This window comes from Ochlerotatus camptorhynchus, unplaced genomic scaffold (genome assembly GCF_037179485.1).
Source record: "Ochlerotatus camptorhynchus isolate MF236.1 unplaced genomic scaffold, CSIRO-AGI_Acam_v1.1 ptg000406l, whole genome shotgun sequence".
Taxonomy (NCBI): domain Eukaryota; kingdom Metazoa; phylum Arthropoda; class Insecta; order Diptera; family Culicidae; genus Ochlerotatus; species Ochlerotatus camptorhynchus.
Window position 1 is genome coordinate 942,436 of NW_027040892.1, and position 288,358 is coordinate 1,230,793.

A 288,358-nucleotide genomic window follows, 5' to 3' on the forward strand; every position below is an offset into this window, starting at 1 on the left:
GACTTTTATTGAATGGATTTTCCAAGCTTATTCTAGCTTTCCCTGGAAATTACCCATCCTGGAAATCTGGAATTTGCTTCCGATTGCCAGCATTTCACAAACGTCAGAGAAGTCTATAGCATACACTGATAAATCAAACTATTCTCATTTTGCTTAAAATTTAAACAATTTGACATTAAATCAGGGGGCACATTGCGCATCTTGAAACGAAAGACTTTTTGTACGAACGCTTGTATGATAAAGTTTTTCGTTTTGAAATGCGCAATGCGGCCTCAGTTTAATCGTATCGCATAATTAAAAATTAATGATCTCTTGCGAAAAAAATATTCATCTGATATTAAACCAAAGATATTTTATTCATTAACAAGATATCCCACAAATCAATTCCTCGAACAAGGCAATGGATACACCACCCTTATGTGATCGCAGTGCCATCTCGTGAGTGGACATTGAAACTGTTGGGAGTCCCCCGCCAACTTCATCACCAGGGCTCAATAAATGACAGGTGTCAGTATGACATATGCCAGCATGGACGTTGATGATCAACCGAGGGAAGAGGATGATCGATGTCATCATCATTATATTGCGATAGCAAGATTCTCACTTTGTTATGATTGCATCCATTTTCAATCATTACCACGTTATACGCATCAGAAAACCTTGAGAAAACAATAATAAATGCAGATACGTCCCTTCGAAAAAGTAATCGAGAATTGATGATTTATGAAGCTGTTGCTCAACATAATAGAAGTTGCATAGAAGTATACATGGAAAAAAACGCAACGTATCAAAATCATTGCTAAACAAACGTAATAAAATATGCCGTCTTCCTTGGCCAACGCTGCACGCTATTGGCTATTCAAAAATTACGTTGGAATAATGATTACTTTTCTATTTTATAAAGAAGGTATTTTTTAATTACGGCGAATTAAATCGTAAGCTAAAGCTGCCGAAGCTGAGTGCTGACGATGAGTAATGACACCACTTCGTGTTTTGATTTGCGCTGTACCCTCCGCTCAGTGGTGTGGGTTCGTACATGTATAGATGATGGTGTGCGTGTTTTCTTCCAACGCTGCAGTTCAACGTTGTATCGCCAAAGACCTATTGGCGCTGTCATCTGTCTCTATAAATTCCAAAGAGTTAAGGGGGTCTGATAAAACTTAAACTTAACTTTCGCTCGAAAATCTATAACGGCCTATTCAAATGTGCAGCGATCCCATCTGTCAAAACCATAGAAACTTTTCATCTAGATAAAAATTACTTGTCCAGAATAGATCACTCGTGTTCGTGGCTTGGATAAACGTTTTCCGCGAATACGGAGACAGATGTCGGAAGTGTGATTTGAGCAGAAATTTCGTGGTAATTTCTATGGTCATTCCTGTCGGTTTGTCGGTGCTGCAACCATCTCGATATCAATCTACAAACAAGGCTTGCTTAATCGCTTAAAGTTTGCAGCAAATTTGCTCGATTAACTTCATGATATGAGAAGAGGTTTTTGGCATCCCTAATAAAAAATAACCATAAACGAACGATAACCCAAATCATCGAACCATTCCACAAATGGTTTGGATGATACACTTATCTTTAATCCCTTTATAATTTGTTCCCTTGAGCAGGGATGGAAAATCATTTACATTCATTTCGTGCATTCATTTACATTCATTTGTCTCTAACTTTTTTCATCAACAGAATACCGTTAAATGATGTATGAAACTTTTGTAGCTTTTGATATTAACTACAACTTTTGATAATAATTTAAATCTTAATCTCTTATGCATGATGAAGTAGAGCTGGCAGAACATGTTATTGTTTTTCAGTGAATGCAATTTACATTCACTGAAAAACAATGGTGAGTTCTTATCGCTCTTATTCATCATGCATAAGAGATACAGATTTGAGTTGTTTTCAAAAGATGTAGCCAATATCAAAGCCTACAACATCTTCAAACACTATTTTACGGAATTCTGTTGATGAAAAAAGTTAGAGGCAAATGAATGTAAATGATTTTCCATCCCTGCCCTTGAGTACAATTTGAGACCCAGCTCCACAAAAAAATTATTCCGAATAATACGCTTAAAAAACATTAATTCACGACCAGATTCCTAGAGCGTGAAATCGTAAAAACAACGCTTTCACTTCCAAAATTCAGTAGCTTAATTTCATAGCAATTGCAACAAATAGCAACGTCTAGTGTGTGTGTGTGTGTGTGTGTGTGTGTGTGTGTGTGTGTGTGTGTGTGTGTGTGTGTGTGTGTGTGTGTGTGTGTGTGTGTGTGTGTGTGTGTGTGTGTGTGTGTGTGTGTGTGTGTGTGTGTGTGTGTGTGTGTGTGTGTGTGTGTGTGTGTGTGTGTGTGTGTGTGTGTGTGTGTGTGTGTGTGTGTGTGTGTGTGTGTGTGTGTGTGTGTGTGTGCGTGTGTGTGTGTGTGTGTGTGTGTGTGTGTGTGTGTGTGTGTGTATGTGTGTGTGTGTGTGTGTGTGTGTGTGTGTGTGTGTGTGTGTGTGTGTGTGTGTGTGTGTGTGTGTGTGTGTGTGTGTGTGTGTGTGTGTGTGTGTGTATTCCCGCTAACCCCCACTGGCCGGCAGTGTTATTATGGAAGAACTCTCTCTACAATGCCGCATTTATGGTCATTGTAGACAGCTTTAGTCCGGAAGGTGATAGCTCTATTGCAGATCCAGTAACCCATTTCAGAATGTCTTGAGAGTCACGCCCATTCCGAGGTTACTTTCACTCACAATAAGCCCCGCATGTATGCATTACCGTTTTCAAATGGATATTGGTTATACAGGGTGCGTGACGAATTTTTGCAGTAAATTTCAAATAGTAATTTCTCATCCTTGTGCATCATGATTTAGATATATTTGGCAGCACTCGATAGCTTATACTGTTAGGTGTAAGATTTAAACAAACAATGTTGAGTAAACGTAAAGATGTCGAAACAAGAGAGCAATCTGTCAGCCGTTGTCGCTTTGTTGCGCGCCGGAGTATGCATGAAAGAAATAATTCGGTCGGTAAATGTGTCTGAAAGAACAGTGTATAATATTAAAAAAGGCTTGGGAAAGTGATAAGACGGAGCACCTGCTCATACTGCTAATAAAGCACAGAAATGGCTTACGGAAAATATTTCGTAAATTTGGGAGGAAGAAATTTGGCCCCCAAGCAATCCCGATATCAATCCGTTGGATTATTTTGTATAGGGCGTCGTCCAACGGGATACCAATAGAACCCCTCACACCACACTTAAGTCGCTAAAAGCTAAAATCAAGGCAGTGATGACATCTATGGATCGAAACATTTTAAAACGTGCATACTGCACTTTCCGGAAGCGTCTAACTACAGTCGTCGAAAGGGAAGGCAATTTTTTTGAATAAATTTACTTACAACTTCCATATGTTGCGAAAGAAAATAAATCGCACAAAATTCATTGCTAGAATAACTAACTGGTGTATTTTTTCTCAAATATGCCATTTACCGCTAAAATTCGTCACGCATCCTGTATATACACACTTCCAGGTTCGAAAATATTGTTTTCAAACCTGGCATGTATTTAGTTTAATTTTGATATTTAATTTTTTTAAATAAATGGAAAGCTCTCACCATATTCTGCTCTTCCGCCGTCGATAATTGCTTCTTTTGGAATCCCTTGGAGTTTTTCTCTAACACTTCGTATTTCATTCCGTGCTTCACCGGCAGTTTCCTTCCGTAGATCGTCCTTGGTTGGTTGGTTCTAATCGTTCTAATATGATTCCGCCTTTTTTGGTCGGTCTAGTGTCTACCGAAATGGATTTTTTTTATCAACCCTCAGGATCTCAAATTAACTCAGGAATGTGTCAACACCCAGTTGAATTTATATTAGGCGCAAAATCATTAATATACCCTCAATTGCGCAACTTGCAAAATGCCACATCAAGCATTGAACAACCACAAATTCGAAACTCTATCTAAAATTTTAAACAATCCTCAAACTACACCGAGTAATTTAGTTGTTTGAAACTAGCGAAGTTTGTCATACTTCACAACCTCTTCTTGCAACTTACAAATACTAATTATCATTATAACATCTAATGATTTCATAAATCTGAAAAACATTTTTTCTTTCAAGTGGACATAACTTAGTTGAAATTGGAGCCAGTGGCATCAAAAGACTCAGATTATAGTCACGCGAGTAAAATTTTAATGTCACTATACTGCCGTTATACGCATAAGAGTCCCATGGTGCATAAGGATTGCATAGAACATGGGACAGTTATGAGTATAACGGCAGTATAAGTGTTGTAAATTGTATTGTTATTGTTATTGCTCAGTTCACACCCTGGCTGGCTGCTGCCTACCTATCTGCACTTAAGCCAGGCATGAACCTACGAAAATTTAGTCGTGGCCTATGCTAGACCGTATAGCGCCGGCTTGTTGTGCAACATCAGGTTTGTTCGCTTTCATTCCGTTCCAAGGGGCAACGTCCATCGTCGACGTACTCAAATACCTGGGAACCTCCAGAGGTGCACAGGGTCAACGTGAAAGACTTCCATTCTGGGCAGCTGCTTGACCTGGGCCCAGGTCATATTCCTATCGGCTTGCTTAATTTTCTTGATGACGCTCCGCCGCCTTAGTATTTGCCTTAGCTGCGATGTTCTGGCGGATTTAATTCATAATCAAACGCTTGCCTGTAGACTTCGTTTCTATTGCAATCGGCTTCTGATGACATTTACATCTGAGATCCATTTGTGAGGCCACCAGCCACAAGTTATATACTGCAGGCAGCGGTTGATGAGACCTGCGGCTTTTGAAAGTTCTCCACTGGTGCTGCACAGATTCCACGTTTTAATCGAAGATTCGAATTTTGGTACGTTGACCAATCTGATTTGATCTCCGCTTTTGTGAAAATGTCATATTATCACCGACCTTATTACCATCACCTTAGTGTGTGACATCAGGTGTACGCTCCTCTGTGTTTTCGTTACCAATGCAGTTAATTTGACACGTTTGTTGCATTTCCGTATGTCTCAATATTATTCTTGCTGAAGCACCGTCAAACCCACTATCCAGCGGCAGCGAACCACCTTAACACCTGAAATTATACAAAAACAAACTAAACATTAGCACCAACAACCAAACCTGAGCGTCTGCTCACCATGGAGGTGCGGGTCAAAACGGCGTCTGTTCTCCATGTTAGGAGCGGCTGATCACCGTCCTAGTGCCAGCGTGGGACTCTAAACAGAGCTGTGCACGATGGTCCCCCGGCGAGACAGGGGGTTGGGGCAGGCCCAACAAGCCGCCCTGGAAAAAAAACAAAGTTGCAAATACCGAAGAAAGAAATACGGATCGGAACAATCGGCACAGACCTACGCGACGAAATAAGGACTACGATTGGAAACTCGGAACATGGAACTGCAAATCGCTCGGCTTCCCGGGTTGCGATAGGTTTATCTATGACGAACTTCAACCACGCAACTTCGAAGTCGTAGCACTGCAGGAACTTTGCTGGACGGGACAAAAGGTATGGAAAAGCGGGCATCGAGCGGCTACTTTCTACCAGAGCTGTGGCACCACCAACGAGCTGGGAACCGGCTTTGTAGTGCTGGGTAAGATGCGCCAACGCGTGATTGGTTGGCAGCCGATCAACGCGAGGATGTGCAAGTTGAGGATTAAGGGCCGTTTCTTCAACTACAGCATCATCAACGTGCACTGCCCACACGAAGGGAGACCCGACGACGAGAAAGAAGCGTTCTATGCGCAGCTGGAGCAGGTGTACGACGGCTGTTCGCAACGGGACGTCAAAATCGTCATCGGCGACATGAACGCTCAGGTAGGACGGGAGGCAATGTATAGACCGGCAATCGGGCCAAACAGCCTGCATGCCGTATCGAACGACAACGGCCAACGATGCGTGAACTTTGCAGCCTCCCGGGGTATGGTAGTTCGAAGTACCTTTTTCCCCCGCAAGGATATCCACAAAGCCACCTGGAGATCACCTGACCAACACACAGAAAACCAAATCGATCACGTTCTAATCGACGGGAAATTCTTCTCCGACATTATCAACGTCCGCACGTACCGCAGTGCGAACATAGATTCGGACCACTACCTAGTTGCAGTATGCATGCGCTCAAAACTCTCGACGGTGCATAACACACGTCGAAGTCGAACGCCACGACCCAACATTGAGCAACTACGGGACACCGGAGTTGCCCAGGACTACGCGCAGCAGCTGGAAGTTGCACTACCCACGGAAGAGCAGCTTGGCGCAGCTTCTCTTGAAGATGGCTGGAGGGACATCCGTTCAGCCATAGGTAGTACTGCTGTAGCGGCACTAGGTACTGCAATCCCGGACCGAAGAAATGACTGGTTTGACGGCGAATGCAAACTGTTAGTAGAGGAGAAGAATGCAGCACGGGCGAGAATGCTGCAACACCGCACGAGATTGAATGTGGAGCGATACAGACAAGCGCGGAACAGACAAAACTCGGTTTTCCGAAGGAAGAAGCGTCAGCAGGAAGATCGAGATCGCGAGGCGATGGAAAATCTGTACCGCGTAAACGACACACGGAAGTTCTACGAGAAGCTAAATAGTTTGCGCAAAGGCTACGTGCCGCAAGCCGATATGTGCAAGGACTTGGACGGTAACCTTCTCACGAACGAGTGTGAGGTGATTGAGAGGTGGAAGCAGTACTATGACGAGCACCTCAACGGTGAAGCAGCAGAAAACGAAGGTGGCACGGCAACAGACCTTGGAGCACGCGCAGAAGACGACAGGCTACCGGCCCCTGATCTTCAAGAAGTTGAGGAGGAGATCGGTCGGCTGAAGAACAACAAAGCAACTGGTGTAGATCAACTACCAAGTGAGCTATTGAAATACGGTGGTGAAGCACTGGCTAGAGCGCTGCACTGGGTAATTGCCAAGATTTGGGAGGAGGAGATATTACCGGAGGAGTGGATGGAAGGTGTCGTATGCCCAATCTACAAAAAGGGCGACAAGTTGGATTGCTGCAACTACCGCGCGATCACACTGCTGAGCGCCGCCTACAAGGTACTCTCCCAAATTCTATGCCGCCGTCTGTCACCATATGCAAGAGAGTTCGTGGGGCAATACCAGGCGGGATTCATGGGTGCCCGCGCTACCACGGACCAAATTTTCGCGATTCGGCAGGTTCTGCAAAAATGCCGCGAATACAACGTGCCCACACATCATTTGTTCATCGATTTCAAATCCGCATACGACACAATCGATCGAGATCAGCTATGGCAGATTATGCACGAGTACGGATTTCCGGATAAACTGACGCGATTGGTCAAGGCGACGATGGATCGAGTGACGTGCGTTGTTCGAGTATCGGGGACACTCTCGAGTCCCTTTGAATCTCGAAGGGGGTTACGGCAGGGTGATGGACTTTCGTGTCTGCTGTTCAACATCGCGTTAGAAGGTGTGATCAGAAGAGCTGGGATAGACACGAGTGGCACGATATTCAGGAAGTCCATCCAGCTCCTTGGTTTCGCCGATGACATTGACATTATGGTATGGAACTTTGAGATGATGGCGGAAACGTACATCAGACTGAAGGCTGAAGCTAGACGGATTGGACTTGCCATCAACGCATCAAAGACAAAATATATGAAAGCAAGAGGTTCTAGGGAAGACAATGTTAGCCTCCCACCCCGAGTTCAGATTGACGGTGACGAAATCGAGGTGGTCGATGAGTTCGTGTATTTGGGCTCACTGGTGACCGCCGAAAATGATACCAGCAGAGAAATTCAAAGACGCATTATGGCAGGGAATCGTGCCTACTTTGGACTCCGGAGGACGCTCCGGTCGAATAAAATTCGCCGCCGCACGAAGTTGACTGTCTACAAGACGCTGATTAGACCGGTGGTCCTTTACGGCCACGAGACCTGGACTATGCTCGTGGAGGACCAACGCGCCCTTGGTGTTTTCGAACGGAAGGTGTTGCGTACCATCTACGGTGGAGTGCAGATGGATGACGGAACGTGGAGGAGGCGAATGAACCACGAATTGCACCAGCTGCTGGGAGAACCATCCATCGTCCACATTGCAAAAATTGGGCGACTACGGTGGGCTGGGCACGTCGTAAGAATGCCGCACGACGACCCAGTGAAAATGGTTCTAGAAAGCGACCCAACAGGAACAAGAAGAAGAGGCGCGCAGCGGGCAAGGTGGATCGACCAAGTAGAAGGTGACCTGCGGACCCTTCGCAGACTACGAGGCTGGCGAACTGTGGCCATGGATCGAGTAGAGTGGAGACGACTTCTTCGGACAGCAGAGGACAACAAGGCCTTAGCCTGATTGGTAAGGTAAGTAACCAGCCCACCCCCCTTCCCCGATTGCAACAGCTCTAAGCTATGCAACAGGATCATTTCGTGCCCCATGACAACTTGATCGAGTTGCTTCCAGGTGCATTGTTTTGGCGCCAGCCGGGAGAGACTTGGTCCTGTACCAAATTCTTTCCTTGTCTCCATTCCGCTCAGCTACTCGCAATTGACTGTGATATAGGGGGAGGAGGGGCATAGTGAACAGGTGGGGCATAGTTAGCATCTCGCAGTTTGGCTCTGGATCTCCAGCTGCATGAAACAAATCAACTGGTAGTAGATTCAATATCATTATGATATTGATCCTACCACCAACCAATTTGTTCCGAACGGCCGGAAGTCCAAGCTGGTGCACGGGATGCTCACTATGCCCGACCTGCTCACTATGCCCCTCTTACCCCTAGTGGGCGGAATATTACAAAGTGAGACAATTCAATGCAGACGTCTTCTAAATTTGGCCGATCGTCAGGTAATCAGTGGGTTACCACCTGGCACCTCTTAGCAAGCACTATGCTACGAAGCGGACCGAAAGTTTCAATGAACAACCTTCCCCACTATAAGTGTTGTAAATTGTAGCACAAAAATTAAGAACATCGTTGATATTTATAAAATCAATATAAATTTATGTATGTTATTTTGTTTAATGAAAATAAAACAAACAATACGAATGAAGTTAAGTTTTTTCAATTTACAATTCATACAAATTAAATGTAAATTTTATACTCATTACAAATCATTTTCGTACGACACCTTTGGCCTTATTACGAGTGTCACTTCACGGTGATAACGAAGTGAAGTGACCACTTGTCACGCATGGTGAAGTGATTGCCGTGTAAATCAAATGGGAATCACTTCACCGTGAGTAATAAGTTGTCACTTCACCGTGAAACACTAGTGGTTGATTATTGGGAGCTATTTCGTGAAATACGTGAGTACAGGTCAAATATGGTGCCTCCACGGAACTCCGCAAAGTCATGCATTGATTTGTTTTGTTTTTTTTCGGACAATGTGTAAATAATTAAGGTTATAACGGCATAATCGGACAGAATAAAAAAAACCACTCGCTTATATTTTGAATATCAATAATTTATTTACTTTTTATTGCATTTCAAAAATTATGTATGCTTATCGGTTTTTAAAATATTTTTTTGTTTGCTTTCCCTTAATGTTTACTAATGGATCAGAGTGTAAATTTCGTAAGAAAGGAAGAAAAATAATACAATAAAATAATATGTAAATATATAAAACTAAATAAAGGCATTCCTAATAGCAATTATATGATTTTTTGCTCTTTTGCTTGTTTTACATCCTGTGTTTTATAATCAATGCAATTAATCGTTAATTAATAAGTATAATATATGAATGGAATCCAATTTTAACTACTTTACTCGTTTAATGTGATTCGGGCTGCACTGAATTCTCGCATCCATTGTTTTCTTTTTGTTTCTTCTTAGTCATGAGTGTTTGTCCTGGAATACATACATTTACTTGTTTTTTGTTTAAATTGTTGTATATACGTTTGCATGTTTTTTTTTTAGATTAAGTAATTTCAACCATTATCATTCACTCGCTGCTGTTCTTTCATTTCCCGACCATGCGATGTGGAGAAACTTACAGTTGCCTCCACTCTGAATCCATTCTTTTTTTTAACTAGCTTTCTGCTTTTAGTGAGTGTGTATGTAATTGTGAATTCTTTGCTACCCATTTTTGTTCCTACTGTTTTTTATCCTCATAAACCACCCTCCTCCTCTTTCATGCACTTTTCCCACAATTGTCGATACAATATTTTTGTTTTAATCATAATTTCGATAATAATTGTAATTAGTTTTTTTTGCTTTCTCTCTCTCTTTCTCTCTCACGGAATATACCCAGTGTCTGTCTGCATGTATGTGTGTTTGTTTTCGTCTTGTAATGGCTGATCAATAATCTACGAATTAGCTAAATATAAACAAATTCATATCACTGCTAGATGCGTCTTTTAATCTGCGGCAACATTGCGCATCTCGAAACGAAAAACTTTTTCATACAAGCATTCGTACAAAAAGTGTTTCGTTTCGAGATGCGCAATGTAGCCCCTGGTTTTCAGTGCCTGATCTGATTTTCTGATTAGTTTTTTTTTTAATCCTACAACATAAAGTCATGTCTTTTCTCGGTTCCGAATCAGTTTGCCAATTGGATTGAACTAAGTTATAGGTTAGAATGTACGATAAGAATCAAAGATAAAAAAGAAGCTCAATTGATTTCCACACTTTCCACTGGTGGCAGCAAGAAATCATAATCTTTGAAGTACCTTCGTTTCGATTCATTGTAGTTAGCCAACAACGATTAGCTATACATAGAGTGTTGGCTGATTTGTAGTATTTTATATCTATATCAAGGACCACGTTCAACGACGACAATATCCACCACCATCATGAGAGGCTTGACAAGAAGGAATATACGAAGTGATGCGGTGCTCGCTCGCTGGAATGACGTCTATTTTTTTTGCGTAGAAAACATTTTCTCAAAACAATCAGTAATTTTTCGACAGATGCTACGATTTCTGATGTCAGAGTTGCATGATGTGAGAGAATAAGAAGTGGTACGACTACAGGAAAATACAGTGTTGATATTCATTTTTTGTTGCTTTACTTCCGTAGGGTTGTTTTTTTTTGTGTGTGTGTCTGTGTGGTAGAATTCCTATAGTTCCTTTAAATGCGTGCTCGGTATGATGCGACAGTAGTTTTATGCATTATATGTTCGTGTGGGGTGAGTGAGTTTTCGTGAATGTGAAAGTGAACTTGGTGATTCCTATATTTCGTTTTTGTTTTCTTTCGTAACTTGTTTATAATGATAAAATTGACCATAAAATTATTACTTTTTCCCACTTGGTTTGTTTTGTTATCCTTGCTATGATTAGATATTAAACTTCTTAGTTATGTACTGCACTTCCGCCATCAGCTTATCAATTATTTCAATTTGTTCTAATCTACTGTTCTGATTTTTTTTTATCTTTTTTCCTGGTTACATTTGTTTAGCTTTTGCATGATTTCCTCTTGTTACTTGCACATTAAGCCCTTTGAGCAGAGTTTATCGCCTTAATTTTCATTGTAATTCCTTGTGGCTGTCTTTTGTCACCGCCTTCGCGTCCTCTAAAAGGGGGAATTCCATGACAGGGAGTACGACTGTTCTTGTGGATTATTCCATGTAGTTTGCTATTCTCTATTCATGTTAGTGATAGTAGCGAGGGATAAAAATTTGTTGCTGTTTTGTTCCTGCTTTGTTGTTGTCGCGTGTTTTCTGAGCTCTCATTTTTCGTTTTTTATACCGAGACGTTAAATTAGTTCCACTAGTTCATTTAAAATTCTACGCACTTATCTCAGCAATCGTTCAATGTATCAAAAAATTCGAATTACAGCGTCTTCTCGTTTACATAATTTCAATTAGCATATCCATTCTAGGTTCTGTATATGTACTGTTCCAATTCGCTTACGATTAACTGTACACATGTGTTGACGGGGGGCGGCGCCTATAGTCATTGAGCTATCTTCCTTTCCGAGACAAAAGGTCTATGTGATTAAACCAGCACGATTTCCATTGAATGTGTGTTTGTGTTAGTATGTGAGTATTTGATTTCATTTTTATCCTTTATCATGCTCTTTTTAATGAGGCTGGTTCCTATCAATGCGCTATTATAGATACATTTATGATGATGACCGTTCGTCTTGCGTGGTCGCTTTCTACACCGAGACAACGTTCATATATGGTTAAATGTGATGGGCATGGGGCAAAGGATTCGGATGTTGGTGCGAAGGAGATGTGTGCTGGAGTGAGGTTAATGATTAACGATGAATATTCGTCTTCTCTTGTGTAATGGGTTAATAGTTAACAACGATAACCGAGAAACAACATGCAACTTTCGATTGGTGAATTTTACAGGAATTGACGTGCCAGGAATTCGATTCAATAGAGATGCTGTAAATTTATAACAGAGGACAAAGGTTTTGACGTAGTTGTAATACGTTCGATAAGCTGCACTGGCCCACAAAATTAAATGGAGCTCAAACAAGTTCTAGTGACACAAAGAAAAATGAGATTTGTGCTCCAAAAAATGCTATGTAAATTTCGTTTGCAGCAACGCAATCAATATAATACAACCTGGTGGGAGTTTCCAACAACTCTTGCTTCAAGGAACTTATTACATGACCGGTACAACCAGTTTTTCAAAAACGTATCTCACACGATTACGATCTCGAAACATCCAAACGATCATCATTGCAGCCATTTGCTACAGCAAACGTGTTACCGATAAGGCTTCTTCACCCTAACCGAAGACAACATATCAAGAAGACTGCATTCCATGATTATTCTCAAGCTTTGTACTGCCGGTGGACGCATAATTGACCCATGTCCAATGAACTTTCATATACACATGGGACCATTATGGTTCCACCGGCAGTATTAGACCGACCCATTCTTGCCATTTATAGCTCAAAGGCTAAAGCTTCGAACGAATTTTACAATTTCTCACTTTACATCGGGTAGTTTTACCAACTGGATTCTGGAAGAGTTGTCACCTAACAATCTTCTTGTCTACGCCCTAACTGATTGGCGGATAATATTTAATATACGACTAGTTATAACTTGTGTAGATCTCCACATCCTCAAAAATGTATCATGCGATAAGAAAACTTTCGAGCCAGCAATTCTTTAATCATATTTAATTATGGTCTTTATTCTGTAGCTGAACACTTCAGTATTCATTTTTGAAATATTCGAGAAGTTTGATTCACTACTCCAGTTAATTTTCAGTGAACCTTAAGACCAATCGCCTGGAGAATATAATGTGATAATCCACAAGTAAATTCAGGATAAGTCTAGACAATTTGCAAGACCAGGCAGACTAAAATTCGAGGACAAATTCAAACGAGTTAATACCTTGAAGTAATGCAGTAAAAGCACCTCTACAGCAAGTTCAACGTACTTTGGATACAAGAACATAAGAAACAATTGAGTATCTTGTAGGACCCAGATCCAGAGAACTATAAAAGAAGCTAATTTGAAAGCTTAAGTGAAAGATAGGTCTACACTCTACACAGTTAAAAAAGCAAGCTCGAAATATCTTTGATGACGTTATTTCGATCAATTCTATACCGAAACACACAAGCCTAGAAGTTATTGGGAGCCTAAAGAACCTAAAACAAGGAGGTGACAATCGGATTTAGCCTAAATTTCAGTAAATCGCTTGGTTCTAAGGCTCAGACCAAGAAAATCTTCTGCCTAAGTTCATCAGCACCATCATCCGAAAGTCCTCTGGAGACGCCCCGCACCGGGGTCATCGGAACTTTTAATCGAAGTGCACCAGACTCCCTCTAGACGTAATCTGACTGAAACTCCGTACCTGACTTGACTTGACTTTCCTGATGCAACGTCGTGGGAGACTTCACCTGGGCTGGTACGACTGGGCAATGCGTACCATTACTACGAGTAACTGTGCTGGTATAAATAGATTATAGTAGTGGTACTTAGCCTCTTATCCAGTACCGTCCAGTAACCAACCTCGGTGGGACCTAAGTCTACGTGCTGAGGAAAAGGGTAGGGGCACCCCTCTTCAGAGGGCGCGGCTCATACAAACCGAACATCTGTTCTTCATATTAGGAGCGGCTCAAAACAGCGTCTGTTCTCCATGGTATGGGCTGAACATCGTCTTTGTGCCAGTGTGGGACTCATAACAGTGCTGTGCACGATAATCTTCGAGACAGGGTGTTGGTGTAGGCCCGTAAAAGATAATAGCTCAGAAAGCAAACAATGGCAATACGGAAACTGTGTTTCGAATAATCAAATAAAAATGTAGGGCACTCAAACGGCAACATGTAGAAGGGAACCATTCTTGACGTTCAACGGAACTACGATATCCTGAAGTCTTTTTCCATGTCATAAACATGTTCTCCAAATTCTTCAAATAAAAGCCTTGGCAATATGAAACGAGCTGTTTGAATGACATTCTTGACTTCTTCTGACCAGTACAGCAAATATATCCAAACGTGTTTCAACCATAATGTCTATAGCGAATTGAAACCTATTAGTTCACCCTCGTAAAATTTGTTATGGAATTAATCGTACAAGTTACGAACAGATACGTTCTAAATTAGTAGAAATGTAAACTGGTGCGCGTTGAATGGAAAACAATGAAACAGAATAGCTCAACAGTGTGTGCAGTAAGCGCCAAATATGGGAGAGGACCGTAAGTGTCCATGATAGGTGTTGCTATGAATGTTAACAGTCATATTCTAAATTTCAAAATTCATTTCTGAAGGGTAATTTCCTGTAATTCGCATATGTGTGTGTTTGTATGGGTGTCTATGATAAACGATGAATTTGGTAGGTATTGCGCGATGTCGAGGGAACTATTTGAGAGAGTTTCGATTTTACCACTTTTTGTTAGAGCTCTGTCGAATAAGATTGTTGCGTGATGGTGGAAATAAGATATCCAATATATTACTTTGTGTGTAAACTACTCTAAGACTGCCGTGTCATCTCTTACTGGCTGAAGCTGCTGTTTCGCCATTTCGCATCATTAGCTTGGAATATTTTGTGTTTAAATTGTTCTCGTAATATACTCCTTGAGTCAGTTTGATTCCCCTTTCCTTTTGTTTGTTTGGAAAGACTATTCTTTCCAATAATGTGTATAGGTTTAACGGGGGTCTGCATTGTCGCCTAGACTAAACGAACTCCACCAGGTGGCATCTGGGTGTACCTGTTTTAGTGTTGCAATTGAGTGGTTGTTCCTAAATAGATTCGCTACATAGCTGCTGTCCTACTAGACTCTCTCTCTCTCTCACTCTCTTTCTCATTCTGTGTGTCTGTAGAGTGTTGGTTAGCTACCTTTTCTGACTACCCTGATAGATCGGATTGTGCTTCTTGGTAGATTCATCTGCCTACAAGTTCGGGAAAATCGACACATTAGAACGACTCACGGTGACTAGATTCTACCCTAGCTGCGGCGGACTTACCCATCTTGACAGCTCCGTCGCTCGGTGGCAGGGACATTGCTTGGCCACCGTTGTTCGACGCTTGCTGCCGCTTCATGGTTCGATCTTCGTATCTGGTACCACTCTGGGATGCCATCGGACGGTTCAGTGTGTTGTTGGGTGAATTTGGTGAGTTGTCACTATAGCTGCCACCGTTGCTACTGTTTACGTTCCGCGAGGCGATCGTTTTCGTCACAAAGTCCTGCTCCTTCCAGCCGTGCTTCTTGTACATGTCTCTCAGTTCCTGATGTTGCCACATTGTAAACAGCAGCTGACCGGCGAATTTCAGTACCCGCGGGGTGTACTTTAGTCGTTGTCGTGTCATGTTCATTAATCGCTCTACGCCACCGGCTTCCAGCAGGGATCGAGCGAATTCCGCATTCTTCTTAATGACTTCGTTTAACGTGGCCAGTACGGCTGCGATCGTGTCGTCCGAGGTACCCTGATCGCACTGTGGATTCCCAGAGGGTAACTTCTGGACCAAATCTCGCATCGCGTACTTGCCGATCAATTCTTTATTTCTTTGGTCAATAGCTAGATTGCGTAGAGCAGTGGCAACGGCACACACCACCCGGTCCACCTCCATTCGGAGCAGTTCCACCAGAATCGGGAGACCTTTCTCCTTTCGCACGGTGGCACGGATCTCTATGCTCGGTTGCCAGTAGCAAGCCGCCAGGTTCTGCAATGCACCAGCCGCCGCTTCCAGCGTTTCCGGATTTGAGCAACTCTGCAGTAAGGCAAGATAGGAATGTACAACGTCGGGCTGCCACAGCTGCTCCGCACCTGTAATACGAGGAAAAATAGAATTCATATTAGTTTAAACAAACGAAGCACAACGGCATCAATGGCAACTCACCCTTATAATGCGCCGTATTTTTGTAGGCCATCCTGGCCGGATCTCCATTCGCACTGGAATGATCCTTCGCGTCGGCAGCCTGCGCGGCCGCCGCTGCCGCTGCCTGCTGTTCCTTCTTCTTCTTACTGGCCCCGAAGCAACCCAGATTTTCGCCCTTAGACGACGCCGCACTCACAATAGCATTGCCATGTGAACCATCGGCACTACTGTAGTGGGGGATGGGATTTTTATCGTAGTTCGGGTCTTCCACCTCCTGACAACGGTAGGACAAATTTCGCAGTATACAGACACAGTTTTCCACAATTTTGTTACCTATGTTCGACTTTTCGATCGCTATCCGAACGACGTACAGTAACGAATCCACTAGACCTTCGCATTCGCGAAGCTTTTTCCTAGCATATTCTCCGGCTGAGCTAACATTCCGCAAAATGCCGGACGCATTCCGGAACACGGTGCTCCAACAGGTCTCACCCGGATTCGTTGGATCCCAACCCGAATGGGGAATGATGATGTAGGACACGATCACTATGATCGCATCGTCGATGATGAACCTTTTCAGATCTTCACACGAGGACATGTTCCAGATGATTCCGGTGACCAGTTCTTTGATGTCGGACTCCGATGTCCGTCGGAGCAGGTGGATCAGTGCCTGGATGCCTCCGGCACTGTTGATTGCACGTTTATTTTCGTCGTTTTGGCGACCGTAGGATAGATTCCGCAGGGCACCACAGGCATTTCGGTACACGTCGGTGTTTTCGTGGCCTAAGAGTTTGACCAGCGGAGGAATACCGCCGAGGGTTCGCGTTCGCTGTTTGTTTGGATCATCCATGTAGCACAGATGCTGTAGGTAAGCGGCGGCATTGGCCTTGATGGCGTTGTTGGGATGACTGAGGAAACCGATCACTTCGGTTAGATTAGGATCTCGCCATTTCATTTGGCGCTGCTCTTCGAGATCAGGACCTTCAGGCCCGCTTCCACCGGGTCGGTTGTTCCCACCCGGGGAGGTTATGATGTGATGCTGCAGAAAGACGTGGTTATGAATTTGTAGGTTCTGCATATGCTGCTGGAGATCATCCTCGCCGTCGTAGTAGCAGGCACCTTCCGGAGGAACTCCTCGTTGACTGGCACTGGCTGCTGCTTCATAGGCAAGTTGTTTCGTGGCGTATGTAGGTTCGCTGGCACCGGATGGATCAATGTGACCGTGAGAACTAATCGTTCCGTAGGGAGGAGTTGATACATAGCCGTACACCATTGCGGAGGGGTTGTCCGGATAGAGCCGATCAACTGGACCTCCAGGCGACGGTGCTATGACGTATTCACCCATTTCGTCGTACTGTCCCTGCATATAGCCCGGCGGTAGCAGATTGGCCGATGGATTGCCCATCTGAGGTACGTTCATTGGCAGCGGTATCGAAGATTCGCTGTTCTCGCTTGAATTATGAGGTGTTGAGCGGTCATTAATCTGATACTCTCCGAGGTAGGACTGCGGATGAGGTGGATGATGAACGCCGGCAGGGTCATAGCCAGAATCCGTATACTGTGAGTAGTGTTCGTAGTCCTGGTAGTGTGTCTGGTACTGCCCTTTGTCGCCGGGCCCGGCCATATTTTTCGCACCGGGTGCCATATGCGATTGCGATGCGGCTGCCGCAGCGGCCATCTGCTCCTGCTGGTCCAAATGGTTGTAGTTCATGTATTGCGACCGGGTCGTGTAGATTCCCATCGGCATCGACACGTAGTCGATCGGCTGTCCATCGGGTCCCATTTCGAGAGGCATTGCTACATAATCAAACGGCTGCCCATCCGGTCCCAACTGTTTCACCTCGCGCACGACCTTCGTTACAGTCGTGATTTGCTGGGTCGTTTGCTGTTTGTGAGTACGAGCGATTAGTTCATCCTCACTATGCATTGATGATGGTTATTTTTCGGGGGTAGATTCGGTAATCGCGCTCACCGCACGTAATTCGATTCAACACGCTAATTCTAATGGCTAAACTGTATATTGCACACGATGTGATAAAGTAGTATAACATAGAATAGAGTCTTGCTTGTTGCACACTTGTCAGATCATTCTCTTCCCATGATAATCATCGCACAATCACTAAACTTTGCGTATGCTTTTGTTTTGTTTTACACGCTCGTAAAAAAAAACCGGAAAACCAAAAAAACACAAAACACCTACCGAATATGTTATGTTCCACTTTATTTTAATACTGATCCTATTTACGAAGTAGCTTCTCTTCCAATGACATCCTTCCACCCACCTATACCCGTTATCTTCCCAGAAGCACTTTGTCTCAATTGACAATTTCGTTACTTGATAAGAGTCGCTTCCGGATAAATAAATGCCACTATAATTAACCTATCACTTGGTTCCATTCGCTTTTCTTCTTCTCTCGGTGATGACGGTTCTATTCTCTTCGCCTTCGCCCATCAGCACCCTTCGGGGGGTGGTGCACCCGTTCTGACGCGACCCCAATATAGGGAAATCTTCTTCCTTGCTGTTGTTCAGCCGGAACGTGCCTTCGGGAAAACCACTACCTTTTTTCAAACAGCACTTCTTCGGTCAAATATACGTTCGCAGGCAGCACAAGACGGGAAAACCGCATAGATTAGACTACGAGTGGTCGGTAGTTCTTTTTGGCACACTCAAAAAAAAAAAACGAAAAAGAAAGGCGACGTGCTTCAATGTGGGGTTGGCTCACGTTCTTGCTATTCAGCACAGGGTTCCTATATTCGGGACGCCTGATGCCTCGTTCTCTCTGCGTGTGGGTGGTAGGTGGTAGGTTGCTGTCGTCGAGCAAGGCTGGTGACTGCGCTGCAGTTCTTTTTCACGTTCTTCTTTTAGCCTCGACACGACGGCCACCGCGTCTTCTCCGCTTGCTTGTTATCAATTCAAAGACACTTCAGCTTGGGCGCGCAAAGCTCATAGCACGGTTCCCATCTGAAAGGTAGAAAAGACGAAAGCTTCTGTTAGTGGTTGAATGGTTCCATGGATGTGTAAGTAGCAAAGAGGACAGTTGGTAGGCGATGTATTTAGGTTTCACGATTATGCAGTCTCTCGTAAATCGGTATTATTATACAGCTTTGATTGATTGCAAAACCAATTTAAATTCAGAGAACTTGTGCTTACACCTAGACTCAATAACCAACCCTATCAAGCCAGTAATGTAAAGTAGCCCGGTATAAAACCCACGATCTTCTGCTCAGTAAGCAAAAACAGTAGACACTGGGCCATTGAACCCCCCTTATAGCACAACAAGCCATGGCGATCAATTTTGTATTTGAATCTAGGTTGATTCTAGGATTGTTGCTTGAATGCATTTACTTGCACCAATTCGAACGAGTTATATCAGTGTTTATTTTCTAAAAATTATTCTACAAAAAAACAATAACGAGAAAAACAATTGATGATGCTGAGACCTCTATATTATCAGAAATCTTCAAAATTTAAAGAAAATTTCTAAGATTCTGGACAATTGTTTAGAAGTTAAGACTACAGTTTTTCGAGATTTGAGACTTAAAAATCATCGAAATCCTTGATTGCGAAATAACAGAAGGGAGATAAACAAGCCTGCGTCTAAAAATCTAGATAACTAAACAAAAAAACAGAATGGGATTTATTTATCAAGAATCTAGGGCTGATAAAAATACGCTAGAAATATATGGTATATTTCTGAGATTCAAGATTGGAAAAAAAATTATGGGTATTGGAAAATTTTCGGGGTTCTAACAATTTAATTTATTTTACATAGAATTCTGATGAATACCAATGGAATTTAGAGAAGGATTCAAAAAGAATTAAAGTGTTAAGCAGGGGGAACGACACTTCAAGATTATCCCATTTTACCCATACAATTTTCAACGTGCACAAAATTTCAATCCATCACATCTATTCTTTCTATTCCCAACTTATCCCTTCTGCATGTACACAAATTATCAATTGGTGTTAAGAGGGATTCAAAATTTTATGGAGTTCTGACCAGAATTCCAAGATTATTATGAGATGAAGTTCTAAGGAATTCTGACTTAAATTCGAATGGATTTCTTGGGGGAATTTTAATTTTAGAAGAATTCCAAATGAATTGTGCGGAGATCTTTAAGCAGAATTGATAACTATATCTGAGAAGAATTGTACGGTGATTGTGAGGAGAATACAAGGGGTAAATCAACTCTGCACACCTCAATCTGTGCCGAATGTTTTAGCGGTGCTGAAAGCTGTGTCAAACGCTGTACCTAACCGTGTAAATCAGGTATCCCATGAGTTTGGCAACCCTGAAAATTTAATGACTTTTTTGATTGTTTGTTTGTGATTGTGCAAGAAAAATTAACGTGATGAAATGATGTATCCAGCCTAAAATCACTGCTGCAGTACTGACATTCCACCCGGCTAACTGGAGAAACTGAAACCAAATCTGGTCCAAGATTCGAGTCGTTTAACACCAACAAGACACTGATTGTAGCCGTAGTGAAAGCCGGTTCCGAAGCTCAAGTCCGTCGGATCCTCATAAATCCGGAATCGCGCGTCAACAACGAATACATTCTGGCATAGTTCGAGTTTCTGGTGGATTCCGGCAATCTGGACCTACGTCCGTGGCGTTGATTATGAAACATTACGACAGCGATAGCAAATACGAGGCGGCAGTGGAACTATTCAGTCGGTTGCAAGCGGTGGACGGCTACCTGAAGATTAGTGGCGATTTACTCGGCGCGAACAACTACGAGGTGCTGAATGCGCTTCTGTTGTATGCCAAGGGGAAGGTATGAAGCGGTAAGGATCGGGTTTAGGTCGTTAAAATGTATATTGTTAGGTGAATAAAACAAAACTTATGTTTGTTTTAAAGCAAGCGGGGAGGAAGTTGCCTGATTTGTATGACGCTGTATCTGAAATTGACCCATGTTAACCGTGATTACCGATATTTTCACTACCGGAAACGCCAAGCAAATGTTGGTTGCAAAAGTACATAACCCTGAGGGTGACCTAGTTATTGCTGTTGCTGGTGATGATCTCGGCGCTGGTATTTTTCGCCACACTTTAACAACTCTTGCAGGGAATTTGAATTACTGGCTGCACGAGAGAACCGAGCAAAGTAGATGTTTGGCTTCTAATCCGAAGTCTGATCGTGTAGTCTGATGGATTTGTTAATTTCATCCTGAAGTGAAGATCAACGGCTATCAACAAAGTGCGACTTTAGCAACTATTGGAAACACATCAGCAAAACACAGTGATGCCGTTTTATATTATCATCTGTGTCATACTTGTCAAAGTGTGCCCTAACGTGCCGATCAGCGTACTGCGGCACAGTGTGCAGAGTAGTTTTCCCCTTGGGAGAATAGCAACATGAACATCCTGAGAGTTGTGATGAGAATTCAAAGAGAATTACAAACATAATTTTAGAATGATTCATACGAGAACTTCAATGAAATTTCGAGAAAAATACCAAAAGGATCGTATTCTGAGGTAAATAAAATAATGGAGGAATACTTAAAAGCAATGCTAAGGATCTATGAAGAAATATCCAAGGGATTTCTGAGGACAATTCCAAACGATTTTTGAAGAGAGATTTGACTAAGAGAGTTCAAAGAAAAAAATCTTAAAGGTTACTAAAAAGGATTCCAAGGAAATTCTTATAAAAGTTTCAAGGAAATTCCACGGTAATTACGAGTAGAGTATTTTGGTAAGTTTAACAAAAATTGCATGATAACTCTGAACATAAATCCAAGGTAATCCTGGGATTAATACTATGGGAATTCTGAAAACAATTTCAAGGCAATTTTGATTTCGAACCTTAATAACCCGGGATAATTTTCAGTTATTTTCAGTTTGCAGATTTTAGTTTCCAACGTCCGGCATCATTAATAATGTTCATGCCAATTACGTCAAAATTGGATTAGATACGAAATCAGTTAGAAATATTGCTGAATAATTAAATCCAAACAAACAAGAAAAGGCTAAAACGAGCAAGTCTTTCTTTTGGTAAAAACTCGCTCTGTTTCACTAGTTGATTCTGAAACTCTCGTGTAAAAAAAATCACAGTGTGTTAGGGTTTATTGGTTTTTCCTGGTTTTCCTATCGAATTCCCGAGTTTTTCCCGGGTTTCCCGGCTACTTTTCAAATTCTTGGTTCGCTGGCAGCCCTGCTTTTGTAAGCAAAACTTGTAATGCCCTTTTCTTGCGAACCGAAGCTCGCCTACCCAAACCGACATCACTTTCGGGAACTCGAAAAGGACAAGTTTTGCTTAAAAAAGCTGATACCAAGGGGTAGGACACTCCGCACACTAATCTTGGGTTATCTTTTTTGTCAGTGTGCCGATTGTGCTGGACATAGAACAAGCTGCGATTGTTTGTAAAATACGCATCCCGGCAACTCGGTATTTCTGACACCTTGAATGTTTTGGTTTGAAATTGCAAGGATAAATCGGATTGAGGATGACGCAGGAAGTGGCGGGTGTGCGAAATGTTGGTGTTTTGTGTTCATAGGATAGTAAAAGTCCTGTGTTTTAGGGTATTATACTCAAACGTAGACCAAACACCTAGCCTTTTGTGATGTGAAAAGCAACGGTCTATCAGCGACCGGAACCGGTGGGGAACATTGTTGGACACCGACTATAGAGGATGATAAGGTTTTCTTGAGTCCACTCTAGAACCTACATTTCGTATTTAGGTCTATAAAAGAACCGCGAAGTTAACTGCTGGTCTGAGTTTCTCTGGTATATTCAATTAGAGGATGTTCTTGAATATACAGTCAAACAGCACTTAATGTTGTGAACAACTTCAATGACAGTTGTCCTGCAGTGCTCTCATTTTATTTACAACAATCCAATGCCTACGAGATTGTGCCGTTAGGTGAAAGGTGTGCCGATGGATGTGCCCAAGCTGTGCTGAATATAATTTCGGCACAATGTGCTGAGTGACTTACCCCTTGGTTGATACGCACTTTACAATTGTTGGTCGAGTAATCATGTGGTTGTGCAACCCTTAGTGTGACGAAGTTTGGGAATGAACCCACGTCTTCTTTCCTTTATTTAACGTCGGTCTCTGTTCCGCAATCTAGTGCCAATCACCGACGGACATCGATTGCCATCCATTGACGGCAATCGAATGTGCAGGAAGGCAGCTTCTACACCTGCGTAGGATATCGCACCCATTCAACACACATGGGCCGGGACCAACGGCTTTACTTCCTTTCCGAAGGAAGACGTGACCAGAGATTTTTATGCCTCAGAAAAATCCCACCGACCTCGGCTGGGATTGAACCCAGACCCATCGGGGTGTTAGAAAGCAGTCACGCTTACCACTACACCACCGGCGCCGGCGGGAATGAGCCCACGATATTTTGCTCAGTAAGCAAAAACGGTTGCTATTAGGCCACCGAGCACCTCACATTTCTTTATTTATGTGTCAACATCAACAGATTCAATGTAGCCCGAATGATCATATCGCTACAAACCACTATGACCACCGTTCAAATTCGGTGACGACGACGACGACGACTGTCACAATGCACCATAAATACCGCTCATCTAATAAGTCCCGACCGAATTCTATTACAATTTAAAGTGGGTTAATAAAGATAAAGAAACATGTAAGCACAACATGGCCCTGTCCCTCAACTGTACTGAAGAAATTTAAACTACTGTGTGGTTATTTTGACCTTCTCTAAATGTATCCATAGCTTCTCTTAAACATCTCCAAAGAGTCTTCCTGAAGTTCCTAACTATTCTTAAAGTGCTTCCAAACATCTCTGAGGTGATCACTGAGTGCTTTTGATTTTCCCTAAGCTATAATAATGTCAGGGTGCCAGTGAATTTTAATTTTAAAATTCCCGGGTCTTTTGGGTTTTCCCGGTTCAAATCTCAAAATATTCCCGGTTTTTTCTATATTTAGTAAAATTAATGATTGTAATATCACGTTATTTTCGAGGCACTTAAAATCAATTTGAATAGACTCGAGTTCTCTTATGGTTGTAAAGCGCCATAATATCCAAAGTACCAGAGTCATGGATTTTTTAAGGTCGCATAGCCGAACGCTATCGAGCTGAATGTGTCATTATACCGAATTTAAGAGGGAGAGATTAAATTGATAAATTATTTTAAAAACCTTGGACCTGGTACGGAGCAAGAAAACTTTTTAAAGTATCGTGATCTGTAATAATATAAATCTTAAAAGCAAATTAAATCTTAAAAACAATTTTAATTTCTACGATTCTGAGGCTTTGACGTGTGTTCAGAGTTTAGAATATGTATTTTTTTTAGAGATTTGTGACTTATGAAAATCTATCCTAGATTTAGAAGGATTGGATTGTTTTCCAACAATATGAAACTGAGAAAATAGTCAAAATGTGGGATTTTGAAAAATTTTCTAGACTCCTGATTTTGATTTTTTTTTTAAGAATCCAAATTTGAAAAAAATACAGTCCCTAGAAAACTGTGTGGTTTCGGAAATATGTTCTGGGTTCTAATAAGAAGATTTTTTTTATAGAATTTTGAAAATTAAAAATTCTGAGAGGTCGAAGAAAAATTCGACGGAGCTCTGACAAGAATCCTAAACTAATTACAGGATTGTGTCCTGACGAACTCTTAGAAGGAAAATGTCGGAAGAACTTCAAGGAGAATACCAAGGTGATTCTGAAGAGAATTGCATGCGGATTGTGAGGAGAATAGCAGGTGAATTTTAAGGAGAATTTAAAAAGAAATATAAATAAAATTTCAAGGGTTTTCTGATAATAATTTCAAAGGAATACTGAGGAAGATTCACAGGAGAACTTTAAACAAGGTCAGAGGAAAATTCCGAAGGTAAATAAAGAAAAAAATCTGAATAATTTAAATTAAATACCTACTTAAGAAAAATTCACGAAAATTCAGCACAGATTTCCAAGGAATTCTGAGGAGAGTTTTACGAAAGGTCAAATAATTTCACAGGTTTAAGGTAATTAAGAGCTGAATAAAACATGTTTGAGCTAAAGAAACATATATTTGCTTGATTAACTCTCCGAACACGATGCCTCCGGTAAAATGAGTAACGGCAAGTTGGCAATGAATTCAGGATTGCTTTTTTTCTGCTTCTGCCGGGCTTCTCTGAAGATCACCTAACTTCTCTGAAGTTTTCTGAACATCTCAAAGAACTTCTGAAAGGACCAGGGAGCTAATGAAAAGATCTGAATCTTAAATAAATTCTGAAAGGATCATCGAACTACAGATAGGTTAAGCGAATTTCGAAGATCTTAAAGTGCTTAAGAGAGCGTCTGTGAACTTTTGAGAGATTCAAGAAACTTCTGGCGATGAGTGTAATTCCTTTTTATAATTCCATAATTGAAAAGTACACTCAATTCTGTTTTTAATCGATTTTCATTTTGTCGATTCTGTCCTCCTTTAGTATGAGAACAGAAATTTCAATACCTCCATATATACCTGTATCATCTATATTATAATAAGCAAATCGTTATCGATACCGTAAGGGTATTTGTAATGACGACGAGAAACGAAAAACAAATAATAAGGCAACCGAGCAGTGCCAAACGGTGAAACAGCGCATTCCTAGGGGGCAAATACAGTCACCTCACAATTATGGATCATTTTCATTCGATTGATCATTTAAAAAATATTATTCGCTAATCCACGGTTGAAAAATTATAATATTTATTTACATGACCATTCACCGTTCCAAAACCGTATGATGATCCTTGACGACCACTACACTCCATCAATCTTTGGCTTCCCTTTCGTCTGAAAAACTAGAACAAAATCATAAATCACCGGTCAACCGTGGCCAATGTTCTTCTATGCCGGTACGAGCGCGGTCGAGGACGAATATATTCTATACCATCATCGTCGTTACTACAATGTCCCATTGTATTCAAATTGGAGCCATTTGAACAAGTAAATAAAACTCCATCATCATCATCAACTCTCCGGTAGCAATCTAGAACCGGCAATAACAGTTTTGAAATTTTCCTCCGTCTGTGATGCACGGTGAGACGATCACCAGAACAGAACCGTTTTTATCAGCTCTGGACTGTCGGTGGCTGCGTGAGAATGCCCATAGGTCAAGCCGCTCTGTGTGATACAACTCATATTGCTCGCTACAAATAGCTCATGGTTCGGTGAATATCGAACAGCCAAAGTGCCCAGGGTTAGTCATTTTCAGCAAAACTAACTTTGTGTAGATTAAAACACGGTAAATGTGTTTGCTCTGCACACATTATTTTACGCTATCAGTTGTTGTGCGCCTGTATGTATGACGAGTGCAGTTAGATAGTTTCCTGGATAGTCCTGCTGCTGGTGGCAGTGATGTCGCACCTAATACAAACAACAATAGCGGGCTTTATGGCAACTATCAATCGTCTACTCGTGATAGCATGGACGAGGCGCGATAAACGTGTGAATTTACCTAACAGCAAATGTGGTTCTAATAATAAAGCATCCGGTGGGATTGGTTGTATAAATAAAGTAGTTGAGCTATATCAATCAATTTATTTGTTCGGCCCAGCCGAATTGATTACGATGGTCTGGAAGGTCAACATGAGGGGTTCAATGGGTAAATTATTATCAATTCGGATGAGAAGATTGTTGCCAGAAGCCAGGGAATCAATCGACGGTGAGAAAAAAAAATCGAATGCTTAACAAGACAACCCACTACTGATATTAAATTGCATTTTTGGTGAGACGCGTAAATTAATGGGCATAATGGCATGCGAAGTTTTAAAGCAACTAAAACTAGAACAATCTTTTGAATCAAAAGAAATTTCCCTACCAACGTTCATTGATATTTAAGGAGCATTTGATAATGCATCTTATCACTCAATAAAAAACGCTATGATAAAACCTGGGTCTGGCGGACTCGTAATGGATTTCGAACCAATTTGAACTGTCAAAATCGAACCATTTTTTACTGTTCTTATAAGAGCTCATATGGAAGAAACAGATAGGGAGTATTGTAATCTGAGTAAAACGTAGTTGTTATTATTTTTGGAAACATATTCATAGTTTTGATGAACAAACGTACTTTTGTTTTTTTTTTTTATTTATTAAAACAAATATAAGCAAATAGAGTACAAAAAAAAAATTAGCAAGAAAATCTTACAGCATCATAGATTTGCTACTGAATCGTCTCTTCTTCACTTTCATCTTCTGCATGTTTTTCAAACGATATGTTATAAATGAACGGATCAATTTTGCTTGAATATCATGGCATTTAGGCAAGTTAATTGGAATTTGGAGGAGTATGGAGAACATAGCTTTTTTAACATCCACTTTTTCTTCTTTAACATGCCGAATATAATATGAAAATATTTTGTTCATTGCCAGAAAATACTCATACAAATCGTGATTTATGAAAACGCTTTCTAGTCGGTTTGAACTGTGGAACAATGCAAACTTGGCAAAGCCAGTCTTAGATGGTTTTTCACAAACGAAATGTTCGTAACATTTAGAGCAAATGTTGCTTATTTTTTTTCAATCGCTTCATCAACATACATGCGACATAATAGATCATGTTTTTCTGAGCATTGTTCAACTACAACTACCAATCGATATTTCAAGAGAGTCACTCACAATCTTGCACACATTTGCTTTGTTTATCAATTTGACAACCGTTCGAACAGAGTAAAGCTTGCTGCAATGCGTCTTGGATAGTGTCTGAAGCTGGCTGCAATTCGACTTCACCAGACCCAGGATAAAACATGAGTTCGATAAAAGCATAGTTAATTGGATTAACGAAATGCTTAGCAAAAGAGAAATCTCAGCAAACCTTGGAAGCTCATCCATAACAGTAAGAGCTGTAAAAGGGTGTCCTCAAGGTTTTGTCACCTCTACTGTGGTCTTTAATAGCTGATGACCTTCTCAAAAAAAAAAAAGCACAGGGCTCGAGATTATTGGCTTCGCAGATGATATAATTGCTTTAAATTATGTTTCGTGGTGCACTAGTGAATGATTGAATATTAATCCATCTAAAACAACTATTGTACCATTCACACATAGTAAAAAAATGTCCATAAATAGTATTAAACTGAAAGGAATCATTTTAGAACTTTCAAACACAGTCAAGTATCTGGGGTTACTCTTGACAGCAAACTTAATTGGAATTCGCATCTAGAGCAAGTCATTAGTAAGGCAACAAATGCTCTTTGGATAAGTAAAAAAAAACTTTTGGTAGGAAATGGGTACTAAAAACCTAATAACCCAGAATAACCTATGCATCATTGGTTTGGTGGCCTGAAACCAATGAAAAATCAGCTCAGAAGAAGTTGGGGAGGCTGCAAAGGGTAGCTACTCTCTCAATAACTGGTGCAATGAGTAGCACACCAAGTATGGCACGAGATGCTCTTCTTTATCTGCTTTCGTTGCATCAATTTATTCAATTAGAAGCCGAAAGGAGTGCATTAAGGATCCGATGGTCACGGAACTTCCTTGAAGGTGATCTTAGAGGACATATGAGCATCCTAAAAATGTTCAATATTGATTCTATTGTGTAAATGAAGATTGGATGAAGAAAAAATATCACTTCGATCGTCTTTACAATGTAGCAGATGCGGATCGCAATTTTTGGGACAATGGGGGCCCAAACATTCGTCCAGGATCAATTGTCTTTTATACAGACGGCTCTAGATTGCAGGGGTAAAAGGTCTAGGTATAAATATCTCGATATATATGGGCTACTGGCCTACCGTGTTCCAAGCAGAAGTCCAAGCAATTCTCGAATAGACATTCGAATATCTATTCGAATGCATTATGTCTGATAGCCAAGCAGCACTAAATGCTTTGAAATCAGCAACATGTAATTCTAAACTTGCATGGGAATGTGCAATGTCACTCCAAAAATTGGCCTGCCAAAACCAAGTGAACCTATTTTGGGTTCCTGGTCACTGTGGAATTCAAGGGAATGAGAAAGCCGACACACTAGCTAGGCTTGGATCATCCCAACAATTTATAGGACCAGAACCATTCTGTGGAGTTTCTGCTTGCTGTCTTAGAATGGAGTTCAAGAAATGGGAAAATATGAAAGTGGAAACCAATTGGAACAACACTCTCATTGCTAGTCAGTCGAAACGGTTTATTAATCCGAGCATTTCAATGACTAGCAAAATTCTTGAACTATCCAAGAAAGATCTCAGTATGTACACAGGTTTAATAACAGGGCACTGTCCATGTAAATATCACTTGAAGCTAATAGGAAAACTTCAAGATGACATGTGTCGATTATGTGGCATAAAAGAAGAAGACTGTGAACACCTGCTATGCTCTTGTACAGCAATCTTCAATAAGAGGTGTATTTTTCTGGATAAGGGGCTGACATAACCCTTTGATATTTGGAATTCAGTTCCCAGCCAAGTAGTGCAATTCATTCGAAATGTAAAGCTCGATTCAAAGTAAATCTGGACGCACGGTTTAATACACCACCTGGTGGTTGGAACAAAAAACGTTTGACAGGCATTTGTTGATTTTTCATTGACGAAAAAATTGGTGAAAAGTTTTTCTCGATTGATCAACGCATCCCGAAATTACGGATCATGGAACTTGAGAATAGAAAATTAATTGTGCACAAACATCTAGAGAACCCTCCGTGGTCTGCCTCAAAAATAGTAAAAGTGTTAAAATTCCCAAAGTCAACGGTGAGTCTTGTAATCAAACGTTACAAGAATACTGTGAGTGTGGATAAAGCACAGCGCATCTATCATAAAAGTGGCACTAGGGACAAAGAGCTGAGGAGAAAGGTGTTGAGGTACGTGAAGAGCAACCCAGGTGTCTCCATACGTGATTTAGCAAAGAAATACGATTCCAACTTTTCCACCGTGCGTAACATCCTTTCAAGAGAAGGATATAAGTCTTTTTGTGCCAGTAAACATCCGAATCGCTCCCTAAAACAAAATTTAGTGGCCAAAAAGCGAGCACGATTACATACGAACGAGTTTTGACGAAATTTGATGGCTGTATTTTAATGGATGACGAAACATATGTCAAAATGGATTATAAACAAATCCCCGGACGAAAAGTTTACCTGGCTACTGGTCCAGGGCTGATAGCAGTGTTAAGCAATAAAAATAGTGAATTAGTGACTAAAATCATTTTAAAAAGTGACTAAAAAGTGACCAAAATCATTTTAAAAAGTTACCAAAATGTGACTAGCCCTATCAGAAAACTTTCAGAAATAGAATTATGCAAATTGATTTGTCAGTCACCCAAAAAAATGTAGGCATCGATTTTCTATTTATACGAATTCGTCAAAAGTTTATATTGCAAGATCTTGCACAACTAGATTAAAAACTAACAACACTGTGTAACACGACGTCCAATAACAGAGATATTTTACCATATTTGAAATGATTATGGTCTCCTGAATTGAAGTCTAGAGTAAATCTATTCTCTAACTCGTCACGCGTTTTAGATATTAACTATGATAATCTTTATGCGATATGCGAACATGCATCAAGAAGGTGCTCCGCGTTTGCTTGGTTACCTAATAAGAAGACATTACCTAATTATTAGAACTATTTACGAAGTGAGGAATGAAACGTCGAGGCAGCGTTTTAAAATATTAAATAACACAGTTATCCAGATCTAATTCTTGAATTACTAAAAAAAGCAGAATTCTTCTACAACAGGAGTTGCTATTCATGTGCCTAACATCTACTGTGCCGAACATCTACTGGACCGAACAAGGCTGAATAAGTCATTAGGTCGTCTTGGGACAGGTTTTTTCGAATGTTTCTACCATAAAGTACCATAGTTTCATTAACCTATGATTCTAATTTCACGCATTTTTCGAAAATACAATCCAAATGTATAATGGAAACATTTTAAATTGAGCTAGAAATTCTGATAGGTATTATTGACTAGTGTAAAGGAAAAAAAAATATGATTTAAAAAAAATTTACAACATCTTTAGAGAACTATTTTAATTCACTCTGCAATGCTCATTACATTATTAAAAATTCTTGCTAGGAATTGCCTGATGAATTCTCCTGAAAATTCACTTGGATTTCTCCTCAGCATTTACTTAATATTATGCTGAAATTCCCATGAAATTATCTTAGGAATATTTTTTTTAGTTCTGCTAGGAAATCCCAAAAATTCTTCGAAATGCTGATAATGAAGATGATGATGGTCCCATCTCTTACCCCTGCAAAGGTTAGAGCTGGACGATTTATGTTTAAGATAATTAAATATGACATTTCAACCAGGTTAGCAAACAAAATCGATTACATCTCAAAACCAAACGCATTATTTTATTCTGCAAGCGCTGTAATCTCGATATTTGTGTTGCATTGGCCAGAAATAAAATGGAAGGGCAAAAGTCTAGATGAGGAGAGATGATTGATTTGTATAGCTGTATTTGACTGGCAATAGTTAAATCGTTTTTCAGTGGACATAGAATTCCATTCTTCTTAGCAATTTTCTTGATGAGATTGTCAATATGAGAGTTGTTGGTCATCAATAATCACGCCAAGATATTTAATCTCCCGAACGCGGTGAAAAGTCTCATCATCAATTACAACAGAGACGTTCTCATTTACTCGATTCCGCGAAATTTCCATAAATTTAGTTTTACTTGCATTCAATTTCAACTGCTTATACTTCCACCATCTACTTAGAGAACGCAAATCTTCATTCAAGTGTAAAATGGCATCATATAAATCCTTAGCTGTATTGAATAACACAGTATCATCTGCGAAAAGATTAATATCGCAAAATCATAAAACAAGTAATTAATATACATAATAAATAACAGGGGCCCTAATACACTTCCCTGGGGCACTCCAATGTTATTCCCCACGGGACTGGAAGCAGAATCATTAAAAACAGTCCGCTGAGTTCTGTCAGACAATTAGCTTTCAAACCATTTATATGCAGTACTCGTAATTCCAAAGCGCTTGATTGATCTTAACAATAAGGGTCTAGAAATTGTTTCAAAAGCGCGTTTAAGATCCAAAAAAACAGCAACAATCGTATCTTTACACTCCAAGTTATTTTTCCACTTCGAATACCAAATTCAACGCGGTTTCACAAGAATGACCTTCCCGATATCCCGATTGTTCTGGTATCAACAAACTATTACTATTTAAATACTCCAACAGCTGGCCTTTAACAACAAGTTCTAAAACATTCTCTAATGTGTGAAAAATGTTGATGGAACGAAACTCTTCGGCTTTAATCGTTCCAGCAACTTTTTGAATAGGGACCACTAAGGATTCCTTCCAAATTTGTGGCACATGTCCAGTTTATAATGATTCATTAATAAGGTCCAGCAAGATATGGCCAATGACAATGCTGCTGGGATTCTCCTTTGAATTATCTGAAAAAAAAATAACACCGGAATATCCTTAGAATACTCCTCGAAATCCACTTGAAATTTAGCTCAGAATTTTCTAAGGATATTCCTAAGAAATCTGTTGGAAGTATTGTTTAAATTCTAATTGAATATATGTTGGAAATACCGTTGAATTTTGCTCCTATTCCTTGGTATTCAACTCACAACTATGAAATTTTCACCTGAAAAATTACTGTCCGAAGTACCATGGTATTACATATCTCTAGAATCTATTCTAAAACCTGTTCAAAACTGCTTTGGAAAAAAGTTCTTTTAATAGTTCTTTAAAGTAACTGTATCCAAGGGTCTTGAGATTTTTTAAAGAGAGGAATAAGCACCTTTTTTTCTATTTGGCATCGAAGTTCACGATTTTATCCCGGTGACATCGAATTTCCGGCATTTTCCAGTTATCCCGATTTTCCGGTCACACTGATTATTTAATTTTGCAGTTGAATCTGGACTCCTACAAGGTGCGAAATCTCAAATAAAAGTGTGGTTTGATGATGCATCGTCTTGGTTTCTTCTGCGTACTTTTTCGTAAGATAGTTTAATGAACTTCCAACTAAGAACTAAGCATAGTGTAGCACTGTTACAATTTTTATTTATTTTTTAACAAATTTTACATTGCAATGCAAGCGGGAATGGCGAAAATAGTGACTTTAGTGACTTTTTGTCGAAAATAGGGACTTTTTAGTGACCACCTTCAAAAAAGTGACAAAGTCACTAAAAGTGACCCGCTATCAGCCCTGCTGGTCGTGGGGATGTCCCTTCTAGGTATAAATTTGTTTTTGCTGATAAGTTTGCTCGGAAACTAATGATTTGGCAAGGAATCTGCAGTTGTGGCCTTAAAGCCAAGGTTTTCATCACATCTCACACAATGACGTCGAAGGTTTACCTTAGAGAGTGTCTGAAAAAGCGGATTTTACCCTTCATTTTGCAACACAAGACCAACGTTATGTTTTGGCTGGATCTAGCCAGCTGCCATTACTGTAAGAAGGTACTAAAATGGTATGCTGCAAACAATGTTAATTTCGTCGCCAAAGAGATTAATCCTCCGAATTGCCCTGAGTTCAGACCGATCGAAAAATATTGGGCAATTGTCAAGCGAAAACTTCGAGGATGCGGTAAAGAAGTGCACAACAAATGCGTTTAGAGTGGAATAAGTTCGCCGGTATAGTATCACCAGTGACTGTGCAGATCATGATGGCATCGATTACAAGAAAAGTGCGACAGTTCGTTCGAAATGTAATAACTTGTTATATATCGTTATATCGTGTATGTTGTTTAATTCTTAAGTAATAATCACTTGAATGCGTCCAAATTTACTTTGAATCGGGCTTTAATACCTGACTGGGAAAATGCTTCCGGTTAGTCTATGTCGGTCGCTTCATAAAATGGTGATACGACATGCTGATAAAGGAATATTAAAACGGGGAATATATCACAATAGATCTAAGTACTGGTCGCAGTGATCAAAATACCCAACACGAAAAAAAAAGCAACTAATCAATTAGATAGTTTAAGCAGAACGACCAGGATATTCAAGTTTTCACGGTGCATATTAATCTATAAAACTTTTTATGGGTCACAGGGGAAGCTGGTATCTAAAATTTTTGTGGGCAGCCTTTAATAAGATGTAAGATTTAGCAGGCTATCAACTCATTTTGCTAAACGAAATTATCTGAGCTTCCCAGGTTTTCCCAGAACCATAACCGAACATTTTCTAGACTATAGACTAGAAATTCTCAGAGAAATGCAAGATGGCAATTCCACAGTAATTACTTATGTCGGATTTTTTCCACTTTTAATAACTAGATAGGAGCTTTTCCGTGATCTGGGGATTGCCGGATTCCAGTGGCATATTAAAAAGCCAAAACAATGGAGCTGTAAGTTCTAATGCTAAGATTTTCATAAATACAAGTGGGATTCTGTCAGGTCCAGAACCATCATCATCTAATTTATTTAACTGTAAGTATAATATCAGAAACTGGTGTATTCCTTGGATATGAAATCAAATGACTTCGACATTATTTTAGGGCAGCAATCAAATCAAATCATGCAAACGTGTTCTGTTAGAAACAGATTTGCATGAAGTTCACGGAGCTTTATGAACCCAATCTTGAATTTTACAATTTTGTCATTTTGATTTGCAGGCTCATAGATCACATGAAAGAGCAGTTTCAGGGATACTGGGGTTCGATTTTATCTAACTACAGTTTTGAGTCCAATTTCGTACGCTTAGGCCTTTGCTGTAGTTTGGCTCTCTCACTGTCATGGATTTTCACCATTCACAACTTGTATCAGTTTTCATCAAAAGTAAGTTTCAGACCCAATAGATACTAAAATTGGGACTGTTCCTAAGCACCTGTTTTGCCAATTCAACTGGGAATTTTATCTATTTCAAACTTTTCCTGATCTTGAACAATCTGCCTTTAAACTTCCATGTGCCCCGTATGTAGGTTAATTGCCACTGTAATTAAGCCGGAAATTTCCTATCACAGCCTTGGGAGACGGCACTCGATCGACTGTGACAATAATCCAATAAAATGCCACGAGTCAACTAAAGCACCGCCGCTTGTGCCACTGAATGGAGCAGGCTGTCCGAGAGACGAAGTCGTTGCTCAGGTTACCATCAAAATGGCACACGGCAGTGTCAGGCCCATATCATATACCGTCACCCGCCGCCCTTGAATTAATCCCAAAGGGCAAATAAATCTACCTTACATCCAGAAATTAAAGCGAAACTGCACACAAAGTTGACTTGGTTTATTACATCGTGTAGTCACTCGCTCTTTTCCTATGGAGGTAACCGACGAAGCGCAAAATTTCTATATATTCCACCGAGCGGGTACCATCATCGGAAAATCGATCAACCAACACGGCAGTTCAAGTGAACCGAAGCTTTTCGTAACATCAGTCAAATTCTGTAGGGCAACCAAGAGGAGTCTTTAAAAGCATAACATGGTCCTACTCAAACCCATCAGAGATACTGAGAAAACGGCAAGAATATATTGTCCTCGTCGTCCTACCATCATCATGTTGGGTTTGGATAGGACAGAGTATACTGGGAAGCAATCCGAAACCAAATTATTTAGTCAAACAGTAACTCCGATAAGTGGAAATCATTCAAGTGCAAAATATTTACATTCTCATGAAGAAAGAAGTCTGCTACTGCTCCGTCTCCATCTTGTACCTTATGAATATTCGGTGCGAGAGTGCCCTTCTCACATCAGGACCAACCGGATACGAGTGCAGCATTGAAGCTTTAAAGTTAGTGCGAACCGTACCGTCGGATGGAGTGGGTTTGATGCTGATTGTTATGGTGTCTGGATTTCCTCGTTGTTCAAAAGTTGCAAATGACAGAACAATTTGAAAATGATTGTTAACGTTGAAAGTTGCACATAATCTCCATAGTTCTAGAGCAATTCCAACCAACCGTCGTAATGGTGACCATTTCAACTGGCTATTCACTGCCAGTTGCAGAACTGGCCAACAAAGGACACCGAGCACTGTCGTCTATGAGTATCAATATATCCACATTGCTATGGTCCTTTTCAGCTACGCCCTTGCCAAAGTCCTGTGCGGTTTCTGTAAAGCACCTTCTCCAAGCTTCCGATCGGTCCATTCGTCCTGCCTCACAGTTACTATTGTTTAGTCAAGGTTCGGCTCCATTTCTCTTTCGACCATCGTCATTTTTCGCAAAAAAAAAAGTAATACACTTCATCTTGTCCTTTTTTACGTCCTTTACTATAATAGACAGTCACTATAGAGGCAGTCACATCACGGCCCTAGTACAGCCACACGACTACAACTGCACGTGGAAGAACGAGGAGGACAGGGAAAAGGGCGAGTCCTTCATCCTCCAAACGCCCAACACTCCCACACTTGACCCTCTGGTTTTTTTCTTCTTATAGCTATTATTATACCACGATTGAACAGAATACTGTGCGACGATGACGTGAAGCGGTAGAGAATGGCAGCCAGCTCTGTTTATTATGATTAATTTATTATCATTATTACTTTTATGTCTGATGTGGCACACAGTTTCCCTTCGTATCTGTCCTGTTCATCGCCAATCAGATATTGTATTTATAATTTTTATCCTTCTGCTCTGTGTGTTTCTCTCTACCCACTTTTGCTCACTCACTACCACTAGCGTAATGAGAATCCTTAACTGTCATGAGCGTGATTGCGGTTTCTATATCCCACTAAAATAATGATACCATTGCACAGTGGGGTAGGAATGAAATCTAGCAGAAAACTAATAATAAAACTCATCCAATCGAGTTGACGTCTTCAGCAATGTTTCTTGACTTAGTTAGGACTATAATTTGATGCATAAAAATAGTTCAAGTTTTAGCCGCAAAGATGGCGCAGCGATATCAACTTTTTTTTTATTTCGAACGCTAGAGATTTGCTGTCTTCGACAAAGTTGTAGAACGTGTAATTTTTTAAGTTGCTGAAGACACAAAAGCTGTAAATTTTCAAACAACAGGGATATACGATGTTTTGTAAAATTTGTTTGAAATTTACGTTTTGAGTATTAAGCTTTATAAATTCATTTTCTTGGATGCAATCTCAGAGCGTTATTATTTTTTCCTGCTAGATTTCATTCCTGACCCACTGTGCATTGATGATAACGATGTTTCCTGCGTTCTCCCACTCCTCGGAGGGATACATCCTAGCGCTAGCATTTAGTGATAATGAATTGTCCCCCAAACCCACCACCATCTGTGCTCATTTTCATCGGAATATCTATTCATTTTGCCGTATTGAAGCGACTAAATAAAGATAAACATAGAACATGGACCTGGGACAGGGGAAAATTTCCATTTTGGTTAAATCAACGCTGAACGTTGGTTGGAAGACTAAGCGAAGAACTACCCAACGTAGGTTCCTATCTTTACATCCACCGTCATTATTATCACTATCGTCATTAGATAAACACAAAATCTAGACAAACATTTGAAAAGGGTTTATGTACTAGGATGTTAACAGTGAGTAATTTGCAGAAGAAGATTCGCACCAAACATTTAAATTCTATTTAGTGAATAATCAAGCTAATCAATGTTTTACAGTTTCGTGGTATCATTAGAACGGTGCTCAACGTAAAAATAAACATTACGAGAGGAGTGTCTCACCATAAATTGACTTAAATATGCAAACTATAATTTATCATGAAAAAAGGCCCTATTATTAATCTTGCTAAACATGGGCCCTAGAATTCTAACTAATGTAGAAAGGCCCTTTGCCATTTTGCTAAATTATTTACTATTAAATTATTTTCTCATAATTTCTTAAGCATATATGAATCGTGGAAGCGTAAATGACTCTAAATAAGAAGCTTCACATGTATTTTTGTTGTTGTTCCGATTAAATTTAGTGAGTAGATAGATGCTTATATCACAGACAAACAAGCAAAACAACAATGGCATGTTGTTAATCGATCATTCATTTTACGGATCTTTTTTTTTTTTTTAGTTGGTAGTACTGCCGCCTGTGGCACTCATTAACTATTGCGTTTGATGTTTACACACTACCGTCATCTATTGAGCGTACTGCCCGTCACAGTGTACCCAATAGATGAAAAATATTCAATGTGTTATGTCTGTTTGTCTGTACTTATATTTTTGATACCTTCAAACGGACTTACTTAGATCAGTTTCTAATGTTTCCGTTGCAGGTACTCACCAGTTTTTTGAAGATAAATGCCATATTAAATGAGAAACTTAGTTAATCTATCTTTATCGAATGTTGAACAGCGCAACCAGAGAAAACGCAGTTGCACCGTTCAACATTCAAAAATCACCATTTAATGATGCAACAACGACATTTTTTTATGCATGTACTTTGTAGCACTTTGAAATTGAAAGCATGATTCCTTAGCTTAGGAGAAAATTTATTGCGGTAACACAATCTGCGTGTAAGAATCAAGTTCAGTAAAAGGACCCAGCATAAGCAAAAGGACCCAGCAGAAATTAATTCAGTTCAATACATAGACCCCTCTATTTCACAGGGCCCATCGGAATAGTAACGAGAATGGATATAGGTCTTTTTGTAATTAGTGAAAAAAAATCCTTATAAAATGATTTTTAAACAAATTTTACGACGAGCGCGGGAAAATTAAGCAGCTTTTAATTGAAATAATATTAAGTTTTGAGTTGTTTAAATTTGACACACAGGCCCTTTTTACATATTGAGCTAAAAATTTGATGGGTTGACTAGGTATAGCAAGAGAGGGAGAGAGCAAATCTGCGCTTTTCATTTCTCGAACCACGGCAGCTTTGATGGCGACATCGGCAGTGGAAAACGATTATATGAAACTTTGCACAACGAGGATTCGATTTCCGTTTGGGCAGGCCCGTCTTGTTTGTAGAAGGATACGGTTGGTTATGGCTGTGTACTTTTTGTTATCGGCATTTACGTATTGAATTCTGTTAAATAGAATCTTACATTTCTTGGGGAAAACCCTTGAATTCGTAAGAGATGAACTAGCCTTAGGCCATGTAGGTTCTCCGTTGTATAATTGGTAATGCACCCGTATCCTGAATGGGAATTGTGAGTTCGAATTCTATCGGTGCCCTTAGATGTTTTCGTAAATTTTCTCACACACACTGAACCATTTCAGAAGAATTTGGTTTACACTTTTAGCCTATGGCTAAAATCTCTTAAATAAAGATTAAAAAAAATGCTTTACACTTTCGAGAAATTTTGGCAGAAAAATCCGGGAAAACAGAAAGAAACTTGCGTAAATTAAAAAAAAAAAGATAAAGCTTAGAAATAACTTCCGCGGGAAAGGTGGAAAGAAACTTCCTGGAAATAAGAAGGTGCGCAGGATACTTGAGTGAGTGAGCAAAAAGACGGAAAAACAACCGGGAGAAATCTGAAACAACTTCCGAAGGAAGACATAAGTTAGGCTTCTGGAGGAATTTGGAAAACAGTTCCACAACTTTTTCTACGTTTCCTCAATCGTAGGGGGAATAGAGCATTTTACCAATTTTCGGCAATCTTAGCAGCATCCGTGCTTCAATTAGCTTTTATCGACGTAACGCTAACGTATGAAGTGTTGGTTTATTTACATTCATTTGCTGCCTGTTGCTCTATCCATTCCTATTGATAGAATTGTCCAAAACTGTTTAAAAACTCTTTTACAACGCTAGAAAACTTCTCAGGTGAGTGTGACTATTTTCGGTAACCTCTTTTTCTTTGGTAACCTTTCCATTTGAACTGAGTGTTAATCTCATGTTCTATTATCGGCAACTCGAAATAAGCAGCATTTTGTAGTGCGTATGTTTCATTTCAAGAAAAACCTGGCAAAATGCGTTTGTTCAGTCGTGAAAACATAATAAGATTCAAGCTGAAAGACTAAGGAACCATTGGAAAACATTCAGCAAAGTGTTTGGTGAGAATATGCCGTGCAATTACTGTATACATTTTGGTTGCCGAAAACAGTTAATGGGTGCCGAAGCCGACATTTACCCTATATTCTATGACGAGTTAAACAAAATAAGCGTTTCTCATGCAAGATGAAGGGGAAGAGGATGAATTCAAGCCCCAAGTGGAAGGTTTGGAACAGCCAGAAAAACAATAGCCCGAAGAACAGAGCGCTAGCAGTTCGTTGCAACAATGAAATAGAAGAGATAAAGGTACTCAAGGAAGAGGTGGTTAATATGAACGTGGTGATCCCGGAGGTCGCAGAGCGGAACGGAAATCGAAGCTCAGAAACAACAGCTACTTGTATTGAAGTGCAGCAACCCCAAATTCCAGCATCAATAGGAATTTCACAAATCTTTGAACATCATAATAGCAACAAGAAAACGAATTACTCAGCACAACTAATATAGGTCGGACCATAATGCCCATCATGACCATCAAAAAGCCACTGATGCAGCGCAAAGAAGGTCGCGAAGTATTTACAATCACTAACTAAACTAACGTGAATCATCCAACACACCGCGAGGGCCCATTCGACCACGTAGAATCTAACTGCATCGTGACCGCGAATTCGTCATGCTCAAACGCGAACGATTTAACCGGATGACAAAATTGAATGCAAGTATGATCGACTGAGTATGCATATATAAATTATAGCGGAGTAGGTGCCTCCAGAAGAGGACATTTTAGGGACTGTTCATAAACTACGTTGATCGGTTTTGAGATGTTATAGATCCCCCCTCCCCTATAGAAAAGTATCCGAATAACAAGTACTTCTGGAACAAGTTCGTAATCGTGGATAATGAACATAAAGTTGACTCCTAGGAAGAAGAACTCCTCGCGAACCCCTTGGACAAATCCGACACTGCATCGGAATGTATAGATAAGGGTATAATAGTATAATAACAGTTTCAAAATAGTCTTTTTGTAGTCCTTTGACTCCGTTGAGTTTGTGAAGACAGTAGAGCCTTAATAATTTATTAACTGAATAAATAAATTGCTACAATTCAGTGTAGCGTCGCCAGGTTGGAATAGTAATAAGAATATATCGGTCATATAAGGATTGTTTAGCCAAATATACTATTTTGCATCGTGTATATTTTTATTAGAAAGACTTTAGTTTTTATTGCACTTGTCAGACGTAATGTTGATTAGAAGTGTCGATTTTGTTATAATTTATTGGAAAATATCGAATACGCCATCTTGAAGATTTTAGCAACATTCAAAATGACCGAATTTGGTTTGGAGGTCACATCTGATCGATTCGCCTTTTGGCGTGGAACTGCTCCATAATAAACTTAAGGTTGCTTTTGAAATTTTCATGAAATTTTATTTATAACAGTCTAAAATCTCTCTGCACAACACTCCAATCAACAAATCCATGAAATTCACCCTATGATTCTCTTGGATTGGAAATTTGATTGATTCTAAAAAGGGCTCGTCGAACTTCCCTTCCATATTTATATTTATAATTATCTTGAATTCCATCCCATGTCTTGGGTTTTGTCCATATAATTATATTGGATTTCTTCTCGAAATTATTTTTTAATTCTAATGATAATGATAATGATGATGATGATGATGATGATGATGGTTCCACCTCTTACCCCTACAAAGGTTTGAGCTGGACGATTTATCTATAAGATAATTAAGTATGACATCTTAACAAGATTAGCAAACAAAAAACGAACTGGTTACAATTACAGATATAAATTCTTTAACAATATAAATTTGAAAAAGCTTAGGCGTTCACCTCTTTGTTCACCTTGTTGTCCACCTCAAATATTCACTAGCATTCCCAGCGATCAAGAGTCCATGATTAATCAACAAAGCATTCTAATACACTAGCAACCCCACAATCTGATGCAATCGCAATTTTCAGAAATGTCAGGAATGCTTACTACTAATTCAAGGCATCTTCCAAATAGGCTTCAAAACTAATTTTTTTTTACAAATGTTAAATTTAGTCCTTATGAAATTCTTTCATAATCATCATTCTCAGAATGTCCTCGGAATTATCTTTGAAACACTTCACAGAATCCTTTTTCCTTTTTTTTATGATTTGTAGTTGCCTTTGGAGTTCATCCCAGAATTCTTTTGAAACTATGCTCAGAATTCAATTGAAGTTTTTGAAAGAATTTTTTAGAAATTCTCATCAAAATTCTCTTAAATTATTCTCAGAACTTTTTTGGAATATTCACCAGATTTGAACTTCGTAGGTATATCTGTATAGTCAAAAACTACGTCACTAACTCTATGGAAGCATACATTTAAATATGACACGCGAAATTCAAGAAAAACAATAACACCACCCACCAACCCGTCTTTTGTCATGTTTTTCCTATACCTAATTGCTTGTCACAAATTTTCAAACATCCCCTCCCCCTCTAGGCCGTGATGTACATACTTAATGGATCGCTCCTACAGGTACCTACCGTTCCACCTGCGTCTTGACTCATGACAAACGGTGTCGATATTCAACGACCTCTCGTTTTATCTAATTTCCCAATCTGGCAATAACACAACCATCGGGATCAGGGACGTATTCAGTGTGCTATTTAATTATAATCATATGTTCATAATTTTCCTCACATTCGTCAGAACACTCATTAAAACTCACCTGGAGCTCTTTTCACATATATGCACCTTTAAACAAAGACGTAGTGAGCGGAGGACATAGGTCCTTAGCGAATCATGAAAAGCTCTTTTCCTAATTGATTAAATCATGTGGCAGGTAGGGGAACTAGGGGCAAGAAGGTCACCCTAACGATAGCGCGTTTTTATATGTGATTCCGTGAACATTTATAGGAGTTTGTGAATCGAATTGTAAGTTTATAACCTTGTCTCCATGTATCATCATTGAAATTAAAATTAAACCCCATCAAAAAATGTTAATAAATTTTTCAAAATGTCATGTCGAACCTGCTCTAAAAAATGCTACGGGGCAAGAGGGCCCTCTTATGGGGCAAAAAGACCATATGTCTAAAATGAAGTGAAACTGATAAATGCTCATTTCTAAACAACAAATTACTATTCTTAGGTAAGAGCATTTGCATTGTTTATTCCACTAAAATATTGATTTAACGATATATTTTTTTATATCTTAAACATATAAACCATGTGCGTCAAAGATTCAAATGGAAACTATTTTTGATACTATTTTATACAGTTTGTTTTCCAAAATTTCACGAAAACAATGTATATTGGAAACATAAATGCCCAATTGTGTTAATTTCTGAATTATTTGAATTAATTTGTACAATTTAATACATACATGTAAGAAAAGAGGGAGAGGAGTTGGTGAGAAATACAGAAATCAGCTTTATTAAATTTAAAGTTTTACAAACGCGAAGATGCGTGTGCATCGGTCGATAGTAACCACTGAACTAAGTTTTTCTTCGTTTTCCACCGGGGGGTACACCAATCGTCCCACACGGCCTTTCCTGATATTACTTCCGACCCGGAAGTGCCCAAGGCTTAAGGGTATCTCCAGATGTTGACGTCTTATTCGGTCCTTCAGATTCGGCATCTAACTTTCGCACCTCGTAGCGATCATTCGGCCAAACTCCCACGATCTCGTAAGGTCCAAAATACTTCTGCTTGACTTTCTGACCGACGCCAAACTGCGTCTTCGGAATAGCTACAACATCACCGAGTTGATACTGCTGCGACTGCTTTCTTCGTAGGTTGTAGTACTTCTTATTTTCTTGTTGGATTTGCTGAATGCTTTGATGAGCAGCTTCCCGTGCTTTGCTTCGTGATTGCTGGAAATCGTCTTGAAGTTCGTGCTGCAAAATCTCATACAAAACTTCATCCTGTTTCGTCCTCATCTTGACACCGATGAAAAGTTCGCATGGTGTTGTTCGAATTGCTCGCTGCCAACTGTTGTTCAGGCACTGCTGGACATTGACGACATGGTTGAACCATCCTTCAGGCTTGTCGATCGACAACTTCGTAAGCATCGGAATAATGATGCGGTGGACACGTTCCACCTGTCCATTGCCACGGGGAACACCGGTAACAATCGTATGTAAATCGATACCTTCATCCGAGCAAAACTTAGTGAACAGTCCTGACGTAAACGCTGAACCACGGTCACTGATAATTCTTCGAGGATTACCAAACGTGTCGAATATAATCCGAAGCTTCTTCAACGTTTCTTCGGCTCCAGTGGATTTAGTTGGAAACAACCAAACAAATTTCGAAAACCCGTCAATCACCGTCAAAATGTAATTATACGATTTTCGGGTTGATGGCATTGGTCCGAGATGATCTACATGTAGGGTGTCCAAAGGCACGTCACCTTTCGGAATCGGCTTGAGTTCTCCTTCTGATTTTCCACGCTTCTTCTCGCTGACAATGCAAGGTACACAAGTAGCAATACAGCGCTTGATTTTTTCATCCAGTCAAGTAATGAAATAGTCCTTATCAATCCGTTCGCTCGTCTTCTTCACTTCGAAATGGCCTCTTTCGTGAGCAGCTCGTATAATCGTCGCTTCCATGGATTCCGGAATATACACTCGTCGGTTTTCTCCTTCGCCTGCATATAGAACTCCGTTGTTTGTACTGTACCCTTCGTATTTGCCGTTGCTATGCAAAACTTGCATGATTGCTTTGGCTTTTTCGTCATTTCGCTGACCTTGACAGATTTGGGCGCTAACAGAAGCAGAAATTATCAAAATATTCGCTCTCGACAACGCATCAACATGTTGCATTTTTTCTCCGGGGCGGTGCTCGACATCAAAATCAAACTCAGCTAGGTCGACAACCCATCGAGCAATACGAGCGTTCATCTTCTTTTTAGTCATCGAATCTTTAAATGCTCTGCAGTCTGTAACGACTTTGAATTTACGACCCAAGAGGTAACATCTAAACTTCTTGATCGATTCAACCACTGCCAAAGTTTCTAGCTCGTAAGAGTGATAATTCTTTTCAGCGTCACTTGTTAAACGACTGTAATAATAACAAGGGTGAAATTTACCATCGTCATCCGCGCGTTGCATCAGGATGCCAGCTAAAGCGTGCTTACTGGCGTCAGTATGGACTTCGGTCTCAGCATCAGGTCGAAATATCTGCAACACCGGAAAGCTTGCGAGAATCTCCTTTATGCGATTGAAAGCGGCAATCGCTTCGGTGTCAAAGTGAAATTTGCAGTCTTTCTTTAACAAACCTGATAGAGGGCGTGCGACATCGGCAAACGAGGGTACGAATTTCCGGAAGTAACTAGCCAAACCGTAAAATCTCTGCAGTTGCTTCACCGTAGTCGGCATCGGGAACTGCTTGACCTTTTCAATTTTTGCAGGTGCCGGTTCAACTCTGCCGTCGTATATTGTGTAACCGAGGTACTCTACCCGTCGTTGAAGGAAGACACATTTCTTCCAATTAAATTTTAATCCTGCCTTTTCGGCCACATACAGCACTTTTTGTAACACTTCTAGTCCTTCTTCTTCAGTCTTCGATGGAATGATTATATCGTCCACAAATGCTACAATCGTACCATCGTTGATCAGTTCTTTCAGCGCATTGTTTATGAATCGTCCGAAAGCATTTCCACTTGTACACAGTCCGAACGGGGCACGCAAGAACTCAAATTGCCCATCATTTGTCACAAACGATGTATATTTACGACTTTCTTCATCAATAGGTACGTGGAAATACGAATTTTCCAAATCCAACGTAGTATACACCCGCGCACTAGACAGCTGGTCGATTTGTTCTTCTACATTCGGCATAGGAAAATTGTCACGAATCATCTTCTTATTGATGGCACGATAATCAATACAGACACGACGTGATCCGTCTTTCTTCGGTACTACTACTACGGCACTCGCATATTCACTCTGGGATGACTGAATAATATCGTTTGCCAACCATTCGTCAGTTTGCTTCTTCACAATTTCCTTCTCGAGAGGAGCCAACCGTCGCGGATTCACGCACACAGCTTCATTGTCGCACAACTTTATTTTCAACTTGTTCGCCGCCGTAACTGACGATACCGGTTGATAATTTCCAATAAGATTCATGACCTCGTCGCGGTATTGGTACGGTACGTCAATTTCACTAACACCAATGTATTCTTCGATCCTGCGGATCCACTTTGCTTCGCATTCAGGCTCTTTCGTCGGTAACTTTTCGATTCGTACACCTTCCGGTGTGATTGAGTAATTGACACAACGTAGGAAATCCATTCCAATCAGCATTTTAACATCGATTGCTTCCTTCGGCACAACATAAACAAGAATCTTGTATTTCTCGTTCTCGATCGAAACATTAAGCACTGATTCGCCGCAAACAACTTTTATGTCACCTCCGTAGCCGCGCACTTTCATGTCTGACTTTTTCAGTTGTCCTTCGCCTTTCGCCAATCCAATCCAAAAATCTTTTCGGATTAGAGAAATTTCGCTTCCTGTGTCAACGGTTGCACTGATCTCATAGTCATAAATGTTAACCAACACACTCGGGTTCACGCTATCAACACTTTTCAATGTGTTCACTTTCGATACACTCTTCTTGACGCCTTCGTGTTTCACTTTTTCACCCGACTTCGTACAGTTCTTTGGCAAATGACCGAACAAATTACAGTTGAAACACTTCGGTCCGTCGTTCTTCTGCGGGCACTCATCGGCAAAGTGTGACGCATCACCACAGTTAAAGCAGTTCTTCTTTGATCCCGGTTGCTTTTTCATCTCTTTCTCGCGTAGCTCCTTTTTCCTTGGCTGGCCTTCGTGTAGCTTCGGCTTTACGACAATCTTCTTTTGCACTTTTTCAAAGTTAAGTAACTTCTCCTTCAGCTGTCGAATCGTTTGCGCTTCATAAAGCAACGATCGGTGGAATTCATCGTCGGTGATCCCGTCAACAATATACTCGCAAACGCTCGGCTCATCGAGGTCGATGGAGTGGGCGATACGTTGCATCTCGTAGATGTAATCACGTATGGCTTCGTTAGATTTTCTCTTTCGCGCTGCCAGCTGGCGATGAATGTCACTCGCACGAATGAAAGGGGCAAATTCTTTAATCAATGCGTTCTTCAGTTTGGCAAACGAAGTGATATCTCGTTGCGCAAACATAAATTTTCGTGCTGTGCCCGTCAACTTCTTCCTGCACATGATCAACTTTTGTTCGTCGCTCCAACCAGCTGTTCGGGATATCGCTTCAAACTGCAACATTCATAGCTTAACGTCCTGCCCGTCTTCAGCACCGAATGTTTCAATGCTATCCTCAACGTCTCTGAACGAATACGGTTGGTGCCGCTCAGGCATGAACCGATCTTTAGGTGTGGATGTTCGTCTATTTCCCCTCGTCAACGCAGTGACAAACATATTGCTATCGTTGTCGTCTTGAGTTTGACTATCGCCGTCCTCTTCATCATCGTTGTCATCGTGATCATCATCGTCGTTTACAACGTTGCCATCATTCTCGCCGTCATCGTGTACTGCGGCCTCGTCCGCATAATCATCATTGTCTCGCTTGTCATCCCGTACCTCGTTGTTGGTACGCGAACGACCGTCGTGCGTTTTGTCGAAGTATACGATTCTTTGCGCTATCTCTTTCTTGCATCCATCCGAAGACAAGCCACGCTTTTCACACTCACGCGTCAATCCGGCTTTTGTGAAAATTTCGCACAACTCATCCACTTGTTCCGCCATTTTGAATGAGGAATGGCGTTCTTCTCATATCAACTTTTAATCACTTTTTAGCGATATTAACGCGTCAACCGAACAATTTCTCGATAACTCCTTCCCGGAGAGCCCCCATGTAAGAAAAGAGGGAGAGGAGTTGGTGAGAAATACAGAAATTAGCTTTATTAAATTTAAAGTTTTACAAACGCGAAGATGCGTGTGCATCGGTCGATAGTAACCACTGAACTAAGTTTTTCTTCGTTTCCCACCGGGGGGTACACCAATCGTCCCACATACATTGGCACTCTTGCCCCGTATAAAGTTTATTTTTAGGAATATAATTTTTGATTAATTAAACAAAATATTTAATAATTTATTGTTATTAATGTATCAAACAACCATCAATAGTGATGTCTCAATGCAGAAATTGTGAAAAAAAATTGGAAATTCCGAAAACCTTATTTTATGATGCCTTATTCTTATAAAAAACTAGCTTTTCAATGCATCAACACAAAATGATTTTTTGCATTTTTTTTTTTACTACTTCGATTCGGACAGAACTTTTTAGAATGCTTCATAGGAATACTGTGCATAGGTTCATCGTGTGATAAAATTGAAATGATTTCATTTTCAAAATATATTGAGGGTGGCACTCTTGCCCCGGGCGACCTTCTTGCCCCTAGTTCCCCTATAGAAAAAAGGATCGACATTTTTTTAACTCTCCATATTTCTAAATTCAATCGAATCTTTAAAAAAAGATTGACCCGGGTTTTTCGAATATTTCCTATGGTCGAATTACATTTATAACTAACTTGGAAATTCTTTTTCCTACCCTGGACATCCCGGAAAAAAAGATCAAAATTCACGTTTTCCGATTCCGATTTGATTCTTTACCACAGTGAAAGACATAATATGAAAGTTGTAAACAGATGTGTAAATACGAGAAAATAATTATGTGTATGATATAAAGTTGATTGATTCCAAGTAACATTGTAAGTTTCAAAACGGTTTAAAGGATTCTTCAAGACCAAATTATGGCTGTAGACTATGATAAAACCAAAATTGTTACTATTGATGAGTATACAGCCATTCCGTAGCAAAATATTAGATCGGTATTTTTTATTTTGTCATTAGGGTGTGACCATTTCCATTTTTTTTTTTTTTTCAAAAATTGCTTTTTTTTTCAAAAATTCACAACTTTTGATCTACTGGAAATTATTTTTCCTACCCGGGACATCCCGGGGAATCGATCAAAATTTACGTTTCCTGATTCCCGGAAATCAGCACCAATTTCTCGGGAAACAATTTTAGAAGGATTTTTTTATGCATGCTACAAGAAATTTCTCAAAGGAGTTATAAGATACTTCTAAGAAGAAAGTTGAAGAAACTTCCACAGGAAGTCTAAAGATCTTCTAATTGAAATCGGAAGAATGTTCCAGAAAAGGTAGAATAATTTTTGGAGGAAAGCTAGAAATTTTTTTTCGGTAAAATAAGAAGACATTTCTATACAAAGCCAAATAACGTATCAATAAAGCCTGAAAACTTCCGGACATATAAAAAAAAACTCCTGGGGTAGTTAAAAACAATTGAATAAAAACTTCCAATGAATGTTATTACGAACTTGCTGGTCAAAAGAAATTCCGGAAAAAATCTGAAAAAAGTTGAAACATAAACTGGGATTATCTCGAAACAAATTTGCGATGAAAGAAAAATAACAGCGGCACCGGTGGTGCAGTGGTAAGCGTAATTGCCTCTCACCCCAAAAGGCCTAGGTTCAATCCTATTTCGGCGCCGCCGGGTTTTTCTGAGGCATAAAATCTTTGATTACACCTTCTGGGAAGTACAGCCGTTAGTCCCCGGTTGATGGGTCGATATGTATGGTCCAAGTATGGGATCTGCCTCCTTTTGTAAGATACAAAAATATGTTACCAAAATATTTATCATTCTCCAAATTGTCCTGGAATTTTTTTTACTGGTTAATCAAAATCGATTTCCACTCAGAATTTTTGAGCATTTTGTGCTTCACGGAGACTTAAAACATCATTTAAAATTATTAATTGTATTTGAAAATAGCATAGTTGAATTATCCAAATCATCCCAATCATCGAGTGAAAAAAAAGAATAAAGTTTATGTAATTTTGATGATTTTTGATACTTTACCACAGTGAACGACATAATATGAAAGTTGTAAACAGATGTGTAAAAAAGAAAATATAATTATGTAGGGGAATTTACGTATTCTCGTCAATCTAAACAGCGTCCTAACTTCTATTAGCGATTTCTCAGCGTCACACACATACATGACACGTTTGTTTGTTGACATTTATCTGCTGCTTGCTGTTCTACCAATTCCAATCGACAGAATTGATCAAAACGTTTTGAACATGTTTTTACAACGCCCCAAACTTTTCATGTGAGTGTGACTATTGTCGGCAGTCTCTTTTTCTTGGGCACCCTTTCCATTTGAACTGCGTGTTAACCAGTTGTTCTATTATCGGCAACTCGAAATCAGCCGTATTTTGTAGTGTGTATATTTCATTTAAAGAAAAATATGGCATAACAGGATTGCACAGTCGTAAAAATGTAATCAGGTTGAAGCTGAAAAGGTAAGGAATCGGCTTTATACATTCAGCGAAGAGTTTTGATGGGAAAATACAGTGAAATTAACGTTTCAATTTCGGTTGCCGAAAACAGTCAATGGGTGCCGAAGCCATAATTTACCCTATATGATATAAAATTGATTGATCCCAAATAATTTTGTAAGCTTTATAACGGTTTAAAGGATTCTTAAAGACCAAATTATGGCCTACAAGACTATGATAAAACCAAAATTGTGACTTGGGATGACTATATAAGCTTTTTCTCGCTGAGATTTGGTTCACTCAGTTTTCCCGGTTGGATGTACACTCGGCAACTCTCATCTAACTTCTTTTGAAAATAGTTCCTTAATTTCATCTGAGTTCAAGCGCCTTGACGGTTCTCCAGAACTCAAAATCTTGATTTCTTTTTCAAAAATAGGATCGCGGGTATTTTTCAAAGTACGAACCTTGGATATACAGTAGACTGGCCCACAAAAATAAAAGTTCTAGTTTTCCACGGGTCAACCCCTAGATTTGTGCCTTAAGGTGAGAAAACCATTCTCTGGAAGTTTCTCAAGAAGCTGGCACTTTTAGTTTGAATTTTGTATGGGGTATTTGGATAAAATACATGACAAAGTGATACACTCTATCGATCTTAAAAAAGTTACCTTATTCTCGATTTGATTCAGATTTTCAAAACTAGTAGTTCAATTAATAAGCAACAACTTTGTTAAAGATTGCATCTTGAATCCAGTTAGTTTTATTGAGATATTCACTTTTGAATGTAGGGGAAATGGATGTAATGTAGGCCTAAATGCCCCTAATGTGGGCCCATACATAAATTCAGCAATCGACTATATTTTCAATAGTGACCAAAAATATCCATTAGTACCGTCCCAATGACACGTTCATCTAGATAAAATTAATAAATAGCAGATATTTAGCGATGGGCCCAATCTTAGATTCATAGGCCAACATTAGAGCCATTTCCCCTATATGAGCATTTTGTACATGAAAATTTCAAAGAAATCTGCTACAAGGAACATTAAACATAAAGCGCCAGTCCGTGTAACGTCAAAATGAGCTGAAACATTCAGATAGTGGATATCGCACCAAAAAACACGAGCCTTGATGTTGGCCTATGGAAAACATGAACTTTTATTTTTAGTGGTAATCTAGTTGATATACGAGCAGAACGCACTTAATTAATTAATATCTCCATAATACTAACATGAATCGTGATGCTGTCTTCAGCAAAGTTTTTCGTTATTGTTTAAGCTATGTTTGCTGAATTTCTGAGGTTAGTCGAGTTTGCTGAACGAGTTCTATGCACGAAGGAGTGAAGGAATGTTATTTCTCCATACATTTCAACCAATATCCCCATATAAATTTTAAATCGAAAGCGCCTGCTCGTGTTACATCCGAATGAGCTGAAATTTTCAGAGAGTGGTTTTCTCACCCAATGGCACAAATCTAGGGGTCAACCCGTTGAAAAAAATGATAAAAAATTTCCCCATATAAATGTGGGCCAGTCTAATATACAGTGAACTCTCTACAACTCGATATTGAAGGGACTATCGAGTTACAGAACAACAATCCCATACAAAATCGCTGTTACGGTAGCGATGAAATTCTTGTTTACTATGGTTCTATAGCTCGATATCGAGTTATTGGATTGTCCAATTTGGGCATCGAGTTGTGCATTTCCATCAGTCTTGAACATATTTCTTAAGCTTAAAATTTCTAAATCAATTTGTAAAAATAATTTTTTACTTCTCAAAATTTGACCTACTTACCCAATAGGTTCAATAGTGTTTCTATTGACCTTCGAATAGTTTTAATGGTTCTTATTCTAAAATACCAAGACCTTGAAAACCTACTAGAGCTCGACCTGCAAAACGTTATCGTAATTATAGAGACCCAATTATTTGCAGAAATTTTTGAAAACAAGATTTAAAGATTAATCTTAATCTTACAAGTGCAAACGCGACTTCCTTTTATGCCCCTCTGTATACGCCAATGAATTCGAACGACACTGGAATACATTTCGTGAAAGTGTCGAGGAAGAAACTCTCTTTGGCTTGACGTCATTAGCGGGGGTCCTTTACACCACCTTCTCAGTTCATCCCTGCCTTCAACTTCAAATACGCACATTGTATTTGAGTTCTAGTCAGTAGTCCCTTGGAATTCTATGAAATATGATGGTGTTATCCCTAGAATTCCATCTCAATTATCTTCAAAATACATTGGAATTCTCATCAAAAATATTTAAATAAATTTTAAAAGTGATAGAATTCTGAAAATCTAGAACAATGAGAGGATTGAGTTTTTTTATCATCCCGAAGTGTCTTCTAATCACTGGTTTTTCCAGTGATTTGAAACTCCCGAATTTTACCAGTTTCCTAGTTCACAGGTCACCCTGTATAGAGGGTTTTTAGGCTTCAAACAAAACGAGGATCGCGTCAATACATTCCTCTCGCAATGACCCACATTCGAACGTGGCCGACCAGTTATTACACATTGAGGATGAATGCTATTCTCAAGTATCATCGGTTCGTTCGCTGTTATTACATGTGATTTGCCAATAACGGAATAGCAACCACCGTGGTCAATCATGCTCATGCCCATGCTAATATCTGCTTATGTGTCATCATTTTTGTCATTCGAACAAATGTCTTCCGACTCCCGAACTTTTGTGTCAATGTCGATTCTGCTATGGAGTGCAAACAAATTCGTTCCATTAGTTTCAGCTTTACAATGAAATACAATAATTATGCATGATCAACCGAATTGCTTTCTCAGTATAAAAAATGCATTAAATATGTTTAATTAACACAAGCCTACCTTGGTAGATTGTTACATTATTAACCTCATTTAATTACAGAATATTTCATCCCTCGTCCACCATAATACACAGCAAAAAAATAATTTTGGTTTCACATCAAAGTGGATGCACTTCAATCGTGTCAAAAATATGGTGTAATATTACTTGCCAAAAAGGACTAAATTATCATTAATACAGTGCATGATTTGACATTACGCTGCTTTTACTGCATTTGTTTTTTGTGGCCATAAAAATTACATGAGATTGTCAACATGATTGAAGCGCATCCTCTTGGATGTAGTATAATTTTTTTTTTTGCAGTGTGCGAATTCCTGACCTGCAGGGCAACATTAATCACTAGTTGATACAATAATATGTGTCGGTAATGAACTCTCCCCTCTTGGATATTGTTTTAAATATTGAAACATCGGGTACATTACACAAATGCTACAGTCTCACGTGGTGAATTTTACAAGTTTACACCGCTGAAAATCATATTCCACCACATGCAACCCAACACCACCAGCCGTGTGCGGCATGACAGTAAAAAATGAACTTGTAGGCGAGGAACTTCGCAATTCGTCGGACAAACCCTGTAAATGCGATTTAACCAACAGGAGCTATTTGCTGTTCCTTCGTCCTAAATGTATCTCGCAAACGCAACACAACAACACCCATACATAGATGCGCACCCGAAAAGATGGGTGGATATTTGCTTCGCTGTGGAAAATCCCAAACCAAGCACAGGCAACGGTGACAATTCTGAACTCTCAGGACCGAAACCGACACCCGGCCCGGGCTGGTGGTAAACATCACGCGGTAAGGACCAAAAAATCACACACTTGTTTATGCTCATATATTGTGTGCGCGTCCATCTGGATTATAGCACGGATGAGTAACACTACAGTACAAGCATGAACGGAGGACACTGGTGGCCTTCGGTACAGAAGCTTAAAGCACACCGACAAGCGTACAAACATGTGGGGCAGGATCGACTAGCCCGAGAGTTTGACCAACAGCCCGGGGGGGAAATAGGGAAAACAACACCAGGCAAACAGAGAGTCCTTTTTCACAAGGACAACTGACATCATTCATATGTCCGATTCATGTTCTAAGGGAACTCTAAACGCGATAACGTCGCGTCCTTAAAGCTTGAAGGGATGACGTCAGAGCACAAAGGATTTTTTCACGCTTAGCTATATGAATTTGTTCAGAACCCAATAAAATGATTTCCACCCTTCGTCATGTGGTGATAATTGAGTTGCCAGAAGCGATTGTGAATAATTGCAATCGACTGCCTGCTGCCCTCCTACCTCATTCCTAGACAGGATCTTCACTGCCTGCAGACAGTCCCGTAGGCTACACCGTTCTATCAAACAGCTATAAGCATGTCATCCAGCTATGCACGAAGGATAACTGGAGCTTGGCAACAAATTGGCAGGCAACTGTGGAGAGAATCCTGCATACGGCGAAATGGAGAAAAAGCAACTCTGTCACCAAGCGAATCGAGTGTTGTTCTCTGTTCGTTTGATGCTCCACTCCAGGATGCGGGAGTTGCACATACGGTATAAATAATAAACAGTCAATAAAGGGGAATAAATAAAAAAATAATCATTTTCGCCAATAACACAAAACATTCGCGTAGAAAAAGTGGTCAAAAGGCATCGAAGCGGGAATGGAGTTGAACAATAACAATAATCCGGCAACGACACACCAACAAAAATCCCATATCTCTGTGCTCACCCACTCACTAGGTATGTAGTGAGTCAGTGTAGTCTCTATGTGCCTACCTAGTGGCAGATGGGTAAAGGCCATTGAAATAATTCGAATAAATTTGCCAAGCCAGAGTTACCGCAAAATGACTGCCGCGCTTTCGGAAGAGCTGGTGGTGTGTTCGCTGATGGTATCCCTTGGTTTGCTCCGTTTGCGTGTGGCATGCAGTCTCATTCGCTCTCCGTTTATTGCTCCCTGCCAGTGGTACTTGCTTCAGGCTTCAGCACCAATCGGCCGGAATCCTACATCCAATATGCGAATCGTACGCATGCAAACGATATAAATTCCAATTCCGCTGACTTGTTCTGAATAAATCTATATATATATATATATATATATATAGATTTGCGGAAGGGTTGAATCCTGATGGACTAACGGTTGATAGCTGTAAAATTGTAGGACACTCACGATCAGAATAAGACATTTCAACTGAAAACCAAAATGATGTTTTCCAGTCAATGGTGTCATCAGGTCTTCAAGCCTGCGAGAGAACCGATTCCGTCATGAATATCGTGAAAAACCCTGTATCGATTCAATCAAATAAATTTATAAACTTTTTCGAAATTTCATAGTATATCTATAGATCGATATTGATGTGTTCCTGCCAAAAATAAAATGAGTTTGAAAATAAAGTATAGCCGTTTCCAAATGTATTTTAAACGTTCTCATCAAAGGACACGGACATATCACAAAAGATCAATGTGTTGCAGTGATTATGACCCAAGCAAAGGGAGAGAAAAAAAAATAATTCCAAGGTAGTTCTGAAGAGACTATTAATATGGCAGGGCTGGTAGCGATCAATGCTGTCAAAAATAGTGATTTTAGTGACCATGTTGAAGAAATCAGTGACCAAATAGTGACTTATAGTTGTAAAAATGTGACCTAAGGATAAAAAATTAGTCGTTCTGATGGCATACAAAATGAATGTTTGATATTTTAGACTTATTCAATTAGATTCTCATAAACACTTAAATATGTACGATAGGAACCTATAAAGCGAAAGATTAAATAGAAAGTTTATGACTAAACCTCCAAGTTTCTACTACCTGGAAAATCCTGAAAAAGCCGGGAATTCTCAGGGAATTTTATTTTCCCTGAAAATACCTGGAAGTCTCAGGGAATCTTATCATTCAGGAAATTTAATAATTTTCTTACTAATAATACATTTTAAAATAAAAACCTTTAATATTCCTAGTTATTTTCATTCACACATGGAACTTTATAGATCCAGAATGGATTAATCTTCAGCAACAAATACATTTTTTAAATTCAGAGGCTTCAAATGGTGTTTTTGTTCTAAAATATGCATATTACCCAAAATTTTATAAATTCTGAACTGAAAAGTTAAAAAACTTCAAGAAATTTTCAAGAATCTGGAGTCAAATTCCCTGCACAGTTTTAAAGCTCATGGAATTTTATTATAATTTCTAAGGACCTCATTCCACGGGAGTTCTGAGAAAAAATCTATGAGAAAAACATCAACTGCAATCTGCTTTCATGGTAGTTCTGAAGAATTTTAGACTTCATTTGAAGCCTAAGCCTGAGATAGTAAAATCCAAGCGAATTTTCATGAGAAATCTCCGTTGAATATGGAATGGACTTGGATCTTCAGAACTACTCGAAAGTTCCCAAAATATTTCTGAAGTTAATTAAATTGCCTTTAAGTTCTGTTGTAGTTTGAGAAACTAGCTTGATCCTCGCAATACTTCTCATAATTTTTTTTAACTTCTCTTAACTTTTTCGGACTTCCAAAAGTTTCCACAATTTTCCTAACGATCATGAATCTTCTCTAAAGTGTTAAAAATTCACTGAATTTCTCGAAACTTTTTTTTTATGTTATTTACCTGCTCTAGAATATCTCTGCTCTGAGGATATCTATTCTTCCTTGGAGTTTTTTTTTTTTGTTTAGAGCTTTATTAACGAGATCAATATCTTTCTCGAAGTTCTCGAAACTTCTCTTAAGTGTTTGCAGTTCTCATGAAGCTTGTTGTACTACCATGAATTTAATTGAACTGTTCTAAAAATGTTTAACCTTGCGTGAACTTCTGAACTTATGTCAAAACCTCAATAATTTTCTTAACATCCTTAGAGTTCTCTGAAAATTTGGGAGCTTCTTGAAATTTCCCGCTAATTTAGTGAAACTAATGGAACTGAACTCCTCTGAAATTCCCTTTGTTTTTGGAGCTTTGCTTTACTAAACTAATTTGAGATGCTCCCGAAATGTCCATAAAAGTTCCTGAAGTTCTCGGATCTTCCCTTAAGTACCATAGACTTTTATGAAGTTCTCGGAATGTTTCTGAAGATCTCTGTAATTCTGTGAAGTTTTCGAAGTTATTCTGAAATTTGAGGAACTTCTTTAAGCTTCCGCAACGTTCTATGATTTCTTTATTCTCTTTCAGACAAACCTTGTCTGAAGTTCAAATTATCGAAATTACATAAAATATTTCTCAATTTCGTTTAAATTCTCTAGATTTTCCCTGAATATCTTAGTATTTTTTAAAGAACAATTTTACTGGAATTGATTTAATTGCCTTTAAGTTCTACAATTTTCCTTAAGTTTTATAAAGTTTATAAACGCTCATGGAACTTTGCCTTAAATCACCAATTTTCCGTGGAAAGCCTGGACATTCCAGAAGTTTTTTTAATGCCCTGAAGCTTCTAAGGTTTTCGGATCAATCATTTCTCGGAATATCCCATAATTCTAAGGTACTCCTTGTAAGTCGCTGCAAATTTCCTTAAGCTAATGTTATATTTCTGATGTTATTTGATCGTCCTCGAAGAACTCGGAACTTCACTGAATAAAATGAAACAATCTAAAAATATCTAAATTTTTTAGAAGTTCTCTGGAATTTCTTGAAAATATCGATGCTTGCTAAAAGTTCTCGCTTTTTTTTTAATTAATAGAACTTTGTTGATGTTCTCTAATCAGCTTAAAAAAAGAAAATAATCAACTTAACTAAATTTTCGATTTTTTTAGATCTTGAAATTTCCATGATATAACACCCTTGAAATACTCTTACATTTTCCGGATGTTCATATAATTTTTATTGCGTTTCAGAAATTTTTTCTGGGCAAACCGAAATTTCCGGAAATTCCTGTTTCTGCAATTTCCTTGAAATCTTTTGAACTGCCCTTTAATTCTCTGATCTGTCTTGATGTTCTCGGAGCTTCCCCAAAACTCTCAACTCTAATGAAGATCTCGGTTCTGCTTTAAAATAAATTGAATTCTCTTTAAACTTCCCTGGAATTCTCTGGATTTCTGTGAAGTTCCTGAAATATTTCTGAAGTTTTCATAAATTTTCTGAAGGTCTCTGTACTGAATCTTTCGGAACATCTTATGGATTCTCGATTTTATTTCAGCACATCATGGAACTACCCTGAATTTGTCTAAACTCACGCATATAGATTTCTAAATCAATTCAATAGTCTGGGCTAAAGTTTCGAGGACTTCCCCAAAGATCTTTAGATCTAGCTTTTCTGAGATCAATAGAACTTCATTGATGTTTTCACATTTTTGTTAGTACGAAACGTCAAGACATTAAAAATGTTGTGATCTTAGACTTACTAAAATGAAGTAAGTGTTCAACTTCAACATTTAATGGATTTTATAGTAAAGCTGTTTCTTTAAAACTGATTGTCATGTCTTAAAAACGTTTGCGTTAAAAACATATTTTTAACACATTTCATAAATAGCATTCTTATTATAAACCTGGAAATTATCCGCCAAAGTTATGGAAACCCCTGGAAAACTCAGGGAACTTTATTGAACTAAATGAGTGGACACCCTGTAGATAGAGAAGAACGATTAAACGTAAAAATAACTCCATACAAGGTCGTCAACTTCGCATTGCTCAAAAAATAGAACAGAATGTAGGCATATTCAGAAGAATGATCAATCTTGAAATAAATTCACGTTTAACAAAGTTTAAAATTGTGACTTATTACAAGAAAAAGTGACTTTAGTGACTTGGCCTTAAAAAAAGATACTTTTGAGTGACTGGCTTGAAAAAAGTGACACAGTCACTAAAAAGCGACTCGCTAGCAGCCCTGATATGGGCATCATGAGTAGAATTTCCAGGAATTTCAGGGAGCCTTCTGAAGGAATTCGGAGGAGAATGCAAAGATAATTACAACTACGACAAATACGATAATCGGGTTTAGCCCGTAATCTAGGGTGTTCAGCCCACTTCAGCTAACTTTAGTTTAATAAAAAAGTTGTAAACGCTTTAAAGAATTACGGATCCGCAAAGCTACCGAAATTGAGCCTTGATCATTTAATGAACTATAACACAAACTTCATGATTATGTGAATACAATGTTGACACTAAGTACCCCTAATGATACCCGGCTACTGAAAATCTCTTGAAATGTCAATCAATAAAAAAAAGCAAATTTTTAAAAATTTCAGCGCATTTATATGTAACACGAGCTGGCGCTTTTAGATTGCATTTTATATGCGTAGCTTATGCATTATTTTTACTAGCTTGAAAAAAAGTCCACATTTTCCACGGGTCAACGCCCAGATTCGTCCAACACAACAAACATTTTATCTTCCTCCATCCAATAAGCATCGTCCATCAGAACGGGATCCACTTCCAGTGGTTTCATTGTATGGCAGTATCGCCATCGGAGAGCAGAGCGCTTCCATTGCAGCAATGGACGCAAAACGTGATCAGCACTAAACGGTTGCTTTTCTAAGTCGACGACCCATCGACCGAAAGAACTGCTGATGAAGAACAATGAGGAAGACCACACAATGGTTGCTGCCGAGTAAACAGACGATCGCGTGACACACATCAAGAGTTGCCTGCTTCTGTCGACAGTCGAGTGTTTACTGAGAGAGAGAAGGATTAGTAATTTCCATTTAATTCCACTACCTTATTTGCTTATCCTTGACAGATACGCGTATTTCGTCTACAATGTGCAGACTTCTTCAGTGTCTTGTACTAATACTCGACTGTCGAGTAGTCGAGTATTAGTACAAGACACTGAAGAAGTCTGCACATTGTAGACTAAATACGCGTATCTGTCAAGGATAAGCAAATAAGGTAGTGGAATTAAATGGAAATTACTAATCCTTCTTTCTCTCATTATGCAGGTATTCCACTAAGGCGCCCACATTCATCAGGAGTCGAGTGTTGTTTATGGTGAAAATAAGTGTATTCTAGGTACCTCGTTAGCCATAACTAGTTTCACATATGTTCTTTGATATCAAAGACGGATATAAACCTATAAATATAAGCGGTTGGGGTAAACTTGGAATTCAATGGCAAGGTTGGTAAAATAATGTTTGATGATTATTTGGTAGCGTACCCGAGCAAAGTCGGTTAACAAAATGAAAGCAAATCGATATTAAAGTGTGCAGTTCCTGTCATAATGAAAACTCATTTTGATTTCAAATGTTGCGACATAAGTCTGATATCATATTGTGCTTTCATTATGCAGTCAAGACGTTTTAAATGAAAGCAACTTAACTTGAAGTTCTGCTGTTTACGTCTTGTTTAAAATTTAATTGAAATTCATCTGTCGTTGAACTAATGATTATCGTTTATCTGATTTGTTTAACACATTTTAGGTCATTCGTGACTTGCCCGCGGTAAAATTGAAGCCTAAGTCTTTCAGCTTGAGAAACATGAATGGGAACCATTTACTCTAGGCCCGTATTCAGTTAAACATTATGAATGCAAAATCAGTAATCAAATTGATTTCATTGAAAGCAGGATTAGTTTTCCGTTTGCTTCAACAGTGTAAAATTTTGCTCTCATTTTTGCTGTGTTAACCGTTAAGTCAACCAAAATGAGATCAACTGGAGTATTCAAAATAAGTTACATCATAACAGCAAATTTTGATTTCAATTTGATCTTCAGCTTTGCTCGGGTAGGGCCTCAACTTAAACAAAATAACAAATACAGAATTGTTCAGCTTTATTTTCATAGAAATTGTTTATTACTCGTAAATATAGTTACAACTTGTTTGTTATGTACGAATGATTCACGTACGAAATACAAAACAATTCTTGCAATTTCAAAAAATTGTCTCCTGCCTCATCGATCAGCATATTTCGTAATTGAACAATTTAATCCAATTCTTATCATCATTCGTTGCGAATTTATTGCTGAACCTCTACACTTTTGAAATAGAATAGTGGTTTAACAGTTTTTGCAAATACAAATTCTTAAGTGCGGCTTTGTAAAAATAACATCAGAACGCATGCTGGGGATACAATGACATATTTTGTTTATGAAGAGTTTTTTGAGTGTGTTGATTTATTTTCTTTTAATTCCGTTATAATTGGTAACCTTTTTACAGATACGGATATTTCGTCTATTACTTGCAGATTTCACCAGTACCAAGTACTCAACACTGTTTTGCTTATTTTTGCATCAATTGGAAATTAAAGAAAATCACTGAATAAGCAATAAGCGCTGCAAGAACAGAACAGTGATATTTTACGATTTCCCGACGAATCAAGTACCTACCCGTTCTAGTGAAAACCGAAAATTTTAGGCTATCTCATCGGCCATGTATGCCATGACCCAGACCATATGAAAAGTTCATTCGGTCTCAGCAAAGCTCAGTTGAGTAAGAGTAAAGTAAAGCTTCACCTTAAGCATATCAAGAAAAAAAACCAGACCCGTAAAATCCCCCATTTATTACAACCCTTTCCAGAATAAAAAAAAATCTCAATTTATTGGACGTGCCGCCCGGCAAATACGTGCCACACCAACCATCGCTTCCATTCATGACTTCTTTCACCCAACAACCGCAAACACTTTCCACTTTCGCATTCCAACGGGCCTCCACGGCAAGGCTGCTTTCCGGACGGACGTGATACTCTAGAACACGTTGTCACTGCGGGATTCTAAAGCGAATTACAGTCCCCCTTCCAACCCTCTTTCGCTTCATTTGCTTTCAAACTACCAACGAAAATACAGCTGTTTGCGCAATCATTTCTGTCATTTAGGATTATTCCCTGAGCTTTTTTGCTCAGATCCATCGGAAACTTTCAAAACGTATCATGTAGGGAGGATAAAAGTCCTATTGACGTTATAACGTCACACATACATAAAAGTTGTGCATCCTTCTGCTGCGCTAACTTGCACTTCCTCGTGACTTCGTTTATCAATATCAGCACCACACCTCGGTGCTGCTGCACAAAAGTTTGTTCGTGTGGGATGAACGGAAAATTTCCCGAAACTCAGATCCTAACAAGCCACCTCCCAAAAAAAAAAGCCCTGAAGAACACCCGCCAACTTTCCTAGCCAAACAACGCAAAAGTGGCACGAACGATGCCAGATAACGAGAAAGTATCGAACAAAAGTTTATTGAGGCATATTTACATTCAACTAACGCCAACTTTAGCGAGCGAGCGAACGATGGAAAATTCATTGTTATACAGCTACTGCTGCAATCCAACCGTTCTAGGAAGCGGGGCGACATGGAAGAACGGAACTAGAACATCAGGTAGTGCGATGAAGCCTTCTGCTACTACTGCTAGCAGTTTGGGGGTAAAGTGGGAAAAGACATTCTCATAGTTACGGAAACTTGTTGAATTTAATGAAAAACAGAAGAAAACAAGATAAAACTGTTTAATTCAGATGTAAGAAGAGGTGTTGGGTGTAGGCTTCCTGAGAATGTCGGAAAAACCTACCCCAAGAGGTTACAGGCAAAGAGGAGGAAAGCGGCGACAACAACGATAACGCTTGAATAGTAGATGACTACATAACAATGTTGCTCGCTTGTATGTAAGTCGACACAATCTCGGTTTGAAAGTTGGCAAGGTTGTTCGATGTCAATTCCATTTAGCGATACTCAACTCGCGGTTGTGCTGAATTTGAAAGCGGAGATAACTTTAGCATGGATACGGCGAAGTAATTTGAGTGACCTCCCTTCTTCCTTCGAACGCGACGGAGATATAATGAAGGGTGTCGTATTCCGTCGGATATGTTGCGTTTGACGGTGTGACGAAAGTGTGCGCTGGAATGTATAATGTTTCATTGAAAAATACGATAACTAATGAGGGGTAAGAGATCTCCCGATAGCCTAGTCAGTAAAGGCTGTGATGACTGGACTGGGAATCAAATTCTCTGCGCTAGTCGTGAAACAAATTAATTCAAAGCTTCTATGTTCACTAAGTCTTCGGACAAATTTCACATGAATAAGGGAACGAGATTTAGTGACAAATTTCAACAGCTTCTTATCTTTATCTAACTCATTTTACAATCTTGTAGACTTAACTAACTGTTACACTATTGCAGTGTGTTGCTAGCGAACAGCTATAGTGAAAATCATCAATCAAGAATCCCTTCATGCTGGGCTGCTGATAATTGAAATAAATTCGAATTCAGTACACGTCTAGCAACAATAACAAACAATACTCACATGAACCTTCACAATCGAAACCAGGTCAAGAGAGATTATCCTGAAAATAGAAAAGGGAAAGTGTTATTGGCAATGTCCGGCAGTCGTAAGCTGATAAAATAATTAATGTCATTCGATTTATTGATATAGAACCATAGTCCAACCGAAACGATCCGCAATTCATAAAAAAAATAAACGAACAATAACTGGTGTATTACATCGGAACCGTTTTGCACCAATAAGGTTCTCCTCCGTCGTCGACAAGAGCCGATAGAGAGTTTTACTTCGCTTTGCAAAACGACAGCCGAACAATGAAGAAATCGAGAAATGATGTCAACCGTAAATTATTGCAATTTGATACAGAGCGACGGCGTTTCAGCTTCCACATCACCCGACAAATGGTAGCTACCGATATGGAATCCCATCGACGTCGTCGTCGTCGTCATCATCAGACAACGACTTTGACGTTCCACCGTTGTGGTCGGTGAGGGATCATTCGCAACATAAAACAAAAAATGCACCCTCATTTCTCCTGCCGTCTGTTCATTGTCTCGGATGCTACTTTCCGGCAGAATGGCATTTATCTGGCGACCGTTAGACCGCGTCCTTCGCTTCGCGCTCGTCGCTCATATTTGGGACGACCGACACAATGTGCACCTAATTTCGCTAAAATGTTTTTATCTGTCTCCCGGTTCCATTACATGCTCTTTTCTGACTCTTGTTGTTCGCCCCGATGTTGTTGTTGTTGCGCCACCGTATGCATACACTCACACACTTTTAAATGGTTGTTTACAAGAATGCCCCCCCCTCATGCGTCTCTCCCCAGCGGCTCAGGGGCAACCCACTATATTGGATCAATTTGTTTTTGAAATTAGTTGACTACACAACTCAATTTGCCAGCGGACGTGTTGAACAACAACCGGAGGGCTTAAGGCTATTCGTGGTGGGAGATGGATGCAATCCCTCTGGTCTCTTCCGCGCCATCCGCTCGCTGGCCGCACCGTGAAAAGCTCGCACACGTGTAGTGTGAATTATTCATGTCTGGTCAAGGAGCGTTTTTGCGCTCGAAGAAGCAGCAGTGTTGTCATGGGGTCGAGTTGTGTTCGGTTTGGGCTGGGTCGGTTCCGATGGACGGATGTGGATTCCAAGGATTCGCTCTTACATTGCTTGCTGGGTAGGTCGGTTGGATGCGGCTTGTTGGGTTTCCGATTATGGCATGTATAATTGGTGGAAATTTTGGGTGAACTCCGTGGTACTTGTACTCGGATATAACCAGGGGTGCTTGGTGAGAGATGGTTGATAGATGCTATGCATTCAGCAGGCGAAGGTCGGAGGTTCTTATCACTTGCTTGGTTTTGAAATGAAAAAAAGGCGGATTTTAATGCAGAAGACAATAGACACCAAAGCAACGCTATATACACCGATTTCGCTTATTTTTTTTATTCAAAACTGCATGCAACCTTACATTTCCCGAGTCTTCATATTTCAAAACAAAAAAATTTCTTGGCGTTTCCTCACAGATGTTACATACTTGTTTTATCACTTGGTAAATCCATTGGCGTAATTAATGAAAAATCCGAGGGGACTAATTTTTTTTTAAGCAAACAATTTTGATGTGTAAGGAAAATAAGTAATAGTAGTAACAATTCTAGAGGGAGCGACAAAACCCAAAAAGTTGTTTCTCCCAAATCAGAATTTTTCTATACTATTCAATCAATCAAGATAGGTTACCGAAATCAATTCTGGGGTCATTTTAATTTTGATTTTTTTAACATGGTGATATAATGTACAATGCATGAAAAACTATTTTTTACTATTTTTGAAGGCAGACTCAAACTGATCCAATATTTTTCCAATCAAAAAGTTTTGTTTTGTTTTTGTTTATTCTGATTCGGTTTCCCGGGAAATTGCTATTTGTATAGAAAAGCCATGCTAAATAAGGTCTGTATCCACAATAATTTGGACACATAAAAACTTAAGTAGAACACAAATTTTATTTTATATCTCAATTGTAGTTGTGTATTTCAGATTCATGGGATATTATTTAAAAATTCACGAAGTCAAAACATATTTATTCGGTATTTGCATAAAATTGTCGGACTTTGCGCTTAACTCCATCTATTGGGGTTTGTACAGACTCCTCAGATACCGGTGGCCGTCTTTGTCCAAATTTGTTGGAAGTGTTTGATATCTTTGATTCCTTGTTTCTTTCCAGAAAGCTTCCGCTTCATCAGAGCCCAATATCACTCGGAATTGCGGTTTGGTTTGGTACAATATTCACTTGATTTGCTTCGTACCATTCCCTCACAGTTTTAGCATAATGACATGATGCCTAAACGGGCCAGAACAAAGGGTTTTCTTTGTGGCTTTTGATGAAAGGTAGAAATCGCTTCTGCATACACTCTTTCTGGTAAATCTCCTTGTGCCCCGTAACGTGGGTAGATCACCTTTTCGTGGTACGTTACGGGATGTAAGATCTACCACCGATTCCTAGTCTTGACTACTTCAAACTAGGGGAACAGGATTTTTCAGTAATCAAAGGAACACATCTTAGTCCTTGTTATTTTTTATGCCTTGTTGACAACGAATCCAAACACATAAAGCAACCAACGATACAGACAAAACGGTTGCTACGACTACCATGACAAATTCGCTCTGTAACATAGCTCGATCCGAGTGATAGAAGGATAATGATATATTCGGATGAGGACATAGCTTGATATGATTGATATGAATCGAGAAAAGACATAACAAAAAAATTCCCATGAACACACGTGTATCATGTTCGGCTTTACTTCGTGAAGCGGCTTGCCAACAATTTGCTCGTTTCCTTCTACCGCCCCGAGTGAGTTGTGTCGCACGGGCTGCTTGTCATGAAAAAGAAGGAAGAAGATTATATCATTATTGTTGCTTTGCACTTCTGACATAGCGTTATTATTCGGTTCGTTGATCGCTTGTCATTTTGTCATTTTGGAGATATTTTTGATTCCTTGCTTGTTGATAGTGATAAGTCCTCGGGATGCCTGGACCGAGGATGATCTTGAAACAAGGAAAAATGAGTTAGCCATCACCTATGAGATTCCTAATCTTCTATTCGTTGTTTCCTAGTTTGAAGTGGTTAAGACTAGGGTTCTGATGCATGGTCATTTTCGGTGTCATTACTTGTTTTTGTTGCTAAGGAATCCAATTTTGATTGACAAAGGGGCGCGCCTTTGGATGGTCTTCCAACACTCCGAAGGGTATAAATAGCGGGACCTTTCAATTATAATCGATTCCTTGCGATGAAGGCAAGAATGACAACTGTATCAAAACCGAATACTTCATTATTTCTCAATAGTGATGGAGTAATACGACATGCACTAAACTAAGGACAGAGAAAAAACAAATCTCCTTGTGGATTGTACCTGTAGTGACGAAAGATTTACTCTTACGGCCACACGTGCACGGTATTTTTTTGGGAAATTTCGATGCCTTATCGTCCTGAAATACTCCGCTGTAGCATTTTTGGACATAGCAGAATATAAACCCAGCCATGAACGCTGCTTGAAATCCTCCAGGACATAAGTTTCATCGTCCATAACAACGCATGAAATGTAAAATATACGCAGTAAAAAACGTCGAGCCCGTAATTTTATGAACACTAAACATGGAATGTAAACACATATCATAGTCTTTTTCATCAATGACTCCCAGCTTTGAATTTTTCACTCCTACGCGTAATATTTAAAAAATTACAGTGATTTAAATGTGTCCGAATTAATGTGGATATAGACCTAATAAACATCCACTAAAAAACGCATCACCCAGGAAATTAAGTATGAATAGAGTTCCAGGAAAAGACGGACCGAGAGAAATCGTAAAGACTTCCGAAGGAAACCATAACACAATTTCAGCGGGAAGATGAATATTCTTTTTGAGGGTGTCGGGAGGAAGTTCCCTGGGAAATTGAAGGAAACTTTCGACAGATGCCGGAACAAAAAAAAAACTTCTGAGAAAAGTCGGAAATCACTTCCAGGGCAAACCAGAAAGACTTGTTAAGGAATTTTGAAGACAGTTTCTGGCGAAGTCGCAAACATCTTCTGAGAGATGTGGAAAGAAACTTCCGGAAGTAGCCAGACCTCCAGTCGGAAAGTCGGAAGCCATGTATATTCGATATATAAACATTAACATAGGGGAAATGTCGGCTTCGGCAATACCCCTTAACCTATTATCTTCAGGGGGTAAACATAGTCCTAGAGTACTCAAATTTGGCCAATAGTTGCTCTGAAACATAATGTATCCACATGTCAAAATTGAGCTCTCAAGGACGTTGTTTACCCCCTGACGATAATAGGTTAATGTATTGCCGAAGCCAACTTTTCCCCTACTGGTTACTTTAAATCTCTATAATACAGAATAACAAAATACTGATTACTCATTTTAATAATTATTGAAAATTAAAATGTGTTATCATTTTAATAATCTTCATATAACATTTAGATCTCATTTTTGATCTGATAGCCATTAACTCGACAAGACAACAAGTTTGTCAAATTATGTTATCATGAACGATTTTATCAAAATAAGTTTTAACTTTGTTTTCATGTTCTGCTCGGGTACCTCATCGGCCTAATATCATTGGGCCCTAATGGCGTTTCGCCTAGTGGCATTTCTACCCATTATCTGGAAACTTGGTTACGCTCTTGATTGCATTCATTAGATTTAAAAACACTTAAAGCCCGCATCTTATTGCTATACGCATCAAAATGAATGTTTTCTAAAGTTCTACAGGATGGTTAAAACCACTTGAATAAGCCAAACTGCCAAACTTGCTAGTTTTCCCTGAATGCATAACCATATTATTTCGTGCTAAATCATTTTGGTAATTGAATCATTGAGTCCTATGTAATCCCAAGTGTAGGGGTGGTCGGCAAAACCATTCGCCCAATCAACGACAAACGTTCGAATAGCCTCCATATGCTGACCGGGCCCTTTTTCTACTTTGCCACTCTAGGTTCCCATCAAAAAGGCGCCCAATATGCAACAGAACGCAATCAACTCGAAAACCATAATCGGCTCCGAAATTCGAATTTTATCGAACAAATCCCTCCCTTCGCACCCTGCTCCTCCAATTAGCCTCAGATTAAGAAAAGCGCTCTCAGGTAGACAGAAGTTTCCCTTGTCGGCGCTGAGCCACCGAATGCGATTTTGAAAAGCATTTGCCGATTCTGCATCTCTGGCTGCAAACGAGTGCTTTCAATATCGAACCAATTCCAGGCCACTAATTCTCAATGCTGCTGCGGCTGCCGGTTATCAAAACGCCAGTCCAAAAGAAACACAAAATAACTTTAGGGTAGATGTACCAGTTATGACTATACGTTCCTGTTATGGTGTGTTCCAAACTGGTACACCTACCCTAAATAGCAAGAGAGAAGACCCGGTCGATCGTGGAGTGCCTGGAGGGAATTTCACCGCTGATAATAGATAATCTATAGGATGGTCCTACTATCCTTCCATTTCATCCCAGGCCAATATAACCGGAACACTCTCCCTATCCATAGAAACGGCTGCTGTGGGACAGGTAGAAAGCATAAAATGAGTCGGAAACGAACCAACAAAATAAAGATTATCTTATTATCAGGTGGTTTGCTTCCATTCTATGGCCACGGCCATCTCCTTCTGCCTCAAGCATCCCTCTCTATCGATGCCATTCGGTGACCTAGAATAGGAAGAAAATTTCCCCCATCTGCCTTCTCAACCTGGAGGGACGAAGAAACGGAACGGTCAGAGGCTTTTTGCAATCTGATTAATACTCTAGTTAGAGTGAAGCTGGTCCAAGAGACTAAGGGGGTGTGCAACCGATTCAATCTCGGTGAATCTGGAGAAACTGCTGTTTCGTCGCGTCCGTCGAGTTTATTCTTTTTATTTGAAACGGAAGATAAGCAATAATTTGCTTCCACTTATCGTTGCCTACCACGACTCCCTTGCTTGTCCTCTGGGAGAGATTGGAACACCGTAAAGGTGAGCAAGTTTGCCCGTTTAGAAAATTAATAAACGAATTTAATGTGCATTTCAAGGTTTACTGATTTAAGGACGCCCATCTTTTGAAGGTAACAGCAGAAGGCACATCCGGCGGAAGCTGCACGAACGACCTTCCTCGAAATGGCATCGAAAGTCGTTGTCGTCTGGTGGATTTCGCGCAGTCTCGCACCACATCGCATCGCGCGAGGTGTGACTAAGTAGAAGCAGAAAAATGTCATACCATTTCCCTCGAGTGGAAGCGTCAGCAGCGAAAAAAAAAAAATCCAACGCAGAAGTGATGGCTCACGTTCACCGAGTTATGACTTGGATTTTATGGTCCAAACCGTACAACGCCCGACTCTACCGACTGACCACACACATTCTTCCAAGTACTACGTGAAGCGAGACCGGATCCGAAATGGATAGTGGCTTGGTAACAAAGAAGAAAGATGCAACCATGGCCCGGACAGTTTGGTACAGAACTGCTTTTTTGTGCTGGGTTGGGTTCCTCGTCCGTATCCGTGAGTGTGGTTTACTGGTGGGAAGCTTCCCCCGGGAGCGGAAAGTGAAAGGAAGTTAACATGGAGCTGTCCCGACAAGGGAAAAAAAATCGAGAGCAGACGTAAATGGGAGCAGCACCCAGCTCAAACCCGACCCAACCCAACCCACTGTGACTATTGTGTAGGACTAGCCATGAGCTTGAGAACACGAGGAACGTCCCGTCGGGAAACGAAAATGTTATTTTCTTGGTGCTCTGCTGGCTTCTCGGTGGTAATAACGTGTCGTACATGGTTGTCTACAAACTGGCAATATTCCGTGTAGGGGGGAGGAAATGCGATAGAGAACAAGCGAAAAAAAAAGCGTGTTAGGTTTTTCTTCACTCGATGCGATTGTTGGCACATAACAAGCGAGTGAATATTGGAGTTTGATTGAAATGGCACTATTACCATATTTTTCTATGTTTTCTGTTTGACTCCTTCGCTTCCTCTGGGTGGCAGGTAATAGCTATTCGGGATAGGATTGCGTAAACAAGAGTCAAATTGAAATGAGCCATAACGGTATGAGCTGACATGAGTGATGCGAAAATTTGAAGGATAACCTGTGATGTCAACGTAAAGCGATACAAGAAGTGCGGGTAATATTTTGATATGAAGCGGAATTGCTTGAAATTTCGCGAAATATTTAAGTAATGGAAATACGGGCGGGAACAATCGGCATAGACCCAGGCAAAGAAAACGGACTAAGGATTGGAAACTCGTTTTTTTTAGGAATTATTAATATTGCTGGTTCGCAAGATCAACATTGTAGGGGGTCCGGCCATTAGGCCAGGCCGAATGGTCATTAGGTCGAATGATTTCCAGCTTACCCAGACTCATGAGCAGTTCTTTAGAATTTTACAAGTCTTGTGATTTTTGGCATCACAAATTAAATATGCCATCACATTAACTCTTGTTTTTGTCAATACCTGCTCGATTTTTTCTAACATTAATCTATGTGATTTTATTTTTTTATTTTTCAGTATTGAAAAAAATTTATAAACGGGAAAAGGATGTAATGTCGGCCTAATTAAGGCCCATACATAAATTCAGCAATCGACTAAAATATCCATTAGTACCGTCCCAATGACGCGTTCATTGATCAAATTGATAAATAGTAGATTTTTAGTGATGGGCCCAATCTTAGATCCATAGGCCAACATTAGAGCCATTTACCTATGCAATGAATTTTCGAGGATTCGTGAAACCCCATAATTGGTTTTGATTACTAGGTTTTCAAACATGCCGGGAGTTCAGATCTTTATTTTGTATAACCACTTTAACACTCTTGGATCATCATTCGTGATTTATCCCAGTTAGATTTGAAATCATGACTTTGGAGTGAGAGGTTTTCTATAACTGCATGTCAGTATAAAATTGACATCATAGAACTAAAAACTAAAACTAAAACTTATCAAAGTATCAAGGGAATTAAGCGTTGCAATTGAAGATTGCAACGATTTTTGCCTGAAATAATTAATTATGTTGTTGGACATTTGTTCCAAAGTCTCAAAATTCGAAATTCTATATACCTCGGTAGTACTGTACCAGGGAGACAACTTGAAAATCATCTGCAGAACTTTGTTCTGAATCCTTTGAAATGCTTTTTTCCTGGTAGTGCAACTACTAGACCAAATTAGCACAGCATAAAGCATGGCTGGTCGAAAAACTTCTTGAAATATTAGAAGTTTATTCGTCAGGCAAAGTTTGAATTTTCTGATTATAAGAGGATACACACATTTTATATATTTGTTACATTTGGCTTGAATGTCCTCAATGTGATATTTGAAGGTTAATTTTGGTCAAGTATTAATCCAAGATATTTCACTTGACTTGATCAAGAAATTGGAACTCCGTTCATAAAGGGTGTCCACGATGAAATTGCCACACTATGAAATTGCTCTAACTTTTTAACCGGTGGGTAGAATTTAATGAAAATTTGGGTGGATTTAGTTCATAGTGCATTATTTACATCCTGTGATCAAAACTCGCGGAAATGGAGTCGAAAGAACAGCTCGTGCGTGATAAAATCTTGCGCATTCATCACGAGAACAAGGATCTCTCACATCGTTCCATCGCTAAAACGTTGGGAATCGCGAATTCCACGGTGTCGCGAGTGATTAAGCGGTTCGAGGAACGGTTGACCACCGATCGGAAGCCCAGAAGTGAAGGAAAAAGTATTCCGTACAACACCAAAAATCACAACCGCGTAGTTGAGGCCTTCAACCGAAATCCGAACGCCTCCGTTAGGGATGTGGCTAAGAAGCTGCACCTAAGCCGAAGTTTTGTCCAGAAGGCCAAAACTAAGGCTGGGCTTCGAACGTTCAAGGTACAAAAGGCCCCTAATCGCGACGAGAAGCAGAACAAGTCCGCCAAAACCCGTGCCAGGAAGTTGTACCTCAACATGCTGACGAAAGTTGAATGCTGCATCATGGACGACGAAACATATGTGAAGGCCGACTTCAAACAGATCCCCAGCAACCTGTTTTTCACGGCCAAGGATAAGTTCAGCGTTCCGGAGCATGTCCGCACTCAGAAGATGTCCAAATTTGCGAAGAAATTCCTGGTTTGGCAAGCCATCTGCACGTGCGGGAAGCGGAGTGCACCTTTCGTGACCCAGGACACGATGAACGGACAGGTGTACATAAAAGAGTGCCTCCAGAAGCGGCTGCTTCCTCTCCTGAAGGCCCACAACGTCCCAACAATCTTCTGGCCGGATTTGGCCTCATGCCACTACTCCAAGGACGTGCTGAAGTGGTATGCGGACAATAAGGTCAATTTCGTGCCGAAAATGTTCAACCCTCCCAACACTCCGGAGCTCCGCCCCATCGAGAAGTACTGGGCGATTATGAAGCAGCACCTTCTTAAACGACCTAAGGTAGTGAAGACAGTCGAGGAACTGAAGAAAGTATGGGTTTACATGCAAAAAACGGTTGATTCACAGGTTGTGCAGAATCTTATGGCCGGGGTTAAGGCCAAGGTGCGGGCATTTGCGTATGGACTGTAAATAAAATACGAGTAAAATGGTGAAATGAAGTTTAATAGTTATTTCTCAATCCCTGAAAATTTGATGGCAATCGGATGAAAACTCGAATTTTGCGAATCAATTTTGTGTGTGGCAATTTCATCGTGGACACCCTTTAGTGACTATGTGACTACTAATAGGTTTCAAAAAGGAAATGTGGAAATATTATTGAGTAATAGAGATTAAGGTCACTAGGCCAAATGCTAGCTGGATGAATAGGATATAACCCAAGTAACATTTTAAGTTTTATTAAATACTACAAAGCTACAATAAATCAACATTCATAAAACTCTGGTCAAGGCTGTTTTGTCACTGATGCATCCACCAAAACCTCATTAAGACAAGAATCCCACCCTGAGGAAGGTCCTGAAAGATGTATTTTCGGAGCTCTTCAAGATTGATTTACTGCAAGAAGGTTATATGATGAATGCATTGAGAACCATTTGAAAACCGTATTTAAGCTACAATAAAAGCTATTTGGTAACAATAAAACCCTTTCATGAGCCGTTTTCCCTAGCTGCTTGCTAAATCCACTAGAAAGCATCAATCAAAATAGAAAAGAATTCATAATTACCATCCGATCTTATCAAAATAACTAAAATAAAAACTGATCGTATAAAAATCCTGTTGAATGACCAAAATTAGTTAAATAGTTCCCATAAAGTGGCCTAGTCTTAGGTGCCATATTAAATCTCATGTGAAATGTACGTGATAACACCGAAAAAAATTTAGTCCGCCCTCGTAAAACGTCGATTTTACTAATTATTTTAAATTTAAGTAAAAAATGAATTATTCTTAAGATCGATCATCTAGCTTACCAAGATTTTGTTGAAGATTTTGGAATTTTTAATATTTGCCTTTTGCTAAATTGACCAAAATAAAGTCATATCCAAGAAAATGTAGATTGAAAAACGAAGATTGTGAAAAACCAACAAAATAATTGTAATAAGGCGGAAGCATAAAATTGATTTTCATGGACCATTTGTGAAAAAGTTGTTTTGCTTTCAAGAAATCCTTAACAAATTAAAAAGGTTTTAAAAAGGCTTTTGTGAAGAAAACTTGCAGACTGAATTGAAAGCTGTTTTGCTTGATCCTAACCTTTTTCTTCTTCTTATTCGCATTTCAAGCTTATTGCTTAGCGCATATTAGCTTATTGCGTGCTCTCAACTTAATGTTCTAAATGCACTTCCACAGTTATTAATTGAGAGCTTTCGATGCCAATACCAATGCATGAATTTGTATATTGAAAGTGTGCGATACTGTTGTATTATATTTAGCATTTCGAACAACTTGCTCCCGAAGAAGATCCCCTTCTTCCGGATGGTTCCCGAAGTGCAACGACGCAGGAATGTACGCTTGAATGAAATTGTCGATGAGTTGACTCTTTCGCCGAATAAAATCGCTGCCATGAATCGGAAATCAGCTAATCTCTGCTAACTGGCAATTTGGTAGTTTGTTGTCGGTACTGGTCATAGTAATTACGGTCGTCGCCGTCGTCGGTTCTTCTAAAGAAGTAAATTTTGCTGAAATCGACTTCCCTTCGATTGTTAGAATCGCTTAAATTTGTCATCCTTCGAGATTTCCTTTTCATAAATTTTGGTTTTATTCACTATGAGGATCCATACCTTTGTTCAATTTGTAAACAGAGTAATTGTGGATTTTATAATACACTTTAAAAAGCATTAAAATATGCCTATTTATAAAATATGTCTTATTATTACAGAACACTTTTATAGACTATTTGATCAAGACATTAATAAACAATTGCTGATGAAGTTTATGATTGAATTACAGAACAGTTTTATGGAGGGATTGAAAACTGCTTCAAATTTATTTTTAAAGCTAGGCAATCGTCGACTTTCTCACCAGACTATAAAAGGTTTTTGAAACAGCAAAAATCTGAATCACTAAACAGCAATGTTTTACACTTTGAAATGCTGTATTTACACTGAATGGATTGTTTATTGCCATTATAAAATCATCATAAATTAGAGTGAATGCCAAATGGTTGCTGAATTGTTACTGGGGATGCCAGAATTGTGAAGAATAAAGAATTTAATTTAAAAAAAATCAGATAAAGTGAACTTGATACAAATGAGAATTAGAGGAAATTGTTATGGATATCGGATAAAGAAAATGTGTCTTCACTCCGTTGTCTATACAAACATAAATATAAACCTTTCAGTACTCGCGCTGATGTACAAAGTTAAAGACGAAAAAAAAAATGTAAAACCTACTGACATTGGAACTCGCTCAACGCGAAACTTCATGGTTCATGAAACTTTAAGGAAAATTCCTACGTAATTTTGAAGAGACTGGTATGGGGATCATGAGGAAAATGACAGATGAATTTTAAGAATTGAGAAATATGATGAGAATTCAATAAGAAACTGAGTTCTAAAAGTGTTCTGGGGATAATTTCAACCCTAGTGCGAAAGATTCATCACAGAGCTCCAGCAAAACTGATTGCAAAAAAAAAAAATGCTGATAATTAGAAAGAAATTCGTAATACTCCAAAGTGTTCCTAAATAAAAATTTCGAAAGAATTCTGCTGTTTTAAATAGAGTTAAAAAATCAAAAAGAATTTCAAAGGAATCAAAGTCTCTGAATAGGTTCAAGGGAATTCTTAGAAGGATTCAAATTAAATTCATAGAAGGAGTTTCAAGGAAACTCCAAAAACAATTAAACGGTAAATATTACGAGGAGTTTTTTTTCCGGTTATTCAAAAGAATTCCATGATAATTCAGAGCAGAATCCCAAGTTCATTCTGGAATCAGGGTGTCGACTCAACGAAGAAAACAAAATTCCCTGATTTTCCAGTTATTTTCATAAAAAAAATCCAGGTGCAGTGCCTACCAGGTTTTGGCAACACAACCCCTCAGCTATTACTTTCCTCAGAATATATTAGTGCTTTATGGACATTTTTTCATGAAATACCACACGGACCTCTAACCCCTGAAGAGTGGTCCAGTACAATTTCAAATTAAATAAAGCGTTCCATACATTTTATAGAATGCAAAAAAGACAGAAATCTCGTGTTGCCAAAAACGGAAAGGATCCGCATTCTACCCTAAAGGCATACATTCATCCAAATCTCATTCATCTTCATGGTGACCAGCAAATCTCGATTAGCAATTTTCACGTTTTTCTTCCGGAATTTTGGAAATTATCGCGGTTTAGGTATTTTAATTAAGCACAAAACTGAATGCGATTAAGCCTAAGGTTGAATGGGTAATTTCTAAGACAGCAGCACCTTTGCTGGATCTTGAATTTGGATCTGCGACATTCTGATTGTTCTCAAGCCTTTCCTTTAGATTAATTTCCTTGCACAGAGATCTTTTCAGAATACTTCTAAAATAAATTTGAAATTCTCTCTGGATATCCCTTGACATTTTGTTTATAATAGTACAGAAATTCTCTGTGGAACACTCTAAAAAATTCTTAAAATACATACTTTCCTTGAATTTTAAACTCTTTCTAAGAATTCACTGGAGGTTCAATGTTTTATATTTGCAAGAAATTCTCCGTAGAAATCACCTCAGACCAACAATTGAAAAGGGCATATTAACTTTTGTGACCAAAACTTGTTATCTCCCTTCCCTGCCAACACCATCTGGCAGGCGAAATTCTCCCACCGAGAATTGTCTCCAAATTTTGCTCAGAATTATTATTATTATTATTATTATTATTATTATTATTATTATTATTATTATTATTATTATTATTTAATTTTATTCATCGGACTATTGTCTACATGAAACAACCTTAAAGCTAAACCAATTCAAGTGTTTCTAATCCGTGCCAAAAAGCGAGATGAAGATTCTCCAAATTCGAATAATTCTTCGACAGCCGTAAACGTACGCATCATAGTTGTTAGTGGTTCGTTGTAACCGAACGCCGTTCGATGGTACCGCGGTTGGAGAAGGGTATCACTTCGTAATGTTCTCGGTGGTACTCGGATATCCAACAGCGAGAGAAGCCTCGAGCAGTCGACCTCACCATTCAATAGCTTGGCAACAAAAACTGCTAGCTGATTTTTCCGTCGGCATTCCAGAGTATCCAAGCTCAGCAGATTGCAGCGATCAGAATACGGCGGGAGATTTTGCGGATCACGCCATGGTAGATTACGTAATGCTATCCTGATAAACTTGCGCTGAACACTTTCGATCCTCAAGCTCCAAGTCAACTGATGAGGAAACCAGACCAAGGAGGCATTTTCCAGGATTGGTCGCACAAGTGAGCAATAGAGAGCTTTCAGGCAGTGTGGGTCAATGAAGTCCTTCGATATTTTCGACACAAAACCTAGCTGGCGATTCGCCTTTGTGATCAGAGCAGAGCGGTGGAGGTTGAACGTCAACTTATAGTCCAGTAGAACACCAAGATCGCTGAACTGGTCGGTTCTTTGAAGAACCACACCGTTGATGGCATAGTCAAAAACAATCGGCTGCCTGATGCGGTAATACGACATTACCATACATTTAGGAATGCTGAGGGTAAGCTTATTCCGACGACACCAATCAACGAACAGATCTAATACCGATTGAAGACGAATGCAATCCTCAGTACAGCTTTAGGTCATCGGCATACGCAAGCTTACAGCCATCTCCAAGTAGAAGAAGTGCGTCGTTGATGTACAACACAAACAGCAACGGGCCAAGATTGCTACCCTGTGGTACACCTGACGAGTTCGTGAAATACGAGGAAGTACTGGAATCGAGTTTCACTTGCAGAGACCTGTCAGTCAAGTAGGAGCACAACCACGAAGTCAAACGGTCCGACGCACCGAGTTTGGATAGCTTTGCCAACATAATGTCATGGTTGATCGTATCAAACGCTGCTTTCAGATCAGTGTAGATGACGTCTATTTGTGCCCCATTTTCTAGTTGCTCAAAACATGTCGTGGTAAAATCTAGAAGATTTGTGGTAACCGATCGTCCAGGCATGAAGCCATGTTGGTCACTAGAGATATAGCATTTGGTGTGCTCAAGAATGAAACCACTCACAATTATCTCAAACAGTTTTGATGCTGCAGAGAGATTAGTAATTCCTCTGTAGTTTTTAACGTCACGTTTATCTCCTTTCTTGTGTACCGGAACCATAAATGACTCTTTCCAGATTGCAGGAAATTTCGACTCTACAAAAGATTTGTTGAAGATTCTGCAAAGCGGTTCAACAAGCGCTCCAATGGTACGACAATACACTGCAGAAGGAATGCCATCTGGTCCAGGCGAGAAGGTACATTTCATCTTCTTGGCGGCATTAATTACCAAAATTGCATAGAAGTCTCATTAAAATTTTCTAGAAATTCCTTTCGAAATGCGCTTGGAATTATACTCGGACTATCCTTATAGATATTTGCATAATTATTTTGGAATTATACCCTCAAAATTCACGTTTTTTCAAGCATCATGGAATCCTCTTCACGCTTGGAGATCTAGTAAAAACTCTCCTATAGGTTTTCCTAAAGCTCCCTAAAAAATATTCCCTGAAATACCTTGGTGTTATCTCTAGAATTCATTCTAAAATCTGCTCAAATTTGTTTTGGAAATTCTCTTAATAGTTCTTCAAAGTGACTGTAGTTATCGTGAAAATCTTGACCAGTCCAAGGGTATTGAAATCTTATTGTTTTCGAAGAGAAGACGAGGTATATTTTTCCAGATTTGTTAACTAAATTCGTGGGATTTTCTTGGTGACTTCAAATTCCAGCTTTTTCCGGTTTTCCCGGTTCACTGGACACTCTGCATTTCACATATGAAACACTTGTTTTTAATCCCATTATATGTGGAGTTGGTTGGAAATGCTAACATGAAGCTTTAGTGTGATAATTTATAAGCTAGAGAATAATTTTTAGAAGAGGGTAGGTGAATAGTTCCGTTAGAGTACGACAGTATGAAAATTGAATAGAAGTTGAAAATGAGCGAAGAACCACTAATGCGACAGTATAAAGTCAAACTCACACCTTTTGCCTAACCCGTATGATGTACGCGGAGACTTTAAGTATGTCATTATATTTGTTTTGCCCTGAACACATTTTGAGACCCAGCTCCGTAAGAAAATTATACCACATAATATGCTTGAGCAAAAGCTAATTCGCAGGCGGACTCCTCCGGTGGGAAATAGTAAAAATAACGCTTTCATCTCCAAAATTCTTTAAGTTAATTCCATCTAAATTGCAATAGCAGCAACATTATCATACTAAAACTTTACTGTGAAGCTAATTTTACGAGCTAACCAGGTTTTCAATGAAAACCTAGAATACTTAATACAGTCACTCTATGATGTCAAAGCAATGCTTGTCTACTTATATTTGAATCATTATTCAATCATAAAAGTGCTACTCCAAGCAATAAAAAACCTCCCAAGCAAGACCATTATCCTAAATTCTAATTTAGTTAGTTCTCTGAGCTAGTCAAGCTGTTAGGAACACAATAAGGAACAAGAACTAGAAGTATTCAGAAAAAAATCATTATCTTCTCTTAAAACTGGGTTTAGACAAGGCAAGTCAATTGATCAACTCAGTTGAATTCAACTGGCTTGAACAAGTAAACTATGCCATTTAACTGACTTGAATTGAAAAAAAGATGAACCAGGCTCAACTTTTCAAGTCAATTGAATTCAACTGAGTTGATCAATTACTTGCCTTGTCTAAGCCCAACTTAACTCTTAATCATTCTTGCATTTACTCCAAAGCGCTCCAATGCGCTCAAGGGATTGATTTTTGTTTGACACAGCTGGATCGAGCAGACGCAGAATCTACTTAAAGGTTAAATTTTGTCAGACGAGATTAGGCATAACATCTATTAAGAGGCGCACATTTCCATAAGCAGCTTAATTTTGCAACAACTAACGACGTCTAGTGTTTCTACGGAACTGAATTTTTAACTCGGTTCAACTCAGGAATGCGACAACACCCAGTGGGAGCTGAATTTATAATAGGCTCAAAATCATCGAATAACCCCTTTATTTGAGTAACTTTTGCTTCACTTGCAAAAATGCAACATCAAGCATTGAACAACCACAACTTCGCAACTCTACTTAAAATTTGAAATTGAAAACCATCTTCAAACTACAACGAGTAATTAAGTTGTTTGAAACTAGCGAAGTCAGCCATACTTATTGATATGTTTCAGTTGTAAAGAAATATTTCCCTGACTTTGAATTAAATTCCCTGACAATCCCTGATTTTCCAAGTCCAAAAATATTCCCTGATTTTCCAGGTAGTTGACACCCTGTGGAATTCATATCATGAATAAAATTTCATGTTATTTTGATTTCGAATTGAAAACGAAAATTAAAACCCCGGAAAAGAATAGTTCAGATTCGGTTTTTACAAATATTCGCCAGTCCAGCATCTTCAATATTTTCTTTTAAGGCCCATGCACTTTACCTCTGAAATTGAAACGACAAAAATCAATTTGAAATATTGCTGAGTGATTAAATTCTAAAAACAATATGACAGGAAACTGAAAAAACGGCGACAAATAGAGCAAGACATTCATTTGGTAAAGAATCACTCTGTTTCAATGGTTTATTCTGAAATTCTGGTGTTAAAATGTGTTCTTATAGTATAGTTAATTTGTTTTTCCACGTTCCACAGCCGCAGACAGTATATGAGCAAAGTCAAGCGCACACTTTTTTTGCCTGTAGATTTGAAGACATACTTCAAATCTCCGCGTACATCGTACGGATTAGACAAAGAAGTGTGCGGTTGACTTGCACTGTCGCATTAATGGCCCTTCGCTCATTTTCAACTTCTATTCAATTTTCATACTGCCGTACTCTAATGGAACTATCTACCTACCCTCTTCTAAGACCATTCTCTAGCTAATAAATTATCACACTAAAGCTTCATGTAAGATAGCATTTCCAACCAACCCTGTGCCTATTTCACTTATATTAAAGTCAGAAACTGTTGAAATCATTGAAACAAGAGTATTTTCCTAGTGAGCTATTAAGCAGTAAAAAAGTGCATGTAATGGTGTATGTGTTATTAAATTTATTGATCAGTATGTATGATCTTTCCCCGTTATTTTAAATCCCCTTTTTCCCAGCTTTCCCCGATCGGTACAAGACGCTGATAAAGCCGGTAGTTATCTACGGGCACGAGATTAAGATAATACTCTGACCAGAGCTGGCAAATATCACGGCCGTCATGTGAGAAAGAGAAAACAGGTCCTCTCACTATCACGAGACGAAACTACCTATCATTAGCTTTCTTGTCATTATCCAATGATCAAGCACTCATGAGAATAATTATATTGCGGTTTTAACATTTACATTTCTAACTGATTTAGATTAATTCAAGCAAGTAACCTATGTAATCGGTAGAGTGAATATATTATTACGATTTTCTCGGTACAAGTAACTTTAAAAGCAATAAATGAGGTAGGGAAAATGACGGCTTTGGCATGACAAACTATTTTCGGTAACCCAAATTGAATCGATAATTTCATTGGATTTTCTCACGTAAACACTTCCCTGAATGCATTCAAACGATTGTTAAGGTTTTCAGCTTCAATTTTATTATATTTTAACCACTGAGAAAAAGCAATCTAGCAGGGTTTCTTGAAATGAAACACACGCACTACAAAATGTTGCTGATTTCAAGTTGCCGATGAAAGAACAGCTGTTTAACACGCAGCTCAAATAGAATGGTTGCCGAATAAAAAGGTGTTGCCCACAATAGTCGCTCTCACTAGAGAAGTTTGGAGCTTTGTAAAAGCGTTTCAAAACAGTTTTTGACAATTATTTCGACTGAAATTGTTAGAGAAGCTGACAGCAAAAGACTGTAAACAAACCAATACTGCATATGTGTGCGTTGCTGAGAGAAAAAGGCTATAGAAAGGTGGTCGCTGCTTAAGTTGCCGAGAATACGTAAATTCCCCTAGTAATAACGATGATCACAACACTGTCACGTTTTGTCATGACGAAAAATTCGATGAGATTTTGAAGAAAATCTCTATCGTCGTTTTCTTATCCGATGATAGTGACAGAAGTATCTCTGTACATATCGCGTGAGATCTTTCATTGAAAATGACATTTGCCAGCCCTGACATATCTTTCTGCTTTAAAACAAGTCGACTTTTTTTTATTTTTTTATTTTCTGAGCTGTTCCGAAACATTACAGTGAAATTATGTTTTTACAGAGCTCTAAAGTAGTGTAAAATGCATACCAGCATTAGAGGAAAATTTCTTTTTTGTCACTGTTTAAATTTTAGCAAAATCCTTTTCTAACAAATATGGTTTGGTCTAATACTGCAAATTCAACGGAAAAGTTCAAGCCATTTAGACACTTACTCCAGATCAATATACTTTCATATCGGCTTCTGAGAAAACGAGACTATCTCATAACAGGTATGATTATGGGTGGAAGATTACCGCACTTCTCTAAAGCAAGTCAGAGCACTCGGAAATTCCTAGGAATCGTTAACAATTTTCCCCACGAGCAGAAACATTTCCAACATTGCTCTCCAGACGCAGAAACTTTGATTGCCTTCAAATAGGGGAAATGGCTCTAATATTGGCCTGTGGATGCAAAAATTGGGCCCGTCGATAAAAATCTCCTGTTCTTAAATTTTTCGTATAATAATGCGTCATCACTTTTGATTGCTCGTGAAACATCGTCAAAAAATGCTTTCCTGTTAAATTTATGCATGTGCCCAATATTGGGGACATTAACCTTACATGATTGTTTCCTATGAAAGTAGATGCGAGAAGTTGTGATTCCACTTCAAACTTCCCTTTTCGGTTGACATTTGGATTTAGAAACTGTGTTTTATCGCAACTCAAGTATTTCAAGGAAGATTCGTTTCGGCTTCCTTGTGCGTTTTCAAGCCAGCAGTAGCAAATTTTGGGGGATACATTCGGAATCGTAATTCGTCTACGAATGAAGAAAAAGAAACTGGATCACATATCATCGTCGTAAAGCGGCTTAGGATGATGTTATTGCCGCCACCTCATCGTCGTCGCATTGTTGTAGGTCGCATACAAAAGTTCTAAAAGTTGAGCTGCAATGAAATTTTCGGTGCTCTGCTTGTTCAACAAGGGATAAGCCCTTTCCCCTCGGCAATCAACTTTCACACGAATTGGAATAATGTCCCGATAGGAGGAGCGAGGAGCCACTCCGCCACCATCAGCGAGCAAGCGAGGGCATATGTTGTATATGCACTTGAATGCACCAGTACTGTACGTCATTCGGATGGCATACAATCGGATTTTCGTCAAGTGAAAAGAGTGCAATGATGGGATAAAACTTGTCGGGATTTGGAATGAATAAATCATAGTTGAAGTGTTGTATGTAGTACACGTATGACTGAACAAGGTTTCCGTTGTGAGTAAGTATGCTGAATGGGATGTATGTTTGAAACCAGTCGATTATGTACAATAAATAATAGAGCTGGTAGATTTGTCTTTCATTTTGCGAGAGTTTTAGATTAGCATTCGAATCCTGATCCCTAATAATCGCTGCTGGATGCAACCTTGACCTCTGTTATCTTTTTCCTAGAAAACAGTGTTCGATAAAATTCCACGCTCAAAAGCTTCATTTCACACCACGCCACTGGTATCGACCGAAGATACAGTATGCATAATAATCCACACGACCGATGAGTTTAACTCAGTAACTGAGTCGAAGTAACTTAATTTGCAAAAAGTGGAATTACTCAGTGAGTGAGTAAAATTTTCCTCACTTTTCCGGGAAAAACTGCTTGAATATGAGGAAAATCGACCAACCAATTGTTATCTCTCGAAGTTTTTTATGGAAAATCGAGGTAAATTTACTTACCGCACTTTTTGCAATTTTCAGTCAAATTCGACTCAATGTTGAGGTACTCTCATTGGCCGTGCACCTGATTTGTATCGTCCCCCTGTCGTCTTTTCCTTGGAATGGAAATCGCTTTCGCTGCGATTACGTTCGCGTGTGTTCACGCGCGGTATAACTACGATGATAGCGTGAATCGAATAGTCACGTTGTCCCGCTGTTTCCACAGTCGTTTCTTTTCTAAAACTTGTTTCCTCACTTGAGCGTTGGATGAGAGTTGAATTCGAAACTAATGCCGGCCCCATTAAGCGAGACACACCGCACACCGAGCGACCAAATTCAACAACAACAACAACAACAACTGGGCCATCATCCGCCCATGAGCGCAAACCGGTGACACTTTTCTCGTACATTTACTCAAAGTACACACAGACAAACAGCGACAACTCGCTCCAGCTGTGTGATACTTGATCCTTAATTAAAAAGTTCTGAGCTTGCTCTCATACTCGTCCTCACATACCTATATATCTCGCCGGTTGTTCCAAACTTGGAATGAAATCGGTCGCGGGGACACATGCACCTAACCCACCCCCGCTCTAGTCCACCTCATATAGGAACTGGAGTTGGGGAAGGAAGCAATCAAGTTTTTTTTGCCCGTGTCCTGCTAATGGTTGGTTTGGTACACTGCACACTAATGGGGGATGACACCCTAGGAGCCATCAACGGAGCACGAGAAACGAGGGTAATTCAACTTTGCGCGAAAACAGTGAAACCCTAAAGTGAGCACGCTCTTCCCCCTCGATGTGGTATCAAATTTCTTCATATCAGATGCAGGTTTCAACTGTGCCTCACGAGCTGATAATGGATGTCGCTGGCGTGGTTGGAATTTGTTTTATCACTATAATTCTTCTAGGGAAATGCAGCTCTAAATTTGAGATTGATTGCACGTGTTCGATAATTTGTGTCCACTCAAGCTAAGGCACAATTAGCTAACGGCGAAAACTGATGCAAAACGATTGCGATGCTATCATTTTATGAGGCAAGATTTTCTTCCGGTGTCAATCGTGCGTCCATACGAAGCATTTGTTTTTAAGGCCATCGTACAAGATACTTCCCTTTCGAGTGAGGAAGTGAAGTTCTAATGAGATATATCACACAGCTAAATATACATGTTGAAGCCGTGGTTTGTGGGATACTTTTTCACGAAGCACACGGTTTCCCAATACCAGGGTGACCAGTGAATTTTCATTTTGAAATTCCCGGTTTTTTCCCTGTTTAAATCTAAAAAAAAATTCCCGGTTGTTAATATTCAACAAAAAAAACGAAATTGAACACATTTTTAAGAACGTGCTGAAAGGAATTTACTGAAGGGATAAAAATGTGATTTAAAAAGATTCCCAAGATCGTGGGGCTTTTAAATTTGTGTAGAGTCTGAAACTTGAACTTTTTGTTTCAAAATATGTGATTAATAATAACTTTCGTGATGCAAGATTTGGAGAAAAATAATTGAAATGTGAGATTTTGAAAAAAAAATCATGATTACAGATTTGAGGGGGCATTTTAAGGGTTATAACAAATTACAGAACAATCTATATAATCTAGTGGACAAACCCTGGAGTTTTTATCAAAATTTAAAAGAATTCAAAGTGTTGATTTCAAACAAATATTGAGAAGGATTCCCACACAGCTTTCGAATGAGAAGTTCTGAGCAGAATACCAGAATTATTCTGACATGAAATTCTTAGAAATTTTTAGATGAATTTGGAGGGATTTCTGTGGTGAAGAATGCATGTTCTAAATTAAATTGTTAGGTAATTTTAGAAGATTTAAAAAGGAGTTGTGAAAAACAAAACTTTGCGGAAAATTCCTACGTGATCCTGAGGAGATTTGTATGGGGATCGTGAGGAAAATGACAGATGAATTTTTAAGAAGTATTCCAAGAGAATTATGATCAGAATTCAACAAGAAACAGAGTTCTAAGAGTGCTCTGGCAATAATTTCAACCTTAGTGCGAAAGATTGATCACAGAATTCCAACAAAATTGATTGCAAAAAAATGCTGATAATTAGAAAGAAATTCTTTAAAATACTCCCAAGGGTTCTAAATAAAAATTTCGAAAGAGGTCTGCTGTTTAGAATAGAGTTAAAAGATTTTCAAAGGAATCGAAAACTCAAGAGAATAGGCCTTTTTAATGCACTACCAATGTAGAGTGCGCCAAGCGAATTCGAGAGGAAACGTCAACCAAACCATTTGTTTACATCAGAATGAGAATTTTTCACAACGCAAATTAGAGCATTTTTCATTCAACATCTTGCCAATTTCCATCAGTAAGCGCCATATCTAACGATTTTTCACAGATCTGAACTGATTTGCACTTGAACTATTCACATGCAAATCCAGAATATAATAACCACTAAGGCACTTTTATAATTTTCCATTTTTCTCACCAAAAATATCCCTGGACACTAGCAGGATCCTTGCGAAAACGATACAGAATTAAACTTTTAAACTGTAAATCAAGTTTCAAGGAGCATCTCAGTTGAATCAATTTATCAGGAAAAGTAAAAAAGTGTTCCGCTTCCTATGTTTCACGACAAACATTTCTGCTCACAACACTCTTTATGACGTTCTTCTATTTACCACCAGAGGCTAAATCGATCGTTTAGTTTCTATTAAAAAGGCGTAATTTAAGAAGGATTCCAATTAAATCAAGCTGAACATTGCATTAGGTCCTAAGTAACATTGATCGATTCTTTTCGTCGACTTTCTCTTTCGTAAATAACTTGAACACGGAACCGTTTCTTGATGTGTTTGTCGTATTTGATGCTAGATAAAAGCTTCTTTTATCGATCTGTGTGCTAAAAATACCTGGGAATATATCTACATGGCCGTGGGGATGCAAAGAGAAAGTCGACGAAGAGAATCTGTCAATGTTACTTACAGTGGCGTCGCGTAACCTCACTTTTTACAGGGTGGCCAGTGACTTTTCATTTTTAAATTCCCGGTTTTTTCCCGGTTTTCCCGGTTCAAATCTAAAAAATTTCCCGGTAGTTGATATTCAACAAAAAACGAAATTGTAAGCATTTTTTAAAACGTGGTCAACTGTAAATTTTCAGTGATTATTTATGGGAAAAATAAAAGCCAAATTACAGAAAGTGTTTTCTAAAGCTATAGGAAAAATTCAACTTCATGTGCCACTTAATGTATTCAAAATAATTTATTGATCTTTCGAGATACTTTGATAAATCGAATTCTACCACATTTTATGCTCGATACATCTTATGATTTCAAAGCCCTAGCATTAATTGACTGACAGAGATTAAAGTCACTGGGCCGAATGCTATTTGGCTGAATAGGTTTTAAGAAAGAATTGTGAAGAATAAGAGATTTAATTTAAAAAAAAAATGTTTCAGAAAAGTGAACTTGATACAAATGAGAATTAGAGCAAATTGATAGTGATATCGGATGAAGAAAATGTGTATTCACTCACAAAGTTAAATACGAAAAACATATATGTGAAACCTACTGACGCTCAACGTGAAACTAAACATGGTTCATGAAATTTAATACCCACGACCAATAGACCAATACTTGAAAAAAAAATACTGAAAGATTATTTACTAATAAGATAGATTCCCAAGATTCTGGAGCTTTGACATTTGTGTAGTCTGAAAATAGAAATTTTCTTCAAAATTTGGGATTAATAACAATTTTCGTGATGCAAGATTTGGAGATAGTTACAATGTGAGAGTTTAAAAATTTTCCAAGATCACAGATTTGTAAAAAATATATCATATTTATTAAATACTCGTGCAGTCATAACTGTCAAGGCTCTGAGACTTAGAAGCATTTTAAGGGTTAAAACAAATTACAGAACAATCGATCGAATCTTGCGGACAAACCCTGGAATTTTTAGTAAAATTTAAAAGTATTCAAAGTGTTGATTTCAAACAACTATTGAGGAGGATTCCCGCGAAGGAGAAATTCTGAGCAGAATTTGGAAGGGTTGCTGGGGAGAAGATTGCAAGTTCTAAATTACAAGGCTGGTAGTGCTGATGCGATATAATAGTAGTGACTTTAGTGACTAAACTTACGGAAATAGTGACCAAATAGTGACTTGTAAAAACTAAATAAGTAACCATTTATATGGTAACTTAGAAATTCAAATACGGTTTGATATTGAAATAAACTTTTTATGTCATGGAACTTAAAATCAAATTTCATAATTTCCTCTAATTTAATCGAAGCTCACAACGGAATCTCCTGTGAAGAGCATTTGAAGTGATTTGAATATTTAACTTTTGCTTACGTTATGTATGATGACTAGCAAATAGTAATTTCCATTTTTTTATGATCTTGTATTTGATTCTGCGTTCGAGATCTTTTAAATTAAGTTGAAAATGAGCGTAGGGCCATTAATGCGACAGTTTTTAAAGCTAGAAGCATATCTGTCGCATTAATGGCCCTTCGCTCATTTTCAACTTCTATTCATCTTTCATACTGCCGTACTCTAACGGAACTATCCACCTACTCTCTTCTGAAGATCATTCTCTAGCTAATAAATTATCACACTAAAGCTTCATGTTAGCATTTCCAACCAACTCTTCTTTGAGATTGAACCTTCAAAATTCGATTCCATTGGAATTATAGGAATTTATTTCTAACTCTTTAGAATTTTCTTGGAATTTAAGATTTAATTTCGAATTGAGGGGGTTAGAGGGAAAGGGGTGTAAATGACTTTGATCGATTCTATTCATCGACTTTCTCTTTCGTTAATAATTCAGCTGCAAACACATTTCTTTATTCGTGTGCCATTCTGGATGCTAGATGAGAACTTCCTTTGTCAAATAGAAATAGCGCAAAATCTGTTTAGTAAGTTGTGACTATCAAAAGAGAAAAACGACGAAGAGAGTAGATCAAAGTCACTTACACCCTTTCCTTCTAACCTCCTCAATTCTTATTAGAGTTGGACCTAGATTCCTCATCAAATCATCATAGAATTCTTCCCAGAACTCTCGTTAAATGTACTCTCAATTATATTGGAATTATGTCCAAAATTGATTCGGAGCTGAATTTTGCGTCTCTAATAATTTAAACAATAATCAAAAGCGACGCTCGTATGTGTTAAACCAAGCTTAACTATACATAAAGGCAAACCTGGCTTAAGATTTAAGCAGAGAAATCAGTCTTCAGAACACTTAATTTTACATGAGACTTTCGTAGTCTGTACTTTGGTATTCTCCTCTGATAGATCTTGGTGTCATCCCTAGAATCCTTTAAAATTCTCTTAAAATTTACTTTGGATTTTTTTAAAGTTCTTAATCATCCATTGAAAATCTATCACATACCTTTGGAAAGTTTTCAAGGTGTAAAATTTATTTTCTGGGAAAAGAGGTATCGGAGAAAATGATTTTTAATCAAAATTGAAGGCATTTCCCAATAGTTTTCCTGGTGTTCTAAGTTTTGCGGTTCACTGGTCATCCTGGTTAAAATTTAAAATTTAACAGATATGTATATTTTGTTAAAACTACTTTAGACTGTCTCAGTGCCAAGTACTCAATTTAAATATTTTGTTGATATTTTTAAATTTCACTTTATTTTAGTAGTGAAAAAGTGACTTTAGTGACTATTTTTAGGGAAATAGTGACTTTAGTGACTTTTTGGTGTAAAAAGTGGCTTTTTAGTGACTGGCTTCAAAATAGTGACTAAAAAGTGACCTGCTACCAGGCCTGAAATTAAATTATTAGGTAATTTTTTAATAATCCCAAGAAAATTATGATGAGAATTCAACAAGACACAGAGTTCTAAGAGTGTTCTGGCGATTATTTAAACCCTAGTGTGAAAGATTTGTCAAAGAGCTGCAACAGAATTTATTGCAAAAAATTGCTAATAATTAGAAAGAAATTCTTTAAAATACTCCAAGGGGTTTCTAAATACTAAAGTAATTCCAAATTTCGAAAAATTTATGCTCTTATGAATAGAGTTAAAAGAAAATTTTAAAAAGGATTTCAATGAAATCAAAGTCTCCGAATAGGTTTAGGGAATTCTAAGACGGATTTCAAACAATTTCTTAGAGGGGGTTTCAAGGAATTCAACGGTAATTATTACGCAGAGTACTTTCTGGTTAATTTTAGAAGAATTCTATAATAATTCAGAGCAGGATTCCAAGTTCATTCTGAAATTCATATCATGAGAATTTTGAATAAAATTAAAACCCGGGAAAAGAATAGTTCAGTTTCAGTTTTTGCAAATATTTGTTTCAAAGTCCAGCATCTTCGATGTTTTGTTTACATCTGAAATTGAATCGCAAAAATCAATTTGAAATATTGCTGAGTGATTTAATTCTAAAAACAATAAGGCGGGTATCCGAAGAAAATTATGCAGCAAATAGAGAAAGACATTCATTTGGTAAAAAATCACTCTGTTTTAATGGTTTATTCTGAAATTCTGGTGTGAAAATTTATTCCTATGGTGTGGTTAATTAATTTTTCCCGGTTCTCTCATCGAATTCCCGGGTTTTTCCCGGTTTTCCCGGTTACTTGTCAAATTCCCGGATATTTCCCGGTTCGCTGGTCACCCTGTTTTTACCTGTTCAACAACTTTGAAAACGTTGTTTAGGGTCATGTTTACATTCAATTCAGTTTCAAAAGGCATAGGGTCTTCTAGTTTCACTGATTTGTATCCATTGGAACCAATATTGTTTTGTTTGTTTACGTTTTGGGAGTTGTTGAACAGGTAGATTGAGGTTAGGGCGACGCCACTGGTTACTTAGGACCTAATGCAATGTTCAGCTTGAAATTATTAGAAGGGTTTGCAAGAATTCACTGGTACTTATTACGCGGGTTGTTTTCTGGCTTATTTCAGAACAATTTCAAGATAATTCAGAGCAGAATTCCAAGTTAATTCTGGAATTCATATCGTGAGCATTTAGAACAACGAAAAAATTAAACCATGCAAAAGAATAATTCAGTTTCGGTTTTTACATTTTTTTTTGTTTCCAAGGTCCAGCATCTTCAATATTTTCTTTTAAGGACCAAGCACTTTACATCTGAAATTGAAACGACGAATATCAATTTGCAATATTGCTGAGTGATTAAATTCTAAAAACAATAAGACGGGAAACTGAAGAAAATTATGCAGCAAATAGAGCAAGACAATCATGTGGTAAAGGATCACTCTGTTTTAATGGTTTATTCTGAAATTCTGGTGTAAAAATTTGTTCCTATGGTATGGTTAATTTATTTTCCCGGTTCTCTTTCCGAATTCCCGGGTTTTTCCCGGTTACTTTTCAGATTCCCGGATATTTCCCGTTTTACTGGCCACCCTGTTCCAGTAGTCCAAATGCGGAAAAAAAAATTAATATGTGGTTGCTATGACAATGGTCAACAAGTTTGTTGTTGTACAGTCTGTTTGGCAACAATAAAAGGATAGAAATATGAAAAACGACATAATACGTAAAACAGCAAACAAGGTTATCTTCCATTGAATTCCGCTTAATTAATTTTGGTATCCAATAAGTATTTCGACTACAATGAAACTACAACGTGCAGAATCGGAACCTACCTAACTAATAACCAAAGATTTAAGTAAAGTAAAGGAGAAAAATCTATGCAACTACTCTTTAATAAGGACAATCTCCAAAAGCTTGGTAGATAAAATAGGGTAAATTGACAATTAATTTAATATGTAACAGACAACAATTTCAATTTTATCACAACAAGATGTTTGTTGATCATTGTCATGGCAAGCACATATTTTTTTCAACGTTTGAACAACTAGAACTAAAATTAGAGCGATGTTAGTGAAATTCAATAATTTCCCTCATAATAATTCGCCAAAATCTCCATATAAACTTCAAACCTTTAATAAAACTTTACCATTTTAGCACCTACTCATATTTTGAGGTAATAAATTAAACCCTAGTGTGCATCTGGTGATCTTTAGACTTGCTTTTAACTCTTCTGTCTACTGTCCGAAATATGTGTTTGATTCATCCGATGAGCCAGTAGATTCTCGAAATTCAAATTGTTCTTCTTCCTGACACTCTTAAACGAGCTTATGCCTGCTCACAATTTAGTGCTCTTTAAAGCACTCCCAAGAACTTAATGGAGAGCTTGCTATGCAAACCAATGCACAATGGCCATGGATGTCGAGAAAATTTCCAACCCGGAAATGCCGGAACTTCTTCGACCAAGAAACCAACAATCCCTCAAAATGTATCTAATTGTGCTTTGTCCCATGGAGTCTTGATAGACACATATCCTAGTCATTTAAAGTCGCCTTACTCGTTGAGGATTAATCCTAATAATTCCCATTCAGTTACGTAATTGAACGAACCCGGATTTCGTTCGTCGAAAAATAAGGTGGATAAATTCTTGCAATGGAATCTCCCGTGGCACACGTAGTCTAAAGTAGGGAAGAATGCAACGGATCTCTGATAACGGATAACAACGACCATGACTGCCAAACTACATCCCCATAGACGTCGACGGCAGCGAAAGCTGAAGAATTTCTACTTGGAGTTGACATCAATTGTGTAAAGATCCAGTAGTCAGCGCACTAGGTAGAAGCTATATGCATTCTCTCTCTTCCGAACGTTTTTTTCTGCAACGTTACTCCAAAGAGCACGGTGGAGATAATTTCGTGTCGGAAGAAGTCTATGCACCCGCCGCTTCGAAAGAAAGAAAAGCGAAAAGCAGCATACGTCGTCATCGTCAACGACGTCTACAATGAGCAGGAGTGTAATGAACATGAGGGGCGCAGATGGTCTCTCCCCTGCTTCGTCCCGCACTCAAAGGAAGTACCAGCAGTAGCAGAAGCAGGAACAGACCGCATATCAAAACAAAAACGCTGACGTTCCCATTTTTCTATACATATTCGAGACATCTCAGTCTCACCGCCGCCGCCGCCATAGACCGGCCGCCGCGACGCGAATGCCGATCTAACCGAGGCTATATTAGGTACCTCTATTAGGAGTGGATTCGAGTGGAACGTGGAGCTGCAAAAATATGCAATATGCGGAGCGGCGGAAAGGTGGCTAACCGGAAGGGAGGGAGGGGAAGAGAGCGACTTGCGAGATGCAAAGAAAAGCACGAAATCGGGTGTGGATATCTCCGTGAGCACACGGAACGAATACCGGAGAGTGTGAAACGGGGCAGTGTTGACAGAAAGGATTGCATTTTACTCGTTTGTTTGTCCTTAACTGAATTGGAAAATTGTCCTGGAGGCTGTGAGATTGAGTTCTTCTACTACCTGAATTGATACGGTGATGTTAAAAATTTTGGTCTGTCTTCAAATTAATGTTCTTTTCAGCAATTCAACCGTTATAAATTGATATTACAAAAACAGCGAGTCCAGAAAACCTCAACATGAATCCCAACGTTCCGGAGAATCTCTACGAGAATTCCAGAGAATCCCAATAAGGATTCCAGAGAATCCCAAAAGGGTTTACCAGCTCATTTCAACAGGCTTTTACGGAGAATCTTAACAGCGGGGATTCAGGAAAATGTCAACAGAGATTCCGATGAAGACTGCCAAAACGGATACCGGAGAATACCAAGAACCGTATTGGAAAAGTTCGTGAATTTTCACGTAATTTGCGAGTGATGGTGAGGTTTGCAAACTTATCCGTAACTGCCAAGAACGATACCAGATAATATCAAAAACGATGTTAAGAGAATTTCTGAGAACCTCAAGAGGGATCGCGAAGAATCCAAGCCTAACTATTCAAATCGACGTATCTGACTTTGAAAACAATCACTTCAATTGACGCAATAGCTAGCTGATTCACAGAAATTAACAACACCAGCTGGTAGGGAAAAGATTCCTCTAGGATCTGGTGGGGCAACAGTGCCACCTAAACAATTGCACGTTCTATGACTCCCATGAATTGTATATTTACAGGAGTTTGCAACATTGCCTGCGTCCATAACATTGCCTTCATAATTCAGCAATGCCATGGTAAATAAAATCTCGTCAAAAGTAGGCATGGGAAATAATTTATATTTATTTTGTGCATTCATTTACATTCATTTGCCTCTAACTTTTTTCATCAACAGAATTCCGTAATACGATGTATGATGCTTTTGTGCAAAATTCAATTCTGTATATCTTAAGCATTATTCTATCAATTGTCATTCAATATGTAGTTAGTCGGAGACACTTGAAGACCCAGCTTATTGATTTCGTCCACCATTGTATTAACTGCATATTGTGTCTTGGTAATTGTGTCCTTTAACGTTGAACCTCGTGCAGCCAAAGATATATTGCCTGCAAAAATCGATCCGAATAACGCCAGGAACAGAAGTTTTGAAGACACCATGAAGAAGTCTGCACAATGTAGACAAAACACGCGTATCTGTCAAGGATAAGCTATAAAGGAAGTGGAATTAAATGGAAATTACTAATTCTTCTCTCTTTCTTTATCCACTATAGACGCCCACATTCATCAGGATTTATTATGTACACCAAATTAACAAAAAATATTCAATCTCAGCCTGTACCTCGCTCGGCTGGCATCCCTGTTCGTCTGGCAAGTTTGTCCGCGATGCGAAGAGCAAAATGCCACTCCAGCAGCAGCTCCACTATCTACTTCTTCACTTTTACACCCCGGCTCTTCCTCTGTATCTATTTTCCACCGTGAAGAAACAGCACCTTGTGTACACTTTGATCCTGTATGTCAGCCTCCTTTCCAATGTTTCACTTTTTTCTTCTTATCCAGTAACGTAACCCAGATATATGCTGCACCGTCTTCCTTCCTGTCAGAGGAGTATCTTCTATACACTCCCCAAAGGGGGGTACACCCTTCCTGCAACACACCTTCTTCACTTCTGACACAAAACACACCACACATGCATAAACGGGCACATATACACTTCGACTTCACTAATGTTGCTTGCCTATCGTACTAGCGTTGTTGTTGTTGCTGCTGCTGACGATGACGATGATGATGGTGTGGTACGGTACTCTCAACCTTTTTTTTCAATGCTTGCAGCATCATCTTCTACTACTGCTGCTCACGAGTTGCAGCATCACGATCATCGGTCGTAGTGATTTAAAAATTTATGCATCTGAGTAAAGAATCGTCGCACTTTTGGGCACTGCTGGACTGAGCCCCAAATTCCAGCACGCTAATTCCAGGAACAACTTACGATACAATATATCATATTTAAGAAATCCCTGGGTCGTCGGCGGGACAGGTCACATCATCCCATGTCGGGGTCTGCCTTCCCCGCCCGAACCGGAAGAGAAAAATCAATCGTAATAAACTTTTCCTCTGTCTATTTTCCGCCGAGCGCACCGTCGTCGTGACACTGCAGCTTCCGGAAAGAAAAACGAACCACTTTTCAATGCAAATTCTTCATCTCACACTCCTCCCTGGTGGGATTTCCTGCAATTTCGAGAGTATAATCTCGTCTTATCCTGTGTCTTCCGTTCGTCGGCGAAACACACCTACATTTTCTGGGCACGTCGCGAAACTCCACTTTTTTCAGTCCGATCTTTTCACCACCAGATTAAATGTTCTCCACCGACTGGGATTTGAATATTACTTGAGCGATACACACTGTGAAATCACATCTTCTTCACCGAAAATCGTAAAAAAAATTAGCTGTACCAGGACACGACACTGACTGTCTTGCATGTGAAAACTGGAAAAACGTCGTCGTCGCTGCTCGCTTGTCAAAGTTGTGCTTTTTTTTTTGCTGCTGCTACTACTGCTGGCAGTGGCCAGAGTTCCCTTCTCTTCTTCCGACGGCCAAGTGTGCGATTCCCCTCTGACCGTGTTTGCTTTCCATGAATACACTATACACTACTGTCAACCGCAGTTCCATCATCAGTATACTCGCTCCGTGCCAGTTCAGCCAGTTCGAGTCGCTCAGGAGAAAATCGAACACTCGCAGTACGTGTCGTCGACCGGCACTCTTCTCTGAGTGGCAACTACTGTTGGGAAACTCGCAATTCATCCCAGAGTGCCTTCGGGCGGTTGAGTTCACACTGAAAGGATTGTCTGAAATAACAAGCGGTAGCTGATGACCTGATCATGTGGCCGGCAAATCTATATTCCACCTGCCGAGACTACTTGGTGTTGTCACTGTCCTAGAGATGTTCCGAACTCTACAGGGGACTACTTTTAGCCTGGAGGTTCTAGACATTAGCTAGACATTACTTCTACTCGGGGGTTGTCTAAACTTAGGTTTTAGAGACTTGCGAACAGGAAAATTTATTGCTGATTTTATCATGGAGCTAAGCTTGTCTCTGGCGTTCTCAGAGCTTTGCTGGAAGATCCTTCGAACTGTGAATCACATGTGAACGTATCGTAGTGTAACATTTCAAATAGACGCAAATGGTTCTCATATTAAAATCATGGATAAATCGTGAACTATTAGAGTTAGAAAATTGCTTCCTTCAGCAAAGTTGCTTCAAATTAGTTGTTCTGCCCTATAGTAGAAAGTAGAAAGTCAGACAGACAAGCTAACAAACACCAGAAGATTACGTCGAAAGGCAAGGCAGCAATGTCTCATTGTTTGCGTTCATGACAACTGAATGTTCGAAACAAATGAAGCTTAGTTCGGTACACAAGAACCCTCGCTGAAGACAACGATACGGATGTTCAGGGACTAGGTTCGTTTGTTCTGCTACGACGATGAAGGAGATCATCTATAGCTAAAGGGTGATACGGTCAAAATTTGGTCAAGGGAAAACGCGTGTAAATCGGTGAAATCGTTTATTTAAAAAATCAAATTAAATTTCTTTTTCAAGTTCAATTAGTATAAAATTCAGGAAAAATATTCAGTTAGGCTTCCGCTTTTCCAAATCCGAATTGCCGGGCCTTACGCTTTACCCCTGCCATCAGATTTTGTACAGCCACCTTGTCCACCTTCTTCGCCGCAGAAAGCCAGTTTGCCTTGAACTGCTGCTCGCCCTTAGCAGTTTTTTTGGTCTTCTTTAGGTTCCGCTTGACAATAGCCCAGTATTTCTCAATTGGGCGGAGCTCTGGCGTGTTGGGAGGGTTATTGTCCTTGGGAACCACCTGCACGTTGTTGGCGGCTTACCACTCCATGGCCTTTTTACCGTAATGGCAAGATGCCAAATCCGGCCAAAACAGTACGGAACAACCGTGTGTACGTGTTTCTTCAGGAAAGGCAGCAGACGTTTATTCAAACACTCTTTCACGTAAATTTCTTGGTTGACAGTTCCGGAAGCTATGAAAATGCTGCTTTTCAAGCCACAGGTACAGATGGCTTGCCAAACTAGATATTTCTTTGCGAACTTTGACAGTTTCATGTGCTTGAAAACATCTGCTACCTTTCCCCTTCCTTTTGTCGTATAAAACTCCTGTCCCGGAAGCTGCTTGTAGTCGGCTTTGACGTAGGTTTCGTCGTCCATTACCACGCAGTCAAACTTCGTCAGCATCGTCGTGTACAGCCTCCGGGATCGCGCTTTGGCCGTCGTATTTTGTTTATCATCGCGATTTGGAGTCACTACCTTCTTGTAAGTCGATAGTCCGGCTCGTTTTTTGGCTCGATGCACGGTTGTAGACGATACACCCAGCTTATTTGCGGCATCTCGGAGAGAGAGGTTAGGGTTTCGCTTGAAACTACCGGCAACTCTCTTTGTCGTCTCAGCGGCTTCCGGTTTTCGATTTCCCCCCGATCCAGACTTCCTGGCTGTCGACAAACGTTCCCCAAACACTTTAATTACATTTGTAACGGTTGATTTGGCAACTTTTAGCGATTTTGCCAACTTTGCGTGCGAGTAGCTCGGATTTTCGCGATGCGCGAGCAAAATTTTGATACGCTGCTCTTCTTGCTTGGACGGCATTTTGACAACTGAAGAGTGAATTCCAAAATCAAAATAGGAGCAACATTCTACACACACACACCTTCAAAATGAGGGGTGTTCAGGTTTTTTAAATGCAAAATTGAAAGAAATACGTCAAGTTGATATTGACCAAATTTTGACCGTATCACCCTTTAAGTGATCTAGGGTAAATGTTGGCTTCGGCACCTATTGACTGTTTTCGGCAACCAAAATTTAAACGTTAATTTCACTATGGTTTCCGATCTACACACTTCCCTGAATGTTTCCAAACGATTATTTAGTCTTTCAGCTTCAATCTGATTATATTTGTACGACCGAGCAATCCTGTAATGCCAGATTTTTCTTCAAATGAAGCATACGCACTAAAAAATGGGGTTGATTTCGAGTTGCCGATAATAGAACAGCTATTTAACACGCAGTTCTAATGGGAAGGTTGCCGAAGAAAAAGAGGCTGCCGACAATAGTCACACTCACCTGAGAAGTTTGGAGCGTTATAAAAACGCTTTCAAACCGTTTTGAAAAATTCTGTCGATTGGAATGGATAGAGAAGCAAGCAGCAGATGAATGTAAACAAACAGACACGTCATATATGTTCGTGACACTGAGAATATGCTAATAGAAGTGCGGACGCTGCTTAGATTGACGAGAATACGTAAATTCCCCTATGTACATTTCTGATTTGGGATCCAATTTGATTACTCTCGGCAGTCTCATCATTGACGAGCTGAAGTCACATTTGAAAATGATATAAATTACCTATTTGAAACAAACTTGTAAATGTCTTCTTCTTCTTCGCATTTCAAGCTTAATGCTTCTCGCAGTTTATCTTATTACGTGCTCTCAACCAGTGGCGTCGCCCTAACCTCAATCTACCTGTTCAACAACTCTCAAAACGTAAACAAACAAAACAATATTGCTTCCAATGGATACAAATCAGTGAAACTAGAAGACCCCATGCCGTTTGAAACTGAATTGAATGTAAACATGACATGATCTCCAGAATGATTTCAGAACCTATAACGCCTTGTTTACATAGAAATAGGTCGGGTACAAACCACATAGACACTTTGAATCTGTTTGGACATATTTCGATACTACAAACATTATTGGAGTCTTGGTTTATATGGTAGAAAAAATCAACTGAACTCCAGGACGATTTGGAGAACCTAGAATATCAGGTGTGCATAGCAATTATTCGCATATATACGATTCGTTTATGATTTGACAACGAAAAATGCTATGTTTACATTGAAAAAAAAAGGAAAATGTCTTACAGGGAGTTTCCGTGTTAATCCGGTGTGACCTATGGAATTGAGATCATTTCTCGATTATTTGCAGGGTTTTTGGTTTGAACCGTTAAAAATTTGAGAGCCAAATTAAGAACAATATTGATGACAGCAAAATAGTCCGGGACGGAAAGGTTACATCCACAATTTTTGTGACAGCACATCAGTCCCACATCAGCGAAATCCACGGCTGTTATAACAGCCCTAAAAAGAAGCTTATATTTATTATAGTTTCCTTCAGAACGACAGAATTTTACCTAACATGGTTTGTTTTCACCAGCGGAGCCAGGTAAATTTCAATGAGACCTAAAGAATCGTATTCTGAAGTACATTTAAAAAAAAATTGGGGAAAAATAATAGGAAATTTCCAAGAAAATTCTAAGCGTTTTTTGAGGATTCCAATGGAATTCTGAAGAGAACGTCGAAGGATTTGTGAGGAGAGTTTTGACTACAGTTTGAAAATGTTTTTTAATCATCGGAACCGGAAGAAAATTTTGAGAATAATTTCAAAGTAATCGAATTCTCAGGATAGCTTCAGAGGGATTTTAAGGATGACACCGTGGAAATTCTTAGGAGAGTTTCAAGGGAATTCCAAAGAGAATTCCTAGAAATGTTATTTGATGATTTATTACGAGAAGAGTTTTCTGGTAGTTTTCAGGAATGCCATTATAATTCTGAACAGAACCTAACGATAATTCTGGGAGTAATTCCGTGTGAATTCTGTTAATAATTACATGGTAATTTTGATTGAATCTTAGAAAAAAATTAGTTGAGTTTCGGTAATTACGCATATTTTTTTTTCCAAAATCCGATGTCTTCCATACCCAAAAAATTAATATTTTTCCCTGTTCACGCACAATATGTTTACAACTTTTTAGCTGGTGAAAACTTCTGGCATTTGTCAACACTCCTTATTTTTCTGAGCCACAACAGAGGTAAAATTAAAATTTAAAAACAATATTTATGACAACGAACGGCAATTTTTGATGAAAATAATAATAATAATAATAAAAAGTTGTCTTTGTTTGGTTATGTAGCAAAAAGAGTAAGTATTTTTGTGTTATAAAGATTTCCTCTTTTTCACTAATTGATTTTGATTTTTACGCTAGGTTTGACCGTATGTTAAAGATTTTGATTTTTCCGGATCTCCCGTCGAATTCCAAGGGTTTTCCCGGTTTTCTCGGCTACCTTTTAAATTTCGGGTTATTTCCCCGTGCGCTGGCCACCCTGGAAGTCCTACTCGATCATAATTAGATGATCATTTAAAAAGAACCTATCTGCATTGATGCATGTTCTTCGTCGACTTTCTTATGTGAGTAAGCAGAATCGCAGCCGGATATCCTTTTTGAAATTTCCGGCATTTTTACCGTTATTCTAGGTCAGTATTTCTTAAAATTCCCGGTTTTACAATTCATGTTTTCATTTGAAACAAGCATTAAACCTGAATAAATCCATCTCCATGATGAGATCCGGCCCTTGCTACTAATAGTCACTCCGACGAAAGTGCGCATATGATGTGATGAGATCGATTCATTCTCTTGAGATTTAATGTATCGCATGATGGATTTTGACCCTAGCCTGAAACTGGCCACTTCTTCGGGTATACCCAGAACTTGTCTGGATGTGGCCAGTGTAGTCCTGGCCACTCTGAATGACTACAACTGAACTGGTTTTTGAATTCTCATATCATTTCACATGATGGGCTTTATTCGTTTCTGGTTGGATTTAGTCTCATGGCCCATACAAACCGTAACATGATTCGGTCATTTCTCCGGAACCAGTTGAAAATATTCAATAGCGTTCTATGGGGCTATGGAATACCTTTAGTTTGGCTGTTGTTGCGTCCAATTCGAATAAGTGGTTGCCGAGAAACATGAGTACCAATTTTTCGTTACACACGCACAAACACATCTAGATAGAGCTGGAATTAGGGCCTAACAGCTTTTGTAAACAATGACTTCTCTTGATGATTTATAAAAATTCAAGGCTCGCCCACGCAAACCAACATCCTCATCGAATAGAAAAAGACTTCCCCTATCCGATGGTTCGGTTGGTCTGCGTGGACGTGCCTTGAATTCCAAGAAATCAACGATAGAAATCATTGTTTACAAAAGCTGTTACGCCCAAATTCCAGCTCTATATAGACATATACATTTTCCGATTTCGTCGAGCAGAATGGAATAAGCCCTCTGCTTCTCTCCTGAGAAAATAAACGCTTTTATCACACTTCTTCCGAATTATTTAAGAATTCTTCAGGCAAATTCCGCGGTGGACTATATTTTCACCACAGGAAGCAAACAACAACATACTCTACAAGTCTATTGAACTTGCCTAATTGTCTTAAAAGAGCTCTATTAGTTCACAGGAGTCTTGTACGAACTCTTTAGTGAATCTGTATGGCCCTCCAGCGTGAGCCCAAGACGTCTTCAACATTTGGAGTTTTACCTCCTCTCCCTTGTCACACATTTTCCCATGCTTATTACACGTACTGTCACTAATTCTAGGATCCCCTCAGTAGTCATCTGATCCTTCTTCATGGATTTGACGCTCTTACACGAGCTTGTACTTGCTCTCAACTTGATGTTCTTTGCAGCACTTCCACAGTTATTTGTTGAGAGCTTTACTGCTCATAAAAGCATAACCCAACAAACAATATGAGCTGATTAACAGGGTGGCCAGTGAATTTTCATTTTGAAATTCACGGTTTTTCCCCGGTTTTCCCGGTTTAAATCTTAAAAAATTCCCGGTTGTAAATATTAAACAAAAAACCAAATTGAACGCATTTTCAAAAACGCTCTGAAAGGAATTTACTAAAAGGACAAAAAATGTGATTTAAAAAGATTCCCAAGATTCTGGGGCTTTAAAATTTGAGTAGTGTCTGAAACTAGAACTTTTTTTCAAAAATTTTGATTACTAACAATCTTTGTGATGCAAGATTTGGAGTAAAAATAATTAAAATGTGAGATTTTGGAAAAAATTCTAGATCACAGATATGAAAAATTTAATAAATATCATACTTATGAGTCGTGGAGTCATAATTGTCCCGCTCTGAGACTTGGAAGCATTGTAAGGGTTATAACAAATTACATAACAATCTATAGAATCTAGCGGACAAACCCTGGATTTTTTAGTAAATTTTAAAAGAATTCAAAGTTTTGATTTCAAACAAATATTGAGAAAGATTCCCACACAGTTTTCGAAGGAAAAGTTTTGAGCAGATTTCCAGAATTATTCTGACATGAAAACCCTAATAATTGTTAGATGAATTTGGAAGGATTTCTGTGGAGAAGAATGCAAATTCTAAATTAAATTGTTAGATAATTTTAGAAGATTTAAAAAGGAGTTGTCAAAAACAAAACATTGCGGAAAATTCCTACGTGTTTCTGATGAGATTTGTATGGGTATCGTGAAGAAAATTAGAGATGAATTTTAAGAAGAATTCCAAGAGAATTATGATCAGAATTCAACAAGAAACAGAGTTCTTAGATTGTGCTGGCAATAATTTCAACCCTAGTGCGAAAGATTCATCACAGAACTCCAACAAAATTTATTGCAAAAAATTCTGAGAATTAGAAAGAAATTCTTTAAAATACTCCAAGGGGTTTGTAAATAAAATTTCGAAAGATTTCTGCTGTTTTGAATAGAGTTAAAAGAAATTTTTGAAAATATTTTCAAAGGAATCAAAGTCTCCGAATAGGCTTAAGGGAATTCTAAGAAGCATTCCAATTAAATTCTTAGACGGGGTTGCAAGGAAATTCCAAAAAGAATTCAACGGCAATTATTACGCGGAGTGTCTTCTGGTTTATTTCAGAACAATTTCAAGATAATTCAGAGCCGAATTCCAAGTTAATTCTGGAATTCATGTCATGAGAATTTTGAACAACAAAAATTAAACCCCCGGAAAAGAATAATTCAGTTTCGGTTTTTACAAATATTTGTTTTGAAAGTCCAGCATCTTCAATATTTTCTTTTAAGGACCATGCACTTTACATCTGAAATTAAGACGACAAAAATCAATTTTCAATATTACTGAGTGATTAAATTCTAAAAACAATAACACGGGAAACTGAAAAAAAAAATATGCAGCAAATAGAGCAAGACATTCATTTGGTAAAGGATAACTCTGTTTCAATGATTTATTCTGAAATTCTGGTTTAAAAATTTATCCTATGGTATGGTTAATTTATTTTCCCGGTTCTCTCACCGAATACCCGGGTTTTTCCCGGTTTTCCCGGTTACTTTTCCAATTCCCGGATATTTCCCGGTATTCCCGGTTTTCCCGGTTTGCTGGCCACCCTGTGATTAAAGGCTGAATAAACCATAGCTGAAGAAACCTATGTTTGCTTGAATAAGCTTTTATTCTGCTTTCATTATTTGTTGGGATTAGTCCCATATGGATTTTTGCCATAAATGTCCACCGACAATGATCTTGAAACAAGGAAAAATAAGTTAGTTAGTCTTCATCTATGTGATTCCTAATCTTCTATTCGTTGTTCCCTAGTTTGAAGTGGGTAAGACTAGGGTTCTGATGCATGGTCATTATCAGTGTCATTCCTTAATTTTGTTGCTAAGGAATCCAATTTTGACTGACAAAGTGGCGCGCCTTTGGAGGGTGTTTAAACTCTCCGAAGGGTATGAAGAGTAGGACCTTTCAATTATAGTCGGATCCTTGCGATAAATGCAAGAATGTCAACTGTAAAAACATCGAATACTTCATCATTTCTCAAACTAAGTACACGGGATAGACTACAATAGATCAAATTACTGGTCGCAGTGGTGTTAGGCCCCGAACAAAGAAAAAAAAATCGAAACTAGGTTTTCCACCCATAAAAGTCTACGGAGAAATACATTTTCAGCAACTCGGCTTACTGTTTTTTTTTTTCATATAAGACTGATATGGCCAGGTAAGTCGAGAAGATTTTCTATACCGCACCAGACATCGAACCCATTGCCTCCGGGGCATGGTTATACCGTGCCTTAGTTTACTAGGCTGTTTGAGGAGTTGATTCATAAGACTGGAATAATAACACTTAAGATCCCTAAAGTTTATCCAAGCTATATTTATAGTTGACTCAGACTCATGCCTTGTTCAGATTGCAGAGCTATAAATAATTATCAACAAGAAAATGTAATCAAGATAACCTTATAACATGTTATAACTCCCCAGTCTGGCCAGTGGTTTAGATTGTAGACAGTAGTTGTGACTAGAATTGACCTTGGGATCTCAACCCTATGACATTGATATTTACGAGAATTAAAGTTATCTGGCGTTCATCCATACGACATCTGAAGTTAATCTCTCTAATTTTCATCTTTAATATAATTAAAGTTGACCCGTAACATTTTTCGAGTTGATTCATATGGCCAGTCTAGATTACCAAGAACTTCTAAAGTTGAACAATTAAGGCTATTAGCTAACTTTTTAGTTAAGATTTAATAATAATCGTTATATAGATAGAGCTAGAATTAGGACGTAACAGCTACAAAATACAATGATTTCTAGAAAGTCAAAGCTCGCCAACATCACCAACGGGTAGGGGAAGGCTTCATCTACCCAAAGGATATATTGGTTTGCGTGGGCGTGCATTGAATTCCTAGAAATCATCGAGAGAAGACATTTTTACAAAAGCTGATAAGTACTAATTCCACTTCTATCTAGATATTTCCAGTTATTTCTGGTAAATACAAAATGCCGCCTTTTCCCAGTTTTCCAGCATTTCCCGGTAGGGTTAACACCCTGAGAAATTGACTTTTTTCCGAATGCCATTAATCCATTTCATTGCCCTTTCTTAAACATCTGATAGTGGCTGAGATTTTATTGATTTGATAAATACTAAACTAAAAAATCCATTAAATTTGTCCTGGATGTTCATAATCTTCCCCCAAAATTCGCATTGGATCTAAACTATTTAGAATTAGACAGCTTAGTTTGTCTAGCAAGATTCCAGAAATTCTTATAAATTGAAATTGGATTTCATGAAGTTTTTTTTTATTCCAGAAAGCATCAACATAAATAATCTACAATATAAGTAGCTAGGCGTATTCAAAGAGATTGAGTAAATAAATAATAATAATATTAAATAATAATAATTTAAAAACACTTAGTCGACCCTTAACGAATTAGGTAGGTTATCAAATTTAGCTATTTAATCAAAATATGCATAAACTAGTAAACTAGTTGCAAAACGAAAACTTAAAACACAATACAAAACTAAAACGATTGAAATGTAACACGTTAATTGATGAAACTAAACTTTACTACTACCTCAAAATTGTTAAAGGATTTTGGTTTCATGCATAATTAAAAAAGAAAAATCAATATGAATAGGCACTAAATTTTAAATGTTAATTCACTCAAAAGAAAATAACTGCTGCTGGCTAGTACACCGTTTACTACAACCGGAGTTTTAGCCTGAGTACTCCTTTCATTAATAAATAAGATGCTCTCATTTTCTTCTCTGTTCTCCGGCATTCCACTTTCGGGATGCCAATCAATGCAATGGTTCGTGTAGCATAAAAAGCATAAAAAATCACAACTCACCGGATCTCCTTGTACAACCAACACACACCCAACGCGCGCTGATGATGATAATGATGGTCACTCCCGAGTCCCGAGCAAGTAGTGGGTTACTATCCCGATTCACCTCTCACGCTCGCGCTCTTGTTTGCTGCTGCTTCGTTGGATTCGTCACCACTGCGCCTTCTCCACCCCCGCGCGCACACAATACATCAATAACACAAACACCCAACACAAGCCTCTTCCTCCAGCTTCGCAGTGTAGCCACTCTAGCCAGTGATTCAACCAGAAGAACCCAAAATGCTACACACACTCGCACACTTTCGGCCCTGGACAGAAAATTCCTTACTTTTCACTAGGCCGAAAAAGCACTTTCCACCGCTGGAAACTCGCCAATTTCACTTCACCGCACTTTCGCCGAATCGCGCCAATACGATTACGCTTGTTTCAATAGTCGCGAATGCAATTTTGTACAATTTTTCAGCGAAAAACTGGACCTAAACCAGGAGCGCCGTGAAAGAACATCACCTATTCCGTAAGAGGAGTCGCCATTTGTGTTTGGAGGACAGAGAGAGTGAAAGCGAGACAGAGCGAGACCGCGGAGCAAAGATGTTTTCTTTTCTGGCGTCCAGATTTTTCATGCGGGGAACTCTCAGCTTTGGCTGGAAAAATACGCGAGAGCGAAAAGGATGGCAGACATAATCTGAAATGGGTGACAGCTCACCATTAGGGTTTTGCGCATTTTACCGCCCATCTTTTACCGATCCAACTATTCCTATAAATTCAGGGACACATTCAGGGTGAAATTTTAATATTACGATTGGGTTCTTTAAGAGTATTGAAGTAAATGTATATTCGGAATCTGGATTAAAAATGGTACTGAAATCCAAAATTTTCAGAACTGGAACTATTTTGAATAAGTGCGAATACAGTATTTGCTACTGTAAGGGGCGCTAATATGATGATTTTTGCTGCTGTATTCGCACTTATTCAAAATAGTTCCAGTGTACCAAAATTGATAAAATTTTGGATGTGGGACTTTGTATGGGAACAAGCTGTCAATTTGTTAGTTTAGTGACAAACAGTGAAGATATTGTTTTACTTTAAATCTTCATTAAAAATCATAATTAATGTAATTAATGGGTTCAAAAAATCTCGTTTTGTTCGGAAAACAAAGCTTTTTCAGATGATGTATAAAATCTAGAGACCTTCAGAGAAAGAGATGAAGAGAGAGCATGTTTTGAACCAAATGAACTGTCAAAATCGGAGCCAATCCAAAATTCTCATTACATTTTTTACGAGGATCATATTTGAGAGTATTGTAAAGAAACAGAAATTCAAGCTCTTTTAATTTTCGTATGCTTCTCAAATTCAACTAATTTAAAGATTCAAAAATGATATTCGAACTCTTATGATTAATTAATCTTTGTTGGTTAATTAAAGGCACCAAAAAATATGCACTCAATTATTATTTTGCTTGTACACATTAAGATTTGTTTTGCCGAATCTGGGCTTTTTTGCCAAAATTCGCGCACCCGAGTGCTCGGCAAATAAATGTTTGCCTCGATGTTTGCTGATAATCTCTGTTTGCGTTTTGCTGAAAATCTCGGTATGGGCCGCGGTATGGGCAAGCTAATATCTCGGCACAATGAAACTGAAATCTCAATACAAAATGAAGACAATCCCTTATGAACTTTACGGATAATTCAGTTAAATTTAAAAAATTCTAATTAAATAGAGAAGTAAAATTTGAATCAGTCAATATTTATTTATTTGCTAATTATGCATTTTTAAAGACTTCAAATAATCATTAGGGGTCCAGGCAGTGTACATTGGATGTTCTGGATATGATTATTCATACACACAAAGAAAAATCGTTGCTAAAATTAAAAAAAAAAACCATTGGTAGAATTAAAACTTTTAAAATGAATTGTACTTCTGTCAAACGAAAAGCATGGCAGTGTTGAAATTAAAAGTGAATTCAAATCAAACTCTTGAAATGAAAGTGTTGTACAGTTGACATAATAGGTGTCATTTTGAATTGAAGAATCGAATATTTTCAATTTAAAAACAAGTATTTTTACTTTCAATTTTATTGAATATTAAATTAAAAAAAATATTATTAGATACAAAGGGTCAAAACTATATTTATTACATATTTTGAACAATAATACAACAACCGTTTACGTGCGATCCACAAAAATATCTGCCTCAATAGATCGTCCTGGTCCTGAACACCATCACCTCATCCATCATATCCCGTCTGATGCGGTCTAGTCATTCCTCTGCAACTATGAAGCTACCCGTTTCTTTATCTTCTCGATGGACCTTTTGAGCAATGACTCCTCCACCGGTGGATATCCAATGTATGTGATGCGGTTCCAGCTGGGAGAGACATTTATCGTCGATCTTCACGCTACGACAGTGAAATTTGATTTCCTCCAATCACATCTTTTGACCGGTGACCAGATAATCTTAGAAAACCGAGGGAAAAACAGGTAAACGTCTTTATCGTAATCCCGCACAAGGTCATTTCAGCGTTCAGTACCTCGTTGGAATGGCTGTTGATGTGGCTACGGTAGTGTCCGATACCAGCGAAAATTTCGATGATTTCCTGCTACTTGGGTTACAACGATGAATTAAACGATAGGTTGTACCGGTTCAATCTCGGTTTTATTTTTGGAATGATCTTCGCTGTGTTGGTATTGATCCCGATGGTGCCGTAGCACCGAGACAAACACTTTAGGTGACCTGAAAAGTAATCGATTATTTAGTTATTCTACACTATTATCAATTCACGGCGAATGAGAACGACTCAAATTTGAGTTTAGTTCACTCATAATCGCCAAAAGTGCAGGAACTCAGCGATGAGTTAATTTGCCTCATGTTTTTCCAAGATTTTCCAGGGAAAAATTCCCGAATTTGAAAAAAGCAAAGATTGGATCCACTCAGTCTATTGGTACTACTCCGAGACTGAATAAAATTTTCGTCAATTTTCTCATTTTCCGGCAGATTTTTTAGGTTTTCCACAGGAAACCATGGGACAAATTTTACTCATCGCTGAGTTCCTGCACTTTTGGCGATTATGAGTGAACTAAATTAAAATTTGTGTTGCTCTCATTCGCCGTGAATCTTACCTTTAATGAAGTCACCAACGGAAGCAATCTATACAACTTTCATTCTTTGTCAAATTAGTTTTTTTTTCATATTGACTCAAGGAGAGATACTGGAATCCAACTCCCCTCAAGGTTCCTGTCAAGGATCTGGCTGAGAGCGGGGGCTTCCGTTGCATTGGATTCCATCTTCTTTTTTCTATCTACAGGTCCAATTTTTTGAGTTTTCAACGTGAGCGGAAAAAAGAAGATGGAATCCAATTTATCCATATTATGCCCTGTTGGCTTTTTTTTACGATGGTTGTGGATTTGCTGCCAAGAGGTATTTTTGACAGTAAAACAATTTGGTATTGAAAATATGCGCTTTTAAAATTACGAGTCGATAATGAAAGAAACACTTTCAAACCAATTACATTGCTTTCATTTTGAATATTTTCATGGTTAAAACTACGAAATAAGGGAAACTTTCAATTTGAAAACGAATAATTTTTAAATACACTATTTTTGTTTTTTGTGTGGATGCCGCTGAAGTTTGTCGTCATAGCCCTCAACTTTTGCATAGCAGAGGAAGTAAGTTGAGCTAGATGTAATCGAAATGAAATACAAACATATGTATTTTAAATATACCCATGAAAGATTTCGTACAATTTTACCTCTTCTGACTGGAGTATTCCGAGATTTCGGATCCTTTGTTACAAGCACTTCCACTGTTGCTTCCACTGCACACAACACCGAAAATTTTCTAAGGAATAGAAAATAATGGTGGATGAAAGCTAGAATTCTGAATCTCGATAAACAAGTAATGGTAAAACGAAATCTTGGCAAATAAGATTACCAATGCCAGCGAACATATTTTTTGCGTTGGTGCTGGGCATCCAGTGATCCCGAGTTTCAGAAAAATATGAAACAAGCCGAAATTTCTGTTTGCAGTAGTACCAACAATCAATACGAAACTAACGATTTTAAATTGGCTCACCACTTTAGTAGCCTATTGGTCCCAAGCAAACGATTAACGTACCCTATTCTAGTTGAAATTCTATTACTACACTATGTTTGTTTTGATTCGCTATGAAAGTTTGACAGATAACATCAGGGGTGTGTGGATTCATGCAGAACATGCAGGGGTGAGTGAAATAGCTTGGGACTGCTTGGGACCGTTGTTCTGGTACTGAGTGAGCCAAAAATAATAATGATTTTATTCGGGACCCAGTGGTCTTAGAGTTACCTCTATGTTGGAACCGTTGTTCTGGTACTGAGTGAGCCAAAAATAATAATGATTTTCTTTGGGACCGAGTGGTCTTAGAGTTACCTCTATGGTAGTACCAACAATCAATACGAAACTAACGATTTTAAATTGGCTCACTACTTGACTAGCCTATAGCCTCACTCTCATACAAAGTGAAACCGAGGGGTGATTTTTTCAAATGTAATCGTACTTATTTAAAATAGTTCCAGTTTACCAAAATTGATTGAATTTTGGGTTTGGGCTCCATTTTTAATGCAGATTACGAATATGCATTTACCTCAATACTCTTAAAGAACCCAACTACATTTTTTTTTCACACTGTTGAAAAATCGAGTTTTAATTGCCACGACGAATGAGAACGTCCCAAATTTGAGTTTAGTTCACTCATAATCGCCAAAAGTGCAGGAACTCAGCGATGAGTAAATTTGTCTCATGGTTTCCTGTGGAAAACCTAAAAAATCTGCCGGAAAATGAGGAAATTGACGAAAATTTTATTCAGTCTCGGAGTAGTACCAATAGACTGAGTGAATCCCAAACTTTACTTTTTTCGAGTTCGGAAATTTTTCCCTGGAAAATCCAGAGAAAACATGAGATAAATTTTACTCATCGCTGAGTTCCTACACTTTTGGCGATAATGAGTGAACTAAACTCAAATTTGGTACGTTCTCATTCGCCGTGTGGATTTCACTTCGCTTCGATCTTTATGCAGGCCTAGAGTTTTTTTTTCGCATATATGCCAAATGCGTATTATGCCAAATGGGCCGTTTCCCCTGAATTGAAATATTGCTTAGCACTGACGGCCCATTTTCACCCGCAGCTCCCGGTTGTTTTGTTTTGATTTTTACGATTTTTATCCAATCCATTTATCAGCGCACGTCAGCTGGCGGTGGTTAGTACGGAAAAATTGGTTCCTTCAGTTTTTCCGGTGATGTGATTTAATTTTCTCCTCTCATATTAGAGAAACAGTATGAATTATTAGTGTTCTAACCTACGGACCACAAGCTATGAGAATATGGTGAGTGTTTGTTATTGGTTTCAAATTTCCGCTAGCTAACCAGCAATTGAATGAAGCATCGCTTCGGATTTTTTCTACCCGAACATGGGCGGAGTGGAGGAACACATCTTCAATTTGTCCCAGTGCCTGCTGTCCCGCGGCCACAAGGTAATCATCGTAACGCATTCCTACGGCGACCGGACGGGGATCCGCTACATGACCAACGGACTGAAGGTGTACTATGTTCCGATCAAGGTGTTTTACAATCAGGTTATTCTGCCGACGATGATCTGTAACATTCCACTACTTCGGTACATCCTGGTGCGGGAGCAGATCGAAATCGTTCATGGACATTCGGCCTTTAGTACGCTGGCCCACGAAGCCATGAACGTTGGCCAGTTAATCGGCTTGAGGGTAGGCTTTGATGTTTGATTTTATTTTATGAGGAATTTTGGATGTATGTACCAACATGGAATTTCGTTTGCAGTCCGTATTCACCGATCACAGTTTGTTCGGATTCGCGGATTTGTCGGCTGTGGTGACCAATAAGTTCCTCGAGATCTCACTAGCAAATTGTAACCACTGCATATGTGTATCACATACGGGTAGGTTCTTTCAGGTTGACGCATTTGAAAATTGATTGATTAGCTACGATTTTGATTGCAGGTAAAGAGAACACTGTGCTTCGAGCGAACGTCCATCAGGCTAAAGTGTCGGTGATTCCGAACGCAGTTGACACGGCACATTTTACTCCGAATCCGTGTCACCGTCCGTCGGATCCTGATAGAATCAATGTGGTAGTGGTTTCAAGATTAGTTTACCGGAAAGGAGTTGACCTGCTGGCAGGAATTTTACCAAAGCTCAAGAACTGCCCCAATATTCATTTTATCATTGGAGGTGATGGACCAAAGCGGGCACTGCTGGAGGAGATTCGGGAGAAAAACAATATGCAGGATCGTGTGACGATGCTTGGGGGGCTGGAGCATAGTCAAGTGAGGGATGTCCTTACGCAGGGGCATATATTTCTAAACACTTCGCTGACGGAAGCTTACTGTATGGCGATAGTGGAAGCGGCCTCCTGTGGACTTCAAGTGGTTTCGACACGGGTTGGAGGGATTCCTGAAGTGCTACCGGAAAGTTTGATTATACTGACGGAACCTACGGTGGAATCGGTCTACCGTGGATTGATGGTGGCTATCCGAAGGGAGGCCGAAAAGAAACAGATTGGATGCATGTATTTGAACGGAAGCATGGACGGGTCGGTGGGTGGAAGCAGAGATTTGAGGAGAACTGGAGCGTTGTGTCCGTTCGAGAGGAACAACATTGTGGCGAATTTATACAACTGGGACAACGTGACGGCGCGAACGGAGAAAGTCTATCGTAAGGTGCTCCTGGAGAAGGAATCAACTCTTGGGCAAATGATGGTTAAGTGAGTAGATATTAAATATTATTCCACTAAATTTATTTTAATAATAACACAAACGAACAGTACCAAAAGGCTAACGATAAGTCCACTGATTATAAAGCTCCATGTAGATGCGGTGTTGATTTGTTTAGCAACTTCCTTCGGAGCATTGTGGACATTCCATATAATTTCATTTCGGAACTGGCAGGTACAATTTCGATCATAGTCGTACTGAAATAACTCCTGATCTTCCACAACCACCAGCATAGTTTCTTCCCTAGAATATTTCTTATTGATCAAAATCATGCGTCCGAATCCGGAAATGCTTGACTCATTGTACAATCCACATCCTTGGAAAATCAACAGATTAGATGTATCAATGGAATACGAATACACAGCAGGATCCCAACGGAACCCCGAATGGTTGTTGACCGTGGTTTCTAGTATTCCCCGACAGGTGACCGTAATGTTAAAAATCGGTTTCCGATAGGTTAGGTGCACGTCGATGCACGGTCCATCCAGGTGCATTCCGTCATACGAATTGAAAGCGTTGTGCGCTTCGTTGTGGGCCCGTAATGCAAAAATTTGTGCCTTGGCGTAAAAATCACTCACTGTGGACCAAAATCCTCTGTACTGTTTGATGTTACACACTGGAACGAAAAGCATTTGCGAACAATACGGTTCGCAGCAGATCAACAGCAGTAGAGCGATCAAGTTGGGTACCCGTCCCATGTTCGAAACGATACTGTAGGGTGCTGCAGGTAATGCTTGAGGTGATACCTATTCAGGGACATTTTCCACTACCGGTTAAAGTTTGCCGTCTGATGACGCAATTGGATGTGCGAGGCTCACAAAAGTTTTGAAACTACCTTTTAGTAGGTACTCTATGATTCCTGAGTTGTACTTTCGGTGCTAATCGCCTACAACCAGAAAAAGGTTGGTCACTAATTTATAAATTGTGAAAGGTTTTTCGGTTCTTTATGTTAACGTTAAGCTATCACTTCACGGTAGTTCACGAGCTATTCTTGACACAGTTTGTCACTGTTACAACACTCTCTCCCCAGGTAGAGAGATTGCATGTGACAAGATGTGTGTAAGATGAAACACATAGAAGCATAGAAACGTGTTCTTTGAAACAATTCCACAGTTAATATAGAATGAAAGCTTTCTATGCCAACCAATGCATGATTTGGGGTATTTTTAGGCATGTAGAATAATACTCTATTGCCCAGGGAAGTCGAGCAATTTTCCAACCCGAAAAATTGCCTATACCGGACCGGAAATCGAACTCACTGCCTCCGGCTTGGTATTACTTAATTGACTACGACATCTGAGGAGCTGTGTCTGGCTATATTTAATTCGTATTCATGTATGGGTCCTTATTTCAAGAGGCATACACGACGCTCGGAGTAATTTACTACTACGCTTCAGCCTGTAGTAGCTTGTATTGGATTTCATGCTTCGGAAAGCTGCTTCTATCTCATGCAATGATGTAACCTTGGATCTAACGCGAGTAGTGCGCCATATCCTTGGCGGATCGTGGCGATATCTTCCTGGCTCGTCGAAACTAGAAGAAGTTGTTCGAAGTTACCCGAGACCCTTTCTTACGCAAAATAAAAGGAGATTCGAAATGCTGGTCCGACACCAAAAACTGGAAGGACCAGAGAGTACTGTCCAGATTACGCTGCGGCTACACCAGATTCTCACACGATCTCGGATCCCGTGATGGATTCCACAAGCAATGTATGGGGTGCTCAACCAAAATGTCAGTTGAGCATCTCATTATAAATTGCCCTGCACATCAAAACCTCCGAGACCAATACGGTATCGGTCTCAGCATCAGAGACGCACTATCCAATGACCCAGACAGGGAAAGATCACTTCTCGACTTCCTTAAAGAAACAGGATATTATCAATATACGTAGAACCCCGCAACGAACAATGACACGACAACGGACGAACGACGGCACTTGGACAACACCAGCTCTCTAAATGACATGTCAAACGGAAGAACAACGATGACAACCCCGCAGGCTACGGACATTGATCCTCTCTCTCGGAAATTAACCACAACTTCGTTCACCTTCCTTACTGTTAAAACAATCGACACAGAACTCTGAGATACTTAAACTCTGTAACAAACACTATGTAATTTATTTATTTTCTCTATCCGGGAAAAAAATTTCGAAGTTCTTAAGTCAACGTTTTAGCTGCTCAGTGGGGTCGGTAAACAACTGTCCAGTCGCGTCTTTCACAGGCATCATTGGGTTCATCGTTGCTTCATTCAGGCGACGTAATATCGAGAGTTTCTCCAACGGCTTTCGCCACTTCGTCAGCCTGGGAGTCGTTCTTGGATTATCTGGTTCTAGCCCTCTATCACGGTTTTTGTTTCTCTACGCTCCTCGATATTCCGCCAGTTTTCACCAGTGAATCAATTGTTTTCTCTGAGTGCACAGCTCACCGAGCTGCCTCTTTTGTGATCCTGACCAAATAGAAGGTTACTGTCTTCGGCAAACTTGTTCAGTTGGTCAAGGCCTTTTGGTTGGTGGAAAGCAGTTCACAATTATCTCAAAACGCGGCGCTAGTGCGTATGTGATCTAGCTGCATATGATATATCTCGAGATCCTGGCCATTTCTAGGAAGCAGGCTTGCTGAAACACCTCAAACTCACTGGAGGTTTTAAAATACTCTTGTTTTGTGAGTTTAGCCAGCCCTCACCTCGAATGAAGAATGTGTTACCTCGATTATTGTTTTAAATATGGTTAATGTTCATCAACATTAACTCCTCGAGAGAGTGAACTTCAGCGAGAGGATGATTTGACGTGAGGTGCGCTTTTCGAGACTCCAGATAACTTTTTTGTTCGACGCAAGAAGCTCAGAGTTCACCCAGAGTGAGAGTAAGAGCGTGTGATAGAAAACATCAGCAAACCTCATTCTCATTTTATCCAAATAAATAAGCCAAAATTGCACAATTTTTCATTCAATTTGACAGAACCCAGAGAACCAAGATTTTCGGGGTACATTGACATTACACTGGAGCTGTCATCATGTTCCCGGCTTTATTATGTATGTGAGCTTCCTATATACCTAAAATATGTGGTTGAAGACGAAAACCGATGTTCGACGCCGTTTTGGAATCCAAGATGGTGGCCCCCCGTTTTAGTAAAATTGTCATAAAACCCTACAAATGGGTATGTTTGGAAAAAGACGGCGTGTAGAGGTCAAAATAAATATCCGATGCCATTTTGGAATACAAGATGGTGGCCCTTGCTTTTAGAAAAATTGTCAAATATCCAAGAATATACGTATTTTCGGAACTGGGAAGACGTTTAGTTTCTGAAAAGCAATATCAACGCCAACGACAGTTTTTCAGGAACCGTAAGCCGTTCTCTCGGATTCGAAAATGTAATCGAGCGAATTCCACGTCCCTCATTGCATCATTATAAGGAAATTTTTGGAAACTCGAAGGCAACATTTTGGATTCCAAAATAGTGTCGGACATCGATGTTCGGACTCTACACGTCATCCCCGTTTTCAACATTTTCGTATTGCATGGAATCTGACAGTTTTTTGGAAATCTAAAACCGCCATCATGGATTAAAAAATGGTGTTGGACATCGATTTCTGACCTCTATATTAAAGGTTATTTGATAATTTTTCGAAATCGAAAGTCGCCATCTTGGACTCCAAATCAGAGGTGAACCAGCCAAAGGTTGAAAGCTGCTTTAATAAAAAGACTAACTGACGAACTAACTTAAACTGCAAAATAGCGTCGCACATTGATTTCCCGTCTCTACGTCCCCTGTCTGATTATTGTGTTCCGAATCGCTTTCCACCCTTCAGGCAGATCGGTGAGCACCCACATGCTATTCTCGCTGAGGGATGCAATTTCCTCACGCATAGCCGCAATCCAATGATCTCGGTCCGGCCGCCGCAGAACCTCATCGTAGCTCGTCGGATCATCCATCGTATCATCGTCGCTCGTCGTGTTGAAGGATAACTGAGGGTAATGAACACCACCAGAAAAGGAACCGTAACTAATAAAGTCATTATACTTGCCTGGATTACGGCGCTCCCGACCGCTGCGGCTTAACCCTTGCTGCAACTCAGCTGGTCTAATCAGTTGCGGTGGGAGCGCAAAATCGGCACAGGCATCCTCGAATTCGTCTGCCTCACTGGACGAACTGTCGATAACGACGATGTCTTCCTCCGTTGTTTCGGTTTCACCAGGATTGCCACCCGGTTGATCGATAACAACAGCAGGCCCGGCTGCACCAGGTACGACGATGCCATTCGGTTGTTCGCCTAGATGAAGCACAGCGTGTTGACCATCTTCAGGAGTATCAGCTGCACCGGACTCAGGACGATCATGGATTTCATCCGAACAAAGCTCCATGAACTCCACCGACTGCACTCGTTGTTCTGCCATACAGATAGCGACGCCTTCTTCCAGTACCATGACATCTCGGCTAACGTGGAAACGGTCATTCTCTGGATCATACACCCGGTAACCTTTCGTGTCTTCACAATAGCCGACGAAAATGCCTTTCTCGGATTTGGGATCAAACTTCTTCCTTTTCGCTTTCGGTACCAGAGTCATCACGCTCGAGCCAAAAATCTTGAGGTGCTTCAAATTCGGCTTCTTTCCGGTCCACGCCTCTTCCGGCGTTTTCTCTTCCAGGGAACGAGTAGGACATCGATTCACCACGTGAGCCGCGGTCGAAATAGCTTCTGCCCAAAACTCTTTTCCCAGCTTCGCATCGTTGAGCATGCACCGCGCCTTTTCAACCAGCGTGCGGTTCATGCGCTCTACCGCCCCGTTCTGCTCAGGCGTATACGGGCACGTGGTTTGATGTCGAATCCCATCGGACTCCAACACCTTCCGGAAATCTGCATTCACGTACTCCTTTCCGTTGTCTGAACGCAAGATTTTTAGCTTCTTGCCCGTCTGTCTTTCCGCTTTGGCCTTGAACGACTTGAACGCTTCGAGTGCTTGATTTTTCTGCTTCAAGAAGTAAACCACCACCCGCTTGCTTGCATCGTCCAGGAACGTCATGAAATAACGGCTTCCACCCAACGACGAAATCTCCACTGGTCCACAGAGGTCGGAGTGTACCAACTCCAACAGTTCTTCAGCTCTTGACTCGCTGCTTGGGAATGAACGCCTCGTATGCTTGCCCTCCAGACAGGCAACACATCCTTCTAACGACCCATCTTGGAAATCTATTCCGTTGGCAATTCGCTTGAGCTTCTTCAAACCACCTTCGTGAAGATGCCCCAGACGTCGATGCCAGAGCTCCATGCCGCTTGCCAAAAACGACTTCTCTGGCCAATTGACTCTGTAGAGGCCACCTTCCTCGACGCCGGTGACAACCAGATCACCGTCTTCGTCCCGAACTTCGCATCTGTCTTTGGTGAAAATAACAGTTTTGCCCTTTTTGCAGATCGTACTTACGGATAACAAGTTGGTGGCTAGGTCGGGAATCTTCAGAACACCGCTGACATCGATTCGACCATCGTTGCTGTCCAACACGACTGAACCCTTCGCTACGACCTTCATAGTGGCATTGTTCGCCGTTCCGACGTTGTGGTCCATCTTGACTTCATCGAGAAATTTCTGATCCGGCCGTGCCATGTGGCAAGTGGCACCCGAATCGAAATACCATTCACTGGTGCTGACGTCTCCCATGGCAAAAATGGAACAGAGACCCTTGTGTTTGCTCGCCTTCGCTTGCTGCTGCTTCTCCGGACACTTGGCAGCAAAATGACCCGGCTTCTTGCAGGTGTAACATAACTTTTCGCCTTTGCTACCGTCCTTGGATTCGCTTGGCTTCTTCCGGTTCGCTTTACTGTACAGGGCACCTTCCGCGCCGCTGCTGACCGGACCACGATCCAGCTTAACGTCCTGTAGAATTTTGGATTTCACTGCATCCGCTGTCAAAGCCGCTCCAGAGGCTTCGAGTCCCATTATCATGGGCTCGTACTGATCAGGAAGACCCATCAGCAACATCGCCGCGAGCCAGGAATCGTCCACCTTAAAGCCCACGAATGCAAGCTTGTGGCTTGTGCTCATTAATTCGTCCACGTACGCCTCAACGCTAGCACAGTTGATCAGCCGTACCGACGTAAATTTTCTGAGCAGTCCAATCTTCCTGGTTAGTCCACTGTCCTGGAATGCAGATTGCAGCTTCGTCCAGGCTTCCTTTGCTGTAACCGCATCCTGCACCAGACTGTAATTGTAGCTCTCGAGGCTTAAGCAAATCGTAGCCAGAGCCTGCAACTTCAAATCCTCAGGAACACCTTCTCCGTCTCCGTCGATGGCAGACCAGCTTCCTTCACGGATTAGGATCATCCGCATCGCAAATGCCCACGTCGTGTAGTTCTCCCGGCCTCTTAGCTTGTCAATGGCTGGCAGTGCCACGGAACTTCTGGTGACTCGAACGCTTCCAGCTTCAGTCCTGCCGTTTCCGTTGGCGCCTCCATCTCCTTGACCTTGCTGTCCGGATCCTAAACTTCCGCCTGTGGACATACTTCTTCTGGTCTTGAAATTTTAGAGTCTTCCGGTTAGGTATTCTGGGCCCATAACCAATTGTAGAGAGTAATTGAAACACGTCTTTATCGGTTGACGTTGAACAGTGGAATGAAAATTTATTCAGAAACTTAGCAACTAATAACAAGTGCATATAGCGACGCGAATTACTGGGTTGCTACGATCACAATAGCTAACATGAAGCTTTAGTGTGATAATATATTAGCTAGAGAATGATCTTTAGAAGAGAGTAGGTGGATAGTTCCGTTAGAGTACGGCAGTATGAAAATTGAATAGAAGTTGAAAATGAGCGAAGGGCCATTTATGCGACAGTTTTTAAAGATAGACGCACATCTTTGCCTAACCCGTACGATGTACGCGGAGACTTGAAGTATGTCTCCAAGTCTACAGGCAAAAATGTGCGTCCCTCTTTTTGCTCATAAACTGACTGCGGCTGTGGAATAGTTCTAGCGACGTTTTCATCACTACCTAAAGCCCCACGTTGCGAGAGCATTTTTGCATGTAGACTTGGAGACATACTTCAAGTCTCCGCATACATCGTACGGGTTAGGCAAAGATGTGCGTCTATCTTTAAAAACTGTCGCATTAATGGCCCTTCGCTCATTTTAAACTCCTATTCAATTTTCATACTGCCGTACTCTAACGGAACTATCCACTTACTCTCTTCTAAAGATCATTCTCTAGCTAATAAATTATCACACTAAAGCTTCATGTTAGCATTTCCAACCAACTCTAGTCAAAGTACTTTTGATGAGATTCTCAGGGAATTTCAGCATTACTCAGAGAATTTTTAAATCCCTATGCTATGGAGGTTTTTCAAATTTTTATAATGTAATCATGTTATTTTCTTTCACTCATTGAATTTAGTAGATCCGGAGCGGATTTATATTCAGTAACAAAATTTAAGAATAAAATAGATTTTAATTAAGAGACTTGATTTATTATTATTCTGGGCTTAAAAATAGTTATGCTTGGATTTTTTTTCCCAGGAATATGGAACGACGATGGAATATGGAACAAATATTGATGATGTCAGAGATTGATAAATTTTCAAGATGACAGTTTTGAACATAAAATCATTTTATTAGGAACTCATTCCAATTGGAAGAGAGTTCTCGAAAACATCAAGTGAAACCTTTTTTCGATGTAGTTCTGATGCACTCTTGATTCCCTGCGATTCCTATTGGAGAATACCATGGTAGATCTTAGTAGTATCTTGCAAGGAAACACAGGATTCAATATAAATTTTAATGCAGATTTTTAAGAATTTCTGAAATTAATTCCTAAAGTATTCTGAGACAATTTGGATAAGAATTCGGAGCATTATTTCATGATCATTCTGAGCAGAACTCTAAGTGAATTCAAAAGATGATTTCCAACTTTAAAGGAATTCGGAAAAGAATTCCAAGAGAGTTGAGAGAGTGACTTAAATGTCAAAACAGATTGAGGCGAAATCTAAGAAATTTGTGAGGAGAACTAGAAGTGAAATCTTACGAAAATTTCAAAGTTGTGAGTAGAATTCCAAGCGCGAAATTCGCAAATGAATTCAGTGAAAATTCTGAGAATAATTTAAAAAAGATTTCATAGAAGTATTCGAAACGAATTCTGAGGAAAATTTCATGAGAATTACAAGGAGTATTCCAGGGATATTCCGGTAATAATGTTTAGAGAATTCGAAGGAGTGCTCCAATGAAATACAGAGGAGCACCCAAGTAACCAAAAGTTCCGCATTCAACGATTAAAATCACTTCCAAGTTCCATAAAGTTCAAATAAAGTTCCGACAGAACTTTCAAGCCACATGAAGCAATCCGCACAAGTATTTATTAGTAATAAAATGTAATGTACGTAAATATGAAATGATCAGTGGCCCAACTAAATCATAATTCTTATATTTATGCAGTGCATCAACATTCTATCCAAACATAAAAAATTAAAGAGTTATTTCCTGGATTCGAACCCGTTTATTCGGCATGCGATCTACAAACGCTAACCACTGCGCCACAAGTGTGTTGGAATACCATGTGGGCAAACACCAACTTAAAATTCATCAAGGTGTTGTGTTTCGTATTCAAGTCAGTCAGCTGTCACTGAAATCTCCAACAGTAGGCGGGACAACAGCTCACTTTAATATATCTCAGATGACGTAGCGGTTCGTGCTGGGGCTCTCACGCAGAAGGATTGGGATCAATTCTTCAAACAGCCTCCAATTCTGCTACTAATGCTGATAAATCAAAACCCATTAATACCTGCCTTCAAGGTTGCAAAGACTCATTTCAACTAAAATAATGTTTTTCGGAATAATAAAACCAAAAGATGGTATGATGGCATGTTTTACTTGTAACTTACAAGAAGAGGTTACAAAGTATGCGTTGGAAACATAAAACCTGTAAATTTTGCTTTCTATGAGTCACAATCAGCGATTTGCTGATCGCTGAGTGAGTGAGTGAGTGAGTGAGTTTGTGAAAAATCGCTGATTGTGACTCTCATGAAGTGAAATAAACAGGTTTAATATGTCAAACACATTCTTTGCAACCTCTTCTTGTATCCTACCAATTCAAAATTTGATCATGGCATCTAATTATTTCATAATTTAGAAAAACATTGTTTTAGCTGAAATGAGTCTTTGCAACCTTGCCTGCCTTTAGAAATAATTTTCATAAAAATGCAAACTAAATATAGAATTGGTGTAGAGGACAAAAACCTTTTTTTAATTTATTTTCTAAAAGTGCCTTTTCAAGTTCCGCCAGAAGCTGCTTAGAATGCTCTTCAATTATGATACCGGAACTTTCAAGTTCATATATCGACTTAAATATGAGGCTGATTAAAATTCTATAGACCACCTTCAACCAAGCTGGTTAAGCCACAAATAGCCTTCTATTAGAACTTTTGGTTACTTGGGCAGTTTAGTTTAATCTTTTAAATTTGTCGAACATCTTAACGGAATCCCTTTATGAAGAGCTTTGAGTGTGTTGGTTTATTTCCTTTAAATTCCGTTATAATTGCTTATCTATCGTATTTTATCTACTACTTGCAGACTTCATCAGTGCCAAGTACTCAACACCAGTTTAGTTTAGTTTCTTTATTATCAAAACTTTAAGCCGTTAGCTTGTTCGTCTTCTCTCAGGAGCATTTTAAATAATTTAGAAAAATTGTGAGCAGAATTAAAAACGAATTTCTAGGATATTTCCATGGGAATTTTGAGAGCATACTAAGTAAATGATGAGGTGAACTTCGGAATTCTTCGGAAAATACCTAGAATTATTAAAAAATTGAAGAGAATTGCAGAGTGAATTCAAAACGTGTTCTGCAGTAGAATTTCAAGAGTATTGTGGAGCAAATTAATAACAGAAAGAGTACTAAGATGATCCTGAGATGGTTCTAAAAATATCTTCAGAAAATGCTGATGGAATTACGTAAAGAGTTCCAAGAGTATCATTATGATACACACATAGAATCATTTTCGAGACCATGAACACAGAAAATAAATCAAGATTCAATATTTAAAATATTCTGTAGCATTGATTGTTTTTAGTTTTCATACAAGATTCGGGAAGTCGTAGGGGAAATGGATGTAATGTCGGCCTAAATGCCCCTAATTTGGGCCCATACATAAATTCAGCAATCGACTAAATTTTCAAAAGCGACCAAAAATATCGATTAGTTCCAATGACGCGTTTATCTAGATAAAATTGATAAATTGCAGACTTTTTGCGATGGGTCCAATCTTAGATCCATAGGCCAACATTAGAGTCATTTTCCTTGTATTAAATTAAATATTCAGGAAATAGAGAAATTGAACTCGAAATTAAGTCAAGATCCAAACCTAATAACAATATTCGAAATGCTAAACTTCGATAATTCAAACCTCGAAGTGTTTTTAAGATTGCGAACTTGAAATAAATCAAATGACCGAGACTTCTTTTTTTTTTAATACTGACACTTATGTAAATTATCAAGATCTCTAACATAGAATTAGATTTCAAACTTTTGTATTTTTTTGAGTACTTATACTTAGTAAAATTAAGTAAATATTTAACTTCAATTTAATGGAGTTGGTTGGAAATGCTATCTAATATGAAGCTTTAGTGTAATAATTTATTAGCTAGAGAATGATCTTTAGAAGAGGGTAGTTGGATAGTTCCGTTAGAGGACGGCAGTATGAAAATTGAATAGAAGTTGAATATGAGCGAAGGGCCATTAATGCGACAGTACAAAGTCAAACGCACACCTTTTGCCTAATCCGTACGATGTACGCGGAGATTTGAAGTATTTATTCAAATCTACAGGCAAAAAGTGTGCGCCCGCCTTTGCTATTACTGTCTGCGGCTGTGGAATAGCTCTAGCGACGTTTCATCACTACCTAAAGCCCCACGTTGCGAGAGCATTTTCAGTCGATGGTGTGTTATAATGCAATTCTTCTTTACCCAACTATTTGTAGCTTTTGACTTTGTACTGTCGCATCGCCGTCCTCTAACGGAAGTATCCACCTACCCTCTTCTAAAGATCATTCTCTAGCTAATAAATTATCACACTAAAGCTTCATATTAGATAGCATTTCGAACCAACTCTGAAAATCGCAAACTTCGCGTATGAAGTAACATAAAAACACTTTGAATTCAATTTAATGGTTTTGATGAAACAACTATTCACTTAATACTGATTGTCTTGTCTTGAAAACGTTTGCAGCAATTAAGTTGTAGTTTTTCCAAAAATTGTTTATTTTTTAATGCATTTAAAAAACAGTTTGCATATCAACCTAAAAATTCTCGTAACTGTTCTGAAAAACTCAAGGAATTTTATTTATCAAAATGAGTGGACACCCTGTTTCACCTATTCTTTTACAATACTTTACTCGAACCGATACCCTTACCCTCTCTTACTCTCTCGGCTCTCATCACCTCTGAGGTAATCTGCCGCTCTTCGCATGTCGGTCCCATGGCAAAAATCAGCAAGCCGAGAAAATCGCATTTTTAGCTTGATTCGTACCATTGCTTCTTATGTTATGAGACAACCAATTTGGCTGTCTTTCCAAACTTTTTCAGAACAAAGTTATTGAGTTCATCCAGTATTAAGAAAATATGAGTGATCAGCTACCATTTGCATTGTAAAACTCATAGCGAATTCGTTTATTATCGGGGTTGGAACCAGTTCCAACCCAGTGCGAAACCGAACTTTTTGTCAGTGCGAACCTCAACCTGAGCTGGGTTTTAAAAACAAACGATCAAACTGACGTTTGTCAGAAAACAAGCAGACCCAATCTTGATACCCGATCCAGGTTGGAACTGAATAATAAACGAATTCGCTATCAGTTTTGACAAAAACTGCTATGGGACCGACATGCGAAGAGCGGCAATAATGGTCTGTTTTACTGCACTATCAATCATCTAAATGACATTCCCTACTGCCTACAGCAACCAGATTAACTTTCCCAAAGACGGCAACTTTATAGATGGTCAAGATCTAATGATAATGCTCATACAAAAAAAAATACACGCACATTTACACTAGCGCCACGTTGTGAAAGAATTTTGAACTAACATGTCCATCATCCAAAAGGCTTTTGTCACTGGAACGACTTTGCCGATGACAACAACATCCTAGGTGGTCAGGATCTCAAGATATACCGAATATAGTAAGTGCATATGTACACCAGCGCCGCGTAGTGAGATATTTCTGGAATAATCTGCCAACCTTCCGGGAGGCATAAGTTACTTGAACAACTTTCCCGAAGACAGCAGAGATATAGCAAATGATAGAAAATGAAGTTGTTGTTGTATTTGAGAGGCTTTACACTTTAGTGCATTCGCCTCTTACGATAGAAAATCGAATGCATACTAGCGCCACGTTGTGAGAAATTTCTGAACTGTTGTTCTCCAACCAAAAGGCCGTGACCCACTGAACAACTTTACCGAAGACAGTCACCTTCTATATGACCAGGGGTTGCATAGCGCATCTCGAAACAAAAGACATTGTGTACGAACGCTTGTATGAAAAACGTCATTTGCTGATCTGAGCTAACAAACGAGGTGGAAGCGTAGCCATCACTATCAGAGCTGTTACGAACATAGGCAAAGCGTGAAAACCAGGGTTACTTCCACTCACTTGCTATAAAAAATTGTGTTTCCGAATTATGAACACATTAGATGTGATAATGATAATTAGTACTTGTAAGTTACAAGAAGAGGTCGTGACGTATGTGTTTGACACATTACACCTGTCAAAATTGCTTTCAGTGCGTCACAATCAGCGATTTAACGATTCGTGAGCGCTCACTCAGAGTGAACGCTCGCGAATCATAAGATCGCCGATTGTGACGTTCTGAAAGTGAAATTGACAGGTTTTATGAGTCAAACACATCCTTTACACCCTTTTCTTGTTACTTACAAGTACAGCATGTCATTATATCATCTAATGATCTCATAATTTAGAAAACCATGGTTTTATAGCAAGTGAGTGGAAACCAATGTTTGGCTAATTCGTGGTGGAGGAAGTTTCCTCTACCATCGAAGATTTTTTGTAACCATAATTGGAATGCCTGATTATGGCTATTCAATATGGTAATTTAGATAATCAAATTATCAATCCAAAAGCTCTTGCATGTCACACTATTCTTAAATGTTTGTCCTCTGAGTGCCGTATGTTGTATAGCCAAATTTCAAACGAAAATCATCCTGTATTTGGATGACAATCATATGCATGTTCATCTTCTGACGACGAATTCAACCATAAGATAATCATCCGAACTTCGAATGCGTATTGTTAAAGGGCTCGAGCAATGCAATAATCATTCGAAGTATTGCGGATGTTTTGGTTCAGTGTAGACGAAATACGCGTATCTGTCAAGGATAAGCAAATAAGGTTGTGGAATTAAATGGAAATTACTAAGCCTTCTATCTCTCTTTATACAAATCCCATTGATGAATTTACGTTACGGTCGACCAACAGATAAAAATGATGTTAAAATGATAATGACGTTTTGCTACCTGTCAAATCGTATGGAATATTTTTTAGTGCATCATCAGTTTTGTAATTGCAAATCTGAAAACTAGGTGTCGCATGGCCAGTTTTACCTTTGCGTAAATTCATCAATACGCTACGTAGACTCCTAATTGATGAATCTATGATTTGACAGGTAGCAAAACGTCATTATCATATTCTCATCATTTCCATCTGCTGGTCGACCGTAACGTAAATTCATCAATTGTCCGGTTCACCCACGCTAATGGAATCACTCGAGAACAACGTTAATGGATGTATATGGGATTGGAATTATCCACTTAACAAACAATTTGTGCTGAATAAGCCTTTTTATCTGAAGAAGCATATTTTTGTATGAATATGGAGCAGGTGGAGCATAATGAGTATCCCACACTCCAGTCATAAACCTCTGATTGTTTGAAACAAATTAAATGGTCGTAGGTTCAATATCACCATTGCAATGATTAATGACCAATTATTTTGTTTCGAACCATAAGAAATCCGAGGCTACAGCACAGCAAGCTTACTATGCCCCACCTTCTCCTAAGTTCTTATTTTCCTTCCAATGTTTGTTGGGCAGTTGGTTGAAAATCATTCGAATTGTTCAATGGTTACCAAACTGCCCTCCTCTATATTAATTAATTTATTTTAATGTAATTATCAACAGGCTCTATGCAAGCGCAATGATAGTTTGCTTTAGCAAACCAGGATTAGGGCTACATAGAGTCAAACAAAAATTTAAATAAATCAAGTAAATGGCCCATCTTACCCTGCATAACTGCTGTCCATAAACCACGTAGACGGATTTAAGTGATTTTAGCCTCCCTAAACTGTCTACGTAGTTTATGAGCAGCCCCATATCCGAATGAGGCCTAACCTAATCATATGATGATCATAAGCAACAAGCTGTTTTCCCTTACCTGTATTATAGTAACTTACAGACTCTGTATCTTATCCCTGAGAAAATTACAGAATCGGTTTGCTTATTATTTGTATAATTCTAATGCATGCTCGTTAGCATCAAGTTGGAACCAGCACGCGATCTCTAACCGACATCACTCCTTCTCTCCAATCTAGCTGTCTCCGCAGCGGCGTCTGGCCATTCCTACTAGTCATCTCACTGTGCCATCTGATCCTACGCTTCCTGGATTGGTTCGTCCCGCGCAAGTACATCGATCGCTGCCCGCTGGACAACCCGTTTTGGGAGGGTACCGTTGCCAGCCGTAGCCGGCAGTCGCTGAACGATGTCCGGGTGCACGTGCATCCCATCCCCGGTGGCGAAAGTTTCGGTAAGTCTTCATCTTCGTTCAATCGGCACAAAAAGCGCCACAATAAGCAATCGTCGTCTCCCTCCTGACGACCGTTATTCGGTATGACTGGAACGATGCCGGAGGAAGGATATTGAATTTATTTATGACTAGAAGGGAATTGTGACAAGAAAATTTACAAACCGAGCTCAATCACGGTGGGAAATAAAACAAACAAACGTACAGTCTTTTCTGTGTAGTATAACGACAAATTTTATATTTTTGTATATAGATAGCTTTTAAAAATCTTTCCAAAAATCTATTAAATACGGATCAATACAAACAAAAAGCTTTCGCTGTTGGTTCTTTAATTTGCATCCGAAACTAGGTATTACTTTATTTACACGCGAGCGCTCATTCTTCTGATCCACTGAATTTACTATATTGCTTTTGGGGTTATTATTGCTCATCTCACTTGAGGGTCGGGGAAGATTTTTATTAAAAACAATTTCTCTCATTTCAAATTAGCAATAAATTACTCAACAATTAGGGTTTTCTTTTCAGCATGGTGGATGAATTTTCACAGAAGCCTTTTTCAGTTTCATAATTTCCGAAAAACTTCTGTGTCGTTCCTCCCCAGTAATAAAAAAAAACCTTCCATTCACGTTAGTCTTCGGTATTAAAAACGTTGCTTCCACGAATTAATGCTCAAAATACTAAAATATTCGATGCAATCCAACAGTATTGAATTGATTCTCTAACATTCACACACGCGCAAACTCTCCGCACCTAATTCGTAAAATATGTACAGAATAATTTCAAACAAAATGCCCTAAGCGATCTCCTCCACGTAGGTTGCGGGAAAAATGCCCACCTGGCCGCGCAGCGCTCCCAGCCACCAGCCGTCTTCCTGCTTGATGTGAATATCTAGGATGTCACCCGGTTGAAGTTCGAGTTCATCGTAAAGCTTTGGTGTGTAGTTGAACAGGGCCCGGCAGCGACCGACGATGACCGACGGTGTCCCCGACGTTGTGGTTTCGGAATTCGCACCGCTGTCTTCCACAGTGTCGCTGCTGTGACCGTTGCTGTGGCCGTTGTGGTGATGGCTGTTCTCGATTCCACTGGCAACGCTTCGATCCTCCTCCTCGTCCTGTGAGGAAAATTCGTCTGCAAAATGGGTAAGAGTTAATGGTACGGTTGACTTCAACAAGAGCTAACTGAGGACATACCAAAGTCCGAATCTGGCTGATTGGACACGCCGTCCGCGACGCCGCGATCCCAGAATGGACCGTGCTCATTAGGTGAGGTGGTCGGTTTACTGGATTTGTTCAAGTTCTGCTGGAATGAGATCAGTTAGTAGAAATGGGCATCGTGAGGCCATCCCAAATGAAACTTACACAATGATCCTCCTCCGGCCGGCCATACTTCTGTGCCATGTGCTTGATCAACGTGTCGTTCTTGATGTCAACGCAGTCGCGTTCCCCACCAATATCAGACCCGGAACCACCTCCGTTCGTACTCGAAACCTGCCCATCATCCTCGTCCTCTTCGTTCTTCAACCAGAGCGGTACTTTCAGCACACTCGTCTGCAGCCCTGTTCGATCCCGTGTTATCTACGGCGAGACCATTCAAGGAAAATGTTTACCCCTATAATTTTCTGGGAGTGCCAAGCGGCGATAAATAAAAATTATACCTGTATATGCTGCGCTAGCGGATGACTCGACCGAGGCTTGTGATCCAACTCAAACAGTGCCGACTGCAGCTTGTACCTAGCACCCTCCAAGTATGTTAGCATTGATCTTATCTGTAAGTATACACAAAAATATTCGTTCAGACAACACCGCCTTAGTAATTTGCTGGGGTAATGATCCAACTCACATGATACAACTTATCCGCAATGTTCTGATTGCCCTCTACATTCGGTTCGAAGGTTTGCGAGAATCCCTTCAGACTGTTTCTCGACCTTCGTTCCCGGTCTAGATCCTGGCGGATCAGCTGTAGCAGTTTGACCAGCGATTGCTTTCTCCTTTCCCTGTTCATTGCCAGCGTCGTGTGTTCACAGTAAAAGTCCGGCAGAAGCTGCTCGCTCGGTCCCTCCGTTGCCCGTCGGATGTTCTTCAGAACGTCCAAATCCTTCTGGACGTTGCACAACTGTACCTGAGGACCGAGCCGATCGGCCACCTTCGACAGCATCGGGTTCATGTCGGACGCCAGGCGGAAGTAACTGGAGACGTAGTTCTTGAAGTGACTTAGCCGTTGATTTTCCAGCGATTGGAGCATCGAGGAGCCCCGCAGGACGCACATCTCCCAATCGACACGAGCTCGCTCGGCCCGGATGCAGAGGGTGTAGTATTCGACGTCCGCCTTCTTGACGGCATCTTCGGCCTTCTTGCGTTTGGTGTCTAGCTTGGAGCTGTCCTTTTCGGAGGATTTGGATTCCTTGTCGATGGCTTTGTGCAGTATGCCCAGCGATGGCGAACGTTGGAGTCTGAAAATGGAGAAGAGGCCATTGGTAAGTTATTCTCGTGCAAGGATTAGTATTTGTAGGTCTTCGATATACTCTCTAATAATTTGGAAGAATTTATGATCAACCTGATATGATGAGAGAATATTCAAAGGATTTAATTTCAAATCCAAAAAAAAAATCAAGGTTGAGGGAATTGATATCTTTTGAATCGATTTTTTTGTAGAAAGCAAACTCAAATCATTTTTCAAGAGCATGAGCATGAGCATTGACGACCATACATTTCAGTAGTTGCTACTCCGTGATTGACCAGATTTAGCGACATTTGCACAAAGAACCATATGAATGGAGCTTGGGACTAGCGTACAAAATCAGGAGAATCCATATTTTTGAGGTCAATAACGGCGCCGGCCACGTCCTTACGGTCATCGGGGAGGGAAAGGATTGTTATTTCAACAACCGTTGCTGCTAGAGACCGAGTATACCTCTGCATCTCCACGGTTGTCACGGGAAGGAAGTTTTTTTAGTGGGAAGGGTAAGTTAGATCTGGATTCATAATGGGAAGTGATGCGATCTTTTAAAGCCTGTCAACTCAGTAATGTAAAGAAGTTTGGGTTTTAACCCACGATCTTCTGCTCGGTAAGCAAAAACGGTCGCTCTAAGGCCACCGTGCCCCTTACATGATGATAGATAAACTCAGTAATGTAATGAGGCTTGGGTTTACATTACCAGCAAACTTAAATCATTTTTCAAGATTCTAAATATTGAACATACTCTTTCTGAACTTTGAATGAACTCAAAGGAGATTTACGAAGATCCACTCGATTATAATAAAGAAATTATACAGATTTTTGTCAGTCAGATACAGATTAAAAAGATTGTTTACCGTGAAAATACAGATTGAAATTTGGCAAAACTGGCCAGTCTTTCCAATGAATGTGCACTAGACTGATGCAAAATTTGAAATTTTCGCTCCACAGTGCTCAAACGGTTCCAAATTGGGCCCTCATTAGCCTCCCAAAACTTGAATTCATTTAGTGAAAAACTGACTTGGCACAAACCATTTGAAGTTTATATGGAAATTACTATGGGAAAACAACACTTTTTGTTCATTGTCTTCTAGCCTTTTTACATATTGTACTTTTAACAAATTCTATTGCTATTCTTATGGGAATTTTTATCAGCTACAACTTTGCAGAAAATCGTTTTTCAGCCAAACGTCAAATTAAATAGTTATTAATTGTTTAAGAGATTAATAATTTTATGGCAAGATTAAGCAACTGTATTGTGGGCAACACTGTATTATGCAGTGTGACATAGTAGCCATGATTTTGGTCCTCTATTCTACGCGCCATAAACACCAATGTTGCCTGCTGAACAGTTGATTGAGCATAATCATAAGACATCAGTGACTTGAATCATTACTAACTTTTGTTTCTTATATTTGATCGAAAAGTGGTCTTCAACAAAGTTGTAGCTGAGAAAATTTTCTACAAGTTCAGCTATCATTTTCTAAAGTAAAGTGGGGGCGACCCCGGCGTAGTGGTTAACATCCATACCTCTCACGCCAAAGTCACGAGTTCAAATCTCACCCCCGGACAAGTCACGACCCAAGAGTGTTAAAGTGACTATAAAAAAAAAAAAAAAAAAAAAAAAAAAAAAAAAAAAAAAAAAAAAAAAAAAAAAAAAATAATATTCTAAAGTAGAGTGAACTGGTGAATGTTGAGATAGATATGAACCGAAATTATGGTTTCTCCATAGTAATTCCCATATAAACTACAAAAGGTTTGTGCCAAGTCAGTTTCTCACTAAATGAGTTCAAATTTCGGGAGGCTAATCAGGGCCCAATTTGGATCTGTTTGAGCACTGTGGAGCGAAAATTTCAAATTTTGCATCAGTCTTATGTGCACCCTGGAGCGCAGTCAGGTATATCTTCAATGTGAAAACTCTACTGTGCGAAAATTTATATATTAATTTATATTGAGTGACTTATGAGCGATCAAAGTGAAAATAAGCCAAAAAGCATTTTTTCACAAAAGTCATTTGGGACGGGACCTGTGTTGAGCAAATTAGCTAACTTTCTGCACAGAAACTACTGCGGCATACAGAAATCAGGGCTGGTAGCAGGTCACTTTTTAGTTGTTTAGTCAATATTTTCCAGTCAGTTACTAAAATTCCCTTTTTCACAAAAAAAAAGCGAGTAAAGGTCCGAACGCAATGGTAGCGGAAAAGCCCGATCTTAGTAAACCTACATGTCGGGTAGGAAAGAAGATAAAACCAAGTTGACTCTGGTTAGAGCACCCGCACCAATGCGTTGCTATTCGGGCTGCTAGTTTGACAACTTATGCCATTACTATTTTAGTTAGCAACTTATTTACGCACCGGTCGTTGCTATTACGATTGTAAATTTACGTTTTCGGCTTTCGCACCGATAGTTGCTAAACTTATCGTCGAACTTCGAACTGAAATTGATCACAGAGTTTCGTGATTGTTTTTTTTTCGACAATATTGATATACCTAACCACGAAGACTGAACATTGAAGATAAAGATCCAACTACAGACCCAGGTACTCAAGAAACGGTCCTCCGGAAAATCCGAATAGTACAGAGATTTTTTTAAATCTCTTGTTGTGATGCTACATGACTGAATTTGAATCTCGGACCAGCATGCGCACACTGGTGGTCACGAAACTGTCCTCTGGGAGCTCCGGAACATCCATAAAAGTGGTCAATTCGTAGAAATGATCGAAATATCGATCTTTGTATGCATAAAGGCATTTTCGTATGCCCATCTGGATTACTAAATATTTTCGCTTGTGAATGTATAAAGCTCGGTTGGTCGAATTTAATACGGTAGATCTGTTAACATCAGAAAAAATTGAAACCTTTAAGATTTCAAGATTTAAGTTCTGATTGATAGAAATGTGGGGAAGTTAAAAGATCTTCAAAAGTAAATTTCGACAGCGCTAGGGAAATCTAATAGATTTCAGCATAATTTACTTCAGCGAAGATCAAGAGCTTCAGGGCAGTTCCATTAAATTCAGGAAAATGAACTTTGGGTAAGTTCTGAAAACGTTAGGGCAGTTCCATGAATATCAGGAAAACTGTGAGAACTTGAGGGACGTTCCTAAAACTTTAGGTTCGTTTCTAGAACTTTATGACAGTTCCATTTATTTCAGTAAAATAGAGGAACCATCAAGAAGTTCAAAAAATTTAAGTTTCCTTAAATCTTCGGAACTTCTTTAAAAAAAAAAACTTCAGGAAATGAACTTAAAAACATTAAGAAAGCTACACAGAAGATCTATGTTTAAAGGGAAGTTTAAAGATCTTTTGGTTCTGAACAATTTCAGGAACATCATCAGGAGAACATAAGGGAAGTATCGTAAGCTTCAGGAAACAATAGAGATCTTCAGGAGAGTCTGAGGAATGAAAAAAAAGTACTGAGAATTTCAGGAAGTTTTATAGGCAAACTGCGGGAACAAAAGGGAAGTTTCGAAAATTTCTGGAAATTTTGGTGCACTTCAGGCAAATTTCAGAATTTTCAAAGTGGTTCCAAAAACTTCAGGAAACTGCAGGAACTTTTAAGAAAATTTGAGAAATTCAGGGATATCCAGCGAACTTTACAGAAGTCAAAATAATTTTAGAGATGTGGAGAGTAAACTTGAGGAAAATTGACATTTTAAAGAAATTCCAAGTACCTCAAAGAAGTTAGACTAGATGGCTTTAGGGCCTTTCAGACATGTTAACTTCATAGCTTCGTGAAATCCAAGAAATTCCAGACTTTCAGGGAAGTTCGAATATTCCGGTCAACTCCATAAACTTCAGAAAAACTTCGAGATTTTTTTTGAAAGTTCTATTTAGTTCAGGGTAATACCAAGAACTTCAATAGAAATGAGAATACTTCAGGAATGCTTCGAGAGCAGAAGGACTCATCAGAGAAACAAGAAGAGTTCAACTAATTTCAAGGAAATTGAACAATGTTTAAGAAGTTCCAAGTAACTCAGGGAATTTCCGAAACTTCATCAAAGTACCAAGACCTTTATTTAAATTTCAGAAACATAAGAGATGTTACATGAGCATCAGGAAAATGTAAGATCATTTTAAGGGAGTTCCATGGTTTTCAATGCAGTTTAAAGAACTGCAAAAAAAAAGAATGCAGGAACTTCAGCGACGATCAGATTATGTTCAAGAAAATCGCGAGATCTTTTAAAATGTTCAGAAATTTTCAAGAGCGTCTAGAGACCTTCAGAGAAGTATATAGATTTTTTGGTAGTTTCATTATATTTTGGGAAGTTCTTGGAACTTCGTAGATGATTAGAGATCTTCATATCAGTTTCATTTATTTAAGGAAAATTAAAAAAAAATGAAGGGTTGTGTCCTAGACACGACCGCAGTATGACGTAGAACCTATCTATCTATCTCTATCTATGATGCATGGTATATGCATTTAGGTTAACATCCGACGTCCCTCCTTTTTTACATATTTTGCAGGAGTAATACATCCGAAGTCCCTCCTTTTTTTACATATTCTGCATAAAGAATGCTTTCTAAGAACCACAACTGACAGGATTTCCCTCCATTTTATTGTGAATGGGGGCGAGGCAGAACGTTTCTTTTGTGCAGAATATGGAAACAAGGATGAACTTTGGATGTTAATATAATTTCATATATAGAGGTACCAGATATGTTTTACAGTCAGTTGTGTGTTATTCACCAACATAATATCATCGAATATGTCTTTCAAGCAATTCTTTTTTCTCAAATTTGAAAGTTTTGGTGCGGGAAGAAATTAAGGGAAAAACTTCTGTTTTTACTAATAATTGTGGTTTGTTTAAAATTTATTTCCCGGAAAAAAAGTGATCGTCAAAGTCCATGTCGTTTTCGGGTTATTGTTGGGGGGAGAAGTTGTTGTGAAGGGGGGGTTTAAATACATTGCTTTTCCTCATTCCCCATTGTATCGCATTCCTCATTGTAGTCACGCCGTGATCCCCCTTTAGCCGCCGCCTGCAGCAAGCAGGACCAGGTGCCACGCCGTTCGAAGCGGCAATGAGCAAAAGCACGACAGCGGCGATGTTTTATATCTTTTCAGGTTCAAGAAAAACGACGTGCAACCGAACCTGTTAGGATTTCCCGCCATTTTTTATGAATGGGGCGGAGCAAAAAGTTTCTTTTGTGCAGAATATGTAAAAAAGGATGGACTTTGGATGTTAATATAATTGCATATAAAGAGGTACCAGATATGTTTTACAGTCAGTTATTGGTAATTCATCGAGTGTATGCCTCCTGTTAAGCAATTTTTTTTGAAAATGTTGGCTCTGCATGTAAAAAAATAATTGTTTATACATAATTGTGGTTTGTTTAAAATTTATTTCCCGGAAAAAAATTATCGTCAAAGTTCATGTCTTTTTCCGGTTATGTTAAGGGGGAGGGGGTGCAACCAAGTGGTATTCGTTTATGATGACTGGGTTTGGGAAAATGTCGTGAAAACAGTGATAAAATTATCATTTGTACATTTTCAAAAGTATAATTACAGAAAAATTGGAAAAATATTTATTTCAGTGGGTTCGTAATGTAATATCCTATCGATTGGCGTATTTGGATTTTAATTTTATCTGTAAATGACAATGTTACAAGCGTTCAAAACCTAACACTCCTTCACCACACATATTTTTTGATTTGCACCCCAGTATAGTCGACAAAGACGTAGTTCTACGTCAAAAAAGTTGGTGCAGATTAACGCCAAGTTCAGTCAAAAGTTGATATTACGTTACATAAGCTATCTTGTTATGACATATCACTTATAATAGTCATTTAGTGTGATGATTGATATCATTAAGAAATAAATTGTGTAGTACGTACGCAGTAAAAGTTGTGAGTGTAAAACGCTGTCCAGACTGGAGAGTTATAACATGTTATAACGGTTGTCAAATAATTGCAACACAGAAACCACCATCAAGATAGCGCTATAACATGTTGTAACTCTGTAGTATGAACGTACTATAACATACCTATGTCACACTGCAGAATACAGTTGCCCACAAAACAGCTGCTTGATCATGACATAAGATTATCAGACTCTTAAACAATTAATAACTATTGAAATTGACGTTTGACTGAAAATCGATCTTGTGCAAAGTTGAAGCTGAGAAAGTTTCCTGTAGAACTTTTTAACAGAGCAATATGGAAAAAGGCTAAAACTCAATGGACAAATAGTTTGGTTTTCCCATAGTAATTTCCATATAAATTTCAAATGTGCAAATTGTGCCAAGTCAGTTACTCAACAAATTAGTTCAACTTTTGGGAGGCTAATCAGGATCCGGTTTGGAACCATTTGATCACTGTGGAGCGGAAATTTTAAAATTTGCATCTGTCTAATGCTCATGGGTTGTGAGAAGTGAAGCACCGAATAGTGTTATTCAGTCAGGTAATTGGCGTTTATACCGAAATGCTAACTGATATTTTTCCATTTTTCTCCGAACAAATTTTGATACTGCGATGCTTGATATTCGGCCTATGTATTCAGTCAAATATTCAATGCATCACTTGCTGTGAGTTTGTAACATTTCTCGAAGTGGGTCGCAATCAACGATAGACTGCCCAAGTAACATTTTAAGTTTTATAAAATACTACAAAGCAACTATAAAACAACATTGATAAAACCCTGGTCAAGGCTATGTTGTCTTTAATGCATCCACCAAAACCTCATTAAGACTAGAATATGTCTAGTTGGCCCACCCTGGAGAAGGTTCTGAAGGGTGTATTCTCGAAGCTCTTCAAGATTGATTTACTGCAAAAGGTTGTATGACGAACGCATTGAGAACCATTTGAAAGCTACAATAAAAGCTATTTAGCAACAATAAAAACCCTTTCCGAGCCATTTCCCCTAGCCGCATGCTGAATCCACTAGGAAAGCATCAATCAAGATAGAAAAGGATTTATGAATCCGATGTTATCAAAATTAGTAAAATACAAACTGATGGTATAAAAATCTTGTAGAACATCCAAATTTATTACAATTACAATATTTCTCATTAAGTGGCCTTGTTTTAAGTGCCATATTAAATTTTGTGTGAAATGTACGTGAAAACATCGAAAAAATTAAGTCCGCCCTCGTAAAACGTCGATTTAACTAATTATTTAACATTAAAAAAAAAATATATTCTTGGCCGAGATTTTTTTTTATTATTTTCGCATTTAAATGTTTACTAAATTTCCCAAAATATAGTTGTATCCAAGGAAATATTAATTGAAAATCGAAGATTGTAAAACAAGCAAACTAATTGTAACATGGCGGTGGCATAAAAGTTGATTTTCATGGGTCATTTGTGAAAAAGTTGTTTTGCTTTCAAGAATTCCTTAATAAATTAATAAGGTTTTAAAATGGCTTTTATGAAGATAACTTGCAGGCTGAATTGTATTTATCTAAAGCCATTTTTTTGATCCTAACCCGTTCAGATTTATGGCAGCATTTATGGAGGCAAAGTTGCCTGCAAAAAGTTAAACGTCAAAGTTTGTTTATCTTTCGATAGTTGCGCTGTGGGATCCAGGGTTTTCTTCCAGACGGTTTTCTCTCGATAGATTGGGAGCAGTTACTCAGATAGTTTGCGATACTGTTTTACAACAGTTCGCATTTTGAACAGCTGGAAGCGCAATCGTTCCCGAAAAAGATCCCCTTCTTCCGGATGGTTACAGAAGTGCACCATCCAACGATGCAGGGATGTACACTTGAATGAAATTTTCGAAGAGTTGATTCTTTCGCCGAATAAAGTTGCTGCTATGGATCGGAAACCAGCTAATCTCCGCTAACTAACAGTTTCAGTGGTTTGCTGTAGGTTGTTATTTCGATTGTCATCTATTCGCAAGATCTGGAGAAGGCTGGTATGTTTTTCAACTGTCGATAATGTTTTATGAATTCGAGGGCCACGCTCACTTTACTCTTCTCCGCCAGATGGTCAGTCATTGATGGTGTGCTGGTTCTTTTAAAGAGGTAAATTTTGCTGAAATCGACTTGAATGTTTCATCCTACCGTCTATCCTTCGAGATTTCCTTGTCATAAATTTGGCATTTATTAACTATGAGGAACCATCTTTTAAGCTCAATCTGTAAACAGAGTAATTGTGGGGTTAATGATGCACTTTAAAAAGCCTAAAAAGCAACAATAAATGCTTTTTGCTCTAATGCAAAACCTAATGGTTTTATGGTTGCATTTATAATGATAGAACACGTTTATAAAGTATTTCATCAAGACATTAATAAACAATTGCTAATGACGTTTATGCTTGAATTACAGAACAGTTTTAAGGAGGGATTGAAAACTGTTTTAAATTTATTTTTAAAACAATACAGTTTTTGACTTTCTTGCCAGACTATAAAAGGTTTTTTAAACAGCAAAAAGCTAAATTACTAAACAGGAATGTTTTACACTTAGAAATGCTATATTCAAACTAAATGGATTGTTCATTGCCGTTATAAAACCATCATAAATCAGAGTGGATGCCAAATGGTTACTGAATTGTTACTTGGGTGGAACCATATCTTTTTGATCAATAACTGTCACTTTCTTATTCTTATTTTAGACACTATGGTCACTACTATTATATCACATACCTACTACCAGCCCTGAGAAATTCGAGAACATTGCTGAAAATGGGACAGCCTAGTGTCCACGTTGACGTTGTATTGAACCCCTTCCCGTGGACACGCGAGGACTTTTCCATACCCCTCTCCCCTAAGTTCCCCCGGTGGTATATGAACGGCTCTCATGCAATGATCACCATAATTAGAGTTCACGGCTCCTGTTAACGAATTTAGGAACGGTTTTTAATCCCTGTCGTTATCCTCTATAGAATAGAGGGATCCTCCTCAAAATGGATTACATATCTGATAGTTGTAAATTTCCTTAGCACATTATAAATGGTATGAATACTCACTTCACATCCAGCATCGCATCCTGCAGCTTCTCGTTTTCCCGAGCTGCAGCATGCGAGCCCTTCTTGGCCTTCAGCTCGGCAGCCCTCCACTCGGCCAGTATCCTCGCCGATTTGTCCACACTGTTCTCGATCGCCTTCCGGGCCTTGTGCTGGTTCTCCAGGACGCTCTTGAGTGGCTTGACCAACTCGTCGGCCAGCGAGTTGGAAAACTGCCGGTGGATCTCCCCTCGGCTTTCGATCTCCGTGGAAACCGCTCGCCACGATTCGGCGATCGTACCCGGCAAATCGCGGCACGCTTTGTTCAGCTTGCTGGCTATCTTCGACAGTGATTTCGCATAGATCTGTTCGATCTCCGTACGCTCCTGCAGGATTGCGATGAGATCCTTGCCAAAATCGCCGCCCTGTTTGACGAACCGGCGGATCTCTTCGAAGCCATTCTGGCCCTAAAAAAGGAGAAGGAAAAGAAAAAGGGAAAATTGCATAAGAAAATTGCACCCACTTATGTGTAACCGTTGTCACGATGGTTGGTTGCCGACGCCGCCCCTGGACTTCATCGTTATCACGTTCGCCATGGATAAATATATATTTCTTTTTTCCAACGACGTGCCTATGCCACTTGGCACCCGCAAGTCAAGTTCAATAACATCGGGAACCAGTCAGTTGTAGCAAAAACAAAACCCTCAATCGGATGTCTCATATTTCAATCTTAATATGCTACTGCTGCTGCCTACCTTAACCGGGACACACCTTGTATGCCATCAACTATTGTGTGTTTGCATGTTGACTTTGAACATCTCTCTTAAGGGGCGCGATTGTAATGTGAATGGGCTTGGGCTTGCGTAAAAGAATGAATGGGGAAAGATGATCATCGTCGTCATGGAAGCAAAAGCAAGAGTGCTCATTTCATGCTTACTGTATACAGACCGGTTGATGTTGTGGTTGTTGTCGTTGAACCGAACTAATAATGCTTGAGTGACAATCACTAATTTGCAGTTCGTTGAAACAGCTATCGAAGCTGCCCGCGATTATTACGGTTATTATTGGAATTTCTTCACCAGGGGCGATGCAATGGAGGTAGCATAGCTTTGGTTAATTCACTGCCGTGGGTGGTTCCGTGTGCTTTTGCTCAATTATCGCATTTGCAACACATGTCGGTAATAAGCACTTCTGTTTGAGGTGTGGAAGAAGGTATGTAACACGAGTCGATGAATCTATTTGTGCACATTCCTTCTTTTTCAGGCATTTGATTCTCAGAGATTGATGTGTAGGAAGAGTCAAAACTCTACCAGGAATACCGGGAAATTCGGGAAGGAGTGGGGAATTTTAAAAATAAACCGGGAAAACGATTTTGCATTGGACAGAATTTTCAAACCTACTACAGTCAACTCTTCACAACTCGATGTCCACTAACTCGATATCGAGTTATAGAACCATAGTAAAAAATATTCCATGGCTACTGTGATAGCGATTTTGTGTGGGATTGTTATTCTATAACCCGATAGTCCCTTCAATATTAAGTTGTAGAGAGTTCACTTTACATTAATCAACCTAAATAGGTACTGTATTATCCCTTCCAGAAAGTAAAGCTTAATTAATTTAAATGTAAACAACATTATGAACTTTCCATCGCTCATCAGGTTCCTCTAGGTCTCATAAATTGATTATTTTATCACCGACAATCCTCAGATATAGACTCAATAAAACAAGATAAATAATACCAAACCAGCAGCGCCAAAGCATCACTGACTGCAATTGAAAGTGATTCGATTATTTCCTTTTTCCGCAGATTGCAACTTAACTAGTTTTTGCCTCATCGTGTTTGAGTGCGCTCAAACTCACTCGTGCTTGTCCGCCCGGGGGCCACATGCGCTACCCGTGTTTGATGTTGTTTAAAAACACAATCGGACACAATTTTCCTCGCACTAACAGATTTTCCCGTTTTACCTGTTGTCGTATGCATTTACAGCAAATCCATCTTCTGCGTCTTTCGGTCGATTATTGATTTTTTCTTCCTTTCCGATTGACCACCTTACCCGTTTAATGAGACATCTGAAGTGAAACCGGTCGTATCAACCGCGCGCCCGGCCCGTATTAGAGTCATCATTATCAACGGTCTGAGGAGCTCAGGAAGCTCGGGATTGGCTTTTCATCTGAACCTTTCTAAATGGATATAATAAATTTCATTACATATTAGTTGTCCCCTCATCGGTCGCTGGCTTTCAATCGCCATAACCGTTTATAATCGTTTTTCCTGCTGACCAACTTGTCATCGGGCCACAGGCCCCGGAGTGGTTCCAAACCATCAATCGTCACTGTAAATTGATTTTTGGACTTCCTGCCGTTTCTAAGTGATTTGTTATGTTTTCCACAATTAGTTACGTCGTAGATCATAACTTCGCCACTGCAGGAGGACAATTTTGCTGCACCGCAACTCTGATAGATAAGTTCAGCTCTATCAATCATTTCCTTCACTGGAGGCGCTTGCATATAGGAATGTTTCCAAACGAAAGGCGGCAATGATTATCAATCTACTTATGCCGCCTTCGACGCCAACCTGCATCGAAAGCGTCCATTTTCTAATCGTTAGGGATTGGAAGGTGGGCTTTCTTAGAAGAAGCATTATGTTAGCAGCGTATATATTCGACATACGATGGTGATTGTTAATGAGTTTTGACTGGAAAGCGAAAGTGATCGCTTCGGAAGGCAGTTTAATGATTCAATTTTTATAATGATTTTGTAAGACTTCACATTGGAAAAAAATAAAAAATTAACTTCGCACGGACACTTTTTTGGGAACATGCCGATCAATTCTATAGAGGAAGACGGATATAACTCGTGAATCAAAATAATTGTTTATACAAAAAGTTCAAAAATGTGTTCAAAAGTAACAGCTTCTATGGTTTTTGTTAATATTTACATCATGTAATGTATGATGTACATCATGAAACTCCCCTAAGAATTTCTTTGGAATCCTTTTGAAAATATTCTCAAAATTTAAATCAAAACTCTCCTCGGGAATCCTAGTGCAGGTAGGACTCGATTCTCCGGGGGTTTGATTATCCGGAGAAAATTACTCTATTATCCGGAGCAATATTTTTGTTATAGCATTGGATTTGAGTAAGTAAAACAAGAAGCGTAGGGTAAATGGAACAACCATTGATGCATTTTAACTATTTTGAGCCAATTTGTGCTTGGTGGAGAAATACAAAGTGATGCAGAAATCACTAGCGTGCACAAGAATCTTTTTAAGGAGGGGAAATTTTTTTCTATGCTGCATTCAATCTGGGGATGGGGAGTACTCCAAAGTGCGTGACAGCCAATGGAATGGATCGTAGTTAGCCACCAACTGGGTGGCACACTTTCCGCTCCTTCCGAATGTCCACGAAGTGGTCGGCCACCTTTGCTAAGTATGCGCACAATATCGATTAAATGTTCCATTATATAGCGATTTTGTAGCCGCTTTGCCTCACCTAGCAGCAATCATACCTCTTTTTTTGGTGGTCCAATTCTTCGTCGATACCCTTCCTGATTTTGAAATTCTTCCTCGCGTCCAAACTATCAACATGGGTATCACTGCGATTGTGTTTGCCCAGCAACTCGGTCGCTTTCTTCCAATTTCCGAACCCTGTAGCAATCGCTGTAATAATGTTTTGCGTCATGCTCTTTTTTGCAGGTTAAAAATATGAACCAAAGAAAATATATTCTTCAAGGTACTGGTATCATCTTTTATTCAGTTACCTTTCTGAAATGTTGTGCATTACGTTTTTGTATATTTTGAAGGCATCGTTACAGTTATTTTTGAGTATTTCAAGGTTTTGTTTGCCCTTATATGCTGTTGTAGTTACACTTTACTATTACCGTTGCGAGTACGTAGAAATTGGTCATTTTCAGCGAAAGTTGTAGCTCTACTTTTTTTTAAATTTTGACCTAAATTCCAAGGCTTTAGGTTTAGGATCATTAAAAAGGTTTAAAAAATATGTAACGATTGGAACAAAAGCGAGTACATGATTGTTAACGGAATTACGACTTGTGCATGTCAACCCTGCCCCAAGTACCGCCAGTCGGGGTGACACGAAATGATGCCGAACATTCAACATGTTTTAAAGATGATACAAAGGAAAATTCCGCATTTATTGCAACGCACATAAACAGCTGTAACTTTTTAACCACGGTAACAAATGACTTGAAATTTTCAGAGAAGATTCTAAGACGAATTCTTAGTAAGACAACAACAGACCAAGGTTCAATGGCAAACTAATACCCACTTTTCAATTAGGGAATCCAAGAGCTGTCTTTAAAATTTATACAGTTGCGAAAAAGTCCATCCTCAGAATTTCTTGAGGGTCTTTTCGAAATTTTTAGAACTCTATGAGCTCTATTGAAATTCTTCTCAGATGTCCTCTGGAATTATTTTTAGAATGCTTCTTGCCTTTTACTCTGAACACGTTGGAACTGAAATTCCCTTAGAGTTTCAGAAGAATTTCCTCAGTATTATCCAGAAATTATTCCCGGAATGAGCTAGAAATTATCGGTACTCACTAGAAATTTTCCTCAAAATCCCTTTGGAATTTCACTCAAAATTTGATTTTCTCGGTATTCTTTTCAAAATTATCTTGGAACTATCTGCAAGATTCACTAAAAATTAATTATCAAAATTTTCTTGGAATACTCCCCAGAAATATTTTAGAACTGTTCTAAGAATTCTATATCCTTGAGGTTCTTCTCGGAATATTTTGAACTTTTTTTCTCTCAGAACACCTTGGAACTGAAATTTCCCTAAAGTTTCAGAAGAATTTCCTCTGTATTCTCCAGAAATTCTTCCCAGAATGAGCTTGAAATTTTCCTCAACATCCCTTTGGAATTTCACTCAAAATTTAATTTTCTCGGTATTCTTTTCGGAATTATCTTGGAACTATCTGCAGGATTCACTAGAAATTATTCGCAGAATATTCATGGAATTATCCCCAAAAATCTTTTCTTTTGGAACAGTCCTCAGAAGTTTAAGTTGCCCGTCCATTCACCAAAACGTGGTATTTTTTTTTTCAACCAGAAATGTTCAATAAAGCTTGCCCCTACATTCACCAGAACTGTGCAATTTTTACATCAGGAATTTTCAATTCAGCTTGCCCCTCCATGCAGCAGATTGTTGCAAATATTACTTGCCCTCAGGTAATTTTAGACCAGAAAATTTAAATTGACCAGAAGGATGTAAATTTTCCACCGTTAATAAAAATTGCTTCTCCAATCTTCTGATTCGTGCAGATTTCCTTTTTCCATTCTCTACCAGACAATTTCAATATAGCAGGCTTCTCCCATCATCAGAATGTTGCAGGTTTTCCTTATTTTCGGATTTTTCATCATACATTTTCAGTAAAGCAGCTTCCATCCAATCATCCGAATGGTGCAAATTTTAAACCAGAAATTATTATTAAAATTTGTTTCTCTATTCAGCAGAGGGATGCAATTTTAAGACCAACATTTTTTTTCCAAAAAGCTTGCCCATCCGTTCACCAGAACGGTGCAAATTTTCCACCAGAAATTTTAAATAAAACTTCATTTTAAATAAAACTTGTACCTTCATTTTCCATATCAGTGCAAGTTTTCCACCAGAAATTTTCTGTTCATTTTATTTATCAGAGCGATGCAAATTTTTCACCAAAATTTTGCAATAAATCATGGTCCTCCATTCACCAGAACGGTGCACCAAAAATTTTCAATGAAGTTTGTATCATGCACCTTTGTGGTGCAATTTTCAGAAATTTTAAGGTCAAATGTGCACCACCAAATGTTTAGCGTGATTCTATTTTTTCCACCAGAGTTATTCATTTTGATTAGTCCCTCCATGCACCACCACCTTGATGATATTTTTACACCAGAAATATTCAGTAAAAAGCTTTTGCTTCGATTTACCACCACGAAGGTAAATTTTTTCAACCTTAAATTTACCCTCTTCTTTTAATCTTCCATGAAAAACCTTGAAAAAAAAAATAACACCAAGATATTTTGTATGCACCACTGTGATGCAATTTTTTGACCAAAAAATGTCGTTGAGGTTTGTCCCTTTATGCACCTTTGTGCTGCAATTTTCAGGCACCATCTCAAAGAAATTGACGCAATAAAAGGTTTTCAGTGCCCTTATATTATGAAATGAAGTTATTTTACCTTCAAATCAAGTTATCAAGAAATCAAGTTATTTTATATTCTAATTTTGAAAATTTGAAAATAAAAATCTTATTTATAAAAGAGGGGGCAATTGCCCCACCTTGCCCCACCCTGTGCACGCCAGTATAAATATAAGATGACGAAGGCATCCTGAGGTGACCATACCATTCATCCTGAGCTTTGTGAAGGACCATACCAGGTGACTCGTTGAAAATTTGATTTAAATTGTTTTAAAGTTTAAGATTTTTAGAACAAAACTTGGTCAACCAGATGCCAAGAAACAAAGATCTTTGACCACCTGATGGTCTTTGGAAAATTTTCGGAGTCACCTTACATCATGAGAGAATATCTGAGATATTTGATTTGAATTGATCAACAGTTTGAGATCTTCAGTACAATAGTACCTGATCAACCAAACCTTAAGCGGAGCCTCACTCCAGCAGGCCTGGGTTCAATCCCAGTCGGCGCCGCCGGGATGTTCTGAGGCTTAACATCTCTGATGACGCCTTCCTTCGCAAGGGAAGTAAAGCCGGTGGTCCTCGGTTCATGAGTTGATGAGTCGATAGGTAGGATCCAGGTGTGGGAGCTGCCTCCTTGGCGTGGGTAGCATTGGTGCTCAGATCGACGGAAAACAAATCAAGGAAAAAAACCGGTCTCGAAAACATCCAGACGACTTTATGGAGATCTTAAAACACTTGAAGGACTTTGGAATAATTTCTTAGCTGCCGTGTTTCATATGAGAGAAAATCTGAGAGATGCAATATGGATTACATGAATACATGGATATCTTTAGGATGATACCTGATCAATCTGAAATCTTGGAAAAACGATCCTGAGTGTTTCAAGGTGATCTCTTATCACTTAGGGTTATTTTAAATTTCTTCCAAACTTTCTAGAAATCTTCTCCGAACACCCTTTCAGAATCCACGTAATACTTTCCTCAGCATTATTTAAGCAGTATGCTTAAAATTCAATTTCCTTTGGATTATTCTGGGAACTCTTTATAGAATTCATTTGGAACTATCCTCAGGCATCCTTTGAAATTATCCCAGAATTATTTTGGGAATATCCGCAGAATTCGATACCTATGGGATTCTGCTCGTAATCTTCTTAGAACTCACTTAAGATTCTCTTTACAATTTCTTAAAATTATTCTCAGAATTCTAATTGAACTCTCCTTTGAGCTATTTGGAATACTCATTCGAATAGCACGTGGAATCCTTTTTTTCAATTGTCATTACAAAAAAAAAATCTCAGAGCTCTCCTTCGAATTCCCCAGAGTCACAGCCAGAGTTCTTCTCGCAATTAACTTGGAATTCTTCTCGGCACTGATGGTGTAGTCGTAAGCGTGACCCAAAAAGGCCTGGGTTCGATCTGCCCTTTTCTATTGCGTTTAGGCGCCATGGCGGCAGTAAACCGTTTCGGGCTACAAAATGGTGAGTTGAAAACCTGAAAGGTCCGGTCCTCACAAGTCCCGACCTCACGGCTCCACGAGTCATATGATTACAAACGACTACCAGCTGAAACATGGACACAGCTGGGTGGGGTAGCCTGGGCAATGTTGTCAATCTGACAATAGCAAAGTGAGGAGATGCGAAGCGAAAACTGGCGCGGTAAACCTATAGCACGGCGGTTGAGGAAATGCTTCGCCTCCGATAAGAAATGCTCTTCTCCGAAAGCTACACCTAAGATGGCCGTCCCATCAGGGAATAGGAGACCTTAGGCCAACCATCTACAACAAGGCCAAGACGAGAAGGAAGATGGTTATCAGTTAGGTAAGTTACTTCATCATCAAAGGTAAGTCACCGTATCAGTGTTGGCAAAAACACCAATCAAATAATATTTTTCCGCTCTCATACGCTCTCAATATCACGCGTGATATTGGATCAAAATATCATGCTTGATATTGATTTTACAAGCTCCTTTGATATTGCGAGACTATTCACAGCATGCAAAAATCAAGCTGAGAGTTGACTCGACACAAAAATGATTCCGTTGCACATCGTTTTCTTAGAAGGAGAAAGCATAGTTTGTTATCTCTTTTTAATCTTCACCGATGGCAGACACGAAGGGACTGCTGCAAGCCGCTATGGAAGTTTCGGTTGCATTCGGGTGTAAAGAAAAAATCATTCAACTCAATCTCACCACAGTTTGGTGAGATTTGCAGTTGGTGAGTTTTGTTTGCTTGATTTTTGTCTACGAAAATCAAGCGTGATCTTGGGCGTTGGTGTGATTTGATTTTTTGAAATTTTTTCCAAACTGCACCGTATCACAGAATGATAGCATATGCATATAAAACATTTTATTATATATGAACCAATAAATGATGGGAAAGGGAGGGATCACAAGGGCACTCAATTGAAGCGATTTGGATGGGGAGAGCAAAATTGTCAACTCCCTGTTATTAACATCTCGTGGAAAAAGGGCTGGCTCTTCTCCACACTCACTGGGGTATCCTTCTGTCGGACGGCTCGTTTTTTGACCAATTGTATGATCATGTGGCTGGAAGGAGATTCTCTATCATCCCGTGGAGGTTTATAGGTGAATTACCTATCGATCTACCAAAACCGTTTTTGACCCTTCATACAGTGACATGCTGAGGACAATCAGAGGTTATTAAGCTTGATCAAATCAAACAGTGAGGAGCGTCCACTGCTATCGGACTTAGTTTCCGTTCTACAATGAGTGGTAGACAATTATCATACATATCATACATGGCGGCAGTAAATCGTTTCTCCAAATCGACTTCCAAGCAGATTACTATAAAAATCTGAAGGATCGAAGAGGAATTTTTCAAATCGATATCCAAGTAGGATTACCTCGGGTAGGGTCCAAACAAGAATCGAAGAGGAATAAGAGTCTAATAAGGTAGAAAATTTTCATGTATATTGAGCACTTAAAAGTGCTGTTTAAAATTGTTGTAGCTTTAGGTAGCAATAACACTTCCTTCAACAAAAATTAAATGCTTCTAGATGCGGACTCGATTTGTTTTGTTTTAATATTAATATTTTAATATTTGTTTTTTTTTTAATATGAATTTCGATGAAAAATTGAGAAATAAATATAAATCGTCCTCCCTTCGAAAAAAAAATCTGGAGCTTGAAACAGATTCAAAACGCATGAACTGGACTAGATTTTCTGCATAAATCACTTTTAAGAACGTGTAAGAGTATTTTAATGAAAATTCCAAAGAAATTTCGAGGAGATTTTAGAAAAAAATAATAGATAACACCAAGGTAGTTCAGAGAACATTTGCATGGGAGCTTTGGGGAGAAATCTAAGAACCGAAGACAACATATCAAGAAGACTGGCAACTCTTCCATTATCTCATACGACCGCTATGAGACCGACACAATCGCGTCATCTACCGCGCAAAGGTAAATGCTTCGAACGAATTTGATAGCAAAGATTACAACCTCAGAAGAAAGGTTTGTGTACTTGCTCATTTTTCTATGATCGAGCGCAGCGCTACTGTATCTGTCGCTTGGATTATGGCAGAGTTGACAGCCTTCTTGATTTGACGTCTTTGCTAGAAATCTAAGTCAATTATATGTGAGTTCAGAGTAGAATTTATAAAAAAAGTTCAGAGGAAAATTCCATGACGATTGTGAGGAAAGTTCGAGGATTCGCGAAAAATATCAAGGAAATCGATCCCAGAGAAGTTCTGAGAAGAGTTTTAAGAGCTTTCCGAGGGCATTACGAGAAGAATTTTTTAATAATTCTAAGACGTTTTCCAAGTGAATTTTCTGAAGAATTCAGAGGATATTCTGATAAAAATTTCAAAACAATTCTTAGGTGAATCGCATGGAAATCTAAGGATAATTTAGGCGAATTTGAAATAGAGTTAGTGAACTCTTGGAATAATCATCAAAATTACGAAGAGAATCTTAGGATGAAATCCATGATATTTTATTGGAGTTTTCTGGCTTGCTATAAAGAAATTAAGGAAATTCCAGAGAGAATCTCAAACTTATTTGAGAGGAATTCTCGGAAAGAGCTATGTGAAGAGGAATGATTCTAAAAGCAATTCTTGAAAACAGTCAAATAAAATCCTATAAATTTTTCTGAACGGAGTTTTAAGGTAGTTAAAACATACACGAATTTGGAAGACCGACACACGCAAAAAGATTCAAATCCAGGAAAAAATCTGCTGTTTTTGTAATGACTAATTTAACCTAATGATCCCTTTGGCTAAAACGTATTTGGTATGCTTAGTTTAAATGTTAATCTCAATCGGAAGAAATCCAAAATTTCGGGAAAAACCTCCAATTAATCCACTTTTGGTGAAATATGAACCTTATTCTTCTTAGTCTTCTCGTTCTTCTTCTTAAATGCCACCAAAAGTGCTCATTTGATGTGATTTAATAGATGAATTCTGATATGAAATTGGATATCGCATGATGTTTTTTAACCCAAATCAGAAAAAAAAATCCCGCGGTTTCTAAAAAATGGCCAGATGACTTCAAATTACTACCGTTGATGGACTGGATTTTGAAATCTCATTTCATTTGAGGTGTCACGATCAACGAATCAAAAATATCTCCAAATGACAAAATGACAAGCGATCAACGAATCGAATGATAACACTATGTCAGAAATGGAATGCAATAATGATATAATCTTCTTCGACACAGCGCACTCGGGACGGTAGAAGTAAACGAGCAAATTGTTGGCAAGCGGCTTCATGAAGCCGTTTGTCCCCGGTTTATGAGTTGATGGGTCGATAGGTAAGGTCCAGGTGTGGGAGTTGCATTGGTGCTCAACACGGAAAACAAGATCGACGAAAAACAAATCAAGGAGAAAAAAATTATCGTAATCACATTCATATAACTCGAAGCGTTTTAAACGGAATGTCCACGCATCTTCTCACCGCTGTGGATTAAATAAATGCTTCGTTGTTCGTTGTTTAAATATTTTTATTTGAACTCGAGTCATTCCCAACACGCACGTTCTATTTTACTCAAAATAGAGTAACTTCTGTTCAGTTTCGTATTTTCATGCTAAATGTCAAAACCTGAGTAACACTAAATAAAAAAAAAAGTGAGTAACTTCTACTCTGTTTGTCTTAAATTAATTCTTACTCACTTTGGAGTAATCGCACACAAATTTCACTCATCGTTTTTTGAATACAGAAAAATGAAAATAGACGCTATTTGATTATTGTGCTTGATAGGGATTGGGTTGTTGTTGGGTTGAATCTGTATGCAAATTTTCAAGGATTATTCCCAGCCACCGGAACTGACAAGTGATTGATTGATGAATGATTGAAGGTCAAGAGAAGGAGGGAAATAATAGCTTATGTGAGGGAAAGTGATCGTTGGCAATACAATAGTGAGTTGTGCAAAGCAGAGATGTAATAGATTGGTGAAATTGATGACATAAATACGCTAAGGATGGTATGCTGATGAAGGAAGCCGTGGGTAAAAAGTGTATATAGAAGAAGAGTAGTTGATAAAATTACCAACATAGGAGAAAATTCGGTAAGATCCTTCCATTGCATTATTTTATGATTCTTCAATATTGTACAAATATTTACACATTACACATAACTACACATAGTAGCTCGGAGCGTTTGATACGGAATGTCCACGCATCCTTTCACCCCTGTAGATTCAAGAAATGTTCCCATTCATTTCCAAGAATCATCTTTGCAGCAAATACAACGCAGTAGGCCTGGCCGTATTGATGTTTATATCAAATCTCAGATATCCGGAGCACTTTGAGATTTGGGCGTAATTGCTTTTGTAAACAAACACGTCTATCGCTGATTTCTCGCGAATAAAAGAACAATCTCACGAACAAACTATACCAAATGATATAGGAACTATTATTCTACCTGTTAGTGTTGTTTTTTTTTTATATTCGCTAGAAATCGACAAATGATGTGTTTGTTTACAAAAGCAATTACGCCCGAATTTCGAAGTTCTCCGGAATATGCTGTAACCATCAATTAGACAAGAAAAATGATTAGACCTCATCTAACCTAAAAAAATTCCAGGATGCCTTCTCGTACTGGCTGCGTTTGTATTAGATTAGATTAGACAAATTTCACTCACCGTGTTTTGTCAAAGACTCGCAAACTATTCATTTTCGTTCCTTGCGTCCTGTTTACACTGGATTTTCAAAAATTTAATAGGTATCTCGGAAATGTTGAGATTAAAATGCATTTGTAAATCGCAGTAGGCCATTTTGATGTTTGTGTCATTTCTCAGTTATGCTAAAAACAACATCGTTGCAACAACTTGGAGGCGAACCAGCCTAAGGCTGAAAGCCTCCTAAATAAAGCTAAATAATAATAATAATAATCGTTGCAACATTGGCAATTAAAAATAACTAGGCGTTATCTAACTTAATAATTTTCCAGAATGTTTTCTCGTACTGTTATTTCACAAAACTTGATCAGTGGTTGTCATATTAAGACCACATTGGCTACTCCCGAACATGTGCCGGATGTCGCCGGGGAAGCGGCCAACATCTTTTTTTTTCTTTATTATGGAGACTTTCAGCCTTTATCTGGTTCGTCTCTTTAATGCAACCATCTTCTTATTTTAATCAAAACCATCAATTACATGATAATTCAAAAATAAGATCATAAGACATTATGTCACCACATTGGCTACACCTGAACATGTTGTGGGTGCTCTCGGGGATGTGGCCAGAATCTGACGCTAACCGAAACCCTTCATGAAATCACATGAGAGTTGAAAAACATTATCATTGGCGGTCATGTTGCGTACCTAAGTGCACATAGTTAAAAAAAATAATGCTTATAAAAATGATTGCGCTGAAACGCTTCAATTGAAGATCCATGTCTGTAATGAACAGCTGTTCTAGAGGTGAGAAGAAAACAGCTCGGTACTTAATTGACGTTTATTTACCCATCATCACTTACAAACGCATCTTCTATGCTCGATCGTTTGATGCTTACCTATGAAGAGAACGAGAGAAAAGAGAAAAATGCTCATTTAGTACTATACGCTTTAACAACCTACTACATCTAATAACTTTAATGGCGAGGTGGCGAGCTCAATAATCCAGCCCCGTTCAATAAGTAGCACATTTTATAAGTGGCTGAGCGGTAGGTATTATCTTTGGCACGCGCTTTTCGCAAAGCGGCGCCATCAGCCGCCTCTTAGTCAATTATAGTATAAGATAATGGTTACAGACACTCTTGAACTCTGGTGCAGAAAGCAGAAGAGACCGCCTCCATCGTCATCCGGAGCAACTATGTTGTTTTTCGTTATTTTTACTGTGTAGTGTAATAATTTAAAACACATTGCGCCGTTGAATATTTCCTGTCCGTAATAAACTAGATTGAAATGTGGACCACAGCGGCAGTGCAATCGGTTGCTATCCGAGAAAAACCAGATGGCGTTGCATATGTGTAGATTTAGCGGCACTTGATCTTTAGGATTCGCTCGTCGTCTCGTCTCGACTCTTGGATATAGCAATTGGACAGGTCGAGCGAGCCCCTTGCGGGTTTAACTTTAAATCGGTTGGGGGTGGTCGGATTTTAAGGATTTAATGTTTTCCATTACTTTTGGTTCTAATCCAAGTGATCGGGAGTTTAAATATAAGTTTCTGTATTTACATTTCTTGTGTAAAAATAAACCTCCAGTAGACTAACTTTATGCAGAGAGCAGAGAGATAATTTTCTAGGACACCACATTTGATTCACTCGTTGACAGTTACGCAGTGCCATCCATTTCGCAAAATTTCGCACGTAAGTTTTGACCTGTTTCGACCATCCCCATAATCCTCTAAATCTGTGAAGATCGTTGCATTTATGCAAATTAATCCAACCAAGCTATGAAATATTTCTGTTGCGGCTAGAGAAAAAAAAGGCAGGCATTAAACAAACCCCGAGAAAGGTTGCGGTCGTCCGTCGCGTCGCGCAGCAAACCGCTAAGCTCAGCTCAATGTCGTTCAAGGTAAAATATGCGACCTCCTCGCACACCCCGCACTTCCTACCCTCGCGCAGTGTGTCTGTTTTTATCGAGTTGTTTATATTTACTTTTTTGCGAACCTCCAGAGCGAACGGTCGGTCGGTCGGTCGGTGGTGGAGTGAACTTTACGCGAACACGAGAAGTTTTGGGGGAAGCTAGGCGGTCAGAGTATATAGCAGCTGGACCAACCAAGACGACCGACGAGTCGATGTATAAATGTGTTTATGAATTTTAAATGCTATTTCGCACACTGCGTGCGTTTGTTGCAGGTGCAGGGGTAGGAAACAGGGATTGTGAAAGCCCAGCAAGAGTCGTAGACACCGTGAGGTGAACTCGAAATCGGCGTAACCAAAAGTGGGTCTTGGGAGATAGAGAGATGGTTGAATTGCGGAAGACTGTTTGCAGATGGAACTGCAAGATAACTTTTGAAGAGGTGAGTCAATTAGGTAGATACTTAATTGATATTGGCAGACATGAGGGAGGCGGTGCACGTTTCAGGAAAATTTGAAAGGTAAGATGCTCGCATATTTCCGTACGTACGAGTATGCACAGGTGTCTGTTTTGGTCATCAATGGTTATAAATAAATTTCGAATAATCGGAACGTTTTGTCTCCCAATTTCGACGGGATTGAAAGTTGTCTTTTGGGTCGTTCTTGGAAGCATAAAAGTTATTTTCCTCGAAAAATAAAATGTGAGCTGAAAGGAGCTCAGCCATTTTTATCCGTTAATAATATATGAGAAAATCTCTTTCTAGGTCAAGCTTGTTCAATAGGGTTTTAATAATGCATCGTTGATTTGTTTTTCCTTCAAAAAATATGGCATTCAAGGGCCGTTGATGTATTTCAACATATTTCTCACTATTCATCGTAGTAAATTTATACCATAGTTGAAGTGCAGATCACACATAACCTGGCAAAGAGCGATATATGAACAATGTGCAAACAAATTCATTCGGCGAGCATCTCGAATCACAGAAGCAAATCTGTTTTGTGAGATGATACGAGCATAATATAATTCAATTCACACCTATCATCGAACCGCGATTCGAGTATAACAAACAAGCAGGAAGCAACGCTCACGTTGGCATGGATAGATTAATAACCATAAAGTGTTATGACAGTTTAGTTCATTTTCGCTCAAGTGCCCGCCTATCATCGAAGCAAGCGGCTCCCAAGCGCTCGCTTTATGCTTTTTTTTCTATCCCGCTCATACCTACTTGTGATCAGCTGCCGCTCGACCACATATGATCATCACAGATGATCGCTTCTTACTACAGCATGTTGCACTTGTCCGTCAGCGACAAACGACACTAATTTCATTACCAACTGCACTCACGGATGAACGGATTCGGTCGGGGGAAAAACTCGTAAAATAAGATTAATGGCTCTTCTCGCCGGGGTAAAAACTGCATCTCCCTTCTCGCTAGCGATCTCCCAAACGTCTCACTTTCATTCGAGCCGACTACTTAGTGCAGGAAAACGAAGGAACGATGTGTTCCAAACGGATCTAGATTTATGTATGCCCAAACACGAGTGCATCACAAGAAACCGTGAATGCGGGCCCGTCCGTGTGAGAAAAATGTGTTCACAAAGCCGACCTCACGTAAATAAGTAGTTCCGTTTTTACTATGAGATTTTAGCATATTTTTCTACCTTTTCAATCTCTGACGAATTATGCTTGCAAACTAATGGGAGGCTGTTGTCGTCTGCTTGGAGGATTGATTGATGGATGCCAATTTGGATGTAGGTTGAACTCTAGCGACACCCAATTGAGCGATCCACCACGAACGGCTGCCGTAGGTAGCGAATAGGGGACAAATTTGTTGCAAACCCTTCTATGCTATTGTGGGGATGATCATAGTTATTATGTAGGTATTGCGCATCGGATCGCTTGAGTTTGCTATGATCGTTTGAAAGGGGGTAAGTACTGATGGCAATTGGAAAATTTGTGCCAACTCGCAAAAACTGTAAAATGCTTTAATGGATAAAGCTTTCCATGTAGGTAACAATGATGGTTACAATAGTTTCTTGCTTGCTTTTTACAGAAATTACCAATGCAGAGCCGTGTTCCTAAATGATCAATATTTTATGATATGTACCTATACCGAGCTTGAAAGTATTTTCGGATGGGCTCGGTAGCTTATTGGTTACTGTTTCTGCTCGGTGAGGAGAAGCTCGAGAGCTCAATCCCAGGCCCGTCCGATTTCTTGCAATTTTCCACTGTGCCTAATTATATCCCCATTGGTATAATAAATCTACCAGCAACATTTACCGAACATATCCTATGGCTTTTTACCCTCACTAATCTAATCTAATCTCATCTAACACCAACACAGCCAGTTCATGAAAGCATCCTGGAAAATGATAGATATACTTCCATCCTTTTTCTTGTCTATTTGGTAAATTTTGTACATCAGAGATGCGCAAAATATATCAAAACGGCCAGGCCTACTGAGCAGCATTTAAGGGGCAAGATGATTCAGAAACATCGGGCCTGTTTAAATCAAAGATTTAAACACGATGCTTCAGAATCCAATAAATGGATTAAAAGGTGGACATCTCGTACCGTACGTTCCGTTATTATAAATGATTGGTCGTTGGGAGCATCTAATCTAAAAAAAGTTAAAGATGCTCCATTTTCCTCGAGTGGTTCGGACATGAGCACTAGCTCTTGTATTAGCCAAATATGGCTTATGGTTATAGCGCCATTACTCGCTTTCTAAAAAATGGAATACAAGGCCGTAGGAGAAAGCAAAAGGAGGAAGGAACCCTAGTTCTATCTTCCCTTGTGTAAAAACTGCGAAAACGGGTATCCAATCAATCTACAGGAAAAGTTCCCTAAAACTCACAATGACTCGCGAACTTTTCCTTTTGCCTATATTTACCGTAACTAGGGATAGGAAAGGAAATGTTGATGTAGTACGTACTCAACGAGAGGCCAGCGAATCAGTGACACCCTCATAAGTACTACGGAGTTGGAGTATTGGGTACGGTATTAGGTCAGGATACGCCTCAACCAGGCAATACAACCAAAAGCATATGATTGTTGTTTTGAGGATTTTGCTAATAAACCCACGATATTATGCACAGTAAGTAAACGAAGCAGCCACTAAGCTAGCCGAGTTCCTCAATTTGTGAAATTTATATGGAACATAATGTTACGAACTAAATAAATAAAAAGGAAAGATCTCACCCGAATAATCCTTGAAGCTCCCGAATACAGTTCAGAAAAGTTTCTTGGATCTTGATTAAGGAAAACCGCTACTCGGAGCCAGCCCTCGGAAAGAGATGCATCAAATGCAACAGTCCGGCATCTCTCGGTATCACCATAAGCCTGCTGGATTCTCACCATAGTGATCTTTAGGATCTTCTTTGCCCATCAGCTAAGACAGCTCCCAACAAACACCGCTCCTGGATCTTCCTTTTTTTATTTTTCTTTTTCACTTATCATCTGCCACGGTCTGATCTATCCAATCCCGTCCATGAGATTTTGAACAATTGAACAGTCGGAAGTTTGTGTAACGGATCCAGTCCATCTTCGTACTCGCTGGAAGTTTCTTCGCCAACTCGCCAATCAACAACGGATTCATCAGGTGCTCCACCAAGCATGTTGCTTCCATATGGTCGCAGAGCTGTTGAACTAGCCTGCCGAAAATGATGAACGTCGCTGGCGTGTCCAACGAAGATCTCTATCGGCTTCTAAAGTCACATTACGTATTGGAAGATTCAGCGGTGATGGTGGACCTAGTTCCAAAGTCGGAGGATGATCGTAGAGCCAGGGAGATATTGGAGAAGACGACAGAGCGGATCGGAGAGCGTTTCCAGTCGGGTTTGCTGTGGAGAGAAGAAGATACTCGGTTTCCCGACAGTTTTGCTATGGCGGAGAAGCGGATGAAGAGTCTCGAGAAACGACTAGCGAGAAATCCAGAACTGCAGCAGAACGTACAGAAACAGATAATGGAGTATATACAGAAAGGGTATTGCCACAAAGCAACACAGGAGAAACTGCAATCGACAGAGCGACACAAGGTGTGGTATTTACCGCTGAATGTGGTTTTGAACCCGAAGAAGCCCGGCAAGGTACGCCTGGTTTGGGATGCAGCAGCCGCTGTTCAAGGCGTTTCCCTGAATTCAACGTTGCTGAAGAGCCCAGATTTACTCGTTCCCTTGACGTCAGTGATCAGTCAGTTCAGAGAACGGAGAATCGGAGTCGGAGGTGACATTTGCGAGATGTTCCACCAAGTGGGGATCCGTCCTGAAGATCGTCAAGCGCAACGTTTTCTGTTCGATGGAGAAGTGTACGTGATGGACTGTGCCATTTTTGGAGCGACGTGCTCGCCCAGCCAAGCACTTTACGTCATGAACAGGAACGCAAAAGAGTTTGCCAACGATTATCCCAAAGCAGCAGATGCAGTAGCGAAGAAGCATTATGTCGACGACAACTTCGACAGCGTTGATACCGTCGAGGAGGCAGTGAAGCGAGCGAGCGAAGTACGAGAGATCCATTCCCGTGGTGGATTCCATATCAGGAACTGGGTGTCGAACGCTGAAGAAGTACTGATCAAACTTGGAGAGCGACAGGCGAGTCAGGAGATTCACTTCCATCGAGATAAAGAGACGGAGTACGAGCGAGTGCTGGGAATTATATGGAATACGAAGCAAGACGTGTTAACATTCTCCACGCAAGTTAAAGAAGAGTTGCAGCCATTCTTGACCGGAGGATTGTATTAAGTTGTGTGATGAGCGTTTTCGATCCTCTTGGGCTGTTGGCGATATTCACGATTCACGATCGTATTATCGTACAGGATCTATGGCGAAGCGGTTGCGATTGGGATGAATTGATTGACGAAGAAGCGATGGAAAAGTGGATACGTTGGACGGCGTGTTTGAAAGATGTTGAAGAAGTTCGGATTCCTCGATATTACTTCGGCAACGGTGCAGCACTCGACTACGGAACACTACAACTTCATATATTCGTGGACGCTAGCGAGAACGCGTACGAAGGAGTTGGTTATTTCCGAATACTAGCAGGTGGAGTTCCTCGTTGTTCGTTGGTTTAGGCTCGTTCCAAAGTTGCTCCAATCAAGCCGCATTCTATTCCACGTCTAGAATTGATGGCAGCAGTGTTGGGCGCCAGACTAAAGGATACGATATTGGAGAGCCATAACGTCAAGGTCGAGAAAGTGTATTTTTGGACCGATTCACGGACTGTGCGCTCGTGGATCAGGTCTGACGCACGAAAGTATCGGCAGTTCGTAGCGTTCAGGATTGGCGATATATTGTCGCGAACGAAGGTACCGGATTGGAGGTGGATTCCCACGAAGTTGAACGTTGCGGACCAGCTGACGAAGTGGTCCAGAGGATCGTTCCTGGAGGCAAGTGGCACGTGGCTAGGAGGACCAGCGTTCCTGTACAGGCCCGAGAGTGAGTGGCCGAGTGATGATAGTGTAGAGGCAAACGTTCCGGAAGAGCTTCGTGCAGCGTGCTTGTACCATGAAGTGAAAACGACATCCCAGCTAATAGATGTTTCGCGGATCTCAAAATGGAACATTTTAGTGAGAACTGTGGGATGCGTAATTCGGTTCGTGACAAATCTCCGCAGGAAAGCAAAAGGCCTGCCAATAGAAACGCTTCGCTCTCTACCGAACGATCAATACCAGAGGAAGATGCATACGGTTCGGAAGTGTCTGCAGAGGGAAGAATTCCAGCGAGCGGAGGTGATTTGTGGCAACAAGTGCAAGGAGAAGAGTTCGAGGACGAGATCTGCATTTTGCAGCGTCTGCGAGACAACGGCGAGTGCAAGGCAAAAATCGAAAAAAGGAGTCCACTGTACAAACTATCACCGATTTTGGACGACAACAATGTAGTGCGCGTGGAAGGTCGAACAGCACAAGCTGAATTTCTGCCGTTCGAGATGCGTTTCCCTGTTATTCTGCCTTGATAACGTCGAGGCTGGTCGAGCATTATCACCAGCTGCTTGGCCATGGACATCGGGAGGCTGTCGTGAGCGAGCTAATGCAGAGGTTCTGTATTCCGAAAATTAGAGCAGAAGTAACGAAAGTAATGAGGAACTGCGTATGGTGTAAGGTGTACAAGTGCAAACCAGCCGTACCCAGGATGGCACCACTACCAGTGCAAAGAATTACACCGTTCCTCCGTCCCTTCACTTACACAGGGGTGGACTTTTTCGGTCCCATTACAGTTGTTGTCGGTCGGCGAAGTGAGAAGCGATAGGTAGCGTTATTTACGTGCTTCACGACGAGAGCAGTTCACCTGGAGGTTGCTAGGAGTCTGTCTACGGCGTCTTGCCTGATGGCAATCCGACGGTTCGTGTATCGACGAGGGTTTCCGATTGAGTTTTTTTCGGACAACGGTACCAACTTTGTTGGAGCTAGCAAGGAAATCGTCAAGGCTATCAACGTGGAATGCAGGGAGAACTTCACGAGTGCGAGAACGAGGTGGAATTTCAATCCTCCAGCAGCCCCACACATGGGAGGAGTATGGGAAAGGTTAGTTCGATCGGTGAAAGAGGCGTTGACGGAGCTTGAAGACGGACGATCACTTTCCGACGAAGTATTGGAGACAGCCCTGGCGGAAGCTGAAGGGATGATCAATTCAAGGCCTTTAACGTTTGTGTCCAAGGAAAATGCGGAACCAGAAACATTGACTCCGAATCACTTTCTGCTCGGGTATCCATCATGCGAAAGAGAGGTGAAGCTACCATCCGGCAACGAAGCGAAGGCCTTACGGGATCAGTACGAGCGATCACAAGTGCTTGCTGATAAACTGTGGAAGCGGTGGACGAAGGAGTATCTGCCGACCATAAACTTGAGGGCGAAGTGGCACCATGATTAAAATGGTTAAAATCACCAAATGAAAATCAGCAGCAAAATTAAAAACGTGTCAACTTTCCAGCGCGACCTACTTCATCCTTTTTTTTCCAATGGCTTTTTACCCTCACTACTAACAAACCTCCAAACTCCCGAGTCAGTTATGAGAGGTCCGCAGAGTTCTCTGCATGTCTCTTAAGTAAGTGAAGTGTCTAACTAACAATCCTTCCCATACCCAGCAGTTGCTGCAAGGGCGTGGCCAAGACAGTTCTCGATTGTTTGGAGATAATGCTACATCCATCTTGGAGTCCGAGATCAATCCCACATCTCGGTCACTACGGCAACGGACGGACGTGGCAATACTCTCAAACCATGATGTAGGACTTGTACCAGCTACGAATTTGTGCAACTTGCTCAAATTATGATATTATTATGCAACCAAGCGCTCTGATTTTTTACGAGTGACTAGTTCTCCATTGACCCTACTCACATGCAAAAAATCAGACCGACTGGTTAAAACCCCGACGAGAAAAAAGCGGTGGGTGCAACTCAGTGGGTTACGTGTTCTTCGGGGGATGGCTGTATTAACGGGTGTTCAATAAAAAATGAGAATGATTTCAGTGCCGTCCAGCGCTCTTGTGAGAGCATCGCGACTAATTTGCGTCGTACGGCTGACCAGGGCCCCTTCTCAAATATTCATTGACGTTTTTTTTAAGAATGAGCATTATGTTTTTATTAAAAAAATACTGAATTCGTTGAATTTTGTTTTTTATGGCTGAAAAAAATCTCATTTTTTATTGAACACCCGTTATCACCGAGCATGAATGTATTTTCGCTTCATTTAGACTTTTTGACGTAGACTACGTCTTACGGGAAGGTACTGGGGGTATATCAAAAAACTAAAATTCCGACCGTCACGAAAAGGTGCAAGGTTTTGAACGCTTATTGCTTTGTCATTTATAGATCCAATTTTCTCAAAAAAAAAAAATCGTTGAAAAAAGTACAAATTAAAATTGATAATTTCATCACTGTTTCAATGAAATAAACGTTCTCCCCAAACCAAGTCGTCTTAATCGATTACCATTTGGTTGCGCATCGTTTTGCTTGAACCTGTAAAAGCTTCGAACAGCGTGGCAAGCAGAAGCAGGAGCAAATCAGGAAAAGTTGGAAATTTTCCCTCTGCCTCTGCTGAACATTACCGCAGTCAGGCTAGAGCGGTTCTATTGTGAATCCGCTCATTTTGTGGTAAAATGACAGCAGTCAGTTTGATCACCTTGATGACAACCAAAGATGGGGTGGGGAGGATGTGGAATTTGTAGAGATCGAACAATTGGTCCTTTTCAGGACCTCACATATTTTACAGAACGAGTTATTGAGACTGTTTTCGGTCCCGTTCAAATAATATATGTCGTGACCGGACCGAGGTTTCCAGTCGCGGCCACGACTACACGAATTAGCGATGCAGCTCCCACGGGTGCGACTGCTTCTATTGCTGCTGTTTCTGCTGCTGCTGGTGGTCCGTCACCTCCAAAATTCGTTACAAGAATGACTTCAACGAGCTTAGGTACTTCATATTTATACCTGCTAATCTATCAAAATTCTCTAACCAATGAGATTCCGTTTACATACGGACTATCACGCTTCACGCTCACTCGATTCTACTCATTATTTATTCAACACTAGCTCTATCTACTACAATATGAAACGCGACAAATGTTATTTTTGTATAACAACCCCCCCCCCCATCCTCCTATAACGATAACCTAAAAAGAATTGACGTTAATTTTTTCACCCGCCCCCAAAAATTCAAGTTGAGAGAAAATTTGCATGTCATGTAAGCTGTACCTCTCACAGCTACAAAATAGTGTAAAACATGTCTGGTACCTCTTTATATGCAATCAAATTAACATCTGAAGTCCATCCTTTACATATTCTGCACAAAAGGTACTTTCTGTCACGCCCCCATCATAAAAAAATGGTGAGAAATCCTGTCAGGGGCGGGGCATATGTGTGAAGAATATGTAAAAAAGGAGAGACTTCGGATGTATTTTTTTCTGCAGAATATGTAAAAGAGGATCGATTTCGGATGTTGTATACAAGTTACAGATGCATTACTGTAAGAGCTGTCAAAATCCTATAAATTTATACGCTACTGTTCGTGAGATTCTGCTTGGTGAACTGAATTTTGATGATTTTGGGCCGTCCCTGTGTTGAAGTGGGATCCTGAGGGACGGTTAGCATTCATTTACATCTTCAAGTAGAGCTTTACATTGTTGTTTGTTACAAAATGCATGCACCGAGTCGAATAGCGAGTTTCTGGGTGTTCGGTCCAACAAAAATTAAACCTCTGAAAATGGGTTGGAGCGTCTTTGTGTAAATACAAGGAGGGCAAAAAGTTAAGAGATATATTTCTGAATACTTGTAGTTCTAGTTCCTCATTATGTGCTTAAGAGGCGGATACATTCCTACGTTGAGCTATCCAATCAATATTTATGATCCTGCTTGGATGGACGGATTTTTCGATTGTTTGAATTAGTAAATTATGATTAAATATTGAACATGGATCAAACTTTATAATTTTGTGAAAGCACATCTCTGAATATCAAATTTTCGATTATGTTGATGGAAAGACAGTGAGGGGGCAGTCCCAAGTAACCAACAAGTCTGCTTAGTAACTATCCAACTAATAATGCGCCAAAGCCCGCAAGTCAAAGTATTAGTCGTATGTTAGCCTTATATAACAAAATCAATCCAAATTAGCGGGCTTATTGGTTACCTCTCAAGTAACAATTTGAGTTTTATGAGGGTACTGTAGACCTAAGGGGCCTCCCTTAGCTCAGTCGGTAAAGGCGCAGCTACAAAGCAAGACCATGCTGGAGGTGGCTGGGTTCAATTCCCGGTCCGGTCTAGGAATTTTTCGGGTTGGAAAATTTCTCGACTTCCCTGGGCATAGAAGTATGATTGGACTGGCCACACAATTATACCAATGCAAAAATGGTACAGGCATCGAAAGCTCTCAATTAATAGCTGTGGAAGTGGATCTAGAACAATAAGTTGAGAGCACGCTATAAGCTAATATGCGATATGCAATAAGCTTGAAATGCGAAGAAGAATAAGTAGACCATTATTTAGACTTGTAGAGTGATTTAAAACCTCAATAAAACTTACAATGTTACTTGGGCTGGGATGTGCAATACATGCTTGTGAACGATTTCCCATCGAAGGTATCCCACTGCGATCAAGTGTTTGGTTAAACGTGTTATCTATAACAAATGTTCAACGGAGATGGGATGGGCATTGAAGTATGCACGGGGAATATATTTTATAACAGAGAATTAAAGACAAGTGTTTCATATGCGGAATTATCCCTAACGGAAAGTCAAAATTTATTATCGAAAACACTATGCAACTTTCTGTAGATTTGTTTTAATTGAACTTTAAGCTTAGGGTGGCCGTTTTACCGCGTTCTCATTTGCTCGATAAATCTGCATTGGACTAAAGAGCCTGAATTTATAAAGAGACGACATGTCAAAAGTGGAACAACCAACTATCTGTCAAAGTCATAGGAAAAGTTATTCCAATCGAGCAGAAGTCCTGTCAAATGGATAAGATGTCGCCTCTTTAGCCAATTCAGTCACTTTACATTGGACATGTTTTGCTGTTGGGGACATTGTATCACTCATGGTTGAACTCCGGTTTAGAGCACTTGGAACATGCTCTGAGGTGGATCCATCCCTGCTAATGAAGATACATCAAGTTTTTGAGTATCGATTAGTAAAGTTTGAGCGCTCAAGGACTTTGTTTAGCTCCTGACAATAATAGATAGAGGTTTTTCCCAAGACGGAATTTCCCTACATTGTGACTTGCCCAATTTAGCTTGCCCAAACTTAGTTGCCAAATTATTTTGGTACAGATGTACTACTAAAGGTATACATTCGAGTCATTAACCCACTTGGGAGAACTCTCAACAGCACCCAAGAGTGTTGACTATAAAAAAAATCTCAAAAACTTTATCCAGGCTCTAACGTGGGCCTATGAATCTATGCATTGGGCCCATCGTCCAAAATCTCCTGTTCTTCAATTTTTCGTAGAACAATGCGTCATATGGACAAAACAAATGGATTATTTCAGTTGCTATTGAAACATTGTTAAAAGATGCTTTACTTTACGAATGGGCCTAATACTAGATATGCTTTGGCCGAAATTAGGGACAATAACGCTACATCATATATAACTGAAAAAAACAACTTTTGACTATTTGTTGTTGCATTGTAACCTATTTAAAAAAGGACATCAATTCAAGAATCAAAGACCTTCCTCAACAACAAATATGGCGGCATTAATGTTATATCTCTATTTCGCTGAACGAAGTGGAATATTCTCTCAAAAGAACTCATTTCTTCATAAACAAGCCACTAATTACTAATCAATTGAAAATCATGCCCTAAAACAATAATCACTCACCTCCAAAATCTCCGCACTGTGCTGCTTCTTCTGGTGGCCGTTCTCGTGCTCTGCCGTTTCACTCACCGCCTCCCCCCCATTCACCGCACTCATCGACAGATTTAGCTCACTATCCCCAACGCAGGCTCCCGCATCCGGCTCACTTCCCACTTCACTGCTGCTATTTCTCTTCCCCGTCGCACCCGTTTGCTTGGTAACTTCCCCACCCACCCGCTGCATAGCCGCATGCTTATGCACCACCTCCTTGATCTTGTCCTGCTCTTCGCCGATCCAGTGCTTGAAACCGCTCCACTTTTTCGTCAGTTTCGCTTTCTTCTTATCGAAGTCGATGAAATGCTTCGGTGCTGTTTTGTTCTTCAGCAACGTGAGTCGACGCTCGGTCGGATGTAGCCTATTCCGGTGCTCGCAGTACTCGTTGTTTGTTTCCTTGAAAATTTCGGACTCATTGATTTGGCGGGTGATCTCATCCAGTTCTTCTATCGAGAGGAACAGGTGCCGGGCGTCCAAGCTCTGGAAGCTGGCCGATTTGAGGTCGAACTCTTCCTCCTGGGTACTGTTGGACTGGAAGCTTCGGTTGCTGCCCGAATAGTCGAAGGCAGCGTTGTGGAGGACGCCATTTGACGTGGTAACGTGGCTGCCGTTGGGAAGATTGTGGTACAGGTGGGTTGTATCCCCGTCGCTCACCAGCGATAGGTTGATCTCGTTCAAAATGAGGTTTGCATGCTCGAGATCGTAGGTTGAGTCACCAACTTTGGTACTGCGAGGAAAGTCATAAATGCTATCCACGGCCGGACTGTTCGGAACAGTGATGGAGCTAGCTGCAGTCAGTTTGCCGTTGCTCAGTCCGGACAGATTCAGGGAGGTGGTTTTTTCGATGCATAGGCGAAGTTCCGGCTGGTGCAAGTTGTGAGCGGACTTGGAACGGATCCTCTGCAAATTGGCTTGGTTCTCTTTGTCGTTTTCATCCAGATAGGTACTGTAGTTGTTGTTGCTTTCCGGGAGGAAAGTGAACTTGATGTCACTGAAGTTTGGCAGCGAACTGTTGGCATCGACGAAGATGTCGTTTTCGCTGTCATCGGAGGTAGATCTGGCGATGACAGACACCGGCACCGGCGATCGCGAGGGACGTGGCGTTGACTGTTGTTGTTGTTGTTGTTGTTCTTGCTCCTGTTGCTGCTGCTGGTGTTGATCGATGGGTAGGTCCGAGTCAAAATCGAACTTAGTAGTTTTGGAGATCAGAATTGGAATTCCGATTTCCGGTCGGAAATCGTCGAATCGACCACCGGTCATGTCGTAACTTCCGGTGATCGGGTCGGCAACTCCGCTCTTCCTACCCGGGGACTTTCGCATCAGTCGACTGCCGATCGCCGAATAACGTTTGGTGATCTTGTCCAGTATGTTGGACGACGATCGACCGTACTTGCCGGCGACTTCAACACTATAATGTTTCTTCATGTCTTCTGCTCGATGGTTTCCCCTTATCGCGAGGCTATAAATCTTCTCTCTCGCAACACAATCAATTAATAATTAGTTTCACTTTTATTTCGCTGTGACGATTCACTGACTGGCGGCGACTTGCTCATCGTAGATCTGGTGGCGACCACACTACTATACTATATTTCTGTGGAATATTGGATGATCAATCAATCAGTATACACACAATTGCACTTGCTTTAGACGAACGAACGAACGAACGAACGAACGAGCGATCACGGCGAAATGTTTATTTGAAATCCATTTATCTTTTTCGATGACCCCACGCGGTCCAATTAGGTGCCTTTTAGTGGCGATGGCACGTGGTTACATGCCGGTCGGCAGATGGTGACGGCGACGATGGCAAATGGTGACTAACCTACATATTTGGCTTGGACGAGGTGACTATCGGTTCAAAACGGTTTTTTTTTCGGTGGAGAGGCCCCACTACTGTATTGAGTGAGAGATTGTGGTTCGATGTGGAGATCTGATAATAAAATATGGGCGCGTTTGGGATGCTGTCTGCGAAGAGTCGAGACTGTGAATGGTCTCGCTGCTATTCGGATTTTGGATTTTTTGTCTTGTTAAGCTGAACAGGAGGTCATTTATCATCCGAACACAACAGTAAACGTCATCGGATAGATGGTGGAGACTGTGAGAATGTCGTCAATTTGGGTTGTTGTGGAAGAACGTTACGATTGTTGGACGAAGGTTATTCAAAAGCATGATTTGAATTTTTAGAAAATTTTGCGAGGTAAGACTTCAATAGGGGGCGTAGTGCCAGGCCAGCTTCAGCAATACTTTTACCTATTATCGTGTATATATAGCCGTTAAAGAAAGTTTTCCTACTGGTTTGTCTCAGACGTCATTTTGATTACAAGTGATGATTTTTTTTTAATCTATTAAGAAGGCTTAAGGTTCAATTTACTTTTAAGCATTTTTTTAAAATGCAAAAGCAGTTTTTTTCGACGCATTATTTTAGATTGCAAAAAGCTCGCGTCATTTTGTGTAAAATATCAAAAGGAATCGAATAGTGCGAGCTTTTTGCAATCTGAAATAATGCGTCGGAAAAAACTGCTTTTGAAATTTTTCGAAAATCATTAAAGTAAATTGAACCTTAATCTAGAGGTGACAAATACGTGCTACGTCTAAACAAATTTGCTTTGCAGTGTCGTTACCGATTTCCCAAGTCCCATAATTCAGATAGGAGATTTCATAATTCATCAAAGTTCCAGAAATGTTTTACGGTTCATGACAAATCGAACACTACTAGGAAAAACGTGATAGGTCTGAATGGATTTATTGGCCAACGAGTGAAAAAATGGAAGCAAATCATAGAAATTGTTTTAAGAACGAGGTCTAGGTAAAACATTCACGATCTGTAGCTTTGAATTTTTCATTTTAGTGGCAAGTGCGATGACATCAAGCTTCAGAAAAAGTTATGTGAAGAGAGCGATGTCAAAGTAGTTCTGCAAATTCCAAAGAATATTTCTGAGAACTTCTGAGAAGCTCGTGGATTTCGAAAAAGTTTTACAAACATCTAAAAAATTTGTCAAACTTCGCAGAAAATACACGAATTTAAAAAACCTTATGAGAACATCCAGAGAAAATTTTAAAAGTTCAGAAAAAAATCTGCGGAATTAAAAGAACTTTAAAGAGCTTCAGAAGACGATATTAGAACTTAGAAAATAAATACAAACTTCTGCAAAGTCCGGCAAGTTTCGAAGGACATGCATGAGTTTCAGAAAAAAAAATAACATTCAGAGAACAATTTCTTAAAACTTTCGGAAGTTCTGCATATATGCGGTTTATTCTAGAATTCTAGAAGCTCCTCAAAGATTTGCATATCATCTCTGACAATCATTGATTATTTTTAATGTTTGCTGAATAAAAAAAAACCAGATTTCAAAACTCATGTTAAATTCACAGAATTTAAGTGAAGTAGAGGAAATGGCTCTAATGTTGGCCTATCGATCTAATATTGGGCCCATCGATAAAAATCTGCTATTTATCAATTTTATCTAGAAGAACGCGTTATTGGGACGGTACTAATGGATATTTTTGATCGTTATTGAAAATTTAGTCGATTGCTGAATTTATGTATGGGCCCAAATTAGGGACATTTAGGCCGACATTACATCCATTTCCCCTATGTTGAACTTTTCTGAAGTTGACAGGTATTGGCTTTTGTGCAAAACTATCTTAGTGGCATGATTTGAGCTATTGAAAAATTCGAAATCTTCAGAATGTCAATGGATCAGGAATTATTCCAAAGACCTTCAATTGATCAAATACCTGCATAATGCTCTCCTGATATTTAGGATATTCTTTTGGTTGGTTATTTAGTAATTATTCTGAATATATCTAATTGTTCAATAGATAAAATCATGCTTTCAAATATTCTTTCAAGAAAGTCAGTTGATCAGGAGTTAGTTCTAAAAATTCCATTTTAAATGCCGAAACGGGTTTAAAACTTTTAAATTAACACTTAAAACGCTAAAACAACCTACGAAACATTCCTTAACAAATGTTGATGAAATGAGTTAGTAAATGTATTCAACTGGCCTTAGAATCCTACTAAATATTGATTTCAATTATTTTAGTCACTCTTGGGTCATTCGGGACTTGTCCGGAGGTGAGATTTGAACTCCTAACTTTAGCGTGAGAGGTATGCATGTTAACCTCTACGCTGAGGTGGCCCCTGTCTACTACATTAGGTTTAGGTATTTTTTCTTTACACTTCGAGTGTTCTAGGAAATTAATATCGGACACTATTGCAATTTCAGTCATAAAATTTGCATCACCATAGTTGGGGAAGCAGTTTTGTTATTGTATGTTTTCTGGAAGCAGATAATAGTCTCCTGAAAAATGCGAAATGGCATCAGAGCTCATATTTCTGGATCGTATCACCTTAAAAAGGCTTTCAGCCTTTGGCTAAGCCTACTACATAAGTAGTAGGTTGCAAAAAAGAAAATCTCTGCTCTGAACGTTGATCTCTCCCTACCTCGATGGTCTCTTCGATATCGGGATATGAGGGGGGGGGGGACTGTAGAAAATTCGGCATGGTTTGAATAATAATTCCAAAATGATCAAAATGAAATGGTGCTGTCAGTAATGTCAATTGTAGGGTGAGTTTTTGATCTAATTTCCGTCCTACTAAGCACAACCCACGCTTTACCTCTCCTTCTTGAATAGGTTTTAACAATAAATTAAATGTTTCTATCAAAGATGACTTCTAAATTTATTACCCTTTCCATAAGTACCGTTGAATACGATAAAGAGCCACACATTGTTGAGATATTGTTAAAAATCTAACACTGTTTCTTGATTCTAAATTCGTCCTACGAGTTTCAAACGCATTGAAACGCCATTGGATTTTCTTCGTCCTACGGATGAAGGTAGAAAAAACGAGTTCGCTAGGAGCGCTTCTTTGAGAACAATGAGTGTAAATATTCACACAATACGCTCTAATAGGCTTAGCGTTATAGCTAATCGCATCGGTACTAACGTATTACTGATTTGTACACAGTGAAATCATCCCGCATAAATAATAACCATAAGAAGCGCGTAACCACCAATTCGGGATATTATTCCAACTTTATGTGGTATGATCGTACCATCTATGATAGTGTTAGTGTATGGTACCCCATTTTTAAGGATTGATTATACTGATGTTTTCTGCTCGATAGAACGGAAATGGACGATTACGACGAAGTAGCGCTCTACAATATGATATTTTTTTTTCGAGATATGTTACTTTTAAAAATCTATCCTAGGTAAAAAAAATGATTGGAATTTTTCAAAAATATGATTTAAAATGAGGGATTTTGAAAACATTTCTTAGATCTCATATTTTTTTAAATGTTCAGGGTTCTAATCATTTTAAGATTTTTTTCATAGAATTTTGAATATTCCAAAGAGATGATGAATTATTTCTACCTAAATTCTGAGAAGAACTCCGAGAAAAAATCAACGGAGCTCTGACAAGGATGCTAAATTAATTCTGATATTATGTCCTGATTAGTTAAGGGCCTCCCTTAGCTCAGTAAGTAAAGGCGCAGCTACAAAGCAAGACTATGCTGGAGGTGGCTGGGTTCGATTCCCGGTCCGGTCTAGGAATTTTTCGGGTTGGAAAATTTCTCGACTTCCCTGGGCATAGAAGTATGATTGTACTTGCCACACAATTATACCAATGCAAAAATGGTACAGGCATCGAAAGCTCTCAATTACTAACTGTGGAAGTGCATCTAGAACACTAAGTTGAGAGCACGCAATAACCTAAAATGCGATAAGCATTAAGCTTGAAAGGCGAAGAAGAAGAAGAAGTAGTAGTTTTGAGAAAAATTCCTAGGTGGATTGTATGGGAATTGTGAGGAGAATAGCAGGTGAATATTAAGGAGAATTTGAAGAGAAATAATATCAGAATTGATCTGCTATCACTTCAATCGTATGTATTTCAGTGAAATCTCATCAACCCTGCAAATGTTTTTAACTGTTAAATAGGAAAATTATGATTTTAACATATTCATTTATTTTATGTAAAAATATTACTTTCAAAAAATGTAGTCGTTAAAACTAACAATTACATTAAAAAAATATTACATTAAAAATATGTAAATTTTGCCGTTGGTACTTTCCGCTACAACTAAACAAACACACTAAAGCTGTTCATAAACCACGTAGAAACTGTAAGGGGGGGAGGAGTAAATTTATCAAGTGTCTACAGTTCAAAACATTGTATAACCTCTTAAGAACGGTCTGCGTAGCTTATGGACAGCCCCTTAACACATTTTCTTAGGAAAAGTTCGTTACTACTTGAAGTACGTGACCTATACATGAGTACATTCTTTATCTTTTCAAAACGAATGATCAGACTCTAATCCTAAAATAAAAGTATGGACCGTTTGAGCTTCCATCAAAACTCTTTGAAATTCGTGAACGGAAAATTTCATTGGATTGCTTCGTTTTCAAGTAAGCCGCAATTTTCTACATCCTACACGTCAAATGAATCTGACTCATATTTGAGTACCGTAGGTCATTCATAGAATGAGTATTTTTTCTCTCAAATATGAGTAAATGTCACTCACCACACCTCACATGTCATGTACCTATAAATCACCAAGATTTTGAAAAATACTAAAAAAAAAAAGAGTATTTACGTTAATATTAGACTTTTGAGTGTAAATGCTGTTGAGATATCGCATTGTCAAAATTAAATAAATTTACTTATTTTTCGTCTTACTTCGACTACATTTGTTTAAAGTAATATTTTTTTCATAAATCCAATAAATACGATTCAAGTGAAATTGAACTGATTATCTTTTAATAAAATATTGTGATTTCGCATCGATGATACAGATGATTGAAGTGATTCAAAGAAATACTGAGGGAGATACAGAAGAGAACTTTAAGGAAGACAATTATAAAGGAATCGTGTTCTGGGGTTAATGAAAATAAAAAAATGTTGGAAAATTTAAAGTAAATTCTTAAAAAAGTTTCAAGATAATTCAAAGGTGTTCTGAGGAGATTTCCAAATGATTTCTGAGGAAAGTTTTGCATAAGCTCAAAAAAAGTTGTTAAGTATTTTATAGGTTTAAGATGATTAAGCTCAAGCTTTTATTCAACTTTTAATGTTAAGGTTTATTGGTTTTCCCCAGTTGTACCGTTACTTACCAAGTGGCCACTGGATTTACTAAAATAAATTCCAGGCTTTTCTCCAGAGTTTTCCCGGGTGCCCATCATATTTTTCATATAAAGTGCAAACTATGGTACAAAAGGAATACACTCGATAAGGTTTTCGCGATTATTTTCGAGCAATCTCAAATTGTAACCTATTTATTTATTTATACGTCGTCAAAGGATTAATAGCAGCTGGTTTCATAAATTCAGAAAAAAATTAATCAAAGAAAAATATGGTGGTATTGAAATTTATGAACTCTTCTTAAATGAGGACAAAATCGAAAATGCTAGAATCGCGTACAAACAGAATACACTCAGTACCAGCATGATTGATTTCAGCGATAGATGTCACTGGAGAAAAAGTAACGGCATTTTATTATAAAGGTAGCAAACTGGAAAAAAAAATCAAATGAAAAAATACTTTTAAAATACAAAAATTAAGCTACAAGTTCGCAATAGATTGTCAAATTATGTTCCATAATTTAGATAATTTCTAGACATTTGAAATGTTTTTAAGAGCCTTTGAATTTTGAAATGTAAATTTATCAAAAGATACTAAACCGAACGTTACTGAGCCCAGTAGGTATTTGAATCAAGTTTACAAATTTAGATAGATTACAGGGTGGCCACTTGATCGATGAATTTTAATTTCAGGTTGTCTAAACGCAGTCTCCCGGATTAATGGAATACTACACGTCTTATCAAGATTTTACAGCCTACACCATGGTCTACAAGAGAAGCAAAACTGTTACTGGGGGGTAGATTATCATTTCGGATGACTTTTGACCCTAATAACTGCTGTCGGTAATTTTTAGATCTTAAGACGTTTGAAGACTAGTAGAAGCAGTTTAAAAGAGAATTGCAATAATCCACTAAAGCTTCATGTTGATTCAAGAGGATAGATTGATAGTCAGTGTCTGTTATTATCATTTACCACCACATGAGTAGCGCTTCAATCCAATGTAGATGAATTGCGTTTGTTTTGAAAATCTTCGCTGTCACGTTCGAGTGAAATGAACAAATGAGTTCATTACACATCAATGAATACGCGTTTGCTGATATTCACCAGTGCTTTATTATCCAACCTAAATTTGTCAAAATCAGAAGCGATCCTCAGAAGCAAAACCATCTTTGGGCAAAATGATTATTTTGAATACTGTCCATCTCTCGATATTATCATCAATTCAACATGAAGCAATAAGTAATTTATCATCGATCTGTGTGTAAAACCCAATACAACACGTTCTACAAAGCTATATTTGTGTAAGATCATTTTGCAATTGATCCTTAAAATTATCCCTACCAAGATGAAGACGAATATTAAAATTGTCAATAACTCAAGCGATAATGAAGATTTTGGGAGGATGGCTCACGCTTACAACTACACCCCAGCGCCGCTCAAAAGAATGTTGTTATGGTAATATTCAAATTCATGCAGGTATTGATCTATCTATCTTCATTTTCAGCTAAATTAGGTACTGCAGCGTGACGTCACAAATAAACCAAGTATTATCGGATGAACTTTTTGACAGTTCAGTGGTACTGTTTACAAACACTTAGAAGTTTTTTCAAAAAAAAAAAAATATTTTCAAATTTACAAAATGGAGTTAAGGCCATTTCAATTGTTGGTCTTGAACTGTTCGATACAAGTACAACACTAACTAACGATTAATTTCTTTAAACTATTACATATTGAGAAGGATATTATTGATGTCTATAAGCCCCCCTGGTTTTAGCTCACCATCGCCCTACCGTTGATACGGCACTGCGAGGACCAACGGCTTTACTCCTAACGATGGCGTGATCAGAAATTTTATGCCTCAGAAAATCCCGGCAGCGCCGACTGGGATTGAACCCAGGCCCTTTGGGGTGTTATGATGATTTAGATGCAAATAGCTCAAATGTGAATGATTGACCATCACAAACATTTTTTTCAAAATGATGTATCTACTTTTGTAAACAAAGATCCAAACGGTTATTTCTAGAATTTCTTAGCTCTCCCTCGCAAAGAAACACCCCTCGGTGAAAAAAAATCCCCTTTCTAATGGTGATGTTAGTTTGCGTGGGAAAGCTAAGAGTTTCGACAAATTGACGTTTGAAACATTGTTTACAAAAGCAAATACGTCGTTTTGAAAAATCATCCTTGATTTATACAAAGTTCATGCAAATCGGAGAAGGCCGAGTCGGAAATACAGTTGTTTTTTTTTTGCTATTTGGCTTGGAAATGCTCAGTAGCGCTGCTAACGGTCTAATGTATTTCATAACCTCTAAAGTGGCACGAGAAAGAAGAAAATTCACTGTTTTCACTTTTTACACGAAATGAGTGTGTGTGTGACGCCATTTCGCGGTAGATACAAATTGGTGAGAAAATGTCGACCAATTTTGAATAAAGAACACTTTTCGGACTCGATGGTGGTGATGGCGATCATAATAACAATATTTAATGAATCGTGACACACGGCAATGACGAAGACGTGGCCGATTAACGAGCTTGTTAGACTCGATATAATCACGGCAATATAGAAGGAAACATGTAACACAACATTCAACGGACGAATGGCTCGGTTGTCTGTGAGGCATGAGATCATTAAATTACCCACCTGTTTAGGGGAGAGTATTTATAGCCGTTTTGCTATTAAACAACAATAATTCGGATGTGAATTGGGCCAAACTGGTGTGGCATCACCGACAACGCCAAAAAGTAACAAGTGCTATTATATTTATTAAGTAAACGCGACGAGGTCGCAGCCACTACGACTGGGTGCAAGCTGAGGGTTAAGATTTGTGGCATTGTTTTCAACGCTATTTGGAACGGGTGTCAAGTGGTATTTTTGTCTTTGGACTCGGCGTTGATCGTTGGCGAAGATAGTTCCAGCTGCTTAAACTTGATTTCTAAATAATTTTGTGGAATTTATAGCTCCAAATAATTGTAAGGCACCTACGTACGTTTCACTTGATGTTAGTTATTGCGACACCATCGCAGTTCAAAACCTTCCGTTTGAAAGTGTGTTTAGTTCGATATTCGAATAAATATGGGTTGACCATACTCTTAGGGTGCGCCAACTTACAACCTCCTGCTCCCCACAGCTATTGTAAAATTTCGACCCACAGGTTTGTTCCATTTCCTATACATTATTCCATACATTAACACTGTACAAGAAATAGAACAAAAGCGGATGGACAAAATAATGATATTTTACATGAACTGATTGAAATAGGGTTAAAATCTTAGCGGGGAGCTCTTCCGACGACTGCCCAGACGACTGTTATTCTAGCAGTACATAATTGAAGAAATCTACGCATGAAAATAACTCGAATATTGAGAAAAACGCTGAGGAAGTATTTTCTGAAACTAACCTAACCCTCACCGGAACATTAACGAAAGAAACCCAGGCATACATAATGTTATTACCGACCGACTTGGCACGATCGGATCGAGAAATCCGGCATCCAAAAAAACAGAGAAAATACATTTCCCGTCCCGCCGAAACGTACCCGTATGAACTCGATCGGCAGTGTGTGAGCGCGTGTGCTTTTCTACGGGGTGAAAAATGTGTCGAATATGTGTGGCAATGCCGTTAGATAGAGAGAGGAGGCTAATTACTTTCTTCGGTCGATGAGGAAAACTGCTGATGAACCCGGTGCCACTGATGAAACGGGGAACCTCTACCACTCTGGCTGCTAGCTGTTGTTGTTGTTGTTGTTCATGATGATGTTGGTGGGTGAAGAGGATTAAGTAGGAGGAAAATGATACCTCCGCCGGATAATGGGTTCGATTCAGGAAAAAGACCATACAATTGGAAACGATTACCTCAGCGCGTTCTAAAGAGGAGAGGCTCGCGCGTGTTTTTCTCAAGTTAGCGATCGATGGTGATGATGGGAGGCTTCCGATGCGATCATGCTGTGGCGCAATATTTCTTTTTTATGCTTGATTGGACACTGTGCTTTTGCTGGTTGTGAGTGGGAACCGTGGGAAGTGACCAGACACGTCCGATGACGACTTTTCCGGTGTTAGACAAATGACTGGACGATTAAGAAGTCATCATCTGTCATAGTCACCCACCGGGGACGTAACGTTTCATTGGTGGGTTTGATTTCGGGGCAAAAATGGCAGAGTAGATTTGGAAACAGTTTATAACAGGATTGTTCTACCGCGGCAGGAAATGGTTTGCTACGGGAAGGGTAATCATACAGTAGGTTGTAAAGTTTATTAGAACAAACTGAACTCTTCCGGCATCGTAGTGCAGCATTTTGGATAACGTAAATAAATCACAACTCATCAAGGAAACGTACTGTGTGTGCTCTAATTATGATAGGTTCGGTGATTGCAGTGCAATCTTTACGGGTTAAATTGCTATTTACTGTTGACCTCTGGTCTCGGAACCGTAAGCTCGTACCGTAGGCGTAAATTGAGTGTATAAGGTGGTGGGTTCGATTCACTGGATCCCTCCAAGTTGTAAATTTAGTCGACTTTCGACGACAAGCCAATTGACAAACAGATCGATTCAAAAGGAATATTAGCCGGATTAAAAGTGAAGTGCATTAAATTTACTCCGCAAGCTGATACAGTCACCCCAGTATTATGGGCCAGCTAGTCATTATTATGGGTCAGTCAGTTCTGAGTGTTATGCAAATGGAAGTGGCCCATAATACTGGGGTGACTGTATTTGTCCTTTTGATATGTTTATGAGATCCATTAGAAATAAGGTGTCCTCAGCAAATCGCCTTAATATAACAGTTCAATATCAGAGAGCAGTGACATTTTTTCATGGGAAAGTTCCATGTGATGGGATTGGTGGCAACAAGGATGGCTAGATATGCTAGTATAAGGAAGACCGAAGAAATGAATAGCGCCAAACAGGCATGGAAAATCATTTGCATTCCACTACAACTACTGTTTTTCAGTGAATGTATTTTACATTCACTGAAAAACAGTAACAAGTTCTGCCCGCTCTAGTTTGTGATGCTTAAGAGATACAGATTTGCGTTATGAGCAAATTATGTAGCTAATAACAAAACCTACCAAAGCTCTATACATCATTTTGCGGAATGCTGTCGATGAAAAAAGTTAAAGGAAAATGAATGTAAATGAATGTATGAAATGAATGCAAATGATTTTCCATGCCTGGCGCCAAACAATTTTTCGAGCGAGCGACATCTCAAGAAGTAAAACATCAGCTACAGAGATTCTTTATACAGGTATTCCACTATGACGCCCACATTCATCAGGAATCAGCTACAGATTATGATTATATAGGTGGTCTTTTTTATATGTTCATGAGAGGCATCAGAAATATTTACAACAGCGTTACCCAATGTGCGCCGGACGTGGTCTCTGGTTCTCAGGAATTATAACATTCTAGCCCAATTATTTTTCATCATTATGAATTTCAACCCAGAATGAGTGAGAAATAAACTAAATGCAGATTGAAACATGTTCAGTAGACTGATGCAAAATTTGAAATTTTCGCTCCACTGTGCTCAAACGGTTTTAAATTGGATCCCTATTAGTCTCCCAAAATTTGAAATTATTTAGTAAGATACTGACTTGGCACAAACCATTTGAAGTTTATATATAAATTACCATGGGGAAACCAAAATTTTGGTTCATATCTATTTCAAAATTCACCAGTTCACTCTGCTAAATAAAATGATAGCTGCGCTTGATGAAAATTTTCTCAGCTACAACTTTTTTCAAGACCACTTTTCGATTAAATGAAAGGAACATAAGTTATTAATGATTCCAATGAATAGGTCACAAAAATAATGGCTACTATGTCACACTGCAGAATACAGTGTTGCCCACAATACAGCTGCTTAATCATGCCATAAGATCATCAATCTTTTAATCAATTAATAAACATTTAGTTTGACGCTGGGCTGAAAAACGATCTTCTGCAAAAGTTTAGCTGAGAAAATTTCCCATAAAATTAGCGATAAAACCTGTTAACAGTGCAATATGGAAAAAGGCTAGAAGACAGTGATCAAAACGTTTGGGTTTCCCACAGTAATTTCCATATAAACTTCAAATGGTTTGTGCCAAGTCAGTTTCTTACCAAATGAGTTTAAATTTTGGATTTAGACCCGATTTGGAACCATTTGAGTTCTGTGGAGCGAACATTTCAAATTTTGCATCAGTATAATGTTCAGCCATTTAAAAAAGGTTGGGCAGGCCTGATTTACAGGGTATCATAAGATTACCCGTAAACCTGGATGGACAACTTTTTGAAACATCGTTAAGTAGATAGATTTCTGAAATCTGGTCTGGAAATCTGGAGAAATTCGGATAGGTATTATTGCCGCAAGTCGTGCTTACTAAGGACTGACAAGACCATGAGGTTTGGTAAACTGCGTCCCCGTACTAAGTTGGGGACATTGGATGAGCACAATGGTCGACGAGGACCTGCAAGCATTGGGAGTTTTTGAACGATGCTAGCTTAGGACCGTGTTTAAACGTGCCACCGAGTTCATGAAAACGGTGTATGGAAGAGAAAAATGAACCACGAGCTGGCGCAACTCTATGGTGAACCCAGTATCCAGAATGTCACTTAAGTTAGAAGGGTACAATGGGCGGGACACGTTGTAAGGACAACAATCCCGCAAAAATGGCGTTTGCCTCGAATCCGGTCGGTATAAGTCTCAGAGGAGCACAGTGAGCTAGGTGGTTAGACCAAGTGGAGCAAGATGTAAGAAGTGTGTGGTACGCTCAAGAAACTGGAGACAAGCATCCACGAACCGAGTTAGTTGGCGTAACATTGCACAGTGGACCAGGAATTAAATCTAGCAGGAAAAAAATAATAACGCTTTGGTATTACATCCAATTGAATTGACGTCTTGAGTGAAGTTTCTTGGATTAATTAGGACTACAATTTAATGGATAAATATAGTTCGCAATTTGCCTGATATTCATGTGTTATATTTTGAAAATCAATGAACAAAGAATACTTTTACCATTTTTCCTCGATTGGTACTGATCAGTCCAATCTATTCCTGATCAATACTATAATTTTAGAGTACTTAAAAAAAAAATCTAAAAAATGCGCAAGTAAACGCAAAGTGCCAACAATTATTCAAAATATAAAGGGTGTCCACAATTAAATTGCAACAATTTAAAAAAGCTGTAACATTTTGCCCTTTAGGTTAATTTTATTGAAATTTTGGGGACATGAGCTCAGCGTGTAATGTTTACGCTGCGTGAGTTTCATTGTGAAATCTTTAGTAGTTTTAAAAATGGAGTCGAAGGAACAGCTCGTGTGCTGAAAAATTTTGCACACTCACCTCAACAACCCATATCTTTCGTACCGAGTCATCGGAAAGATGTTGGGAATCCAACAATGTACTGTTTCTCATGTTTTAAAAACGTTTCGGAGAACGTTTAACTGTCGATCGGAAGCAAGTGAGTGCAAGAAAAAGTGTTCCATACTGCGTTGAAGATCACAAGCGAGTGGTTGCTGCCTACAAACGCAAACCCAACAAATCCGTTAGAGATGTCGCGAAAAAATTGCACCTGACAAAAAGTTTCGTGCAGAAAGCCAAGAAACGTCCATTCAAGGTTCAGAAAACACCAAACCGCACTGAACGATAGAATAGGACAGCTAGAACGCGGGCACGTAAGCTGTACACACAAATGTTGACAAAACCACACTTCACACAAATTCCGGGAAACCAGTATGTGACTGCGAAAGACTAGTTCGATGTTTTATAGTCCCTCCGGAAACAGCAAGTGTCGAAGTTCCCCAAGAAATTCATGATTTGGCAGGCGATTTGTTCGTGCGGAAAACGGAGCAAGCCTTTCGTAAGAACTACAACCGTAAATGGCCAAGTCTACATGAATGAGTGCCTGAAGAAACGACTCCTAAAAAAATTTGGCCAGATCTAGCCTCCTGTCACTACTCCAAGGACGTTCTGGAGTGGTACAAGACGAATGGGGTTAATTTCAAACACACCGGAGTTGCGACAGATAGAAAGATAAGGCTGGGCTATAATGAAGCACGAGCTCCGTAAGCATCCTAAAGTTGTCACTACGGAGCAGGAAATGTTGAAATCATGGTTGAAAGCAGAAAACAATGTCGTTTCAACCGTTGTACAAAACATTATGGGTGGAATTAAGTAGAAATATCGATCATTTGGATTTGGTGAAGGAATAAATTGAAATAAAGGTACTTAAACCAAGCTTATAAATAGTATTACATTCCCTGAAAATTTCATGACAATCGGTTGAGAGACTTATTGTTGCCGAGTACTTCTAAATGATGCAATTTAACTGTGGACACCCTTTACATCGAATACACTTTAATTCCTAAAAAAAATATCTCAGAAGTATATTGAGATACATTTGAGTTATTCGGATTTGATTCAAACAATATGTCTTATTTAAACAAATGCAGCTTGACCTTTGCCTCCTAAATAATTTGATAATGCTCCCATTTCATCAGCTCTTGAGCGATTTTGACAAAACAGCTTCCAATTACTTCTTATTTAAATTGCCATTGTAAAAAAAATAAATTAATGGAGTCAAAACCACTTTTTTGAAAATAATAACAATAACAAAATAAGACCGAAAGTATTCACAATTTTGATTTTAAAAATCAGCACCCTAAAATTAACATAATAAGCCATTTCCAGCTATATTCAGAAACAAGTTTGGTTTTGTCCGTCTTTTGATTGCTGCCACTGAGCGTTGCATTGTTTGAATGGTTACAACAACAACACGATTATAAGAAATGCTATGTAATATGAGAGGCTCGGTGGCCTAACAGCGACCGTTTTTTCTCAGGCCACTTCATATTCAAGAGTCTTCTTTTTTTTCCTTGATTTGTTTTCCGTCAATCTTGTTTTCCGTGCTGAGCACCAATGCTACCGACGCCAGGGAGGCAGCTCCCACACCTGGACCCTACCTATCAACCCATCAAACTCATGAACCGGGGACCAACGGCTTTACTTCGTGATCAGAGATGTTATGTCTCAGAACGGGATGGCGGCGCCGACTGGGATTGAACCCAGGCCTGCTGGGGTGAGAGGAAATCACGCTTACCACTACACCACCGGCGCCGCTTATTCAAGAGTCGTCAGTTGCTTTAGTTCACAACGAACACACCACTTCAATTCAGTGAACCGTTTATCGAAACGAACCCTGCTGGACACCCTTTTATGCCACATCTCAGTGACTTCTCGGCTTCCATCAACAACTCCCATAATCAAAGCGACACACACACACGTTACCCATTCCTTAATTGACCTGAATTGACCTGGCTAGTCCCAAGTATCATCTATTGGTTCTTTGTGTGATTACAAGTAATTCGGCAATAACGGAGTAGTAACAGCTCATGTGGACGACTTTTAGTAAAATTGATGGCTTATAATGATTTTTATTACGACTATAAGTGAGCAAAATTTTAAAAAGATGAGATCCTTAAATTTCAAGAATATTAAGTTATTCTATGAAAGGACTTTGTTAGATCATTTTCGCTCTTGCTCAAAAACTAGCTTCATAGAGTTTCCCCAGCATGAGAGATTGGTTGTGCCCAACCTGAATACGCAGGTGATCCTCACTCGGTTCTACGACATTTTGAAACACACATAAATCCAACCCTGTCACCGCGCACCATCACCGCTACAAACGGAAAGCACGTCACACATTCATTTATTCCGCGGTCAGAGATTATTTTTGGACACAAATCACATTTTTTCACGACGCCGTCGTCGTTTTTCGTTCGTTCTCACTACTGACAGGCTGACAACGGGCCGTTTCAGAATTTTCTCGCTCAAATTTCACCTTGCACTTTGGTATAGTAGACAATTAGGCACACACGCGCTTTGCATTGCGTTGATGACAAATGCATGATGGATACTCCAACTCGCACAACCACGCCGTTCTCTAGCTGCCTGTCAGAATCGATTTCGAAGCGGGCGATGATCGCAATTAGAGCCGCATCAGAACCGATCGTCCGACCTCCTGCTGTTCCTGCTGGGCGAGGTGGGTTCGAATCAGATTGAAGCACAGCACAAAGTACGTGAACACCTCGAACGCCAGACAGAGTAGGATGTGGATAATTTCCAGTCGGTAGTCGCCCATTTGCTCGCTGGGATCTTCAGAACTTCCTCTTCTGAAGTTTCGCTGTGGTGGCTCTTTCGTAATGTCGCGGTTGGACACTTGACCGAGTTTGAGTTCTCGTACGATGGAAAGGAAGCAGTGCGTGCACGATCGCGAGTCACCAATCTTCTTGGGATGCCCGGTTCGAACTGAAGGAAAATCTCGAAAGATCAAGTGGCGACGGCGAAGATCTCTAACTGTGCGGGATCTCGCGTGATCTTCTACAATACAAGAGCAGTGAGAAGAACGCGTTTCCTATGGTGGTTAAATTAACCTAGACACCGGCTGAGAGCGAGAGGAAGAATCAACTTGACGACGGAGAGACCGATCTAGGTAGAAGAAGGGTGAAAAGATGCTGCATAATGCATCCGAAAACAAAACAGAAAATGAGTGGAAAGGAAGGGTGAGATCAAATTTGGGACCGGAGATTAAAATGATCTTCTCGACGACTCCCCGAGCCGAGAGCGATGCCGTGCTGCTCGCAGTTCGGTTCTATTATGCTGGCGGACGACGCGTCGTGGCGCATGAGATGGCTTGTTCGTGAACTGGTTTCAAATTGGACAAGTTTGAAGGGTCATACAAAGTGTGTTTCATCAAATTAGAGAATGCATGACTGGATAGAAATACAAAAGTAGGAGCAGTAAAGTGGCATCATTTTGTGGTCGTGGAATGCGTTCGGTGCCACTTGAATGAGAATAGTGGATGCGGTTCAAAACAATGGGTGATTTTGAAATTCATGTCTAACTGATAACTACCTTCAATGGGTATTGATGGTATGACACGTTAGGTGAAGCAAGAAACAAAATTAACTATTTGTCTACAACTATCAAACATGTGTCTTCTGTGTATTTTGTTAAATTTAAAATCAACTATACGGATGATTATTTGCAGACGACTTTAAATGTTTTTGAGACTTGATTATCAATATACTGAGATGTATGGGATGTGCAGTTGAGATTAGAAAAATGATAACTGACTAAAAATACTGTATAAATGTAAGGGGACTGGAATTTATAAAGCAACAGTGTACATCTAGTCCTAAGGTCTTAGTATCTATTTATTTATTTTATTTATTTGTCGTCAATTAAGAATAAGGACTGTTCAAGTTATAGAACGAATATATCAAATTGTCTGTAACTTTTTCATTTTTCATTGAATCCCTATCGGTTATTCAGGATATGAATAGATTGTGATCTAAACAAAAAATATGCATTGCTTAAATGAATGATAATCAATCGCAAAACTTTAGAATGAACCATAAAAACAAGTACTAAAAAATAAAATAAAATTCAAGATTTCCATCTTTTTGTTTTCTTGTCCTGTTTATTCACTTGCGTAGAAGCTTTTATGTAAAAATATTATTCTTTACATTTGTCAGGTAATTTAATTATAACAAAATGTGATTAATATTGTGTTGACATAGTTAATAGTCTAAGCAAAATTTAAGATATGTGTTTCAAATGTGTATATTCAATTAAATATAAATTGAATATACACATTTGAAACACACATCTTAAATTTTGCTTAGACTATTAACTATGTCAACACAATATTAATCACATTTTGTTATAATTAAATTACCTGACTGAACTGTCACTGAATAGCTTAAGCTTACGGTATTAGGAGGTATCAGAATTTTTGAGATATTAAAGTCAATTTTCCAAATTTGTAAACGAGTGACAAAAAATGATACCGAAAATAATGCAAAATCGAACAAGCACTATGTGCTACGGAATTCATATTTATTTAAATTGGTGTGTATCATCTTTCAGAAGAGCTAATATAAAAAAAATATCTCGCTTGACACAATCTTAACATCCAGAGTCAGGGCCCAACAAAGTAACTTTCAATCGAAAATCGTCAAGCGACGACGAAGCTGTCAACCATCACTTTCAATTGAAACTCATTCTGTCTTCTCTTCGAGGGGATCTCTCCTTCAACATCAACAGAACCACTTTTGATCAGTTTTCATGCTGTTTGTTTTGGCTCGACTGGAGTTCATTTCGTCTTTCATTGTCAAATGAACATGCTTTCGCATTGAAGCGAAGCTGTTCGATCCAAATGCGCTCAGTTTTTCTGACTTTAGTTGATTGTTCACTCGATTCATTTTAGCGCATCTGTGCACGTAGATGTTAAATTTATCATTGTCGGAATGTTTGTTTACCCATCAATATGGGTATTTTTTGAATCGTGGTGACGTCTAGAGGCCGGAAATCGATGACCGACGCCATTGAAATCCAAGATGGTGACATTCGATTTCAGAAAAAAATGGGAAGCACTGACGCCGACTCATCAATATGGGTATTTTTGGAATCGGGTGACGTTTAAAGATCGAAATCATTTTGCAATACAAGATAGCGACTTCCAGTTAAAAACTACAAGGGACAGCCCAATGGGGTTGTACGAACAGTTGACGTAGGACTATGTTGACGTTCACATATGTTAACTATTTTGAACGAACGTTATTAAAAATTTCCGATATTATTATGACATCCGTGAATTTTTTTCGAAGTGTAATAATTGGTCAGTGTCCATTTTCCGTTTAATACTAATAAGATTATTTTTTTCAGTTCATGTGTAATTATTCTTGTGTTAGAAAATATTCCAAACTAACTCTTTCTTTGAAAATTTTGGTGGCCCTGAAAAGAGCCGTTTTGATGTTGCATGGCCCTCAAAAGAAGTAAGGACTATCCAACGCTTATGTAATCACAAAAGCACAAGAATGAGGATCGGCTCGACGACGCCAATCTTTTATAGTGGCTGCTGACACGTGATTGGTTAGTTGCATTCAGTGCTGAGATTTGTCATTGTCATTGACAGGCTTTCGCGCGATATTGACAAAATTGTTCGTCACATAGTCACTGACAGACTTGATCCTCAAAAAAACCTTCGTCAAAATCTCATTCATTTTTTCGTCAATGACAAAGATTCACCTGGTAACAAAAAGTGTTATTTAGTACATTCTGTGTCACATTATTGTTATCCAAGAAGCTCAGGGCGTAGATACTTGTTCACTAAAATGGACCCATGTAATTGTTTTGCTCAAGTCATTTAATGTCGTTACAAATTTAGCTAATAAACAAATCTGCACATGTTCGTCACTGACATCATTGTCATTGACAATTGACATGGTTTGTCTTGACTATGACTGTTAGCTCAAATGAGTGACCAAAGCAGAATTGTCAATATCACCGTGTACTGTCGAGATTTTGCAGCACTGGTTGCATTATCCAGTCAGGTTGCAACGCGTGGTGGTAACTTCTAGAATGCGAGTTGTGCTTCGCTAGGATGTTGACAAAATGAACCATTAAGTCAAGGCTATTTTTCACATAGATGGCGCTGTTCCATTGCTAGTAAGTAATAAAATTCTGAGATCTCCACGGATAATGTGAGCTAGTTTGAGCTTGGGTTAGCTTCGACATGACGATAGCGTGCTTGATGACGGTGGCCCACAATGCTTTCTCACGATGAGCAACTGTACCCAAACAGTAACTTCATCACTGCTACTGTGTCTAGAGCGCTCTTGCAGGCAGCCTCGACAGCAAGCTGCTTGTGGAGCCTTTCGAACAGGTCTGAAGTTCGAAAGGAAATGCGGCAACGGCTTGATTTGTTTGGGACCAACTATGTGATGTCTTTGTTAGGAAATACACCTTATGGTGTAAGCAAATGTATGGGGAATTTTGATGCTACAAATTTTAGTTAAATTTCTTAGTTGTTTAACTATGTGCACTATTTGTACTATATGCCACAAAATTTGCTGGAGTAAGCCCCCGTCGAATGGTATATTGCATGACATATTCCACACTAATGCTTTGGAGATATATGTGTTCAAAACCTGACCCTTTCGTTACATGCTCATTTTTCGTACCCTCCATATAGAAAACAAAGACGTAGTCCTACGTCAAAAACAGTGGGAAATACTGTCAAATGCCCATTAATACAGGTATTTTGACGTAGGACTACGCCTGTGATTTCTATATGGGGTACACTTTGTGAAAACCAAAAATGGAACATGTAACAAAATTATGAAAGATTTTGAACGTTAATAACTCAGCTGCCCCTGGACCAGTTTCAATAATTTTATCACCATTCAATCAGAAATATTTCTACGCATCTGTTAAAATTAAGACTTTATCATTTTTCAAAATGTCAGTATTGAAAATTGAACGAATGTGCAACTGTGGCTATGATAATTAAAATTATCACCGATTGCCTGCGAAAAGCGATTTCCCTTACACAGATTTCAAAGTTGAATTCCATCCGGTCTCACCAAATGGTGTTTATTCAATCACTGCTTGGTGAGTGGTGGTGTTCTCCAGTACATTCCTACACAAAATGCAAGCTCCTGCTGCCGTTAATAAATAAAATTTATTATATAAGATCACGTAGTCCTACGTCACCATTGCGTACAACCCCATAGGGCTGTCCCTTGTAGTTTTTTAATAGGGATGACGTCTAGAAGCTGAAAATCGATACCGGACGCTATTTTGAAATCCTAGATGGCGGCTTCCGATTTCAGAAAAAGTAGGAAATACGGTCTCATCATACTCATCATTATGGGTATTTTTGGAATCTGGATGAATTCTAGAGAATACAAATTGATATTCGACGCCAATTTCAGAAAAAGCGGGAAATACTGTAAAACACCCATCAATATAGGTATTTTTGGAATCGGGGTGACTAGAGATTGGAAATAGATACACGACGCCATTTTGAAATCCAAGATGGTGGCTTCCAGTTTAAGAAAAAGTGGGAAATACTGTCAAATACCTATCAATATGGGTATTGTTGGAATCGGGATGACGTCTAGATAATGAAAATCGATATCCGATGCCATATTTTAATTCAATATAGTAGCTTCCGGTTTAAGAAAAAGTGTGAAAATCTATAACATACGATTTTTTTCAGAATCAGAGTAAGGTTTAGAATCTGAAAATCAATATCGGACGCTTTCGATTTGAGGAAAAAGAGGGAAATACTGTCAACTACCCATCAATGTGGGTATTTTTAAAATCCCAGTAACATCTAGAGGCCAGAAACCGATGTTTGATGCCATTTCAAAATCTAAGATGGCGGCTTTGGTTTAGAAAAAGTCAAGACCAACAATTGAAATGGCCTTAACTCCATTTTGTAAACAAACCTTGTAAGGCCATTTTCTCGCGAACCGAAGTCCGCAAAGGCAAACCAACATAATGAACAGGTAGGGAAATTTCTCCTCTACCCGATTGTGGTTTAGGTTTGCGAATGAAGGTTTCGGTTCGTGAGAAAATGGCCTTACAAGGTTTGTTTACAAAATAGAGTTATGGCCATTTCAATTGTTGGTCTTGAAGTGTGAAATACTGCCAAATACCGATCAATGTAGGTATTTTTGGAATCAGGGTTACATCTAGAGGCTGTAAATCTATGTCCGACGCCATATTTAAATTCAAGATGGTGGCATCAGATTTCAGAAGAAGTGTCAATAACCTAGAAATGGTCTAGAATATCGATTTTCAGCATCTTAACGTCGTCCCCGTTCCAAAACTACCCATGTCTTAGGATATTTAACACTTTTTCTGAAACGCGATTGGATTTAAAAATGGCGTCGGATGTCGATTTCTAGCATCTTCGCGTCGTCCCCGTTCCAAAAATACCTATATTGTAGGGTATTTGACACTTTTCTGAAACCTGATGGTCGTTATATTAGATTCCAACATGGCGTTGGATATCGCTTTTCGGCATCTACGCGTCGTCCCGGTTCCAAAACTACTCATATCTTAGGGTATTTGACACTTTTTCTACATCCCGATGGCCACCATCTTGGATTCCAAAATGGCCTTGAAAATAGATTTTCGGCATCTGTGCGTCTTCCATGTTCCCAAAAATACCTACAACTTAGGGTATTTCACACTTCTGAAAACCAATGGCCACTATCTTGGGTTCCAATGAGTATCCTATGCGTCGTCCCCGTTCTGAAAATACCTATATATAATATATTATACCCTATTAGGGCATTTGAACGTTTTCTGAAAGCCGATGGCCGCCATGTTGGATTACAAAATGGCATCGGATATCGATTTTTGGGATCTAACCGTCGTCTCCGTGTTTCTACATCCGGATGGCCACCATCTTGGATTCCAAAATGGCCTTGAAAATCGATTTTCGGCATCTATGCATCATCCCTGTTCCCAAAAATACCGATATTTATTAGGGTATTTGACACTTCTGAAAACCAATGGTCGCCATCTTGGATTCCAAAATGGTGTCGAATATCGATTTTCGGCAACTGCGCGTCGTCCTCGTTCCGAAAATACCCATATCTTAGAGTATTTGGCAATTTTTAAGAAACCTGATGGCCGCCATCTTGGATTCCAAAATGGCGTTGAAAATATATTTTCGGCTTCTACGCCTAGGGGCACGCAATAACCTTTAACTCAAACGCAGGCAACGGCTGTAATTAAATTAATTCCATTAACTACTGCATTCATTACATTAATTACACAATGTAGAACATTAACTTCTTTTTAACTCCATTAATCACAGTTGAAATTTCGTAATTAAAGTACATTAATTACATTTTCAATACTTTTGATTACATTAATTACGGATAGATAATTTTAATTACCGTCAGAACTACTTCAAAACGCATTAGCTACTTTAAGTACTTTTGATTGTATTGCATGCCCCTCTATCTACGCGTCATCCCCGTTCCAAAAATGCCCATTTCTTAGGGTATTTTCCACCTTTTCTGAAAGCCTATGGCCGCCATCTTGGGTTCCAAAATGGCGTTGGATATCGACTTTTGGCATCCACGCGTCGAAAATACCCATATCTTACGGCATTTGACACCTTTTCTGAAGACCGTTGGCCGCCATCTTGGATTCCAGAATGGCCTCGTTAATTTATTTTCAATTAATATAAAATAACATTTAATTACTACATATAATCCGCATGTCATCCCTATGCGGATACTATCCCGAAACAATATTTTGATGCGACGCGTGCCAAGTCGAATGAGCCCCGAATTGAAATGAAAGTGAATAAAACGAAGGAAACTGTTTTCGAGTAATTCATTGCGTCAATTGAAACAATGCCTTACTTCGTAACAAGCGATAGTCAAGTCATATTTGACAGGAGGAGTGTTCATCGTGACTCGATAACAAGAAATACAATCATATTCCTCGAAATGAAGCGATTCTACTGAGAGTTCATTTTCTTTTCTTTGTTTCGAAAATGCAGAACCCTGGCCAGAGTGCACTGCTTGCTTCTTTGCAGTAAACACTAGACTGATGCAAAATTTGAAATTTTCGCTCCACGGTGTTTAAACGGTTCTAAATTGGGTCCTGATTTGCCTCCCATAAGTTGAACTTATTCATTACGAAACTGACTTGGCACAAACCATTTGAAGTTTATATACTATGGGAAAACCAAATATTTTCTTCATATCTATCTCAAAATTCACCAGCTCACTCTGCTTTTAAAAGTGATAACTGTATTAAATAGTAATTTCTCAGCTACAACTTTGCTAAAGATTACTTTTTGATTCAATGTAAGGAACAAAAGTTATTAATGATTCAAGTTGCTCATGTCTTATGATTATGCTCAATCAACTGTTGAGCAGGCAACATTGGTGTTTCTGGCGCGCAGAATAGAGCACAAAAAATCATGGCTACTATGTCACACTGCAAAATACAGTGTTGCCCACAATACAGTTGCTTAATCTTGCCATAAGATTATCAATCTCTTAAAAAATATTAACTATTTAATTTGACGTCTGGCTGAAAAATGATTTTCTGTAAAGTTGAAGCTGAGAAATTTTCTTATAAGAATAGCTATTGAACTCTTTAACAGTGCAGTATGGAAAAAGGCAGAAAGACAATGAACAAAAAATTTAACTTTCCCATAGTAATTTCCATATAAACTTCAAATGGTTTGTGCCAAGTCAGTTTCTTACCAATCAAGTTTAAAATTTGGAAGCTTAATCAGGACCCGATTTGGAACGGATTGAGCACTGTGGAACGAAAATTTCAAATTTTGCATCAGTCTAGTAAACACTTACATACATTTTGAATTTTGTACATTAAGCAGAACATCAGATATGGGCCCGAGAAATGCGAAACCCGTATGAAAAAAAAGTGTGCTTATCAGGAAGCTCGTATCGGGTGGTAAGCTTCCCGTTAAGGCTAGTATTTCGACCTTTTTTTTATGTTTCTAGACCATTTTAACGATTCTAATATCATTTCGACTTTATAATAGGTATCAGTTTATATACCTACATGGGTCGCGAGTATATAACATTTCTCATAAAGGGTCACAATAAATGAAAGTTTGGGAACTGCTGCTTTAGACTGAATCCTATTTCTCCGAATCATTTATGACGCCACAGGACAAAAATTATTTCTTCAACATTGCAGTGGTCCAGAATGGGAATTAAGCAGGAGTAGAAACCTTAAAGCTTCTTTTGGTGATTGTAAATCTAGGTGGCACTAAAATTAATCGATTTTCAAAAACTAACATATTAATTTTTCAGAATTGAATTAGGGTGTACCTTAAAAATGTAGTTTTTTAGCTCTACATCTTTTGTTTCAACCTTATCGTAAAAGTAGTCTTCACAAAACTTTTAGGACTTTGTTTTTTGTTTTTTTTGTTTTTTTTTTGTGTATTGTGTTCGAGTGATTATCGTAGAGCGTAGAGCGTTTTTCGCTCCCACTAGTACGGCAAAATGGACATTTTGTCGCAAGACGAAATGGACGTTTTGTCGGAAGATGACACCCACTTTTAGGACATGTTGAGATACAAGTAAATTGATATCTCCTAAAGATCACGCGATATTAATGATTATATTTATAGAATACGCCCTTTTCAAATGTTAATTGCTCAGCACGGAGCAAAAATCAATCCAGCATTTGAAAAGGAACAAGAAGTATATGATATGAAAAAATAGATACATAGTTTTTGTGGTTAAAAATTCCCTTACTTTGGTGGTTGTAAACAGTAGGGTGGTCTTCAAATTAATTGATATACAGAAACCAACTTTCATACTTTTGATAAGAAAGACATACAATCTTCAGCAAATTTTTTTTTCGGAATTGACTTAGGGTGTTCTTAAAAAAATAGTTATTTACATTTCAAATTTTTTGTGAAGGAAATTTTCAATAAACTTTTAAAATTTATCAAGACGCATGTTTTGCAAAAAAAAAAATGTTTGTATCTCTTTTTATAAAAATAAGTAATACCCAATTATATTTAAAAAGAATGAACAAAGTTTATTTGATTTTAAACGAGTTGAAAAAATAAAATATATCTTGTTTTCTTTGAAATGTATTTTAAGTTGAGTCCTTTCAAATGGTTACTTGAAAATTTATATGTAATTGGCCCGTGCTGATTAAATCACATTTGAAAGGGGCTTTTGTTATAGAGAAAATCATTAATATCGCATGATCTTCAAGATATATCAATTCGCTTAACTGAACAAAAATGTATATATTAACAAGTTCTAAAAGTTTCTTGAAGACATCTTTCTTGAGAAATTGAAAAAAAAAAATGATTTAGAGCTATAAAACTACATTCTTTTGGTACACCCTAATTCAATATTGAGAAAAATGTCTCTAAAATGAGAACGTTAAGAGATAGAAAACAATTATTCTTTAACAAAGTTGCTTGAAATTAACTCAGCTACAACTTTGCTGAATGTGTCTTATTTTCAAAAATAAAAGAGTTAGTTTTTGAATATCAATTATTTTGAAACGATTGTTAATGATTACAACCACCAAAACAAGGGACTATTCAAGCTTCATCAAATACACCAAAGGTCTAAATATTACAGCAAAAACTCTAGGAGTACTATTCCGGCTGAATTCATATGTTTGACCACTGCCTTGTCGCATTACCTGGTGTTTCCGAATTGTTTAGGGCAGTATCAGAAATCTAATATTTATTTCCACCAAACCTCAATTTTGGTTACCTTCAATCCATGTGACGGGTCACTTGAGCTCCTATGGAACGTCTGCAATAGAAAAAAAAATCGAAACAATATGCAAAACCCATTTTAATAATTTGTGATAAAAATAGATAATCAGTTCGCACAGGTTCGTTCGAGTATGCCAGTGCGACTGGATCAACCCATTCCGTATCGGCTTTTGAGTGGATACAGATTAAACTCAGTTCAAAATGATAACACAAACTGCGCCATACCACGTCGTGTAGAAAGGGAAATCTATAAGTCAAAGATAAAGCACGCGTTTCTACCGTTATTAGCGATGCGCTCAACCTACAACGGTCGAGTGCATTCCCACGAGCCCACTTAGGTTGTTTAATCTCAACAACAAAATTGGAGAAGAATGATTGCACTCGGCACGCGCTCCAACAAACAACATCTTCAATCGCTCGTAAAAATAGACCGCTCGCTCGCTACCGTTGCGTGAGGTGTGACTTTTTCCGCCAAGTCACTCACTACATTCGAACATACCTCCCAAACGCCCGAAAATAAATATTGAAACATTAGTGATGCCCACCAACAAAGAATTGGGAGTCTAAAGAATGGGGTCCAACAATAGAAAGTTTTGGCACGGTTCCTCATGTACCTACTAACAGTTAGCACAGATTTCCATTAGCCAACATACCGTAAAATTCAAAACATTAGCTTTGAGTAGCGCACGGACTACTGATTAATTTTTGGTTATTATTTCGGTATCCGAAATTGAAAACGAACGGCAAACAAATCTCGGGATCGGGAAATCAAAAAGGTATTCAATAATGGACCGAGCCACCGATCGAACGCATGAATGTATGGAGGAGTTTGGGAAACTAAAACAATACCACCACGTTAGCCATATCATTAACTGTGTATAGTTTTCTTCACAAAAAAGTCGGGCAAAAGTCGATCCTCCGATGCTTCACCGGATTTCAGCAGATTCTCGGATCAATGTTTGTTTGCCTGTTGAAATATTTTGCTTTCAAATAAGATGGATGGGAAATAATGCAAAAAGCAAAAGCGCGGGTGCGGCGCGTGAGATGAGTTATTTTTGAAATCTGCTTTATTTTAGATCCATCACGTCACGGGATGGTGTATTTACATTTTCCATACCCACCAAACGAAAAACCACCTCCCCGGAGAGGAATAAAATTTATAACACAACAAGCTGAGACCAAAGGATTTTCGCCATGCTATTTGAATACAAGCGAATGCTGCTCCGTCAGCCGTCGCGTCGTCGTCGTCGCCGTCGTCGTAAGTCAAAAGCTACCGCGCGGTCACGGAAAAAAATATGCCAAGATCGCATTAAGTAGGAAACGGGACCAATGGAAATTTGCGTGCAGTAGAAAGCTGGAAATTGGTGTGGGGAAGCTGTCTCTGCCGTGGGGATAGGTGAATGAAGATTGATGGCCAATATAGATAATTTAATAAATTCATTTTTTTCGGGGTTTTGGGTTAAGTTTGCAAACAATTGAATTGGGCGTTGTTTGTGTGAGCCCATTTTTCTGAGAGTGAAAGGGAAAGCATGGTTTATCTTTAAGATAATTAAGCATGACATCTTAACCAGATTAACAAACAAATACAAACTGGTTACAGTTACACATCTAAATTCCCTCAACAATTTTCAGTTGCTTCACAGCAATATAAATTTGAAAAAGCTTAGGCGTTCACCTCTTTGTCCTCCTTAAATATTCACCAGCATTCCCAGCGATCAAGAGTTTATGAATAATCAACAAAGCATTCTAATACACTAGCAACCCCGCAATAAGACTCAATTCTTTTTTTCTGATCGGGACATAAAACCACTACGACCAGTAATTTGATATATTGTATTATATCCCATGTCCTTAGTTTAGTACATGTCATATTACTCCATCACTATTGTTTTTATTATTATCTCTATTTAGGAGATTTTCAGCCGCAGGCTGGTTCATCTCCGCGCATCACTATTGAGAAATGATGAAGTATTCGGTTTTGATCAGTTTTGATGATTGATGGTATTTTTTCGAATGAAGTTTTATGATTTTATGCAATTTTCAAACGCGATTGATGATTTCAAAAATGTTTTTAAATGTGATTTAGACAATTTTTTTTAGAAATGTGTCCTTGTCGAGGGGAACCCGTTCCGAAAAAATTAATTTTTAAAGCACGCTGTTTGTGTTTGTCGAGGAGAAAACGATATTTCTTTGAGGGAATCTTCTGGAACCGATTCGCGGGCAAAACGTGTACCTCTAGAGTACGTGAAAATCCTGGGTGAAGTGCCGTAAGAAATTTTAGAAGAAGAGTGAAAATAGCGTATACTCGCAAAGAATGGGGGAAGGAAGTTTGGTGATGGCTTTGGATAATATTGAGCGACTGGTGGAATTCGGTGAGACTTTTCCATTTGGATTTTTATATAATTTTTTAAACTTTCAATCAACTGAGATCGAATACGGCGATTGAAATTATGCCTACATTTTTCCAATTTGAACGTAAAGGAGCTTCCAAAGATTCAGCAGCAAGGACACATAAGCGGTGAGATCTAACTGAATACAACTAGATATAAAAATATGAAATGCATCCTACTAAATTCGTGCCATCTACAAAGCAGGAATTGCTTTGATGATGGAAGTATACACGCAGTACCAATATACATTTTATATCGGTACTACGTGTATGCGGGGCTTGTTGTAAGTGAAAGCAACCTCGGAATGGACGTGAGTGACCAGGCATTCTGAAATGGGTTACTGAATCTCAACAGAGCTATCATCTTTCAACTTCCGGGCTAAAATTGTTTGCAATGGGATCAGTATAAGATAATAATAGATTATATTGCAAACATTTTTCTTCCATAAAAACACTGTCGGAAGGAATCGATTCTAATCGAAGGTGCCGATATTTATACCCTTCGAAGAGTGAGAGCACAGGGTCACTATCAACAAGGCATAACAAGTGAAAAGGAGGTGCTCATTTGATTACAAAACAATCCTGTTCACCCAGGTTGGAAGTAGTTTGGACTAGGCTTCGGTCGAAGACAACAAATCAAGAAGACTGGCAACATACGAACGCTATCCCGAGCAGAAGAAAATAACTAATGAATACCTAATTCTGATCTGATACCAACATTTGATCAGCATTACATAAGAGGTAAATTATGTAATGTTGATCAAATGTTGGTATCAGATCAGAATTAGGTATTCATTAGTTATTTTCTTCTGCTCGGGATAGCGTTCGTATGTTGCCAGTCTTCTTGATTTGTTGTCTTCGACCGAAGCCTAGTCCAAACTACTTCAAACTAGGGGAACAGGATTGTTTTGTAATCAAATGAGCACCTCCTTGTCATACCAAAGAATAATACAAAAAAATTGCATGCAAAATACCTTGTAAATAACAAAAATTGATATTTAGATACCAAAAGAATACCTGTGTGGTATTGTTTTGATATTGCATTTGTAAAATTTGGTATTGGAATGGTATTGTGGGAACTTTTTTTCGGTATTATTTTTTGGTATTTTACCTCTTATGTCAGGCTCATCCATACCAATTAAAGGTATCGAGATATTCGTTCCTGCTCGTGATGAGACAGATACAATCGTGGCATCTGCCGGTAAATGCTTCGAACGAATTTAATAGCAAAGATTACATCCTCAGAAGCAAAGGTTTGTGTATTTGCTCATTTTTCTATACGTTGCTTCCACATTCACTTAAGCGCAGCGCTATTGTATCTGTCGCTTTGATTCTGGCAAAGTTGCCAGTCTTCATGATATGATGTCTTCGTTTCGGTGCTAGATCTTAATGCCAGTAACGCACCACGAAAAGGTAATCTACCAGGCGTTACTGGACACATATACTCAATTCTGTTTTTACGCGATTTTGGAGGATAATCCAAAGGGGGAGTTTGGTAAAGAGAGATGATCAACCCGATTTGTATCTTCCTCAAAGTTGTCGTTGCTCGCTATCTACTCTCTATATACAATTTTCACACTGCCGTACTCTAACGGAACTATCAACTCTATACTTTCATCTCCTTATCTATCGTATAACAATAACCATTTGAGTCTGTTATTTGAAATTAGCATCGGCCGCCCTAAGTATGCACCTTTAGAATTGATAAAACGATCCATAAAATATTGAAAAACGTTCCATAAAAAACATCCAAATAATCAATAAAACATCGGAGAAAATCCCTTAAAAAAGTGTGGATGATCCATAAAAAAATATCAATATTATCAATATTTTATGTAAAATTTAGCAATACAATTGTAAAAATGTACTGCTAAATTTCTAAAGAATGAGCATTGAAATTGTACGAATTACCCGTTAACATATTGCAATTGATCCATAAAACATTCAGCAATGAACCGTAAACTCAAGAACGTGATCCATAAATAATCAAGTTTGCGCACTTAAGGAAGCTTCTTAAGAATATTATTATAGAATCTTCTTTTGGAAGCTAATTCTAGACGCTTGCCCGTCGCTTCGCACCTCTACCTAAAATATACTGACATGAGAATAAATCTAAGTAGATATGCAGTGGAGCAATTTTTCATGGTTTATGGATCAAAATTAATAATATAGTGTCCAAAAGGTGAATAATATACGTTATGGCTGTTCGGAATATCGGGATAACCCTGTACCGCTAAGCCCAGCGACAACCCTATGGGAGATTCGGAGAGCTACGGTAACGGTCGCTGTCAGAAATGACAGACGTCAGGTTTGGTTCAACGGAACTGTGAGTTTAGATAGTTTGGGTCGGAGTAAGAACGAGAAAAAAAGGAAAAAAAAGGTACAATCCCGAACCATCTAGCACACGTTTTACAGCTAAATTAAGTTCATTGCCTATTTTTTTACTATACGTATCGTTAAATTAATTTTTTGTGAACTAGCTTCTGAAGTAGGTTAGTTGGAGGTAGAATTCGTGAAAATATTGAATTTAATAACCCTATATTTGCTTAATCTAGATACTAAAATTTGATCCTAAAATCTGGTAACCGACAATTTGTTCCTAAACGCTATATACTTGATTTACCCTAACTAGTAAGTAGCTCATTCTACATCGTTGGCGTGCCTAACTAAAATAATAATTGAATCCCTAAATCCTAAATCTAGCAAAATCTTTGTTGAAAGAGTGAGGGAAGATAACTCTCGGTTTGAAAAATCTCCCGCTCAGCCTCCTATCGCTTTTCATGGAGGAATTTATCTTCCTTCAGCGCTTTCTCCTAGGCGCTTTTCTCCTGCTGCAACTGGTCTAGGGATTCCTCCAGAAGGACCTCATTGGTACTTCCTTTTCCAGATTCGGATCCATCACTCCAGATTCCATCACTCCTCGCACTATTCTTTCTGCTAGGTCGATTCTTTGGGACAGACTTCTTGGTTCCTTTTGGCACCTTCAGCATATTTGTACACTTCGAGCACGTCTACGGAACCTCCTTTACAGCTGTTGTCTTACCAGCACAATTATAATGGGTCCAGAAATCGCAGACATCGCTCTGGACCATATCATCATCATGGCCTTCACAAAGCGCACAGTTTCGATCGCTGTTCTGTTCTTCACTCAACGGTGGTGTTGACATGTTGACCCTCTGACATTTTGAGGTTATATCCGATGTTGTTCTTCAAGAATGTTCGGATTAATGAAAGCAACATCCTTAGAGCAGTCACGTTTTGGACAGCTTGAAGCTGAAATAAGTTTTCTTATAAGCATTAAGATTGGTTTAGATTTTATATGAGTTTAATAAAACCTATTTCAGCTTCAAACTGTCCAAAACGAGACTGCCCTGAGGAAGTTGCTTTCATTAATCCGAACATGGCTATATTTTTATGTAAGCAAACTTGATTTTCTATGGATCACTTTCTTTAGTTAATGGGTCACTGCGGAATGTGTTATAGATTAATTGCAATATGTTTATGGGTAATTCATTCAATGTCAATGCTCTTTGTTTAGAAATTTTGCGGTACATTTTTACAATTGTGTTGCTAAATTTTACATAAAATATGGATCATATTGATAATTTTTATGGATCATTCACACTGTTTTAAAGATTTTCTCCGATGTTTAATGGATCATTTGGATGTTTTATTATGAAACGTTTTCATAAATTTTATGGATTATTTATTAGTTTTTTATCTTCAAAAGTATGTTTGCCATTATCATCTTCAGCTATGTAATACTAAACAGTATTGAGTGTATACCAATTGATTTTAAACCTTAACAACTCACACGTTATTTTAAATCAAAAATGGTTGAATAAAACAAATGAGTGGCAAACATGATTCATTTTTTTTAACTTAGTCATCCCAATATACTTTGGATTAAATGAACTTTTGAACGAATTTGATTTATAAGCACAAACAATCAAAACAACTCTCAGATAAGTTGTACTTTGATTTATTTACATGATTATTTTTCCAAATAAATCATTTATTCACCGTTTTTGAATGACATTTCAAATTTATAAATATTTGTAATTGAAATATGCACAATTACACACTCAAATTTACATCACTTCACCGGTAGAGGAATTACTTTTTGTTTTTGTTTATATTTTTACATTTGACAACTCCCGTGACTAGTAGTATGTTCTGGAAGGCATTAAATTTCGTAAATTAAGAGTCCACCCAACCAGGGGATGTAAGATTTGCTTACAATTATGAGGGGGTTATCCATCGTAGGATGTTAATGGAGACCACGTGAACGGAGGAGATATACTGAGCTGCGCTCCAATTTAAGAAAATGGAAAAAGAGAAATGTGGAGTGTTTTAGTGAGTGGAATTAATCATGTCGAAAAAAAATAGACTGGACTCGAACCATGAACGTTGCGATTATCAGACCTGCGCTTTCTCCACTGGGGCCTCCCTTAGTTCAGTCGGTAAAGGCACAGCTACAAAGCAAGACCATGCTGGAGGTGGCTGGGTTCGATTCCCGGTCCGGTCTAGGAATTTTTCGGGTTGGAAAATTTCTCGATTTCCCTGGGCATAGGGTATAATTGTACTTGCCACACAATTATACTAATGCAAAAATGGTACAGGCATCGAAAGCTCTCAATTAATAACTGTGGAAGTGCATCTAGAACATTAAGTTGAGAGCACGCAATAAGCTAATATGCGATATGCAATAAGCTTGAAATGCGAAGAAGAAGAAGAAACTTTCTCCACTGCTCGCTCTATGCTTCGGAATATGGATAGGCTAAAAGTGAATAAGAAGTGTTAATTTCCCCTCATACTCGATTTCGTATGCTATTACTGCTGAACGGGAATTGGAGAGAATCGTGGCAAGTGTATGCGTCGTTCTACAATGATATAAATAAAATGCTTGTTGGTATAGTTGAAAGCGTACTTATATCATTCGCTGCGGTATTCAGCGGATGACAGGAAATGCAACTAACATTTGAAGTAATACAATTTTGGTTTGCGTGTGGATAAGACAAAAAACATGGTGACCAGCAAACTCCGATTAGCAATTTCCCGGTTTTTTCACGAAATTTTAGGAATTTTCCTGGAAGTGCGATAGGGAAGACCACTTCGTCGTAATCGCCCATTTCCGTTCTATCGAGTAGAAATCATCAATAATATCAATGATTTCAACGTGCACAAATCAATCATACGTTTTTTTTCCGATCCGTTAGTTCATAAGCCACAGCATAAACCCTATGACAGCGCATTTTATGAATATTTACACTCATTGTTCTCAAAACAAAATAAGCGCTCCTAGCGAATCCACTTTTCTACCATCATCAGTAGGACGAAGAGAATCTAATGGGGTTTCAAAGCGTTAGGACGGAATTGAAACTCGTAGGACGAATTTAGAATCAAGAAGTAGTGTTAGATTTTTAATAATATCTCAACTTTGTTTGACTCCTTATCAAATTCAATGGTACACACTTAATCTAGCTATCTTTCCTTTATTTAACGTCGGTCTCTGTTCCGCAATCTAGTGCCAATCACCGACGGACATCGATTGCCATCCATTGACAACAATCGAATGTGCAAGGAAGGCAGCTTCCACACCTGCGTAGGATATCGCACCCATTCACAACACACATGGGCCGGGACCAACGGCTTTACTTCCCTTCCGAAGGAAGACGTGACCAGAGATTTTTATGCCTCAGAAAAATCCCACCGACCTCGACTGGGATTGAACCCAGACCCATTGGGGTGTTAGAAAGCAGTCACGCTTACCACTACACCACCGGCGCCGGCTCAACTAACATTTGAAGTAACTAACATTTGAAGTAATACAATTTTGGTTTGCGTGTGGATGAGACAAAAAATATATTATTCAATAGCATGGTGACCAGCAAATTCCGATTAACAATTTCCCGACTTTTTCACGGAATTTTAGAAATTTTCCTGGGAGTGCGATATACATTTAAATTAAGCTTTAAATCGAATGCGGTTAAGCTGAAACGATCACTTGATTAAATGGGTTTTTTTGTCTTCTGTTCGGCACATAAATCTACTGCGCCAGTAAGTTGTTCATTTGTAGTATAAATGAGTCATTACTAAGACAGCAGAATCGTGGATGTTTAATTTGTTTCTGCGTCTGAAGTCCTCAACATTTGTCGATGTTTTAACTGCCTTAAAAATCCGCTCAGAACTCTTCACAGGAGTTTGTTAGAATGTCCTTAAGAATTTAGTTTAAAAACATTTCCCTTCACAGAGTACTTTTCAAAATGCCCCTTAAATAAATTTTGAGATACTTTTTGGAAGTCCTTTGAAAATATCTTTATAAAAGTTCAGAAATTCTCTGCAGGAAACTCCAAACAAATAATGGAATTCGTTCTAAAACTATCTATGAATTTTTAAGTAGGGTAAATGATGGCTCGGGACCCTGTTTTCGACAACCAAAATTTAAACGTTAATTTCGTTGTATTTTCTAACCAAAACAGTTCACTGAATGTATTGAAACGATTCCTTAATCTTTGAGCTTCAAGCTGATTACATTTTGACGATGGAGCAAACATGTTATGCCAGTTTTTTTTTTCAAATTAAACATACGGACTACACTCACCTGAGAAGCGTTGTAAAAACGTTTACCATCCGTTTTGGACATTTCATTGGATTGGAATCAAGGAATCAAAAATATCTCCAAATGACAAAATGAAAAGCGATCAACGAACAGAATGATAACGCTATGTCAGAAGTCGAAAGCAATAATGATATAATCTTCTTCCTTCTTTTTCGTGACAAAGCAACCCGTGCGACACAATTTACTCGGGGCGGTAGAAGGAAACGAGCAAATTGTTGGCAAGCTGCTTCACGAAGTAAAGCCGAAGATGATACACGTGTGTTGATGGGATTCAGATCAAGCTATGTCCCCATCCTTGTATATTGCAACTAAGCAGGCAAGCAATATATCATTATCGTTCTACCACTCGGATCGAGCTATGTTATAGAGCGAGTTTGTCATGATAGTCATAGCAACCGTTTTGTCTGTATCGTTGGTTGCTTTATGTATTTGGATTCGCTGATTGGAATAGCTAGAATAGCAACCAGCAGATAAATTTAAACAAATAAACACGACATATTTGTACGTGGCACTTATGAATTGCTAATAGAAGTGCGGACGCTGCTTACTTTTACGAGAATACATAAATTCCCCTTTATAAGAGGATTTTTTTTTCTTTATTAGAGATTTGAAAAGATTTTTCTCCTTTACTTTACTTAAATCTTTGGTTATCATTAGTTAGGTAGGATCCGATTCTACACGTTGTAGTTTCATGTTTATACCTGTGATCTTGACATTTTTACTTACGGCACTGATGAAGACTGCACGTTGTAGTTGAAATACGTATCTGTCATGGATACCAAAATTAATTAAGTGGAATTAAATGGAAGATAACCTTTTTTTGCCCCTACTCACGAAAGCTTTCTAATCCGTAATTCCTTCTCATTCTATCTCATATTAGTTATCCCTAGAATTCCCATGCAGCTCTGAGCATCACAACGGTCTTCAATTTCTGCTCCACATTACCTTGAAGGTCTCCTCTAAATTCAGCTGAAATTACCTTTAATTAATGCCCTTGGAATTAACCTCCAAATTACCTTAAAACTCTTGTCAGAATTTCTATGGACAAAATTCGGTTTCCTTGGCATTTTTGTAGAATCCCCCTGCAATTTATTTTTAGAAATTTAGAAATAATTTTTCAATACCATCAGGATTTCTATGGAATTCTCAACAGATTTCTCTGAAATTCTTCTTTGAACTTATTTAGAATCTACATAAGAAATGGACCGGGAATCCTCTACACAATCGTTATGGAATTTTCCACGGAACTATGTATCGAAAAATTACATTCTGAACTCTCACAATTGTCTTGGAGTACTAGTCAAAACTCTTTATAAGTTCTTCCGTAAACTCCATTCGAAATATTATCTGAAAATTTTTGGTGTTATCTCCAGAATTCATTCTTAAATTCCCTCGACAATTGGGAATTTCTCCAAAATTATCTCAATAGTTCTCCAAAGTGACTGTATCCCTGAAATCTAGTTCAAGGATATTAAATCTTTTCCAAAGAGGGGACGAAATATATTGTTTCCCGATTTGTCATCACAATTCATGGTCTTTTCCCGGTGATGTCGAGTTCTTGGCTTTTTCCCGGTTTTCCCGATTCCCTGGTTCACTGGTCACTCTGCAATAGTTAAGCCACCCAACAATCAACTGTCCGTCTTAACCCGTGACCATGTTGCAGTTGCTATAAATCAATGCAGACGCGTGGTAGTCTAAGTCGCATAAGAGTATTGAGCGAAAGCCCAAAACTTGATAACTTCAAAAAAAAATATAACACAAAGACGGAAAATTTATATTGCTGAATTTTTATATGTTGTGTAAAAAAGCCTCCCTTAGCTCAGTCGGTAAAGGCGCAGCTACAAAGCAAGACCATGCTGGAGGTGGCTGGGTTCGATTCCCTGTTCGGTCTAGGAATTTTTCGGGTTGGAAAATTTCTCGACTTCCCTGGGCATAGAAGTATGATTGGACTTGCCACACAATCATATCAATGCAAAAATGGTACAGGCATCGAAAGCTCTCAATTAATAACTGTGGAAGTGCATCTAGAACACTAAGTTGAGAGCACGCAATAAGCTAATATGCGATATGCAATAAGCTTGAAATGCGAAGAAGAAGAAGAAGAAGAAGAAGAAGAAGAAGAAGAAGAAGAAGTAAAAAAGCCTTAATTTTCTAGGAAAAATATAAAAACACATTGCTCCCTCTGTCTACAAACCATGTAAACCATAAAAAAACCAATACAATCAATGTTTTCAATACAAAGTCCCAATTTTTTAATATGATTATATTTTTCCTAAAAATGGGTCCAATGACTTAATGTCAAAGTTGTAACAGATTGGAAGAGTAAATGGGTCGATGTCGCTGAGAGTGGAGCTAAAAAAAACATACCCTTGAAATCTGTTTGCGATTAATCTTTGGGATGTTTGAAAAGTTTAAAAAATCTTTTTTAGAATTCCGAGGCATTCTGAGGATAATTTCATGAAGTTTGTGGGAGAAAACAAATCCGGATCATAAGGAGGATTACAATTCAAGCTGGGAATAAGTCTAAGAGAGCTTCAAAGGAATTCGGAAAAGAATTCCAGGAATTAGCGCTCGCGTTGTTATGATATACTTCGTAGATTGCATACTAGCGACACTCACGTCTCTTCTGAAATTCTCAGTTAGACTACTTTCAGGAATAATGCTGGAGAGTAAACATTGGTTCCAATCTAAACAAGAGTGACAGAAGCATGACTGTCGCTATTCCCGGCCACGCCCATCTTTACCATAACTAGGGATAGGGAAGGAAATGGCGATGTAGCAGTTACTTAACTTACTCTAAAATGGTGAAATTAATCAAAAACCACAATATTATCTTTAGAATTTAATATTTTTCATTGTCATTTTATGGGGGATTCTGTTCCTGCATTGCATTTTCCGCTATGAATATGGTTTCTGAATACATTGAAACTTTAAGGCTAGGTTCCTATAACCAAAAATCTAATTAATTAAATGAAGAAACGACAGAAAATACCTAACTAACTCGTTAACTAATTCAAAATTATTTACGCTATGGTTGGGATGTTTTAATTCATGGATGTTGTAATTCTGGAAGAAAAAAGGGCCATCCAAAATTTTATATTTTGCAAACATATTTGACTTTCTTTTTTTCTTTTTGAGGAACCTGAAGGTTTTCTAAAAGTTAAAGAAATGGCAGAGGTGATAAGAAGTAAAAGAAAAATAAATCAAAAGTAACGGTTGCATCTCGAGGACCGTGTACCAAAATTCGGAGTGCTAAAACTGACAAACAGATGTTCCGTGGCAAACCAAATAGAATCGGTCACTCTAGTGAAAAGGAACATTACACGCAATATTTTCAACTATTTTATCACCACAAATTTGACAACGTAATGAAAATTATCGAGTCATTGAAACTGTCTCCAATGGACTGATACGTCGGACGAAAATAAAATAATTAGATATCGATCCATCAACAGACTGAAGAGGCCAATCTATAACCTCTCTAGACACTAGTTGTAAATTCACTGACCATACAGAATACCTAGAAAAGGTGTCAAAAGCGAAAAACACATTTTCCCTCGATTTTAATTATTATCGAATCCGCCTAGCTCTCATGCATTGACCCAGTTTCCAAAACTGGACCGAAAACTGCAGTTGATCAATACCAAATCTACCTTATATCTGCAACTTCGCGTACCTATATGTTCTACTTTCGTTTGAACGAATGGAAGCCCCTTCCAAAGTATGCCGCTACCTTCCGATCCAGTTCTTTCCAATATCGCCATACACCGAACAGACAGCGTTCGACTCCGAATCTCATTATCCGTATCAATTTCCCCCCGAACGAAAAAGTACCCGTGTTTGTAAACACATTCGAACCAAAAATTCTTACCCTTTACCTCCCCGATACTCGTCGGACTCAGTTCTAATCCGCTTGAAAACATATCCAACTTTTTTCCTACCACACGCACACACACACTCGCCCGAACGCGCTTCCCGGATATCGATTATTTCAACCGGGTGCACAGATGGACCGCCAGGTAGCATTTTATTAACAGTATTCTGGACCACAGCTCGAGCTCAACAACACAATGCTTCGCGAAATCGAACCAATATGGAAATCAAAAGCATTCAATAGCGCGAAATCATAGTTGATAGGTATTGGCTACTGACTCTCTTTCTTCTACCCTCGGGACGGGTGCCAATTATCGCGCAGCGTGAATTATGATTATTATCTTACTGTGTTGGCTATCTCATTTGGAAAGCTTGATTCGTCGGGAGGAGTAGTGGCGGTGTGGTTGAGGAATAGGATTTAAATGTTTTCATTGAGTACTTATTCAGTTTTTGGACGTGATAGAGATATAGAATTCATTACCAAATCTGATCTTTTCGTACTTATTCGGAAATTTGAAGTCGTAATTTCAAGCATAATGCGCGAAATGATTATAAACGATGTATTACGCCCAATGAAGATCCGTTCGTTGCGAAGCATGAACGCCTTGTTTGGCATCAAAGCAGACTGTCAAATGTTGACATGAATTTGCATGCTATTGAAAAGTTTAAATGGAATATTCATTCCCTCAAATATTTCTTTATAATCCCCGATGGCAGTCATTCAAATATTCTGTAAACATCCATACACTGAAAAAAGTTTTCACGTAGTTTCTATTGGGAACTTACATAATATTTTTCCAATAACAAAATGAGTGATTCTTGTCTAAATATCACATAAGATAATAAATTCTATGGGAGTAATCATTGGACACATAAGCTTCATGTGATTTTGTGGTGCAATTTCCAATTATGAGATCACATGCAAGTGATGTGAAATTCACATGGATATATTCCACTGGTTATGTGATTTATTTTCTGAGTGTATGAAAGTGATGAAAGCCACTGTCAAAACACACTCAAGCCTCACCCCTTCGTCAAACCAATATTGTTGTACGTAGGTATCGTTCGCATGAAAAGCGACTAATTAATTGGCTGCTAAAGTGTTACAGTCTCTCCCTCTGCCTCTACAGTAGTTTCAAAGCCAATGAGCCGCTTTACATGGGGAGACGGATTCTCTCCAGCAGCTTTTAAAGAGTCATCGAACCTATCATCATGGTGAAGGAGTTGTGCCATTGGTTGCATAATTGAGAATTCCGCAAACCACGCTCAATCCGTTTTGCAGTGCAGTGTCTTTTGTTGTTGTTGTAAGGAATGAGATTGTAGGTTTGAGCTTTTCGTTCTATCATCTAACCGATCGAACGGTGCCAGATGTTGCAGATCCGGTAACAGCGCGCGGGTAATATGATAATATGCACCACATATGTGTGATGATCTTGAAACATGCTGAGAGGCAGCCAGGAGGCGTAATCGGTCTCAAGTGTGTGGTGTTGTGGGATTCTGTTTTATGCGGGGGTTCTTTGAATTCTTGCTCCATAAAAAAGGCACGTATCTGTTCGGTTCAACAAGAGTCAAGTTGAACACTATTCAGCGCATTCGGCGTCTTGACATGGCATCGTCAGGTCTTCCCCCTCATTGCACTTTTTCGAGTTTTGTTAATCCGTGAACCATTTTGGCATCCATACAATCTACTAGTTCTTCAACCCTTTCTGTCCAACGACAGGTATTATTTTGCTGTCTATTTTAAGCACGTCGCGTCGTCCTCATCCAAAATCCACCTCGACTCGAAACAAAACCGGTCACACATGCGACATTTTTGAAAACAACAGCTGCAACAGCTCTCCAAATATCACTAGTTCACCGTTTTTTTTCTTTTCTTGCATTGTTTTGTTACTCAGGCTTATCATATAATCTGGTTTCCTCGCGGAGTGTGTCACTGTTCTTTTTGCCAAAAACTTGAATCACTACCGACGAAAAAAACCGTCTCCTGTCCACTCCCTTTCAAGGTCAGCAGTTTATACGTTGCTTTCCACAATGTTACTCTATGTCCCCATACTGGGGTCCGTTATAATATACCTGTCGCACACTCCTATGATTATAATCGTTGAAAACCACTGGTTTCCTTCCGTCCTCCACTTGCGTGTATGTCTGACGCCATACAGACGGCGGCGGCGGCCAAGAGCCATTCGCGGTTCACGCGGTTTATTATCATCGTCGCTCAGAAATGACAATTTTCATATTCACGCTTTGTCTATCTATAATACCAACAGCACTGATTGGCTGTGTTTTTTTTTTTCCGTTTACGTTTTGTTTATGGTGATAGGTAGGTTATATCGTTTATTTTTTGTGATTTGTGCTTCCCGGTATACTTGTTTGGTTGTCTTCGTTTTTTTCTGGATAATCAGAGCACGGGATCGGCGTGGTGGTAGGGATGGCAATGGATTTTTTAAAAAAGTTTAGGGATGATTATAGCCCGATGAAGACCAAAATTGAATTTGAAACGTCTTAAGGGTAAACTAAGCTACTGTCATGAAAGTACAAGAATTAGCTACTTGTCGTTAAATTGTATTTTTGATAACATTGAAAGGGAACTGAAATATAGATGAGATATGAAACAATATTTTATTTGTAAATTTGACATTATTTTAAATCGAACGAATTTAGGCAAGTAAGTTTAGCATTAAGCTGTGAAATACTAAAGTAATAGCCTAATTTTGAAGATGTGGAGCTCCAAAACAATCATAAAACCCCCAACAAAAAGGCGAAAAAAATCTGTTAAAGTATGGACGAAGTGTAAATAATTAAGTTGACGTCCATATAAAAAGAATATTATGTTCGAAACTTTGAATTTTGAGATATACCTATAACTTTTTAATTTAAAATTGTTTTTTTTTTCAGTGTTGTTATAAGATTTTATTTTTGGTTTTGTTTTGAAAGTTCATACAATTTTCTACAATTAACTTTTTGGCCAAATTTGTGTAGGTCTTATAATCGGATACAGGGCATTTCCGTACTTTCCATAAAAGTCATCGATTGCTTTATTACAGTTATGATTTCACTAAACCATTCTTAAGGGATTAGCGATGTTTGATTATTCAATGAAGAATTATTTAGAAAGCACAAATTTGAGGAAATAATTTGGTTATGAGGTCGTGTTGCCAAATTGAAAGCTAGGTTATATCGCTTATTTTATGTGATTTGTGTTTCCCGGTAAACTTGTTTGGTTGTCTTAGTTTTTTCTTTGTTCTTAATCTTAAGAGTAAACTAAGCTACTGTCAAGAAAGCCAAGCCCATCAATTAGTTACTTGTTATGAAATGTATTTTTTGATAACATCGAAAGGGAACTGAGATATCAAGCAAAGTTTTGATTTCACTAAACCATTCTTAAGGAATTAGCGATGCTTGATAAACGAATAAAATTGAACGAAGCCCTGTCCAGCATTGCCAGACTGTTGTCAAGCTTATCGCAATCGTTATTTTATTTCTAATTAATTTAAATTTTTTTGTAATTTTTCTAGGCGAAAATTCAAAATTTTGGACTAAGAACGGAAAATGTGCTTTCCAGGAAAAGTCGGAAGAAAAATCTAAGAAATGCCGTAAGAACATCCAGGAAACTTCCAACCAAAAGAAGCTTTCAGAAAAACTCGGATGACATATCCAGAGGAAGTCAGAAAAGTTTCGGAAATTGGAAACAAATTCCTGGAGTAGTCATTTCCAGGGGAAGCTCAGAAAAACTTTCTAATAGAAGTCTAAAAAAACCTACCGAGAATGGCTTATGGAGAAACTTCCAGAGGAAGCCGAAAAAAACGTCTGGGAGAATTATATAGATACATCCGGTAGAAGTTTAATTGAACTTCCTGGAGAAGACGGACGAAACTTCCTGGAGACCTTGGAAGAAACTTCCTAAGGTAGATAAGGGGAAACTTCTGGAGAAAGTCGAAACCCAGAGGCCTTACGGAACAGTCAAAAGAAACTTTAAGGAGAAGTTGGGAAAATATGCCGGTAGAAATATATTTATTGGGGATGTTCGCACAACATTCCCTGAAGTTCCTTATTCATATTCATAGAACATACCTGAAGACCTCGCAATGTCCCTGAAGTTTTCGGAATATTCCTGAAATGCACTTCGGAATATCATATAATCATCCTTGAAAGTTTTTGCATTTTTTTCTAAAGTTAATGGTGCTGTTTTGTAGTTCCTTTTTGATCATCCTCGAAGTAGTTGGAACTTCCCTGATTATAATTAAACTACGGAAAAAAAAATTATTTTTCTTATAAGGCCTCTAGATTTTCTTGAACATTTCAGAACTCTCACAATTTTCTTGAAATCAATGGAACATCAGCATTGAAGTTCTCTGATCTACCCATTTTTTTTTTAAATTTAATAAAGTTCTCGAAACTGCCATGGAAATGCAAATGTTCTCACAACATTCTAATGTTCATGTTACTTCCCGTACGTTTTCAAAATTTTCATGAACCTCTCGGAACTTAGCTGAAGTTTTTCAGCTAATTGAATAGAAATCAATTGATCTGTTCAGCTATCCTGAAACAAATGGAACTGTTCTGAAAACCATAAAGTTTTTCTGGCGTTCTTTAGACTTGTGAAGTTCCAAAATATTTCAGATGTTTTCTTAAGTTCATTGGAGTTCTCTGGACTTTCCTGAACTTCCCAGGTTCTCGAATTTTAACAGAAGTCAATGAAACTGTCTTTAATTTATTGGAACTTACCATTACAGATCTTTAAAATTACCCAAAAGTGTGCACTTTTCTGAAGATGCAGATCTTCTTAAAAGTTGCTGCAGTTTTCCTGAAGCTAATGGAAAGGCTATAAAACTCTGGAAGCAACCCTAAATTTACGGGGTAGCTGAAAAAACTTGCAGGAGAAGACGGGAGAACCTTTCTAGCGAGGGAAGATTAAATAAACTTCAGGAAGCTATTAACTGAACATTTTGATGGACCTATTTGGTCACTGAAGAATAGTATTTCCTGGTTCCCAGGAATTACCAGGATGAGCCATCAGCTGTTTCTCGATTGCTGGGCAGCCAAAGACGGCGAAGAAATGGAAACATTAGCCGAAAGAGTATCTCAAGCATAACACATTTTTATAGATGAATATTTTTTTGGGCAGACTAAAAACATATGAGATATTGAAAAAGATAAAAGTCTCTCACAATAGCTTCATCTGACAGTTCAGCGGGGCAGACAAAAATCATTGTGATTATTTATAAAAAACGGTATAAATCGGCTTACAATCTCAATAATCGGTATGCTGAGCAGGGTTGGCAAATGTCATTTTCAATGAAAGATCTCAAGACATACTTCTGTCACTATCATCGGATGAGAAAACGATGATAGAGATTTTCTTAAAAATCTTATCGATTTTTTTTTCATGAAAGAACGTGACATTATTGTGATCATCGTAATTACTAGCTGATTTATTGCTATTAATGTTACTTGTACCGAGGAAATCTTAATAATATATTCACCCTACCGATTAAATACGGTTGCTTGCTTAAATTCATCAAAATCAGTTAGAAATGCTGATGTCATAACCGCATAAGAATTATCCTCATGAGTGCGTGATCATTGGATAATGACAAGAAAGCTAATGATAGGTAGTTTCGTCTCGTGATAGTGAGAGGACTTGTTTTCTCATTGTCACATGATGCCCGTGATATTTACCAGCTCTGATGCTGAGAAACCATATCTTTATATCGGTATCAAGATTGAAAATCAGTATATCCGGCAACACTGGCACTGCCCTAGGTGCCACAGAAGGTAGAAGTGTTAGTTTGTTTACTAAAATGAACTATGACGATTGAAAATGGCAAGTTTGGCTACAATCAATCCTCCTCATGTTTATTCGCGAAATTCACATCACTTACGTAGGAAATCAATTTGGCAAGGTATTTGTGACCAGCATACACTTTTTGGTCGTATGAAATAGGTCCAAATCTGTCCAAATCGACCCGTGTTTTGGCACTTTTTATGGCAAAATAGTGAACTTATCATAAACATTAACGGCAAATAACTCACCAACACTAGCAGGCCGTGAGTTCTTAACCACCTTTACATCTATCCACCTAGGTCTTGCGCACGATGGAAAATGAACAGGTGGGCAGGAACTCACAGTCTCCCAGTGTTGGTGAGTTCTTTGCCGTTAATGTTCACGAAAAGTTCACTATTTTGCTATACAGAAATTCAAAACAAAAATTTTATCTGCGGATTTGAACAGTTTTTGACCTGTTTCATACTACCGGAAGGTGTATGCTGGTCACAAATGCCGTGCCAAACTGATTTCCTACTCAATTAATCAATCTTTGATGTGAAATTCGCTAATAAACACGAGGCGCATTTCGTATAGCAAACATGCCATAACAAAATGGGCATGGTTCATTTAAGTAAACAAACTAACACTTCTTCCGACTGTTACACCTATGTATTAGCCGTCTCGGGTCTTGCGAACTGTATGTAATGAAATGACTCGTGATTCTGTTCGCTATACATGCTATTTCAAAACTACCCAAATTTGGGTAGAATCCACCCAGATCCGTCAAAACTGAACCTACCCATAAATGGGTAAACTGTGTTGGGAGTGAAAAGTTGACAAATGAACAACGTCGATCGGATTAATGTCAATGTTATTCATTTATCAACGTGTCACTCCCAACACAGTTTACCCAAATTAATGGTGAATGGCTCAAGTTTGCTCGAGAAAGAGTGATTTTCTGTACGGTTAATAAACAACCTCCTTGTTCTATTGTAGATTTCTCCATTTACCATAGATTCTATTGTGTAAACAATAAATTCTATGGTTTTTTATCGTTGTGTACAATACGTTTTATTGTAAATACAATAAATTCAAAAAATTAAACTTAAAGGAACAATGAAATGTTGCATTGTACCTCTAGGTTTCTTTTTTTACGGGCACCTCCCCATTTTTTTTGCTCTATTCGGAACTTAACACCACTGCGACCAGTAATTTGATCTATTGTAGTATATCCCGTGTCCTTAGTTTAGTGCCTGTCGTATTACTCCATCACTATTCGATTTTTTTACAGTTGTCATTCTAGTATTTATCGCACACACTACGAAAAGGACATGTAAATTTCAGTGCCCTGAGACCGACGCATGCAAGCGGCCCTTTTGACATAAGAATCAGTTGAAAAGGACGAGAAAATCAATTCAATCAAACGCACTTTTCGTCGAGTTACATATGTTTCAGTTTCAGGACACTTAATTTTACATGCCATGTTTGTTTACGCTCCATGATTTACGGCAAAGATGAATTACGTCTCGTGTAAAAATAGTAATTTCTAAGTGTGCAAGGATCCGACTCTAATTGAAAGGTCCCGCACTTTATACCCTTCGGAGTGTTGAAACACCCTCCAAAGCAGGGATTGAAACAGTTGACGTTTTTTACTACACTCGCTTCGTTGTCGTGCGTGACAGTCTGTTTGTATTTGAACACTCATGCTCTACCGTCGTCTCTCTCACACAACACGAGCGGTAGAATAACATTCGAGCTAAAAGAAAATTATCAAAATAGCTATCATATGACATGTGTGATTTCGTTGTAATTCCTCAATTTGGTGTAAATCAAACCATTTCTGATCAGAAATATTATTGCTAGGACATCATTGCTTGCTATTTTCAGAATTTACACAAGCACACCATCAGCAGCTCTTATTATGAGAAAAACTAAAATACATACATTCGTGACGGTCTTCGGCGACAGTGTCGTATGACAGAGCCTGTCATATGACATTTTAGTTTGGTACTGTACTATGATAGCTTGCTTTGCAAGTGTCGGAGGCAAAGGCAGTCAATTATCACAGAAAATGTGTCGACTACCGTGACCGCTTACAAGACTGCTCCAAAAGCACGCCCCTTTGTCAGTCAAAATTGGATTCCTTAGCAACAAAATTAAGGAATGACACCGATAATGACCATGCATCAGAACCCTAGTCTTAACCACTTCAAACTACACACTTAGAAAAATTGATGTAAATTTAGGTACTCTGAGACTGACATATACGAGCGTCATTTTTGACATAAAATTAAGTCACAACAGACGCAAAATTCAACTCAATCATACTCAAACTCAAACTCAAACGTACATTCGAACTTTTCAGTCTTGGAGCACTTAATTTTACATGACATGTTTGTTTACGTCTCATACTTTATGTCAAAGCTGGATTCCGTCACTTGTAAGATTAGGTATTTCTAAGTGTGTAGGGAACAACGAATAGAAGATTAGGAATCACATAGATGAAGACTAACTAACTCATTTTTTCCTTGTTTCAAGATCATCCTCGGTCCAGGCAACCCGAGGACTTATCACTATCAACAAGGCATAAAAAGTAACAAGGACTAAGATGTGTTCCTTGGATTACTGAAAAATCCTGTTCCCCTAGTTTGAAGTAGTCAGGACCAGGAATCGGTGGTAGATCTTACATCCCGTAACGTACCACGAAAAGGTGATCTACCCACGTTACGGGGCATACGAATCAATTTTTTCTTTGTATGGATCGTGAATTCTTGCTAAAATCTTATCCCTAAAATGTCACACGTAGCTTGTGGAAAGCCCCTCATTTGTCCATAGAACAGACCCATTTCAGACACACTTAAAACCTGTTCGATGCCAATCTTCATGTTCATTGAATACTTGTCCGAAGACGATTAATTGATACCAAAAACTAATAATGTTTTACAATCACCTTAGGGACTGTTCATAAACTACGTTAACAGTTTTTGAGTGATTTATATCCCTTGCTTCATAAACAGTAGCTCTTATTTTTTTTTTAAATTAAAATGATCCGACAACATTTGCCAAACCTCCTCTCCCTAAACTGTCTTCAAAGTTTATGGACAGCCTCTTAGTAACATAAATGTATTGCCGATTTGGGATGCTCCGAGCAGTGACAATTTTGTATTGATAGGGGTGATGATTTTTTCAAAATGATATCAGAAAGTTGTTCTAAAACAAAAAAAAAACGTTAGTGTTTGACGGTCCTTTTAGTGATTTGATTTGATGTAAAATTTATGATTTCAGCAGCCTTCTAGCAATCGGATGTCAATACAGTCAGCCGTCGGTAGCAATATGATTATTAGCTATTAAAATAAATTATGATGAGAACTGTAAAACTTAATGGCTCACAAACGTAAGGCAACATGGTTCACTAAAATAGGGCAAATGATATAACCAAAAAAAACCTTCTGCTGATGAGCAACGGGTAAAGAATGGCAATGAACATCACATATGCTTACCGATAAATAATTTTAAATGGCATAGATGGACATTAAATTTTCATATCAAAATTTCACGTTTTTATATTTATTAATATTTAGGCGACTTTAATAATCACATTTTTTTTAATTGTTGCCTTGTGCAAATTTTAAAGTTAAATCTGCAGTAGTAAATCTACAGGAAGCATTGTTTTAAATGTTGATGTTCAACTAAATGGATCACTTGATATAATCATAAAATTAACCATTAATATTTAAGACAATATTTTTATCCATATAAATGTTGTCTAGAAAATTTATCTAGAGGGGGCCTAGGAGGGGAGCCTGTTTATTTTTTTATTTTTTGCTAAACTATGGTTAAATAAAAACTTGCCAACTTGCAATCAAATTGCGTCAAGGCAACTTGTTTTTGGGTTCCTTTTCCTGTGACCAATAGACATTGAGGGTACTATTATTTTAATGGTGAAACAATAAATTTGATTATATTTATTTCATAACAACGCTTGGGACCTCGGTTGGGGTAGCATAAAAAGCTTACTGATTTTGAACAAGCAATGATCATGATTTTTGTAATGAAATCATAGTATCCGTATGTCATAAATTTAAGCATCTCTAACTTAAGAAAATGCTCAAAGTTAAGTAATTCCATGAATTATGTGACTAGCTTTTTTGTTCACATTTGAATATTTCCTAATCAGTTAAATCTTAGCCATAGGAACCAAAATTAAATTCTAGGAGTTTGAATTTGAAACATGGGAAAGTGCACACTGAATAAATTTCAAACATTTAAGCCTTAGAAACTTTTTATTGACAGGAGCTTTTTCATTGTTCTTGATTTATTAAATAAAAAAAAAATACACACACAAAGCAAGGATTTTGTGTGTGCTACGACATTCAAATCATCCTACAGCTGAATTCCGGGCATAAATATGTAGAAATTTCCACCTCTTCGTTATTCTGAATTCCGGAGTGCTAATTCTTGACAATGTAACTAGATCACCAAGGCACGGATCTTTCCTATAGATAATGTACAAAAATATCCATAAAATCTAGATTCATTATTCAAGATTCCATCAGATTCAGCTAATTGAATCTTTTGAATATTTCCTGAACAACCTACAGTCTTCAAAGAACAATGAATTTTTAAACAGTTGAAGATCCTCAGAACATAATCAACCTGAAATCTTGGAAAAATATCCAGAGAACTTTACAAACCACGTTACAGACCACGTCTATATGGAGATCTTTTGAATATTTCATGCTGTCTAGGAAGGATTTCTGAAAGAATATCTTGTAATTTATGCAACGTTTGATTAACATCTACAAAACTCCCTTAAGTTTTACAACTTTCCGTAACTTCTATGAAGTTCACTGATTTTTTTTTAAATTCCATATTTTCCAATCTCCCTTAATTTTACCAAGATCTCTGAACATCTTTGTGCTTCTGGAAAGACACTTATCACTTGAATCACTTCAATTCTTGAACATTTGGAAAGTTCCTTGAAATTTAACGAAGTTCCCAAAACCTCCGAAAAGCTCATAGAGCTTTTTTGAAGTAAGATCGATGATAAATTGCAATGGAGTTCCCTAAACTGAAGTGAGGATCCCTGAAGTTCTTAGAAGTTTATTGAACCATGTTTAGATCTTCTAGAAAATTCCCTGGACTTATTCAAAATTCCTTACTTTATATGAAGTTTAACGTAGCTCCTCAACATGCTACGAAATTTGCTGCACTTCTACGTTTCTCGTTGATTTTTCGCGAAGTTCCAAGAATGTAATTTCTTAAATTTGAACGTAATTTTCACAACTATTCCAAGTCCATCGGGCTTAAAAATGTACCCTAAAATTATATAGAGGTTTCCGATCAAAGATGAGCTTACCTGAAATAAAATAAGGTTTCCTTAACTTCTACGCAGCTCCTAGTCCAGAACATAAGAAAAATAGTCAACATAAAGGACTTTAAAATCAAAACTAACATCGAAGGTGGTCCTCAAATTATTTTTATAAACAAACTAACTTTTTTTATATAAAATCGAATATTATTCAGCAAAGTTGTACCTGATATGATTTCAAGCAACTTTGCTGAAGAAACATTTTTTTTCTTATAATAATAAAATATATAATATCCAATAACGCTTAATTGATAAAACTAAGCTTGTACAAGTAAAAGTACAACGTATAATTTAAGTGACCGTATTTAGGTCTGGTAATTTTTCCCGGTTCACTAGCCAGCCTAAAGGATTAACAAAAAACGGAATAATATAGCAAATTCTTCTTGCTGAAATACCGAAAAGTGCCAAGCACAATTAACTCTTAATAAACTGAAAAGTGTCCAATTGAAAATTACGGAAATGACTTCTCTTAGGTAATCAATATAACATTTTACAAAGTTTAATAAACACTGGCGGTAACATCATCGAATTTACGCAAAATTGAAATCTTTACCATTTACAATAATGATTCAAGCTCTGAGCAACACCTAAGAGCATTGATTATGAAATTAGATAAACAAGAATTTGAGCCTGGGTTTGTTCAGCAACAATATAAATAATCAAGAAAAAACTACAGTGAAACCTCCATGAATTGGCTTCGTTGGGACTATTGACAGTTAAATAAATAAGCAGTTTAAAATAAGGGAAAGTAATGTATCGGATCATCATAAGGATTGTTTTAAACTGGTAATCTTCGAATAAGCTTTGTAAAATAGTAAATTCAAAACAAAAGTATTAAACATATAATGCCTGATTTAATTTTATAACATGTTTATTAATTTATCTTACTGAGGGGAATCCCGAGTAAACAAGGGGAACAGAACATCAAAAATTGATATTAGTTTGATTGATAGAAGATGTAAAATATCAAAAATAATATCAAAAAAAATATCGGACCATAACTGAGTAATATTTAAAGAATAGCAAAAATCAAAGCAAATTAATATCACATTATGCTATTATACCTCATTAAGCTATTGGTTTGTTGTTTAAAATAATCAACTTAATGGCATATTAATAGCTTATCTTGCTATCAGATCAAAATTAGCTCTTAAATTCATGATACCAACATATCATATCAAAACAAAATTTACTTTGATAGCAGAATATGATTTTAACTTGCAATATCGCACACTTTCCAATAACATAATATGATATTGATAGTAAAATTTGATACTATTTAGCTCTGGTTTTGCAATTCCCCTCTATCCGGGATAACTTGTATGTATGTTTGGTTTACAGACTTAAATTGTTTTGTTATGTTCCAATGTAATACAAAATCCTCCTAAATTCCAGAGCATTGTGTCACATTGTAACGTTACGAAATCATACATTAATATATTGTAAACGTCATAAATCATGCCCCACTCCAAGAATAGCAATCCCCATAAGTCATGACGCAATAGCTGAAAATAATAACAGCCAACAGCCAACGTCCTCCACCTGCTTGCAAATCTGTCAAAGTTCAATGGCAACATTGCCAACAATTTCAGGATTTCTCAACATCGCCGGAGTCAAACTTGAAACTCCATAAAACCGAAAACCTAAAATAATGACCATTCCTACCGCACCTTCCGCCACAGAGCGGCTGCAAAAATTGTCACATCGTCACAAATTAATTAGGAAAGACACACAGCTCTAGAAAACTGCCCGTCCGGTCTACCGGTGGTGCCCATTCTTCTCGTCCATCCTTCCCATGCTGGTGTGATCGCTCGTTCGTTTGTCCACCATGGTCCATTCCATCCAAAGCAATTGAGCAATTGACAGTTTAGATAAATTCGCACGAAAACAATAATGCTGCAGCAGTAATTTAACGACGTCTTTAGCGCAATGGCGCGTTGTTTTGACACTTTTTTTTCCTGTATCTCCTCACTCTACGGTATCACAATTATTATTTATAATATATCACACAAAAACACCATGCGGAGAAGCACAATGGCCTCCACCGTCATCACCACTATCCGAATAGCGTTGTTGGTATCACTCTTCTTCTGAGATAAGAGTCTGAGAGCAGCACAATTATCTCCATCAAACAAGTGAATCTTCTGTACGTCGCTCTGGAGGTAACCCTTTATCTTGGGATCTTACATTTTTGCACTTGCTGTTTTTCGTATTCAACACCTTCGTCGACCATCTATACGAACGAAACTGATAAGATCTTCCAACCCCGAGTGGGTGTCCTTCCAATTTCACACTCACACGAGTTTTCTTATCAGCGGAAAAATTCGCGCCCGCTCGCCGATCGTAGAATTGAGTCGCCCGTCGCGCCAAACCACCAAACTATGCGAACACGTCGTCGACTCGGGTATTCGATGGAGCGTGCGAGCGTGTTCTCTTCAGCACGGATCGTGTGGAACTAAAAACACGCCGGAGAGCGATAGTCGACAGGCGAAAACCAGCAAGAACGTTTCGTTTCGTTTCAGTTTTTGCTGTTAGCTGTTTTTCAGTTTTTATTTTTTATTTTATTTTTTGCTGCGCCGCCGGAGAGGCTTACATAACAGAACACTGCAGTCAGACCTATAATCCAATTTTTCCCGTCTTTCAGCGGCTTCGGATGGGTCGGAACTGTGAGAGATGCGGGATTCTCTCTTGGCTCTGTGAGGTGTGCGCCGCTCCAAAAGAAGCCGTGACTCCGTTTCGATCTGGATGATGGAATAAGCGTGTGAGGCATTGGAGCAAAAAAGGGGTCGTCCGGGAATTTGGGGTTTCGGGAGAAAATTGATTTTATGTGCGTTTGGAAAAGGCGAAAATTGAAAGCATGGGAAAGCGGTTTGCAGTCGATGCTGTTGGATACAGTAGATTTGTGAAATAAAAAGCATAATCTGCTCTGTTCTACCAACTCAATTTATATTGGCTTTAGCGAAGCAGAGGTGGGCAGTGCAATTGTTCGCATTTGCACTAAAATGGCTTTGGTACGATTAGAAGGACGTTGTTGGTGTCTACCCAGCGGGCGTCAGTCGAGTGTGTTGTCGAGTGAGAACCATATCTACGCATTTGACTTGCAAGTCCCATGTCAATTGGCACGTGATGATTGTGAAGTACGGGTGGTTCAGGCCGGCGAGGTTTCATTCATTTGTGGCTTATCTCTATCTATGTTTTTTTTTAATTTTATATGTGACAATATACGAAATGTACTATCATTTGTTGAATGTCTTTTAAAAATCCACCAGAGAATCAAGAATGTGCATACCGCACCCTGATAATAGATTAATTTAAATTAAGAAACTTTTATTTTTACGACATAAATACAGCATAGTTAAGATTAATGATTCCATTTAGTAAATTACATATAGACTACAATATACCAAGCGACATAACTCAAATAATAACTAGGTTTCCATGCCAAACGTTTTTTTTTTCAAATGTCGATTTCATATTTTATTTTAGCAATATTGAAAGGACCATAGAGTTATAGAATTATCGACGAATAGAATTTAATTCGTCTATAATCTTAAGGTGGAAGTTGATAGAATCCGAAAATAGCTTCTATTTTAATTATTTTGCCTTCCCACTTCGAATTTTCGATGACACGAATCTCATAATCTGTTAAGATTTCGGGTGCGAAACTATAATCACTCTTTTGCTACATCTCAGCATACATGTGATTACAATTTCCTGAACACAATCTCGCTTTAACGGACCTGGGGACCCTGCAAGACCCGAACGTCTTCCCAAACGGTTTTGTTCTCATGGGAGCTTGCTTAAAAAATTTCTTGTTCACTTTGAAGAAACGGAAGTGGTGAAAATAACAAACCAACACTGTCAAAATCATCGCACTCGAAGCTAGTGCCAAATAGCGCACACTAAGATTAGAGGTACAATTTTTTGGCCGCACTATAACGTCATGAAATTAAGTGGAAAATCGTATAATTCGTGATTCATGATTAAAATTGAACTTTCATCATCACGTTTCTGGGAAGACCAGAATAAACTTCAAGGAGAAGTTGCAAGAACCTTCTGATGGAGGTCAGAAGAAACTTCGGCCGGAGCAAGTCGTAAGAAACAGGACTGTGGAGTGGCAGTTGGAGTCGTGGAGCCGGATTCGGAGTCGGACGCAGTTAAGGAGTCGGAGTTGAAGAAAAAGTACCGACTCCGACTCACCAACGACCACCAAAACCACGAAAAACTATTTCTAATGTGATTTAGGCCCTATGGCCAAAAACTGAAGCACTAGTGTCAAAGCTGGAACACTCACCCTACCAAAATTTGTTTAATCTTCAAAACTGTCAATGGTAATGACTATAGAGCATTTCCAGTCGACCCCTTCCGATTTGAATGAAACATTGCTCATACGATCACTGCTACCAATGGTTGCATTTTTAATATAAATAATTTTTGACGTAGGACTACGTCTTTGATTTCTATATGGGGGTACACTTTGTGAAAACCGAAAAAGGAACATGTAACAAATTAAGAAAGATTTTGAACGTTATTAACTCAGCTGCCCCTGGTCCAATTTCAATAATGTTATCACCAATCGATCAGAAATACGGCTACGCATCGATAAAAATGCTTCCGAATGTTGATTTTCAACAAGAAACTATTGAAAAACTGGTAAATGTCCAGCATTGTTCAAAAGCGTCGAATTAACTAACAAATCCACCAATTACCTACATGCATATGCTGCTTCCCCAGTACAGTCGTCAGAGAGAAGTAAGTAGATGAAACAAGTTGGAGTGGCATTCGCCTCCGATCCTCGGGCGAGTGCTAATACGGAGTTTGGAATTGCGTAATATTTTGCACACTCATCGCCATATTCAGAATCAAACGCAAATTCTCCGAGATAACCACCATTCGTCGTCTGTAAGTAAAGATTGGATTCACTCAGTCTATTGGTACCACTCCGAGACTGAATAAAATTTTCGTCAATTTCCTCATTTTCTGACAGATTTTTTAGGTTTTCCACAGGAAACCACGAGACAAGTTTACTCATCGCTAACTTCCTGCAGTTTTGGCGGTTATGAGTGAACTAAACTCAAATTTGGGTCATTCTCATTCGCCGTGTACGCAAAATTAAAAGAGCCAGTGTCGCTACTTGATAGCAAACTACTCATAATGGGAGGAGTCTTTGTAGCTTTTATACCACTTGGTTGCATATCATTCTGCTTTAACCTGAGAAGATATAAAAGAGCGCTGCTGTATGGCATTAGCTCATTTTCGCTTCGGACGGCGTGGTGAACAGCAATAGCAGCAGTAGGAAGGTGGTGGCTAGTACACTCTTCTATAACCCAACAAGCAACAATTGACTGCTCGTGGTAAAGGAGGTGCCAAGCGTCATCGCAAAGTTCTTCGAGATAACCGCCATCGGTCGTCTGGCTCGCCGAGGTGGTGTCAAACGTATCTCCGGTCTGATCTACGAGGTGTGCTGAAGGTGTTCCTGGAAAATGAGGTCCGTGATGCTGTCACCTACACTAAACACGCCAAGCGTAAGTGGCCATGGATGTCCTCTTCAATAAAACGGCCCTTTTCAGGGCCATCAAGCTTACATCAGTAAAGAGTTGGAATAGAATTTATCTGTGCTTGTTTGTCCACATTCAGAATTACAAGGCCCCAACGACCACACAAAATTCTCTCCAGAGTTGTAATCTTGTAACCAAACTTGGAAGCAGGGGTGCAAGTGATTTTGATTGATTCTCTTAATCAACTTTCTCTTTGAAAAAAAAATTACTACAAATTTGGTACGCCTACAATTCAAAAACGGAAAGAGTTGAGATAATAGATAATTGATCAATTAAAAGAACTAAATGCTCTCCACATTTATTCCGTTCACTAGCGGTCCTACGTCAAGCTTCCGTTCGTGCCCCTAGGCACAGACCCTTCTACTTTTTTCTCAAGAGTAACTTTTGAAAAGGGCATATTGAAAAATCCATCCATCTATATTTTTCAAAAAATTATAACATGAAAATGATTGATCTAATCAAAATTACACCTAAGAAAATCATGTTGGTAATTAAAAGTACTCTGAGAAAAAAAAAATATTCAGAAAGAAAAAACTACTTAAATTCATTGTAAAAAACATAAAACCTTAATTTGCTCCAAACACCCTTCGATTTTTATATTTTTTTGTAAAGAAAGCTGATATAATGTCCTAAAATTTTTTGAAGCGTGTGAGCTGGTAACTTGCTCCAAAAAAAAATCTATAATTTTTAAAAATTTTGTTTATTTTTACAATTTAATGAAATATTTAGTAAAATAATAATTTATTTGGAATCTACGCATTATTTTTGATAAATTTGCACATATCAACTTTTTTTTCCTATGTACAGCCGTTCTCTACTTAATGCGAATTTATAAAAATTAAAATTATCAATATTTATCATTTAAGATGCCCTTCACAAGAGTCCATAATTGTTATATAGAAACGTATTACATGTAAGCACAATTTAGTTCCCTTTAATAGACACTGAGCCATACATTTCAAGACCAACAATTGAAATGGCCTTAACTCCATTTTGTAAACAAACCTTGTAAGGCCATTTTCTAGCGAACCGAAACCTTCATTCGCAAACCTTAACCACAATCGGGTAGAAGAGAGTTTCCCCTACCTGACTTCGGTTTGCGAGAAAATGGCCATACAAGGTTTGTTTACAAAATGGAGTTAAGGCCATTTCAATTGTTGGTCTTGATTTGTTTGTAATCAACTAACCATAAAACTTAAGAATACTTACAGGGAAGAGAGTCAATCATCCAATCAATTCGTTTAGTTAGCTATCGATTTTTAAGCCTTAAAAAACTCGATTTGAACCCAGATTCTTACCTTGATAAGCCAAATCCTCAACCACTGTTGTATCCTGATGTTGTTGTTTTACGTGGCTAGATTCTTCTTAAACCAAAACCCTTATGTGACACATCAAATCACATGCAAAATGATGAGCCTTTTCCTAAAGTTAACCAAACTTCTCTAGACTTCTTCCATCTCTTCTCATCTCTTCTCCTCCAAATCTTCCAGAATTCTCCGAATTTCCCCGGACTTCTGTAAACATTTTTAAGCTTTTGTGAATTTCTATCGACTTTTCGATGCTCTCTGGATTTTCAGGGAATTCTTTCAACTTCCCTGAAGTGGACTTTCCATAAATTCGGACTTTTAGAAGTTTTCTGGACTTCTCTCAATTCCACAGAACTTCTTAAAAGTTCCCACAATTTCCAGAGGATAATGGAACTGTGTTGAAGTTGAGAATCTCCAAACCTTTTTGAACTTCCTTGGATTTTTTTGAAGTTCCCAAAATTTACTAGATGTTCTCGAAACTTCTCTTAAGATGCCGTGATTTTCCTAATATTCATGAATATTCTCTCTTCGCTTTTAAAGCAAGTCCTCATCAAATGGCAACAAAAATGGAATTTGGGAAGATGGCTACATTCTATTCTCCCACAGGTATCGAACAAACCATGGTTAAAAGGGTTGAGCATGAGTCGTGACTTTATACGCGTTATGTCAAGGCTTATGTCCAATCACTGTTGGTTAGACTTGCACTTCTATCGAATTGGGCTCTCAGGCAGCAATTTATGTACGTGTGGCAGTGGTTATCATGATATCGAGCATATTGTTTGGTCATGTACCCTACACCGTGTTGCCAGATCTGAGTTATCCAGATCCCTCAGGGCCCGAGGAAAACAACCCGCGATACCCGTTAGAGATGTCAGGGCTAGCAGAGATTTCGAATACACGAATTTAATGTATGTGTTTTTGAAACCGATCGATTTGAGGATTTAGTAGTTAGTGTCATCTTGTGTTTTCCCAAGTTGTTAGCTTCCCATCGGTGTACTCCCATGTTCGTCTTTTCCTCCAGTATGTCGCTTAGTTCGAGATCAAGAGTACATTGCTCGAAAAAACCTTGTGTTCTCAATCCCTACCCTGCCATCCGTATGTTGCAATTTGTTGCCCCTAACCTCGAGATAGCCGCGAGTAATCGGCCCCTGCGTTACTAACGTTAGTTTTAAGTAATTTTGTAATCCAAACGATGAATATCGGCTCCACAATGCTGCGGAAAATGAGCCTGGAAAAATAAACACATTATATACATAAAAAAATTAATATTCTCTCACGTTCCCGTTATTTTTCTGGAATTTACGGAACTTTTCTGTAGTTCCCGTAACTTTACCGGAATTCTCGGAACTTCTGTGACGTTCCCTATTTTTTAACGTTTTCGAAACGTCTTTGGAGTTATTTGGACTGAAATTATCAGTACTTCTAGAAGATAATTTTTTTTTGAAATTATTATTCCAAATAACTTATGCAGTTCTAAGATTGTCACTGAAGTTCTAGAAATGTAATTGAAATTAATAGAATTGCCCTGAAAGCATAGGCTTTCCTAAAACAAATCGGAGCTTCCCTGAAGTTATTGTAACTTTTTTAAGGATCTGGACTTTCCTCTTCTCTTTCTTCAATATCTAAAAATTTCCTTGACCTTCTCTGGACTGCCCTGAAGTTTTTAGAACTTTTCTAATGTTCCGATAATCATCCTGAAATTTATGGACCTTTCCTGAAGATCATACAATTTTACAATTTTCTGAACATCTCTGAAATTATCAGGATTTTCAATAGTTCCTTGGAACTACTTGCAAGTTCCTCTTTTTTTCCTTGATTTGTTTTCCGTCGATCTTGTTTTCCGTGCTGAGCACCAATGCTACCGACACGCCAGGGAGGCAGCTCCCACATCTGGACCCTACCTATCGACACATCAACTCATGAACCGGGGACCAACGGCTTTGTTCCCTTCCGAACATCCCGACGGTGCCGACTGGGATTGAACCCAGGCCTGCTGAGGTGATACTTGCAAGTTCTTGTAACGCCTTGAAATTATTGTAACTGATACTGATTACCATATTTTACTAGGCACAATCGAATAAACTTTACAGTGCCGAGATTTCTTGTTCACCATACAATACATCTTAAAACTATAATCATGAGGTACAATACAAAAAACATTTTATCTTCAGCTATTCAAAAAGCTTCTCCATTAGAACGGGATTCGCTTCCAGTGGTTTCATAGTGCATCCACTGCCAACATGGACGCAAATCGTAGTCTTCACTCACACACTCATAACGAAACGGTTGCTTTTCAAGGTCAACGACCTACCGAGCGAAAGAACTGCAGATGAAGAACAATGGTGGCTGCCGAGTATACAGACGATCGCGTGATACACATCGAGAGGTATGTCTACCCGTCTCGACCGCTTAGAGAACACTGATTATTGTAACTGCTTGAATGTTATCTTTTTTTTTATTCTTTATTAAGGAGATTTTTAGTCTTTGACTAGTTCTAGACCAACAATTGAAATTGGCGCAACAACCAAACGTAAACAATGGCTTTAAACGCAAATTCATCGATTATCAAAACACAACGAAGCAATCTAACATCACCATCTGATAGAGCAAACTTCTTTTATTGAATGGCATGGTTAGTTTGCGTGGGAGTGGTTTGATTCTCGAGGAATCTGCGTTTGAAGCCATTGTTAACGTTTGGTTGTTCCGCCTATTTCAATTGTTGGTCTAGAGTTCATCTCCGTTTCAAGTTATCTGATCTTCCTCCAAAGAACTCTAAACTTCTCTAATGTTAATACTTCTACTAAGCTACCTAAAAAAATACTAAACTTCTTAGCAGTTTTGATATATGTGGGCGTTTTAGTATAAAGAAAGGGAGAAGGATTAGTCATTTCCATTTAACTCCACTGCCCTATTTGCTTTCAAGCAGTCACTGAAGAAGTCTGCACATTGTAGACAAAATACACGTATCTGTCAAGGATAAACATATAAGGTTGTGAAATTGAATGAAAATTACTAATCCTTCCCTTTCTCTATATTATTCTCAGGAGTTGTTTGATGAACCCTGAAGGTCTCGGAACTTCTTTAAAGTTTTTGCAGTTGTCTGAAACTAAAGGGTGTCCACGATGAAATTGCCACACTATGAAATTGCTCTAACTTTTTAACCGTTGGGTAGAATTTAATGAAAATTTGGGTGGATTTAGTTCATAGTGCATTATTTACATCCTGCAAGTTTTAAAGTCCTGTGATCAAAACTCGCGGAAATGGAGTCGAAAGAACAGCTCGTGCGTGATAAAATCTTGCGCATTCATCACGAGAACAAGGATCTCTCGCATCGTTCCATCGCTAAAACGTTGGGAATCGCGAATTCCACGGTGTCGCGAGTGATTAAGCGGTTCGAGGAACGGTTGACCACCGATCGGAAGCCCAGAAGTGAAGGAAAAAGTATTCCGTACAACACCAAAAATCACAACCGCGTAGTTGGGGCCTTCAACCGAAATCCGAACGCCTCCGTTAGGGATGTGGCTAAGAAGCTGCACCTAAGCCGAAGTTTTGTCCAGAAGGCCAAAACCAGGGGTTGAAACAGTTGACGTTTTTTACTACACTCGCTTCGTTGTCGTGCGCGACAGTCTGTTTGTATTCGAACAATCATGCTCTACCGTCGTCTCTCTCACACAACACGAGCGGTAGAATAACATTCGAGCTAAAAGAAAATTATCAAAATAGCTATCATATGACATGTGCGATTTCGTTGTAATTCCTCAATTTGGTGTAAATCAAACCATTTCTGATCAGAAATAGTATTACTAGGACATCATGGCTTGCTATTTTCAGAATTCACACAAGCACACCATCAGCAGCTCTTATTATGAGAAAAACTAAAATACATACATTCGTGACGGTCTTCGGCGACAGTGTCGTATGACAGAGCCTGTCATACGACATTTTAGTTTGGTAGTGTACTATGATAGCTTGTTTTGCAAGTGTCGGAGGCATGGGCAGTCAATTATCACAGAAAATGTGTCGACTACCGTGACCGCTTACAAGACTGGCCAAAACTAAGGCTGAACTTCGAACGTTCAAGGTACAAAAGGCCCCTAATCGCGACGAGAAGCAGAACAAGTCCGCCAAAACCCGTGCCAGGAAGTTGTACCTCAACATGCTGACGAAAGTTGAATGCTGCATCATGGACAACGAAACATATGTGAAGGCCGACTTCAAACAGATCCCCGGCAACCTGTTTTTCACGGCCAAGGATAAGTTCAGCGTTCCGGAGCATGTCCGCACTCAGAAGATGTCCAAATTTGCGAAGAAATTCCTGGTATGGCAAGCCATCTGCACGTGCGGGAAGCGGAGTGCACCTTTCGTGACCCAGGACACGATGAACGGACAGGTGTACATAAAAGAGTGCCTCCAGAAGCGGCTGCTTCCTCTCCTGAAGGCCCACAACGTCCCAACAATCTTCTGGCCGGATTTGGCCTCATGCCACTACTCCAAGGACGTGCTGAAGTGGTATGCGGACAATAAGGTCAATTTCGTGCCGAAAATGTTCAACCCTCCCAACACTCCGGAGCTCCGCCCCATCGAGAAGTACTGGGCGATTATGAAGCAGCACCTTCTTAAACGACCTAAGGTAGTGAAGACAGCCGAGGAACTGAAGAAAGTATGGGTTTACATGCAAAAAACGGTTGATTCACAGGTTGTGCAGAATCTTATGGCCGGGGTTAAGGCCAAGGTGCGGGCATTTGCGTATGGACTGTAAATAAAATACGAGTAAAATGGTAAAATGAAGTTTAATAGTTATTTCTCAATCCCTGAAAAATGGATGGCAATCGGATGAAAACTCGAATTTTGCGAATCAATTTTGTGTGTGGCAATTTCATCGTGGACACCCTTTAATGCAGCTGCCCTGAAATTCACGGAACCATTCTCGCACTGTTCCCGAATTATCTTGAAGTTCCGTTAATTTCCAGATGCTCTTGGAACTTTGCTGATGTTTTCGAAAATTTATTGAGGTTCTCGGAACTACTTTAAACTTCTTGCGATTTATATGAAGTTAATAGTGTTGGAGCTTTCCAGGAGTTCTCGCAATTGCCCAGAAATTAATGAAACTGTTTTAAACATATTAAAACTTCGCTTTAGTTTCCTGGTGTTCTATTTATTTTTCTCTCTTTATAACAGAGATTTTTAGCCTTTGGCTGGTTCGTCTCTTTTAAATTTAATATGGTTCTCTAACGGAGACCCCACAGCACAGAGTTGGGATGGGGTTCTTCCGAAAAAAATCAGTGTGGTAGGGGTGGGAACTCCAGAGGAGGATCCCCCATAATACAGAGTGTGGTACACATAGTATTAGATTGAAGCGTAAAATATGGCATTAATTGCTGTACTGAAAGCTGGCACGGTACCTCAACATATTAATGAGTCTGTTTTCGATTATCGTAATTCAGTGTTTGGTGTGCTTCTCGTGCGTTTTTATCCTGATCGAAATGCCAATCGTGTTCCTGGTTGCTGGAAAAGTTTAAGTAATTTGATTGAGGTGGTTCATATGTCGTGATAGGAGTGCGGCTTCCATGGAGGGGGTGTTCTGTTAAATTTTTAATATATTTATGAAGTTTTCTAAAACTACAGTAATGACCCGACTTTGTCAGCCCCCTAATGTTCTACAAAACCCAAACGATACCTTAAACATCCATCTTGATGATGGATAAGATATATTTTGAATTACGGTCATGTGAAATTTTTGAGAGATAAAAGTCTGATGTGCGGAGTGGCTGACAAACTCGGATCATTACTATATCAACTCACCTTTACCGGTCTTCAAACCACCCAAAAGTGTCGATATTTCCTAAAATATCAAAATATCCCTGAAGTTATCGGAACTGCCCTCAAGATTTCCGGTGATAATGCATAAAAAATATAATCGCACAATTTACCTCAAGCTCTCAGCACTTCTGTGAAGTTGTCTGGAGTTCCTTAAACTTCTCCAAATATCCTGAAATTCACAGAACTTCATGAAAGCTTCTGCAATTTCCGTGAAGTTTATGAAACCGCCTTGAATTTTTCGAAACTTCTGTGAAGTTCCTGAAGTATATCAGAAGTTCCCCAATCTTTCAGTAGCATGTTGATGAAACTTCTCTGAAATTCTCGGATTTTACTTTCAATCCTGGTAACTTCTATTAGGTTCCTACAATTTTCGTAAAGTTAATAGGACTGTTTTGAAGCTCTACAAAAGTCCATGACGTTTTTGGAACCTCACATAAGTATTCACAATTCTCCTGATGATGTTCTGAATGTTTTGATGCCCTGAAATTAGTGGAATTGTAATAAGGATCCCTGAAGTTCTCTGGACTTCCGTGAATTTCTTGGAACTTTTGCGATAATTTAGAATTTTGTTTAAAGATCTTTAAACTTCCCTGGACTTCTATTGGCTTAGTTGATTTTTTATACCATCTTGATGGAAGCAAAAACTTTTTCAATGCAGGTGGACTGTATCCAAACTTTTTTATCACTAGTGGCAGAGCAATATTTTTTCATCTTCCAATGCACCGATTAAAATATTTTAGTTGTTTACAAAGGAGTGCATGAGGCAGCCCAAATAAAATAAAATTGTTTGTATCTGGTGAGCGCACAACAGTTTATATTTTATGAAGCAGAACATTTTTCATAGCACATTTGAAGAAGTTTTTTTTCAAACGTTTGTTATTGAATTTGTTAGAGTTCCATTCCTCATTTATGGGCGAAGATTGATTCTGGATGAAGACAGACCGAAAATGCTGTTTATTTACAGCGACATTTTGCTTGTATGAGCGCATAATAATATTGATGGACGTCGAAAAATTTGGTGCAGCCTGGATTATTCTACGAAGCTGATTATTTATGGAGTAACCATTATGACAGGCCCGCGCAAAACATGAATTTTGTAGCATAGGTAAAACGCGACGCAGAGCGAAGGACGTAGTTAAATTTTCCATAATTTCACCTGACATTCTTCATGGATGCTCCCTTAAGACAGTCTCATATCATCTTAACCAATGTGTGATGGTTTTGGACCACTCACTCAATGAGTTTGCAAAATCCAATAGATGCTTGTGATCCCCGCAACATTTCGATTTTTCGTTTTTCACAATCGCTCCCATCGACGACACTCCACTTCAGATCGAATCTTCAGTCACCTAACTAGTCTACCAATTCAACGCACACCTCAGCTCCAAGCCTATCTAATGTCAAAACCATTCGTTATGTTAGGAAACACACTGCGACCGAGCACACCGCACCATTCTCTGCAACACACCACTGCACATATCGTCCATTCCAATCAACTGGATTGGTTGATTCGCACATTAGATAGATGGTTGTTTCACACTCTTGTTTTTGTCACTTGATACAAGTGAAAAACACTGCAAAACAAGCTTCAACTGAATCTTAACATGAGCGCTGCTCGTTGTTGCATTTTAGCCATACAGTTGCACAGAGGCTATTTTTCACATAAACCAAAATGACAAAACAACATTCACCCTACTCTGAACATCAGCATCACCATTGCTTCGCCACGCGTTGCCTTCGTATTATGCGCAAAACTACTTCTTTTTTTCACTAAAGTGGATACTTATTGTCCGTAACTCGCCACGAAAAGTGAAACAAGACCCATACTATCTACAGTGAGCACACACATTACTGATATTGTCCACCCAAAACCGATGATGACGGTTCTATTTAGCATAAAGCTAGCGCACTCTTTAGTTTAACTACCCATTAACCTCCATCCATATCAGCGGGCAGAATGGTCCACCAACAACCGACCAAGCGAGGGGAGCTAAGCGCAATCAACCGAATCCGCTAGGTTAGAGACATATTACGGTCCAGAGGGGCACACCCCACACATTCGGAAAACCTTGGCGAGAGCCCCGCGAATGGGCACCACACCTCACGTGCGCTACACATAATTACGCGTGACCATCGAATGCGCGCGCTCGCATGAATCGCTTAATTCGAGGGCGATAAAGAACTTGGGGATGCTGTTCGCGGACTGCAAGTATGTGATGCTTAGAACAACTGCCTAACTAACCAGTTGTCAAGGTAGTCGCACCGAAAAAAAAAAGCAAGTGTGGCCCGTCGCGTACCAAAACAGTCACTGAGGGGCTGCTGCCGTTTGGTCGATTTTCGCGTGACTTTTCTTGGTTTGCTAGTTGAGTTTGGTGTGTGTCGTTTTTCGTTCGTTGATCGGCCGATGTCGGTTTTGGAAGTGTCTCTTTATCTAGCTTTTTTTTTAATTCGAGAGGTACACAATAGATTGATATCAACCGATGGAAGTGAAGGAAGGAGCAGGCATAAAAATGCCGAAATGAATGATAGATATCTATACGGCACCGCGTTTCCCCCTGGGCTTGTCCGTGTTCGCAAAGTGCATTCGGTTAGGTTTTTGACGGGCGAGCGACCGTGACTGCACGTTGTTTTGATTGATTTTTTTTTCTTTCAATTAACTCTTATTTATAGAGCGTTACATTGTTTGGGCTTAAATATCACTTGACACGTGATGTTGATAAATTATCAGTTAAACCATATGACATTAACTTATCGTTGGCAAAACCAGTGGATGGAAAGCATAGACGCAAAATGATCGGGGTTGGCATGGCACTTTTGGCCTCCGCAATAATTTTAAATAGGGGCAAAGCAACTTTTTGCCCTCAATAATGTTCATATATATATTTTTTAGGTATAAAAAACAATGTATTCTAGAAAAAAAACCTGCTTGTAGAAGCCTGGCCTGGGACCTCCCTCAGTCGGTAAAGGCAGAGCTACAAAGCAAGACCATGCTGGAGGTGGCTGAGTTCGATTCCAGGTTCGGTATAGGAATTTTTCGGATTGGAAAATTTCTCGAATTCCCTGGGCATTAGACTGAAGCTAAATTTGACATTTTCGATCCACAGTGCTCAAGCAGTCTTAAACCGGGTCCTGATTAGCCTCCCAAAATTCGAACTCATTTGGTTAGAAACTGACTTGGTACAAACCATTTGTAGTTTATATGGAAATTACTATAGAATATCCAAACCTTTTGTTCATTGTCTTCTAGCCTTTCTGAATGGCCACTAATCTGGGAAAATCGGGAGAACTGGGAACTAATCAAGAATTGAAAACAACCGCGAAATAACCTGAAATTTGCTTGCATCCTTAACATATATTATGTACCTATTTTATTTCTAATTTATTTTGAAAATCTATCTAGATCTGTGACAGGATGATTCTGTTTCCAGTCCCATGGGGAATAACCTTCGAGAGCCCCAGGTTAGAGTATTAGGGCCCCTGTTATTTATTATGTATATTGCGACATTAATCTTTTTGCAGATGATACTGTGTTATTCATTGCAGCTAAGGATTTACAAGTTGCCGTTTCACACTGGAATGAAGATTTGTGTTCTCTAAGTAGATGGTTGAAGTGCAAGCAGTTGAAATTGAATACAAGTAAAACTAAATTCATAGTAATTTCGCGGAATCGACTAAATGATAACGTCTCTGTTGTAATTGATGATGAAACTATTGATCACGTTCGGAAGATTGAATATCTTGGCGTGATTATTGATGATAAACTAAAGTTAAACTCTCACATTGACAATGTCATCAAGAAAATTGCCAAGAAGTATGGAATTCAATGTCGATTGAAAAACGATTTAACTATTGTTAGTAAAATACAGCTATACAAATCAATCATCTCTCCTCACCTAGTCTTTTGCCCTTCCATTTTATTTCTGGCCAATGAAGCACAAATATCGAAATTACAGCGCTTGCAGAATAAAATAATGCGTTTGATTTTGCGATTCAGTAGATTCACTTCCTCAACTTTGATGCTGGACGCTTAACAATGGTTATCGGCGAAGCAAAGGATTGCATGTTTGACTATGGTGTTCATTTTTAAAGTAGTTAACGGTTTGCTGTCTCGATATTTGTGTGATCGAATTGAAAGAGGAAGTGATTTGTATAGATATAATACTAGACACACGGATGAAATAAGAACACTTGTGCTTCACAGAATTCATTGTATTTTAAAGGATTCGATGCAACAATCAACAAAGCATCCTATTACACTAGCAACCCCGCAATCTGATGCTATCATAATTTTCAGCAATGTCAGGAATGCTCACGAACCCCCAACATTTGCCAGAAAACTTACTAATAACTCAAGGTATCTTGCAAATAAGCTTCAAAATTGCATTTTTTGTTTTTTAGCAAATGTTAAATTCAGTCCTCTATATCCGTAATACGCGCGTGGGGCCTCCCTTAGCTCAGTCGGTAAAGGCGCAGCTACAAAGCAAGATCATGCTGGAGGTGGTTGGGTTCGATTCCCGGTCCGGTCTAGGAATTTTTCGGTTTGGAAAATGTCTCGACTTCCCTGGGCATAGAAGCATGATTGGACTTGCCACACAATCATATCAATGCAAAAATGGTACAGGCATCGAAAGCTCTCAATTAATAACTGTGGAAGTGCATCTAGAACACTAAGTTGAGAGCACGCAATAAGCTAACATGCGATATGCAATAAGCTTGAAATGCGAAGAAGAAGAAGAAGAAGAAGAAGAAGAAGAAGAAGAACCTTTGTAGACTATCTTTTTTTTAATTAATCTACTATTAAATCAAATATTAAAATTCCATCATCACCATCGTGGCGAACAGAAATAGTTTTTGCAGTGCTACAATAATTATTAAAAAAAAATCGTTATGACATCTATCCATATAAAATAATCCGTTAGAGATAACTTCTTCAAGATACATAATTTGTCAATTCATAAAAAAATAACAGGAAAAACTGTTCAAAAGACAGTTTTAACGTGTGAAATGCAGTGTCTTTTAAATTCTGTAAGTGTTGCTGAACGCTTGATATGTCTAGGCATCAAACCTTTGTAGGGTTAAAAGGTGGGACCATCACCATAATTCTTCTCACAATTTATTTGAAACTCTACTTAGAGTTCTTCTCAGAATTCATTTTAATTTTCCTCAGAATTCTCCTCCGATTTTCCGTATACCCCTTCACGATTCCTTGAAAACTATATTAAAGATTCAATTCCTATGAAATTCTTTTCGGATTTCCCTTCGAGTTCTTTTCAGAATTCCCTTGAAATTCTTGTGAAATCATCTTCAGAATTTCTTTTGAATTACCTTCCGGAGTTTTTTTTTCTTCAATTCTCCTAGAAATCTTTTCACAAAACCCAACTCATCTCAGAATCACCTTAGAACCTCGAAATTTTCCTTGAAGTTCTGTTCACAATTCCATAGGAACTCTTCTTAGAATCATCCACGAATTCTCACCAGAGCCGTAGAAATTCTATTCGGAATGACATAGTAATGGAATTTTAAACGCAACTGCATTGGAATTCTATAGAAATCCTCTTCAAAATTCCCTAGAAATTATCAGTAGGGAAGGGAATCTTGAAAGTTTCATCAAAATTGTTTAATAATTCCCTGGGAAATTTTTTAAATTGATAGAATCTTGAAAAGTCCATGCGCTAATTTTCTAAGGCCTAGAACTTTAATTTATTTTGTCTAATCTTCGAAAAATTATCAATCCAAAATAAACACTTTTGTTAGTTCATTATGTTGAAAAGTCTTCCTAGGTCGATATCTCGCATATTTTTCTAAGCTTTCATTTTTGTTTTTCAAGATTAAATTTTGAACAAATAATTTCTTGGTTAAGCTAAGCTAAGTTTTCAAAGTTCTACCAGATTTCTCCTTCAGTTTGGATTGAGAGATTAAGATTTTATTTGTGAAAAATCGGTGATTAAAGTCATTCCCAACTAGCAGTTCAAGCTGCAGACTAGCTTGTGTGTGTGTGTGTGTGTGTGTATTCCCTCTAACCCCCACTGGCCGGCAGTGTTATTATGGAAGAACTCTCTCTACAATGTCGCATTTATGGTCATTGTAGACAGCTTTAGTCCGGGAGTTAGAAAGTGATAGCTCTATTGCAGATCCAGCAACCCATTTCAGAATGTCTGGAGAGTCAGGCCCATTCCGAGGTTACTTTCACTTACAATAAGCCCCGCATGTATGCATCACCGTTGTCAAATGGATATTGGTCTTACATACACGCTTGCAGGTTCGAAAATATTGTTTTCAAACCGGGCACGTATTTGGTTTATGTTTTTTTAATTGTAAAATGTATTTGGACTGGTCTCACCATGTTAATTTGATCCTCCAATCCATGGGTTCCGTAATTTTGATTTTCTCCTAGCTTTGCATCTCATTTCGTGATGCACCTTTTTCGTAATACTTCCTTTAACGAACACAAATTTTCTTACATTGTCATGGTCATCTGGGAGGAGGTTCGCGTGTAGTGCTTTCCCCAGGAACAGTTCGCGGCCACCAACTGCCACCCGTCGAGTCTTGGGCGTATCCAACGAGGCATCTTTCATATTGCTCGCAATCTCCGACACCGGCGAGAGACCAGCAGCCGAGCACTTTTGCAAGCGGAAAACTTGCTGATTCTCGGCAACGTCGGCCTCACGAATTACCACCAAAACTCGCGACGGACACATTATCAACACGTTCCCGGGCTAATTCACCAAACGGACCGATCTCTCAATAGAACTACATGCCGAAAGTGTAGCATCCGAACTCGGAGAACTGGGCTCCCGGGAGGCAATAAAAATCGACACCAGCAATGAAAATCGACAGCTTTCAAGCGCAGCCTTCTGCGATGTCTCTTTAGCTGCAGACTAGCTTATACAGTCAAAAATTGTTTTATACAGTTTTTTTTGCCTGTATAAGCTGATCTGCAGCTAAAATTGTTTGTTGAGATGCTTGCAAAAGCAGTTGAGCTTTTATCTCGAATCACTCCAATGCACAGTGGGCCAGGAATGAAATCTAGCAGGAAAAAAATAATTACGCTCTAGGATTGCATCCTTGTCTTAGTTATGACTACAATTTATGCATATAAATAGTTCAAGTTTTGGCCACAAAGATCTCAGAGGTATATTGAGATATATTTTAGATATTTGGATTTGAATCAAACAATATATTTCATTTAAAGAATTACAGCTCTTACTATTTTATTATGTAGGTACTTAATTTATTCTTGCAATAGATTTTGAACTTCAAAAGGAAATTTTTTCTTATCAACTTGATAAAAATCTTTTTTTATTGTCATTACAGGATCAGAAGTCAGTAAAAGCTTTTTGAACAGATCTTCAATATTAGCATGACGGCTAAATTTTCTGGAATGATGCTCTCGGAATTTACGGATGCTTTTATTGCGATGCTCTTGAGCCTCTTCCGACACCATTCCGATTGGAATTTCGGAATGGCTTATTATTGTTGATCTATGTAAAAGGATTCTGTGCACGGAAGGTGAAAGGAGGTAGTACGGATAGTACTGTATGAACAGCTTTCGAGTTTCTTCAGCGTAGACCTTGAATGCTCCTACGTTGATTTCCAACTTAGATGACAGTGCACTAAGGGGTGTTGAAAAACGACGAACTATGTTCTCATTCAATCCTGTAATAGAGGCCGTTTTTGCTGGGTCCATAAAAAATCGGCGGGCAGTATTGCCATCGTTTGTATTACCTAATAATAAAAAAATGCCTAATAAGCTAAATGTATTGGATTTCAAAGTTGGAATACGTAAGCGTTCACTGATTCTAAGCCAAATCTTTTTGAATTCTTGTTGGATTGTTTTCTGTCGTTCTGCCAATATTTGGTTTCCCTTATTCACTTTTTTAAGCGGATCCTTTAAGCTACATTGAGTAACAATTCCATGCTTCTAATTTGAGCATGCAAAATAGGAATGATTTCAATTTTTTTCGGGTCATCAAAAATAGGTGCATTGCTACGGTTACTTAGTGCTTTGCCCGATGCTCCGCAAATATTACATGCCTGCGAACTAGTGACTGTAATATTACTGATGACTTTTCCGTCAACTGTACTTAGTATCAGTTCTGAAGAAGCATGTATAGGAATGCCATTGAATGTGAATTCGGTTATTTTCAAATGTTTGATCTGTATCATTATTTTAGTTACATCTTTGGTTTCTTTTTGAAAAATAAGTTTAATGGGTCGGCACAAATTGATGGATGAAGGACAGTTGTTGTTCCAAACTATTTGTCGATTGCCAGACTCTGGGTGAAAATATCATTATAGGAAGTGACATCTTCGTCGAGCTTTTCAAAAAAGGCCATTTTATATTGTTAGTGGTTACTTTAACCAACACATCCCCATTTCATAATAACAGAAAAGTACCCCTGTTCGGAAAGATATGAGTAAATCGATCTATCTACAGCCATGAATAGACGTTCTATGGTGTGATCAATTAAATTTTGTAGTGGAATTTCTGCGCATGATCGAATAGCAATATCTAAAAATGTGCAAACCGTTATACTATTAAATAAATGAAAACTTATTTCTACTGACCAAGTGGATAACAAGTGTTCTTATTTTCGGGAACTTCGTTATACGATGGATAAATACTGTATCCTTTATTGAGCGAAATATTTCGTATGTTTTGGTATTGCTGTTTTGTTAAATCATTTTCACACAAAAACCGTAAAGCTTCGTCTAATGATAAACAATTCGTTTTGTCGTTAAAATCTGATTTCACCAGTTTTTTAATCTCCGTTTCCTTTTCTGGAAAAGTTGAAAGGTGTTCGATAATCAAGGCTACATCACGATTCCCTGCTGATCTTAGCATTGATATTGTTGCCGAAATCAATTCGTCTTTTGTATATGAATCTCGCAAAAACTTTGATTTACTAGTCTTGGATCTTTTGTAACTAACACAAAATGATTTCTGGGGTCGTCCTACAGGTCGTTTTGCAGTTTTATTATTTCCTTTGGAAATTTCAAGAGTTGAAACCAGCCAGTTAGTTTTTTTCCGGTTGTATTTAGCGTATTGTTTGTCAAATTTTGCTTTCACAAATCGTAGTGACTGAAGTAATGACTTTTCATTCACTGCATTATCTGCAATGCTATGTTTTTTCTTGACATACGATGCCACCTCATCGATTGGAATTTTCTTCAAAAATAAGTCCACAAGCTCTCGTATTACAATGCTGCAGGCTGTCATTTTCAATGTTAGTTGAATAAGTTTAGCAGTATTTTAAAGAACTTACCTTTGGCCATTGCGATCCACCGAAAATAACAACTATACAAAAAAAAATAGCAACAAATTATAAACCATGAAGAAAACTGTGCTCACGTTTTCTTTGCCAACCCAGTTAATCTAATAACAACAAACTCAAACGCATATACATGGAGCGTCCGATTAAGTGTGTTAGTGCATCGTTTGTATTCTTAGATCACATTTTCTGATCTGTATCATCGCCATAATGTCAAAGACAATAAAACAAATATTCTATATAGACTTATCTGAAATCTCACGTATTAGTGAAACATTAACAGGCCGCTCTATGTATATGCGCAAGAAACAATATATTTCCCGTATTTACACTTTAAGCATTCACAGCAGTCTATTAATATTCCATCAGAAAATAACTGAGGTTCATAACTTATATTGAACGCAAATAGCTGATTAATTGTTTTACGCACTAGATAAAAGCTTTTGATTGGATCCACGAAGTTCATTCGATTGATCTTATGCAACATAATAATATTACCAATTTTTAACTGCTTATGTTAAATCCAAATATCTAAAATATATCTCAATATACCTCTGAGATGTTTTGAGAAATAATAGTGCGGTTAATAATGCAGTTATTTGAGGATTAACAGATTTTATGTCTTAGAAAACTTTTCATAAAATTTTACGTTCTACAACTTTGCCCAAGACAGTAAACCTCTACCGTGTGAAGTAAAAAAATTGAGATCGCTGCGCCATCTTTGCGGCCAAAACTTGAACTATTTCTATGCATAATTGTAGTCATAACTAAGACAAGAAACTTTGCTATAAACGACAACTCAATTGGATGCAATCTCAGAGCGTTATTATTTTTTTCTTGCTAGATTTCATTCCTGGTCCACTGTGCAAGGTTGTTACTTAATTGGCCTTATAATGCTCTCGCCTTGCTACGCCCGCTTATCTCTTCTTTTAAATAAAAAAGTTAACCCTAGATGTCTTATGGGCTTCAACTCCCAACGTCACTCTTGTCCTGCACCTCCAGGGGTTGGAAGTTCATAGCTAAGGAAACAATGCATGTTTCCTTTTAAAGTTTTAAAGCCTATAATAAAAGCATTATTATAACTTGAGAGGACTTATGGAGCAAAATAGGGTATGTTTGGAAAAGCAATTTTTGGAAGCATTTCGAAGACCACTCTCGATGGTAGTTAGATGTAGTTTCCGAGCAAAACAGGAGAAACCTCCAATCTTTGTCAAAAGAAACTGTTGGGTGAAATAAAAAACGAAACTTCCTGGAAGTCGGAAAACGAGTTTAAAGGATGCCAGAGTTTTTAATGTATCGTTTAACAGAAAGTTAAAAAACAAACATTCTGATACAGCTATCTTGATCACGGAATACAAAGTATTTTCCAACTTCCGGGAATTCCCGAGAAAACCATAAGCTGATATCCAATTCCCGACTCACCAAAAAAAGACAAGGGAATGAAAAAATAATACTACCTGTAATGGCCGAGCATCGAATTTTTAAACATACTGAGCCAGCAATGCTGCTCGTCAAAGTCACGAATTATATGATTAGATTTAGATACAGTCTGTGCTCCGTTTTATGAAAAAAATGTTTGTGTAGTAAATCAATTTTATATGAAGCTGAACTTGTTCTGTAATTCATCTATTATTTATTATTTAAATTTCAAAGCTTTCTTTCAATTTAACGACACAAACACTACCACGTCAGTTTAATGATTATGCCATAGCCAATAATCTGAATCATGTTTAAGTTCATTGCAATAGCAACGCCGGTAGTGTTGTGGTGACTGCCTCTCACTCCAAAGGGCCTGGGTTCAATCCAATGATAGTCGACGCCGTCGGGATTTTCTGAGGCATTAAATCTCTGATCACGCCTTCCTTTGGAAGGAGAGTAAAATCGTTGGTCCCGGTCCATGCGTTGATGTATGGGAGCTGCCTATGTTGAAGCTGCCCTTGCCTACTGCCTGCCAGGTATGGGAGCTGCCCTCCTGGCGTCGGTAGCATTGGTATTCAGTATGGAAAACAAGATCGACGGAAAACAAATCATGGAAAAAACAGTTCATTCCAATGAACGGTCAAATCCTTCTTATTTGGCTTTATAACGTCCCCACTGAGACTTAGTGTCTTTGAGCATTTCCACAATTGTTAATTGAGAGCTCTACCATTTTAACATTGGTATATATTGTGTGGAAAGTAAAATCATACTCTATGCCCAGGGAAGCCGAGAAATTTTCCAATCCGAAAAATTCCTAGATCGAACCGAAAATCGAACCCAGCATGGCATGCTTAATAGCTGCACCTTTACTGACTGAACTAAGAAAGGCCCCAAACGGCCACATGAACTTTCTAATTTAAATATCATCAACCTTCTAAATACCAAGGGTAGAAAGAGTAAATCGTAATCAAACCCAATTCATGTACACTCCACGCCACTACTGTTCGGTTTAGTGCGGCATCACTAGCCAAAACAACAGTTGAAACAACATTTTGATGCCCGCACCAAGTGGACTCCAAAATTAGACACACTAGTACTCTACCACGCGATATTCGACTCGACGGGTGACGATGGTATCGAAAACAATCACACTAGACGATGTACATAAGGCGGTGGTAGTGGTTAATAAAAAAATGCATTTCGTTTAGTCAACACTGAACCCGAGGAACACACCGAAAATCAAAACAAAAATGAAAAATTTATAGTGAAACCACATGCCTCCCAAAGTGACTCCGAAGCTGGAACTGGATTTGTAGCGCGCATTCGGGCATTACGGTGATTTCCCACAGCTAATGAGACCATAATGGAACAGAGATGAAATAATTTATTTTGTCAAATTAAATCAATGATTGCCACTTACCAGTGGAGGTTTATGAGGCATACTTTGGCTGCCAGCAGCCAATATTTAAGGAAAATCGGAGGCATTCAGTATTGCATAAATGGTGTCTCGGGGTTATGAAATTAAGCTTCCCACCGATTTATCAAACACCTGCCTTCATCAGCGCGTTATTGGGTAGTTAATTGAATTTACAAAGCTGCAATTGTGTAGAGCAAAAGTCAGGAGATTTCCCTTGGTATGACACGGCGAGTTTAGCAACAAATAAAGCCATTTCATCTAATTTTTCAATCATCACCCGCAGTAAAAACAGCATACCACACACGTCCCAGTGGGAGACTGTTCGACGATTAGCACGATCTCAGACACGCGTGTGCGGCATGGCAAAACCTTACGGGCAAAAACATTTCGTTTTTCTTCCATCTCCTGTAAACATGAGCAGCAGCACCAAATCAGATTAGATCGCGTAAATAAAACGATGCTCACAAAAAAAAAAGGCATAAAGATGGAAATCGACCGATTGGTTGTCTTTCTTTGGCCTTGAGTATTCAATCATCTCGGCTTAGTTTCCCCTATTCCCAGTGGTTACTTCATCGTTCGAAAACTTTGTATTTTTTTATTCTGATTTGAGTTGCTTCAATCGTCTAAATTTAACAACAGCACGTACGTATAATTTCTATTTCGACATTGGCATGCACGGTGGCAGATCGGATCAGATCTCAGATTGGGCTGAAATTAAGAATCGATTTGCCTTGGTTTTCGACTACCGAAGCGACACTCCATGAACGAATTCAACCTCCACCAAATGACACTGCTCAAACGAAAACATGCCTTTTGATCCAGATGACGGACTTTTTTGCTTGCCTTCAAAGTGACACTGCGTACCTTGGTCATACTTAATGAATCGATTGAAGTCGTGTGCACTGCGATAAAGTTTGGTAATCGATCATTATGGTAATGAAGAAAACTTTAGCAACTTTTGCTCGCAGTTGAAGGCGTAAAAGGGCACGCTGAGCGTGTCGATTATCTGAGTCTAATTACATAAGTTGCTAATTGCTCAACAGAGGGGAAGGAGCGAAAGGAAAAATGTACGAAATAACCGAAATTGATTGCTGGCGGCTGGTGCTTGCACTGAGCTGATTGATTTATTTTTATTTTGATGAAGAAAACGGGCGAAAAGAAATGATTTACTACCGAAAAACGTGTAACACACCGTCTTTTGCTATGCTTTAGAAATGCGGTTATGTTTCTATGACTTCGTGAAAACTTATGCTGACTTTTTTATGTCTGATAATTGAAAACTGACCTCAATCGACCTTCTTGATATTTGACATGTGTTTCGAACTGTTAAAGTTAAAGAGAAGAACCAAGCTTGGATCAAATGAGTGACATTGTTAATTTCTCAATGCACCGACTTGCAAACATGAGTAAATTTATTCATTGTTCATGTCAACTGAAATTTATGCCTGCCTTTAGATTTTTATCCCTTAAACACTTCCACAAATGTTAGTTTTGAGCTTTCAAGCCGGAAACCAAACCTGCCACTTCCAACTCCCACCGAATAGACAAGTTTGATGTTCTGGGCCGAATCTACCTAGGGAAATTACAGCTTATATTATGGTGTTCCTATGGTATGGTTACTTGGGTAATTCAATGTTCAAATTTTATTCTTACAGAAATTTGATGAATTGTAAGATTGATTATTCGTAGCTAGAACGATTTTTTTTTATCGGTAGAGTGTTCAGAACGAACGGTTGGGCAAGAGTTCTCAAACTTAATGGCAGGGTTTGAAGAGCATTGGTGAAGAACATAAGACAGGCAGGACAGATATAATGTGAACTTGGTTTGCCCTAGAATGGGAGGTTTGACAATGGTTTGTCAAGTTTAATTTTGCATTTGTTTTTATTTTCATCAAAGTTATTTACGTCAATTGAAACATTGAGTTGTATAAACTTGACGAATCATACCTCTAACATAGTAGTAGTTACAGTATCGCATGATTGAACAACTGCCTGCAACTAGTGTTGGAGAGGCTGGCAGGGTTTACTACGGATCAAAACCGATCATAACTCTAACATTAAAATTATCCCAAAACTAACGCTCATTCATTGCACTTTAAGTTATAAAGTAGTTCTGTATTCCTAATAATTGATCTATGCTTCTTTCTAATGTTTTTATACTTTTTCAATAATCTGCCTACGTTTCTTTTTCTTTGTTTTCCATTTTATCTTTATTTTCTTTTTATTGTTCTGCTCTTCTTTTGTTTTGTTTGTTTAGATATAACTAATACTAATACCTCTTTGTTTCCTCCCTAACGTTTCGTCTCTAATTTGTCTGCTATATCCCACCATCATGACGAGAGATGAGCTACCCTACATAGTACACGCCTATATGGGCGCCCAAAATAGTATGCCGCAAGTAAGTATATCACCAAAACAACTCAAGATCCAGAAACAAAAACCGATGGCGCTGCAGAATAATGAGGAACTTTTACAATCTACTGTAATTTGTACAATAATACTCATATTACTCATATTACTTTAAACAATTGTCACGTCGGTCATAGCTTGTTATGATTGCCTGAACAATGCGTAAAGAGCAAATCGAAACATTGAACGTCGCGTGGTAGTGGAATTTAATCAAGGCCTAAATACTTTTTCGTAGCCTTTTGTTTTCGGAATTGAAAGATCGTCGGTTGCAGTGGCTTGCTTACTGAGCAGAAAAACGCGGTCCCAGGTCCTTTCGTATTAAAAATGTATGGTAAGATCGCTTGTTTATCGTTTAACCTTTCGTTGTCGTCGGTGCCGGGTTTGAATAGTTATAACAACTTGAGTAACGGTATGATGTGATATGAGGGGCTCGGTTGCCTTAGAGCAACCGTTTTTGCTTACTGAGCAGAAAATCCTGAGTCTAATCTCAAGCCCATCCACATCAAGATTCGTCAATCGTTTTATTCAAGCTGGCAAATGCTCATTACAGCTGGAATGCTTTTTTTTCGGATTTGTGGGACTGTGAGGTATTTTGATGGTGGTTCTTATTGGCAGGGTGCAGGAAGAGAAGGTAAGGTATCTGTATGATACATGGAACATGTTAGTTTGGCTTTCAGAGGGTCGCAATAGCAATTAGCTGTAACGATGAGCAACGTGATGAGCGAGCAATCAGAGACCATAAAATCGCTAGTTGTGACCTTCTAAAGGCAGAATTGATAGATTGTGTATGTCATGCACAGGCTTTACCACCCATTCTTGCTTCTGGCGGGTAGGAGTTGTCATTGTGGTATCTCATAGTTTCATGATTCCGAGGGTTGGCATTTTGGCTGTGATGAGCAATTGCAAGCCTGGTTTTATATGTTAATATGACTACATGGTAATAACAGCAACTCGATACTTAAAAAGGAGCTCGTTTGCCTAGTAGCAAACGTTTTTGCTTACTGAGCAGAAGACCGTGGGTTCAATCCCAAGCTCCTTCGCGTTATGCGATCGTTAGGACATCAATTCAGCTTATCATTTACCAAAACGAACCCTGCTGCAAACCCAACCCTCTTACCCAACATCCCTGTGATTCCTCGTGGAAGTGCAGAGGACTCCTCGGCTTCCATCAAAGTGAGTGTCGCGTCAACACATTCCTACCCATTCCTTTCTTGACCTGCGTTCAGGCGCGGCTGGCGCTGGTATTGCCTAATTCGCGATCACCAGTTTTTACACATTGAGGATGATTGCTAGTCCCAAGCATCGTCTATTGGTTCTCTGTGTAATTACAGTAAAAACAATTATAAAAAAATAATTGGTCTGACAATAACAGAGTAGCAACCGTGGGCGGTCAATCATGCTCATGCTCATGCTCATGTTCTAAATTTTAAGCACAACTATAATGCTTATTACTGAAAACTGTCCAATAATTTGAAACAATACACTGAAAATATGTTTTTGTTAATTCTCTTACGACCGTTTCATAAAAATGGGTTTCGTAGATAAATCACATTTTTCGTAAATTGTACGAAATATTCCTATTGCCTGTCATCTGGCAAAATCCTAATATTACGCCTTATTCGTACTATACACGAACTGAATTTCTTATGGACCAGCAAACTGCTGCTCTTCTTGTCTTCTAAGGTGCCTGTTCGTATTTTTGTTGTTCCTGTTGCTGATGGCGGTGATGTGCTGAGTTTTGTGTGTTTAAAAGCTGTTGCTGCTTTTGTCGTCCTGCTCATAATTGTTGTTGCAGCGAGTGATGCTGATCATCTGTCAGATGATCAATGTGAATGCTGGTGGTCATGAAGGTGGGATCATCAAATTGATGTTGAAGATAGGATTACAATAAGGGATGGACTTTAATCTGGCGCGGGGAAATCATTCTTCACGGAAGGGAATCGAGTCTGGTTACCACCTAAGTGAATTGATTCCTCAGGACCCGTTAGCATTAGAATGCTTTTTCCACATCAATAATGCGGAGGGCCAAAATTATTAGTTTAAATCATTTGTGGAATTGACAAATCAAAGTGCGATCGTACGATACGCCTTCGTACATGAAATAATAACCTGGAAGACAATTATTTTTTTTACCAAAATTTGAGTTGCCCTTTGTAATATTTTCGTACAATCCACTCACATTATTTTTTGAGTATACGAATGTTTCGTACTGTTAGCTATCGACACGAGTGTTTCGTATTTATTTTATGAATCATTTGTTTGCAATACGAAATAAAATCAGTAGCGAGTGTGGCATTTAAATCGAAATTACTTCGTAAATAGTACAAATCTATTTCGTTGCAGATAACATCGAATGGATTCGTGAATCAAACGAACGATTTCGTTGTATAAGCAAAATTTTATTTTTAGTGTTTTCGGCAAATATTTATCGAAAGCACAACATGATATGATAACATGATAACGACGCCTGATAATCCAGTCATTCAGTGTTATTTATTGAAACTTGCGTATACCGTATAGCGTATATTCTAAATATTGTTTACGCAATTAATTCTTTCAAATTTTATTTTTTTTAAACATATGCTGAAGATCCTTGGGACAATTCGTCAGTAATATGCTTGACGGAAATTAAATCATTTGCACTATTTTTTAAGGCTTGTGACCGACAATCAGTATTTTGATTTGGGGTTACTTTGATTATGCTCGTTGAATGAGAAAACATCATAAGTAATAAGAATACAACATTTAATTTGTGATGACAATATTGGAAATACATTTCATAAGTGATGGTTTGAGTACTTTTTCAAACAGGCCATAAACAAGAAAATGGTATTCTAATATGTTTGAAAAATATGTAACACATAAAATATAAAAACTATATATCACATCAACAGAAATGACCTAAGCTACAATATGGAACCAATGTTTCCCATTCGGAAAAGGCACATAGAGTAAATTTAATTATTGTATTCTACTATCAAAGTTACCCGCATAATCAAAGATACCCCGTTTTACGGTACCAAAAATGCAAAGCTGAAAACAGTCGATACCCTCAGGAATGATTTAAAGTGAACGCACAATTGATTCTAATCTAATCTAATCTAATCTAACACCAACACAGCCAGTTCATTAAAACATTCTGAAAGCAGGTTAAGTGATGGTCCGTTTTCCTCCACTAATGAAAATTCAATGATTATTTTTATGTGTCTCACACATGAATTTTTGCAATGTGATAAACAAATGATATATATGTGTCGGACACATAGATCTTATGTGTACAACACATAAAATTCATTTGTAACCACACACACTATTCATTTAAGCGGGAGTGTCGGGACATGAGCACTAACTCTTGTCCTAGCCTTATATGGCTTATAGTTATAGCAACCCCTCTGCATTTGTGTTTTTTTCGAGTTTCCCTAGGGACGTCATTTGTGATTTTTTTTTTCCTCTGTTCGGGACCTAACACTACTGCGACCAGTAAATTGATCTATTGTAGTATATCCCGTGTCCTTAGTTTAGCGCATGTCGTATTACTCCATCACTATTGAGAAATGATGAAGTATTCGATTTTTTTTACAGTTGCCACTCTTGCATTTATCGCAAGGATCCGACTCTAATTGAAAGGTCCCGCTATTTATACCCTTCGGAGTGTTGAAACACCCTCCAAAGGCGCGCCCCTTTGTCAGTCAAAATTGGATTCCTTAGCAACAAAATTAAGGTATGACACCGATAATGACCATGCATCAGAACCCTAGTCTTAACCACTTCAAACTAGGGAACAACGAATAGAAGATTAGGAATCACATAGATGAAGACAACTAACTCGTTTTTTTTTTTCTTGTATCAAGATCATCCTCGGTAGACAAAGCCGAGTCTTGTCACTATCAACAAGGCGTAAAAAGTAACAAGGACTAAGATGTGTTCCTTGGATTACTGAAAAATCCTGTTCCCCTAGTTTGAAGTAGTCAGAACTAGGCATCGGTGGTAGATCTTACATCCCGTAACGTACCACGAAAAGGTGATCTACCCACGTTACGGGGCAGTCATTTGTGATTATTCTCAATCCCTTTCAAATTGTCTCATTATTTCTGAATGGCCCTCTGGTCCCGTCTCAATGCATCCACTGGCTTCGGCATCTTCAATGAAAACTCTAGCGCCTTCGGCAAACTTCAGGAACCTTGTTCTGTTTTTGTTACTGAGCTGGCAGCAATCAACTTCGCATTGGGGATGATTACCAACATGCCCGCAGACCATAACTTCATCTTCTCGAATAGTCTCAGTTCGATTGATTCGATGAAAACAGGTAGGCACCCATCTTATTTCCTTTCAAAGGTAAGGGAGCAGATGAGTTTGCTGGTCGAAAGATCATATATGAGCACCTTTGTATGGGTCCCTTCACATTGCTCAATCCCAGGCAATGAGAAGGTGGAGTATCTCGCGATGGTGGGCGCGCAGGAAGGCGAATTGTATGACAGGCAAATTTCACACGATGAATTTGACCATTTAGAGCGTCAGAGTACCCTTTCGAGTTGGCAAACCGATTGGGACATTGGAAATCTTGGACGATGATTACATTAAATTGTTCTTAATGTTTTTTCGAGAGCGTGGTTTAAAAGCTTTGGCTTAAGTCGTGACTTAATTCGCACGATGAGTAGACTTATCGATCACGCAGTTTTTCAATATACCCCGCCTATATTTCTATAAGAGACGAGTTGGGAACCCGCGGTCTCTGCATTTTTTTTTGCTTGATTTGTTTTCCGTCGATTTTGTTTTCCGTACTGAGTACCAATGCTACCGACGCAAGGGAGGCAGCTCCCACACCTGAACTCTACCTATCGAGCAGTGGCGTCGCGTAACCTCACTTTTTACATGTGCACCAATTTTCAAAAACAGATTTAATGCCATATTCATACTCGAATCGGTTGAAAAATACACTTAATCTTCTGGTTAACTCGATATCTATCCATTGCAAGCAATATTTTGATAATTGTTTATGTTTTGAGAGTTGGTGCACAGGTAGATTAAGGTTAAGGCGACGCCACTGCTATCGACCCATGGACCGGAGACCAACGGCTTTACTTCCCTTCCGAAGGAAGGCGTGATCAGAGATTTTATGCCTAAGAAAATTCCAGCGGTGCCGACCGGAATTGAACCCAGGCCTTTTGGGGTATGAGTCAATCACGTTTACCACTACACCACCACTGATCTCTGCTATATGCAGTCGATTTATATGTTTCTGCAAATGTCTAGTTTAAGAATTTAATACCTTTGTCTTTTGTCTCTCTTTATTAGTTTTTGTTTGTCTTGTCCCTCCGTCTCGATGAGTCTCATCGTCGCCCACCGGTAACCACAGCCGGTCGAACTTCAGACGAACCTAGATCCGCATTACCGTTCATACTGGCGACAACGCTCTGATGAGACAACGAAACCTTACCCCCAACCTCCTCCCTTGATCCTATCCTTCGACAATGTACCCCTCTAGCCTCGAGTAAACCGCGAGTATTCGGCCCAACTTCTACTAGACATAGAATAAAGTTTATTTTCTTGAAAACAATGAAAAATTAATTATCGACTTCGTAAAGCTAACGCGATTGAGCCTTCCAAATAAACGAACTAGATATGAACGACCCCTTATACTTGACGTTGACGATGGATGTCAAAATGACGATTCACATTCATCCGGTGTCCGATATTTATTCGAATAATCGAGTAATTAAAATATGGGACATCCCTGTTTTTTGATCTGGTTGTTTAGAATAAAAAAAAACGCAGAATGACAACTCTACCGAGGGGGCAGCATAAGCATGAAAACACCTTGCATACGGGGGGTATTCTTTGGATGAATGGGACCGTGTAAGAGGACATTGAAATAGAAAGTTTTTTTCCACTGTTCATCTTAGCATTCTTCTTGGTATATAAGCGCCATTACTCGCTTTCTAAAAAGAGAAGAATGGAAGAAGAGGACGTAAGAGAAGGGAAAAGGAGGAAGGACGAATCTTCCCTTTTATGAAAATTGAGAATAAGCGGGTCTCTAATCAACCTACAGGAGGAGTTCACGAAAGCTCACAATGACTCGTGAACTTTTTCTTTTGTAAGCCTGATAAAATCGCGATTTTTCAACGAAAAATCGAACTTTTTTCTCAAGTGCCGCCATTTTGAAAATGTTGCGAATTTTATAAAAAAAATCTTATGTTAGATTTTAGATATTTTAATGAAGAACTCAAAACACTAATGATTTCTTTTCTACGATGTTTCAGTGCTGACAACGCTGTCCCGCAAGCGTCAAAAACATCACCCGGTTGCAGGGCTGCCAATAGCGGAATTAAAATTTTAGGCTGAACATTTTCGAAAATAAAGCTGAAATGTTGCTTAATAACATACTGAAAACCCGAACTGATGTTCTAAAAAAATAACAAAAAAACCCTTTTTTTCAGAGATCTCAACAGGTCCCTTAATGAGTTAACATTTGGGGAGAAAGATCAGGACACGATTTAGAACCGTTTAACCACTGTGTAGCGAAAATTGCAAATTTAGCATCAGTCTAATGTCTGCACAAGGAACATGAAGCTCCTGAGCATACAACAAATCAAACAAAAATCTGTGAACTCTCAACCAACACTGTGATACTGTTCAAACGAGACTAAGTTGAGAGAACAGCAGAAACATTTATCTTCAGCGTTTTCCTAAAAAGCTTGATTTTCTATTTTTTTTTCCTTTGTTTTTGTTTTCCGTCGATCTTGTTTTCCGTGCTGAGCACCAATGCTACCGACACGCCAGGAAGGCAGCTCCTACACCTGGACCCTACCCCTATCGACCCATTAAACTCATGAACCGGGGACCAACGGCTTTACTTCCCTTCCGAAGGAAGGCGTGATCAGAGATGTTATGCCTCAGAACATCCTAGCGGCGCCGACTGGGATTGAACCCAGGCCTGCTGGGGTGAGAGGTAATCACGCTTACCACTACACCACCGGCGCCGTTTTTTTTTTCTATTAGTCATAATTCCATTTATGACATTTTGATTACTGTGCCCGTATCAATAAATAAAAGTGCACGTTTACCACCAAAAGCATAACCAACGAAGCACAGTGCCCACTGGTATGCTTTTTCATTATTCCCCACCGAGCACCGCATTTGGCAAATGCCAAAAATTAACGCCACCGATCATTCACATGAACAGCGCCGGTGGCAATGCCACCGAAAGCCAAAGCCAAAAGCTTCAACCGGTTTTTCCGCTCTCCGTTCGGGACTCGAAAAACCACAACTTCACCACCCGCTCGAGCAACAAATCGACCATCACCATACCGCCCATCAAGAACTGCTCGAAAGCGAGCTTTAATCTTGACTAACGCACCATCTGGCGGTGACTGGCCGAAAATAAATCTAGCGCCATCCACTGCTGTTCCAAGCACACGGCCGATCAAATGAACTCAAATGTTGGATACGTTCACTGAAATTCGCTAAACCTAGGTTATTCATAGACCGTTGGCAGAGGGAAAGCTGGCGACCGAGCTGACCAGCAAAATAAATAACAAGTAGGGGAAATGGATGTTATGTCGGCCTAGATGACCCTAATTTGCGTCCATACATAAATTCCAGCAATCGACTAAATTTTCAATAGCGACCAAAAATATCGATTAGTACCGTCCCAATGACGCGATCATCTAGATAAAATTGCTAAATAGCAGATTTTTAGCGATGGGCCTAATCTTAGATGCATAGGCCAAAATTAGAGCCATTTCCCCTATTACTAAAATATTTTGTCCGCTCGGCCGCCAGCTCTCATTATGCCAGCGTCTATGGCCGCTGACCGAATATATGGAAAATTCGGAGAGGTTTCAGTCAGTCTAATTTTCGTCAATTTTCCCATACTTTAGCAGATTTTTGAGAAAAAGCGAGAAAAGTTTTACTCAGTCTATAAGTAACCTACGTTTTAGCGATTTTGAGTGAAACCCCATTAAATTTGGAGTTGATCTCATCGGCCGTGCACATTTTTTTTCGAGCACTTCAAAACGAAAGAGCTTCCGATGAACATTCATTCGTGATCGTTGGTGCGCAACGGCTTTTTTTTATATTATTTTGGCTAGGTGTTATGGGCTATGTCAATTGAAGCTTGCTTTGTTGTTTTGCTGCTAGATGACGAATCACGCAGTTTTAGATACCATCGATTTGACATTCAAATTATCGCGTGCTGTAGGCGCAAAATGAAAAGTCAAACTGATAAAATTAGATTTGGGATATTATCGGAAGAGGTTATACTCACTATCAGAGTATCAGGTAATAAGTATGTCGAAACAGTCGTAATTGATTTTTATTTTTATAATATTTTTGTCAGATTTTAGTGAAACTTTGGTGAATGCAAAATTTCAGAATAATCCGACAACAATTGAATTTTGCGAATAGACGAGTGCACGGATGGATTTGAGTTGACTCACTCGACAAAAAGTGACACAACAGCGGGGCCCTGTTTACTAAAAATGAGCACATGAATAATACTCGCAACATTTGAAACGGGCCTATCAACTTTTGTACACAAAACTTGTTATGCCCTTTTCGCGCGAACCGAATACGCCCACGCAAACTAACAACACCATCGGGAAGGGGAAATTCTACCAATTCCCGATAGTGCTCTTGGTTTGGGTGGGCGTACTTACAGGGGTTACTCAAAATAACTAGGATAGGCAAATTTTTGGTCAACTTTGGAGTGTTGTAACTTCGTCAAATATGATCCGATTTTAAATCTTCCAAGAGCATTTGACTGGAAAACTAATATTGTTCTACGGTGTAGCCACGAAAATAATCCTGGTCACCGGATACCGGAGATATTCCGGGTTTCCGGAGGGCTTGTCTAGTTTGCTAATTTTTTGGTGAAATTTTATATATGATGCTGGTTAAATATATATATTTTTAGTAAATACAACAAAAGAAGAACCATTTCTTAAGCGAATCATATGCCAAGAACTAAAATCGGCCTATAATCAACCGAGATATGGCCATTTCCCTGGAATCGGTTCTGGTGAAGGGCAGATCATTTAATCACTCAAAACATGCCGTGCGACAGCTCTTTCTCATGGTTTTTCGTCAATAGACTTTCGATAAACTTTAAATGCATCATTGACCACATTGGTCACTCTCGGAACATCCAGCATGCCCCCGGGGGAACCTGGAGCAGGGGACAATTGCGTTTTTACACCAAAACATGCCGTGCGACAGCTCATTCTTCATGGTTTTTCAAGAATAGGTTTTCCATAAACTTCCAATGAATCATTGACCACATTGGCCGCTCTTGAAATCACGGGATACCCCCGAGGGATCCTGTAGCAGGGGTCAATTGCGTTTTTACACCAATACATGCCGTGCGACAGCTTTTTCTGCAAGCTTTTTCATGAATAGGCTTTTGATAGACTTAAAATGGATTAGTGACCACATTGGCCGCTCTTGAGACCTCCGGTAGGTCCCCGGGGGAACCTGGAACAGAGGACAATTGCATTTTTACACCAAAACATGCCGTGCGACAGCTCATTCTTCATGGTTTTTCATGAATAGGCATTCATTAAACTTCAAATGGATCAGTGACCACATAGGCCGCTCTTGGAATTACGGGATACCCCCGGGGGAACCTGTAGTAGGGGGCAATTTCGGTTTTACTCAAAAACATGCCGTGCGACAGCTCTTTCTTCATGGATTTTCATGAATATTCTTTCTATAGACTTGAAGTGAATCTGGCCACATTGGCCACTCTCGGGACCACCGGTATGCCCCCGGGGGAACCTGGAGCAGAGGACAATTTCATTTTTACACCAAAACATGCCGTGCGACAGCTTATTCTTCATGGTTTTTCATGAATAGGCATTGATTAAACTTCGAAACATGCAGTGCGACAGCTCTTTCTTCATGGATTTTCATGAATATGCTTTCTATAGAATTGACGTTGATCATTGACCACATTGACCTTTCCGGAGTCACTGGAATGCCCTGAGGGGTACCTGCCCAACAAACATTGCAAGCGGAATAAGAGCTTATTCAGGCAAAAATATACTTCTTCGACTACAAAATGGCTTATTCAGCCATTAATCTGCTCAAATTGTTTGTTGGGTGTAGTAGGTAGCAATCACATTTTTACATAAAACAATGCCATTGGGGAGCTCTTAACAACTTAACAACGTGTTCAAAGTATCATCCAAACCATTTCACACTGGGCCAGGAATGCAATCTAGTGGAGCAAAATTAATAACTCCGAAACGAAGTATTTTCGCGACTTGGTGTCTTGGGCTATTGACATAAACAAAAAGTTCAAAACTCTTCCGCAAAGATGGCGCCACAATCTAACTTCTTTCTCTGACGTTTTGGAGACTTGATGTTCTGGGCAAAGTTGTTTATCTTGACAAAATGAGCAACTCTTTCCAAGATGTAAAATTTACACAGCCTACCGGTTCCGAGTTATATGGAGTTAAAGAAAAAATGTTAAAAATATCGTTTTTGCTTACAACCATATACTGTTATATTTTTCTCTTATGAAAATGCATTCAATAAATAGCTTTTGTCAAGAAACATACTGGTTTAAGCTTTACATTTTAAAGATATTGTTGAAAAACATGAAAAAATAACATATTTTTGACTTTAATATCTCCCAAAGCTCAAAAATCGCAACCTGAAATTTTCAGCAAAAATAAGCAATACTCGATACTTGAAAAGAGTTGTTAATTTTGTCAAGATAAACAACTTTTCTCCAAAACGTCAGCGAAAAAAGTTAGATTGTGGCGCCTCTTTGCGGAGGAGTTGTGAACTATTTGTTTATGTCAATAGATGGTCCTTATTATGATGAGAAATTTTGCCGAAGACACCAAGTCGCGGAAATGCTTCGTTTCGGAGTTATTAATTTTGTTCAGCTAGATTGCATTCCTGGCCCAGTGTGCATTTGTGGGATAGTTCTACCATTCGGGCTACCATTCGTTTATGGTATTTGTTTGTTAGGGATTTGTTTATAAGGGGTGACACATGGATTTTCAATGTATATGAATAGTTAATATCAATTGAATAATTTGTCTCATCTTCAACGAGAAAAATTAATAGTTTATACGTAAAATATCCAGAAATCTGTAATAAGCTTTGTTCACCTAACCGTTTTTATAAACTTTATTTAGGAGATTTGCAGCCACGAGGTAGTTCATCTGCATTCACCTAAGCTTTTATAAATTGCTATTTAACATTGAAACAAGTTTTTAGACGTCTATAAGGTTTGATTGATGTTGAACTAAACTTAATCTAAATGTATCCCAAGTGTACTTAAATCAACCTAATCTAAATGAACTAATTAACTCCTATAGTTAATACTTAAATTTAAATACCTAAACCTAATAATTATACGAAACCAATCTAAAACTAAAAGGGTTATCACCCTAATCCAGTGATAAGAGCGAAGAGAGGGAGAGAATTCAATTGCGCGTATGCGCAACCCATATCGTTGTCCACTAGTAGTGGTCATTGCCATTGCGCATTGTACATAGGATAGGATAGAAAACAGTTGTAAATATATAGTACAAAATATACCGTCGGAAGCGATACATCCCTTTTTCTGTCCTGTTGTCCGGTCGTAGAAGAAAAGGAAACAAGTGCAGTATTGCATTCAATTAAGAATTTCGTTGTTGATCCGAAAGTGCGCGAGTGAAGTGCAACTGTGTAACAGTAGCTATAAATATCTCCGATATCGCCCGAAAGTGATTAGGGCAATACAAGTGCATAAGGCACGACTTGTGAAAACACTGATTCGACATACATCGACCCCATCTACGTTGGTGTTTTCATCACAACAGAATCTTCTGGGCCGTCGATATTTTACGACGGTGGAAAATCCTTTGAAAAGGAACGGGTAAGCCCCATCAAGGTTGATGCTGTCTTTTGTTTTAGTTGTTTTCATCTTCGCCCAAGGAACATTTTTACAGCAAAGAAAATTTGAAAATTTTAAAGGAAAATTGGAAAAGTCGGAAAACTATCTTCTCTTCTTCTATATATAAAACAGATTGGCATACATAGGGCCACGAATGTTCGATCAAAAAAAAAATAATTTAGGGTGGAATCGTGAATGCTCGAAATTGTTTGAAACAAAAATTCAATTTTGGATGGGACGAAGTTCACCGAGACTGCTAGTTTTTATTATTTTTCTCTCGTCCCTTGATAATTAATTTTTGATCCACCCTCCCCCTAACCTATTTGAGTGATGTCGGACATAAAATGAAAGTATTATTTGCATCAGCCTAACTAAAATGCACCCAATTGCGTCAATATGGGGTTTGTACTGTCTGAAAGGGGTTTTGAAGACATTTCTACATATCTGGAACACATTTTGTTCAAGTTGGTGCTTCTATGATAAAGTTGATTATTTTCAAGAAGATACATTTTCGGTTTATTAATACATCAAGAGCAAATTTTCATTAAGTCGAAAGTAACATTCGCACCGATCCGAGAAAAATAAAGTTTTGTTTTGATGACCGAAAAGTAATTCCTATTTCCAATTAAACACACATATTCTCATAGTGATAGCAATGTTCAACATATTAAGCAGGGTTTTAATCATACAAAGCAGATCACTAGCTTTCATGCTAAAAATACTGTTTTTTTTAGTCAAAAGTTATTATACGTCGTTTGGTGGCCCCCTCAGTTTTATTTTACCTAGCAGTACAAAATCTTCTCAAAGCTATCCAATCGTTCCAATTGCATGAAAAAAAAATCAATTCAAAATCTGCATTGGCTACGAGAGAGTCACGCATAGATTTGTTGTGTTCATCAATTTGAAATCCATCGCAGCAGTCTGAAGGCGATTACAATTTGTCTCCGCCAGACCCGGCATAAAAAGTAAGTTGGCTACGATTTTAAGCAAAACATTTCATTACGGCTGGTTTTTGCATGGGGTCGCCCCACTGTGTGCATGGGTCTAATCGGTGCTAGTTTTCGTCCGTCATTGAAGCTAATGTTTTTATCAATCCTAAGTTTCCGATTCAATTTCGTTGAAGTTTTAAACTTATAGCATCTTAATTCAAATCTAACAAGCGTAGTGAAATATAATAACTCCGCATGGTACTCAACAAAAACGAAGCCATTTCACGGCCAATGAGATCGACTCAAAATTGAGTGGGTTTTCACTCAATTTCGCAAAAAAAAAACGCAAGTTTCACCAACCGGTGGAAACTAACGATTTTTAATTGGCTCACACTGGACTACACAGCAAAAAATAAAATTTAATACTACATCCAAGAGGATGTTAGTTCATGCACTGCTTATTAATGATAATTTTGTCCTTTTTGGCAAGTAATATTACACCATATTTTCGACACAATTCAAGTGCACCCACTTTGATGTGATATCAAAATTAATGTTTTGCTGTGTAGCCTATCGGTCCCAAGAACATCAATGAACGTCAATATTCTAGTACTACACTATGTTTGTTTTGATTCGCTATGAAAGTTTGACAGATAAAATGAGGGGTTCATGGATTGTCCTTTGTTTGTTTTTTTTTTTCCCTTTGGTTTGTTTTTTTCGTCGATCTTGTTTTCCGTGCTGAGCACCAATGCTACCGACGTGCCAGGAAGGCAGCTCCCACACCTGGACCCTACCTATCGACCCATCAGCTCATGAACCGGGGACCAACGGCTTTACTTCCCATCCGAAGGAAGGCGTGATCAGAGATGTTATGCCTCAGAACATCCCGGCGGCGCCGACTGGGATTGAACCCAGGCCTGCTGGGGTGAGAGGTAATCACGCTTACCACTACACCACCGGCGCCGTTGATTGTCCTTTGTTTCGAGGGGTACATCGATTAGCTTGGGACTGAAGAGAGTACCAGAGCTGAGCCAAAAAGTTGAGCACGTTTTTTCGGGACTTTGTGGTCTTAGAGTCACCTCTATGGTTTTACTCCCTCTAGAAGTATTAAAGCAGTTCAATACCAAATGACGAAACGATGAGAAAAGACTTTCACCAATATGCACAATTGACCACTTTGTCAAGCAGTTTTGGTGTGACTTTCTACCAGCGATTCCACAAAACTGGACCAACTAATTTCTATTTTTTTTGTGAAATGCACAAATGTTGGCTACTTTCCTCGTGGTTCTAGAAGAACAAATCTCAAAATAATATTTTATTTCAAAGTTCGAGTGGTAGTAAACGTCATTTTAACTGCTCGAATGAAGTAATTAATTGTTTGTTATGGGTTCAAGGAACATCTTACCTCCGGTATGTAGACCCAAGAAATGCAACGGTGGAGTAGATTGAATGCATAGTTCATGAATCCGCATCATTGGACATCTATCATGGAATGATTTGCCATATGCTTTACAAAAATGGAGGTGAAAAAAGTGGTAGCATCTTTTCGCCGTGGAATTTTACGAGATCCAGATCATTTGCAGCCTTTTCTTAACCAAATGAGTGCAGAGGTGGTGCAGTTTGAAATCAAAACGTTTGAAGCCACCCCATTGGACATCGATTATGGCTTGTTATCACTGATCTTGATTTTCGCGCGTCTTGTGTAGTTCGATTGTTGCGATTAAATGCGTGTGTTGAGTTTGGATTTTCGGAAAGGGTGTATGCGTGATCCAGTTTGAAAAACATTGTTAACTGCTTTCGGGAAGGTTACTTCATTTGAATAGATTTTGTTGTAGAGTCGGTCGTAGATTGTAGTAATGCAAGGGGCACGATAGCTATAGAGCGACCGTTTTTGCTTATTGAGCAGAAGATTGGGTTAGAACCCAAACGGAGTTGATCTATCCCAGACCTCTATTGTAGAAAATTGTAAATAATAGAACTCGGTAGAACGATTCGGAAACGTAATACACTGCCTATAATCGCATATCAGTCCCATATGGATTTTCGACAATTTTAAGATAACAACGCTATCCACTATCAATTGGCATCTACTTTCATATTACGTGATAAAACTACGGGCTTTGATCATGAAAAATGTCAAATGTCAATCGTTCAGAGGTCAAGTTACAGTGCTGCTTTTCGGAACGCCATATATTTAATATATATTTCTGATATAATAAAACATTCCATCTTCATAATAACTGATTTCAACTTGAAAAAAATATCAATTAATTTACTTAGATTTTTCATACATTATGTAAGAAGCGCGGTGGCCTTAGAGCGACCATTTTTGCTTACGGAGCAGAAGATCGTGGGTTAGAACCCTAGCCCCTTTACATTGCTTACTTGATAGGATCGCGTCATTTGCTTACCAGGCTTTAAAAGATCGCATTACCCTTCCTTCTCGTGACAACCGTGGAGATGTAGAGGTATACTCGATCTTTAGTAACAACGGGTGTCGAAATAACAATCCTTTCACTCCCAGATAACTGTGGAAAAACACGACATTCTCCGATTTGCATGAAACTTTGTATAATTCAATGATTAACATTTTTGCTAAAATTCGGCCATTTTATATCATGTAAATTTTCAAACTGGCGTTTTTGAAATTCAAAAAAAAAAAACGGGAACAACATTAAAATATCACATAAGAGCAATAAATTTCTGCCAATTTGGATCTTGTAAATTTTTATAATGACGTCCTTGAAGTTTTTCAAAAAATTGTTGCACGAAAATGGTATTTCTGATCGAGTCTGAGGCAAAGTTGTAGAGAAGAATATTTTTTTTTTGAGAAAAATATAAGGATAAAAAATGTGGGTAGTAATTTCAAGTAAAAATTTAAAAAAGTTGAAAACCTATACAGGGGAATTGGCTCTAATGTTGGCCTATGGATTTAATGGGCCAAATCATCGCTTAAAATCTGCTATTTATCAATTTTATCTAGATGAAGCGTCATTGGGACGGTACTAATGGATATTTTTGGTCGCTATTGAAAATTTAGTAGATTGCTGAATTTATGTATGGGCCCCAATTAGGGGTGTTTAGGCCGATATTACATCCATTTCCCCTACCTCAAAATGATTTTATCCGATTTTGTAAAGCTTATGAAAAATAAAAACGTTTGGAATGTTGTAATGATGGACACTAAAAATTGACAAAAATCGTGGAACGAAAACGTTTGGTCCAATTTTTGAACATTTTGTTAGAACATTTTGTCATGTGATTTGTGCTCAAGAAACAATTTTGAGACATTTTAAAACATTTTATTGAAAAAAAAAACACAAAAAAGCGTGAATTTAACCAAAAGTTCTTGTTCTACGATTTTTGACAGTTTTTCAGTGTCCATGGTTTTGAACATTCCAAAAGTTTGAATTTTATTTATTTTTAAATTTATTTTTTAATTCATTAATTAATTAATTAATTTATTTATTTATTTATTTATTCACTTACTTACTTACTTACTTACTTACTTACTTACTTACTTACTTACTTACTTACTTACTTACTTACTTACTTACTTACTTACTTACTTACTTACTTACTTACTTACTTACTTACTTACTTACTTACTTACTTACTTACTTACTTACTTACTTACTTACTTACTTACTTACTTACTTACTTACTTAAGTACTTATTTATTTATTTATTTATTTATTTATTTATTTATTTATTTATTAATTTATATATTTTTTTCATTTATTTATATATTTATTTTTTTATTAATTAATTAATTTATTTATTTATTTATTTATGCATTTGTTTATTTACTTATTTATTTATTTACTTATTTATTTATTTATTTATTTATTTATTTATTATATTATATTTATTAGCAAACGATCATGCAAATCGGAGAAAGTCGAGTCTGAAATTTAATTTGTTTGCTATTTGACCTTGGAAATGCTCTATACTAATGGACTGAGAAAAAATTCTGTCGATTATCCCCATATTTGAAAAGATTTTCCTGAAAAATCGAAGAAATTTGCAAACAGTACGTTTTTTTTTTGCGAATTCGAGTGAACGAAACATAAATTTGAGTTGGTTTTATCGGCCGTGTAAACGAAAAAACAAATCTCCTCTACCCGTGGAACACCCAGAGGAAAATGAAACGGAAAGTGTTTTTCTCGGTGATTCGCGTTATCTGCAAACATCAGAAAGGCCAATTGGTAATGAAGTAAATCGCGAAATTGATTAAAATGATTGCCGAGAAACGCGTGTTTGTCTGCGCTTTTTTTTATTTCGAGTGCGTTCATGGACAATGTTGCGTCAGAGAGAGGGGGATGGGGAGGGGGGAGGGGGGTATCAATTTGAAGCAATTATCATGTTGTGAAAATTGAATGTAATGTTGTTTGTGTTTTGCCTACTTCTTTCCCTTCCTCTCTCTATATCTTGCTCGATTGTATGGAGGTAAGTACATATATAAATGTGGTGAATGCCTTTCTTTCGCTGTTGTTTGCCCGATTAAACGGTTAGATGCCTCGCAATAAAATCCAACCGGCAGACCACATTGAATAATGATTCAAAACGAATTAAGAGCTTAATAAAGACACCTGCTGGACGGATTATGTTTAGGTTAGCAAAACAAGGGTGGTATGCACCATATGAAAAATAACTGGATATTCAGAATAAGCTTTGATTTCATTATTGATATTAACTATTCGAGCTCGAGCAACAAACCAAAATCATATTTTCCAAATGACCAGCGTATTATTACTGATAAGTTGAGGAAATAACCTTTTCAACGGTACAAAAAACGTTAGAAAACGGATGAGTAGAATCTGACATATATGGGAAATGGTTCTAATGATAGCCTATGGATCTAAGATTGGGCCCATCGCTAAAAATCTGCTATTTATCAATTTTATCTAGATGAACGCGTCATTGGGACGGTACTAATGGATATTTTGGTCGCTTTTGAAAGTTTAGTCGATTGCTGAATTTATGTATGGGCCCAAATTACGGGCATTTAGGCCGACATTACATCCATTTCCCATATCATTTTGAAAAAAAATTGTCGAGTTAACTTTCAGTGTGGTGCTCGAAGAGTTAATTGATCAAATATTTGTTACTTCTAAGGATGGCTCGCTCTTCCAAGCATCATTTATTGATTTTTAATTTATAAAGCTAACGTTAAGTCCAATTGAATTTTCAGTTAATCCATCTTAACATAATACCATTAATGCCATTATTCTCCCGATCAAACTTTAAAATTATAACTAAAAAAGCAGCTTTGAAATTTCCGAAATGACACATGAAATATGACAATTTCCGAGAAATTTATGGTTCTCAATAATTTTAAAGAAACATCAAAATGTGAATTCACAAATGAGGCCATTGAATTTACAGTACATAGTTAAAGAAATCTTTTCGAAATCTGAATAACACATATTTTGAATTCCTTTTGTCGTGACTGCAACCCATTGCATTTTCAAAACAAATTCATTCACTCTCAATTTAATTAATTTCCATTTTTACAAGCATTCCTGCAGAAGGTTAATGCAAAATGCATCAATTAGCGCAACCAAGGTATTTCACCATTCAATCGCACGCACTTTTATTGCTCATCTAGCTGTAGTGATGACCCGAGTGGCAGCCCGTGGGGAATCGCCCGCTTCGCTATGGGAAAATGCAACCGGGAAACTAACTGCGAAGGTACGTGCATTCCTTTAATGCGCATTTGTGCATATTAGTCTATCGGGGCTCGGTGTTGAGACGTGTTCACATCAGATAACACCGATTGCGAATCGTTATAAGACAGTAGTAGTGAGGTGAGGGGGGGGGGGGGGGAGGGCGCGAGGGTACCGCAACTAAGCACAGCTAATCTCATTGTGTGAACTGGGGGTTGTTCGTAATTACGTCAACGCTCGATCTTTATGCAGCAAACGAGATTGAAAAGTGAGTCGCCAGCCGCCCTAGGGGGAGGGAGTGCAGACTACCCAGTTAAGTTTTATGTAACGATGACTCTGGTGCGATAAAGTTGAAGGTCTTGCCCAGATCTCGTTTTTTTTTCGCGTATGTCAATATGCTGCGGAAAAAAAACAGTTTACTCTTTTGATGAGAAAAACTTGCATCGTATCGTGTCGGATGCAAGGCGAAAGAGAAACTATGAGGAAATTATCGCACTTTTTCCCGTTCGTGCGTGGTTGGTCTTTTTTTTCGCGAATTAAGCTCTCAGCACTCGCAGATGCGACTTGAAAAACCGGCAGTCACACCACCAACAGCAACGGAACTGAGCTGAGCTGAAGAAAAAGAAGCCCAGCCCAAAAGAGGAACAAATCTCCGTTTCCCACGGAAGTGAGGCGCAACGCAAATGTAAACGTATAAACTTCAAGTGAGCCAAGTCTACATCTTCGTCATCCGTAACTACCTCTATGTATGTTCGCGAGTATGTTTGAGCAACAAGAAGGAACCTGATGCCAGCATGGAGCTGGAAGCAATCTGCTATATACCTAGGTTCTCTCAGCTGTTGCGTGTGTCTGTACTTGAGTTGTGGATTTTGTTTTTTCGGGGTTAATTTCCACTCCACTTGCAATTGGGTCGAAGTGAAGAGACTCTTCACCAGCTTTCGCAAGCCGGTAGGATCGTATTAGGGGGATTAGGTGTGGTTTTGGGAAGTGGGTCCCAAGATGGTGTACAGTAATTCCTCCAGTTATGCGGTGGATTGTACTGTTCAACCACCGCTATTTTTCGGCTGTCCATCAATTAATTGTTATGGTAGATAACTAGTTTATGGTTGACACTAATCGCATACAAGCAAACGTTTTTTGTGTGGACGGTAACACCCACTGCATAAATGAAGGGTTTACTGTAGAGTAAGCTGCGATAGACTTGTTACGATGAGTTCTCCTTCATCGCGACTTATTTTACGATTCGATTGACCGTCACATAATTCAGTTTTCTTTTACACAAAGTATTAAGGTTCAAGAGTGCTGGAAGAGTAGAACAAGCATGATAACAATTGTGTTCATGAAAGACTTCAATAAATTATTTGCCCTCAAAATGATTGGGAAGTTGAAAAAGTCTCCAAACGGGGCCAGGCATTGAACCCATCTCTCCCAGTCTGGCGTGCCTAACCAGTATGAAGTGGATGTTGTGTCTATATAGCAATTCAAATCAAATGTAAAAGGAATGATTGATTGGATGGTTTCTAGTGGTCGTAAACCGATTTGGGATTCGATTTTCATTGCTGCTGCTAATACTGGCTTCATGAGTATGGAAATTAGATCTTCACTATCGTAACTTTGAGGTTGCTTATCACTTGTACGATTAATGTTTATATACAGTGGTCAAAAATAAATAAATTATGTGTCAGGCCATTAGAACAAAATATGTTTTATTGGATTTTTCGAACTTTTTTGATAGCTGTTAGACGCATTTTCAAGATTTTCCAGGACTATTTGGTGGGGAAATTTTTTAAGGTTTTTAAGATTTAGTGAAGTTATTTGAGAGTGCTTTGATTGAGGTTTTTAGTTTCTCAGAAAAGAAGACATTATATATATCACCTGAATTTCAGGTTTTACAGTTTGGGATTTTCCATAAATTGAAAATCTAGAACCTTGAAAACTGCAAAAACTAGGTGGAATATATAGCACACAAAAAACAAGTTGCTAGAGCGACAATCACACAATAAGCTTTAAGAATATATAGTTGTATTTTAATATAATTCTTCTTTGAAGGTTTGAAGCCTATTTGATTCATTATTGAAGTTCAGGGGATCGAGATGCTAGTTTATTGATGAAGATGGTTTGAAATTTTTGATTTGTTAATATAGAAGTCCTTCCAAATTCAACAAAATTTTATGAGATGGATTTGGAGCCAATAAGAAAAAGACACACTTTTAAATTAAATTGGTTTCACTTACGATATTTCTTCAAAACAAATATCAAATATCAAGTTCTGCTGAATTACCTGATATTTAACAGTATATCGATTGGCTGGAACGATGGAACAATTGGCAGATTATTAGGGACAATAGCCCAATATTAGGGACATTAAACCTATGAAATTTATGTTTTTTCTTAAAGAAAAAAAAAAAAATATCGCTGTTAAAATAATGGATACAGTAACAGAAAAATTCATTGCATTTTTATTTGATTTGTTTTCAGAGAAGCTTCAACATTTGGTAGTAGCATTAGACTATATATTTTATTAGGATTTGTATTTTATAAAAACAAATTAAAAATTAAATTAAATTAAATTTAAAAAAATATGGAATTGAAAAAAAAATCGAAATGTGTAGTTTTGGAACATATACAAGATCCTTGATTATGGTGGGCGTTGTTGGCCAGATTTGGATTTTCAGATATAATCCTAAATAGGACCTAGATTATTTAATACTCAAGTAACCTCAAGTCCGTACTTCGTCACAATGTTTCATTGTGATTATTCAACACTCAAAGGGGTTAAATATAAAATTTGGGGTTTATGTGAAAGAAAGGGAACTTGGAGTGTAGAGCGCACAGCCATTTGATGGGTTTATTTGATTGAACGTCATTTCCAATTTATATATTGATACATTCAAACTATTGGCATTTGGTATTTGAGATAAGACAGAGATATGATGCGGAGGGCCCGCTCAAGGGGAGCGTAACCTATGTTATGGTTTCCATTTATTAAATAGTTCAGATAGGCTGGAAATGACAGGTTCATAGTGAGAGAATGTACCATATGGTGACTGTTTACTGATCAATATCAGATTCACATTGTCAGGCACTGTCCAAGAATAAAGGGATTGACGATGATTTTTGAAGTTTTATTTTGCATTTGCATATAATTGTAATTTTAAGTTTGTTTTTGTAACTATAAGATAAATAGTTTACCTCATTTGAAACATTGAGTTGTATAAACTTGACGAATCATACATCTAACACAGTAGTGGTTACAGTGTCGCATGATCTAACAACCACTGCCTGCAACTAATGTTGGAGGGGCCAGCAGGGTTGACAACGGATCAAAACTAACATAACTCTAACACTAAAATGATCCCGAAACTAACGCTCATTCATTGCACTTTATGTCATAAAGTAGTTTTATTTATTTTCGGTGGTCATTGGCTAAAATTTGATTTTTTATATAAATATAATCCTAAAAAGGACCTAGATTATTTAATAGTCTAGTCACCTCAAGTCCGCGCTCGGTCACAATTTGTATCAACCATCAATGCACCGTTCGAAAAATTCATGTAAATTTCTGCGAGATATAGCGCACATAAAATTAACGCTAGCTTTGCCATTAACTTACGCGATATTTCGTGTAAATTTAAGCACAATATCGCATAAATTAGAAATATTGTTTGCAAGCTTGTAAACGATTTCGATGTTTATGCCAAGTATAGCTCAAAATTAAACGAAGGGAGATTTCATGCGATAGTTAAAATTCAGAATTTTTTTCTGTGTGGGTAAAGTATAAAATTTGAGATTAATTTGAAACAAAGGGAACTTGCAGTGAAGAATGCACTGCCCACCGGTTGATACAAGTCTGGGCAAGTAAGTGGGTTAGGGTTTAATGATTTCTGAATGGACAATACAGTGCAGGTGGATATTTTATTTTATACTCTCTATATTATAATCTTTGAATCAGTTTTCGGGTTTTGGGTTAACAGAGGCAGAGCGCGGAGGGTTATAAAGTACTATCAGTTAAAACTGTGTTTTTTAGATTTATCTCGATATAGCGGATAATCAAGTTGGTGTTTGCTGATTAAAAGAATGGATGGGATAAACATTGAGCTGTCTAAAGTTGGGAGTTGTTGAACTTGTGGTACTTGCACAACATTTTATATGAGTATCCAAGTAACCAAATAGTCACAATGTAGCTTTGAATGTGGGTTCAGAGTGAGACAATGCCACTGAGACACAATATGGTAACTTGGGTATTCGGATAAAACTATTACTTATACTTATAAAAAAAACCTATTCCTGGTTGTATCTCTTTTTCGTTTGCATGCATTCCAGGTGGTGAGCGAACATGATATGGGCCTGGTCTACGATTCAAGATTGGTTTCTGTAATGATAAGTATCACGATCTTCATCGAAATGTAAGTATTATTGACAATAATCATGACAATCAACTCGTATATACATTGAAATACATATATAAAAGGGAAGGGACGGTCCAACAGGGCACCCGATTGAAGTGATTTGGACGGGGAGAGTGGGAATGCCAACTCCCTGTTGATAACATTTCGTGGATAAAGGGCGGGCTCTTCTCCCCACCCATTGGGCATCTTCCTGTTTGGGGACTTGTTTTTTTTTTTATTAATTTAATTTATTTCATAAGGCTCAAACGAATTAACTTTACAGAGCCGAGGATTCTTGGTCACTATACAATACATCTTTAAAATTTAGTCAAAAGGTACAACACAATAAACACTTTATCTTCCGCTATCCAAAAATCCTCGTCCATCAGAATTGGAGTCGCTTCCATTGGTTTCATTGAATGGCAGTTACGCCATCGGGGGGCAGAGCGCTTCCATTGCAGCAATGGACGCAAAACATGGTCATCACTCACACACTCATCACGAAATGGTTGCTTTCCAAAGTCGACGACGCATCGACCGAAAGAACTGCTGATGAAGAACAATGAGGAGGACCACACAATGGTTGCTGCCGATAAACAGACGATCGCGTGGCACACATCGAGAGTGGCCTGCTTTTGTCGACAGCCGAGTTGACACCGTTTGGGGGCTTGTCTTTTTGACCAATTGGCTGATCAAGTTGCTGGAAGGAGATTCTTTATTGTTCCGTAGATGCGTATAGGTGACTTTGCCTATCGATCTACCCAATCCGTCATACAGCGACATGTTGAGAACAATCAGAGGTTATTAAGCTTGATCAAGACAAACAGAGAAGAGAGCCCACTGCTGTCGGACTTAGTTTTCGTGCTACAATGGGTGGTAAACCACTATCATCATCATATACAAGATCCCAGATTAAAAAAAAAAACAACTATTTCGATTCTGGAAAGTTTTTAAGGCTCTACAATTTGTAAACAAAATTTCTGTAGCATTCTGAGAAGAAAACTTATGTAATTTTTAGGAGAATTATTTAAAAGTATCTAAAATGTTAATTCAAAAGAAAAACCGTGACAACATTCTGGCAAACATCCTAAGGAAGATCTGACCAGCATTCCAAGATAATTGTGAGATAATGTCCTAAGGAATTGTGAAATTAATTCCAAGAAATTTCTGGGAAGTAGAATTGAATTTCTCGGTGATTCTTAAAATACTTCCATGAGAAGTGTGAGAAGAACTTCAAAAAGGATTCTTAGTTGATTCTGAAGAGAATTTAACTTGAAAAGGAATAGGTAATTTTGATTTTAAGTTTAAGAAAATTTTCAAAGTAATTGAATTCTTAGGATAATATTAAACGAATTGTATGAGGATTTCAAGAAATTTATCAAGGGTAAATTCAAAAGATATTCAAAGAGATTTTCAAGGTACTAGAAAAGCTCTGAGTGTTTTTTTTCTTGTGAATTTATGGAGAATCCTATGATAATTCTGAGCCATGTTAATTATGGATTTTTTTCCTTGATTTTAAATAGATTAATGTTAAACCCTTTGAAAAAGTAACGGAGTAACAGTTAAAAAAGTTGAAATCTGCATGGCTCAGAGTTTATGGCGATTCCATAAGTTTAATTTTACAGTTATAGTATAGCTAAAAAATACATAATCAGTTAGTTTACTTCTACATTCATTAAAAATAAAATGATTTTTTTCGCAAAAAAAATCTCATACATGCAGCACCGACTCAGCAGGTGCACGGAGAAAAAAGACTACCCAAAAACAATCACCCTACTGCTTTCTCTCTGAGATGATCACGTTGGTCATGATGAGAGGAGCAACACAATAGTTGGGTAAAGAAGAACTGCATTATAACACACCATCGACTGGAAATGCTCTCGCAACGTGGGGCTTTATGTAGTGATGAAAACGTCGCTAGAACTATTCCACAGCCGCAGTCAGTTTATGAGCAAAAAGAGGGACGCACATTTTTGCCTGTGGACTTGGAGACATACTTCAAGTCCCCGCGTACATCGTACGGGTTAGGCAAAAATGTGCGTCGATCTTAAAAAACTGTCGCATTAATGGCCCTTCGCTCATTTTCAACTTCTATTCAATTTTCATACTGCCGTACTCTAACGGAACTATCCACCTACCCTCTTCTAAAGATCATTCTCTAGCTAATAAATCATCACACTAAAGCTTCATGTTAGCATTTCCAACCAACTCTGGAAATCGTTAACTTCGCGTATGAAGTAACATAAAAACACTTTGAATGTACTATATGCGATTTACTCAAATTTGGGTTATTGGGCTGAACCCCGGAATTGAAGGAAAAGTACTTAATTTTGGGTAGTTTTTCATCTCCGCGTGGATTTTTTGTTTATTTTACAAAACTGTGTTCCAATTGAAGAATTTTAATTTTAATTTGACGGCTGGATTTTTTTTAAATAAGGCCGACAATAAATTCATTTTAACAAACACCTAGTCGACAATCGGTCAATCAGCAACAGAAGGATTTCCGAGTATATTAATTTATTTTTGAAGTGTAAATTTTAAGTGAAAAGTAACCAAATGGAATAAAGTCTAGCTAGAGATTTATCTAGTAAACGGCGAGATTGAATATAAATTCTGATTGCTGTTTGAAAATCGTTTGATAAATACTGTCGATAATACAGGAATGTTCGAATTTGATTATCGAACTGTTACTTAGAGGCTGAATAAAGTGTCTGTAAGGCTTTGTGCACACATTACGTATGTGACGCACGAAATAAAAGACGTGTCCATTCTTTTTTAAATTAAATACGGTGCGCATATAATTTTATGCTTACGCTACCGATACGCTGTATCGAGGCACCACGCCATGGCAAGTGCACTGCAGTTCAATCGATCGCTGAGTACAAAGTTCTACACGCGAGATATTGATTATTTTATCACGCTGACCTCAGCATAAGTCGCTCCAGAAGTCTCCCCATTAGAACCCGTGCAAATGCACAATGTAGAGCAACAACGAATTTGATGAACAGTTTCTGAAGTCTATTCAGTACAAGTACTTATAGCCTTTACACTCTTATTAAGGAACCGTCTGGGTAGTCACCGTTCGATACCGTTTAGAATCCCTCTCTCTGTCTACAGACTGTTTAAAATGACAGTCTAGCCAGTCCGCCGGAAGTCCACCGCCGTCGAAGCCGATCTTCGTGAAGACGGATCTACAATAACAGAATTTCTATCACACGTAGCATATGGAGCCGGAGGGAGAGGTTGAGCTTGTGTTACTTGTTGTTACATAGAGAGAGGAGGGGGTAATGGGAAATGTTACGTAACAGATTGACCATAGACCATTTCCAGTCCAAAACGCAAACCGGTTGGACATGAGTGTTTCCGATTTGAATGATACATTATTCATATGTTTTCTGCTACCAATGATTGCATTTTTCATTTAAAATTGTGTTTTTTTTTTTTTAGAGTAAGTTTAAAAAGAAGCGTATTCAAAAATGGATTTAGTTTTTCAAAAAAATCATAACATGAAAATGATTGATCTGATCAAAATGACATCTGAGAAAAAGTTGTAGGTAATTAAGTTTTCTTTGAGAAAAAATGCTTTGAAAGAAAAAAAATCAGTAAATTCCTAGTAAAAACATAAACTTTGATTTTCTCAAAACATCTTCTTTCGATTTTTATTTTTTATTTTTTTGTAAAGAAAGCGGAAGTAATGTCTAAAATTTGGAGAAGAGTGTATAATTTTCCTATTTTTTGTTGATTTTCACAATTTAATTAAATTGCATATTTCTTAGTAAAATAATAATTTATTTGGGATCTACGCATAATGTTGGATAAATTTGCACATAGAAACTTTTTTCCTACGTCCAGCCGTAATCAATTTAATGCGAGTTTAAAAAATAATAATTAAGAATATCCAACATTTTAGACCATTTTCAAATGTTAGTCGTTAAGTCCAGCACCAAAATGAGTTTTCGATGATTGTATATCAAATAACAAAAAAATCATTCTCAGATATGGCAACAGTCAGTCATGTCCGTTTATATCTAGGTGAAGCGGAAGAGAAACAGGTTTATAAGTAAATAATCTCCGATATACCCATATAACCAACACACCCGCTAACAGGAACAGGTAGGGTAGAGAACTACTTCGGCCTAATCGCCCATTTTGGGCCTATCGAGCAGAAAACATCAAATAAATCCATGATTTCAGAGTTAACAAGTCATTTATGCGTTTGGTACGATACTTTAGTTAATAAGCTACAGAACGAAGTCAATGAGAACGCGTGATATGAAGGTTTGCACCCATAATTCACAAAAATAAAAGAAGCGCTCCGACCGAATCAATTTTTATCTTTATCCGATAGGCCGAAGTGAATTCATTGGCCTTTCAATGACGTTTCAATGCGTTAGGCCGAGTTTAGAATTCGTAAGCCGAGTTTGGCGTCAAGAAACAGTGTTAGACTTTTGACAATATCTCAACGATTGGTTTCTCTTTATCAAATCATACGGTACATACGAAAAGGTAAATAAATTTGAAAGCCATCAGTAATAATAACATTCCGTTTGGTGCTAAACTACCCTAGATTAAGAAAGACTAAGTGCGGGTTGTGCTTAATAGGCCGGAAATGGGGTAGTTAACCCTATCTCGCGATATCACAATTACTTAAAAAAGCCCTCCTCGGAGGCATCTTACACTCACACTTAAAAAAAGTTTGCTATAACCAATTGTACCTAATGACATTGTAACCAGGCATGGAAAATAATTTAAATTCATTTCATGCAATGTAAATGCATTTACCTCTAACTTTTTTTTTATCAACAGCATTCCGCAAAATGATGTATAGAGATGTAGTAGTTTTTGTTATTAGCTACAACTTTTGTCCATAACTCAAATCTGTATCTCTTATGCATCGTGAATTAGAACGGGCAGAACTTGTTACTGTTTTTCAGTGAATGTAAAATACATTCACTGAAAAACAGTAGTGGTTTCTGTTCGCTCTGGTCCGTCATACATAAGAGATACGGATTTGAGTTGTTAACAAAAGTTGTAGCTAATAACAAAACCTACAAAAGTTTAATACACCATTTTGCGGAATTCTGTTGATGAAAAAAGTTAGGGGCAAATGAATGTAAATGAATGCACGAAATGAATGCAAATGATTTTCCATGCCTGATTGTAACTATAGTGCTATATATTGGGAAGTACTTCACCTGTTCCATTCAGTTAATTTCTGTTTCAAGCGTTACTTATTGCTACATAGGGGGGAATGGGGACCAAAATCCGTATATCTGTTTGCGTTACGTAATTTGTGTACCGCCCTCTAAGTAGAGCGACGAAATGTCGAAATTGGAACAGCCAATTATCTGTCAACGGCTAGGAAAACGTCATTCCAATCGAGCGGAAGAGCTGTCAAATGGCTACAGGCTCTCTAAACGGAGATGAAAAACTACCCAAAATAAAGTACTTTTCCCTCAATTCCGGGGTTCAGCCCAATAACCCAAATTTGAGTAAATCGCATATAGGGTAAATGTCGGCTTCGGCACCTATTGACTGTTTTCGGCAACCAAAATTTAAACGTTAATTTCACTATGTTTTACCATCAACATACTTCCCTGAATGTATCCAAATGGTTATTTAGTCTTTCAGCTTCAATCTGATTATATTTGTAGGACCGAGCAATCCTGTTATGCCAGATTTTTCTTCAAATGAAGCATACGTACTACAAAATGGGGCTGATTTCGAGTTGCCGATAATAGAACAGCTGGTTAACACGCAGTTCTAATGGGAAGGTTGCCGAAGAAAAAGAGGCTGCCGACAATAGTCACACTCACCTGAGAAGTTTAGAGCGTTGTAAAAACGCTTTCAAACAGTTTTGAAGAATTCTGTCGATTGGAATGGATAGAGAAGCAAGCAGCAGATGAATTGAAACAAACAGGCACGTCATATATGTGCGTGACGCTGTGGAAATGCTAATAGAAGTGCGGACGCTGCTTAGATTGACGAGAATACGTAAATTCCCCTAGTAGAAATGTTAACACCAGAAAAAAATACTTATTCCTAAGGAACCTAAGGAACTACCCAAAATTAAGTATAATTCACGTAAATTTTGAGAATATGCAATTTACTCAAAAGTAACCTAATGGGCTGAACTATATTTCTAGATAAACATTTCAAAATGTCCTATCTGCATTCCTCGATTCTCTTCATCGGACTATCTCTTTCTTTAATAACTCAATTTCAAAAGCATTCCTTGCTGTGTTCAAAGTTCTAAGCGCAAGTCAATAACTTCTGCTATCAAACTGTGTGGCAAAAAGAGCACGAAATATGTTTGCGTAGGCGTGGTTATCAAAAGATAAAGTCGATGAAGAGAATCGATCAAAGCACATATGACCTTTTGAAATGTTCGTCGAGATTTGGGTCGAATCTCTTGTTCCTTTTTTGATCACAATAACGAGTGCAAGTGTGAGGCTCAACTCAAAATTAAGAAAAACAGAACTCAAATTTTGGGAAGTATTTTTTCTCAGAGAAAACAAATATGATAGGGTTAGTGATCCTAATCTCGGCCTATGGTCCTATTTTGGGCCTAACGCTAAAACTCAGTTTCAAACCTCCTTCGGCCTGATTTTTCTGCTGCATAATATCATTAGTAAATGAAAATTAGTGACCTTCAATCCTGAGTTTTAGCGTTAGGCCCAAAATAGGAGCATAGGCCGAGAACAGGTTCCGTTCCCCTATTGCCCATTCGGCTGAAAACCAATCCAAAGTTTTGGTATGCAGCAAGTGTAAAGAGCGGTACACAATGCATCCGGAGATCCGTTGCTGCAAACTTGACAGTTAGACAATATATTTAGCTGTTATTGTGCTGCAACGTATCAATTCCGCATCCACACTCGCGACTCCAGGTTAGTGGTGCGACGGCAATAGTAAGAATTTGATGCCATATTTCTTTATCGTTTACACTACTCTTATGGGCTGAGATGAGGCCCAAGTAACAATTTTGGTTTTATCATAGTCTTGCAGAATGCTTCAAACCCTTACCTTGCAATGTTACTTGTAAGGGGTTCGTAAAAACAATGGGGGGGGGGGGAGGGTGTCAGAAATTAGAGCTTGCCAGATAAAAAGTAGGGTTCAGCAAATAATCCTGAGAAATGTATCTCAAAAAGAAAGTTTAAAATCAATATTCTAAAACAGTTATCTTATCAATAAAATAATAAATGAAAAAGGGTGAAAATTGAAACTCTATTCCATTTCAGAACAAATATTAATAAGCTAGTAAAATGTGTTAAACCGCATTCGTTTACGACTATCGCTTCTTTATTCTAGTACTCGTCTATAAAGCAATTGAATACAAATCCCACAGATTAAGCCCCGCACTTTTCCCTCGACTTAACAGCTTTATTATGTTGCGTAGCGAGTAAGAGAATACATTATCAAGCGGGCACCGACGACAAGAGCAAAACAAAAACTCAACACGGAACATAAAGCATCACATTACATTGGCTACAGTTAGAAAGCGCTTACGTAACAACTAGTCAACAGGAAAGGAGATTAATTACACTAGTTCTAACTTAGCGATCGTGGTATTTTAGTTTGTGTTATCAGCATCGGTAGCCTGAGATGGGTTGAACCGCTGCTTTAGGTAGGTATTAGTTACAAATGCGGCAATTTTCGGAAACTGTTCTTTTGTTAGCAAAGTAATTCTCAAATTAAATACAATCATTCCGGGCGATACGGATGGGTGGGATTTTCCTTACCTTTGTCGATACGCTGAGTGGCAACAGGTTCAGCATCGATTCCGAGCGTGATATCACCTGGATGATGAAGGGACATGGAATGGAAAAGAAGAAGAAGAACAAGAAAATGTGTGAGGTGAGTGCACAAATGCTTTGTGTGTTTGGGTGGTGCTGATTTTTGGAGAAATGCATACAAGGATTGACATTAAACACATAGAATGATATACAATGAATTCGGCCAGTCATACCTTTCACCTGTGATATATGAACAGGCGGTTCAATAAATCCCAATTCCAAGCCAACACAATGGCTCCGATCTGTACTGGGAGAATTCTGTTCCTCATCATTACAAAGCAACACTTCTCCTACAACAGACACAATCGGTGAGCTGTCATGCTCCGCTGATTAGGCTCCGACTTCTATCCATTTGGGGCCAAGCATCTGTCATAACTTAGCATAAATAAATGTACTGACTCCCAGTGCACATCCAGCAGCACATTTCATAACTCGACTTTTCATTCAAGTCATTGTTCGTTCGACTAAGAGCCAAGACGTGCCGCCACTGCAGTCGCCACCATACGGTAATAGATAGATTCGATTTCGTAACTCGCCCATTTTCCACATGCATTATTTATTGCAAAGTCTTTCTCCTCTATAGCTGGTAAACTAAGGCCCCGATGGACAATCCGCACGGCAAGGGAAAACTATTGAACCTGAGCCACACACACACACATCCCGTTGTTGTTGCTGTTTCTGTTGCATGAAATTTACCCGAAAAAGCAATAGTACATACCTACGAACCATCTTTCTCCAAACTTTACGACACACGCCGTTACACACGTAACGGTACAATTTATGGCGAGCCCAAATTCGGAGGTTTTATTTTTATAGGCTTGAAATGCGAAAATGGAAATGGGACATAAAAGAATACTTTCACAATTTTCAACTATCATCGTTTCCTATACTTACTTACTCAAAACTAATAATTCTAAGCTAACACTTACTTATTTGGCTCTAATCGAATTTCTGAATAAATACTAGTGAGTTGGACCACCCGCTGCACAGCTCGAAGGAGAAAGCATTACGTTTAAATCCTTATTTTTCACGAACAAACCACCCGACCGTCACTGGTAGCATCATCGTTCAATGGAAAGCTCGTCACGTGACGTGGAATTAATGCTAGAAAAGTGCAACAACACCGGGTAGGTAGGTATGCAAATCAAAATCGCGATCCGATCGAAAAACGATTTCAGCCGGCCTGCTACCATCATTGAAAGAAATATAACAAAAACAAATCCAGAAGTGGAATAGAAAACAACAATAAAAAAAAACTGAAGCTGTCATTCGCCAGCTAACGTCAGTGAAAGTGATTTTTTTTTCGGTAGGGGTGCAACATTGAAGTAATAAAAATGCCTACTCCAATTCCAAATGGAATGAAATGATACGCTGATTTGAAAAACGAATGCGAATATGCAAAAAGCAGAAACGAAGGAAAACTGAAAAAAAAACATAAACACAAATCGGAAATGATGCGAAGCAAAACTTAATGAAGGAAAACAGTAAGTAGGGGAAGGGGAGGTAAAATGAGCATAACAAGTAAAATGATCACATCATGAAATTATTAAAATTCTTTAAATGTAAAAACCATTGATTGAATTACCTATGTGCTGTTATTTTGATAACTGAACCCTTAAAAACCTCACTAGGGCGAAATTGCTTTTGTAAACAATGGTTTTAGCTGTCGTTATTGTTATTATTATTAAAATATCAACCTTGTTTACGCGTACAGAATTTTGATGATTTCACCGTTAAAAAAGTCAACTGTTCATTTTAGCCCCCACTTCCCCTAGCCAAACCCGGCGAGTTGTGTTTTGGTTTGCCGTCTGCGAAGAAGTGGGTGGTTTTACTGGAGCAGCACAGCACCGAGATGGAGAGGCGGTAGACACTTGCTTACTGCGCTGCGCACCTGAGGTAGTGTGTTTTGATTGTTCGAATTACGCGCTCGTAAATAGCTATTCATTCGACTCACTTTGACGGGTGAGGTGGTTAAAAGTTATTACCAGGTGGGTTGGTGGGTGGAAGGATGGAGATAACCCTCTCGGTCGCGATGAGTAAAAGATGTACCGGATGATTACGGGTGGGTACGATTTTCGGTTCAATTGATGATCTTGTTAGGCTGGAAATTTTCTTCACTTCCTTTGGCCTGGAGGGCAGACCAAGATACCACACCAGAGTGTCTACTGATTTTGCTAAACAAAAAATACCTGGGTTTTCCAGGTTTTTCTAGGACTTCAACGGAGAGTTGCCAGGTTTTTAAAGAAATCTAAATAAAAATATGTTTTTTTTTTCGTAGAACAATAATTTCTTGAATCCTAGATCAAAAAAGTACCAAAAGTCAATCCAAAATATTTTCAGAATAAAAAGTTTTTTTTTGTCGAAGCTTTAAGAGTTTGTGGTATTGTTAGATGGATAGATAAAAAATCTGTTCTGAAATTACGCATTTATGATAGTTAAGTGTTTTTATGAGTGATAAGTGGTAAGTGACGATTTTAGAGTTAATCAAATGCCGTAAACGTGTTTATTTAAGTTAAGTGCCATAAGCAGTTTTAAAAGAAAAGCTTTTAAAACTATTAAAAGTTGCACATTTTTTGAACAATTTAAAGACATGTACTGTAAAGTCGAGGGGGGCGACACATCTAAATCTCAAGTTTAGATGGTCAACAAATCTCACACTAGCGAATCAATCTTCGAAAAATCTTCTTTCATTTGTCGCATCTACTTGCATCGCTCATCAATTTTTTGCAGGAAATCTTCAGAATCGTCATCAATCTTCTTTCTATCTACTCAGCGTGCGCGCAGCTAGCCACAGCAAAACACAATCTTTTTTGCATCGTAGATAGAGTCGTCTCCCTCGTGTAAAGTATATACTAGACTGCCAGCGAAAATGGTAATTTTTAATTTCGCTAACAAACCATATACAAAATGTTTATTGCCTCGAAAAATGACCCTATGCAAAATTTGAGCTCAATCGGACATGATTTAGGGGTGGCGCAAACGCGTCAAAGTTTGACTTTTTTCACTCTCGAAAATCTCCGAAGGGGGGGGGGGGGTGGGGGTACATGAAATTTCGGATATAATTTTTTTTTTTTATGCCAAATGTCTTAAAAATGCATGAAACGTCGAGATTTGGTGTTATCCAAATAAATTTTTTTTTTTCGAAAATCGACTTTCTGGGAAATAAAAAACCTGTAAAACTGTTCACAATTGCCTCCAACCTGCTTATATATCGAATTAAACCACCATTTAGGATCTAATACGAAATAATTCACTAGGGTGGTCCAATTATTCTTCATTAGGGTGGTCCAAAAATTCAAAAATATATGAAAAACCACAACTTTTCATCAGAAATTCCTAAAATCAATTGTAAAAATATCTTGAATTGCGTTAATCTGTTTTTTTTGGGAATCATGAGTTTTACACAAGAGGAACATTTGCCTGAAAAGATGAAAAAAATCTTGTTTTATACTTTGCCATATATTTCCTTATTAGCTACACCAAATCAGATTTCCTGGTACTCTTATAATTTTTTCGATGATCTTCAACTAATTGTAAAATGCACTGCTTTTAATCTTCATCCGTTGATAGTTTTGAATTGTATGTTTTAATCGCTCTGCATTATCATTAACTACTTCCAAACATTGAACCCGTCTTTTGGCATTTTTAAACTCGATGGAACTACTCCACTGCTCCATATCGACATTCAGCAACGACTTCGGAATTTGGAGAGCTTTGAATAAGTTTTCAATACCACTGCTACCTTGTACAAACGAGTGTAGTTCAATCGTTGAAATATCGTTGGATTCAACAATGGATCTGGCTGTAATGTTTTTATGAGTATCTGTAAAAAAAATCATTAGAAAATTAAATGCAAATGTATCAGTTAAAGCATTTACCTGATAGAAGTAAGGCTTCGATGACCTTTTTCTTAACCGGGAGGTCTACATTTTCGTCGAACAGACATAATCCGATAAGGCTGTTGTCCAAATATTGCAAGTGAGTTAAAATTCCTGTATGTACTGCTTTCGCAACGTCTTCATCAACAGTTTCATATTCCTTCAATATTTTTAACAGGTTCAGATCGTTGTTGGGTGCCATCGCAGCACACGGAGAAAGAAACCAACTTTTCAAATAAATTTTTACAATGAACACACAAAATCGAGCTAGTTGATTTTTAGTTTTATCTGGTAAAGCAAATTCATGCCGAAGAATAAACATTTTCAAAGAATAAATGATTTTGGCCATCCACCTTGCATTGTGGAACGCACCAGGAGCTCTTATTTGTAATTTTTCATCGATTTTTCCACCCAAATATAAAATGGCAAGTTGTAGAACCTCTCGGTAATCACCACGGTGGTGTTGCTCTCTAATTTGTTTTTCATAAAACTCCAATAACGCCAATCTTTCTATTTCAGAAATAGCTATTCAAAAAAAAATCATCATCCATAGCGGAGATGAACCAGCCTGCGGCTGAAAATCTCCTAAATAGAGATAATAATAATAATAATCATGATCCATACCTGAGTGGTATGAAGTCTTTTCCAAAATGTACCATTTTGATTGGAATTCCTTGAAAATCTCAACATTTGGAGACTTTGACGTTTCAAATTTCAGAATTTTTAAAGCTTTGCCAAGTAGCAGTTCATGTATGTGGTGTCTACAAGGGAGGCCTATAAGTTGCCTCTTAAACAATTTGTCCAGGTACTGACACGCACCTTTTTTTCTACCGGTGTTTGATGCAGTAGTATCAAAAGATGTAAACATAATTCTGAAAACAAACGATAAAATAGTCAGAATTCTGAGGTGAACATACAAGATTTAAGATCATACCTGTCCGCAAGCCCCCATTGGACGACTGCATTGTACACCGCTTCTGCTTGTTGTGCCCCCGTAGAGTTTTCGATGGGTGGAACAGCCAATAATTTGCTAATGCCTTCGCCTGATACAACTATGGCCAAGCGCTCGGTTTTTGGTAGAGCTTTGGATGGTAATATGATAGGTAGCAGCTTAGAATCCCAATGTACTGTTAAATTTATATCTGGCTTAAACGACGCTTTTAAATCATGTTGCATTTGTAAGCGAATTCCTGCTCTGGCGATTCTGACAGATTCCTTGTTCAACAATAATGATGAAACATCGTGCCCTAAAGCTTTAGCGATCGATGATATTAGAAACACAGCATTTCGATCACTCACTTTACAGCGGTCCAATGCAGTAGCTACCTCAACTGTAACAACTCGTATCAGTTGTGATTTACGTGTCAAAGCTGGTTTTGGAGAACCTAAAGGGTGATACGGTCAAAATTTGGTCAATATCAACTTGACGTATTTCTTTCAATTTTGCATTTAAAAAACCTGAACACCCCTCATTTTGAAGGTGTGTGTGTGTAGAATGTTGCTCCTATTTTGATTTTGGAATTCACTCTTCAGTTGTCAAAATGCCGTCCAAGCAAGAAGAGCAGCGTATCGAAATTTTGCTCGCGCATCGCGAAAATCCGAGCTACTCGCACGCAAAGTTGGCAAAATCGCTAAAAGTTGCCAAATCAACCGTTACAAATGTAATTAAAGTGTTTGGGGAACGTTTGTCGACAGCCAGGAAGTCTGGATCGGGGGGAAATCGAAAACCGGAAACCGCTGAGACGACAAAGAGAGTTGCCGGTAGTTTCAAGCGAAACCCTAACCTCTCTCTCCGAGATGCCGCAAATAAGCTGGGTGTATCGTCTACAACCGTGCATCGAGCCAAAAAACGAGTCGGACTATCGACTTACAAGAAGGTAGTGACTCCAAATCGCGATGATAAACAAAATACGACGGCCAAAGCGTGATCCCGGAGGCTGTACACGACGATGCTGACGAAGTTTGACTGCGTGGTAATGGACGACGAAACCTACGTCAAAGCCGACTACAAGCAGCTTCCGGGACAGGAGTTTTATACGGCAAAAGGAAGGGGAAAGGTAGCAGATGTTTTCAAGCACATGAAACTGTCAAAGTTCGCAAAGAAATATCTGGTTTGGCAAGCCATCTGTACCTGTGGCTTGAAAAGCAGCATTTTCATAGCTTCCGGGACTGTCAACCAAGAAATTTACGTGAAAGAGTGTTTGAATAAACGTCTGCTGCCTTTCCTGAAGAAACACGGTTGTTCCGTACTGTTTTGGCCGGATTTGGCATCTTGCCATTACGGTAAAAAGGCCATGGAGTGGTACGCCGCCAACAACGTGCAGGTGGTTCCCAAGGACAAGAACCCTCCCAACACGCCAGAGCTCCGCCCAATTGAGAAATACTGGGCTATTGTCAAGCGGAACCTAAAGAAGACCAAAAAAACTGCTAAGGGCGAGCAGCAGTTCAAGGCAAACTGGCTTTCTGCGGCGAAGAAGGTGGACAAGGTGGCTGTACAAAATCTGATGGCAGGGATCAAGCGTAAGGCCCGGCAATTCGGATTTGGAAAAGCGGAAGCCTAACTGAATATTTTTCCTGAATTTTATACTAATTGAACTTGAAAAAGAAATTTAATTTGATTTTTTAAATAAACGATTTCACCGATTTACACGCGTTTTCCCTTGACCAAATTTTGACCGTATCACCCTTTAGAACGTTCAAAATATATTAATATGGATGGTAATAGGTGTATAATCTAAAAGAAAAAAAACATTAGTAAAACATCACAACGTACCTGTTTTTGTAGAAGCTCTTTCGGATGTACTAGGCGAGTACACTGACCCAGCCTGGCTGTCGTTTTGTGATGATGTTTCAATTGAGGTTGCACTACAAACTTGATCCGGTCTTAGGCTTGACCCTTCTTCCTCAAAATCGCTACACGAAATGGTTTCATTGGTAGGGAGAACCTCAGTTTCTTCTTCAAGATGAGCTTGTTCCCGCTGTTTTTGCAAATATTGCATCGCCTGCTTTTCTTCACGGGTTTTTGCCTTAAAATTCTTTCCGATATCAAACAAACTCCGCAATGATCCATGAAATGTGTTCCTTTTTTCGACGTCTTACTTAGCCATTCTAAGTTTGCATTTTAACAAATATATCATATTAACAATATGATCCATTCATGCCTTTTCCAAATGTTGCAATGACGACCCGCAAAATGTTGCTTCACGCAAAAATTTTTTTTCGAGGTAACACCAAATCTCGACGTTTCATGCATTTTTAAGACATTTGGCATCAAAAATTTTTTTTTTCTGAAATTTCATGTGCACCTCCCCCCCTCCCTTGGGAGATTTTCAAGAGTGAAAAAAGTCAAAATTTGACACGTTTGCGCCACCCCTAAATCATGTCCGATTGAGCTCAAATTTTGCATAGGGTCATTTTTCGAGGCAATAAACATTTTGTATATGCTTTGTTAGCGAAATTTGATGGTCAAATTTTTCCCATACATTCATTGGCAGTCTAGTATATACTTAGCAGGAAGGAAACTGTTTCATAGCTTTTTCATTATAGATTCTACTAGACTAGACTAGACTATACTATACTAGAAGCTATGGACTTTTATCTTTCATTTATTACAAACTAGCTGACCCAGCAGGCGTTGTCCTGCATAAGAATGATATTTTTCGGTAGTTTTATAATAAAAAATAGAAGTATTTAATTACAGGTAATCAAAAAATCATTGTAATGCTTTGTGATAAACAACATTTTTTTTAGTTTTCCCGTCCGATGCATATACAAACAACGCTGATGGTTTGCCGACTCTGGAACACGCTACGTAAAGTAGCCCATGCGAAAAACAGGGAAACTCCAAATTATTTCCACAAATTTCCAATGACTGGCCTTGTGCTTTGTTGATTGTCATTGCAAATGTCAACTGAACAGGAAATTTGAGACGCTTAAAATCGAAAGGAAAATCATTTGGCACCATTGGAATGCGGTGAATCAAAACGTCTTCGTCTCTGTATTTCCCTTTCAGAATCGTTGCTTCGATGATGTTGTTCATGAACTTCTTTACGGCTAGTCTGGTACCATTGATTGCAAAGAAGAGGTTGATTGATATTTCTTAGCATGATAATCACGGATCCGACTTTCAACTGCAATCCGAGACATTCCAGTGAATTTTAAAATTCTGTAGGATAGTTCACCACATCGTCCTGATTCATGACACTAACCACGGATTTGAATGAAACCAAATCTCCGACTATGGTGTTTTGAATGATAAAATTCAGGTCGTTGACGTCTTTGTTCTTGGCAGCTAATATTGCACGCTCGCTCAACCAAACATGATCCGCATGTCATTCTGCAATGTTTGGGAATACGCGTTCGATTAGATCGTTACCAAGCCAGTCAATGTATCAACGGGAAGTCTGCCATTCCCGATCTCGAGCAGTGGTTTTGAAAATACATCCGCAATTTCATCATTTTGCAATTGAACACGTATGTTTGTAGTGAGTTTGAGCGTTTCGACATACCGCCACAAATTTGATGATTTCAAGCATGCATTGATTTCATCAGCAGCCGTTGATCGTGGAATTACTGGCAGAGTCTGGCGGAAATCACCTTCTTCTTCTTCTTCCTCGCATTTAGAGCTCATTGCGTATGGCATATTAGCTTATTGCGTGCTCTCAACTTAGTGTTCTAGATGCACTTTCACAGTTATTAATTGAGAGCTTTCGATGCCTGTACCATTTTTGCATTAGTATAATTGTGTGCCCAGGGAAGTCGAGAAAATTTCCAACCCGAAAAATTCCTAGACCGGACCGGGAATCGAACCCAGCCACCTCCAGCATGGTCTTGCTTTGTAACTGTGCCTTTACCGACTGAGCTAAGGGAGGACGCCTGGCGGAAATCACCTGCCAACAGTATCAAGACACCACCGAACAGGATTCGCTTGTCCCTAAGAGCTTGTAATGTCCGTTTCAAAGCTTCTAATGAATTTTTACTAGCCATGGTACATTCGCCCCAAACGATTATCTTGCATTGTTGCAAGACTTTCGCCATTGCACATGTTTTGGAGATGTTGCATGTTGGAGTTTCGTTGATTTGCATGTTCAACGGCAACTTAAGCGCAGAGTGCGCTGTTCTACCGCCATCTAATAAAGTAGCAGCAATGGCAGACGATGCAAGTTGCCAAAAGCAACGAAATCAAAAAGATCTTTCCAGTACCTCCAGGCGCGTCCAAAAAATATATTCCACCACTTTCGTCATTGACAGCTTTCGTGATAGTATCGTAGGCATGTTTTTGTTGGTGATTCTTTTTTGAAAATGTTCGATCGAACAGTTTCGCTCAATTCTTCTCGATCGTATAGTTGTTCTCGTTGCATTTCTTGATTGAATGCAACGTGCATTGAACGAGTGGGTGGAATCACACCTAGCTGTGCGAGTCCTTTATTTACCATCATCAAACACATGTCTTCGATTATCGCCTCATTATGCATTTCCCATCTGATTTCTAACTGTGGATTTGAAGTGGCAAGACGCATTCGATGTAAAATATCATTTGTCATATCGTCCTTGTATTTTGCCCACAAATCAATAGGCTTTGAGGGAAAGGACGTCGATATTATAATGGAAAATAATGCACGTATTTGATTTGGACGTGATGAAAGAACAGCATCGGCAAGTGTATGATCCCAATGAGAGTCGTTTTCCCATAATTGTAATCGTTGAAAACCTGAAATGATTTTGGACCACTAACAGCAATCTCAAATAGAAGCATTCATCGTTGCTTGGATGCACGGTATAAATGCGTCCCAAAGCATCGGTTGAAAATATATTGGGGTGATCCTCGACAGGAGTACCTTCTACAAATACAAAACCATATACAAATTTCAGTTGCGGTGCTTTAGTTCATTTTGAGTGTTTTCAACTCAATTTTAGTGGTTCTCATTATTTATTTATTTCGTCAACCAACGTAGACTAGTACATATTAGAATACAGTTTTGTTTTCTTAAATTTATTTATTTATTTCGTCAACTTTGGGCAAAAGGTTAAAAGTATAATTTTTTCTTTAATAAAAATTAAGCAGTGTCAGCTTTCCTATTTTTTATGAGTTATAATGCCTTATGGAGTAAAAATATTGTTTTAGTTTATGCCGAGACATTGTAAAGTCAATGGTTTCGCAGTATTGATTGTAAGAGGCCATTTAATGGCCCATATTTTGCATAATTTGTGCGATGATGTTTTATGGCAAATAAATTTCGATTTCGGAGTTGCCGAGTAGGTGCATGGAAACTTAATTTTGATAAAAGTTCTGTGGAGTCAATGCGTTGCGAAACGATATCGTTTACAAATGAAGCCATTGCATATTCACGACGCTATTTTAATGTTTGTATGTTTATAAGCATGCAGCGTGCTTCATATGATGGAAGAGGAAATGATGTCCAACCTAATTTACGAAGAGCGTATAATAGAAATTGTTTTTGTACGGATTCTAATCTTTCTTCGTGCGTGATTGAAAAAGGAGACCATACAATGCTGCAATATTCCAGTATTGACCTCACATAGGCGATATATAGTGTTTTAATTGTGTATGGGTCCTGAAAGTTATAGCAAAAGCGCTTGATAAAGCCTAGCATGTTATTTGCCCTGTGAATAATTGTGTTGTAATGGTCTATGAAAGTTAGTTTAGAGTCTAAGATAATTCCTAAATCCCTAACTCTTTCACATTTTTCTACATTTTGATTTCCTAGTGCAATTGAAATATTTGAAGTTGTTCTTTTCCTGCTAAATGATATTAAGTTACATTTTTTTACATTCAATTCTAGTAGACTTTTTTTGCACCATATGTAGAAAAAGAAAGAGCTTCATGTCGTCGGCATAAATAAGCAATTTAAGTTTTTTAAAAATGAAAGAAATGTCGTTTACGTATAGAATAAAAAGAAGAGGTCCCAAATGAGAACCTTGGGGGACGCCTGAAGTGACTTGAATTGGACTCGATTTCTTTCCGTTGAATTTAATTATTTGTTGGCGGTTAGTTAAATATGATTCAAGCCATTTTAGGAGCCCTGACTCAATTCCAATTTTTTGCAATTTAAAAAGTAGCATTGTTATGTCTATGCGGTCAAATGCCTTGCTAAAGTCTGTATAGAGAGCTTCTACGTGGTTTCCATTATCCATTGCATTCAATGAATAGTCTATAAATTCAAGTAAATTTGTCGAGGTCGAGCGACCCTTGAAAAAGCCGTGTTGCATGTCAGTAATTCTATTTTTGATTTGCAGAAATAATTTTTCGTTGACAATTGCCTCGAAAAGTTTAGGAATGCAAGAGATAATGGCTATACCACGATAATTACGTACGTCAGATTTTCGGCCAGATTTAAAGATAGGCACTAGGAATGAGCTTTTCCAAGTTTTTGGGAAGGTTCCAGATTCCAGGGACCTATTAAAAATCCAGAACAATGGAGCAGTGAGTTCCATTGCTAGACATTTAATAAATACTGGAGGAATTCCGTCAGGTCCAGGACCTTTTGAGGCGTCTAATTTTTTTAAAGCCTGCAAAATATCCCGCACTTGAAGTTGGTTGAGGCCAATGTCCCTTGAAAATCCTGGAAAAAACGCAAAATAATCGCGGTCGCGATCTTCTTCAGAAAATGTCGTATAGATTTCTTGAAAAAAATTTGCAAATAGATTGCAGTTTTTCCGAGCTATCACCGACATTTTCGTCGAGTTGCATTATTGAAGGAAAATAGTCAGAATTTAATTTGTTTTTTACGTAATTAAAGAAGTTCTTTGGACAGGACTTTATTTCATGTTCTGTTTTTGCATTATATTCTTCAAATGCAGTACTGATAGCTAAATTCAGTTGATCGCATGTATCCAAATAAATTAATAAATTATTACTACTATTGTGTTTTTTAATAAATTTTATGTGCTTTTTGCTTCCGATTTTTCAAGTTTTTTATTTGTCTGTTATACCAGACTGGATTTTATGTGTTTCTGTTGCGTCTTTTTTTCTTCAAAGGAATTTCTTCCGAAATTATTTCTGTTAAAATTTTGTAGAACACGTCTATACCAATTTCGACATTTCCTACATTCCTTAAAATAAATTGCCAATTGACACTGTTTAATTTAAATTTTATTTTTTCGTAGTCTGCTAATTTGTATTCAAAGACTTCTTCGTATTCTCAGTCGTTGGGTCTTTGGTTTTCATGCACAAATAAAGAATATTCAATTGCTGTGTGAAAAGCTTCATTTTTCCACAGTGGATTTAATGATTCGGTCACACAGAAATCTTCATAAATATTTGTTAGTAAAAAGTTCAAATAGCAATTATGTTGGTTTTTGATGTGGTTAATTTGGTTCAGTCCTAAATTAGCAGTTTTGTCAAAAATGAACTGCAATGTTTCATTATCCCCAACGACTGGGAGTAAGATACATTCATTTTCAGAGTCCAGAATGAAGTCCGCATGGCGTTGATTAAAGTCTCCATAGATGTGAACTTTAACCTCAGGAGGAAGCTCAGATAGAATTTGTTCAGCACTTTGGAAGAAGGCTTCATAAGTGGTTTTATGAGTATGGTCTGGTGGAAAATACACTGAGGCAAACACGTGCGTTTCACCGGCTATGTGTGATTTCACCCAAATATGCTCAAATTCTGTAAATTTTGGTGTAATGATGAGTTCTGAGTTAAAGTTGGTCGAAAGAGCTATAAGGACTCCACCGCCTGACTTCTTCTGAGTTGCATGAAAATTTCTGTCGTCTCTGAATACATTAAAGGCATTTCCAAAGATTTCTTCACTTTTCACGCTTTCGTCCCAGCTTGTTTCAGTTGCCAGAATGACCGAGAAGGATGAGCATAATAAATTTTGATAGATTTCCTTCATTTTAGCTGGGCTTTTCATGCGATTGAAATTTTGACAGTAAATCAAAATTTCAGTCGCATTCTGTTTATGTGAAGAAATTGTTGGAAGTACGTTGGTTGATAAAATATTTTCATTATTATTATTATTTACACTTACATTTCCATTTTCTTCTGAAAGTGTCCGAAGAGTGTTGTCGTTTGATGAGGTTTCTTCCGAAGTGTGCGTCAATGTCGAGGAAAATTTTGGGTGCTGTAGAATTTATATGCGGCTTCCCGTGTGTGCTGCAGTCGTTGTGTGCGATCACTAGATAAGAACGCACGGTGTGATTCCAGGTCTGCCAGGGCGTCAATGCGTGGGATTCCAAGTTCTTCGTGGTCGTCCAGAAAAATTTCGCGCAAAAGTTGTGTGTCCGTTGGTAATCCTTCGGCTGCTAGCATTAAAGTTGAACTTGTTTTCGTTATTCCGCGGACACATACTGAAGGCGGTTGGTTATGCAGGAAAGACAGATAGGTTCGCACAGTATCCATGATTTTAGGGTCCCGCAGGCGTGCCTTCAAAAAGCGTCTGTCGCCGGCTGCAGATTGTTCCGTAAGCCTTACGACAGGCGGGCGCATAGGGTCTAGGAGTGGTGGGTTAGGTTTTTCTATGCGGTAAGGGTTAATAGTTTCCCCTTTTTGAAAATTTATAAATTTCGGTGTACTGTCTTTACTTGGTGGTCCAGAAAATTGTATGCGTGCTGCGGCTAATAATTCTTTGTCCAGGGGTAATGATGTCCATGTGATATTTCCATTTCCGTTGTTGCTGATGTTGTTGTTGTTGTTGTTGTTGTTGTTGTTGTTGTAGTTGTTGTTGTTGTTGTCGTTGTTGCTGTTGTTGTTGTTATTGGTGTTGTTGTTATTGTTGATGGTGTTGTTGTCGGAGGTGGCGTTGTTGTAGCGGCTGTATTCATTTCCTTGGATGATGTTTTTGTTTACTGCTGGTGTGAATTTGTTGTTGTTTTCGTCGTTTTCTGCAGCGTTTGGCTTTTTCTGCAGCTTTTTCCTGCAACCTGCGAGTCCGTTGTTTTGCGTCAAATTTAGACCAGTCTTGCTTCCAGTGCCATTTGTTGCCTAAAAACCGCCATCCAGGAGATGAATGGTCAGTTTTTGGAGATATTGTATTTTTGTGTACTGGAGGACTTTCAGCTAATTCTTCCTCCAAGGTCTTCTGATGAGGTTCTGCAGCATTTATCTGAAGACTAGAAACAGCCCCAGATACAAATTTCACTTCCTCGAGAATTTCCAGAAGTTTTGGCTCTGGATGATGATGATGATGAGGTGATGATTCAGCCCCTTTTATTGAAAGTGCCATGTCATTTGATAAGCTTGATAGCCGTTCGTCAAGTAATTTTGTAATTTTTTGTGACATCAACGAATTTGATTCGTTGATGCCGGTTATTGTCGCGTGCGCTTGTGAATCACACGTTTTCATATGCTGGCCGACCGCGCTGCACATGTTATTATTATTTTTATTTATTACTGCCAACGTTTCTTTTACGTCATTGAGCAGGTGCTCAATGCTGTCGAATAATTCTGATACTAAGCAGAATTTTTTTAGGTCAGCAGCAATGCGGTGATTCGCGTCCGTTTAAGAGTGGATTGCTTCCACAAGTTGCTCCTGTTGATGAAGCAGCTTCCTCACGTCGGCTTCCTTCCGTAAAATGTGCTGGCAGTCAGCACACATTGGCACCATGAATGCCGTGATGAAATGCTCCCGTTGTCGCTGTACTCCGACACAGGCAGCATGGTATTTTTTGTTGCAGAATTCGCACTTCCATAGAAAGCGGTCGTCGTTGATGCTGCATATTACACCGCACGGCATAACTGCTTATGTTGTAAATATTCGACGAATACTATAAGGACAAATGGCCAGCGAGACCCACACGCGTCGTTGTCGAAGTGTAAAAACAAAATATTTATATATATACAAATTACTTGCGGACCAAAATGCAAATGCGTCCGCGCCCGAAGACAGCTCGTGGCGAAAGCAGGTGATGATTCAACAATCCAAGAACGAAAACTATTCAATTTTTAAAATTTGTAGACTCCCTTAATATCAAGTACTAAGTTTCACTCAGCATTAAAGAAGTCCGTAAGAAACTAAATAATATATAAAATATAAGTGGTGGAATGGTCAAAAATTTGTCGACTGAAATTTGGCGATTTTTTTTTAATCGTGCATTTAAAAACCTTGAACACCCCTCATTTTGTAGGTCTGTGCGTACGAAATTTTGCCTCTATTTTGTTTTTGCCATTTTCCAATGGCGTGACAGCCTGCATGCCGTATCGAACGACAACGGCCAACTATGCGTGAACTTTACAGATTCCCGTGGTATGGTAGTCCGAAGTACTATTTTCCCCCGCAAGGATATCCACAAAGCCTGACCAACACACACAAAATCGACCACGTTCTAATCGACGGGAAATTCTTCTCCGACATTATCAACGTCCGCACGAATCGCAGTGCGAACATAGCTTCGGACCACTACTTAGTTGCAGTATGCATGCGCTCAAAACTCTCGACGGTGTAACATTGAGCAATTACGGGACGCCGGAGTTCCCTAGGATTACGCGCAGCACCACGGAAGAGCAACTTGGCGTAGTTACTCTTGAGGTTAACTGGAGGACATCCGTTCCGCCATAAGTAAAACTACTGCAGCGGCACTAGGTACTGCGATCATCCCGGGCCGAAGAATGACTGGTTTGACGGCGAATGCAAACTGTTAGTAGAGGTTGGAAGACCGGTTGGAAGACCGAGATCGTGAGGCGATGGAACATATGTACCACGTAAACGACACACGGAAGTTCTACGCAAAGGCTACGTTCCGCAAGTCGATATGTACAAGGAATAATACTATGACAAGCACGTCTACGGTGATGCAGCGAAAACGAAGGTAGCACAGGCAATAGACCTGGAAGCACGCGCAGAAGACGACAGGCTACCGACGCCTGATCGCAAAGAAGTTGAGATATGGACCAAAACGACACATTCAATTGCATTAGATTTCGAAAACAAGATTCTCGTCGAAATAGAACATTTCGTGTGTTCTAGACTAGAAAAACTACTCAATATTTAATTTAGTAAGAAGGGTCAGATCTCACCATAGGTGGATAAATTCCGGTTTCTACTTCCAGAGGAAACTCATTTCCCAAATACATTTCCGATAAAA

The 288,358-nt window shown here is 38.7% G+C and overlaps 3 protein-coding genes across 6 annotated transcripts; 1 reads left to right on the forward strand and 2 right to left on the reverse strand.

Annotated features, from left to right (window-relative positions):
- Nucleotides 1-9,799: 9,799 nt before the first annotated feature.
- LOC135710928 (catenin delta-2-like) lies at nucleotides 9,800-105,562 on the reverse strand. Of its 3 annotated transcripts, XM_065233639.1 has the most exons (5): nucleotides 105,043-105,562; nucleotides 63,096-63,135; nucleotides 16,183-19,123; nucleotides 15,309-16,109; nucleotides 9,800-15,233 (listed from the first exon to the last, which is right to left on the reverse strand). In XM_065233639.1, exons 3-5 carry the CDS (start codon nucleotides 18,086-18,088, stop codon nucleotides 15,226-15,228), a joined length of 2,715 nt encoding a protein of 904 aa, XP_065089711.1. In that variant the 5' UTR covers nucleotides 18,089-19,123; nucleotides 63,096-63,135; nucleotides 105,043-105,562; the 3' UTR covers nucleotides 9,800-15,225. The 3 variants fall into 3 exon arrangements, with proteins under 3 accessions (XP_065089711.1, XP_065089709.1, XP_065089710.1); XM_065233637.1 differs by having other exon boundaries at nucleotides 9,800-16,109; XM_065233638.1 differs by lacking the exon at nucleotides 105,043-105,562 and adding an exon at nucleotides 93,897-95,379 and having other exon boundaries at nucleotides 9,800-16,109.
- Nucleotides 105,563-110,283: 4,721 nt separating this feature from the next.
- PIG-A (phosphatidylinositol glycan anchor biosynthesis class A) lies at nucleotides 110,284-126,901 on the forward strand. Its single transcript, XM_065233661.1, has 5 exons — nucleotides 110,284-110,392; nucleotides 110,449-110,785; nucleotides 110,859-110,976; nucleotides 111,038-111,800; nucleotides 126,383-126,901. The coding sequence occupies exons 1-5, from the start codon at nucleotides 110,382-110,384 to the stop codon at nucleotides 126,660-126,662; spliced, it is 1,509 nt and encodes a 502-aa protein (XP_065089733.1). The 5' UTR covers nucleotides 110,284-110,381; the 3' UTR covers nucleotides 126,663-126,901.
- On the reverse strand, nucleotides 126,809-217,064 carry Nost (Nostrin). 2 transcript variants are annotated; one of them, XM_065233631.1, is made up of 8 exons: nucleotides 216,750-217,064; nucleotides 163,348-164,968; nucleotides 137,947-138,389; nucleotides 128,431-129,040; nucleotides 128,246-128,356; nucleotides 127,950-128,165; nucleotides 127,782-127,887; nucleotides 126,809-127,719 (listed from the first exon to the last, which is right to left on the reverse strand). In XM_065233631.1, exons 2-8 carry the CDS (start codon nucleotides 164,800-164,802, stop codon nucleotides 127,385-127,387), a joined length of 3,276 nt encoding a protein of 1,091 aa, XP_065089703.1. In that variant the 5' UTR covers nucleotides 164,803-164,968; nucleotides 216,750-217,064; the 3' UTR covers nucleotides 126,809-127,384. The 2 variants fall into 2 exon arrangements, with proteins under 2 accessions (XP_065089703.1, XP_065089704.1); XM_065233632.1 differs by lacking the exon at nucleotides 216,750-217,064 and adding an exon at nucleotides 180,275-180,806.
- Nucleotides 217,065-288,358: the final 71,294 nt, after the last annotated feature.

Excerpts from the sequence above, each read along its gene's own strand:
- Nost (XM_065233631.1), bottom strand. The coding sequence starts at position 164,802 with ATGAAGAAACATTATAGTGTTGAAGTCGCCGGCAAGTACGGTCGATCG. Across the intron at positions 138,390-163,347 it reads ACAGTGCGGAGATTTTGGAG|GGCCAGAATGGCTTCGAAGA; the intron begins GTGAGTGATTAT and ends CTCCTTTTTTAG. Across the intron at positions 128,357-128,430 it reads TTGCGGATAAGTTGTATCAT|ATAAGATCAATGCTAACATA; the intron begins GTGAGTTGGATC and ends GTATACTTACAG.
- PIG-A (XM_065233661.1), top strand. Across the intron at positions 110,786-110,858 it reads GCCAGTTAATCGGCTTGAGG|TCCGTATTCACCGATCACAG; the intron begins GTAGGCTTTGAT and ends TTTCGTTTGCAG. Across the intron at positions 110,977-111,037 it reads CATATGTGTATCACATACGG|GTAAAGAGAACACTGTGCTT; the intron begins GTAGGTTCTTTC and ends TTTTGATTGCAG.
- LOC135710928 (XM_065233637.1), bottom strand. The coding sequence starts at position 18,088 with ATGCATAGTGAGGATGAACTAATCGCTCGTACTCACAAACAGCAAACG. Across the intron at positions 16,110-16,182 it reads AAATACGGCGCATTATAAGG|GTGCGGAGCAGCTGTGGCAG; the intron begins GTGAGTTGCCAT and ends CTCGTATTACAG.